General features: G+C 48.8%; 6 protein-coding genes and 1 pseudogene across 6 annotated transcripts; all 7 read left to right on the top strand.

Annotated features, from left to right (window-relative positions):
• The first annotated feature begins 12,081 nt into the window (after positions 1–12,081).
• Positions 12,082–29,800, top strand: LOC132574501 (zinc finger protein 420-like). The gene is made up of 8 exons (XM_060242859.1): positions 12,082–12,332; positions 13,128–13,244; positions 19,339–19,814; positions 20,087–20,201; positions 22,192–22,256; positions 22,477–22,603; positions 26,449–26,565; positions 27,119–29,800. The coding sequence occupies exons 3-8, from the start codon at positions 19,392–19,394 to the stop codon at positions 29,197–29,199; spliced, it is 2,928 nt and encodes a 975-aa protein (XP_060098842.1). The 5' UTR covers positions 12,082–12,332; positions 13,128–13,244; positions 19,339–19,391; the 3' UTR covers positions 29,200–29,800.
• Positions 29,801–72,848: 43,048 nt separating this feature from the next.
• Positions 72,849–163,141, top strand: LOC132574429 (zinc finger protein 208-like). Its single transcript, XM_060242784.1, has 8 exons — positions 72,849–72,994; positions 75,574–76,938; positions 79,889–80,375; positions 109,263–110,819; positions 144,724–146,884; positions 152,706–152,709; positions 157,376–157,514; positions 162,980–163,141. The coding sequence occupies exons 1-8, from the start codon at positions 72,849–72,851 to the stop codon at positions 163,139–163,141; spliced, it is 6,021 nt and encodes a 2,006-aa protein (XP_060098767.1).
• An 11,069-nt stretch (positions 163,142–174,210) lies between these two features.
• On the top strand, positions 174,211–194,882 carry LOC132574428 (oocyte zinc finger protein XlCOF6-like). The gene is made up of 4 exons (XM_060242783.1): positions 174,211–175,211; positions 188,551–188,656; positions 192,455–193,403; positions 193,485–194,882. The coding sequence occupies exons 1-4, from the start codon at positions 174,211–174,213 to the stop codon at positions 193,679–193,681; spliced, it is 2,253 nt and encodes a 750-aa protein (XP_060098766.1). The 3' UTR covers positions 193,682–194,882.
• Positions 194,883–199,933: 5,051 nt separating this feature from the next.
• LOC132574427 (neurotrophin receptor-interacting factor homolog) lies at positions 199,934–209,875 on the top strand. The gene is made up of 6 exons (XM_060242782.1): positions 199,934–199,963; positions 201,152–201,632; positions 201,909–202,023; positions 207,667–207,731; positions 207,832–207,958; positions 209,691–209,875. Exons 2-6 carry the CDS (start codon positions 201,210–201,212, stop codon positions 209,873–209,875), a joined length of 915 nt encoding a protein of 304 aa, XP_060098765.1. The 5' UTR covers positions 199,934–199,963; positions 201,152–201,209.
• A 1,245-nt stretch (positions 209,876–211,120) lies between these two features.
• On the top strand, positions 211,121–212,986 carry LOC132574504 (zinc finger protein 658B-like; the record flags this gene model as incomplete). Its single annotated transcript, XM_060242863.1, has 1 exon — positions 211,121–212,986. A coding segment is annotated over one exon (1,854 nt), but the record flags the coding sequence as incomplete, so codon positions are not given.
• A 7,636-nt stretch (positions 212,987–220,622) lies between these two features.
• LOC132574426 (zinc finger protein 883-like) lies at positions 220,623–231,783 on the top strand (the record flags this gene model as incomplete). The annotated part of the gene is given in 4 exon segments (XM_060242781.1): positions 220,623–220,829; positions 229,827–231,558; positions 231,561–231,724; positions 231,727–231,783. Coding segments are annotated over 4 exon segments (2,160 nt in total), but the record flags the coding sequence as incomplete, so codon positions are not given.
• An 18,493-nt stretch (positions 231,784–250,276) lies between these two features.
• Positions 250,277–275,838, top strand: LOC132574425 (zinc finger protein 709-like; annotated as a pseudogene).
• Positions 275,839–285,603: the final 9,765 nt, after the last annotated feature.

Genomic DNA, 285,603 nt, shown 5'->3' with positions numbered 1-285,603 from the left:
GAAGCTTCTTCCCCCTCCTTTCCAAATCACAAGACGCACTTTAGTTCTGATCTACCAGGGCAATTCTTCCCTGCTGTATTTTGATTTATTTCCGGAAAGGAGAAGGAAGAAACTTCCTCCAGAGGTATCTTCAAAACATGCACAGACCTTGAAGCTGGTATGACTGGGCGTCCTTGTGGAGAGCGGGGCCGGGGGGGGGGGGAAGGGGCAAGCGGAGCACAGCGGGGGCAGCACCATCCGCCTTTGGGCCAGCGCTGTGCAAGCCTATACATTTGTGATCTCACTGGGGCAATTGACTCACGGGAATTGCTGAATGTAACCATCTGTTGCATTTCCACAACTTCTCCAAACTAACAGGAAAACAGCAGCCTAGGAAGAGGGTGGAGTTTTACTCCAAAAAAAATTCTTTTCTTCCTTTCTCACACATGCTTCACAGAGCCACGTTACTCTGCCTCTCACCCGGCCCACACAGCTCTAGTCAGTGAGATCTGAATGCAAACACGCGCCTTCCCGAAATGATCTCCACATTTCTTTATTTCGCTTTGAGTGTGTGGACTAATATGCTAATATTAGGTGATGTGGTCTAATATGCCTGGGCCTAGGCATTTGCCTAGGGCGGTGGGCAGGGGTGTGTTTGTGTGTGTGTAGGCTAAAGTAGGCTCTCCCAATGTGACTTCAAACAGAAAAACAATTATTTGCATTGATTTTGCTGGCCTGAATCATTCTCCCTCGGCAGAGCACTGTTTTTAAATGGATAGTTTTGTATGCTCCGCGAATGATGTTATAAATATCCAAATGTCCCTTGGCAGAAAAAATGTTCCCCACCCCTGATGTATACCAGTGGTTCCCAACCTTTTTCTAGAAAACAATATTTCCAGGGACGGGGGGGGGGGGGGCAGTGTTGGAGTTTTTGCCACCATCCCCCACCCATACCCCTGTCCCTGCCCCCCCGGAGGGTCTGTAAGTGGGGGGTGGGGAGACAGGGGCTGCTGCTTCTGCCTCCCCACTAGCTGGCAAGGTGCAGAAGGAGCCAATCTGCCTCCCCCTCCCATTTTAAGACCCCCACAGATCAGGTGGGGGGGGGGTTGTTCCCACGCTGCCCCTTCCGCTAGCCTTAGACTGGGCAGGTAAAAGAGGGCGTCTGGCTTCATTCCGAGGCTGGTTCTGCAAGGGGAGGCAGCTTTGGAGCAAGGCCGTGCTGCCTCTTTCATCCACCCAGGTCCCAGGCGGGCAAAAGGGGTGGTACAGCCTGGATGCTATCAGACCGTGGACCGGTACTGGTCCCCGGCCCAGTGGTTGGGGACTTCTGATGTATAGGATTCCCATTCTACAGCCTCTCCACTGGCTGCCCATCAGTTACTGGGCTCAATATAAAGTGTTCCTGGCCTTGCCAGACCGCCCTCTGTGACACCACAAGGTCTCTGCTCCTCTGGGTGAGGTCTTCCGCAGGGGCCAGCCTGCAAAGGGGCAAAATCAGCAACTGCACATACACCTGTTGGGGAGCGGCCTGCCTGAGGAGGTCAAGAAATTACTGAAAACTGAATTTATCAAGAGAGCTTTTCTATGCAGGCAGGAGACGCCCAGGTGTCCAAAATGACTCACAAAGTTAAATTGGAGAAATCTTTAGAGACTGTGGTCTGTGGTTTAGCTTATCTAGGATCCTGCAAAATAAATTTTGTATCATTTAATATGTCACGTTAACATCAACGCTTTGCTTCAGCTGTGATTTGAGAGCCACTTTGGTGTAGTGGTTAAGTGTGTGGACTCTTATCTGGGAGAACCAGGTTTGATTCCCCACTCCTCCACTTGCACCAGCTGGAATGGCCTTGGGTCAGCCATAGCTCTGGCAGAGGTTGTCCTTGAAAGGGCACCTGCTGTAAGAGCCCCCTCAGCCCCACCCACCTCACAGGGTGTCTGTTGTGGGGGAGAAGATGTAGGAGACTGTAAGCCACTCTGAGTTTCTGATTCAGAGAGAAGGGCAGGGCATAAATCTGCAGTCTTCTTCTTCTTTAGATTTCTGATTTGTTCTACAACCCTAATCCTTTTGTCTTGTTTACTGAATGCCTCTTCTTATTGATTCTATGGACTCCCATCTCTGACTCCTTTCAAAGAGGCCTGCCATTCAAAAACCCTGAGAGACAAGAAGGACTCCTGAAGCATTCCTCAATAATGATACTGACTTGGCTAAAGATCAGGGGTGGCCAAACTGCGGCTCTTTCACACATATCGTGTGGCTCTTGAAGGCCCACCGCCCCATCAGCCAGCTTTGAGAAGGCATTTGTCTCTTTAAATCACTTCTCTAAGCCAAGCCAGCTTGGAGAATGCATTTACAGGTAAAGTTGCTTTCTTTCCACCTTTCCCTCCTTCTATTCTTCCTCCTTCCCTCCAACATCTGGTGTTCATGTTTTGTGGCTCCCAAAGACCTGACTTGTATTCTATGCAGCTCTTACGTTAAACAAGTTTGGCCACCTCTGCTATAGATTAGGATTTAGTTTAGGCCCCAGATTTGAAATTTTTTGGGGAAAAAATCTTTTTTGTAATGTAATGTAATGTAAAATTTTATTTATATCCCGCCCTCCCCCACCGAAGCAGGCTCAGGGCGGCTAACAGCATTTCAAGTAAACAATACAGTAATAAAAACATTAAATTCCCATTAAAATTCACATTAAAATCAGTCAATAATCAATAATTAATTAAAACATTCCTAAATCAGCACTGGCGGTAAATGTTATTAATCTGGCGGTAAACATTAATTCAGTTATTGGTGAATGCCTGTTTGAAGAGGGCGGTCTTGCAGGCCCTGCGGAACTGGTCTAAGTTCCGCAGGGCCCGCACCTCCTCTGGGAGTTGGTTCCAGAGTTGTGGGGCCGCAACGGAAAAGGCCCGAGTGCGGGTGCTTTGAAGTTTAACTTCTTTTGGCCCAGGGATGTTCAGTCTGCTTTTCCCCACTGACCTCAGTGCTCTCTGGGGCTCATATGGGGAGAGACGGTCCCTCAGGTAGGTCGGTCCTTGGCCATATAGGGCTTTAAAGGTTATGACCAGCACTTTGTACTGGATCCGGTATACGATTGGCAGCCAGTGCAGTCCGCGCAGCCCCGGCCGTATATGCTCCCATCTTGGGAGACCAAGTAACAGCCTGGCCGCCGCGTTCTGCACTAGCTGCAGCTCCCGGGTCCGGTACAGAGGCAGCCCCATGTAGAGAGCGTTACAGTAGTCCAGTCTTGAGGTGACCGTCGCGTGGATCACCATTGCTAGGTCCTGACGCTCTAGGAAAGGGGCCAGCTGCCTCGCCCGCCTCAGGTGGAAGAAGGCTGATTTGGCAGTGGCTGTTATCTGGGCCTCCATTGATAAGAACATAAGAGAAGCCATGTTAGATCAGGCCAATGGCCCATCCAGTCCAACATTCTGTGTCACACAGCGGCCAAATAAATATATATATATATATATATATATACACACACACACACACACACTGTGGCTAATAGCCACTGATGGACCTCTGCTCCATATTTTTATCTAACCCCTTCTTGAAGGTGGCTATGCTTGTGGACGCCACCACCTCCTGTGGCAGTGAATTCCACATGTTAATCACCCTTTGGGTGAAGAAGTACTTCCTTTTATCCGTTTTAACCTGTCTGCTCAGCAATTTCATCGAATGCCCACGAGTTCTTGTATTGTGAGAAAGGGAGAAAAGTACTTCTTTCTCTACTTTCTCCATCCCATGCATTATCTTGTAAACTTCTATCATGTCACCCCTCAGTCGACGTTTCTCCAAGCTAAAGAGCCCTAGGCGTTTCAACCTTTCTTCATAGGGAAGGTGTTCCAGCCCTTTAATCATTTTAGTTGCCCTTTTCTGAACTTTCTCCAATGCTATAATATCCTTTTTGAGGTGCGGCGACCAGAACTGCACACAGTACTCCAAATGAGACCGCACCATCGATTTATACAGAGGCATTATGATACTGGCTGATTTGTTTCAATTCCCTTCCTAATAATTCCCAGCATGGCGTTGGCCTTTTTTATTGCAAACGCACACTGTCTTGACATTTTCAGTGAATTATCTACCATGACCCCAAGATCTCTCTCTTGGTCTGTCTCTGCCAGTTCACACCCCATCAACTTGTATTTGTAGCTGGGATTCTTGGCCCCAATGTGCATTACTTTGCACTTGGCCACATTGAACCGCATCTGCCACGTTGACGCCCACTCACCCAGCCTCAACAGATCCCTTTGGAGTTCCTCACAATCCTCTCTGGTTCTCACCACCCTGAACAATTTAGTGTCATCCGCAAATTTGGCCACTTCACTGCTCACTCCCAACTCTAAATCATTTATGAACAAGTTAAAGAGGATGGGACCCAGTACCGAGCCCTGCGGCACCCCACTGCTTACCGTCCTCCACTGCGAAGACTGCCCATTTATACTCACTCTCTGCTTCCTATTACTCAGCCAGTTTTTGATCCACAAGAGGACCTGTCCTTTTACTCCATGACTCTCAAGCTTTCTAAGGAGCCTTTGATGAGGAACTTTATCAAAAGCTTTCTGGAAGTCAAGGTAAACAACATCTATCGGGTCTCCTTTGTCCACATGTTTGTTCACCCCCTCAAAGAAATGTAACAGGTTAGTGAGGCAAGATCTTCCCTTGCAGAACCCATGCTGAGTCTTCCTCAATAACCCGTGTTCATCAATGTGCCTACTCATTCTGTCCTTGATAATGGTTTCTACCAACTTTCCCGGTATTGAAGTCAGACTGACTGGCCTGTAATTTCCCGGATCTCCTCTGGAACCCTTTTTAAAGATGGGGGTGACATTTGCTACCTTCCAGTCCTCAGGAACGGAGGCAGATTTCAATGAAAGATTACAGATTTTTGTTAGAAGATCCACAAGTTCAACTTTGAGTTCTTTCAGAACTCTCGGATGTATGCCATCCGGACCCGGTGACTTATTAGTTTTTAATTTGTCTATCAGTTGTAGGACCTCCTCTTTTGTCACCTTAATCTGACTCAGGTCTTTCAACACCCCTTCCAATATTAGTGGTTCTGGGGCGGGCAAACACTTCTCATCTTCCACGGTGAAGACGGAGGCAAAAAATGCGTTCAGCTTCTCAGCCATTTCCCCATCCTCCTTCAGTAATCCTTTTACCCCATGGTCATCCAAGGGCCCCACTGCTTCCCTGGCTGGTTTCCTACTTCTAATATATTTGAAGAAATTTTTATTGTTGGTCTTTATGTTTTTTGCAATATGCTCCTCATAGTCCCTTTTTGCCTGCCTGATCACAGTCTTGCATTTGATTTGCCACTGCCTGTGTTCCCTTTTATTAATCTCACTTGGACTGGTTTTCCACCGCTTAAAGGAGTCCTTCTTACCTTTTACAGCTTCCATTACTTTGTTTGTTAACCATGCTGGCCTCTTCTTATACCTGTTTGTGCCTTTCCTAACTTGTGGTATGTATTTTATCTGAGCTTCTAGGATTATAGTTTTAAATAGTCTCCAAGCTTCCCCAAGGGTTTTGACCGTATTTACCTTTCCTTTCAGTTTCCTCCTCACATGCCTCCTCATCTCAGAGAATTTACCCCTTTTAAAGTTAAATGTGGTTGTGGCGGTCTTTTTGGGCAACTCCCTATTTATACAAATGGTGAAATCAATAACATTATGGTCACTGTTCCCAAGCGGCGCAATCACTTTTACGTCTCTCACCAAGTCTTGGGCATTACTTAGGACCAGATCCAGGATCGCCCCACCCCTGGTAGGTTCTGAGACCATCTGCTCCATAGCATAGTCATTGAGAGCATCAAGAAACTCAATCTCTTTCTCTCGACCAGAACACATATTGACCCAATCAATCTGCGGGTAGTTAAAATCACCTATTACGACACAGTTTTTACGTTTAGCCGCTATCTTTAATCCCTCCATCATATTATAATCGTCCTCTCTCTTTTGATTTGGTGGGCGATAACAAACTCCCATAGTTAAATTTCCTTTTGGGCCCTCTATTTCAACCCAAAGCATTTCTAAAAGGGAATCTAATTCTCTGACCTCAGTCTTACTGGACCGTATATCCTCTCTGACATACAGAGCCACCCCACCTCCAACCCTTCCCTCCCTATCCTTCCGATATAACTTATATCCAGGAATCACCGTGTCCCACTGATTCTCCTCATTCCACCAAGTTTCTGAAATTCCCACAATGTCTATGTTTTCTCCCAACACTAAACATTCCAATTCACCAATTTTACTTCGGACACTTCTAGCATTTGCATACAAACATTTATAATTTCCCAAGCAAGCTAGGCCCGCCACCTCTCTCCTGCCGCCTCGAGACTCTAGCAGACAGTCCATACTGTTTGTCACCATCACAGTGGACAACTCTGATCCGTTACTCGGTAGAAAAATAGAAGCCAACCCTTCATCTCTTTGAGACGAGTCCTCCCGAACCAGAGACATTCCATCTCCTGTCGGCTTTCCCCCAAGATTTAGTTTAAAAACTGCTCTGCCACCTTTTTGATTTTAAGCGCCAGCAGCCTGGTTCCATCCGGAGACAAGTGGAGACCGTCTCTTTTGTACAGCTCCGGCTTGTTCCAGAAAGCATCCCAGTGCCTAACAAACTTAAACCCTTCCTCCTTACACCATCGTCTCATCCACACATTGAGACTTCTAATTTGCGCCTGTCTCTCCTGTCCTGCACGTGGAACAGGTAGCACTTCCGAGAAGGCCACCTTGGAGGTCCTGGCCTTAAGTCTCCCACCTAGCAGCCTAAATTTCTCCTCCAGGACCTCACGACTGCATTTCCCCACATCGTTGGTGCCAACATGCACCATGACCACAGGCTCCTCCCCAGCACTGTCTATCAGCCTATCTACTACACGCGTAATGTCCGCTACCTTCGCACCAGGCAGGCAAGTCACCATACGGTCAATACGCGGTTTCGCCACCCAGCTGTCTACTTGCCTAAGGATCGAATCACCAACTACCAAGACCCCCCCTCTCCCCCTGCCCAGGGATGGTTCCTTGGCGTGAAAGGATACCCGCTCACCAACCGAAGAAGAGGTCCCTTCTGAGGGCGCATTCCCCTTATCCTCAGCAAGGTGCCCTGTTCCCTCTAGACCCTCCCGCTCTCTGGCAGCAACGGGGCTGCCACATTCAGAGTGGGGCTCATCTAATACACCCCCAAGAGTCTTCCCCAATTGCCTAACTGACCGTCTCTGCTTCTCCAGGGCAGTCACCTCGGCCTCAAGGGTACGAACTCGTTCCCTGAGGACCAGGAGCTCCTTGCATCGAGCACACACCCAAGACTTCTGTCCTGTGGGCAGATAGTCATACATGTGACACTCAGTGCAAAACACTGGAAAGCCCCCACCCCCCTGCTGGCATTCTACCTTCATGATATATATATTAAATATACAGTCCTCTTTAAATGCTGTTGTTTACGTGGCTCCCCTTCTGGAAGGTCAACTTACCTTATTGGGAGAACAAGGAAATCAGGGATCTGGGTTCCTGGTCCTTAGGAAGCCCCCAGGCAAAGAGCCACAGGCCAAGAGCCCTTTAGCTCTCGCCCTTCGGCTCGCGCCTTTGGCAAGGCGCAGCTTAAAATGCAAAGAGGGTGGAGCAGACCACTCCTAAGCAATCATCAACAATTACTCTCAATCAATCAATCAATCACTTTCACCTTTAGCCCACTCACCCAAACGTACAGCAGTTCCCCAGCTATCACAACTCAGCCTTTTCAGCAGTCACCCAAGCCTCAGAATGAAGTCTTTCAAAATGCAGAAATTCTTAGCAACTTCTCCAGCTGTCTCAGCTTATCAGAGCTGCTCTGCTCTGTTCTGTTCCTCTCAGGCCTCTCTGAGATAATGAAGGCTCCAGTAAGACGCCCAGGCTTTTTACCCGCTGCGCCGTCTTCAGTGGCGCCTCGTCAAAGGCCGGGAGAGATATTTCCTTCCCCAGAGTGCCACGACCCACAGGGAGAACCTCTGTCTTCGCTGGGTTTAACTTCAGCCCACTCAGTCTAAGCCACGTTGCAACAGCCTGCAAAGCCCGGTCCAGGTTCCCCGGGGCGGAGGCGGGCCGGCCGTTCATTAGTAGATAGAGCTGGGTGTCATCTGCGTATTGATGGCAACCCAGCCCAAATCTCCGGGCAATCTGGGCGAGGGGGCACATATAGATGTTGAATAACATCGGGGAGAGAACTGCTCCCTGGGGCACCCCACAGTCTAGTGTGCGCCTCTGGGATCGCTCACCCCCAATCGCCACCCTCTGTCCCCGACCCATGAGGAAGGAGGAAAGCCATTGTAAGACTAGCCCCTCAACCCCTATGTCGGTGAGGCGGTGGATCAGCAACCGATGGTCGACTGTATCAAATGCAGCCGACAGGTCTAGTAACATCAGTATTGCCGCACCGCCTCGATCCAGTTGCCGCTGGAGGTCATCCACCAAGGCGACCAGGACCGTCTCCGTCCCGTGGCCTGGTCGGAAGCCAGACTGGCACGGGTCTAAAACAGAAGCGTCATCTAGAAATCTCTGTAGCTGTAACGCCACTGCCCTCTCGATAATTTTACCTAAAAATGGTAAATTGGACACCGGTCGGTAGTTTGCCAATTCGGCCGGGTCTGCTGTAGGTTTTTTCAAGAGGGGGCGGACCAAGGCCTCTTTTTGCTTAATAGAATGATTTGTAGGCCATTCCTCAGTTCTCAATACCCAGCATAGTATGTACTGTTTTTGTAAATTGTTTCCTGTATGCATCCAGTGGTATAAACTGGATCTTTGTATGTTAGATGTATAGTTTTATTTATTTCCCCTATGCTCCCTTTGTATTGGATTAGATTTTTAAAAAAGCAAACCACTGCTTGAACAGTCCCCGTTTCTTCTCTGGGCTAATCTTTCACTCCCTTTGGTTTGCTTCCTAGCTTTCTGTTGGCTGACCAGGTGTGAGAGCAACCCCAGCAAAGTTTTATACCCTGGAACCGGAGAGCAGATTTTCCTGGCGGGGTTGGCACTTAAAAGACACCTTGAATCTTTTCATTCATTTGCAAATAAATCGTCGTGGGAATAGTTCTTTCATTTGCTTCTGCGCCTGGCAGCTAGTAAAAGGTTAAAGCAGACAAGGCAGTGCTGCAGTTCCTAGAGTGGCTACAACAAGGAGGAGAGAAAGACTGAAGTCCTCCAACGTCCTCCTTGTGGGATCTGGCTTTGTTTGCAGGAGAGCTGGAGGAAGCCAGACTGGGGGGTGCCTGGATGGGGGAAGGGGTGGGGGTGGCTGGGAGGAAAAGCTGCCCCAGGTTGGGCAGCCCTGCAAGGGGAAACAGCTGTGGGGCTGCCTGCCTAGGATTCTGGAGGGGGCATCCCAGAGTGCTGCTGACTCCCCCCCCCCCCACACACACAGGTGGGTTTGAAGGATTAACCCTCCCCGCCTTCTTTGTAATAGGAAAAACCTCCCTTCCTTCTGATCCGGGTGCAAGGAGGCCCCTCCCAGTGGTCTGGGAAGAAAACAAAAGGTAAAGGTGGTCCCCCTGTGCAAACACCAGCCGTTGCTTTCATGACGTTTTCTGGAACAAACCTCCAAAGGCAGGAAGGTACATCCAGGCGGGCAGCCGCGTTGGTCTGAAGCAGTTGAACAAAGCAGGAGTCCAGTGCACCTTTAAGACCAACACAGTTTTATTCAGAACGTAAGCTTTCGTGTGCATGCACGCTTCTTCAGAGAGGAATGAGGTACAGGAAGCAGGACCACATATAAGAACATAAGAGAAGCCATGTTGGATCAGGCCTATGGCCCATCCAGTCCAACACTGTGTCACAGAAGAACAGAAGAGAAGCCCTGTTGGATCAGGCCAGTGGCCCCTCCAGTCCAACACTCTGAGTCACATAAGAACATAAGAGAAGCCATGTTGGATCAGGCCAGTGGCCCATCCAGTCCAACACTGTGTCACAGAAGAACAGAAGAGAAGCCCTGTTGAATCAGGCCAGTGGCCCCTCCAGTCCAACACTCTGAGTCACATAAGAACATAAGAGAAGCCATGTTGGATCAGGCCAGTGGCCCCTCCAGTCCAACACTCTGTGTCACATAAGAACAGAAGAGAAGCCCTGTTGGATCAGGCCAGTGGCCCCTCCAGTCCAACACTCTGAGTCACATAAGAACATAAGAGAAGCCATGTTGGATCAGGCCAATGGCCCATCCAGTCCAACACTCTGAGTCACATAAGAACATAAGAGAAGCCATGTTGGATCAGGCCAATGGCCCCTCCAGTCCAACACTCTGAGTAACATAAGAGAAGCCATGTTGGATCAGGCCAATGACCCCTCCAGTCCAACACTCTGAGTCACATAAGAACATAAGAGAAGCTATGTTGGATCAGGCCAATGACCCCTCCAGTCCAACACTCTGAGTCACATAAGAACATAAGAGAAGCCATGTTGGATCAGGCCAATGGCCCATCCAGTCCAACACTCTGAGTCACATAAGAACATAAGAGAAGCCATGTTGGATCAGGCCAATGGCCCATCCAGTCCAACACTCTGTATCACACAGTGGACAAAATTTTATACACACACACACACTGTGGCTAATAGCCACTGATGGACCTCTGCTCCATATTTTTATCCAATCCCCTCTTGAAGCTGGCTATGCTTGCAGCCGCCGCCACCTCCTGTGGCAGTGAATTCCACATGTTAATCACCCTTTGGGTGAAGAAGGACTTCCTTTTATCCGTTCTAACCCGACTGCTCAGCAATTTCATTGAATGCCCATGAGTTCTTGTATTGTGAGAAAGGAGAAAAGGACTTCTTTCTCTACTTTCTCCATCTCCTGCATAGTCTTGTAAACCTCTATCATGTCACCCCGCAGTCGACGTTTCTCCAAGCTAAAGAGCCCCAAGCGTTTAACCTTTCTTCATAGGGAAAGTGTTCCAAACCTTTAATCATTCTAGTTGCCCTTTTCTGCACTTTTTCCAATGCTACACCTTTTTGAGGTGCGGTGACCAGAACTGCACACAGTATTCCTGTGGTATATATAGCTGGTGGGGTTTGGAATGCCAAGTGGTACGAAGTTGAAAACCAATAGCAGCATAGTAAAATTAACAAGTTCAGAAAACCTTTGTTCTGGGTTGCCTGAGTGTGGGAAACCATCAAACAGTAACATGGCAGAAGGTGGGAAATGGCTGTTGATTATTCTATTGCACATAAACCTGGGTTAAAAAGAAGGCATTTCTTTCTAGGGTTGCCAAGTCCAATTTAAGAACTATCTGGGGACTTTGGGGGTGGAGTCAGACTTTGGGGGTGGAGCCAGGAGACATTAGGGGTGGGGCCAAGATCAAGGCTGTGAAGCATAATTGAACTCCAAAGGGAGTTCTGGCCATCACATTTAAAGGGACGGCACACCTTTTCAATGCCTTCCTTCCATAGGAAATAATGAAGGATAGGGGCACCTTCTTTGGGGTTCATAGAATTGGACCCCCCTGGTCCAATCTTTTTGAAACTTGGGGGGTATTTTGGGGAGAGGCACTAGATGCTATACTGAAAATTTGGTGCCTCTACCTTAAAAAACAGCCCCGCCCTGAGCCCCAGATATCCACGGATCAATCCTCCATTATTTTCTATGGGAATAAATCTCCCTAGGGAATAATAGAGTTCCCAGCAGACATTTCCCTCCCCCCACCCCCGCTTTCTGACGACCCTGAAGTGGGGGGAGGGCCTCCAAACCGGGGGATCCCCTGCCCCCACCTGGGGATTAGCAACCCTATTTCTTTTCCAGAGTTTGATTCAGAAGGTCGGAACGCTGAACTCACCCTACAAAAGGTGCATGAGGTGTGTATACATATTATATATATAATTTGTTCTGCAGCCGGAAGCGGTGCAGCCCCACCAGCGAGGGGTTTGGACGCGCTGCGGCCGCGGGAGAGCAGAGGAGGGGCGCCAGGGGGCGCTGGAGCCCCTTTCCCAGCGCTGCTCCCCGGAGAGGGAAGAGAAGGGGAGGGGGGCGTGCATGTCCGGGCCTGGCCTTTGCAACGGGACCCCGCCGGGAAGAGGTGTCCCCTCTGCCGTCCTGCAGCCCCGCAGTGTTGGGGCAGGAGGGGCCGAAGGAAAGAAGCAGCAGCCGCCTGCACGCCCCCCCCCCCCCCGCCGGTTGCAAAAGCAGCAGCCTCTCCCCGGGCGCCAGCAGGAGCCAGGCGGCCAGGGAAGGGGGGGGTCTTGCAGCACCCAAGGGAGAAGAGGGGAGGAGCCCGGCAGAGGCCCAGCAGCAGGCAGGACGCCCCCCCCCCCGCCTCCCCCAAGAGCTCCCGGCAGCAGCAGCAGGAGGCGGCGGGCGAGGCCCCGGGGCTTCTCCAACCTGCAGAGCCAGAGTGAGCCTCTCCTTCCAAGACTGGGAAGCAGCCCTCCCACCTCCCCGACGACGGCTTCTGGGGGGGGGGGACAATTGCTGTAGCCGCTAGGAATGGAGGCGCGGCTGGAGCACCCGGGGTGCTGCTGGCAAGGAGGGAGTACGGACACCCCCTTTCCCTGAGTCCTGCCCTCCAGAAGCCTTTAAGGGGACCCCGCCCCCTTTCAGGAGGGGTGAAGTTGCTCTGCAGGCCCTTTTCCGACTCCCTCTCCCCTCCCGCTTTGCTGCTTTGGGGCATCCCATTCCCAAGCTTTCCTGGGGCGATCTCTAAAGCTCCCCAGGCAGAAATGCAACTCCCCCCCCCAGGCTTGGATTGGAGTGTCCCCCCTGGAGAAACTGGCTTCCAAATCCGGCTTCCGGAGGGTTCCTGTTGGGTGTGTGAACTCAAGGAAGGACTGAAATGGGCGGTCCTCCTGCCAGGCTCATTGGGATCCGAATCCCTGCTGCCCTGCTCCCATCACGGGACCCTTGCTGGCTTGAATGACCCAATAGCGTGCTTGCCAGCGGGAACCCTGATCCTTGGCCCCCTTGGCCCAGTGCTCCAGCCTGCCTCATGCTGCTCCTAATAAAGAGCTGGGGTTTCACTGCCGCCTCGCCTCTTCCGTGCCTTGAACCCCCTGCATTGCAGCTCCCCTGGGTGCAGAGCAGGCCTGGGAGGTGGAGGGGTGGGGGTCCCCTGAGCTGGGTTTTGTTGTGCGTGGCTGGCTCCTGCTCAGTCTCTCCTGTTGTTCTTGTGTCTTTGATTTGGAACCTCCAGGTGGGGCCTGGAGTCTCCTGGGATACGTGATCTCCAGGCTACCTAGACCAGGTTGGAAGGCAGACTCCGCGGCATTCTACCCCCCTGAAGACCAGGCTCCACCCTCAAAATGTCCAGGTATTTCCCAGCCTGCAGCTGGAAACCCTCGAGAACGCATTTATCATAATCTTCATCCTTATCTAAAACAGCCCTCTGCTCACGATCTGAGTTCGATCCCGGTGGAAGCTGGTTCAGGTAGCCGGTACCAGGTTGACTCAGCCTTCCATCCTTCCAAGGTGGGTAAAATGTGTCCCCAGCTTGCTGGGGGGAGAGTGTAGATGGCTGGGGAAGGCAATGGCAAACCACCCCGTAAAAAAGTCTGCCATGAAAACGTTGTGAGAGCAATGTCACCCCAGAGTTGGAAACAACTGGTGCTTGCACAGGGGACCTTTCCTTTTCCTTTTTGAAAACAAAATAAAAATCTATTTATGAAAAGTTCAGCAGAAGGAAGGCTGAGGGAGAGACGATTAGAATCTGTCTATTTAAGAAGAAGATATAGGATTTATATCCCGCCCTGTCCTCTGAATCTCAGAGTCTCAGAACGGCTCACAATCTCCTTTCCCTTCCTCCCCCACAACAGACACCCGGTGAGGTGGGTGGGGCTGAGAGGGCTCTCACAGCAGCTGCCCTTTCAAGGACAGAGGCTCACAACGGCCTACAATCTGGATCGAGGCGGTGTGGCGGTATTGCTGTTGCTAGACCTATCGGCGGCGTTCGATGTGGTCGATCACCAGCTGCTGACCCGCTGCCTCGCCGACGCAGGGATTCAGGGGTTAGCCTTACAGTGGCTTTCCTCTTTCCTTGAAGATCAGGGAGAAAGGGTGGCGATTGGGGGAGAGCTGTCTCAGAGGCACCCACTTAATTGTGGAGTGCCTCGGGGCGGTTCTCTCTCCAATACTATTTAACATCTTTATGCCCCCCCTTGCCCAGATTGCCCGGGGACATGGGCTGGGTTGTCACCAGTATGCTGACGACACTCACCTCTATCTATTGATGGGAGGCCGAGCCCCCAATGCCCCTATAGATCTGGACCGGGCATTGCAAGCCGTTGCTGATTGGATCAAGCTGAGCGGGTTGAAATTGAATCCAGCGAAGACAGAGGTCCTTTGCCTAGGCCGCAGCGCCCCGGAAGGGGGGATTCCCCTCCCAGCTTTTGACAGGATGCCACTGGTACCAGTGCGGGAAGCCAGGAGCTTGGGAGTGCTACTGGAGTCCTCCTCGACAATGGAGGCCTAGATAGCGGCCACTGCCAAATCCGCCTTTTTTCATCTTAGACGGGCGAAGCAGTTGGCCCCCTTCTTGGAGCAAGGCGACCTGACAACAGTGATCCATGCGACGGTCACCTCGAGATTGGACTACTGTAATGCCCTCTACATGGGGCTGCCCTTGTACCGAACGCGGAAACTGCAGCTAGTGCAGAACGCAGCAGCCAGGCTGCTAGTGGGACTACCTTGGTGGGAACACGTGTGGCCTAGGCTGCCGGAACTGCACTGGCTGCCAATTGTATACCGGGTTCGTTACAAGGTGCTGGTTATCACCTATAAAGCCCTATATGGCCGAGGACCTGCCTACCTTAGGGACCGCCTCTCTCCATATGTTCCCCAGAGAGCACTGCGCTCCAGTTCACAAAATCTCTTGGAAATCCCTGGGCCTAAGGAGGCCAAACTTAAAACGACCAGGGAGCTGGCCTTCTCTATAAAAGCCCCCCAATGGTGGAATCAGCTGCCGGAGGAGGTGCGGGCCCTACGGGACCTCAACCAGTTCCACAAGGCCTGCAAAACTGCCCTCTTCCAAGAAGCCTTTAAGATGTAACCAGAATAAATATTACGCTGCCGGATAAATAGAGACTGTAGCACCACTGTACTGTTTTAACTTTTTAAAACTAATTTATATTTGTATTTATATTGTTATTGATTTTATCTGTTATTGTGATATCATGATTTCGTATCATGTTCTGTAAGCCGCCCTGAGCCTGCCTTGGCAGGGAGGGCGGGGTATAAATAAAAATTTACTTACTTACTTACTTACAATCTCCTTTCCCTTCCTTCCCACAACAGACACCGTGTGAGGTGGGTGGGGCTGAAAGAGCTCTTACAGCAGCTGACCTTTCAAAGACAACTCTGAGATAGCTATCACTGGCCCAAACAGGGGTGGCTCTAGGGTGAGTAGCGCCCTAGGCAGGCGCCCCCCCCCGGCGTAGCATTCCGCCCCCCCCCCACTGCAGCGCTCTGCTCGCCTGCCCCCGCCACGGCGACAGTACTCCGCTCGCTCCCTTCCCCCAGCTCACTGCAGCTAAAAGTAAACTCTGCCAGCTTCGCAGCCTGCGCGTTTTGTTAAGAGTTTTGTTAAGGGGGAAGGGAGTGAGGGGCGCACCACTGCCATAGTGGTGGCAGTGGGCAAACAGAGCACCAGGAGGGGTGGTGGTGGGCCGGAGGGGACTAGCAGCAGCAGTGGGGGGCGGGAGAGGCAAACTAAGCACTTGCCTGGGGCACTGGGGGGGAGGGGGGGAGCCCAATTTGCTGCCCCCTACCTCTCGGCGCCCTAGACAACAGCCTAGTTTGCTTATTGGGTGAGCCAGCCCTGGACTCAAGGCCATTCCAGCAGCTGTAAGTGGAGGAGTGGGCAATCAAACCCGGTTCTCCCAGATAAGAGTCCACGCAGTTCTCCCAGATAAGAGGCCAGTTTGGTGTAGTGGTTAAGTGCGCGGACTCTTATCTGGGAGAACGGGGTTTGATTCCCCACTCCTCCACTTGCACCTGCTAGTATGGCCTTGGGTCAGCCATAACTCTGGCAGAGGTTGTCCTTGAAAGGGCAGCTGCTGTGAGAGCCCTCTCCAGCCCCACCCACCTCACAGGGTGTCTGTTGTGGGGGAGGAAGGGAAAGGAGACTGTGAGCCGCTCTGAGACACTTTGGAGTGGAGGGCGGGATATAAATCCAATATCTTCTTCTGAACCACTACACCAAACTGGCTCTATTTATTCATTTGTTTGTTTCAAACCTTTCTAGGCCATCTTTCCAACCTGATAGTGTCTCCAAGGTGGCAAACGTCAAACTGTTAAAACATTTTAACATTAAAACTGCATTCAAAGCGATGTACGTATAGACACAAAATAATTCATTAAAATCCGGGGAAAGCGAATGAATGCACGTAACACCAGCACCAGGGAGAAGAGCCAGTAACAGGGGGATTGTGTCTGTGGGTGAGTTCTGGGAGAACGGGGTTTGATTCCCCACTCCTCCACTTGCAGCTGCTGGAATGGCCTTGGGTCAGCCAGAGCTCTCTTATCTGGGAGAACCGGGTTGGATTCCCCACTCCTCCACTTGCACCTGCTGGAATGCCCTTGGGTCAGCCAGAGCTCTGGCAGAGGTTGTCCTTGAAAGGGCAGCTGCTGTGAGAGCCCTCTCCAGCCCCACCCACCTCACAGGGTGTCTGTTGTGGGGGAGGAAGGGAAAAGAGATTGTGACCCGCTCTGAGACTCTTCGGAGTGGAGGGCGGGATATAAATCCAATATCTTCATCTACCTCACAGGGTGTCTGTTGTGGGGGAGGAAGGGGAAGGAGATTGTGAGCCGCTCTGAGACTCTTCGGAGTGGAGGGTGGAATATAAATCCAATATCTTCATCTACCTCAGAGGGTGTCTGTTGTGGGGGAGGAAGGGAAAGGAGATTGTGAGCCGCTCTGAGACTCTTCGGAGTGGAGGGCGGAATATAAATCCAAGGTGGCAAACATCAAACTGTTAAAACATTTTAACATTAAAACTACATTCAAAGCGATGTACGTATAGACACAAAATAATTCATTAAAATCCAGGGAAAGCGAATGAATGCATGTAACACCAACACCAGGGAGAAGAGCCAGTAACAGGGGGATTGTGTCTGTGGGTGAGCCTTCATCCATCCCAAAAATGCCTCCAGACACCTATTCACAGTTCCCGGGACCTCCTCGTCCCTCTGTTCGGGCTCTGAAAATCGTCTCCTCCCAAGCGGTGATTTTCCTCTCCTCTTTCTATTGTTTTATTCCAACCTTGTTTAACAGAAGCTTCAATCTGCCTTCGTCCTTCTGACACTTTAGGCTGGATGGGTCACCTGTCAATGCCCACCCTGCTGTGTGGACGGGGGGGAGGGGGCTTGGGAAGGTGAAGAGAGGGGCTGTTCTGGGCCCTGCCTGGTTTGAACCCCAAACCAGAGCCATGGCTTGCAGCTAGTTATACCCCTTTGCCACTGAGCAGCAAATCAGCATACAACGTAATACAGACGCTTAATAGATGCAAGGACTAAACAGGAAGAATTAACTTTGTTGACATGTTCAACATTTGTTTGATTTAATTCTGGGGGGGGAACATAGAGAAACAAATACATATATCAAAATTGGAGATTGATGTGCAAATGTAGCTTTCTTAATTGTGGAATGTTGAGAGTAATTCACTGAGCCCCTGTGGTTACATTTATCATGATATCTAGTCCTGCAACTGCACTGAGAGTTTCCTTCTAGTTGAGAGCCATGAGGAGCTGGTTTTCAGCCTTCCCAAAAATGTTTACTGCAGGTCTAACCAAGTGAAAAGGGGGAATCCCCGTGGCTTTTGAAACACGTGCTTTTGCCTAACCCTTCAGGTCTATTGCAGAGAAACAGACGATGGTTAAGGGGTCACCAGTCCCCCTGGTCCTTTTGGGGCCCCAGTTTAACTTAAGAATTAGCCCCTTGGACAGATTGAACCAATGTAATGAAGCTTGTTACATCCTTAAAGAGCCCAACAGAGACAGTTAACTTTTCAGAAGAACAAAGCAGGCATATCTAAAACAGCTTGGTATGTCATTTAACAATATTATATTAAACCTGGTCTCCAAATCACAGGGAGCACTTTAATTCTGATCTACCAGGGCAATTCTGGTGTTTTAATAGATTTATTAGATTTTCAGGTGAAAGGGAATGGGGAAGGGAAGGGGAAGGAAAGGGAAAAGGCTAGGGTACATTAATTAAAATTTTGTAGTGTTTCAACTTATACATTGTTCATTTCATATCATCATCAGTATCATTATAATATTCTCTGCAAATACATCTTATCATTCAGTAATACAATCATTAACATCTCTTAAACCTCCTACTGAGACAAGAATATAATTTTACACAGCAATAGTTATCATAAATTACCTTATTATCTTATTTTGGAAGTTTGTTTATTATAACGTAACCAGTTATATAGTGGTTTCCATATTTTCTTAGTTTCACAGAGATTGGCATCTCTCAGTCTGGCAGATAGTATGTCTATCTCTGCAAAGTCTAAAAGCTTAGATAATAACTCCTCTTTTCTTGGTATTTTGTGTAGTTTCCAGTATTTGGCATAGATTATTCTGGCTGCAGTCACTACGTATATTAAGAACACTTTAGTCTGTCTGGAATGATCTTCTGGTAGTTGTGGCGGAATTTATTTTGGGTTGGTCCTCTTTATGATCTTAAACATACTCTTAAATAAACAGTACTATATTTAATTAAAAAACTCTGGTTGAAATCTAATTTGTATTTTCAAGATCTTCTGTAGTAGATTGTGTACCATCTTCCAATAAGATTTGGTTCTGTCACATAACCACCATACATGGTAAAAAGTTCCAGTTGTATTCCTGCATTTCCAACACTTATTTGACATATTTTGGTACATTTTTGCTAATTTGTCTGGAGTTAAGTGCCATCTATAAATCATTTTACAGATATTTTAAGTTCATTGATCTGGTCATTTTTATATTACATTTCCACAGTTTCTCCCAGGCTTCTAAATCTATGTTATGTCCCAGGTTTTGGGCCCACATTCATGCAATCTTTGAATATCTCATCTTGCATCTTTAACTTTAAAAGAAAATTATAAAATTAGTTATTGGCTTAGTTTCTGATCCAAATACTATCTTATCGAAAGGCGATTGACCTTTGGCAAAGCCTATCATTTTAACTTTTGGAAATCTAGATTTGATTTGTAACTTCGTCCACCAGTCTAGTACAATCTCTTGTTGGCTTAATTCATCATCCATCTTTAATTCATCTATGTCAGAAAGAAAGGAGTCATATCGCCATATTTTTTGGAAGTCCAGCAGATTCCAGAAGTTGCGTAAATGCTTCTACCAGGGCAATTCTCATTCGCTTTCCTTGTGACATGTGACTGTCTCTGTATCTCTTTACACTCAAGTAACGAAAGGCATCTCTATCCAGTCGGAGGTGACCCAAGAGAAGGGGAGGGAGATGGAAGAGCAGGACCCAGAAGGAGCTGCAGCTGGCAAGACAGCAAGCAAAGGCCCCCCTCCCACCCAAGCTGGGGGTGGTGGTGAAGGCTGGGAAAGACCCATGCCAGAGACACCTTCTCAGGTCACGGAGATCTCAGAGGTGCATGGCCAACACTTCCGGCAGTTCCAGTACCGTGAGGCTGATGGGCCCCGAGAGGTTTGCAGCCGGCTCCATCGACTCTGCAGCCACTGGCTGAAGCCAGAGAGGAACTCCAAGAAGCAGATGGTGGACCTGGTGATCCTGGAGAGGTTCCTAGCCCTCCTGCCCCAGGAAATGCAGCGCTGGGTCAGGGAATGTGGGCCGGAGACCAGTTCCCAGGCGGTGGCCTTGGCCGAAGGCTTCCTCCTGAGTCAGGCCGAGGAGAAGAGGCAGGCAGAGCAGGTGAGGGGGTTTCCTCCAGCTGGGTCCAATTCAAGCAAGGATATTGGAGCTAATTCTAAAGTTTCCCTGAGAGATATTTGCCCAAGTGTTAATCATTCGAATGGGAGATTTAACTGCCTCCTTCAGCAGCCTCCTCTGCTAGAGAATTTCTTCTCCTTCCAGACATCTGGGTCTGCTGATGGAAGAGTGCAGAGTCTGGGAGTGGGGCAGGATCCCTTGCTTGGTCTCCTCTCCGTTCCATCTCTTCCCCTTCTCACTCGCTGCTCTTTCAGATGTGGGGACCATCTATGGAGAGAGAAGCTCCATTCCCTGAGGCAGAGCGAGGTTCCTTGGAGGAAGGGCAGAGGGCGCAGGCCCAGGAGGGTGCCCAAGATGCCCTCTCTTGTGGTAAGGACTCTTTTTGCCTGTTTACACTTGGGGGCCCCCCTGAATGTGATGGTTGGAGAGTGCAGGCCTGGAAAAGAATCCAATACTTCTTCACAGAACACACAGCAGTGAATGTCCACTGACTGTGATTCTTATTGAAGGGGATTAGACAAATTCATAGCAGGCAATTCCTCCCTTTAAGAACATAAGAGAAGCCATGTTGGATCAGGCCAACGGCCCATCAAGTCCAACACTCTGTGTCACACAGTGGCAAAAAAATTTATATACACACATACACTGTGGCTAATAGCCACTGATGGACCTGTGCTCCATATTTTTATCTAAACCCCTCTTGAAGGTGGCTATACTTGTGGCCGCCGCCACCTCCTGTGGCAGTGAATTCCACATGTTAATCACCCTTTGGGTGAAGAAGTACTTCCTTTTATCCATTTTAACCTTTCTGCTCAGCAATTTCATCGAATGTCCACAAGTTCTTGTATTCTGAGAAAGGGAGAAAAGTACTTCTTTCTCTACTTTCTCCATCCCATGCATTATCTTGTAAACCTCTATCATGTCACCCCGCAGTCGACGTTTCTCCAAGCTAAAGAGCCCCAAGCGTTTCAACCTTTCTTCATAGGGAAAGTGCTCCAGCCCTTTAATCATTCTAGTTGCCCTTCTCTGCACTTTCTCCAATGCTATAATATCCTTTTTGAGGTGCGGCGACCAGAACTGCACACAGTACTCCAAATGAGACCGCACCATCGATTTATACAGGGGCATTATGATACTGGCTGATTTGTTTTCAATTCCCTTCCTAATAATTCCCAGCATGGCGTTGGCCTTTTTTATTGCAGACGCACACTGTCTTGACATTTTCAGTGAGTTATGTTTAATGAACATAAGAACATGAGAAGCCCTGTTGCATCAGGCCAATGGCCCATCCAGTCCAACACTCTGTGTCTCATAAGAACATAAGAGAAGCCATGTTGGATCAGGCCAGTGGCCCATCCAGTCCAACACTCTGTCTTACAGTGGCCAAAAAAACTAAGATCCATTAGAACATTCATGTCTCACCTTCCTTCCATAAGAGGAACTCAGGGTGGCTCAAAAAAGAAAAGTAAAGTTAGACAAACCTGGGCAGAGCTATTCATCTGGGTGAATAAAGGGAGCCTCTGCCTTCTGGGGCAGCACTGAACACTGAAAACCAGTTCTTAAGGGCCCAATAGCCATGGGAAAATCTTGCTTGTGGGTCCTCTCTTATAGGGGAATCTGTAGGAAGTAGGGTGCTGCAGGAGCGATGACCGGCTGTGCCCTCAAACCCCAGGAGATTCGGGGAGGGTCTTGGAGTGAAGTTTGGCATGGATGTTACCCTAGATTCTCCAGGAGCTCTTAAGTGAAGTCTGTGTTTTGGGCTGAATGTAATGGAGACATGTCGTTTGATGTCATTTCCACCCCCAGTCCAGACTGAAGGGCCCACTGCCAGCTGGCAGGAGAAGGGGACTCCTGGGTGTTTGGTCTGATCCAGCAGGGATGCTGTGACCTTTGGAACTCCAGAGTTCACAGGGCACATTTCAGGTCTCACAGAAGCCTGGAATATGTTGGCAGCTTTTATCACCCCCTGAGGCTCATGGGTGCTTCTCTTCTGTCTCTCCCAGAATTTCGTAAAAAGGATGAAAGAATGTGTGGAGTGTGGGGCACAGTGAGAGGGCTTCTAATGTCCTGGCCCCACTGATTGGCCTCCTGATGGCACCTGGGGTTTTTTTGGCCCTTGTGTGACACAGAGAGTGTTGGACTGGATGGGCCGTTGGCGCGATCCAACATGGCTTCTCTTATGCTCTTATGAGTACTTCTGCCTTTCCCAGAATTTAGTAAAAAGGGTGAAAGGTTGTGTGGAGTGTACACAGGGCAAGGTTTCCAACTCCTCGGAAGGGAGTGTGTGAAGCGAGGAACAAACAAGTAAATGGGACAGGAAGTCACAGCAAACACCCTTCCTCCTTTCTCTTCCTAACAGGCACTGGAGAGATGCTGTTGAGTCATTCCAGCGGTGTGGAAACAGCTGCTTCACCTCCAGTCCAGGTAGGGGGGATGAGCAGGGGTCAGCCTGGGTTCCCCCCTCCTTTCTCAGGGGGGCTTTTGCTCCTGCAGTTTCTACAGTGGTCCAGGTAAGAGAGGCTCTGAATACCACTCCCTTGACCTGTGCCAAGACATACATCCCGTTCCATCCCAGACTACTCCCTTCCAGCTTACAGTCTCTGCTTGGCATGATCTCTGATGAGGAATCTGCTTTTTCTTCCAGTGCCCCTTTTCCTTTGAGGAGGTGTCTGTCTGTTTCACCGCAGCAGAATGGGAGCTGCTGGATCCAGACCAGAAGACTCTCTACAGGGAAGTCATGCGGGAGAACTATCTGAGCGTCATCTCTCTGGGTAAGGAGGATCTTCCACAAGTGCCAAAGGTGTGAATGGGATGATGCATGAAACAAACTGTTGAACAGCAATGAGGCCTCTCCAGATAGTTGCCAAGGGGCAGCTGAGACCAGTGTTGTGGCCATCACCCGAGCCAGAGAAGGTGTCCTGGCCAGAGGCAAAGGTGGGGATGAGCGACTGTTGTGTAGCAGGCACAAGCCAGCAAGCCAGATGCACTTAGGTGCTCACACAACGTCCAGAGTTCTATCCCAGAAGTCATTTCCAGAAGGGGAAAGCCAGAGAGTGTAGCCTGGAGGTCCAAGGGTCTTCCACAAGGTAGGCAGTCACAAAGTCAAAGTCCCAAGCCAATCCAAGGTCACACAGAGAATGCTCGATGAGGAGTTGTGATTGCAGAGTTTAGCAGGATGACTTGGTGCTTCCACAACATGCAGGCTCCAGCACTGGGTTTTATAGGCCCTTCCTGACAAGCCCTTGTCAGCAGCCAGCTGCTTGGGAGTCCTGCTGCAATGACTGCAGGTTGTACTCAGGAAGGAGCTGGCAGTGGGCCAGGAGACGTGCACTCTGCCTCCTTGCTTGCAGCTCCCATCTAAGCTTCTGTCTCAGATACTCAAAGGGTGCAGGTGAGCCTGGTGGACTGGTCTTAGAATCTGCATCCCAGGCAATCTAGGCCTGGCATTACAAGCCTTGGTATATTTTGGCTCAGGCTGAGTCAAATGAAGTCGCAGTGGCCCGGGAAGGGAGATCCCTTTGCCGGCTTTTGACGGGGTACCGTTGATACCGGCCCTGAAGGTCAAGAGCCCGGGAGTGCTGCTGGAGTCCTCTCTGACTATGGAGGCCCAGGTAGCAGCCACTATCAAATCCACCTTCTTCCATCTGCGGCTGGTACGGCAGTTGGCCCCTTTTCTGGAGCATAGCAACTTAGCAATGGTGATCCATGCCCACGGTCACTTCAAGAATAGACTACTGTAATGCCCTTGACATGGGGCTACCCTTGACTCTGATCCAGAAATTACAGCTAGTGCAGAACGCTGCAGCGTGGTTGTTAATGGGGCTCCCTCAACAGGAGCACATTAAATCACTGCTGAAAGAGCTGCACTGGCTGCCTATCGTGTTCTGAATCCCTTTCAAGGTGCTGGTATTGACCTTTTAAGCCCTATATGGTTGGGGGGCCTGTTTGTGTATGGGACCGCTTTTCCCTATATGTTCCCCAGGGAGCTTTGTGTTCGGGAGTTCAAAATCTCCTCTCCATCCCCAGACCAGACTGAACTCTACAAGGGCCGGGGCCTTCTCGGTGGTAGTGCCGGTGAGGTGGAACACCCGCCCAGAGGCCATAAGGGCCCTGCAGGATCTTTCCCATTTCCGCAGGGCCTGCAAAACAGAATTATTTCAGTTGGCCTATAATGTCTGGATGGGAGAGGGCTGCCACTTCAACAGAGGCTGAGGAACACCAGCTGTGAGGAATTGGAGACCACAACAAGTACCACTGTCAGATAAAAGTCACAATGAAAGAACTAGATTGCCTGCTGAAGAAAGTTCTGCTCCCGCCTATCTAATTTCTTCTGAGTAGCACCACAATGTTGTTTTAAATGATTTCAATATTGTCTAAGTTTAATGATTTTAGTATTAATTTCTAGTTGATTGTTAGCTGCCCTGAGTCTGCTTGCGGAGAGGGTGGGATATAAATCCAAAGTAAATTTTAAAAAATTAAAAAATAGAGTTGGAAGGAAGCTCCAGGGACATGTAGTCCAGCCTCCTGCACAATGCAGGAAATTCACATATACCTCTTCACCACCCCCACTGCCACCTGCCCCACCCCCGGAAGATGGGAGGGGGCCCTCCAGAATTGCTGGCAAAGTGGCCTGGTGAAAAAAATTCTGCCTGACCCCAGAGCGGCAAACATTTCCTGGACGGGCAAGAAAGCTATTGAGAACCAACCACTGATGCAACCCTTCCTGCCCTCCTCGTGATCTGCCCAAGTTCACAGAACCAGCATTGCTGTCAGATGGCTGTGTTACCTTCTGTTTAAAAACCTTCAAACAAGGAGAGCCCACCACTTCCCAAGGAAGCCTGTTCCACTGTAGAACTGCTCTTAACAGTCAGGAAGTTCTTCCTAATTTTGAGTGGAAACTCTTCTGATTTAATTTCAACCCACTGGTTTGGGTCCTACCTTCCGGGGCCGCAGAAAACAATTATTCACTATCCTCTATGACACCCCTTCACATACTTGACAATAGCTATTATATCACTTAGTCATCTCCTCTCTAGACTAAACATAGCCAGATCCTTCAGCCTTCCTCATAGGCCTTGGTCTCCAGACCCCTCACCATTGTAGAATTATGGAGCTGGAAGGGGCCAAACAGTCAACTGCCCTTGTTCAATGCAGGATCAGCCTAAAGCATCCCTGACGTTTTGTCCAGCCGCTGCTTAAAGACTGCCACTGAGGGGGCGTTCACCACCTCCCTAGGTAGCCAATTCTATTGTTGAACAACTCTTAGCATTAAAAAGTTTCCCCTAATATCCAGCAGGTACATTCCTACCCTTCATTTGAACCCATTATTACGAGTCCTCTCTTCTGCTGCAACAGGAACTGCTCCCCACCTTCCTCTATGTGACAGCCCTTGAAATACTTAAAGAGAGCAATCATGTCTCCCCTCAACCTCCTCCTCTTCAGACTGAAGATTCCCAAGTCCCTCAGCCTTTCTTAATCACTTGAGCCTCACCTGCTGCATCAGGGCTGGGTGGTGGCTCTGGATCAGCTGCTGGTGGTGAGTCTTGGTTAGCCTGCAGCTCATCAGCCTCTTTCCTGCTTCTGCTGACTCAGGCCAGCCATGCATGACTCCCCTTCTCCTGAGGAGTCCTCACCCCTGAGGACTTCATACTGAGCTCAGGCTGGCCCAGAACTGGGATGCTCAGAAAGACTCTGGAAGGGGCTAGTTCCTGATTTCGCTTTTCATAACATTTACAACACACGCGTTGCCTTCGATAGAATCACAAACATTCCCTTTAACTGTGATTTGGAAATTATCTTGTCAAGACCCCAAGCCTGGGTCCCCAGTCTTGGTACCTGAACATCACCCAGTTCAGTGGGTTCACACTGGTAAGGCAGACCCTTTTTAAAATATAGAAAGATTGATGAAGGATGTGAAAACAATACATTACTAAACAGTGCAATTTCTACAGTTCAGGAACAGAAAACCATGAAAAGCTCACTGTTCTGTCTTATACATGAAATACCTGGTATTAGATAGTACTTCTTCTTACAGCATAAGTATGCCATCTGTAGCCTAAGGTATTCTACAAAAAAAATTCATCACAGTGAAGCAAGAAAATATCAAAGCATACTAGAATAGCATGAGCATAAAGTTTGCATGACTTCCCTCTGGTCTCTACTAGTTTTATACTTTCTGCCCCTCCAGAGTCAGGTGGTCCAAATAACCCAATCAAGGGTCCTCCCTGATGGAATTATCAGGAGGCTGTCAGCACCATCCCAATCTCCCCTCCCTCCTAGTTACACAATGGGATACACAAAGGGTCTCACAATTACCAATTACCACAGTCTTGAGTCTGACCCTGAAAATAATAAGGATGTTAGCGACAGGGAGAGTCAAATCATGAGCACCTGCAGATCAGACCAGGCTACTTAAAAATCACGTTAACCCTTGAGGGGGACTTCGGTGCTTTGCCTCACAGTTCTGTCCCCCTTATACTAGTTGAGATTGTAGGCTATGATCTCGACTGTGCTTCCATCCTTCCAGTAGAATTTGTACTATTGAATTTCTTCCCATCCACATAAAAGAGAATGATCTCTCTCTCTCCCCCTCCCTTCACCCCCCCCCCCCAAGAAGAAAGGATAAGAGAGACTTTTGTGGAGAAAGACAGTGGTTTCACATCTGAAGAAATGCTGGAGAGTTTTTCAAGGGGATCCCAAAGACATATTTCCTTCCCAACTCAGCAGGCTGAGAGTGAGTATCCTTCACAGTTCTGTCAAGGGAACAGGCAAGGAGTAGCTATGGGGTTTTTTTTATTCACTTCTGAGCAACATCTGGTTTGGTACACTCATGCAGCCTGCTGGGTAAGGAGGCAGGAAGGGAGGCCTTCATGGAACTGGGATTTAGAAGGATATGGCCTGTCCGGAAGGGGTCGGTTTTAGCAAAACCAGTCATTGCTGTGAACCTGCTCATCATTTAAATAAACCTTATTTGAATAACATCACAGAGGTGGACTGAGGGACTGCTGCACAGAATCTGACAACAGAGTCCTCTGCTGAAAGGCTGGTGTTGGCTAACAGCCGAAATGAGTCTGGAGTTGGGGTGTTAATTGGCATTACAAGCTCAGCCATGGCTCTTGAGTGGATGAGGTATCCTTAAATACTACCGTAGACATTCTGGGGAAAGATGGGAGGATGTTAAGATCAGGGAAGCTGGAGGATACTGAAGAGCCATCAGTCACAAAGAAGTTTTTGGACATTACCTGCCCTCCCAGGTGTTAATGGGAGCTCTCTCTTTCTTCCTGCAGAGGATGATCAGAGAAACGAGGAGGGTGAGGAACTTCTCCAGCACTTGCCAGATCAAGATCAAGACTTGAAAGAAAACAAAAGATATCAAAGCAGACCTAAGAGAAAGGAAGGCAGCTGTAAGCTTGAGAAGAGGAAAGAAAAAAGGATTAATGTACATTTTTCAAAGCAGAGAATAATTAAGGCATGTACATCCAATCAGTATAGAAAGTACTTCAAAAATAGATCACAGCTCCTTGTGCACCAAAGAGTACACAAAGGCAAGAAACCTTCTGAATGCTTTGAGTGTGGAAAGAGATTCAGTGACAGTGGCACTCTTAAACGGCATCACAGGACCCACACAGGGGAGAAGCCCTTTGAATGCTCAGAGTGTGGGAAGAGATTCAGTGACAGTGGCAGTCTTAAACGGCATCACAGGACCCACACAGGGGAGAAACCCTTTGAATGCTCAGAGTGTGGGAAGAGATTCAGTGACAGTGGCACTCTTAAACGGCATCACAGGACCCACACGGGGGAGAAAGCCTTTGACTGTTCAGAGTGTGGAAAGAGATTCAGTCGGAGTGGCACTCTTCAACTACATCAAAGAACCCACATTGGGAAGAAACGTTTTGAATGCTCAGAGTGTGGGAAGAGATTCAGTGTTAGTGGCAATCTAAAACTGCATCAGAGAACACACACAGGGGAGAAACCTTTTGAATGCTCAGAGTGTGGAAAGAGATTCAGTCGGAGTGCCACTCTTCAACGGCATCAAAGAACCCACACAGGAGAGAAACCTTATGAATGTTTAGAGTGTGGGAAGAGATTCAGTCGGAGTGGCCATCTTCAACGACATCAAAGAATCCACACAGGAGAGAATAATTTTGAATGCTCAGAGTGTGGGAAGAGATTCAGTCGGAGTGGCACTCTTCAACGGCATCAAAGAACCCACACTGGAAAGAAACGTTTTGAATGCTCAGAGTGTGGGAAGAGATTCACTTGGAGTGGCTATCTTCAGCTGCATCAACGAACCCACACAGGAGAGAAACCTTTTGAATGTTCAGAGTGTGGAAAGAGATTCAGTTGGAGTGGCTATCTTCAGCTGCATCAAAGAACCCACACAGGAGAGAAACCTTTTGAATGTTCAGAATGTGCGAAGAGATTCAGTCGGAGTGGCCATCTTCAACGGCATCAAAGAACCCACACAGGGAAGAAACCTTTTGAATGCTCAGATTGTGGGAAGAGATTCAGTCAGAGTGGCACTCTTCAACTGCATCAGAGAATCCACACAGGGGAGAAACCTTTCAAATGTTTAGACCGTGGGAAGAGATTCAGTCACAGTGGCCATCTTCAACGGCATCATAGAACCCATACGGGAGAGAAACCTTTTGAATGTTCAAATTGTGGGAAGAGATTTAGTCACAGTGCAACTCTTCAACTGCATCAAAGAACACACACAGGGGAGAAACCTTTTGAATGTTCAGAGTGTGGAAAGAAATTCAGTGAATGTGGCAGTCTTCGCCACCATCTAAGAACTCACACAGGGGAGAAACCTTTTGAATGCTCCGAGTGTGGAAAGAGATTCAGTGAATGTGGCAGTCTTCGACACCATCTAAGAATCCACACAGGGGAGAAACCTTTTAAATGTTTGGAGTGTGGAAAGAGATTCAGTCGGAGTGGCCATCTTCAGCGGCATCAAAGAACTCACACAGGGGAGAAACCTTTTGAATGTTCAGAGTGTGGGAAGAAATTCAGTGTCAGTGACAGTCTAAAACTGCATCAGAGAACCCACACAGGGGAGAAACCTTTTGAATGTTCAGAGTGTAGGAAGAGATTCAGTCGGAGTGGCACTCTTCAACTGCATCAGAGAACCCATACAGGGGAGAAACCTTTTGAATGCTCAGAGTGTGGAAAGAGATTCAGTGAAGGTAGCAGTCTTCGACACCATCTAAGAATCCACACAGGGGAGAAACCTTTTGAATGTTTGGAGTGTGGAAAGAGATTCAGTCGGAGTGGCCATCTTCAGCGGCATCAAAGAACTCACACAGGGAGAAACCTTTTGAATGCTCAGAGTGTGGAAAGAGATTCAGCGTCAGTGGCAATCTAAAACTGCATCAGAGAACACACATGGGAGAAACCTTTTGAATGTTTGGAGTGTGGGAAGAGATTCAGTCAGAGTGGCCATCTTCAGCTGCATCATAGAACCCACACAGGAGAGAAACCTTTTGAATGTTCAGAGTATGGAAAGAGATTCAGTCGAAGTGGCACTCTAAAACTGCATCAGAGAACCCACAGAGGAGAGAAACTTTTTGAATGTTGAGAGTGTGGAAAAGTGATTAAGTCGGAGTGGCCATCTTGCATCAAAGAATCCACACGGGGAGAAATCTTTTACATGCTCAGATTGTGGAAAGAGGTTTAAGTCCTCAAATTCATACCACAATCCCACATGCTGTTAAAGGGATACCTCACTTTTCCCCTCCAGGATCTTGGCAACAGTAGATTAAGTGTTTCTTTACGAATCAGAAAACTCTGCTAACGAAAAGTCAGAGCTCATTAAAGAGATTATTATACGTTTCAGGTAAATTTGACTTTGTCCTTTTAGTGCTCTGTGGATTTTTTTTAATGTGTTGGGCTTCATTAAGTATGTCAGTTTGGTGTTGCATGTCTTTTTTCAATTGTGTATAAAGTTCTTTAAAAATTCTCCTTCAGGTGCTTGAGACTCACACCTTGGGCCATGACTGAACTTCATGAATTAATCCAACCCATTTTGCCCCTGTTCATTTATGATGTGGTCAGTTAATTTCAAGAGCCAGAATGTTGAGTTAAGACGACCGGGTAGATCTGGGTTCAAATCCACAGTAGCCCTGGAAACTCTTTGAATGACCTTTAAGCTTTTTGTACCCAGAATAAAACGTTGTTTCAGGGTGCCCCAGAACTCAGTGTTGCACTGTACATTGGTCTTCCCTCAAAATCAATTCAGTTGGGGAAAATATACGGCCCTCGAGACGGAAGTTCCCCACCCCTGGTCTAGATAGATCCAGGTGGGCCGCTGTGTTGGTCTGAAGCAGTAGAACAAAGTAGGCGTCCAGGAGCTCTTTTAACACCAATGAAGTTTTATTCAGAATGTAAGCTTTCGTACGCATGCAGACTTCATCAGACAATGGAACGGGGTACAGCGAGCAGAGCTGTTTATCTCATTGCATATACTAAACCCACCTTCCACTATATTTTAATGTATTCTTTTTTTTCTAATTGCAAATCAGAATGTTGTTTATATGTGTGCTACATGTTAACGATCTGCAGGCAACTCTGAAGCCAAGATGACGGATCACCCTCATTTTAACCCAGACTTATTAGCAATAAAATGATTAACAGACATTTGTTACCTCATTCTCCCATTCTGACATGTTACCATTTATTGGTTTCCCGTGCGGGGGGGGGGGCAGGGCTCCCTCTGGGTGTCCTGCCCCCCCAGGGAAAGTGCATGCGCAGTACATCGCCTCTCATTTCCTGGTGTAGTGAACGCTGCATGGTCACTGTCTGGCTATGCCTGGCAGATGGTCATTGCAATGGCCTCTCCTACATTACTGCATCCGTGGCAACACCTTCTCGCTGGTCCCCCCCATTTTCACAGAGTTTGCCACGTTATGGTGTGACCGAATGTCCGGCGGTGTAACCGGATCGGCAGGCTGGGCTCACCAACCTCGCCAGCCAAGAGAAGGAAAACTCTTAACATCAAGCCCGGGCAGACAGAGCTCGTTAATGTAACATCTACCACCTGGAGGACTCGCTGCTGGCGTCCCGGCTTACTGGGCCATGGCAGATGACCCCATGGTGAAAGGGTGGAGCCAGTACTGCGCACACTGCGCTTCACCTAAAAATTCCTCTGCGCAGGCCTGAAGGGTATACAGCACCAACCCCAAATCAGACTTTTCCCTGCAGCCACTGTGGCCGGACCTGCCTGTCCCGCATTGGTCTTGTCAGCCACCAGCGAGCCTGCAACAGACGTTGACTACTGCACCTTTCTTAAATCTTCGTTCGCGACGTCAAGCCGAGAGAGAGAGAGGTTTCCCGTGCAAATGCTATCCAGACCAAATGTTCTTTCAGTTTGTTAATTTCACTATACCACTTTGCATTCTCAGCCACTGCCTACCAGCTATAAGTAGCTCTGCTCACGTTACGCCATTCCATGAAGTCTGCGTGCACACGAAAGCTTACATTATGCATAAAACTTTGTTGGACTCCTACTTTATTCATCCGCCTATTTGTCTCAAACCTTTCTAGGCCATCTTTCCACCCCAGTAGTGTCTCTAAAGTGTCAAACATCAAACCATTAAAGCAGTTCAGCATTATGACTGCATCCAAGGTGATGTATATCTATGTAACGATTACATAAAAATTCCTTCCCAGGCCCACAGAAGAAAGTGCTTTTGACGTGGTAGAAATATGCCAGGAAGACCAGGGAAGGGACCGGAGGGCTCCATTGCCACAAGGTGCTTTAGCAACCGAGGTTGGTCCAGACTAGGAAGGGACCACAGCGGGAAGCGTTTGTGTGATGCAGCCTCGATGCTTTGTGATATTGTGAATAAAATAAAATGGCGATTTGGCTGCTATCCACCCAAAGCGCCCAACACTATTCAGGTGTAAGTAGGTTTTCTTCCTCTGTGTCAGACAGTGGCCAAAACACCGGGGGCGTCTGGGGGTCCATCTCAGTGGGGCCAGAACTCCAGAAGCCCCCCCCCCGCAGATCCCAAGAAGACAGAGCACCCCTGCCCCAGATGATCCTGTCACGATCCCAGGACTGAGGCGAAACCCCAGGAGGCCTCTGAGGCCTGCTGTAAAGTTGACAAGAGGCCTACATTTCCCAGGCCCCCTCTGAGCCCTGTGATTGGACTGTGGTGGAACCAGAGGGAAGGGAAGGCCAATCACCACCCAGGGGGAGGGCATAGGGAGAAAGCATATAAGGCCCTGCTGTCAAGGGAAGGCCTCTCTCCTCCTGGGAGCTGCGCGAGGAGCAAGAGGGGCTGCAGCAGCCAGCAGGAGAGGATCCCCCCCCCTCAATCCACTTCCATCCATCCAAGGAAGGCGGGCCAGATCCAGGGGGGGCCTGGGGCAGCGCACACCAGGTAGGCAGCTGCCTGTGGAAGTTTATTGTGGGCCCCTTTCTGGGCGAATTCTGCTCTCTTGGCTGGAAATAATATCTCTCTGTTCAGGCTCCTAGAAACCTCTCCTCCCAATTGGGCTTTTTTCTCCTCTCTGGGTTGGTTTCTGCACCAAAACCAGGGAGGAAAGCCAGTACCGGAGCAGAGGATTACGTTCCAGTGGGGGAGCCTTCCTCCACCCCAAAACTGTTGAGGTCCCCCCCTCCCCGAGCTCCACCCCTGAATTCTCCAGGAATCCCCTAACCCAGAGTTGGCAACCCTACCTGGGTGAGCAGGGGTTGGAGGTGACAGGAGGCAATGATCCTCCGTGCACGTACCTGGGAAGAGCCCAGGGGAAGGTATTTCCTGGTTGACTTGCATGCAGGCTGGTTCAAGGCATGTTGTCCCCCCAAGCCAGGGAAGCCCGTTGCCTCCTGGGAGCCTGGGCTGCAGGTAGCGAAGCAGTGCCCGGGGAGGAGGCCTGTCCAGGGTTGCCATGGAAATAATGTCTCCCTGCTCAGTCTGCTAAAAGGGCTCCTCCCGAGCGGTTGTTTTCCCTCCACTCTCTGTTGGTTTCTTCCCACCTTGTTTAAATAGAAGCTTTAATTTGCCTCAAAAGCTTGATGGGTCACCTGTCAGTGCCCTTCTGGGGTGTGGGGGGTGCTTGGGAAGGGGAGGAGGGGGCTATTTGGGGCTCTCCCTGGTTTGGGGGTTGCTTGCAGCTGCTTGTGGCCCTTTCCTGCTGCAGGGGGGAGGAGGGGTGTGTGGGAAGTTATGTGTAAGGTTTGGCAGTTGGTATAATTGGATACTACGTAACTAGAAGTACAGAATGCATGTGCTCCTTGTTGTTGAGCAGATTGTACTTCAATCAATCAATCAATCAATCAACCTTTAATGGCATATAAAAACAGGTTAAGGAGAACAATGGGTTGAGAAACAGAGAATAGGTTAAAATACTGAACCTCAGGATTAGAGCACAATTACATAAGATCACAGTTAAATGAAACAACACGCGCATATTCGGTCACATACTGGTTTTCCTGGCATACTGGCAGAAGGCAATGCTGCGTTACGGAACAATGTTGTTTTTTCCTTATTTGATGATCCTATTTCTTCCCATAATGTTTTTCACCAATCAGCAAAAGTTTTGCATAAGATGTTTTCTATTCCTATGTCACAAGCCAGAGATATTGTATCAGCAAGTCCTGCCTGTTGTAAGGCGCCTATTAATTTTCCATTTGATGCTGTGAATCCTCGGGGAACAAAAGCTAATCAAATATGGCAGATGGATGTGACCCATGTCCCCTTTTTGGCACCGTTTTCTAAGTTACATTTAACGGTAGATACATCATCTGGTTTTATATGGGCCACCCCTCTTAAAGGGGAAACGTCCCGACATGTTATCCAGCATTGTATTAGGACATTTGCCGTGATGGGGAGGCCTGAGACTCTGAAAACGGACAATGGCCCTGCCTATTGTTCTACTGCCTTTGCTGATTTTTGTCAACAATGGGGAGTTAAGCTGGTTCATGGTATTCCCTTCAATTCTACAGGACAGGCCATAGTTGAGCGTGCTCATCTGACATTTAAATCACTCCTACATAAACAAACTGGTGGTCGTGGAGTACCAACATCAGAAATTCTGACTGTGGTTGCTAAAGTTCTCTTTACCTTGAATTTTCTTTTTACTCCTCATAATAGGTCTTGTACTCCAGTGGAATTTCATTTTAGGTCAGAGGAACCATTGCCGCGCCCCCTTGTTACATACAGGAAACTGCCAGATCCAAATTGGCACGGCCCTGTGCCTTTAATTACTTGGGGAAGAGGATACGCAGCTGTCGCTGAAGAAAAAGGACCTTTGTGGGTCCCAGCTCGTTGTATTCGGCCATGGCGTGGACTTCCTACATCGTGAATCTTATTGAAGGATTTAGATTTGGATTTAGAGCAGACTTAGGTTACTGGGAAGGTAACAACAACCATCCATCATATGGAAGAATCTACTCATAATGCTCCTTTTGGTACAGGCTCCCTATCTGTTGACAGTTGGTGGTCTGTACTGTAGAAATGGCTTCCAGATGTGGGATGGTTGCAGTAATATTGTACAATTTTAATGTTAGGTTTGTTCATATTAATAGTATGATGTTGTTTTATTCAACATATTTTTTCATTGTTTTATGTTTTTTAGTCTTGTGGATTTAAACCTCCTTCCGTGGCCTTGGTGGCTCGTAAGCGAGCCTTTTAATTACAGTATCAGGCCTTTCCCACAGAAGAATACAGTAGATGGGTTGGCCATAGGCTGCCTTTCCAGAAGTCTTTATTTTTAAATATATATAATTGGCAAAGTTTGTCAACAAAAAATAAATATAAAGGGAGGAGATGTGGGAAGTTATGTGCAAGGTTTGGCAGTTGGTATAATTGGATACTGTGTAACTAGAAGTACAGTATGCATGTGCTCCTTGTTGAGCAGATTGTACTCGACGCCTTATTAGTTAAGGGGTATGACGTGTATGAGGAAATAAAAGGAGGTGCTGGAGAGGCTGAGGGATCATTCCCTGTGCAGCTGTACTCGAGCATGCTTTGCAATCTTTAAATCTGTCTCCTGTCCACCTTTCTCCTGTCTACCTGTCACACCATTATATTGTTGGGGCTGGACTCCGACAGAGGGGTGTGTGGGGCTGGGCTCAGGCTTCTGGAGGGAGGGTGCCCATCTGAGGGAAGCCCCTGCCGTTCCCCGCACACCTGTGCCCCACCCACTGAGGCCTCGTTGGCAGGGAAGGACCGTTTGCCAATTGGGTCTGTCTGGCATAACCTGCGTTTTGTATCAACTAAGGTGACCAGAAGAAGAGAGATTCTCTTGAAACATTCAAAAGTGTCAACCTCAGGTCCATGTTGTCACATTTTCAGTTTTGACAATGAGTACATCACATTGCTGAATTCCACTCTATGTGCGAACTGGCAGAAACACATAAGGATTACTCCAGTTGGATGTTGAGCATCATGGTAGAACTGTAAGAATTTCAGGTGAAAATTGGTATGGACTGGATTGTTGGTGCGTCCGTGCTTAGGAGAGTGGTCTTTAGTGACGCAAAGAATGAAGGCTTGCACACAGCAGTTGTTAAAAACACGATATACAATTTATTTACACCTCTCACTCCAATCCGACAAAGTGCTCCGCTGCTCTCCACCATACGTATCCCACACACAGTAAAGTGTCTTTGTACATTTATACATAAGGTCCAGCCAGGTAACCAATCAGCTTCCTGCTGAGTCATGCTGACATTGCTTAGGCTGATGCAATCTGGCAACCAGCCACCTCCTGTCACTTAAATGATCTACCTGGCAGATCAGTTTCACTTTCCCAGCATGTGCTAGAAACTGTCAAGGCTTTTGCATATAACTCTGACATGGATAGGGTGGCTGTGGCTAAAACCATCCCATTTATGTGTATTCAGCACATACTGATTCGATTTTGATTTGAAGTGAAATAATATATTCCAGCACTGAGGTGTTCAGCGCCATGTTGTGAATTTATAACACTGCACAGCGTTTTGTTTGTGCTTCTTCAGCCTTCATTCCTTTTTGTTCACAAAATTAGGACCAGGCAGCCCTCTTTTCCCAAACCCAAATTAGAAGAAAGCTGCCCCTGAGACATGGGCCTTCCTTGCTTCCATAAAGATTGGACCACACGTGAATTACCTGAGCCCTATTTCCTTACAACTCAAGTGACTGCCACTCCACTAAGGGTAAAGAGAGCCCCCCCCCCCCCCGCCTATGCAGCCTGTGCTTGTAAGTCTCAGCGCCACTGGGAGGCTTGGGGGGGAAAAAAACAGAACAACCCTGTGGGGTAGGCCGGTCTGCATGTTCCAACACCCACTTATGGAGAGGATTTTTTAAAATAAAAAATTCTACCCTTGCCAGTCCTGTTCTCCTCATCAGCTGAGACTTTCCCAGCCCACTTCCTGCCTTGGAGGAAAGGAGATGGGGCTCCAAACGACAGTGGGGAGACCAGGAAGCCCCAGACACAAAGACTTCCCTGCGAAGGACGCAGGAGGTCAGCTCCTGTTGCCCTCTGGCCCATCCGGTCAAGTAATGAGGCAGCCTTGTAAACAGGGATCACTTTGGGGGTGGGAGAGAAAACCCACGGGGGGGGGGGGGCTCAGCAACAGAGACTCTTATTTGCCTGCAGAAGAGCCCCAGTCCAGTCACCAGTTTAAAAGATCAGGTACGTGCAAGAGAGCGGCTGCCAGTCACAACAATGGGCACTCTTGAGAGATGAATGGTCCTTCAGCATGAGGCAGAGCGCCCCTTCCTCCTTCCACGGCCCAGAGGCTCATGGCTCAGTGGTAGCAGAGCTCCCTGGTTCAATCCCTGGGATCTTGTTAAACAGACCAGGCAATGGGTGATGCGAAAGACCTCAGCCTGAGACCCTGCAGAGCTGCTGCCATCTGAGCAGACAACACTGGCTGTGATGGGCCACCGGGCTGGGCGGCTGCCTGAGAGCAGTGAGGACTAGCACCGTGTGTAGGCTGAAAGGAAAGCTGGGATTAGGGGAGCAGGGACGGTGGCTGAGGGGCAGAGCATCCGCTGGGCGTGCAGAAGGTCCCCTGTCCAACCTCCAGTTCAAAGACCAGGGGAAGACGTGATGTGAAGGACTCCTGAGGTTCCGCAGAGGCCTGCCAGTCTGAGTGGACAATACTGGCCTGGATGGAGATGGCGGATGTGGGGGGGGGGGGGGGGGCTCTGATTTGGTGCAAGGCAGTTCCCAGAATGTGGAAGGCAGTTCCCAGAATGCAAGGGGAAAACAGCTGCCGGGCTGCCTGCCTAGGATTCTGGCCACAGAAGTGATGTTTGCGGGGGCATCCCAGAGGGCTCATGCCCCCCCCCCCCGCCCCTCCACCATTTCAAAGACTGATCCTCCCCCCTCGTTTGCAAGGGAAGAAACCTCCTTCCTTCTGCCACCGGGGCAAGAAGGACCCTCCCAGGCGTCTGCAACGAGGCAGGAAGGCTGCAACGCTGAGCTCTCCATGCAAGAGGGCAGGATTATTTTGTTGTTGTTCTGCAAGCCAAAGCGGTCCCGCCCCACGGAGAGGCGTCCGGGAGAGCTGCAGTCCCGGCAGAGCAGAGGCCGGACCCAGGGGGCGCTGGAGCCCCTTCCCTAGCCCGGAATCCAGGAAGGGAAGGGGAGGAAGGCGTGCATGCCCGGGCCCGGCCTTTGCAAAGGGAGCCCTGGAACGGAAGGCGTGCGAGCTCTGCTGCCGGGGGTGGGGCGCTGCGCCGGTGGGGCAGGAGGGGCCGAAGGAGAGAGCAGCAGCCGGAGGAGGGGAAGGCGAGGCGGCCAGGTAGGGAAGGGGCCTTGCAGCACCCAAGGGAGACGGGGGGGGGGGGGGAGGAGGCGCCTGGAGCTCCCTGGATGCTGCTGCGGCCAAGAGCATCGAGGGCCCCCCGGCCATTCCGCAGACTCCATCCCCTTCCTCCCGCACGTCTTCTGCTGCACCCCCCCCCCGCCCCCTTTCCCCGCACACCTGGACTGCCCGGGACCAGCTGAGAGCCAGTGGGGTGTCGTGCGGTGAATGCAGGGACTCTGATCTGGGAGAGCCGGGTTCGATCCCCCCCCCTCCTCCAGGGAAGCCTTTATGGGCCTGGGTCCTTCTGACACTTGAGGGGTCACCTGTCAGCTCCCCCCCTGGTGTGTGGGCGGGTGGGGGAGGGTTTGGAAGGTGAAGAGGGGGCTATTCTAGGCCCTGCCTGGGTTGAACCCCAAACCAGAGTGGTTGCTGGAAATGGCCCGTTCCCGCTGACCAGCAAACTGGCATACAACCTAATGAAGATGCTTAAGAGATGCAAGGACCAAACAGGGATAGCAAGCTCAGTTTACCTGGTCACCATTTGTTTGGATTTAATTCTGGGGAGAATCATACAGAAGCAAATATCAGAATTGCAGATGGATATGTAAATGTATCTTCTTAACTGTGGAATGTTGAGAGTAATTAACTGAGCCCCTGTGGTGACGTTATCATGATACCCAGTCCTGCAAACTGCCTTGAGAGTTTCCTTCTAGTTGTGAGGAGAGCCATGAGGAGCTGGTTTTCAGCCTCCCCAAAAGACATGTTTGCTGGAGATCTAACAGGTGAACCCCACAGTTCAAAGGGGGACCCCCTTAGCTTTTGAAAGAGGTGCTTTTGCCTAACCCTTCCGGTCTATTGAAGAGATGTAGACAACGATTAAGGGGGCTCACCAGTCCCTCTGGTGCTTATGGGGCCTCAGCTTAATTTAAGAATCAGCCCCTTGGACAGACTGAACTTATGGAATGAGAGGCTAAGCTTGAAAAATCCTTAAAGAGCCCAACAGACAGTTAAGATATGCAAAGAACCAAGGAAGCTTATCTAAAATAGCTTAGTATGGCATATAACAGAATTCTATTAAACTGGGTCTATAAACCACAAGAAGCACTTTAGTTCTGCTCCAACAGGGCAATTCTCATTCCCTTTACTTATGACATGTGACTGTCTCTGTATCTCTTTACAGTCAAGTGACTCAAGGCATCTCTATCTGGTCGGAGGTGACCCAAGAGAAGGGGAGGGAGATGGAAGAGCAGGACCCAGAAGGAGCTGCAGCTGGCAAGACAGCAAGCAAAGGCCCCCCTCCCACCCAAGCTGGGGGTGGTGGTGAAGGCTGGGAAAGCCCCGTGCCAGAGACACCTTCTCAGGTCACGGAGATCTCAGACGTGCATGCCCAACACTTCCGGCAGTTCCAGTACCGTGAGGCTGAAGGGCCCCGAGAGGTTTGCAGCCAACTCCATCGACTCTGCAGCCACTGGCTGAAGCCAGAGAGGAACTCCAAGAAGCAGATGGTGGACCTGGTGACCCTGGAGAGGTTCCTAGCCCTCCTGCCCCAGGAAATGCAGCGCTGGGTCAGGGAATGTGGGCCGGAGACCAGTTCCCAGGCGGTGGCCTTGGCCGAAGGCTTCCTCCTGAGTCAGGCCGAGGAGAAGAGGCAGGCAGAGCAGGTGAGGGGGTTTCCTCCAGCTGTGTCCAATTCAAGCAAGGATATTGGAGCTAATTCTAAAGTTTCCCTGAGAGATATTTGTCCAAGTGTTAATTATTCAAATAGGAGATTTAACAACCTCCTTCAGCAGCCTCCTCTGCTAGAAAATTTCTTCTCCTTCCAGACAACTGGGTCTGCTGATGGAAGAGTGCAGAGTCTGGGAGTGGGGCAGGATCCGTTGCTTGGTCTCTTCTCCGTTCCATCTCTTCCCCTTCTCACTCGCTGCTCTTTCAGATGTGGGGACCATCCTTGGAGAGAGAAGCTGCATTCCCTGAGGCAGAACGAGGTTCCTTGGAGGAAGGGCAGAGGGCGCAGGCCCAGGAGGGTGTCCAAGATGCCCTCTCTTGGGGTAAGGTCTCATTCTGCCTGTTTACACTTGGGGCACTCCGTGAATGTGGTGGGTGGAGAGTTCAGGTCAGGAAAAGAATTCAGTACTTCTTCACATAACACACAGCACTGAATCTCCACTCACTGTTATTCTTCTCAAAGAGGATTAGATAATTCATAGAGGACATTTCCTCCCATTAATTAGAATATTCATGCCTCACCTTCCTTCCATAAGAGGAACTCAGGGAGGTCAGAAAAGAAAACTAAAGTTAGACAAATGTGGGCAGAGCTATTCATCCGGGTGAATACAGGGAGCCTCTGTCTTCTGGGGCAGCACTGACCACTGAAAACCAGTCTGTAGGGGGCCAAGAATCATGGGAAAATTCAGCTTCTGTGCCTGTTCATATAGGGGCACCTGGGAGGCCACTGTGGGAAATCGGGTTCTGCAGGAGGGATGACCGGCTGTCGCCTCAAACCACAGGAGATTTGGAGGAGGGCCTTAGGGTGAAGTTTGGAACAGATATTACCCTAGATTCTTCAGAAGCGCTCAAGTGACTTCTGGGTTTTGGGCTGAATGTGATGGTGACACGTGATGTGAATGTGATCTCATATCCACTCCCCTCTTTTCCCACCTCCAGTCCAGACTGAAGGGCCCACTGCCAGCTGGCAGGAGAAGGGGATTCCTGGGTGTTTGGTCTGATCCAGCAGGGATGCTGTGACCTTTAGAACGTCAGAGTTCACAGGGAACATCTCAGGTCCCACAGAAGCCTGAAATATGTTGGCAGCTTTTATCACCCCCTGAGGCTCATGGGTACATCTGTTCTGCCTCTCCCACAATTTAGTAAAAGGTTGTGTGGAGTCTACACGGGGCAAGGTTTCCAGCTTCTGGGAAGGGAGTGTGTGAAGCGAGGAACAAACAAGCAAATGGAACAGGAAGACACAGCAAACACCCTTCCTCCTTTCTCTTCCTAACAGGCAATGGAGAGATGCCGTTGAGCCATCATCTTTTTGGAGGTGTGGAAACAGCTGCTTCACCTCCAGTGCAGGTAGGAGAAATGAGCAGGGGACAGCCTGAGTTCCCCCCTCCTTTCTCAGGGGGGCTTTTGCTCCTGCAGTTTCTACAGTGGTCCAGGTGAGAGAGGCTCTGAAAACCACTCCCTCGACCTCTGCCAAGACATACATCCTGTTCCATCCCAGACTGCTCCCTTCCGGAGTGCAGTCTCTGCCTGGCATCATCCCTGATGAGGGAATCTGCTTTTTCTTCCAGTGCCCCTTTTCCTTTGAGGAGGTGTCTGTCTGTTTCACCCCAGCAGAATGGGACCTGCTGGATCTGGACCAGAAAACTCTCTACAGGGAAGTCATGCGGGAGAACTATTGGAGCGTCATCTCTCTGGGTAAGGAGGATCTCCCACAAGTGCCGGAAGTGTGAATTGCTACCCCTGGAATGATGCATGATGCAAAGTATTGAAAAGCAACACATCGTTCTCAGGCCTCTCCAGGTACTTGCCGAGGGGCAACTGAGGCCAGTGTTGTGGCCATCACCCGAGCCAGAGAAGGTGTCCTGGCCAGAGGCAAAGGTGGGGATGAGCGACTGTCATGTAGCAGGCAGAAGTCAGCAAGCCAGAAGCACTTAGGTGCTCACACAAATTCCAGACTTCAGTTTCAGAAGTCCACAAACTGAAAGTGCACAACCCACGCGCTGTAAGGGCGGAGAGCCTATTTTGGCTCGCCCGCGGAGCCTGATGGACCCGGAACGGTTCCAAACAGCTCTTCGGGATCCTTGGCCCCCTTGCGATTCCCTTGATGCCCTGGTTGATGCCTGGCAAGACCGGCTATCTGGGGCAATCAACGAGATCGCACCCCGACGTCCTCTGCGCCCTCGTTCAAGGCTGGCTCCCTGGTATACCCTGGAGCTACGCCGGCTGAAACAAGGACTCCGACGACTAGAGAGGCAGTGGCGGCGCACTCGTGGCGAAGCGGCGAGAACATCCTACAGAACGTTTATGAGGTCGTATGAGATGGCAGTCAAGACCGCGAAGAAGAAGTACTTCGCGGCCAAGATTGCGTCTGCAAATTCGCGCCCGGCACAATTGTTTAAAATAATTGGACATTTAACTACACTGCCCCAGGGCAGACCAAACGTCAAAGAATTAGAAATAGGCTGTGAGGCTTTTGCGAAATTTTTTGCAGACAAAATCACGTCGCTCCGCCAGGACCTGCCCATCACCTTAGATACAGCACATGAGCCCGAGGCCCCTTGCCTGTCTTCTGATTTAATTCTGGATCATTTCGACCCGCTCAGCCTGGAGGAAGTTGACGGAATTCTCTCCTCTGCGCGCCCTACAACTTGTGATTTGGACCCATGCCCCTCCTGGCTAATTAAATCCTGCCTGAGGGAGCTTGAATGTCCTCTACGGGACATCATAAATAGATCCCTCTCGGAGGGGCGCTTCCCATCATCCCTGAAAGAGGCTTTGGTCCGACCCCTCTTGAAAAAAAGTACAGCAGACCCGGCCGAATTGGCAAACTACCGACCGGTCTCCAATTTACCGTTTTTAGGTAAAATGATAGAGAGGGCAGTGGCATCGCAGTTGCAGAGTTTTCTGGATGACGCTTCCATCCTAGACCCTTGCCAGTCCGGCTTTCGCCCGGGTCATGGGACGGAGACAGTACTGGTCGCCCTGGTAGATGATCTCCAACGGCATCTGGATCGGGGCGGTGCGGCGGTGCTGATGCTGTTAGATCTGTCGGCCGCGTTCGACACGGTCGACCATCGGCTACTGACCCACCGCCTCGCCGATATAGGGGTGAGGGGGTCTGCCCTACAATGGCTCTCCTCCTTCCTCGAGAATCGGGGACAAAGGGTGGCAATTGGTGGTGAGCGGTCCCGGAGGCGCACACTGGATTGTGGAGTGCCTCAAGGGGCAGTTCTCTCACCAATATTATTCAATATCTATATGCGCCCTCTTGCCCAGATTGCCAGGAGATATGGACTTGGGTGCCACCAATATGCAGATGACACCCAACTCTATCTGCTGATGGACGGCCGGCCTGGCTGCGTCCCTGAAAATTTAGACCGGGCCTTGCAGGACATGGCAATGTGGTTGAGGGGGAGCGGGCTGAAATTGAATCCAGCGAAGACAGAAGTCCTTTGTCTGGGTCGGGGCGCCCGGGAAGGGGAAATACCTCTCCCGGTCTTCGACGGGGCGCCGCTGAAAGCGGCGCACCGGGTCAGGAGTCTGGGAGTTCTACTGGAGCCTTCTTTATCAATGGAGGCCCAGATTGCAGCCACTTCCAAGTCAGCCTTTTTTCACCTGAGGCGGGCAAGGCAGTTGGCTCCCTTCCTAGAGCGCCAAGACCTGGCAACGGTACTTCACGCAACGGTCACCTCGAGACTGGATTACTGTAATGCCCTCTACATGGGGCTGCCTCTGTACCGAACCCGGAAGCTGCAGCTGGTGCAGAATGCAGCGGCCAGACTGTTGTTGGGGCTCCCTAAATGGGAGCACATACAGCCTGGGCTGCGCGAGCTGCACTGGCTGCCAGTTATATACCGGGTTCGTTACAAAGTGCTGGTCATTACCTTTAAAGCCCTATATGGTCGAGGACCTGTCTACCTTAGGGACCGTCTCTCCCCATACGAACCCCAGAGAGCACTGAGGTCAGCTGGAAAAAACTTGTTGACCACCCCCGGACCGAAAGAGGTGAAGCTGCAATGTACCCGTAACCGGGCCTTCTCCTCTGCAGCCCCGAACCTATGGAACCAACTTCCAGAGGAAATGCGGGCCCTGCGGGACCTTGAACAATTCCGCAGGGCCTGCAAGACCTTCCTCTTCCGACTGGCTTTCGCTGACGAAGAAAGAAATTGCTAATGACTACCGCCATTATAAAAGCACAACTAGCATTAGCACTTTTATTAACTTAATTAAGTGATTTTAAACCTATCAGAATTTTTAATGTTTAATGTTAATGTAACCTTGTCTTTTGTATAAGGGAAACTGAATGATGTTGTTAGCCGCCCTGAGCCTGCTCCGGCGGGGAGGGCGGGATATAAATAAAATTACCTACCTACCTACCAAAGGGTCATTTCCAGAAGGGGAAAGCCAGAGAGTGTAGCCTGGAGGTCCAAGGGTCATCCACAAGGTAGAGAGTCAAAAAGTCAAAGTCCAAAGCCAGTCCAAGGTCGCACAAAGAATTTAAAAAATAAAGTTGTAAGGAACCAACTCTACCCCCACTGATACCTGCTCCACACTCAGAACATGGGAGGGGGGGCCCTCCAGAATTGCTGGAAAACTGGCCTGGTAAAAAAATTTCCGCCTGACCCCAAAGTGGCAAACATTTCCTGGACAGGTAAGAAAGACTATGAGAACTAACCACTGTTGCAACCCTTCCTGCTCTCCTTCTCATGATCTGCCCAAGTTCACAGAATCAGCATTTCTGTCACATGTCTATGTTAGCCTCTGTTTAAAAACCTCCAAGGAAGGAGAGCCCACCACTTCCCAAGGAAGCCTGTTCCACTGAGGAACTGCTTTTAACTGTCAGGAAGTTCTTCCTAATGTTGAGCCGGAAGCTCTTCTGATTTAATTTCAACCTGTTGGTTCTGGTCCTGCCTTCTGGGGCCACAGAAAACAATTCTTCACTATCTTCTACATGACAGGCCTTCAAGTACTTGACAATGACTATCACACCACCTCTCAGTTATCTCCTCTCTAGACTAAACATAGCCAGATTCTTCAGCCTTCCTCATAGATCTTGGTCTCCAGACCCCTCACCATTGTGGAATCATGGAGCTGGAAGGGGCCAAACAGTCAAGGGCCCTTGCGCAATGCAGGATCAGCCTAAAGCATCCCTGACGAGTATTTGTCCAGCCACTGCTTAAAGACTGCCAGTGAGGGCGAGTTCACCACCTTCCTAGGTAGCCAGTTCTACTGTTGAACAACTCTTAGCATCAAAAAGTTTCCGCTAATATCCAGCAGGTACGTTCCCACCCTTAATTTAAACCCTTTATTACAAGTCCTCTCCTCTTCTGCCAACAGGATCTGCTCCCCACCTTCCTCTAAGTGACAGCCCTTGAAATGCTTTAAGAGAATCTCCAGACTGAAGATTCCCAAGTCCCTCAGCCTTTCTGAATCACTTGAGTCTCACCTGCTGTATCAGGGCTGGGTGGTGGCTCTGGATCAGCTGCTGGTGGTAAGTCTTGGTCAGCCTGCAGCTCATCAGCCTGTTTCCTGTTTCTGCTGACTCAAAGCCACCATGCATGGCTCCTCTTCTCCTGAGGAGTCCTCCTCCCCTGAGGACTTCATGCTGAGCTCAGACTGTCCCCCAACAGAGACGCTCAAAAAGACTCTGGAACAGGATTGTGACAGAACCGGCCCAATTTGGCCTTCAGACGCGGTTCTGTCAACTCTCTTTTGGGTTGCCAACTCCTGGAGGGAGCTAATCTTCTTCCTGCCACTTGGGCGTGCTGCCACCACCTGCTCGATTTAGGGGTTCCTGAGAGGAACAGGAGTCCCAATCTTCCTTGCCAGTTCTGAGGTCTGGCCCCAGGGTCCTCTGCCAACAAAGCACATGATTATCACAGAGACCACAGTCCTTCTTTGGGAGACCCCTGGAGGATTGGCACCCTTGCCAGCTGCATGCCTTCCCCCTTCCCTGGACTCCCCTCTTGCAGTAGCATGGTCTAAGGCGGCTGGGGAAACTATGTGGCAAAGAGGGACTGCACTTTAAACAAACATAACATTTATTTACCACATACAACTATTTACAGGCATTTTTAAAGAGTGAACAGAAGCAACAGATTACAGTAGGGGGGAAATGCTCCTTCTCTCCCTATTATATTACTTCCCCTCACTGGATGACCTGACTTGGACTGTTGCAAGCCTGACCAGACCTTTTCAACTAACCAGTCTCCAAGACTGAACTCAAACTGACTGACTGTCCACTTTAACTGTCCGTTTTCCCACCCAAAATAAATTGCAGTTCTCGCCCAGGAACTGGTTTACCTTCGTCCAGCCACCTGGGAGACCAGCCTGAAAGACTTCCCGTCTCTCGAGGAGGCCGCCTCAGAATCGCTGGTTCCAGACAGGAGGGGAGAGGAGGAAGAGACTAGGCCCCAAAGGCTGCCTCCAGTTAGATACAGGCCTAAAATGGCGTTTCTTCACAGGGAAAGTTCCTGATTTCTCTTTCCCTAACATATTCAACACACCCTTTCCCTTCGATAGAAATACAAACATCCCCTTTAACTGTGATTTGGAAATGATCCTGTCAAGACCCCAAGCCTGGGTCCCCAGTCTTGGCACCTGAACAGCACCCAGTTCAGTGGGTTCACACAAGTAAAGCAGACCCTTTTAAAAATATATAAGGACTGATGAAGGATGTGAAAACAAGACATTACTAAACAGCAACAGAAAACCACGAAAAGCTCACTGTTCTCTCTTATACATGAAATACCTGGGATTAGATAGTGCTTCGTATCACAGCATAAGTATTCCACCTGTAGCGTAAAGTATTCTACAAAAAAATCTCATCACAGTGAAGCAAGAAAATATCAAAGCATACTAGAATAGTATGTGCGTAGAGTTTGCCTGGCTTCTCTCTGGTCTCTACCAGTTTTATACTTTCTGCCCCTCTAGAGTCAAGTGGTCCAAATAACCCAATCAAGGGTCCTCCCTGATGGAATTATCTGGAGGCTGTCAGCACCATCCCAATCTCCCCTCCCTCCTAGTTACACAATGGGATACACAAAGGGTCTCACAGTTAACCAAGTACCACAGTCTTGAGTCTGGCCCTGAAAATGATAAATGATAATATATTCTTCAAATATATTAGAAGTAGGAAACCAGCCAGGGAGGCAGTGGGGCCCTTGGATGACCATGGAGTAAAAGGATTACTGAAGGAGGATAGGGAAATGGCTGAGAAGCTGAATGAATTTTTTGCCTCCATCTTCACTGTGGAAGACGAGAACTTTTTGCCCGCCCCAGAACCACTAATTTTGGAAGGGGTGTTGAAAGACCTGAGTCAGATTGAGGTGACAAAACAGGAGGTCCTACAATTGATAGACAAATTAAAAACTAATAAGTCACCGGGTCCGGATGGCATACATCCGAGAGTTCAGAAAGAACTCAAAATTGAACTTGTGGATCTTCTAAGAAAAATCTGTAATCTTTCATTGAAATCTGCCTCCGTTCCTGAGGACTGGAAGGTAGCAAATGTCACCCCCATCTTTAAACGGGGTTCCAGAGGAGATCCGGGAAATTACCAGCCTGTCAGTCTGACTTCAATACCGGGAAAGTTGGTAGAAACCATTATCAAGGACAGAATGAGTAGGCACATTGATGAACATGGGTTATTGAGGAAGACTCAGCATGGGTTCTGCAAGGGAAGATCTTGCCTCACTAACCTGTTACATTTCTTTGAGGGGGTGAACAAACATGTGGACAAAGGAGACCCAATAGATGTTGTTTACCTTGACTTCCAGAAAGCTTTTGATAAAGTTCCTCATCAAAGACTCCTTAGAAAGCTTGAGAGTCATGGAGTAAAAGGACAGGTCCTCTTGTGGATCAAAAACTGGCTGAGTAATAGGAAGCAGAGAGTGAGTATAAATGGGCAGCTTTCGCAGTGGAGGACGGTAAGCAGTGGGGTGCCACAGGGCTCGGTACTGGGTCCCATGCTCTTTAACTTGTTCATAAATGCTTTAGAGTTGGGAGTGAGCAGTAAAGTGGCCAAGTTTGCGGATGACACTAAATTGTTCAGGGTGGTGAGAACCAGAGAGGATTGTGAGGAACTCCAAAGGGATCTGTTGAGGCTGGGCGAGTGGGCGTCAACGTGGCAGATGTGGTTCAATGTGGCCAAGTGCAAAGTAATGCACATTGGGGCCAAGAATCCCAACTACAAATACAAGTTGATGGGGTGTGAACTGGCAGAGACTGACCAAGAGACAGATCTTGGGGTCGTGGTAGATAACTCACTGAAAATGTCAAGACAGTGTGCGTTTGCAATAAAAAAAGCCAACACCATGCTGGGTATTATTAGGAAGGGAATTGAAAACAAATCAGCCAGTATTATAATGCCCCTGTATAAATCGATGGTGCGGTCTCATTTGGAGTACTGTGTGCAGTTCTGGTCGCCGCACCTCAAAAAGGATATTATAGCATTGGAGAAAGTCCAGAAAAGGGCAACTAGAATGATTAAAGGGCTGGAACACTTTCCCCATAAAGAAAGGTTGAAACGCTTGGGACTCTTTAGCTTGGAGAAACGTCGACTGCGGGGTGACATGATAGAGGTTTACAAGATAATGCATGGGATGGAGAAAGTAGAGAAAGGAGTACTTTTTTCCCTTTCTCACAATACAAAAACTCGTGGGCATTCGATGAAATTGCTGAGCAGCCAGGTTAAAACGGATAAAACGAAATACTTCTTCACCCAAAGGGTGATTAACATGTGGAATTCACTGCCACAGGAGGTGGTGGCGGCCACGAGCATAGCCACCTTCAAGAGGGGTTTAGATAAAAATATGGAGCAGAAGACCATCAATGGCTATTAGCCACAGTGTGTGTGTATGTATAAAATTTTTTGCCACTGTGTGACACAGAGTGTTGGACTGGATGAGCCATTGGCCTGATCCAACATGGCTTCTCTTATGTTCTTAAAGGATGTTAGCCACAGGGAGAGTTAAATCACGAACACCTGCAGGTCAGACCAGGCCACAAAATTCACGTAGACCCTTGAGGGGAACTAGAGTGCTTGTCTTACAGATCTGTCCCCTTTATATTGGTTGAGATTTTAGGCTATAATCTTTATCATGGTTTCATCCTTCCAGAAGAATTTTTATTCTTGAATTTCTTTCATCCCTCATATAAGAATGATCTCTCTCTCTCTCCCCCTTCCTCTCCCCCCCCCCAAAAAAGAAGAAAGGATAAGAGAGACTTTTGTGGAGAAAGACAGTGCTATTACCTCTGAAGAAAAGCTGGAGAGTTTCTCAAGGGGATTCCAAAAACATATTTCCTTCCCAAATGAGTTGGCTGAGAGTGAGTATCCTTCACGGTTATGTCAAGGGAATAGGTAAGGAATAGCCGTGGGGTTTTTTAATTCACTTCTGAGCAACATTTGGCTTGGTACAATCATACAGCCTGCTGGATAAGGAGGAAGGGAGGCCTTCATGGAACTGAGATTTGGAAGGTTATGGCCTGTCTGGAAAAGGTCAGTTTTAGCAAAACCAGTAATTGCTGTGAACATGCTCATCATTTAAATAAACCTTATTTGAATTATATCAAAGAGGTGGACTGAGGGATTGCTGCACAGAATCTGACAAAAGAGCCCTCTGCTGACAGGCAGGTATTGCATGACACAGCTGAGATGAGTCTGGAGTGTGTTGGGGGGAAATTGGCATTGCAAGCTCTTGAGGGGATGAGGTATCCTTAAATACTAGACATTATGGAGAAAGGTGGGAGGAGATTAAGATCAGGGAAACTGGAGGAAGCTGAAGAGCCGTTAGTCCTTTCCGTCTGCAGTCACAGAGATGTTTTGGACCTTACCTCCCCTCCCAGGTGTTAAAGGGATCTCTCTCTTTATTCCAGCAGAGGATGACCAGGTAAATGAGGAGGGTGAAGAACTTCTTCAGCACTTGCCAGATCAAGTTCAAGAGTTGAAAGAAAATAAGAGAAATCGACACAGACCTAAGAGAAAGGAAGGCAGCTGTATGGTTGAGAAGAGAGAAGGAAAAAGGATTAATGTACATTTTCCAAAGCAGAGAATACTTAAGGCATGTACATCCATTCAGTATAGGAAGTACTTCAAAAATAGATTACAGCTCCTTGTGCACCAAAGCGTACACAGAGGCAAGAAACCTTCTGAATGTTCAGAGTGTGGGAAGAGATTCCGTGACAGTGGCACTCTTAAACGGCATATTAGGACCCACACGAGGGAGAAACCTTTTGAATGTTCAGAGTGTGGAAAGAGATTCAGTCGGAGTGGCCATCTTCAACTGCATCAAAGAACCCACACAGGGGAGAAACCTTTTGAATGCTCACAGTGTGGGAAGAGATTTAGTCAGAGTGGCCATCTTAAACAGCATCAAAGAACCCACACAGGGGAGAAACCTTTTGAATGCTCACAGTGTGGAAAGAGATTTAGTCAGAGTGTCAGTCTTCAACAGCATCAAAGAACCCACACAGGGGAGAAACCTTTTGAATGTTCACAGTGTGGAAAGAGATTTAGTCAGAGTGTCCATCTTCAACAGCATCAAAGAACCCACACATGGGAGAAATCTTTTGAATGCTCAGAGTGTGGAAGGAGATTCAGTCGGAGTGGCCATCTTGAACTGCATCAAAGAACCCACACAGGGGAGAAACCTTTTGAATGCTCACAGTGTGGAAAGAGATTCAGTCACAGTGGCACTCTAAAGCTGCATTCGAGAACCCACACAGGAGAAAAACCTTTTGAATGCTCACATTGTGGGAAGAGATTCAGTCGGAGTAGCCATCTTCAACAGCATCAAAGAACCCACACAGGGGAGAAACCTTTTAAATGCTCACAGTGTGGAAAGAGATTCAGTGAAGGTGGCACTCTAAAGAGGCATCAGAGAACCCACACAGGGGAGAAACCTTTTGAATGCTCACAGTGTGGAAAGAGTTTCAGTCACAGTAGCACTCTAAAACTGCATCAGAGAACCCACACAGGGGAAAAACCTTTTGAATGCTCACAGTGTGGACAGAGATTCAGTGAAGGTGGCACTCTAAAGCTGCATCAGAGAACCCACACAGGAGAAAAACCTTTTGAATGCTCACAGTGTGGAAAGAGATTCAGTCAGAGTGGCAAACTTCAGCAGCATCAAAGTACCCACACAGGGGAGAAACCTTTTGGATGCTCAGAGTGTGGAAAGAGATTCAGTGAAGGTGGCACTCTAAAGATGCATCAAAGGACCCACACAGGGGAGAAACCTTTTGAATGCTCACAGTGTGGGAAGAGATTCAGTCGCAGTGGCAATCTTCAACGGCATCAGAGAACTCACACAGGAGAGAAACCTTTTGAATGCTCACAGTGTGGAAAGAGATTCAGTCACAGTGGCACTCTAAAGCTGCATCAGAGAACCCACACAGGAGAAAAACCTTTTGAATGCTCACATTGTGGGAAGAGATTCAGTCGGAGTAGCCATCTTCAACAGCATCAAAGAACCCACACAGGGGAGAAACCTTTTGAATGCTCAGAGTGTGGAAAGAGATTCAGTGAAGGTGGCACTCTAAAGATGCATCAGAGGGGGGCGGAGCGTCGCGAGGCAATGGCGGACGCAAAATAAACGAGCTCCGTATACCTCCTTCCCCTCTCAATGATTAAAACGACTCTACAAACTCAAATGACAACTAAATCAAGAGGAAAACCGGTGCGACAAAGAAGGAAGCAGATCTTGACAAAAAAAGCTGCGGTTACTGACTACTTCTCGCCAGAAAATCCAAACAAGGTTAGTGGCCCAATCTCCTGCTCCCCGATCACGTGCGAAATGGCGCTCAGCCCTGCTTCCGCTCCCGCTCACCTCAGCCAACTAACTTCCCCAACAGCTCCCGCTTGTGAAGAAGATGGCCCAATCAGTCGTAGAGACCTTGATCTTCTAAGACTTGAGATCCATAAGTATTTTAAAGATACTATAGCTGAGCATGTCAGCCCTCTAAAAGCACAAGTGCAAGAATTAACTGAAGATCTGGCCACTACCGCCAAAATAGCAGAACAATCAGCGGAGCTGGGGCTGTCCATCAAAAAGGAGCTTGTCAATATCAAAAGTAATGAAAACAAGCTTCAGAACAGAATATTAATCTTGGAGGACAAATGGAGAGCTTTGAACCTGAAGCTACGCGGGATTTATGAAGGGGCTGAAGATAAAAGTGATTTGTTACTGTTTATAGCGGGCTGGCTGCAAGAGAAGTTTTCGTTCCAAGGCAACATGGCGGATAACATTGTAAGAGTACAGAGGCTGGGGTCTAGGAAATCGTTGCGGAGCAACTTTGCTAGGGACATTGTGGTGCAATTCTCAAATCCCAGAATCAAAGAAATGATCTTACAGAAGGCAAGACAGAGTGACGCCTTAATGCACAATGGGAAAAAGGTGCTATTTCTGCTGGACTTAGCTCCTGAAGCGCTAGAAAAAAGGTGCAATTTGAAAATTATCACAAATAAACTGCACACAAACAACTTGAGATTCCGATGGAGCCCAACGTCGGAGATTCTGCTCTACAAAGAAGGCGTCTTGCATCGAGCTCATGATGCGCAGTCAGGGATCGAATTACTAGCCACCCTATCGATCACGCTCACTCCGGAAGAGAAGGCCGACTTAAGAAAGCTGTTTCCGGCGCAGAGGGACCAAACGCCCGATGAAGACGAAGCTGCATAGCCACTACTCTTACTAACCTTTTTTTTTAGTGCTTTCACGCTTCTGTTTCTGGACCTTGGACCCTTCATTGAGCTCAACAGACGAGAGCTTCCTCACATACAAAACTAACCAGTTCACCCATGTGCCTGGGGGTCGGAAGAGGCTTTGACGGCAGAGTACTGTCTTCAGACTTGACATGGGCAAGGCTTCTACCCCCCCCCCCTCTTTTTCTTTCTCGGCTCGCAGTTTCTGCCTAGTCTATAATGGTACTGATAATAGATAGTGCATAGTATTCAAATAGTGCTTTCTAAAATATTGATCTGTTATGGGGGGTTTTTTACTGTGCTTTTTTTTTTCTCTCTCTAAGAGACTATTCTATTGGCTTAGAGGCTTAATTTTGGCATATTTAAAAAGAGGCTAGTGGTTACTGTATGAACTAAAAAAAAAAAATCTCTATTTAAGGCTGAGCTCTACTCCTTCTAAGGGGAAAAAATGAATCTTTCTTAGTAGGTCATTATGTACTCACCTAATCATTTTTCTGCTGTTAAAATACTTAAGCAACTGGCTACAAATCACACATATATATACTTCTAAAATACCTAAACATATATAAGTCCATACATACCCCTTTTTATTGTTGCAATACCCCACTTATAGTAAGAGGATAGATAATTACTACTTCTTGAGAATGACTCACAATTCTTTAAGTGTACAATCAATTGTTATTATTGTTAGAGGTTCATATTTTTGTAGTAGGACTTACATCCCAAGGCCTAGCTATGAGTGGATGGTAGGCTTCCTTTATTTATAAGCTAGTATTCATATAGGGTGAATTGTTAAGCCATTCTATTTTTTTGTGTGTGTATGTATGTATATATATATATATATATATATATATGTATGTGTGTGTATATATATATATATATATATATATATATATATATGTATATATATATATGTGTGTGTGTGTGTATGTATGTATATGTATATATATATGTATAAAAAGGGGGGGGAGGGGGACTTAAGTGCTTAAGAAAAACTTATCTAGTTTAACATGAGCTAGGGACTTGATTTACAATGCGATCTCAATCCTCAAGCCCATATAAATTTGCTTAAAGGCTCTATAGCTCTGAAGTAATCAACTACGGTCAAACACGAATTGGTTTAAAAATAAATAAATAAATAAATAATGAAGGAGAGAGAGAAAGGGTTAGGAAAGATAAGGGAACTGGAGACTTATAATAGTCTTTAAGATGGTGGAGGCGGCACAACACATGCAATTTGAGGCGAACAATGAATCTGTATTTGTTTATGTGATATATATTTATCTACCTCTGCCCTTAAAAGGCCTCTATGCTGCACAAGTGTGAGCACTGTCAGATCCTATTGTTGTAGCTAATGTTTGTTAGAGTTTGGTATTTGATATTTATAAAGGGGAAGGAGGGGGAGTTAGGTTCTTAATTATCTTTTGAAGGTTATTTGCGCCCTCCTGGAAGGAGTGCAGAAGTTTCAAGACAGGGAAACCTAAAAGTGTTTTCCCTGACCTCTTTGTCTAAAAGAGGTTTTGAAACGTTACCCGAACTAGGTTTTTTTGTTTTTTTGTTTTTTGTTTTTGTTTTTAAGCTAGCTTTACTACAGTTTACCTTCCTACAAGCTAATTAGGAAAGGTAAAGTTCGTTTTGGGGTTTGTTTTTGTTGTTGTTGTGGTTGTTGTTTTGTTTGTTTGTTTTTCTGTTTCGTGTTGTGTGGGTTCTATTTTTATTTTTTTCTATTTTATATTTTTTGTTGCAAGTCGCTCCGGGTCACCACAGCCAACTCTGAGGTAGTGAGTGCATCTTAAATATATATATATATATATATATATATATATATATATATATATATATATATATATATATATATATATATATATATATATATATATATATATATATATATATATATATATATATATTTTCCCTCCCTTTCTTCTTAGCCTAACCATGTCCAAGGATATTAAAGTTCTCACCTGGAACTGCAGAGGGTTTAAAAACCCCATCAAAAGGGCGCGCATTGCTAATTTTCTGGCCAAAGAGCGACTTCAAATAGTTTGCCTCCAAGAAACCCACGTAAAAAAGCAAACCTCCCCCTTATTACGGTCCAGATGGTTTAACCAGACTTTCCAAGCTGCAGGTACTTCAAAAGCGAGGGGAGTGGCAATTCTGATTTCTAAAACTGTGTCTTTCAGTGTGCAAGATACGAAAGCTGATCCCAAAGGAAGATATGTATTTGTCAAAGGTATTTTAAACGGCAATCCATTAACAATCGCATCTATTTATTCACCAAACAGTGGCCAACTGGAATTCCTGGGGGAGACCTTTTCTGACCTGATGGGTTTCAGACAGGGTGAGCTTATCATCGGAGGTGACCTCAACTACATTGTTGATTCAGTTCTGGACAAGTCGGGTCGTACAGGGTCTCAACGCACTTCTCCCAAGAAGTCAGGTTTACATGATCTTTTACTTTCTTATAATTTGGTAGACATCTGGAGGACACTAAACCAAGGAACTAGAGACTATACCTTTTTTTCTCATGTCCACAATTCCTATTCCAGAATTGATTATATTTTAATGTCCCCTAATCTCTTAAAATTTGTCGACAGGGCAAACATAGGCTCTAGAACAATTTCCGATCATTCTTGGGTGTCTGGGGTGTTGTCTTTTGTTGACTCTGACAACAAAGGCCCAACCTGGTCTTTAAACAAACTCCTTCTGTCTAAGGAAGACGTTTGTGAGAAAGTTAGAAAATCAATTCAGGACTATTTTTCACATAATGGTAACTGCGGAGTGTCCCAACATCTGGTATGGGATGCATTTAAAGCTGTGCTCAGAGGGAATCTAATTTCCATTGCAGCAGCATGCCATAAGAACAGATGTAAAGCTATTTCAGAGCAACAGCTTAAAATTGCCGAACTGGAAAAGAAACACATAAAATACGGGGGAAAGAAATATTTTAAAAAACTCTCACTTGAAAGAAACAAATTAGAATTGATTGAAACTTCAGACATACAAAAAAAATTGTTGTATTTGGAACAGAAATTTGTCACCAAAACTTCTAAATCCCTCAGATTCTTAAAGTTTAGGCTACATCAACAGAGGGAAACCACAATAATTCATTCTATACGTTCAACCAAAGGAGAGGTGTATGTCACTCCTAAGGAAATCACTGGGGTGTTTCCGGAATACTATTCTTCTCTTTACTCATCCTCTGTTGATAGTAACCTAGATTATAAAGCGTTTTTAAAAAATGCTAACTTTGACAGAAAACTAACCAAAGAGGATGCTGATTTTATGGACAGACCAATTTCAGAATCGGAAATTGTGGAGGCATTATCACTTATAAAAAATAACAAGGCAACGGGGAAAGACGGGTTCCCAGTGGAATTTTATAAAAAGTTCAGTTCTGATGTTTTACAGCCTCTCCTAAAAACTTGCAACCTTGCTATGAAAACTAGTATCCTTCCAGATTCATGGAAGGATTCCAAGATGATTGTGATACACAAAGAAGGCAAGGATAAACAAAACCCCAAATCCTATAGACCGATTTCAATTCTGAACCACGATTTCAAAAATTTTTCAACTATCTTGGCCCGCAGACTAAATAAAATTATTTGTTCTTATGTGCACACTGACCAGACAGGTTTCATTCCTGGACGCTCCATCTCGGACAATATTAGGAGAACCCTTAATTTAATACATTTTGGCAAGACGTCTAAAACACCTTCTTTAATTCTTTCTCTGGACGCAGAAAAAGCGTTTGATATGTTAGAAATTAATTATTTAAAAGCTGTCTTAAACTACATGGGATTTGGCCCAATTTTTTTAAATTCCATTTCGGCTATCTACAAGGACCCTAAAACTCAACCATTAACAATCATAGATCAGACGAAATTCACTTAGCAAGGGGTACACGACAAGGCTGTCCACTTTCTCCAATACTGTTTGCCATCTCGCTGGAGCCCCTGGCCCACTTAATACGGTCAGATCCTGATATTAAAGGTATTATGGTGAGAGGTATCTCCCACAAAATTAGCCTTTTCGCTGACGACACCGTTTTTTATTTGAGTAACCCTGTACACTCGTTAACTAAATTAATGCAGACTTTAACATCATTTAAGGAGTTCTCAGGCTTTACTATCAACATGTCTAAATCGGAGATCTATCCGATTCACCTTCCTCCAGATGTCTACCAACAATTAGAATCTTCTTTTCCCTTTAAATGGGTTACTAAATCATGGCGACATTTAGGCATCCACATACCTTTGGACCAATCTAAATTATTCGAAGCAAATTACAAACAACTTTTTACAACCACTAGAACTAATTTGACTAAATGGACTAAGCTTCAGCTTAGTCTGCTAGAAAAAATAGACTTGTTAAAAACTTTCGTTCTACCTAAATTTCTTTTTTTATTCCAAAATCTTCCTATTCCTATACCAAGTAACGATATGAAATCCTGGCAAAAATGCCTCTCCCTCTTCATATGGAACAATAAGAAAACAAGGATTTCATACCAGGTCCTGTCTAAACCCACGGCTAAGGGTGGTTTGGCTGCACCAATTTTGAATAGCTATTACGTAGCAGCCCAGCTTCGAAATGTTTTACTTTATGCCAGAAAAGAATGCCAGTTACCATGGATTCAAATCGAATCTGCAAGTATATACCCTGTACGTCTTAATGAATTCCTTTGGAATTCTAGAGCTGAACGAAGTAAAACTGTATTAAACAACCCCTTTTTGCGATGCACCTTGGAGATCTGGGATAAATATAGAAATCTTGCAGTCCAGCCCTCCACCCCAGTAATGGCCTTTTTGGGTCAGCCCTGGTTTCCTCCAGGAAACTCTAAGGGGAGCTTTGGAATTTGGCGACAACAAAGCATCCTTAGGATTTCAGATGTCAGTTCCAAGGGCCAACTGCTTACTCGTGATCAAATAGAATCCAAATATAGAATCAAAATCCCTTGGTATGAGTATCATCAACTCTATGACGTGTTAAATAAAGTTGTTCCTGTTATGATACCTGAAAGTCAATTAAATGCCTTTGAAAAACTAATCATTAAAGAAAATACAATAATGAGAGGTGTGATTTCAAAACTATACCATTTATTAAACCATAAAAGTTGGGCGTCAGCTTCAGCACAACCAAATGCTTGGAGCAAAGACTGCTCTATTAATCTATCAGAAGAGCAGTGGTCCACGATCTGGATGTCTCCAATCTGCAAATCCCGATGCACAAATTTCAAATTGCAACAATTTAAATTATCTTCAAGATGGTATTTGACTCCTCTTTCCCTCAGCCATGCAAGTAAAAGCTATAACCCCCTGTGTTGGAAAGGTTGCGGGGAAATTGGATCATTCCTCCATTGTTGGTGGTCTTGCCAGAAAATTCAAGCTTTTTGGAATACCTTGATAAGTAAAATTGAGATCATTGTTAATGAAACCATTCCTCGGACCCCAGAATCCATTCTGCTCAACTATTGGCCATCCAATAAGTACTCCAAACAAAAGAAGGAACTTATCTCCCTTCTGATTTTGGCAGGTAAATTCTTGCTGGCAAAGTCTTGGAAAGTGACAAGAGTCCCTTCAATTACTCAGTGGTTCCAAAAGGTATGGGAAATGATTATACAGGATAAAATAGCGTCCCAACTTATACTTAGTGATAATCCTAAGGCAGGAGTTTTTTTTGTCGAAAAGTGGTTTAACTTTTTTGACCACGTGAATGCTAATGTGTCTAAGCAGAACAAAATGCCAACGAAATATCTAAATTTTGTTTTGTACTGAGGTACACTTGCTCTCACTAATGACCAACCCTGGAAGCTTGGCTGTGGGACTTAGAGTAGCTGAAGACAATATAAATAACCTTCCTCCCCCCTTTTTTTTTTCCTTTCTTTTTTTTTTCCCTCCCCCCCCCCTCCTTCTTCTTCTTTTGTTGGTATTGTTATGGTTTGTGTGTGTGTATGTGTATGTGTGTTCTGGATTACTTCTTGATGTTTAAAATATTACAACATTGTATTTCTTATATGGAAGTTTTGTTTTTGTTAATAAAAAATAAAAAATTTTGAGTTCAAAAAAAAGATGCATCAGAGAACCCACACAGGGGAGAAACCTTTTGAATGCTCACAGTGTGGAAAGAGTTTCAGTCACAGTAGCACTCTAAAACTGCATCAGAGAACCCACACAGGGGAAAAACCTTTTGAATGCTCACAGTGTGGACAGAGATTCAGTGAAGGTGGAACTCTAAAGCTGCATCAGAGAACCCACACAGGGGAGAAACCTTTTGAATGCTCACAGTGTGAAAAGAGTTTCAGTCACAGTAGCACTCTAAAACTGCATCAGAGAACCCACACAGGGGAAAAACCTTTTGAATGCTCACAGTGTGGAAAGAGATTCAGTCAGAGTGGCAAACTTCAGCAGCATCAGAGAACCCACACAGGGGAGAAACCTTTTGGATGCTCACAGTGTGGGAAGAGATTCAGTCAGAGTGGCACTCTTCAGCAACATCAAAGGACCCACACAAAGGAGAAACCTTTTGAATGCTCACAGTGTGGAAAGAGATTTAGTCAGAGTGTCAGTCTTCATTTGCATCAGAGAACCCACACAGGGGAGAAACCTTTTGAATGCTCACATTGTGGGAAAAGATTCGGTCAAAGTGCATCTCTTCAACAGCATCAAAGAACCCACACAGGGGAGAAACCTTTTGAATGCTCAGAGTGTGGAAAGAGATTCAGTTGGAGTGGCACTCTTCAGCAACATCAAAGGACCCACACAGGGGAGAAACCTTTTGAATGCTCACAGTGTGGAAAGAGATTCAGTCACAGTGGCACTCTAAAGCTGCATCCGAGAACCACACAGGGAAAAAACCTTTTTGAATGCTCAGAGTGTGGGAAGAGATTCAGTCAGAGTCGCACTTTTCAACCACATCAAAGGACCCACACAGGGGAGAAACCTTTCGAATGCTCACAGTGTGGGAGGAGATTCAGTCGGAGCGGCACTCTTCAGCTGCACCATACAACCCACACAGGGAAAAAACCTTTGTGAATGCTCAGAGTGTGGAAAGTGATTCAGTTGACATGGCCGTCTTTGACAGCATGAAAGAATCACAAGGAGAAACCTTGTAACGCCTTAGCCCATTAAAAGGTCTTCTAAAGAATTATAGACCAATTTCATTATTAAACAATGACTATATCTTGGCAGAACGACTTAAGCAATATTTGATTAACTTTATAAAGGAAGATCAAGCGGGATTTCTCCCTAAAAGGCAAATATGAGACAATATAAGAATTGTTGTAAATATTGTGGAATATTATGAGAAACATCCAGAAAAAGAGGTGGCGTTATTTTTTGTAGATGCAGAGAAAGCCTTTAATAATCTGAACTGGGACTTTATGTTTGCAGTAATGGAAAAAAATCGATCTTGGAGAGCATTTTATAAGAATGACAAAAGCAATATATATGGATCAACACGCAAAATTGTGTATAAATGCAGACCTTACAAATGAAATGAAGGTGAGCAAAGGTACAAGACAAGGATGTCCGCTTTCACCATTGTTGTTTATAATGACTCTTGAAATTTGGCTAAGGCTAATACAAGATGATAAAGAAATAGAAGGACTGAAAATCAGAGGATTCTCTTATAAATATAGAGCATTTGCGGATGATATTGTGTTCATAACTGAAAATCCGATACAAGTGATACCTTTGTTGCTAGCTAAGATAAAAGAATATGGAGAAATGGCAGGACTTTATATAAATAAAGAAAAATCGAAATTTCTATGTAAAAACATGCAACTAAATAATCAGGAAGAATTGCAGAGTTTGACGGGATGTGAAGTTACCTCTAAAGTTAAATATTTAGGTTTAGAAATAATGAAGAATATTGATTTGTACAAACATAACTATGAAAAGTAATGGCGTAAAATGGATGAAGACATGGTGAAATGGAATAGACTTAATCTGACTTTGTGGGTAGGATTGCTGCAATTAAGATGAACATTTTGCCAAGAATAATGTACCGTATTTTTTGCACCATAAGACGCACCCCCCCCCCCAAAAAAGTGGGGTAAAAAGTGTGTGCGTCTTATGGAGCGAAGGTACCATACATACCTTCCTCCGGGGGCGGGGGCGATCCGCTGCCTCCATCCCGGCGCTTCCCGGCGCCTGCCTGCCTGGCTCCAGCTCTTACGCTTACAGCAATCGCCAGGATCGCTCCCTCCGCCCTCCGATCCCAGCGCTTGCTTTAAGCATCAGTGCTGAAGCCATGCAAACAGGCAGGGAGAAAGCACGCAACCCCCTCCACAGCCGGCGCTCGCGAAGCGCTAGGTTTGTGGAGGGGGCAGGTGTTTCCTCTGCCTGGCTTCAGCTGCTGCTTACAGCAAATGCTGGGATTGGAGGGTGGAGGGAGCGATCCTGGCGCTTGCTGTAAGCATCAGCTGAAGCCAGGCAGGCAGGCAGGGAGAAAGCACGCCGCCCCCTCCACAGCCCGGCGCTTTGCGAAGCACTGGGTTTGCGGAGGGGGCGGGTGCTTCCTCTGCCTGGCTTCAGCTGCTGCTTACAGCAAGTGCCGGGATCGGAGGAAAGAGGGAGCGATCCTGGTGCTTGCTGTAAGCATCAGGCAGGAAGGGAGAAAGCACGCCGCCCCCTCCACAGCCCAGCGCTTTGCGAAGCGCTGGGTTTACGGAGGGGGCGGGTGCTTCCTCTGCCTGGCTTCAGCTGCTGCTTATAGCAAGTGCTGGGATCAGAGGTTGGAGGGAGCGATCCTGGCGCTTGCTGTAAGCATCAGCTGAAGCCAGGCAGGCAGGGAGAAAGCACACCGCCCCCTCCACAGCCCAGCGCTTTGCAAAGCATCAGCTGAAGCCAAGTAGGCAGGCAAGGGAGAAGCACGCCGCCGCCTCCACAGCCCAGCGCTTTGCGAAGCGCTGGGTTTGCGGAGGGGGCGGGTACTTCCTCTGTGCCTGCGTGCCTGGCTGGGAGACAAGCAGCGAGATCGCTCCCTCCGCCCCCATCGCAAACCCAGCACTTCGCAGGGAGCGATCTCGCCGCTTGTCTCCCAGCCAGCCATGTAAGCGCGGGGGAAGCACGCCAGCACCTGCGTGCCTGGCTGGGAGATAAGCGGCGAGATCGCTCCATGCGAAGTGCTGGGTTTGCGATGGGGGCGGAGGGAGCGATCTCGCCGCTTGTCTCCCAGCCAGGCACGCAGGCACAGAGGAAGTACCCGCCCCCTCCGCAAACAGTGTGCAGTTCCTAGAAAGGATACAGGAAGGAGGGGAGAAACACTGAAGTCCTCCAACGTCGTCCTTGTGGGATCTGACTTTGCATCCAGGAGAGCTGGAGGACAGGGCCTTGAGAAGCCAGACTGAGGGGTGCCTGGATGGAGAAAGAGTGGAGGGGGGGGGGAGCTGGGAGGAAAAGCTGCCCCAGGCTGGTGCAGGAAAAAGGCAAATATACCTCTGCGAAAAACAAGCCTCAATAATAATACAAAAACTTATAAGTGCTTTATAAATATAGAACAAAATAAGGTGAAATCAATCACAAAAATAGAAATAGAACACTGAGCATGCCCTCCATATCCCAAAGTCTCACAACCGAGAAATTAATGCCAAATTTTCAAATGAAAAGTCCAGGCTATGGCAAAGGTTGGTTCTTAAACAGAGCCCCGAGCTCCAATTCTTCTCAGTAGATGCTGAAGTAGTTCAGTGCAGCACGGCATATATGGAACGTGACAGGGTTGCACTTGATGCCCTGTTTCACTTAAAGCTTCTACAAGCTTTACTGTGCCATTATGCAATTTGCAATGAGAGCAAGGCTTCAGAATTCTTAGCAATGGCAACCCTTCTTGGCCATCTTTCCACCCCAGCAGGATCTCCAAGGTGGCAAACATCAAACTGTTAAAGCAGTTCAGCATTAAACCTACTTTCAAGGTGATGTATACACATAAAATATTTATTTCCCACCCTCCCCACCGGGATATGTATACACACATAAAATATGTGTATACATATCCCGGCGGGGAGGGCGGGATATAAATAAAACTTACTATTATTACTATTAATTTTGTGATTATTAGTAAATTATCAGTAGTAAAAACATATAAACACACACAACACCAAAACCAGGGAGGAAAGCCAGTAACCGTGAGCGGGGGATGAAGTTTCAGCGGGTGAGCCTCCATCCATCCCAGAACTTCCGAGGTGGTCTTATGTCCTTGCCTGAAGCATTAGGGACTTGGTGAGCGTCTCCATCCGTGAGAACCAGGGTTGGCCAGGCTGCCTGGGGCCACCTAGAGGGGGCTTCCTGTGGGTGGGAGCAGGGTGGGGTCTCACTGTATGTAATCAGGCCACGGCCTGGGGCTTGCAAGCCAGTTTTACTTGGATATAGTTATGCTGAATGACTGAGTAAAAGCTGCTACTCTGGGAGGCCTCGTTCTTCCCCACTGAACCCAGTATTTAACACTTCCTCCCCCCAAAAAACCCCATCCTCCTCAAGCTCCACCCCTGAAATCTCCAGGATTTCCCTAACCCAGAGTTGGCAACCCTACCCGGTTGCCTTGCATGCAGGCTGGTTCAAGGCATGTTGTCCCCCAAAGCCAGGGAAGCCCGTTGCCTCCTGGGAACCTGGGCTGCAGGTAGTGAAGCAGTGCCCGGGGAGGAGGCGCTCTAGGGTTGCCATGGAAATAATGTCTCCCATCTGAGGGAAGCCCCTGCCGTTCCCCTCACAACTGTGCCCCACCCACTGAGGCCTCGTTGGCAGGGAAGGACCGTTTGCCAATCGGGTCTGTCTGGCATAACCTAAGTTTTACATCAACTAAGGTGACCAGAAGAAGAGAGATTCTCTTGAAACGTGCAAAAGTGTCAACCTCAGGTCCTGATGTCACATTTTCAGTTTTGACAATGGTCGTTTTCGCACTCACCTCCAGCCGGCGCGACCCCCCTCTTCACCGCGCAGGATATGCGCGGATTTCGCACTAAATGCTTTGTTTGTGCTTTTTCAGCCTTCATTCCTTTTTGTTCACAAAATTAGGACCAGGCAGCCCTCTTTTCTTTCCCCAAACCCGAATTAAGGCAAAAAGCTGCCCCTGAGACATGGGCCTTCCTAGTTTCCATAAAGATTGGACCACACGTGAATTACCTGAGCCCTATTTCCTTACGACTCAGGTGACTGCCACTCTACTGTAAGGGTAAAGAGAGCCCCCCCCCCCCTCCGCCCATGCAGCCTGTGCTTGTAAGTCTCAGTGCTCCACTGGGAGGCTTGGGGGAAAAAACCACCAGAACAACCCTGTGAGGTAGGCCAGTCTGCATGTTCCACCACCCACATACATAGAAGATTTTTTAAAATAAAAAATTCTACCCTTGCCAGTCCTGTTCACCTCATCAGCTGAGACTCCCCCGGTCCACTTGCTGCCTTGGAGGAAAGAAGACGGGGCTTCAAACTGCAGAGGGGAGACCAGGAAGCCCCAGACACAAAGACTTCCCTGCAAAGGACGCAGGAGGTCAGCTCCTGTTGCCCTCCGGCCCATTCGGTCACGTAATGAGGTGGCCTTGTAAATAGGGATCACTTTGGGGATGGCGGAGAAAACCCACGGGGGGGGGGGGTGACTCAGCAACAGAGACTCTGATTTGCCTGCAGAAGAGCCCCAGTCCAGTCGCCAGTTTAAAGGGTCAGGTACATGCAAGAGAGCGGCTGCCAGTCACAACAATGGGCACTCTTGAGAGATGAATGGTCCTTCAGCATAAGGCAGAGCGCCCCTTCCTCTTTCCACGGCCCAGAGGCTCATGGCTCAGTGGTAGCAGAGCATGCCTGGTCAATCCCTGGGATCTCCAGTTAAAAGGACCAGGCAGTGGGTGATGTGAAAGACCTCAGCCTGAGACCATGGAGAGCTGCTGCTGGTCTGAGCAGACAACACTGATTGTGATGGGCCTCCGGGCTGGGCGGCTGCATGAGACCACTGAGGACTAGCACCGTCTGTAGGCTGAAAGGAAAGCTGGGATTAGGGGAGCGGGGGCTGTTGCTCAGACAGGGGCAGAGCATCTGCTTGGCGTGCAGAAGGTCTCCTGTCCAACCTCCAGTTCAAAGACCCTCTTGGGGGTGAGTGATGTGAAGGACTCCTGAGGTCCTGCAGAGGCCCTGCCAGGTTGAGTGGGCAATACTGGCCTGGATGGGGGGGGGGGCGCTCTGACTTAGTGGAAGGCAGTTCCCAGAACGCAAGGGGGAAAACAGCTGCCGGGCTGCCTGCCTAGGATTCTGGGCAGGGATGTGATGCTTGCGGGGGCATCCCAGAGGGCTCATTCCCCCCCCCTCCACCATTTCAAAGACAGATCCTCCCCCCTCGTTTGCAAGGGAAGAAACCTCCTTCCTTCTGCCCCCGGTGCAAGGAGGCCCCTCCCAGGCGTCTGGGAAGAGGCAGGAAGGCTGCAAGGCTGAGCTCTCCCCACAAAAGGGGCAGGATTATTTTGTTGTTCTGCAACCCAAAGCGGTCCCGCCCCACGGAGAGGCGTGTGGAAGAGCTGCAGTCCCGGCAGAGCAGAGGCCGGGCCCAGGGGGCGCTGGAGCGCCTTCCAAAGCACTGCTGCTCCAGAAGGGAACGGAAGGCGTGCATGCCCGGGCCCAGCCTTTGCAAAGGGGCCCCCGGAACGGAAGATGCGCAAGCTCTGCTGCCGGGCGTGGGGTGCTGCGCCGGTGGGGCAGGAGGGGCCGAAGGAGAGAGCAGCAGCCGGGCCTCCTGCGACCCTCCCCCGGTTGCAAGAGAAGAACCCTCCTTCCTTCTGCCCCCGGAGCAAGGAGGCCCCTCCCAGGCGTCTGCAACGAGGCAGGAAGGCTGCAAGGCTGAGCTCTCCCTGCAAAAGGGGCAGGATATCTTTTTTCCTTCTGCAACCCAAAGCGGTCCCGCCCCACGGAGAGGCGTCTGGGAGAGCTGCAATCCCGGCAGAGCGGAGGCCGGACCCAGGGGGCGCTGGAGCCCCTTTCCTATCCAGGAAGGGAAGAGAACGGAAGGAAAGGAAACCTTGCATTCCCCGGGCCCGGCCTTTGCAAAGGGAGCCCCAGAACGGAAGACGTGCAAGCTCTGCTGCTGGGGTTGGGGTGCTTCGCCGGTGGGGCAAGAGGGGCCGAAGGGAAGAGCAGCAGCCGGGCCTCCTGCGACCCTCCCCCCCCCCCGTTGCAAAGGCTGCAGCAGCTCCGAGCGCCACGAGGGCCGGAGGAGGGGAAGGCGAGGCGGCCAGGTAGGGCAGGGGGCCTTGCAGCACCCAAGGGAGATGGGGGGGGGGAGGCGCGCCTGGAGCCCCCTGGATGCTGCTGCGGCCAAGAGCGCCGAGGGCCCCCCGGCCATTCCCCAGACTCCATCCCCTTCCTCCCGCACGTCTTCTGCTGCACCCCCCCCCGCCCTCTTTCCCCGCACACCTGAACTGCCCGGGACCAGCTGAGAGCCAGTGGGGTGTGGTGCGGTGAATGCAGGGACTCTGATCTGGGAGAGCCGGGTTCGATCCCCCCCTCCTCCACGGAAGCCTTTATGGGCCTGGGTCCTTCTGACACTTCAGGCTTGAGGGGTCACCTGTCAGGTCCCCGCCTGGTGTGTGGGCGGGTGGGGGGGGGGAAGGTGAAGAGGGGGGGGGCTATTCTGGGCCCTGCCTGGGTTGAACCCCAAACCAGAGTGGTCGCTGGCGGCTACTTATGGCCCTTTCCCTCCAACCAGCAAACAAGCAGACAACGTAATGAAGATGCTTAAGAGATGCAAGGACCAAACAGGGATAGCAAGCTCAGTTTACCTGGTCACCATGAGTTTGGATATAATTCTGGGGAGTATCATAGAGACGCAAATATCAGAATTCGAGATGGATATGTAAATGTATCTTCTTAACTGTGGAATGTTGAGAGTAATTAACTGAGCCCCTGCAGGGAGTAGCCCCTGCAACTGCCTTGAGAGTTTCCGTCAAGTTGTGACGAGAGCCATGAGGAGCTGGTTTTCAGCCTCCCCAAAAGACGTGTTTGCTGGAGATCTAACCAGGTGAACCCCACAGTTCAAAGGGGGACTCCTGTGCCTTTTGAAAGAGGTGCTTTTGCCTAACCCTTCAGGTCTAGTGAAGAAATACAGACAATGGTTAAGGGGGCTCACCAGTCCCTCTGGTGCTTTTGGGGCCTCAGTTTAACTTAAGAATCAGCCCCTTGGACAGACTGAACTTTTGGAATGAGAGGCTAACCTTGTAATATCCTTAAAGAAGCAAACAGAGACAGTTAACTTTTCCAAATAACGAAGCAGGCGTATCTAAAACAGCTTAGTATCTCATAAAACAAAATTATATTAAACCAGGTCTACAAACCACAAAAAGCACTTTAGTTCTGGTCCACCAGGGCAATTCTCATTCGCTTCCCTTGTGACATGTGACTGTCTCTGTATCTCTTTACAGTCAAGTGACTCAAGGCATCTCTATCCAGTCGAAAGTCACCCAAGAGAAGGGAAAGGAGATGGAAGAGCAGGACCCAGAAGGAGCTGCAGCTGGCAAGACAGCAAGCAAAGGCCCCCCTCCCACCCAAGCTGGGGGTGGTGGTGAAGGCTGGGAAAGCCCCGTGCCAGAGACACCTTCTCAGGTCACGGAGATCTCAGAGGTGCATGGCCAACACTTCCGGCAGTTCCAGTACCGTGAGGCTGATGGGCCCCGAGAGGTTTGCAGCCGGCTCCATCGACTCTGCAGCCACTGGCTGAAGCCAGAGAGGAACTCCAAGAAGCAGATGGTGGACCTGGTGATCCTGGAGAGGTTCCTAGCCCTCCTGCCCCAGGAAATGCAGCGCTGGGTCAGGGAATGTGGGCCGGAGACCAGTTCCCAAGTGGTGGCCTTGGCCGAAGGCTTCCTCCTGAGTCAGGCCGAGGAGAAGAGGCAGGCAGAGCAGGTGAGGGGGTTTCCTCCAGCTGTGTCCAATTCAAGCAAGGATATCAGACCTCATCCTAAAGTTTCCCTGAGAGATATTGGCCCATGTGTTAATCATCTGAATGGGAGCTTTAACAGCCTCCTTCAGCAGCCTCCTCTGCTAGAAAATTTCTTCTCCTTCCAGACATCTGGGTCTGCTGATGGAAGAGCGCAGAATCTGGGAGTGGGGCAGGATCCCTTGCTTGGTCTCTTCTCCGTTCCATCTCTTCCCCTTCTCACTTGCTGCTCTTTCAGATGTGGGGACCATCCTTGGAGAGAGAAGCTCCATTCCCTGAGGCAGAACGAGGTTCCTTGGAGGAAGGGCAGAGGGCGCAGGCCCAGGAGGGTGCCCAAGATGCCATCTCTTGTGGTAAGGTCTCATTCTGCCTTTTTACACTTGGGGCACTCCCTGAATGTGGTGGGTGGAGAGTTCAGGTCAGGAAAAGAATTCAGTACTTCTTCACATAACACACAGCACTGAATCTCCACTCACTGTTATTCTTCTCAAAGAGGATTAGATAATTCCTAGAGGACATTTCCTCCCATTAATTACCTTCCTTCCATAAGAGGAACTCAGGGAGGTCAGAAAAGAAAACTAAAGTTAGACAAATGTGGGCAGAGCTATTCATCCGGGTGAATACAGGGAGCCTCTGTCTTCTGGGGCAGCACTGAGCACTGAAAACTAGTCTGTAGGGGGCCAAGAATCATGGGAAAATTCAGCTTCTGTGCCTGTTCTTATAGGCGCACCTGGCAGGCCACTGTAGGAAATCGGGTTCTGCAGGAGGGATGACCGGCTGTCGCCTCAAACCACAGGAGATTTGGAGGGGGGCCTTAGGTGAGGTTTGGAAGAGGTATTACCCTAGATTCTTCAGAACCGCTCAAGTGACTTCTGGGTTTTGGGCTGAATGTGATGGTGACACGTGATGTGAATGTGATCTCATATCCACCCCCTCTTTTCCCACCCCCAGTCCAGACTGAAGGGCCCACTGCCAGCTGGCAGGAGAAGGGGATTCCTGGGCGTTTGGTCTAATCCAGCAGGGATTCTGTGACCTTTGGAACTTCAGAGTTCACAGGGAACATCTCAGGCCCCACAGAAGCCTGAAACATGTTGGCAGCTTTTATCACCCCCTGAGGCTCATGGGTACTTCTCTTCTGCCTCTCCCACAATTTAGTAAAAGGTTGTGTGGAGTGTACACGGGGCAAGGTTTCCAGCTTCTGGGAAGGGAGTGTGTGAAGCGAGGAACAAACAAGCAAATGGAACAGGAAGTCACAGCAAACACCCTTCCTCCTTTCTCTTCCTAACAGGCACTGGAGAGATGCTGTTGAGCCATCATCTTTTTGGAGGTGTGGAAACAGCTGCTTCACCTCCAGTGCAGGTAGGGGGAATGAGCAGGGGACAGCCTGAGTTCCCCCCTCCTTTCTCAGGGGGGCTTTTGCTCCTGCAGTTTCTACAGTGGTCCAGGTGAGAGAGGCTCTGAATACCACTCCCTTGACCTGTGCCAAGACATACATCCTGTTCCATCCCAGACTGCTCCCTTCCAGAGTGCAGTCTCCGCCTGGCATCATCTCTGATGAGGCATCTGCTTTTTCTTCCAGTGCCCCTTTTCCTTTGAGGACGTGTCTGTCTGTTTCACCCCAGCAGAATGGGACCTGCTGGATCCGGACCAGAAAACTCTCTACAGGGAAGTCATGCGGAAGAACTATCTGAGTGTCATCTCTCTGGGTAAGGAGGATCTCCCACAAGTGCCAGAGGTGTGAATTGCTACCCCTGGGATGATGCATGATGCAAAGTATTGAACAGCAACACATCGTTCTCAGGCCTCTCCAGGTACTTGCTGAGAGGCAGCTGAGACCAGTGTTGTGGCCATCACCCGAGCCAGAGAAGGTGACTTGGCCAGAGGCAAAGGTGGGGATGAGAGACTGTTATGTAGCAGGCACAAGCCAACAAGCCAAACATGTTCACACAACAAGCCAGACATGTTCAGGTGCTCACACAAATTCTAGAGTTCTGTTTCAGATGTCCACAAACTCAAAGTGCACAAACCAAAGGGTCATTTCCAGAAGGGGAGAGCCAGAGAGTGTAGCCTGGAGGCCAAGGGTCATCCACAAGGTAGAGAGTCACAAAGTCAAAGTCCAAAGCCAGTCCAAGGTCGCACAAAGAATGCTCGATGAGGAGTTGTGGTTGCAGAGTTTAGCAGGATGACTTGGTCCTTCCATAACATGCAGACTCCCAGCAGTAGGTTTTATAGGCCCTTCCTAACAAGCAGCTGCTTGGGAGTCCTGCTGCAGTGACTGCAAGCTTTCGTCAGGAAGGAGCTGGTAGTTGACCAGGAGACGTGCACTCTGCCTCCTTGCTTGCAACTCCCATCTAAGCTTCTGTCTCAGATACTCAAAAGGTGCAGGTGAGAGCGGTGAACTGGTCTTAGAATCTACATCCTGGACAATTGGGACCTGCCATTACAAACCATGGTATCTTGGCTCAGGCTTAGTCAACTGAAGCGGAATCTGACAAAGATGGAGGTTCTCTATCTTAAGTTGCAGTGGCCTGGGAAGGGAGATCCCTTTGCTGGCTTTTGACGGGGTGCCATTGATACCAGTCCTGAAGGTCAAGAGCTTGGGAGTGCTCCTGGAGTCCTCTCTGACCATGGAGGCTTAGGTAGCAGCCACTACCAAATCCGCCGCATTCTATCTGCAGCGGGTATGGCTGTTGGCCCCTTTTGTGGAGCATAGCAACTTAGCAATGGTGATCCGTGGCCACGGTCACCTCAAGAATAGACTACTGTAATGCCCTTGACATGGGGCTACCCTTGACTCTGATCCAGAAATTGCAGCTAGTGCAGAATGCTACAGCGTAGTTGTTAATGCAGCTCTCTCAACAGGAGCACATTCAACCACTGCTGAAAGACCTGTGCTGGCTGCCTATCATGTTCCGAATCCCTTTCAGGGTGCTGGTATTGACCTTTTAAGCCCTACATGGTCAGGGGCCTCGTTATCTATGGGACTGCCTTTCCCTATATGTTCCCCAGAGAGCGTTGCTTTTGGGAGTTCAAAATCTCTCCATCCCCGGACCAAGGGAGGCCAGACTGAACACTTCAAGGGCCAGGGCCTTCTCGGTGGTAGTGCCGGAGATGTGGAACACCCTGCCAGAGGCCATAAGGGCTCTGAGGGATATTTCCCAATTCCGCAGGGCCTGTAAAACAGAATTATTTCGATTGGCCTATAATATCTGGATGGGAGAGGGCTGCCACTTCAACAGAGCCTGAGCAACACCAGCTGTGAGGGATTGGAGACCACAACAAGTACCACTGTGAGATAAAATTCACGATGAAAGAACTAAATTGCCTGCTGAACAAAGTTTTGATCCCATCTAATTTCTTCTGAGTAGCACCATAATGTTGTTTTAAATGATTTCAATACTGTCTTAAGTTTAATTATTTTAGTATTATAATTTCTGGTTGGATGTTAGCTGCCCTGAGTCCGCTTGCAGAGAGGGTGGGATATAAATCCAAAGTAAATAAAAAATTTAAAAAATAGAGTTGGAAGGAACCTCTAGGGTCATCTAGTCAAGCCTCTGCACAATACAGGAAAGTCACAAATACCTCTTCACCACCCCCACTGATACATGCTCCACACGCAGAACATGGGGGGGGGGGGGCTCCAGAATTGCTGGAAAACTGGCCTGGTAAAAAAATTTCTGCCTGACCCCAAAGCGGCAAACATTTCTTGGACATGTAAGAAAGACTATGAGAACTAACCACTGTTGCAACCCTTCCTGCTCTCCTTCTCATGATCTGCCCAAGTTCACAGAATCAGCATTGCTGTCACATGTCTAGGTTAGCCTCTGTTTAAAAACCTCCAAGGAAGGAGAGCCCACCACTTCCCAAGGAAGCCTGTTCCACTGAGGAACTGCTCTTAACTGTCAGGAAGTTCTTCCTAATGTTGAGCTGGAAGCTCTTCTGATTTAATTTCAACCTGTTGGTTCTGGTCCTGCCTTCTGGGGCCACAGAAAACAATTCTTCACTATCTTTTACATGACAGGCCTTCAAGTACTTGACAATGACTATCACACCACCTCTCAGTTGTCTCCTCTCTAGACTAAACATAGCCAGATCCTTCAGCCTTCCTCATAGATCTTGCTCTCCAGACCCCTAACCATTGTAGAATCATGGAGCTGGAAGGGGCCAAACAGTCAAGGGCCCTTGCTCAATTTATTTATTTTTATTTATTTATTACTTCACATTTATATCCCGCCTTCTCCGCAAGCGGACTCAGGGCGGCTTACAACATCATAAAAACAATTCAATTAAGTAAAACATATAAAACCATAATTTACTTATCAATTTTAAAACTGTTAGCGCTGTTTCAGTCCAATATAGGCGGTATTGACTTCTGACTATGATCGCCAGCATTCTGTAGGATGTCCGGTGGCAGCCCCTTTCCAATCAAACCGCAAAAGCCTGTTAAAACAGTTCGGTCTTACAGGCCCTGCGGAACGCCGACAAGTCCCGCAGGGCCCTTATAGCTTCTGGGAGGGTGTTCCAAAGTTCTGGTGCTGCCACCAAAAAAGCCCTGGATCTTGTTATGCATAACCTGGCTTCTTTTGGGCCAGGGGCAGACAGCAGATTTTTTGTCCCTGATCGCAGTGCTCTCTGGGGGATATATGGGGAAAGGCGGTCCCGTAGATAGGCAGGTCCCTGACCATAGAGGGCTTTAAAGGTTAGTACCAACACCTTGAAGCGAACTCGGAACACAACAGGCAACCAGTGCAGCTCTCTCAGCACTGGCTGAATGTGCTCCCGTCGTGGCAGCCCCATTAACAGCCGTGCCGCAACGTTCTGCACCAGTTGCAGTCTCCGGGTTAGCGTCAGGGGTAGCCCCATGTAGAGAGCATTACAGTGATCTATTCTTGAGGTGACCGTAGCATGGATTACGGTTGCTAAGTCGTTGCGTTCCAGGTAAGGGGCCAGCTGCCGCGCTTGCCGAAGATGAAAGAAGGCAGATCTAGCGGTGGCTGCCACCTGAGCCTCCATTGTAAGGGAGGACTCAAGGAGCACGCCTAAACTCTTGACCTTAGGGACCGGTATCAGTGGTACCCCGTCAAGGGCCGGCAGCTGGATCTCTCTCCCCGGACCGCCCCGACCCAGGTAGAGAACCTCCGTCTTCGTCGGATTCAATTTCAGCCGACTCAGTCTGAGCCAAGAAGCCACGGCTTGTAACGCCAGGTCTAGATTTTCCAGGGTACAGTCAGACTGGCCACCCATCAATAAGTAGAGCTGGGTGTCATCCGCATATTGATGGCAACCCAGTCCGTACCTCCTGACAATCTGGGCAAGGGGGCGCATATAGATATTAAATAGCATCGGGGATAGGACCGCTCCCTGCGGTACCCCACAATTAAGAGAGTGCCTCTGGGATGCTTCCTCCCCTATCACCACCCTTTGTCCCCAATCTTGGAGAAAGGAGGTCAGCCACTGCAAGGCAGATCCCTGAATCCCCACAATGCAGGATAAGCCTAATGCATCCCTGACAAGTGTTTGTCAAGCCACTGCTTAAAGATTGCCAGCGAAGGAGAATTCACCACCTTCCTAGGTAGCCAATTCTATTGTTGTACAACTCTTAGCATTAAAATGTTTCCCCTAACATCCAGCAGGTACGTTCCCACCCTTAATTTAAATCCTTTATTACAAGTCCTGTCCTCTTCTGCCAATAGGATCTGCTCCCCACCTTCCTCTAAGTGACAGCCCTTGAAATACTTTAAGAGAGCAATCATGTCCCCCCTCAACCTCCTCTTCTCCAGACTGAAGATTCCCAAGTCCCTCAGCCTTTCTGAATCACTTGAGTCTCACCTGCTGTTTCAGGGCTGGGTAGTTGCTCTGGATCAGCTGGTGGTGGTGAGTCTTGGTTAGCCTGCAGCTCATCAGCCTCTTTCCTATTTCTGCTAACTCAGAGCCAGCCATGCGTGGCTCCCCTTCTCCTGAGGAGTCCTCCTCCCCTGAGGACTTCATGCTGAGCTCAGTTTGTCCCCCAACAGAGACGCTCAGAAAGACTCTGGAACAGGATTGCGACAGAACCCTCCCGATTTTGCCTTCAGACCCAGTTCCGTCAGCTCCCTTTTGGGTTGCCAACTCCTGGAGGGAGCTAATCTTCTTCGTGTCACTTGGGCACGCTCCCACCACCTGCTCAATTTAGGGGTTCCTGACTGAGAGGAGCAGAACTCCCAATCTTCCTTGCCAATTCTGAGGTCTGGCCTCAAGGTCCTCTGCCAACACAGCACATGGTCATCCCAAAGACCAAAGTCCCTCTTTGGGAGACCCCTGGAGGATTGGCACCCTTGCCAGCTGCATGCCTTCCCCCTTCTCTGGTCTAAGGCGGTTGGGGAAACTATGTGGTACGGAGGGACTGCACTTTAAACAAACATAACATTTATTTACAACATACAACTATTTACAGGTATGTTTAAAGAGTGAACAGAAGCAACAGATGACAGTAGGGGGGAAATGCTCCTCCTCTCCCTATTATACTGCTTCCCCTCACGGGATGACCTGCAGGGCAGGCGCCTCACTTGGACTGTTGCAAGCCTGACCAGACCTTTTCAACTAACCAATCTCCAAGACTGAACTCAAACTGACTGACTGTCCACTTTAACTGTCAGGTCTGAACAGCCCGTCTGCCAACTTTAACTGTCCGTTTTCCCACCCAAAATCTACAATATAAATTGCAGTTCTCGACCGGGAACTGGTTTACCCTCCTCCAGCCATCTGGGAGACCAGCCTGAAAGACTTCCCGTCTCTCTAGGAGGCCTCCTCAAAATCGCTGGTTCCAGACAGGAGGGCAGGGGAGAGGAGGAAGAGACTAGGCCCCAAAGCCTGCCTCCCGTTAGATGCAGGCCTAAAATGGCGTTTCTCCACAGGGATAGTTCCTGATTTCTCTTTCCCTAACATATTCAACACCCCCTTTCCCTTCGATAGAATTACAAACATCCCCTTTAACTGTGATTTGGAAATGATCCTGTCAAGACCCCAAGCCTGGGTCCCCAGTCTTGGCACCTGAACAGCACCCAGTTCAGTGGGTTCACACAAGTAAAGCAGACCCTTTTAAAAATATATAAAGACTGATGAAGGATGTAAAAACAAGACATTACTAAACAGCAACAGAAAACCACGAAAAGCTCACTGTTCTCTCTTACACATGAAATACCAGGTATTAGATAGTGCTTCGTATCACAGCATAAGTATTCCACCTGTAGCGTAAAGTATTCTACAAAAAAATCTCATCACAGTGAAGCAAGTACCACATTCTTGAGTCTGGCCCTGGAAATGATAAAGGATGTTAGCCACAGGGAGAGTTAAATCATGAACACCTGCAGGTCAGACCAGGCCACAAAATTCACGTAGACCCTTGAGGGGAACTAGAGTGCTTGTCTTACAGATCTGTCCCCTTTATATCGGTTGAGATTTTAGGCTATAATCTTGATCATGGTTTCATCCTTTCAGAAGAATTTTTGTTCTTGAATTTCTTTCGTGCCACATATAAGAATGATCTCTCTCTCTCTCTCTCTCCCCCCCCTTCCTCTCCCCCCAAAAAGAAGAAAGGATAAGAGAGACTTTTGTGGAGAAAGACAGTGGTATTACATCTGAAGAAAAACTGGAGAGTTTCTCAAGGGGATTCCAAAAACATATTTCCTTCCCAAATGAGTTAGCTGAGAGTGAGTATCCTTCACGATTATATCAAGGGAATAGGTAAGAAGTAGCCATGGGGGTTTTTAATTCACTTCTGAGCAACATTTGGCTTGGTACAATCATACAGCCTGCTGGCTAAGGAGGAAGGGATGCCTTCATGGAACTGAGATTTGGAAGGTTATGGCCTGTCTGGAAAAGGTCAGTTTTAGCAAAACCAGTAATTGTTGTGAACATGCTTATCATTTAAATAAACCTTATTTGAATTACATCAAAGAGGTGGACTGAGGGATTGCTGCACAGAATCTGACAAAAGAGCCCTCTGCTGACAGGCAGGTATTGCATGACACAGCTTAGATGAGTCTGGAGTGTGTTGGGCGGGGGGGTGGGAATTGGCATTGCAAGCTCTTGAGGGGATGAGGTATCCTTAAATACTAGACATTCTGGAGAAAGGTGGGAAAAGGTTAAGATCAGGGAAACTGGAGGAAGCTGAAGAGCCATCAGTCCTTTCCGTCTGCAGTCACAGAGATGTTTTGGACCTTACCTGCCCTCCCAGGTGCTAAAGGGATCTCTCTCTTTATTCCAGCAGAGGATGACCAGATAAATGAGGAGGGTAAAGAACTTCTCCAGCACTTGCCAGATCAGGTTCAAGAGTTGAAAGAAAACAAGAGAAATCGACGCAGACCTAAGAGAAAGGAAGGCAGCTGTATGGTTGAGAAGAGAGAAGGAAAAAGGATTAATATACATTTTCCAAAGCAGAGAATAATTAAGGCATGTGCATCCATTCAGTATAGGAAGTACTTCAAAAATAGATTACAGCTGCTTGTGCACCAAAGCGTACACAGAGGCAAGAAACCTTCTGAATGTTCAGAGTGTGGGAAGAGATTCAGTGACAGTGGCACTCTTAAATGGCATATCAGGACCCACGCGAGGGAGAAACCTTTTGAACGCTCAGAGTGTGGAAAGAGATTCAGTCGGAGTGGCACTCCTCAACGGCATCAAAGAACCCCTACTGTCGAAAAACCTTTTGAATGCTCACAGTGTGGGAAGAGATTCAGTCACAGTGGCACTCTTCAGCAACATCAAAGGACCCACACAGGGGAGAAACCTTTTGCATGCTCAGAGTGTGGAAAGAGATTCAGTCGGAGTGGCACTCTTCAACTGCATCAGAGAACTCACACAGGGGAGAAACCTTTTGAATGCTCAGAGTGTGGAAAGAGATTCAGTTGGAGTGGCACTCTTCAGCAACATCAAAGGACCCACACAGGGGAGAAAACTTTTGCATGCTCACAGTGTGGAAAGAGATTCAGTCGGACTGTCCAACTTCAGTTGCATCAGAGAACCCACACAGGGGAGAAACCTTTTGAATGCTCACAGTGTGGGAAGAGATTCAGACAGAGTAGCAATCTTCAGCAACATCAAAGGACCCACACAGGGGAGAAACCTTTTGAATGCTCAGAGTGTGGGAAGAGATTCAGTCATAGTGGCACTCTTCAGCAACATCAAAGGACCCACACAGGGGAGAAACCTTTTGCATGCTCAGAGTGTGGAAAGAGATTCAGTCATAGTGGCCATCTTCAACAGCATCAAAGAACCCACACAGGGGAGAAACCTTTTGAATGCTCACAGTGTGGGAAGAGATTCAGTCAGCATGGCACTCTTCAACAACATCAAAGGACCCACACAGGGGAGAAACCTTTTGAATGCTCACAGTGTGGAAAGAGATTCAGTCGGAGTGTCCAACTTCAGTTGCATCAGAGAACCCACACAGGGGAGAAACCTTTTGAATGTTCACAGTGTGGGAAGAGATTCAGACATAGTGGCAATCTTCAGCAACATCAAAGGACCCACACAGGGGAGAAACGTTTTGAATGCTCACAATGTGGGAAGAGATTCAGTCACAGTGGCACTCTTAAACAACATCAAAGGACCCACACAGGGGAGAAACCTTTTGAATGCTCACAGTGTGGAAAGAGATTCAGTCGGAGTGTCCAACTTGAGTTGCATCAGAGAACCCACACAGGGGAGAAACCTTTTGAATGCTCACAGTGTGGGAAGAGATTCAGACAGAATGGCAATCTTCAGCAACATCAAAGGACCCACACAGGGGAGAAACCTTTTGAATGCTCACAATGTGGGAAGAGATTCAATCACAGTGGCACTCTTAAACAACATCAAAGCACCCACACAGGGGAGAAACCTTTTGAATGCTCACAGTGTGGGAAGAGATTCAGTCAGAGTGGCACTCTTCAACAACATCAAAGGACCCACACAGGGGAGAAACCTTTTGAATGCTCACAGTGTGGAAAGAGATTCAGTCGGAGTGGCCATCTTCAGCTGCACCATAGAACCCACAAAGGGAAAAAACCTTTTTGAATGCTTAGCGTGTGGAAAGTGATTCAGTTGACATGGCCATCTTTGACAGCATGAAAGAATCATAAGGAGAAACCTTGTGACGGCTTAGCCCATTAAAAGATGTCTTTTAGAAAGCATGAATATACACAGAAATTTTACCCTAAGCCAGGAAGAAATGTTATAAACGCTCCGACTATGGCAGGAGCTTTAGCCATGTTTTAAGCCCTCAGATTCATCCCACTGGTAAAAACCAGAGAGGATTGTGAGGACCTCCAAAGGTATCTGTTTAGGCTAGGTGAGTGGGCATCAACGTGGCAGATGAGGTTCAATGTGGCCAAGTGCAAAGTAATGCACATTGGGGCCAAGAATCCCAGCTGCAAATACAAGTTGATGGGATGTGAACTGGCAGAGACTGACCAAGAGAGAGATCTTGGGGTCGTGGTAGATAACTCACTGAAAATGTCAAGGCAGTGTGCGATTGCAATAAAAAAGGCCAACAACATGCTCGGTATTATTAGGAAGGGAATTGAAAACAAATCAGCCAGTATTATAATGCCCCTGTATAAATCGATGGTGCGGTCTCATTTGGAGTACTGTGTGCAGTTCTGGTCACCGCACCTCAAAAAGGATATTATAGCATTGGAGAAAGTGCAGAAAAGGGCAACTAGAATGATTACAGGTTTGGAACACTTTCCCTATGAAGAAAGTGTCAGAACTTGTAACTTTCCTGTATGCTGTTAGCTTGCGTGACCCCATATTGAAAGCTAATACTAACCCATGCAACTTTGCCCCAGTAACTAACCAGCATTTATTCTGTGTATTTCTGTGCATTTCAAACAAACTGTGATCACTGAAGGGTGACAGATAGCCCAGGGTCAACATCTGCAGATGGCCTTGGAAGCCAGGCCGGCCTGAGCTTTCTCAGCGGGATTCCATCCTCCCTACCTGATAACAATCCCTGAGAAACAGACTGTTGTCTCTAACCGTGTGAAAGATGGTTTTATTGTTGTCAACAGAACCACATAAAGTGTATCCAATGCTAGCTTTCGTTATCAGTGTTATCCTGTACCTTCAGCTCTGTAGTTCTCAATAAACGCCTATACTTTGCAACTAAGTCTTGGGCCTTATTTGAAGTTCTGCCAGTTCTGACAGAAAGGTTAAAACACTTGGGGCTCTTTAGGTTGGAGAAACGTCGACTGCGGGGTGACATGATAGAGGTTTACAAGATTACGCATGGGATGGAGAAGGTAGAGAAATAAGTACTTTTCTCCCTTTCTCACAATACAAGAACTCATGGGCTTTCAATGAAATTGCTGAGCAGTCGGGTTAGAATGGATAAAAGGAGGTACTTCTTCACCCAAAGAGTGATTAAGATGTGGAATTCACTGCCACAGGAGGTGGTGGCGGCTACAGGCATAGCCAGCTTCAAGAGGGGGTTAGATAAAAATATGGAGCAGAGGTCCATCAGTGGCTATTAGCCACAGTGTATGTGTGTGTGTATATATATTATTGGCCACTGTGTGATACAGAGTGTTGGACTGGATGGGCTGTTGGCCTGATCCAACATGGCTTCTCTTATGTTCACTATCCCACATGGTGTTAAAGGGACACCTCACTTTTTCCCTCCAGGTTCTTGGCAACCCTAGATTAAGTGTTTCTTTATGAATCAGAAAACTCTGCTAACAAAAAGTCAGAGCTCATTAAAGAGATTATTTTTTGTTTCAGGTGAATTTGACTTTGTCTTTTTAGTGCTCTGTAGATTTTTTTTAGAGAGCCAGTTTGATGCAGTGGTTAAGTGTGCAGACTCTTACCTGGGAGAACCAGGTTTGATTCCCCACTCCTCCACTTGCACCTGCTGGAATGGCCTTGGGTCAGCCATACCTCTGGCAGAAGTTGTCCTTGAAAGGGCAGCTGCTGTGAGAGCCCTCTCAGTCCCACTGACCTCACAGGGTGTCTGTTGTGGGGAGAGAAGATGTAGGAGATTGTAAGCCGCTCTGAGTCTTTCATTCAGAGAGAAGGGTGGGGTATAAATCTGCAGTTGTCTTCTTAATGAGTTGGGCTCATTAAATATGTCAAAGTTTGGTGTTTCATGCCTTTTCTCAATTGTGTATAAAGTTCTAAATAAATCCTCTTGCAGGTGCTTGAGATTCACATCTTGGGCCCTGTCTGAGCTTCAGGACTGAACCCAACCCACTTCGCCCCCGTTCAAGAATAGCCACCTTCAAGAGGGGTTTAGATAAAAATATGGAGCACAGGTCCATCAGTGGCTATTAGCCGATAAAACTTTGTTGTTTTTCAAGGTGCCCCTGGACTCCAACCCTGTCGCACTGCACTCTGATCTTCCCTCAAAATCAGTTCAGAAACCGCAGTTGGGACAAAATGTCACAGCTCAGCTATTATGGGAGCTGGATGGAGCATATATAGGATTCCCATTCTACAGCCTCTCCACTGGCTGCCCATTAGTTACTAGGTGTCAGACGTGTAACTTTGCTGAAGTATTATAATCTATAGAAGATAGTTACTTGACATGACTAACTCCATATTGTATCTCTGTATAACCTTTGCTTCTTACTAACCATGGGAACCCTAGCCTAAGGCAATTCCTAACCGCAAGGAGAAGAATCTCACACTCTGCCTAGAAAACATCTGGGGCCTTTGAAATTAAGATATTCAAGGGAACTAGTGGGCAGCTTCAGGTAAGCGGGCATGGGAAGCGCCGACTGTCTCTGAGGGTGTGAAAGTACTGTATTGTTACCTTTCTTTGAAATGTACAGAAGCCAGGCTCAGCCTTGAAAAAGGTATCAAACTCAACTTGTTCCTGTACCAGACTGATTGTTCTCAGAAATAAATGGTTTAATATTGCAACAATATGAACTGTTTCTGCCTGAAAGTTCCTCGTCTGATATTTTGAGTTTGATCACACCTGGAGCTTATCCAAACTGGGAACTTGGGCTGAATGGCCAGCAAGACGCCAGATAACGGAGAGCCCACCGAACCGATTGAAGAGCTGACAGTTCCGAAGGGAGTGACGGTGGTCCGGAGGAAAGCCAAATCTCCGACGCACTTCTCTACGTTACTGTATACCCCGACGCAGTGGAAGCCGCGAACCTCGACCGCGTTAATGGACGAGGCCGCGGGGCACTACACGGCACTGCTGACCGGGACCGGAGCCGAGGGGGAAGATGCCAGATCCGGCACGGGCTCGGAGGGGGAGAACGGGCAGCAGCCCCAGAGGGAGACGAAACTCCTACGGGACGAGATGTTCATCTGGGCCCAAGAGATCCACAACGAGGTCCAAGCGAGCCACTTCCAGATCACTCGGGAGCTGCAGAGGCAGATGGCCGAACTCTGGGAGCAGCTCGGGGTTGGACCCAGAGAGAACCCACAAGACCCCCCGGCGGATGTCCCGAGAGAGGAGCCAGCAGAACCACCGAGGGGGGAAGACAAGACAGTGTGCGGTTCCTGGAGATGATATAACAAGGAGAGAAACACTGAAGTCCTCCAGTGTCCTCCTTTGGGGATCTGGCTCTGCTTGCAGGAGAGCTGGCGGAAGGGGCCTTGAGAAGCCAGGCTGGGGGGTGCCTGGATGGGGAAAGAGTGGAGGGGGTGTGGGCTGGGAGGAAAAGCTGCCCCAGATGATCCTTTCACGATCCCAGGACTGAGGCGAAACCCCAGGAGGCCTCTGAGGCCTGCTGTAAAGTTGACAAGAGGCCTGCATTTCCCAGGCCCCCTCTGAGCCCTGTGATTGGACTGCAGTGGAACTGGAGGGAAGGGAAGGCCAATCACCACCCAGGGGGGGGGCCTAGGGAGAAAGCATATAAGGCCCTGCTGTCAAGGGAAGGCATCTCTCCTCCTGGGAGCTGAGCAAGGAGCAAGAGGGGCTGCAGCAGCTAGCAGGAGAGGACCCCCCCCCCTTTCTCAATCCACTTCCATCTATCCAGGGGGCTTTTTTCTCCTCTCTGAGTTGGTTTCTGCACCAAAACGGGGGAGAAAAGCCAGTGGCGGAGCAGGGGATTACGTTCCAGTGGGGGAGCCTTCCTCCACCCCAAAACTGTTGAGGTCCCCCCCTCCCCAAGCTCCACCCCTGAATTCTCCAGGAATCCCCTAACCCAGAGTTGGCAAGCCTACCTGGGTGAGTAGGGGTTGGAGGTGACAGGAGGCAATGATCCTCCGTGCACGTACCTGGGAAGAGCCCAGGGGAAGGCTCTTCCTGGTTGACTTGCATGCAGGCTGGTTCAAGGCATGTTGTCCCCCCAAGCCAGGGAAGCCCGTTGCCTCCTGGGAGCCTGGGCTGCAGGTAGCGAAGCAGTGCCCGGGGAGGAGGCCTGTCCAGGGTTGCCATGGAAATAATGTCTCCCTGCTCAGTCTGCTAAAAGGGCTCCTCTGAAGCAGTTATTTTTCCTCCTCTCTCTGTTGGTTTCTTCCCACCTTGTTTAAGAGAAGCTTGAATTTGCCTCAAAAGCTTGATGTGTCACCTGTCAGTGTCCTTCTGGGGTGTGGAGGGGTGCTTGGGAAGGGGAGGAGGGGGCTATTTGGGGCCTTTCCTGGTTTGGTGGTTGCTTGCAGCTGCTTATGGCCCTTTCCTGCTGAAGGGGGGAGGAGGGGTGTGTGGGGCTGGAAGGCTCCTGGAGGGGGGGTGCCCATCTGAGGGAAGCCCCTGCCGTTCCCCTTGCACCTTTGCCACACCCACTGAGGCCTCGTTGGCAGGGAAGGACCATTTGCCAATCTGGTCTCTGACAACCAAAGTTCCACGTCAATTAAGGTGACCAAAAGAAGGGATTCTCTTGAAACATGCAAAAGTATCATCCGAGGGTGTATGTCTGAATTATATCTGTGAAGTGGCAGAAACACTTCAGGATTGGATGTTGAGCATCGTGGTAGAACTGTGAGAATTTACAGGTCCAATTTTGTATGGGCTGGATAGGGTGGCAGAGACTCAAATCATCCCATTTATGTGTATAGTCTCCAGATCACGTGAAGTGATGGTATCGCTTTACTCTGCTCTGGTAAGACCTCACCTGGAGTCTTGTGTTCAGATTTGGGCACCACATTTTAAGAAGGACAAGATGGAACGGGTCCAGAGGAGGGTAATGAAGATGGTGAGGGGTCTGGAGACCAAGTGCTATGAGGAAAGGTAGCTGAGCAGACAGGTTAAAACGGATAAAAGGAAGTACTTCTTCACCCAAAAGGTGATTGGCATGTGGAATTCACTGCCACAGGAGGTGGTGGCAGCCACAAGCATGGCCACCTTCAAGAGGGGTTTAGATAGAAATATGGAGCAGAGGTCCATCAGTGGCTATTAGCCACAGTGTGTGTGTGTGTGTGTGTATATATATAAAAAAAATTCTGGCCACTGTGTGACACAGAGTGTTGGACTGGATGGGCCATTGGCCTGATCCAACATGGCTTCTCTTATGTTCTTATGTACTTAGAAAGAGCTGGGCATGTTTAGCCTGGAGAGGAGGCGGCTGAGAGGTGAGATGATCACCATCTTCAAGTCCTTGAAGGGCTGTCCTATAGAGGATGGCGTGGAATTGTTTTCTGTGGCCCCAGATGGTAGGACCAGAACCAATAAGTTGAAATTAAATCAAAAGAATTTCTCGCTCAATATCAGAAAGCACTTCAGACTGTTAGAATGATTCCTCAGCGGAACAGGCTTCCACTGAGGAATCGCTCTAACGGTCTGGAAGTTCTTCCTGATGTTGAGCCGGAAACTCTTCTGATTTAATTGGGAGGTGGTGGGCTCTCCTTCCTCGGAGGTTTTCAAACAGAGGTTGGTGGCCATCTGACAGCAATGAAGATCCTGTGAATTTAGGGGGAGGGGTTTGTGAGTTTCCTGCATTGTGCAGGGGGTTGGACTAGGTGACCCTAGAGGTCCCTTCCAATTCTATGACTCTACTCTGCACACACTGATTCAATTTTGGATGGAGTGGGCGGCAGGGGGAGGGGGGCTCTGATTTGGTGCAAGGCAGCTCCACAGGTTGGGATTCACGGGAAGTGAAGGGGGCTTCCCGAGTTCTTCCCAGAATGCCTGGGGAAACACTTTGCAGGCTTCCTGCCTACAGGCGCACCTGTGGTGCTCGAGGGGGCGTCCCGGAGTGCTGAACTGCGGATTCCGAGGGTTGATCCTCCCCCCTCATTTCTAATACAAAGACCCCCCCTTCCTCCTGCCCGCGGTGCCAGGCGGCCCCTCCCAGGCAGCCCTCTGCAGGAAGGCTCCGAGGACCGCGGGGCTGCAAGGCTGGCCTCGCCCCCCCCCACAAGGTACCACCCCGCCTTCAGGGCTTTGCAAACCCGACCTGCCCAAAGCCACGGAGCCCTGCCGGGAAGGAAGAACCGTAACCGGGGCCGAGGACTCTGCCGGACCCCCGGGGCGCCTCTGCGGGCCGTGCTGGAGCGGCGGGCCTCTCTTGCCACGCGTGGGCTCCCTGAGGGGGAGGACGCCCCTCTGACAGGCAAGCCCTGCTGCTGCCCCGGGCACGAGGGGGCGACCAGAAAGAGCTGCGGCGGGGAGAGCAGCAGGAGCGCCTGTAAGCTGAAATGCCCTCAAAACGAGGTTGGGGAATTAGTTAGGTGGGCACCTGGCTCACTCGGAATCTTTTTACCAATGTATACAAGATTAACCAACCAGAGAGTGCTGCTTAAATAATGGAACTCTAATTTAGTAAAATCAATTATAATTTATTATAATTTATTATAGTCTATATATTATAAAATATATAGACTTCCATACAAGATAAAAATACACATACAATCATACACACACACAGTCCTAAGAAATATAGATAGATCGATAGGGGAACATAAAGGGTAGACACACAGGGTAATATTACCTATCGTAGTCTTCGAGGAAGGCTCCAATGGCGACAAAAGAGGACGGGGGAAATGGACCCAAAACTGTGGCCAGAATTGGGGATGGATCTAGACAGCGGAATTGGGATACTGCTAGAAGCACCCATGAGTGGAGTTGGGTCAGAGGTTATAAGGACTCCCTTGAGCCCTCAAGGGATGGGAGGTCGGAGGGAGGAGAAAGGGGAGGCTCTGCAATGACCAGGAAGGCTGGACTATTGCAGAGCCAATAGCAAGTCCCTTAGTGGCACCCAATTGGGTACCTGTCTTGACCAATGAACTTGCCTGGATCCTGGCTACCTGAAAGAATTTCCAGATTGAAACAGGCCGTGGGGTAGGCTCCAAAGTGACAGAATAGAAGTGATTACTGGGTGGGGAACACTTAAGATTAGATGGACTTATCTGAAAAGGTGACAATAGAGAATCAAATATTGACCTAGGTATCACCCGGTTTAGACAAAAGACTTGGCTCATGCAGGAGATGGTCTTCCTCTTTTCCTATCTTCTCCTGGGCAGGGGTCTTTGTCCAGGGTTTCGTTAGACAAAGGCTTGAGTGGTCTGGCAGGATCCATGCCTGGATAAGCTTGATTGCCTTATGCAAAAGCTGAAGCAGCTGTTGGATATGGAGTCAGAAAAGCAAGATGGATTCTGGTGGTGTTAGCCTTTGGTTCATGGAAACAGGCTGGAAACTGTTTGCTTGTACAGTTCATGGTGGCATGGCTTCCTTTACTGCAGCGGCAAGACTGGGCACACAAGGAGTAGCTGGAGCACGTCTGTAGTTCTGGCTAACACCATCCAGAGGTGTAGAATGCTGCTGCAAAGCTGAGGCTTATAGTATCCACATAAGCCTTAGAAACTGTAAGCAAAGTCCACTTCTTAGAGCAGATGTGTGAGAGTCAAAACTCCAGGCACCCTGGCAACCATACTGGTGATCACGATGTCCATATGTATGAAAAGTAGGGGGCTTTCCTTACACGCCCGTCCCGTCGAAGGCAGCCCCGGCCCCGCTCCGCCTTCCCCAGCAGCGCCCCGAGGGGGAGAGCTGCGCTCCAGAGGCCGGCGGGGACGATGCAAAGGGAGGGCCTGGCTGTGGGGGCGGGGGGGGGGGCGGCTGCAGACACCCCCTCCCTCCTTCCTTCCCCAGGCAGAGGGAGAGAGAGAGGCGTCCCAGCCTGCTCCCACTGCGCCCTCCAGGAGGAAGCGGGCAGTGCCCTGGCCAGAGGGGGATGGGGCGTCTGGATCGGGTGGTCCCCTCCCGCCTGCAGACCCCCCTGCCTGAGCTGCCCCTGCCTGGAGGGAGAGGGGGGAGAATGAGGCTGCAGCAGCTCCATACAGTGGGGCGACTGGGGCCCTCTCCCCCACCCCCGCGTGGGTGCTGGTGGCCGCTGGAAAGTAGCCCTTAGGCCTCTCCGACCAAGGGTTGCCAATCCCCAGGTGGGGGTGGGGAACCTCCGGTTTGGAGTCTCCCCCCCCTTCAGGGTCATCAGAACGGGGGGGGGGGGATGTCTGCTGGACACTCCTTTATTCCCTGTGAACACCAATTCCCTTAGGGTGTAATGGAGAATTGCTCTGCTGAGGCGCTTTTTCAGGGTAAAGGCAGCAAATTTGCATCATAGCATCTGATGCCTCTCTTCAAAATATCCTCCAAGTTTGAAAAGGATTGGACTGCAGGGTCCAGTTCTATGAGCCCCGAAAGAAGGCGGCCCTTTCATGATTTCCTATGGAGGCAAGGCATTTATAAGGCGTGCTGTCCCTTTAAATGTTATGGACCCCCATAGCTTTTGAAAGAGGTACTTTTGCCTAATACGTCAGGGCTATTGAAGAGATATAGACAATGACTCAGGGGTCCTTTTGGGGCTCCCATTTAACTTAAGAATCAGCCCTTAGACAGACAGAAATTATGGAATGAGAGGCTAAGCTTGTAACATCCTTAAAGACCCAAACAGAGACAGTTAACTTTTCCAAAGACCCAGGCAGGCATATCTAAAATAGCTTGGTATGTCATATAACAAAATTATGTTAAACCAGGTCTACAGACCACAAGAAGCACTTTAGTTCAGATCCACCAGGGCAATTGTCATTCGCTTTCCTTGTGACATGTGACTGTCTCTGTATGTCTTTACAATCAAGTTGACTCAAGGCATCTCTATCTGGTAGAAGGGGAGGGAGATGGAAGAGCAGGACCCAGAAGGAGCTGCAGCTGGCAAGACAGCAAACAAAGGCTGTTGATGCTTGCGCTGCTTAGTGGGTGCAGTGACTGAAGACGATGAGATTAAATCTAGCACACAGTAGCTGTAAAATTAACTATGTACATTTATTTACAGAATATATCTCACACTGGGGGTGGGGGGTGGGCTCCCTCTTGGGTATCCTGCCCCCCCAGGGAAAGTGTATGCGCAGTACATAGCCTCTCCTTTCCCGGTGTAGTGAACGCCGCGTGGTCACTGTCCGGCTATGCCTGGCAGATGGTCACTGCAATGGCCTCTCCTGCATTACTGCATCTGTGGCAACACCTTCCCGCTGGTCCCCCCCGTTTCTCACAGAGTTTGCCACGTCATGGTGCGACCGAATGTCCGGCGGTATAACCGGATGGGCAGGCTGGGCTCACCAACCTCGCCAGCCAAGAGAAGGAAAACTCTAACATCAAACCCGGGCAGATAGAGCTCGTTAATGTAACACCTACCACCTGGAGGACTCGCTGCCGGCGTCCCGGCTTACTGGGCCATGGCAGATGACCCCAAGGTGAAAGGGTGGAGCCAGTACTGCGCACACTGTGCTTCACCTAAAAATTCCTCTGCGCAGGCCTGAAGGGCATATCCACATCCACAACCCACAACACACCAAGTCCTGCAGCGATGGGCAAAGGGCGAAACAGCAGGTGGAAGATGCCACTGGAAGCCACAGTCCCGATCCTGCATGTAGGCGGTTCAGGGTATTGATCGCTTGATGCTGACCCGGAGACGAAAGCATTTTTCGGCAGCACCCTGAATGACTAAGCAGCCTTATCTAGGGACAGCACTGCTTGCTCCACACGGAGAGGGGCCTAGAAAAGGTGGCTTAAACAAAGCTCGTCTCCTCCCCCCCAGTTGGCTAGCCGCGGTGAACGGACATCCTTACTTGCGGTCAAAAAATCTCTCGGCTTGGCTTCGCGAATGAATATTTAAGAAGGGTGCAATAGTCCACGTCTGCTGCAGGCTCGCTGGTGGCTGACAAGACCAATGCGGGAAAGGTTGCTTTTTTCCCAGGACAGGAGGGCTGAGCAAGATGTGCTTGGTAGGCAGATCTCTTTTTTGCCAGTAATTCTTGGATCTCTTGATTGTTCTCATCAAACCAGTCCTTGTTCTTCCTTGTGGAGAACCCGAGGACTTCTTCAGAGATCTGCAGAACGGTAGTTTTTAGGTGTTCCCAGAGTGCTTCTGGAGAAGCGTCTGTGGGGCTACTGGGGTCCTCAATTCTTGACTGGAGTTTTGCTTGGAAGGCAGCTTTAACTTCAGCTGACTGGAGGCTGCCAACCGGAAACTTCCTCCGAGGGATACCTCCTCTCCTGGGTGTGGGTTTAAAGTGAAGACGGAGATTGCAGCATACAAGACGATGATCCGTATGACATTCTGCACTGGGCATTACTCGGGTGTGTAAGACATCTTGAAGGTCTCTCTGGCGCACCAGAATGTAGTCGATAAGGTGCCAGTGCTTGGACCGTGGGTGCATCCAGGTTGTCTTCAGACTGTTCTTCTGCTGGAAGATAGTGTTGGTGATGGTGAGCTGGTGCTCCATGCAGAATTCTAGCAGGAGGCGCCCGTTGTCATTGCAGTTGCCAATGCCGTGTTTGCCAAGTACTCCTTTCCAGGCTTCCGAGTCTTTACCTACTCTGGCATTGAAGTCGCCAAGGATGATCACCTTGTCCACTGTAGGGGTCTTCCGTACGAGGTTGCATAGATCAGCATAGAACTTGTTCTTTTCTGCAGGATCTGCTTGAAGGGTTGGGGCATACACACTGAAGAGTGTTGCATGCTGCTTGTTTTGAAGTGGGAGACGCATGGACATGATGTGATCTGAGTGACCTGTTGGCAGGTTTTCGAGTTTGGAGGCAATGGAGTTCCTGACCATGAAGCCAACGCGAGAAAGGCGGCTCTCAGCCTTTGACTTACCCGACCAGTAGAGGGTATAGCCAGCACCGTGTTCTTGAAGACTACCTTCCTCAGGGAAACGGACCTCACTGAGAGCTGCTATGTCGATATTCAACCTGAGAAGTTCGTTGGCAACTAGAGCAGAGCGTCATTCAGGGAGACCACTGTCTACTGTGTCAAGCATGGTTCTGATGTTCCAACACGCAAGCTTTAGTCTTTGCACACTTTGTGAGGCAGGTGCATGCCTTTTCTTTGTTGTTATTTTTTTACCGCAAGTAAGGAAGCCCGTTGACCGCGGCTAGCCAACTGGGGGGGAGGAGACGAGCTTTGTTTAGGCCACCTTTTCTAGGCCCCTCTCCGTGTGGAGCAAGCAGTGCTGTCCCTAGATAAGGCTGCTTGGTCGTTCAGGGTGCTGCCGAAAAATGCTTTCGTCTCCAGGTTAGCATCAGGCGACCAATACCCTGAACCGCCTACATGCAGGATCGGGACTGCGGCTTCCAGTGGCACCTTCCACCTGCCGTTTCGCCCCTTGCCCATCGCTGCAATGGCCTCTCCTGCATTACTGCATCCGTAGCAACACCTTCTCGCTGGTCCCCCCCGTTTTTCACAGAGTTTGCTACGTCATGGTGCGACCGAATTGTCCGACGGTATAACCGGATGGGCAGGCTGGGCCCACCAACCTCGCCAGCCTAAGAGAAGGTCAAAAAATAACAACAAAGAAAAGGCATGCACCTGTCTCACAAAGTGTGCAAAGACTAAAGCTTGCGTGTTGGAACATCAGAACCATGCTTGACACCGTAGACAGTGGTCGACCTGAACGACGCTCAGCTCTAATTGCCAACGAACTTCTCAGGTTGAATATTGACATAGCAGCTCTCAGTGAGGTCCGTTTCCCTGAGGAAGGTAGTCTTCAAGAACATGGTGCTGGCTATACCCTCTACTGATCGGGTAAGTCAAAGGCTGAGAGCCGCCTTTCTGGCGTTTGCTTCATGGTCAGGAACTCCATTGCCTCCAAGCTCGAAAACCTGCCAACAGGTCACTCAGATCGCATCATGTCCATGCGCCTCCCACTTCAAAACAAGCAGCATGCAACACTCTTCAGTGTGTATGCCCCAACCCTTCAAGCAGATCCTGCAGAAAAGAACAAGTTCTATGCTGATCTACGCAACCTCGTACGGAAGACCCCTACAGAGGACAAGGTGATCATCCTTGGCGACTTCAATGCCAGAGTAGGTAAAGACTCAGAAGCCTGGAAAGGAGTACTTGGCAAACACGGCATTGGCAACTGCAATGATAACGGGTGCCTCCTGCTAGAATTCTGCACGGAGCACCAGCTCAACATCACCAACACTATCTTTCAGCAGAAGAACAGCCTGAAGAAAACCTGGATGCACCCACGGTCCAAGCACTGGCACCTCTTCGACTACATTCTGGTGCGCCAGAGAGACCTTCGAGATGTCTTACACACCCGAGTAATGCCCAGTGCGGAATGTCATACGGATCATCACCTTGTACGCTGCAATCTCCGTTTTCACTTTAAACCCACACCCAGGAGAGGAGGTATCCCTCGGAGGAAGTTTCAGGTTGGCAGCCTTCAGTCAGCCGAAGTTAAAGCTGCCTTCCAGGCAAAACTCCAGTCAAGAATTGAGGACCCCAGTTGCCCCACAGACCCTTCTCCAGAAGCACTCTGGGAACACCTAAAAACTACCATCCTGTTGATCTCTGAAGAAGTCCTCGGGTTCTCCACAAGGAAGAACAAGGACTGGTTTGACGAGAACAATCAAGAGATCCAAGAATTACTAGCGAAAAAGAGATCTGCCTACCAAGCACATCTTGCTCAGCCCTCCTGTCCCGGGAAAAAAGCAATCTTTCGCACTGCAAGTAGCAACCTCCAGTGCAAGCTTCGAGACATTCAGAATGAGTGGTGGACCAAGCTTGCAGAGAGAACCCAGCTGTGTGCAGACACTAGTGATTTAAGAGGGTTCTATGAAGCCCTGAAGGCAGTATATGGCCCATCATATCAGGCTCAGAGTCCCTTGCGTAGTGCAGACGGCCAAGTGCTCCTCACAGACAAGGCATCCATACTGAACCGGTGGTCGGAGTATTTTCAGGTTCTCTTCAGTGCCAACCGCGTAGTTCAAGATTCAGCAATCCACCTCACCCCACTTCAACCAGTGAAAACAGAGTTGGATGAGATCCCCACCCTAGAAGAGACTGTTAAAGCCATCAAGCAACTGAAAAGTGGCAAGGCAGTGGGAGTTGATGGAATCCCATCAGAGATCTGGAAGCATGGGGGCACTGTACTACATAGCACACTTCACAAAGTACTTGTCACCTGCTGGGAACAAGGCAAACTACCACAGGACTTTCGCGATGCAATCATCATCACTCTACACAAGAACAAAGGGTTAAAGTCAGACTGCTCCAACTACCGGGGGGATAACCCTGCTCTCCATCGCAGGCAAAATCCTTGCCAGAATACTCCTGAACAGACTGGTGCCCACCATTGCAGAAGAACTCCTCCCAGAGAGCCAGTGCGGCTTCAGAGCTAACAGGAGCACCACCGACATGGTATTTGTTCTCAGGCAGCTCCAAGAGAAATGCAGGGAACAGAACAAGGGTCTATATGTGTCTTTTGTCGACCTTACCAAAGCTTTCGATACCGTTAGCAGGAAAGGCCTGTGGCAAATCTTGGAACGTTTAGGATGTCCCCCAAGGTTCCTCAGCATGATCATCCAGCTACATGAAGACCAGCGAGGCCAAGTCAGACACTGCAACGACCTCTTGGAGCCCTTCCCAATAGGTACAGGTGTAAAGCAAGGCTGCGTTCTCGCGCCAACTCTCTTTACGATCTTCTTTAGCATGATGCTTCAAAGAGCCGCAGCAGATCTAGATGATGACGATGGTGTCTGCATCCGCTATCGCACTGATGGCAGCCTGTTCAACCTGAGGCGACTAAAGGCTCACTCCAAGACGATGGAAAAACTTATCTGAGAGCTACTGTTTGCTGATGATGCTGCACTCGTCTCCCACTCGGTATCAGCTCTGCAGCATATGACGTCCTGCTTTGCAGAGGCTGCCAAGCTATTCAGCCTAGAAGTTAGTCTGAAGAAGACAGAAGTTCTCCACCAGCCTGCACCCCAGGAAGATTATCACCCTCCCTGCATCACTGTGGGTGAATCAGTTCTGAAGACAGTCCAGCAATTCAGCTATCTGAGGTGCATCATCTCCTCAGATGCCAAGATTGACAAGGAGATTGACAACAGGCTGGCAAAGGCAAACCGTGCATTTGGCAGACTGCACAAAAGAGTGTGGAGCAACAAGTATCTGAAAAAAGGCACAAAGATCAATGTTTACAAAGCGGTTGTGATGACAACCCTCATCTACGGCTCCGAATCGTGGGTTTTATACCGTCATCACCTGCGACTCCTTGAGCGCTTTCATCAGCGCTGCCTTCGCACCATCCTCAACATCCACTGGAGTGACTTTGTGACCAACACTGAAGTCCTCAAGCGGGCGGAGGTTACCAGCATCGAGGCGCTGCTGTTGAAGACGCAGCTGTGCTGGGCAGGGCATATTTCTAGGATGGAAAACCACCGCCTTCCCAAGATTGCTCTGTATGGCGAACTTTCCACCGGCCATCGAAATAGAGGGGCACCAAAGAAGAGGTACAAGGACTCCTTGAAGAAATCCCTTGGCACCTGTCGCATCAACCATCACCAGTGGTCTGACCTAGCCTCAGATCGCAAAGCATGGAGGCACACCATCCACCAGGCTGTCTCTTCCTTTGAGAACGCACGCATAGCTGGTCTTGAGGACAAAAGGAGATTGAGGAAGAATCGCACTGCTACAGCACCAACCCCATATCAGACTTTTCCCTGCAGCCACTGTGGCCAGATCTGCCTGTCCCGCATTGGTCTTGTCAGCCGCCAGCGAGCCTGCAGCAGACATGGACTACTGCACCCTTCTTAAATCTTCGTTCGCGAAGTCAAGCCGAGAGAGAGAGAGAGAGAGAGATCTCACACTGACAAAACGCTCCACTCACCTCCACCATCCAAACTCTCCACACATATGAAGGTGGTGCTACACATTTATACACCATACCATACCAAACCTTTAATGGCATAATAGATTCAAATAAAAATACACAGAATATAAAAAGTTAAACATTGGAGATAAAATCAAAATGAAACCGAGCTTACAGATGCATTCAAACATGGTCAGAATTAAATTTAAGGATGTCAGCCAGAAATTTTACCACAGCCTCACTAACCACCCCCTCAGTATCACTCAATAAATAATAACAGGGTGGCAGAATAGACAAATCTGGGGGAAAAGAAAGCTTGCCAAATAAATCTTTATGGAGGTTGTGGTAAAAAGAACAATCAAGCAATATATGCTGGATTGAGTCAGGAGTATTCGCTCCACAGGAGCAAAGTCTGTCGGCTAAAGGGACTCGCTGATATCTCCCTTGTAAAACTTTGGAGGGAAACGCATTTAGTCTAGCCAACATAAATGCCCTGCGATGACTTGGAATGGTTAAGTCTGATAGATAATTGGGCATTTTGCCACAGAAAGCATAGAGACCTAAGGAAGCTGGAGAGCAAATATAAGGGTCAGTTGGCCGTAATTTTGTTTCCTCCGATTCCCACAGTCTCAATTTAATACATCTGAAGATATAGGACTCATCAGAGGTAGAAAAATCATCTACCTCTAACCCCAATTGATTGAGTTTGGACAGAAGCACTGCTGACCAGGATGAAAGATATGGGTCTCTTTTCATACAATCAAGAAGGCTGTTAGGATCTGCTCTAAAGTGAATTTTGAGCCAGAATTTAAACACTGCAATCCAGGCTTTTGTCTCCACCAAAGACTGACCCACTTCAGAGCAGAGAGCAAAGTAGGACACACATTTTGGCAAACCAAGAATTTGTCTAAAGAATGAGGCTTGAATGGGAGCTGGAGGGAGCATATATAGGATTCCCTTTCTACAGCCTCTCCACTGGCTGCCCATCAGTTACCAGGCTCAACTGAAAGTGTTGGCTATTACCCAGAAAGCCCTTCCTGGCCTCGGACACTTGTAATTGCCAGACTGCCTCTCCCCTTCTGTGCCCCCACAACAGCTCCGCTCCTCTGGGTGAGGTCTTCCGCAGGTGCCAGCCTGCAGATGGGCAAAATCAGCAACTGCCCATACACCTGTTGGGGAGCGGCCTGCCCGAGGAGGTCAAGAAACTATTCAAAACTGAGTGGATCAAGAGAGCTTTTCTACCCGGGCAGGAGACTCCCAAGTGTTTAAAATTACTCACAAAAGTTAACTTGGAGAAAACATTAGGGACTGTGGTCTATGCTACTGTGTTTAGGGCAGTGAACCTATGAAGCAAATCTTGTATGCTATATTATTTAATGTGTCATGTGAAGACCAAGCCTTTGCTTCAGCTGTCATTTTAGATTTCTGATTGGTTCTACATCCCTAATCCTTTTGTGTTGCTCACGGAATGCTCCTTCTTGTTGACTCACATCTGTTAGACCTTTCGAAGAGGCCTGCCATTCAAAAGCCCTGGCAGAGGAGCAGACCTCCTGAAGCATTCTTCAAAAATGATCCTGATTTGGCTGTAGATTAGGATTTACTTTGGGCCCCAGATTTGGAGTTCTTTGGGAAAATTTCTTTTTGCCGAATACAATGAATTATCGGCTATTTCTCAGTTCTTAATACCTAGCATATTATGTACTGTTTTGGTAAATTGTTTATGTATCGAATTGTATAAATTGGATCTTTGTATTTAGATTTGTATTTTTATTACTTATTTTCCCTTGTATTGGATTAGATTTAATTTTTTTTTAAAGCATTGCTTGAATGGTCCCTGTCTTCTCTGGGCTAATTTTTCACTTCCTTTTGATTTCCTGCCTGGCTTTCTTTTTGCTGACAAGGTGTCTGAGCAACCATAGCAAAGTTTTATACCTCTGGAACCGGAGAGCAGATTTTCTGGGCCAGGTTGGCGCTTAAAAGGCACCTTCAATCTCTTCCTTCATTTGAAAATAAATAGTCATGGAAATGGTTCTTTTATTTGCTTCTGTGCCCGGCAGCTAGTAAAAGCTTAAGAAGCAGATAAGACAGTGTGCAGTTCCTAGAGAGGATACAGGAAGGAGGGAAGAAACACTGAAGTCCTCCAACGTCGTCCTTGTGGGATCTGACTTTGCTTCCAGGAGAGCTGGAGGACAGGGCCTTGAGAAGCCAGACTGAGGGGTGCCTGGATGGAGAAAGAGTGGAAGGGCAGGGAGGAAAAGCTACCCCAGGCTGGGCAACGCTGCAATGGGGTCCCTCTTCATCCCACATGATGAACAAGAAGGGTGGGAAATGATCCAGATGTGCATAATTTGCAGAAAGCCAGGTGAGTGGGAGCCTTCCCGTCTTCCCCAGGCAGGCCATTGCAGAAGGCGGGGTCACAACAGAGAAGGCAGGGGTGTGGTGATTTTGTCCATTGGCAGCTGGCACCTAGCGGAGGCCCTACTCAGATGACCCTGGAGAGGTGAGAAAAGGGAGCAGACAATGAGGCACAGAAGGGACAGCTTACGCAAGACTCCCCTCCCATATAGTCAGTGTTGCCAAACTCCAGGTGGTGCAGGGAAAAGGCAAATATACCTCCTCGAAAAACCAGCCTTGATAATACAAAACTTATAAGTCCTTTATAAATATAGAACAAAATTTCAAAATAAGGTGAAATCAATCACAAAAAATGGAACACTGACCACACCCGTATCTCACATTCTCATAGCTGACAAATTAATGCCAAATTTTCAAATGAAAAGTCCAGGCTATGGCAAAGGTTGGTTCTTAAACAGAGCCCCGAGCTCCAGTTCTTCTTCTCAGTAGATGTTGAAGTAGTTCAGTGCAGCAAGGTATATATGGAACGTGAGAAGGTTGTACTTGATGCCCTGTTTCACTGTTCTACAAGCTTTACAATGCCATTGCACAATTTGCAATGAAAGCAAAGCTTCAGAATTCTTAGCAATGGCAACCCTTCTTGGCCATCTTTCCACCCCAGCAGTATCTCCAAGGTGGCAAACATCAAACCGTTAAAGCAGTTCAGCATTAAAACTACATTCGAGGTGTTGTATACCAGGGGTGGCCAACAGTAGCTCTCCAGATGTTTTTTGTCTACAACTCCCATCAGCTCCAGCCATTGGCCATACTGGCTAAGGCTGATGGGAGTTGTAGGCCAAAAAACATCTGGAGAGCTACCGTTGGCCACCCCTGATGTATACACATAAGATAATTTTGTAAAAATTTAATGGTAAAAACATAAGCACACATAGCACCAAAACCAGGGAGGAAAGCCAGTAACCGTGAGCGGGGGATGAAGTTTCAGGGGGGGAGCCTCCATCCATCCCAGAACTTTGAGGTGGTCTTATGTCCTTGCCTGAAGCATTAGGGACTTTGTGAGCTTCTCCATCCGTGAGAACCAGGGTTGGCCAGGCTGCCTGGGGACACCTAGAGGGGGCTTCCTGTGGGTGGGAGCAGGTGGTGTCAGGCTATGTTTAATTGAAGTTACATTTGCTTTCTGAATTTATTACTTACTGCTTACTAACCTGAATGCTTAATAAATCCTTATGCTACTAATCCAGGTACCTGCATAATAAAGAGGGGGGGGGGGGAGAATGGATGTTGCTAAAAGTTCTAAAGGCCAGCCTGGCCTTTGAAGTGCAGAATGCTCAGCTAACTTCCCAGGCGCCTCCTGAGCCGAGCAAGGACATCACCAGGAGGGGGATGTAACCATCTACTGTGAAAGGTAAGCGGGCATGTGAAAGTGTTACTTGCGGGGACAGACTGTAGTTTTATTATGGGAATTAGTTTAAAGCACAAATCCTTTGAAGTGTGTTCATAAATACCAATGGTTCAAACTATGTGTTATCAGTTCAAATGAATCCATGCTAAGAGTAATATTGTAGTTATCAATAAAGGCAACTTAGTTTTTCAACAAAGACGAGTCTGATCATTTTGAAACTTCAATGAACCCTTTGTTGACAGGTGGAGTCTCACTATGTAATCAGGCCACGGCCTGGGGCATGCATGCAAGTTTTACTTGGATATAGTTATGCTGAATGACTGAGTAAAAGCTGCTGGTCACTACTCTGGGAGCCTTCGTTCTTCCCCACTGCACCCAGCAATGAACACTTCCTCCCCCCCAAAAAACCCTAAAGCTCCACCCCTGAAATCTCCAGGAATCCCCTAACCCAGAGTTGGCAACCCTACCTGGTTGACTTGCATGCAGGCTGGTTCAAGGCATGTTGTCCCCACAAGCCAGGGAAGCCCGTTGCCTCCTGGGAGCCTGGGCTGCAGGAAGCGAAGCAGTGCCCGGGGAGGAGGCCTGTCCAGGGTTGCCATGGAAATAATGTCTCCCTGCTCAGTCTGCTAAAAGGGCTCCTCCTGAGCGGTTGTTTTCCCTCCTCTCTTGGTTTCTTCCCACCTTGTTTAAATAGAAGCTTTAATTTGCCTCAAAAGCTTGATGGGTCACCTGTCAGTGCCCTTCCTGGGGTGTGGGGAGTGCTTGGGAAGGTGAGGAAGGGGCTATCTGGGGCTCTCCCTCATTTGGTGGTTGCTTGCAGCTGCTTGTGGCCCTTTCCTGCTGAAGGGGGGAAGGAGGGGTGTGTGGGGCTGGAGGCTCCTGGAGGGGGGTGCCCATCTGAGGGTGAAAGGGGGAGCACTGTTGTTTAACTCTAGTTCTGTAAACAGGTGTGGTTGCTATGGAAACTAAGTAAGAAAATGTTAACTGTAACAATAGTTGGAAGGAGAAAAGGGGAGGGGGGAAGATTAGGAGTGTTATACTTTAGACTTGTGCGCTAGGCAAGATTGTGAGGGAACCCACCAATTGGTGGGCTCCACGAGGGCTTGGCTTGGGTGTATAAGATCTGTGCTGCAACACAGAGGGCGGAGTCGACGGGTGGAATTCTTCTTCTCCGTGCTTTGCAAACCACGTTCTTATTAAACAATCCTTGTTGGATCCTCCCGTGTATGAGTCATTGTTTGATATGTAACATCTGGATAGGCTCTACACGTGACAAGGGAAGCCCCTGCCGTTCCCCTCACACCTGTGCCCCACCCACTGAGGCCTCGTTGGCAGGGAAGGACCCTTTGCCAATCGGGTCTGTCTGGCATAACCTACGTTTTGCATCAACTAAGGTGACCAGAAGAAGAGAGATTCTCGTGAAACATGCAAAAATGTCAACCTCAGGTCCATGTTGTCACATTCTCAGTTTTGACAATGAGTACATCACATTGCTGAATTCCACTCTATGTGCGAACTGGCAGAAACACATAAGGATTACTCCAGATGGATGCTGAGCATCATGGTAGAACTGTAAGAATTCCAGGTGAAAATTGGTATGGACTGGATAGGGTGGCCGTGGCTGAAACCATCCCATTTATGTGTATTCAGCACATACTGATTCAATTTTGATTTGAAGTGAAATAATATATTCCATCACTGAAGTATTCAGCGCCATGTTGTGAATTTGTAACACTGCACAGTGTTTTGTTTGTGCTTTTTCAGCCTTCATTCCTTTTTGTTTACAAAATTAGGACCAGGCAGCCCTCTTTTCTGCCCCCAAACCCGAATTAAGGTGGAAAGCTGCCCCTGAGACATGGGCCTTCCTAGCTTCTATAAAGATTGGACCACACGTGAATTACCTGAGCCCTATTTCCTTACGACTCAAGTGACTGCCACTCCATTGTAAGGGTAAAGAGAGCCCCCCCCCTCCGCCCATGCAGCCTGTGCTTGTAAGTCTCAGAGCTCCACTGGGAGGCTTGGGGGGGGGGGGGAAACAGAACAACCCTGTGAGGTAGGCCAGTCTGCATGCTCCAACACCCACATACATAGAAGATTTTTTAAAATAAAAAATTCCACCCTTGCAAGTCCTGTTCACCTCATCAGCTGTGACTTTCCCGGCCCACTTCCTGCCTTTGAGGAAAGGAGAAGGGGCTTCAAACTGCAGAGGGGAGACCAGGAAGCCCCAGACACAAAGACTTCCCTGCGAACGACACAGGAGGTCAGCTCCCGTTGCCCTCTGGCCCATTCGGTCAAGTAATGAGGCAGCCTTGTAAATAGGGATCACATTGGGGGTGGGGGAGAAAACCCACTGGGGGGGGCTCAGCAACAGAGACTCTGATTTGCCTGCAGAAGAGCCCCAGTCCAGTCGCCAGTTTAAAAGGTCAGGTACATACAGGAGAGCGGCTGCCAGTCACAACGATGGGCACTCCTGAGAGATGAATGGTCCTTCAGCATAAGTCAGAGTGCCCCTTCCTCTTTCCATGGCCCAGAGGTTCATGGCTCAGTGGTAGCAGAGCATGCCTGGTTCAATCCCTGGGATCTCCAGTTAAAAGGACCAGGCAGAGGGTGATGCGAAAGACCTCGGCCTGAGACCCTGCAGAGCCACTGCCGGTCTGAGCAGACAACACTGACTGTGATGGGCCCCAGGGCTGGGCGGCTGCCAGAGAGCAATGAGGACTAGCACCGTCTGTAGGCTGCGAGGAAAGGTGGGATTAGGGGAGGGGGGGCTGTGGCTCAGGTAAGAGCATCCCCTGGGTGTGCAGAAGGTCTCCTGTCCAACCTCCAGTTCAAAGACCCTCTTGGGGGTGATTGATGTGAAGGACTCCTGAGGTCCTGCAGAGGCCCTGCCAGTCTGAGTGGACAATACTGGAGTGGATGGACCGGGGGGGGGGGGCGCTCTGATGTAGTGGAATACAGTTCCCAGAACACAAGGGGAAAATAGCTGCCGGGCTGCCTGCCTAGGATTCTGGGCAGGGATGTGATGCTTGCGGGGGCATCCCAGAGGCCTCATCCCCCCCCCTCCACCATTTCAAAGACTGACACCCCCCCCCCCCCCCCCGTTTTGCAAGAGAAGAACCCTCCTTCCTTCTCTCCCTGGTGCAAGGAGGCCCCTCCCAGGCGTCTGCAACAAGGCAGGAAGGCTGCAAGGCTGAGCTCTCCCCGCAAAAGGGGCAGGATTATTTTGTTGTTGTTCTGCAACGCAAAGCGGTCCCGCCCCACGGAGAGGCGTCCGGGAGAGCTGCAGTCCCGGCAGAGCAGAGGCCGGACCCAGGGGGCGCTGGAGCCCCTTCCCTAGCCCGAAAACCAGGAAGGGAAGGGAAGGAAGGCTTGCATGCCGGGCCCGGCCTTTGCAAAGGGAGCGCCGGAACGGAAGACGTGCAAGCTCTGCTGCCGGGGGTGGGCTGCTGCGCCGGTGGGGCAGGAGGAGCCGAAGGGAAGAGCAGCAGCCGGGCCTCCTGCGACCCTCCCCCGGTTGCAAAGGCTGCAGCAGCTCCGAGCGCCACGAGGGCCGGAGGAGGGGAAGGCGAGGTGGCCAGGTAGGGAAGGGGCCTTGCAGCACCCAAGGGAGACGGGGGGGGGGGGAGGCGCGCCTGGAGCCCCCTGGATGCTGCTGCGGCCAAGAGCGTCGAGGGCCCCCCGGCCATTCCCCAGACTCCATCCCCTTCCTCCCGCACGTCTTCTGCTGCACCCCCCCCCGCCCCCTTTCCCCGCACACCTGAACTGCCCGGGACCAGCTGAGAGCCGGTGGGGTGTCGTGCGGTGAATGCAGGGGCTCTTATCTGGGAGAGCCGGGTTAGATCCCCCCCTCCTCCACGGAAGCCTTTATGGGCCTGGGTCCTTCTGACACTTGAGGGGTCACCTGTCAGGTCCCCCCCTGGTGTGTGGGCGGGGGGGGGGAGGTGAAGAGGGGGGTGTATTCTGGGCCGTACTTGGATTGAACCCCAAACCAGAGTGGCCGGCGGCTAGTTATGGCCCTTTCTCACCGACTAGCAAACTAGTATACAATATAATGAAGATGCTTAAGAGATGCAAGGGCCAAACAGGGATAGCAAGCTCAGTTTACCTGGTCACCATTTGTTTAGATTTAATTCTGAGGAGAATCACAGAGAAGTAAATATCAGAATTCGAGATGGATATGTAAATGTATCTTCTTAACTGTGGAATGTAGAGAGTAATTAACTGAGCCCCTGTGGTTATGTGAGTAGCCCCTGCAACTGCCTTCAGAGTCTCCTTCTAGTTGTGATAAGGGCCATGAGGAGCTGGTTTTCAACCTCCCCAAAAGACATGTTTGCTGGAGATCTAACAGGTGAACCCCGCAGTTCAAAGGGGGACCCCCATGGCTTTTGAAAGAGGTGCTCTCGCCTAGGACCTCAGGTCTATTGAAGAGATGCAGACAACGATTTGGGGGCTCACCAGTCCCTCTGGTGCTTTTGGAGCCTCAGCTTAACTTAAGAATCAGCCCCTTGGACAGACTGAACTTATGGAATGAGAGGCTAAGCTTGTAACATCCTTAAAGAGCCCAACAGAGACAGTTAAGATTTCCAAAGAACCAAGGAAGCTTATCTAAAACAGCTTAGTATGGCATATAACAATATTCTATTAAACCAGGTCTATAAACCACAAGAAACACTTTAGTTTTGATCCACCAGGGCAATTCTCATTCGCTTTCCTTGTGACATGTGACTGTCTCTGTATCTCCTTACAATCAAGTGACGAAAGGCATCTCTATCCAGTCGGAGGTGACCCAAGAGAAGGGGAGGGAGATGGAAGAGCAGGACCCAGAAGGAGCTGCAGCTGGCAAGACAGCAAGCAAAGGCCCCCCTCCCACCCAAGCTGGGGGTGCTGGTGAAGGCTGGGAAAGCCCCGTGCCAGAGACACCTTCTCAGGTCACGGAGATCTCAGAGGTGCATGGCCAACACTTCCGGCAGTTCCAATACCGTGAGGCTGATTGGCCCCGAGAGGTTTGCAGCCGGCTCCATCGACTCTGCAGCCACTGGCTGAAGCCAGAGAGGAACTCCAAGAAGCAGATGGTGGACCTGGTGATCCTGGAGAGGTTCCTAGCCCTCCTGCCCCAGGAAATGCAGCGCTGGGTCAGGGAATGTGGGCCGGAGACCAGTTCCCAGGCGGTGGCCTTGGCCGAAGGTTTCCTCCTAAGTCAGGCCGAGGAGAAGAGGCAGGCAGAGCAGGTGAGGGGTTTCCTCCAGCTGTGTCCAATTCAAGCAAGGATATTGGAGCTAATTCTAAAGTTTCCCTGAGAGATATTTGTCCAAGTGTTAATCATTCAAATGGGAGATTTAACAGCCTCCTTCAGCAGCCTCCTCTGCTAGAGAATTTCTTCTCCTTCCAGACATCTGGGTCTGCTGATGGAAGAGTGCAGAGTCTGGGAGTGGGGCAGAATCCCTTGCTTGGTCTCTTCTCCGTTCCATCTCTTCCCCTTCTCACTCGCTGCTCTTTCAGATGTGGGGACCATCCTTGGAGAGAGAAGCTCCATTCCCTGAGGCAGAACGAGGTTCCTTGGAGGAAGGGCAGAGGGCGCAGGCCCAGGAGGGTGCCCAAGATGCCCACTCTTGTGGTAAGGTCTCATTCTGCCTATTTACACTTGGGGCACTCCCTGAATGTGGTGGGTGGAGAGTTCAGGTCAGGAAAAGAATTCAGTACTTCTTCACATAACACACAGCACTGAATCTCCACTCACTGTTATTCTTCTCAAAGAGGATTAGATAATTCATAGAGGACTTTTCCTCCCATTAATTAGAATATTCATGTCTCACCTTCCTTCCATAAGAGGAACTCAGGGAGGTCAGAAAAGAAAACTAAAGTTAGACAAATGTGGGCAGAGCTATTCACCCGGAGGGAGCCTCTGTCTTCTGGGGCAGCACTGAGCACCGGAAACCAGTTTGTAGGGGGCCAAGAATCATGGGAAAATTCAGCTTCTGTGCCTGTTCTTATAGGCGCACCTGGCAGGCCACTGTAGGAAATCGGGTTCTGCAGGAGGGATGACCGGCTGTCGCCTCAAACCCCAGGAGATTTGGAGGAGGGCCTTAGGGTGAGGTTTGGAACAGATATTACCCTAGATTCTTCAGAAGCGCTCAAGTGACTTCTGGGTTTTGGGCTGAATGTGATGGTGACACGTGATGTGAATGTGATCTCATATCCACTCCCCTCTTTTCCCACCTCCAGTCCAGACTGAAGGGCCCACTGCCAGCTGGCAGGAGAAGGGGATTCCTGGGCGTTTGGTCTAATCCAGCAGGGATTCTGTGACCTTTGGAACTTCAGAGTTCACAGGGAACATCTCAGGCCCCACAGAAGCCTGAAATATGTTGGCAGCTTTTATCACCCTCTGAGGCTCATGGGTACATCTGTTCTGCCTCTCCCACAATTTAGTACAAGGTTGTGTGGAGTGTACACGGGGCAAGGTTTCCAGCTTCTGGGAAGGGAGTGTGTGAAGCGAGGAACAAACAAGCAAATGGAACAGGAAGTCACAGCAAACACCCTTCCTCCTTTCTCTTCCTAACAGGCACTGGAGAGATGCTGTTGAGCCATCATCGTTTTGGAGGTGTGGAAACAGCTGCTTCACCTCCAGTCCAGGTAGGGGAAATGAGCAGGGGTCAGCCTGGGTTCCCCCCTCCTTTCTCAGGGGGGCTTTTGCTCCTGCAGTTTCTACAGTGGTCCAGGTGAGAGAGGCTCTGGATACCACTCCCTTGACCTGTGCCAAGACATACATTCTGTTCCATCCCAGACTGCTCCCTTCCAATGAGCAGTCTTTGCCTGGCATGATCTCTGATGAGGGAATCTGCTTTTTCTTCCAGTGCCCCTTTTCCTTTGAGGACGTGTCTGTCTGTTTCACCCCAGCAGAATGGGACCTGCTGGATCCGGACCAGAAAACCCTCTACAGGGAAGTCATGCGGGAGAACTATTGGAGCGTCATCTCTCTGGGTAAGGAGGATCTCCCACAAGTGCCAAAGGTGTGAATTGCTACCCCTGGGATGATGCATGATGCAAAGTATTGAACAGCAACACATCGTTCTGAGGCCTCTCCAGGCACTTGCCGAGGGGCAGCTGAGACCAGTGTTGTGGCCATCACCCGAGCCAGAGATGGTGTCCTGGCCAGAGGCAGAGGTGAGGATGAGTGACTGTTGTGTAGCAGGCACAAGCCAGCTAGCCAGATGCACTTAGGTGCTCACACAAAGTCCAGAGTTCTATCCCAGAAGTCCACGAACTGAAAGTGCACACACCAAAGGGTCATTTCCAGAAGGCAAAAGCCAGAGAGTGTAGCCTGGAGGTCCAAGCCTCATCCGCAAGATAGAGAGTCACAAAGTCAAACTCCAAAGCCAGTCCAAGGTCGCACAAAGAATGCTCGATGAGGAGTTGTGGTTGCAGAGTTTAGCAGAATAACTTGTCACTTCCATAACATGCAGGCTGCCAGCAGTAGGTTTTATAGGCCCTTCCTAACAAGCCCTTGTCAGCAGCCAGCTGCCTGGGAGTCCTGCTGCTGTGCCTGCAAGTTTTGATCAGGAGGGAGCTGGCAGTGGGCAGGAGATGTGCACTCTGCCTCCTTGCTTGCAGCTCCCATCTAAGCTTCTGTCTCAGATACTCAAAGGGTGCAGGTGAGAGCGGTGAACTGGTCTTTGAATCTACATCCTGGACAATTGAGACCTGGCATTACAAACCATGGTATCTTGGCTCAGGCTGGGTCAACAGAAGCGGAATCTGACGAAGATGGAGGTTCTCTGTCTTAAGTTGCAGTGGCTTGGGAAGGGAGATCCCTTTGCTGGCCTTTGATGGCGTGCCATTGATACCAGCCCTGAAGGTCAGGAGCCCGGGAGTGCTCCTGGAGTCCTCTCTGACCATGGAGGCTTAGGTAGCAGCCACTACCAAATTCGCCGCCTTCTATCTGCAGCAGGTATGGCTGTTGGCCCCTTTTCTGGAGCATGGCAACTTAGCCGCGGTCACCTCAAGAATAGACTACTGTAATGCCCTTGACATGAGGCTGCCCTTGACTCTGATCCAGAAATTGTAGCTAGTGCAGAATGCTGCAGTACAGTTGTTAATGGGGCTCCCTCAACGGAAGCACATTCAGCTGCTGTTGAAAGAGCTGCACTGGCTGCCTATCGTGTTCTGAATCCCTTTCAGGGTGCTGGTATTGACCTATTAAGCCCTACATGGACAGGGGCCTCTTTATCTATGGGACTGCCTTTCCCTATATGTTTCCCAGAGAGCGTTGCTTTCGGAAGTTCAAAATCTCTCCATCCCCGGACCAAGGGAGGCCAGACGGAACACTTCAAGGGCCAGAGCTTTCTCGGTGGTACTGCCGGGGAGATGTGGAACACCCTGCCAGAGGCCATAAGGGCTCTGAGGGATATTTACCAATTCCACAGGGCCTGTAAAACAGAATTATTTCGATTGGCCTATATTATCTGGATGGGAGAGGGCTGCCACTTTAACAGAGCCTGAGCAACACCGGCTGTGAGGAATTGGAGACCACAACAAGCACCACTGTCAGATAAAATTCACGATGAAAGAGCTAAATTGCCTGCTGAACAAAGTTCTGATCCCGTCTAATTTCTTCTGAGTAGCACCATAATGTTGTTTTAAATGATTTCAATATTGTCTAAGTTTAATGATTTTAGTATTGTAATTTCTGGTTGCTTGTTAGCTGCCCTGAGTCCGCTTGTGGAGAGGGTGGGATATAAATCCAAAGTAAATAAAAAATTAAAAAAATAGAGTTGGAAGGAACCTCTAGGGTCATCTAGTCCAGCCTCTGCACAATACAGGAAATTCACAAATACCTCTTCACCACCCCCACTGATACCTGCTCCACACGCAGAACATGGGGGGGGGGGGCCTCCAGAATTGCTGGAAAACTGGCCTGGTAAAAAAATTTCTGCCTGACCCCAAAGTGGCAAACATTTCCTGGACATGTAAGAAAGACTATGAGAACTAACCACTGTTGCAACCCTTCCTGCTCTCCTTCTCATGATCTGCCCAAGTTCACAGAATCAGCATTTCTGTCACATGTCTATGTTAGCCTCTGTTTAAAAGCCTCCAAGGAAGGAGAGCCCACCACTTCCCAAGGAAGCCTGTTCCACTGAGGAACTGCTCTTAACTGTCAGGAAGTTCTTCCTAATGTTGAGCTGGAAGCTCTTCTGATTTAATTTCAACCTGTTGGTTCTGGTCCTGCCTTCTGGGGCCACAGAAAACAATTCTTCACTATCTTCTACATGACAGGCCTTCAAGAACTTGACAATGACTATCACACCACCTCTCAGTTATCTCCTCTCTAGACTAAACATAGCCAGATCCTTCAGCCTTCCTCATAGATCTTGGTCTCCAGACCCCTCACCATTGTGGAATCATGGAGCTGGAAGGGGCCAAACAGTCAAGGGCCCTTGCGCAATGCAGAATCAGCCTAAAGCATCCCTGACAAGTGTTTGTCGAGCCACTGCTTAAAGACTGCCAGCGAGGGAGAATTCACCACCTTCCTAGGTAGCCAATTCTATTGTTGAACAACTCTTAGCATTAAAACGTTTCCCCTAACATCCAGCAGGTACGTTCCCACCCTTAATTTAAACCCTTTATTACAAGTCCTCTCCTCTTTTGCCAACAGGATCTGCTCCCCACCCTCCTCTAAGTGACAGCCCTTGAAATACTTTTAAGATAGCAATCATGTCCCCCCTCAACCTCCTCTTCTCCAGACTGAAGATTCCCAAGTCCTTCAGCCTTTCTGACTCACTTGAGTCTCACCTGCTGTATCAGGGCTGGGTAGTGGCTCTGGATCAGCTGCTGGTGATGAGTCATGGTCAGCCTGCAGCTCATCAGCCTCTTTCCTGTTTCTGCTGACTCAGAGCCAGCCATGCGTGGCTCCCCTTCTCCTGAGGAGTCCTCCTCCCCTGAAGACTTCATGCTGAGCTCAGGCTGTCCCCCAACAGAGACGCTCGAAAAGACTCTGGAACAGGATTGCGACAGAACCAGCCCGATTTTGCCTTCAGACCCAGTTCCGTCAACTCCCTTTTGGGTTCCGAACTCCTGGAGGGAGCTAATCTTCTTCCTGTTACTTGGGCACGCTCCCACCACCTGCTCAATTTAGGGGTTCCTGAATGAGAGGAGCAGGACTCCCAATCTTCCTTGCCAGTTCTGAGGTCTGGCCTCAAGGTCCTCTGCCAACACAGCACATGGTTATCACAGAGACCACAGTCCTTCTTTGGGAGACCCCTGGAGGATTGGCACCCTTGCCAGCTGCATGCCTTCCCCATTCCCTGGACTCCCCTCTTGTAGTAGCGTGGTTTAAGGCGGTTGGGGAAACTATGTGGTACAGAGGGACTGCACTCTAAACAAACATAACATTTATTTACAACATACAACTATTTACAGGCATTTTAAAAGAGTGAACAGAAGCAGCAGATTACAGTAGGGGGGAAATGCTCCTTCTCTCCCTATTATACTACTTCCCCTCACGGGAAGACCTGCAGGGCAGGCGCCTCACTTAAGAACATAAGAGAAGCCATGTTAGATCAGGCCAATGGCCTGTGTCACACAGCGGCCAAATATATATATATATATATATATATATATACACACACACACACACACACACACACACACAATGTGGCTAATAGCCACTGATGGACCTCTGCTCCATATTTTTATCTAACCCCCTCTTGAAGGTGGCCATGCTTGTGGACGCCACCACCTCCTGTGGCAGTGAATTCCACATGTTAATCACCCTTTGGGTGAAGAAGTACTTCCTTTTATCCGTTTTAACCTGTCTGCTCAGCAATTTCATCGAATGCCCACGAGTTCTTGTATTGTGAGAAAGGGAGAAAAGTACTTCTTTCTCTACTTTCTCCATCCCATGCATTATCTTGTAAACCTCTATCATGTCACCCCTCAGTCGACGTTTCTCCAAGCTAAAGAGCCCTAAGCGTTTCAACCTTTCTTCATAGGGAAGGTGTTCCAGCCCTTTAATCATTCTAGTTGCCCTTTTCTGAACTTTCTCCAATGCTATAATATCCTTTTTGAGGTGCGGCGACCAGAACTGCACACAGTACTCCAAATGAGACCGCACCATCGATTTATACAGGGGCATTATGATACTGGCTGATTTGTTTTCAATTCCCTTCCTAATAATTCCCAGCATGGCGTTGGCCTTTTTTATTGCAAACGCACACTGTCTTGACATTTTCAGTGAATTATCTACCATGACCCCAAGATCTCTCTCTTGGTCAGTCTCTGCCAGTTCACACCCCATCAACTTGTATTTGTAGCTGGGATTCTTGGCCCCAATGTGCATTACTTTGCACTTGGCCACATTGAACCGCATCTGCCACGTTGACGCCCACTCACCCAGCCTCAAGAGATCCCTTTGGAGTTCCTCACAATCCTCTCTGGTTCTCACCACCCTGAACAATTTAGTGTCATCCGCAAATTTGGCCACTTCACTGCTCACTCCCAACTCTAAATCATTTATGAACAAGTTAAAGAGCATGGGACCCAGTACCGAGCCCTGCGGCACCCCACTGCTTACCGTCCTCCACTGCGAAGACTGCCCATTTATACTCACTCTCTGCTTCCTATTACTCAGCCAGTTTTTGATCCACAAGAGGACCTGTCCTTTTACTCCATGACTCTCAAGCTTTCTAAGGAGCCTTTGATGAGGAACTTTATCAAAAGCTTTCTGGAAGTCACTGTTGCAAGCCTGACCAGACCTTTTCAACTAACCAATCTCCAAGACTGAACTCAAACTGACTGACTGTCCACTTTAACTATCCATTTTCCCACCCAAAATCTCCAAAATAAATTGCAGTTCTCGCCCGGGAACTGGTTTACACTCCTCCAGCCATCTGGGAGACCAGCCTGAAAGACTTCCCGTCTCTCTAGGAGGCCTCCTCAGAATCGCTGGTTCCAGACAGGAGGGGAGGGGAGAGGAGGAAGAGACTAGGCCCCAAAGCCTGCCTCCAGTTAGATACAGGCCTAAAATGGCGTTTCTTCACAGGGATAGTTCCTGATTTCTCTTTTCCTAACGTATTCAACACACCCTTTCCCTTCGATAGAATTACAAACATCCCCTTTAACTGTGATTTGGAAATGATCCTGTCAAGACCCCAAGCCTGGGTCCCCAGTCTTGGCACCTGAACAGCACCCAGTTCAGTGGGTTCACACAAGTAAAGCAGACCCTTTTGAAAATATATAAAGACTGATGAAGGATGTGAAAACAAGACATTACTAAACAGCAAAAGAAAACCACGAAAAATTCACTGTTCTCTCTTATACATGAAATACCTGGTATTAGATAGTGCTTCGTATTACAGCATAAGTATTCCACCTGTAGCGTAAGGTATTCTTCATCACAGTGAAGAAAGTACCACAGTCTTGAGTCTGGCCCTGAAAATGATAAAGGATGATAGCCACAGGGAGAGTTAAATCACGAACACCTGCAGGTCAGACCAGGCCACAAAATTCACGTAGACCCTTGAGGGGAACTAGAGTGCTTGTCTTACAGATCTGTCCCCTTTATATCGGTTGAGATTTTAGGCTATAATCTTGATCATGGTTTCATCCTTCCAGAAGAATTTTTATTCTTGAATTTCTTTCGTGCTTCATATAAGAATGATCTCTCTCTCTCTCTCTCTCTCTCTCCCCCTTCCTCTCCCCCCAAAAAGAAGAAAGGATAAGAGAGACTTTTGTGGAGAAAGACTGTGGTATTACACCTGAAAAAAAGCTGGAGAGTTTCTCAAGGGGATTCCAAAAACATATTTCCTTCCCAAATGAGTTGGCTGAGAGTGAGTATCCTTCACGGTTATGTCAAGGGAGTAGGTAAGGAATAGTCATGGGGTTTTTTAATTCACTTCTGAGCAACCTTTGGCTTGGTACAATCATACAGCCTGCTGGCTAAGGAGGAAGGGAGGCCTTCATGGAACTGAGATTTGGAAGGTTATGGCCTGTCTGGAAAAGGTCAGTTTTATCAAAACCAGTAATTGCTGTGAACATGCTCATCATTTAAATAAACCTTATTTGAATTACATCAAAGAGGTGGACTGAGGGATTGCTGCACAGAATCTGACAAAAGAGCCCTCTGCTGACAGGCAGGTATTGCATGACACAGCTGAGATGAGTCTGGAGTGTGTTGGGGGGGGGGGGGATTGGCATTGCAAGCTCTTGAGGGGATGAGGTATCCTTAAATACTAGACATTCAGGAGAAAGGTGGGAAAAGGTTAAGATCAGGGAAACTGGAGGAAGCTGAAGAGCCATCAGTCCTTTTCGTCTGCAGTCACAGAGATGTTTTGGACCTTACCTGCCCTCCCAGGTGCTAAAGGGATTTCTCTCTTTATTCCAGCAGAGGATGACCAGAGAAATGAGGAGGGTGAAGAACTTCTCCAGCACTTGCCAGATCAGGGTCAAGAGTTGAAAGAAAACAAGAGAAATCGACGCAGACCTAAGAGAAAGGAAGGCAGCTGTATGGTTGAGAAGAGAGAAGGAAAAAGGATTAATGTACATTTTCCAAAGCAGAGAATAATTAAGGCATGTGCATCCATTCAGTATAGGAAGTACTTCAAAAATAGATTACAGCTACTTGTGCACCAAAGCGTACACAGAGGCAAGAAACCTTCTGAATGTTCAAAGTGTGGGAAGAGATTAGGTGACAGTGGCCCTCTTCAACGGCATCAAAGAACACACAAAGGGGAGAAACCTTTTGAATGCTCACAGTGTGGAAAGAGATTCAGTCGGAGTTGCCATCTTCAGCAACATCAGAGAACCCACACAGGGGAGAAACCTTTTGAATGCTCACAGTGTGGGAAGAGATTCAGACAGAGTAGCAGTCTTCAGCAACATCAAAGGACCCACACAGGGGAGAAACCTTTTGAATGCTCAGAGTGTGGAAAGAGATTCAGTCACAGTGGCAATCTTCAGCAACATCAGAGGACCCACACAGGGGAGAAACCTTTTGAGTGCTCAGAGTGTGGAAAGAGATTCAGTCACAGTGGCACTCTTCAGCAACATCAGAGGACCCACACAGGGGAGAAACCTTTTGAATGCTCAGAGTGTGGAAAGAGATTCAGTCACAGAGGCACTCTTCAGCAACATCAGAGGGCCCACACAGGGGAGAAACCTTTGGAATGCTCACAGTGTGGGAAGAGATTCAGTCATAGTGGCACTCTTCAGAAACATCAAATGACCCACACAGGGGAGAAACCTTTTGAATGCTCAGAGTGTGGAAAGAGATTCAGTCACAGTGGCACTCTTCAGCAACATCAGAGGACCCACACAGGGGAGAAACCTTTGGAATGCTCACAGTGTGGGAAGAGATTCAGTCAGAGTGGCACTCTTCAGCAACATCAAAGGACTCACACAGGGGAGAAACCTTTTGAATGCTCACAGTGTGGGAAGAGATTCAGTCAGCGTGGCACTCTTCAGCAACATCAAAGGACCCACACAGGGGAGAAACCTTTTGAATGCTCACAGTGTGGAAAGAGATTCAGTCGGAGTGTCCAACTTCAGTTGCATCAGAGAACCCACACAGGGGAGAAACCTTTTGAATGCTCACAGTGTGGGAAGAGATTCAGACACCGTGGCACTCTTCAGCAACATCAGAGGACCCACACAGGGAAGAAACCTTTCGAATGCTCAGAGTGTGGAAAGAGATTCAGTCACAGTGGCACTCTTCAACAACATCAAAGGACCCACACAGGGGAGAAACCTTTTGAATGCTCACAGTGTGGAAAGAGATTCAGTCGGAGTGTCCAACTTGAGTTGCATCAGAGAACCCACACAGGGGAGAAACCTTTTGAATGCTCACAGTGTGGGAAGAGATTCAGACACAGTGGCAATCTTCAGCGACATCAAAGGACCCACACAGGGGAGAAACCTTTTGAATGCTCACAGTGTGGGAAGAGATTTAGTCGGAGTGGCACTCTTCAGCAACATCAGAGGACCCACACAGGGAAGAAACCTTTCGAATGCTCAGAGTGTGGAAAGAGATTCAGTCAGAGTGGCAATCTTCAGCAACATCAAAGGACCCACACAGGGGAGAAACCTCTTGAATGCTCAGAGTGTGGAAAGAGATTCAGTCGGAGTGGCCATCTTCAGCTGCACCATAGAACCCACTCAGGGAAAAAAACATTTTGAATGCTCAGAGTGTGGAAAGTGATTCAGTTGACATGGCCATCTTTGACAGCATGAAAGAATCATAAGGAGAAACCTTGTGACGGCTTAGCCCATTAAAAGATGTCTTCTAGAAAGCGTGAATATACACAGAAATTTTACTCTAAGCCAGGAAGAAATGTTAGAAATGCTCTGACTATGGTAGGAGCTTTAGCCATGTTTTAAGCCCTCAAATACATCCCACTGGTAAAAACCAGAGAGGATTGTGAGGACCTCCAAAGGGATCTGTTTAGGCTAGGTGAGTGGGCATCAACGTGGCAGATGCGGTTCAATGTGGCCAAGTGCAAAGTAATGCACATTGGGACCAAGAATCCCAGCTGCAAATACAAGTTGATGGGGTGTGAACTGGCAGAGACTGACCAAGAGAGAGATCTTGGGGTCGTGGTAGATAACTCACTGAAAATGTCAAGACAGTGTGCGATTGCAATAAAAAAGGCCAACAACATGCTCGGTATTATTAGGAAGGGAACTGAAAACTAATCAGCCAGTATCATAATGCCCCTGTATAAATCGATGGTGCGGTCTCATTTGGAGTACTGTGTGCAGTTCTGGTCGCCGCACCTCAAAAAGGATATTATAGCATTGGAAAAAGTGCAGAAAAGGGCAACTAGAATGATTACAGGTTTGGAACACTTTCCCTATGAAGAAATGTTAAAACACTTGGGGCTCTTTAGCTTGGAGAAACGTCGACTGCGGGGTGACATGATAGAGGTTTACAAGATTACGCATGGGATGGAGAAGGTAGAGAAATAAGTACTTTTCTTCCTTTCTCACAATACAAGAACTCATGGGCTTCCAATGAAATTGCTGAGCAGTCGGGTTAGAACGGATAAAAGGAGGTACTTCTTCACCCAAAGGGTGATTAACATGTGGAATTCACTGCCACAGGAGGTGGTGGCGGCTACAGGCATAGCCAGCTTCAAGAGGGGGTTAGATAAAAATATGGAGCAGAGGTCCATCAGTGGCTATTAGCCACAGTGTATGTGTGTGTGTATATATATATATTATTGGCCACTGTGTGATACAGAGTGTTGGACTGGATGGGCCGTTGGCCTGATCCAACATGGCTTCTCTTATGTTCTTATGTTCACTATCCCACATGGTGTTAAAGGGACACCTCACTTTTTCCCTCCAGGTTCTTGGCAACCCTAGATTAAGTGTTTCTTTATGAATCAGAAAACTCTGCTAACGAAAAGTCAGAGCTCATTAAAGAGATTATTTTTTGTTTCAGGTGAATTTGACTTTGTCTTTTTAGTGCTCTGTAGATTTTTTTTAGAGAGCCAGTTTGATGCAGTGGTTAAGTGTGCAGACTCTTATCTGGGAGAACCAGGTTGGATTCTCCACTCCTCCACTTGCACCTGCTGGAATGGCCTTGGGTCAGCCATAGCTCTGGCAGAGGTTGTCCTTGAAAGGGCAGCTGCTGTGAGAGCCCTCTCAGCCCCACCGCCCTCACAGGGTGTCTGTTGTGGGGGGAGAAGATAGAGGAGATTGTAAGCCGCTCTGAGTCTTTCATTCAGAGAGAAGGGTGGGGTATAAATCTGCAGTCGTCGTCTTCTTCTTAATGAGTTGGGCTTCAGTAAATATGTCAAAGTTTGGTGTTGCATGCCTTTTTTCAATTGTGTATAAAGTTCTAAATAAATCCTCTTGCAGGTGCTTGAGACTCATATATTGGGCCATGTCTGAGCTTCAGGAATGAACCCAACCCACTTTGCCCCCGTTCATTCATGATGTGGGTCAGTTAAGTTCAAGAGCCAGAGTGTTGGGTTAAGAAAACTCAGGGATCAGGGTTCAAATCCACAGTAGGCCCGGAAGGTCTTTGAACGCCCTTTAAGCTTTTTGTACCCAGGATAAAACTTTGTTGTTTTTCAAGGTGCCCCTGGACTCCACCCCTGTCGCACTGCACTTTGATCTTCCCTCAAAATCAGTTCAGAAACCGCAGTTGGGACAAAATGTCACAGCTCAGCTATTATGGGAGCTGGATGGAGTATATATAGGATTCCCATTCTACAGCCTCTCCACTGGCTGCCCATCAGTTACTAGGTGTCAGACGTGTAACTTTGCTGAAGTACTATAATCTATAGAAGATAGTTACTTGACATGACTAACTCCATATTGTATCTCTGTATAACCTTTGCTTCTTACTAACCATGGGTACCCTAGCCTAAGGCAATTCCTAACCGCAAGGAGAAGAATCTCACACTCTGCCTAGAAAACATCTGGGGCCTTTGAAGTTAAGATATTCAAGGGAACTAGTGGGCAGCTTCCTGGGAGTCAGATAAGCGGGCATGGGAAGCGCCGACTGTCTCTGAGGGTGTGAAAGTACTGTATTGTTACCTTTCTTTGAAATGTACAAAAGCCAGGCTCAGCCTTGAAAAAGTTATCAAACTCAACTTGTTCCTGTACCAGACTGATTGTTCTCAGAAATAAATGGTTTAATATTGCAACAATATGAACTGTTTCTCCCTGAAAGTTCCTCGTCTGACATTTTGAGTTTGATCACACCTGGAGCTTATCCGAACTGGGAACTTGGGCTGAATGGCCAGCAAGACGCCAGATAACGGAGAGCCCACCGAACCGATTGAAGAGCTGACAGTTCCGAAGGGAGTGACGGTGGTCCGGAGGAAAGCCAAATCTCCGACGCACTTCTCTACGTTACTGTACACCCCGACGCAGTGGAAGCCGCAAACCTCGACCGCGTTAATGGACGAGGCCACGGGGCACTACACGGCACTGCTGACCGGGACCGGAGCCGAGGGGGAAGATGCCAGATCCGGCACGGGCTCGGAGGGGGAGAACGGGCAGCAGCCCCAGAGGGAGACGAAACTCCTACGGGACGAGATGTTCATCTGGGCCCGAGAGATCCACAACGAGGTCCAAGCGAGCCACTTCCAGATCACTCGGGAGCTGCAGAGGCAGATGGCCGAACTCTGGGAGCAGCTCGGGGTTGGACCCAGAGAGAACCCACAAGACCCCCCGGCGGATGTCCCGAGAGAGGAGCCAGCAGAACCACCGAGGGGGGAAGACAAGACAGTGTGCGGTTCCTGGAGATGATATAACAAGGAGAGAAACACTGAAGTCCTCCAGTGTCCTCCTTTGGGGATCTGGCTCTGCTTGCAGGAGAGCTGGAGGATGGGGCCTTGAGAAGCCAGGCTGGGGGGTGCCTGGATGGGGAAAGAGTGGAGGGGGGGCTGGGAGGAAAAGCTGCCCCAGATGATCCTTTCACAATCCCCGGACTGAGGCGAAACCCCAGGGGGCCTCTGAGGCCTGCTGTAAAGTTGACAAGGGTCCTGCATTTCCCAGGCCCCCTCTGAGCCCTGTGATTGGACTGCAGTGGAACTGGAGGGAAGGGAAGGCCAATCACCACCCAGGGGGAGGGCCTAGGGAGAAAGCATATAAGGCCCTGCTGTCAAGGGAAGGCCTCTCTCCTGGGAGCTGAGCGAGGAGCAAGAGGGGCTGCAGCAGCTAGCAGGAGAGGACCCCCCCCTCCTTTTTCAATCCACTTCCATCCATCCAGGGGGCTTTTTTCTCCTCTCTGAATTGGTTTCTGCACCAAAACGGGGGGGAAAAGCCAGTGGCGGAGCAGGGGATTACGTTCCAGTGGGGGAGCCTTCCTCCACCCCAAAACTGTTGAGGTCCCCCCCTCCCCAAGCTCCACCCCTGAATTCTCCAGGAATCCCCTAACCCAGAGTTGGCAACCCTGCCTGGGTGAGCAGGGGTTGGAGGTGACAGGAGGCAATGATCCTCCGTGCACGTACCTGGGAAGAGCCCAGGGGAAGGTACTTCCTGGTTGACTTGCATGCAGGCTGGTTCAAGGCATGTTGTCCCCCCAAGCCAGGGAAGCCCATTGCATCCTGGGAGCCTGGGCTGCAGGTAGCGAAGCAGTGCCCGGGGAGGCCTGTCCAGGGTTGCCATGGAAATAATGTCTCCCTCCTCAGTCTGCTAAAAGGGCTCCTCCCGAGCGGTTGTTTTCCTTCCTCTCTCTGTTGGTTTTTTTCCCACCTTGTTTAAATAGAAGCTTTAATTTGCCTCAAAAGCTTGATCAGTCACCTGTCAGTGTCCTTCTGGGGTGTGGAGGGGTGCTTGGGAAGGGGAGGAGGGGGCTATTTGGGGCCTTTCCTGGTTTGGTGGTTGCTTGCAGCTGCTTGTGGCCCTTTCCTGCTGAAGGGGGGAGGAGGGGTGTGTGGGGCTGGAAGGCTCCAGGGGGGTGCCCATCTGAGGGAAGCCCCTGCCGTTCCCCTTGCACCTTTGCCACACCCACTGAGGCCTCGTTGGCAGGGAAGGACCATTTGCCAATCTGGTCTCTGACAACCAAAGTTCCACGTCAATTAAGGTGACCAAAAGAAGAGATTCTCTTGAAACATGCAAAAGTATCATCCGAGGGTGTATGTCTGAATTATATCTGTGAAGTGGCAGAAACACTTCAGGATTGGATGTTGAGCATCGTGGTAGAACTGTGAGAATTTACAGGTCCAATTTTGTATGGGCTGGATAGGGTGGCAGAGACTCAAATCATCCCATTTATGTGTATAGTCTCTAGATCATGTAATGTGATGGTATCACTTTGCTCTGGTAAGACCTCACCTGGAGTCTTATGTTCAGTTTTGGGCACCACATTTTAAGAAGGATCTAGACAAGATGGAAAGGGTCCAGAGGAGGGTAATGAAGATGGTGAGGGGTCTGGAGACCAAGTCCTATGAGGAAAGGTAGAAGGAGCTGGGCATGTTTAGCCTGGAAGGAGGCGGCTGAGAGGTGAGATGATCACCATCTTCAAGTCCTTGAAGGGCTGTCCTATAGAGGATGGCGTGGAATTGTTTTCTGTGGCCCCGGAAGGTAGGACCAGAACCAATAAGTTGAAATTAAATCAGAAGAGTTTCCGGCTCAACTTCAGAAAGCCCTTCAGACTGTTAGAATGATTCCTCAGTGGAACAGGCTTCCACTGAGGAATCGCTCCAACGGTCTGGAAGTTCTTCCTGATGTTGAGCCGGAAACTCTTCTGATTTAATTGGGATGTGGTGGGCTCTCCTTCCTTGGAGGTTTTTCAACAGAGGCTAGATGGCCATCTGACAGCAATGAAGATCCTGTGAATTTAGGGGGAGGGGTTTGTGAGTTTCCTGCATTGTGCAGGGGGTTGGACTAGATGATCCTGGAGGTCCCTTCCAACTCTAGGATTCTATTCAGCACACACTGATTCAATTTTGGATGGAGTGGGCGGCGGGGGGGGCTCTGATTTGGTGCAAGGCAGCTCCACAGGTTGGATCCACGCGAAGTGCCGGGGGCTTCCCGAGTTCTTCCCAGAATGCCCGGGAAACACTTTGCAGGCTTCCTGCCTACAGGCGCACCTGTGGTGCTCGAGGGGGCGTCCCGGAGTGCTGAACTGCGGATTCCCAGGATCGATCCTCCCCCCTCATTTCTAATAGAAAAGACCCCCCCTTCCTCCCCGCGGTGCCAGGCGGCCCCTCCCAGGCGGCCCTCTGCAGGAAGGCTCCGAGGACCGCGGGGCTGCAAGGCTGGCCTCGCCCCCCCCCCCCGGTACCACCCCGCCTTCTGGGCTTTGCAACCCCGACCCGCCCAAAGCCGCGGAGCCCCGCCGGGAAGGAGTCGCGAAGAGCCGCAACCGGGGCCGAGGCCTCTGCCGGACCCCGGGGCGCCTCTGCAGGCCTTGCTGGAGCCGCGGACCTCCCTTGCAACACGCGGGCTCCCCGAGGGGAAGGACGCCCCTCCGACGGGCAAGCCCAGCTGCTACTGCTGCCCCGGGCACGAGGGGGCGGCCAGAAAGAGCCGCCGCGGCGGGGAGAGCAGCAGGAGCGCCCGTCCCATCAAAGGCAGCCCCGGCCCCGCTCCGCCTGCCCCAGCAGCGCCCCGACGGGGAGAGCTCGCCCCAGAGGCCGGAGGGGACGGGGCACACGGAGGACCTGGCTGTGGGGGGGGCGGCTGCAGAGACCCCCTCCCTCCCTCTTTCCTTCCCCGGGCAGAGGAGAGAGAGAGCGCGAGCCCCCCCCCCCAGCCTGCTCCCGCTGCGCCCTCCAGGAGGAAGCAGGCAGTGCCCTGGCCAGGGGGGGAGGGGGCGTCTGGACCGGGGTCCCCTCCTGCCTGAAGACCCACCTGCCTGGAGGGAATGGGGAGGGGGAATGGGGCTGCAGCAGCTCCTTCCAGGGGGGCAACTGGGGCCCTCTCCCCCACCCCCGCGTGGGTGCTGGTGGCCGCTGGAAAGTATTCCTTAGGCCTCTCCGACCAAGGGTTGCCAATCCCCAGATGGGGGTGGGGATTCTCTGGTTTGGAGTCTTCCACCCCCCCCCCTCCTTTTAGGGTCATCATAGCATCTGATGCCTCTCTTCAAAATATCCTCCAAGTTTGAAAAGGATTGGGCTGCAGGGTCCAATTCTATGAGCCTCAAAGGAAAGTACCCCTTTCATGATTTCCTGTGAAAGGAAGGCATTTATAAGATGTGCTGTCCCTTTAAATGTTATGGACCCCCATAGCTTTTGAAAGAGGTACTTTTGCCTAATACATCAGGTCTATTGAAGAGATATAGACAATGACTCAGGGGTCCTTTTGGGGCTCCAATTTAACTTAAGAATCAGCCCTTAGACAGACTGAACTTATGGAATGATAGGCTAAGCTTGTAACATCCTTAAAGACCCAAACAGAGACAGTTAACTTTTCCAAAGACCCAGGCAGGCATATCTAAAATAGCTTGGTATGTCATATAACAAAATTATGTTAAACCAGGTCTACAGACCACAAGAAGCACTTTAGTTCAGATCCACCAGGGCAATAGGGTGGTGAGAACCAGAGAGGATTGTGAGGAACTCCAAAGGGATCTGTTGAGGCTGGGTGAGTGGGCGTCAACGTGGCAGATGCGGTTCAATGTGGCCAAGTGCAAAGTAATGCACATTGGGGCCAAGAATCCCAGCTACAAATACAAGTTGATGGGGTGTGAACTGGCAGAGACTGACCAAGAGAGAGATCTTGGGGTCGTGCGAGATAACTCACTGAAAATGTCAAGACTGTGATTGCAATAAAAAAGGCCAACGCCATGCTGGGAATTATTAGGAAGGGAATTGAGAACAAATCAGCCAGTATCATAATGCCCCTGTATAAATCGATGGTGTGGTCTCATTTGGAGTACTGTGTGTGTGGCATCAGGCCAAAATCGATACAAATATTTATCGATATATATATGGCTTAGCAATGCTAGAGATGTATGAAAGTGCTTTTAGAAAATAATCTTTTGGAGCAGTTTAAGCAAAGGAGTGTTAGCTTGCAGAGAGAAAAGGGAACTGTGAAGGGTCATTGACCTTTCTAAACCACAGGGTGAAAGCGGTGGAAAGAAGCCTAAAAGGAACCGTGACAGGTGCTGGAAATGGAGCAAGAAGATGTGTGTGTGTGGGTGAAATGTTTCTAGAAAAAGGGAACAAGGGATAAACAGAAGCCCTAACAGGGGCCCAGAAAGCTGAAAAACAACCCGGAGTGTGGCGAAAGTATGACGTGGGCACCTTCCCACAATAAGGAGAACATGAGTGTTTTGAGTTGGCAGTTGGGGTGAAGAAACCCAATAAAAGGCGGCAGGCAACTGTAATTTGCTGCTCAGAGTTTAGAGTCCAGACTCTCTCTCTGATGCCCGTGTATAGAGCACTTATGCACGTTAAATAAAGAAGCTGTTTTCCTGATTCCTCGTTTCCGCGGCCTCCGTTATTGATCCGGCAGAAATTGGTAATGTATGAATAGGGTTTCCCCGTAACATGTGCAGTTCTGGTCGCCGCACCTCAAAAAGGATATTATAGCATTGGAGAAAGTCCAGAGAAGGGCCACTAGAATGATTAAAGGGCTGGAGCACTTTCCCTGTGAAGAAAGGTTGAAACGCTTGGGACTCTTTAGCTTGGAGAAACATCGACTGCGGGGTGACATGATAGAGGTTTACAAGATAATGCAAGGGATGGAGAAAGTAGAGAAAGAAGTCTTTTTCTCCCTTTCTCACAATACAAGAACTCATGGGCATTCGATGAAATTGCTGAGCAGACAGGTTAAAACGGATAAAAGGAAGTACTTCTTCACCCAAAGGGTGATTAACATGTGGAATTCACTGCCACAGGAGGTGATGGCGGCCACAAGTATAGCCACCTTCAAGAGGGGTTTAGATAAAAATATGGAGCACATGTCCATCAGTGGCTATTAGCCACAGTGTGTGTATATATATAATTTTTTTTGCCACTGTGTGACACAGAGTGTTGGACTGGATGGGCCGTTGGCCTGATCCAACATGGCTTCTCTTATGTTCTTATTATGTTCAATTGTCATTCGCTTTCCTTGTGACATGTGACTGTCTCTGTATGTCTTTACAATCAAGTTGACTCAAGGCATCTCTATCTGGTAGAAGGGGAGGGAGATGGAAGAGCAGGACCCAGAAGGAGCTGCAGCTGGCAAGACATCAAACAAAGGCTGTTGATGCTTGCGCTGCTTAGTGGGTGCAGTGACTGAAGACGATGAGATTAAGTCTAGCACACAGTAGCTGTAAAACTAACTATGTACATTTATTTACAGAATATATCTCACACTGACAAAACGCTCCGCTCACCTCCACCATCCACACATATGAAGGTGGTGCTACACATTTATACACCATACCATACCAAACCTTTAATGGCATAATAGATTCAAATAAAAATACACAGAATATAAAAATTTAAACATTGGAGATAAAATCAAAATGAAACCGAGCTTACAGATGCATTCAAACATGGTCAGAATTAAATTTAAGGATGTCAGCCAGAAATTTTACCACAGCCTCACTAACCACCCCCTCAGTATCACTCAATAAATAATAACAGGGTGGCAGAATAGACAAATCTGGGGGAAAAGAAAGCTTGCCAAATAAATCTTTACGGAGGTTGTGGTAAAAAGAACAATCAAGCAATATATGCTGGATTGAGTCAGGAGTATTCGCTCCACAGGAGCAAAGTCTGTCGGCTAAAGGGACTCGCTGATATCTCCCTTGTAAAACTTTGCAGGGAAACGCATTTGGTCTAGCCAACATAAATGCCCTGCGATGACTTGGAATGGTTAAGTCTGATAGATAATTGGGCGTTTTGCCACAGAAAGCATAGAGACCTAAGGAAGCTGGAGAGCAAATATAAGGGTCAGTTGGCCGTAATTTCGTTTCCTCCGATTCCCACAGTCTCAATTTAATACATCTGAAGATATAGGACTCATCAGAGGTAGAAAAATCATCTACCTCTAACCCCAATTGATTGAGATTGGACAGAAGCACTGCTGACCAGGATGAAACATATGGGTCTCTTTTCATACAATCAAGAAGGCTGTTAGGATCTGCTCTAAAGTGAATTTTGAGCCAGAATTTAAACACTGCAATCCAGGCTTTTGTCTCCACCAAAGACTGACCCACTTCAGAGCAGAGAGCAAAGTAGGACACACATTTTGGCAAACCAAGAATTTGTCTAAAGAATGAGGCTTGAATGGGAGCTGGAGGGAGCATATATAGGATTCCCTTTCTACAGCCTCTCCACTGGCTGCCCATCAGTTACTGGGCTTAACTGAAAGTGTTGGCTATTACCCAGAAAGCCCTTCCTGGCCTCGGACACTTGTAATTGCCAGACTGCCTCTCCCCCTCTGTGCCCCCACAACAGCTCCGCTCCTCTAGGTGAGGTCTTCCGCAGGTGCCAGCCTGCAGATGGGCAAAATGAGCAACTGTCCATACACCTGTTGGGGAGCGGCCTGCCTGAGGAGGTCAAGAAATTACTGAAAACTGAATTTATCAAGAGAGCTTTTCTACGCAGTCAGGAGACTCCCAAGTGTCCAAAATGACTCACAAAAGTTAACTTGGAGAAAACATTAGGGACTGTGGTCTATGCTACTGTGTTTAGGGCAGTGAACCTATGAAGCAAATCTTGTATGCTATATTATTTAATGTGTCATGTTAAGACCAAGCCTTTGCTTCAGCTGTCATTTTAGATTTCTGATTGGTTCTACATCCCTAATCCTTTTGTGTTGCTCACGGAATGCTCCTTCTTGTTGATTGTTTGGACTCACATCTGTTAGACCTTTCAAAGAGGCCTGCCATTCAGAAGCCCTGGCAGAGGAGCAGACCTCCTGAAGCATTCTTCAATAATGATCCTGATTTGGCTATAGATTAGGATTTACTTTGGCCCCGGATTTGGAGTTCTTTGGGAAAATTCTCTCTCTCTCTCTCTCTCTCTCGGCTTGGCTTCGCGAACGAAGATCCAAGAAGGGTGCAATAGTCCACGTTTGCTGCAGGCTCGCTGGTGGCTGACAAGACCAACGCGGGACAGGCAGGTCCGGCCAATGGTTTGGGAAAATTACTTTTTGCCGAATAGAATGAATTATAGGCTATTTCTCAGTTCTTAATACCTAGCATATTATGTACTGTTTTGGTAAATTTTTTATGCAACGAATTGTATAAACTGGATCTTTGTATGTTAGATTTATATTTTTAGTACTTATTTTCCCTATGCTACCTTTGTATTGGATTAGATTTAATTAAAAAAAAAACATTGCTTGAATGGTCCCTGTCTTCTCTGGGCTAATTTTTTACTCCCTTTGATTTCCTGCTTGGCTTTCTTTTGTCTGACAAGGTGTCTGAACAACCACAGCAAAGTTTTATACCTCTGGAACCGGAGAGCAGATTGTCTGGGCCAGGTTGGCGCTTAAAAGGCACCTTGAATCTCTTCCTTCATTTAAAAACAAATAGTCATGCAAATGGTTCTTTTATTTGCTTCTGTGCCCAGCAGCTAGGAAAAGGTTAAGAAGCAGACAAGACAGTGTGCAGTTCCTAGAGAGGATACAGGAAGGAGGGGAGAAACACTGAAGTCCTCCAACGTCGTCCTTGTGGGATCTGACTTTGCTTCCAGGAGAGCTGGAGGACGGGGCCTTGAGAAGCCAGACTGAGGGGTGCCTGGATGGAGAAAGAGTGGAAGGGCAGGGAGGAAAAGCTGCCCCAGGCTGGGCAACGCTGCAAGAGGGTCCCTCTTCATCCCACATGATGAACAAGGAGGGTGGGAAATGATCCAGATGTGTATAATTTGCAGAGAGCCAGGTGAGTGGGAGCCTTCCTGTCGTCCCCAGGCAGGCCATTGCAGAAGGCGGGGCCACAACAGAGAAGGCACGGGTGTGGTGAGTTGTTGATTATGCCCATTGGCAGGGACTTCCTGTTTGAGCTGAAGACAGAGCTGCAGCCCTCTAAATAAGGGGGATTTCCCCCCCTTTGTTCAGGGTAGAAAAGACCCCTTCGGGGATCTCTGCCTATTAATCTCAGTCAGAGATTAAAATGATCCTGATTTGGCTATAGATTAGGATTTACTTTGGGCCCCAGATTTGCAGCTTTTGGGAAAATTTCTTTTTGCCGAATAGAATGAATAATAGGCTATTTCTCAGTTCTTAATACCTAGCATATTATGTACTCTCAGTCAGAGATTAAACCAAGATGACGTCAGAATACCTTTAGTCGTAGATCTCGGCTAAAATTAGACAGCTGAAGCTGCCTTCTGGAAGCCTTGAGATCCGGCGCTTGAGAGGGAACGTCTTCTATTATCTACAAAGGATTAAAAGCCATTAAATTGGCTTAAGCCTGTCAGAACTCAGGCACTTTAAGGACTGATTTACAACTGCAAAAAAACAGAAAGGCCGGAGTGCAAGAGCGTAACTGATAAGGTACTTTGATTTATATTTCTACTCTGGGACTCTTTTAAGCTAATCTAAATAACACTGGGAATTGAAAATAGACTGAACTGAAGCGGAATAGAAGGAAGATAAGAGCCTGCCAAATTTGAACTTTGGTAAACTAAAAGCTTTAATAGAATTTGGAAAAGAAGGAAGTTGTTTTGAATACCTGTGGCTGATTACACAGGCTCCTTTGTTTTTTCATCCTACGCTTCAACATAACAAGCATCAAAGGCTGCGATACTTGATGGACGAGAACTGAGCAATTTAAACCAGGAAGTAAAAGCTACTGGCCAATGAAATAAAGTCTATAAAGATTACAAAGGCTGTGACATTTGAACCAGGAAGGAATTAAGACCAAGACCAAGAAGGACCTCTCTAGGAACTCTGTTTAACCATAGAGAAACGATTGCCATTTTAAAAGAAGGGAAAACTGCCAAATTTGTTAAAAATCAATATCTCAGCCCAGGAAGGTAGGAGAAGAATGAAATTAGTCTTGTCTTAAGCAGCATTTTCTAAGCTATTGGACTTGGTGCTGAATTTTGATTTGGAGACCTTTTAAGTTTTGGTGAGTTTTTATGTCAGAAGGAAGAGTAGCCCGTGCAAGGGCTCATTTTTTTTTGACAAAATGCAAAACCAATTTGATGCCTTGGAAGCCAGGATTATGAAAGGGGTGGACAAGATGTTAATAGCCCTTTAAAAAGAACTTTAAAAGATATTGGAGATCTTAGAAAGGATGTTGAGGATTTTAAAGTTGAACTGGGAATGATCAAAGACAGAGTTAAAGGAATTGAAGAGAAAGTGGATACACATGCTTCTACTCTGCTAAAACTTCAAGAGGTCACAATACATGATTGCAGATTAATGGAAACACAAGTGCGTTTGAGAGGACTACTTGAAAGAGAGGAAACGGATCTAATGGATTACATGGTGAGAATCATCGCTGAATACCTAGAAGAAGATCCTGAAAAATTCAGAAGTATGTTGGATAGTGTCTACAGAGTTAATTCAGCATATGCAAAAGACAAAGGCCTACTAAGAGACATTGTTATAAAACTAAGGTCTAAGGACATAGCAGGAAAAATTTTAAACAAAGGCTTCCAAAAAGCTTGGATAATAGAAGGGAGTAAAGTCAAAATAATGAAAGAGTTACCAAGACAAGTGATCAATGACAGGAAGAAATATAAGAGGCTAACAGAGAAGTTGCATGCAGAGGGCACAAGATACAGATGGATACTACCTGAAGGTCTTGGCTTTGAACAACATGGAAGAAGGATTACAATAAAGAATGAACAAGAGATGTATAGCTTTTTTGAGGAGAATAAAGACTCTGCATCATAATGGAGTACAAGCTATTATCTTGGAATATAAATGGACTAAATTCACCACAAAAAAAGAAAAGCAACATTTCATTGGATTAAAAAACTAAAATGTAATATAATTTGTTTAAAGGAAGTTCATATACAACAAAAAGATTGTAAATTTTTGTGGAACATAAATTTGGGACTGGAATTTTTTTCATTGGCAGAACAAAAGAAAAGAGGGGTCTTTTATATTAAAGAACAATTAGAACCAAAATTGATATTCAAGGATAAAGAAGGAAGATATATTGCAGTGGAAGTGATGATGGAAGCAAAAAAAATGTTATTAGGATTATATGCGCCCAATGGAGCAAAAGACAAGTTTTTTAAAGACATTAATCGGCAGTTAGACAAAATGTCATAAGACCAGATCTTGATGATGGGTAATTTCAATGGGACGATACAAAACAATATTGATAGATCAAGCCAAAAGAAGAAAGATAAAGAAGGAAAACTACCAAATTCTTTTTTTGAGCTGGTCAAACAAGAAAATTTGGAAGATATTTGGAGAAAATTTAATCCTGAAGTAAGAGACTACACCTTCTTCTCAGCAAGACACAATTCTTTTTCCAGAATAGATATGAGGCTCCAAAAGCTTGGGCCTCATAACTAAAAAAGTGGAGATTCTACCAAAGGTTTGTGCAGATCATAATCCAATATGTTGGACTACAAAATTGCAAAAGAAAATAAGAAGATGGAGAATTAATGAGGACCTGCTACAAGATAAAGACATTGTGGCATTTTTAGAAAAGGAAACTGCAGTGTTCTTCCAAATAAATGAAACTGAAGATGTGGCATTTCAGACAGTTTGGGACACTTACAAAGCAGTAATGAGAGGATTATTAATCACATTGGATAATAAAGATAAGAGGGCCAAAGAAGAGCGGTTGCTATTTTTACAAAATGAAATAAATAAAAAAGAAGGAGAATTGAAAAAAAGGCCAGGAAAGAAGAAGTTAATAAAAGAAATTACAATATTACAATCCCAAGTAAGACATTTGCTGAATAAAGAACTAGAATGGAATTTAAAAAGTTTACAACAGAAATCGTTTGAAGGCGCGAACAAACTTGGGAAGTATTTAGCCTGGCAATTGAAGAAAAAGAAAGAAAATAAAACAACAATAAAATTGTGGCAAATGGAAAAGAGATAGTAGATCAAGATGGAATCAAAAGAGAATGTTTTAAATATTATGCACATTTATTCAAAGGTGTGAAAATTAGAAATGGGGGATTTTTTCCCCTTTGTTCAGGGTAGAAAAGACCAGCCAGGTGGCAGTAGACAGTGTTACCCCAAGAATTTGCGGAGAGCCCATCAATTTTCTCCGAAACCTTACGGTAGGTTCTAAAGGAGTTTCCGGTCCCAAGAAATGGCCCTACGTTGTCCACTTATGTGGACGATGTCCTGATTGCGGGGGAAGTAAAAGAGGAGGTCAAAGAATTAAGTGTGGCCCTTTTGAATTTCTTTGGAGACCATGGGTTGAGAGTGTCAAAAAGCACACTGCAGTTCGTGGAACCTATGGTGAAATATTTGGGAATAGTTCTTGCAGAAGGAACCCGGTGTGTCCCTAAGGAAAGGATTCAGGGGCTGCTGGGATTGAACCCCCCAAAAACAAAGAAAGACCTCCGACGGTTGTTGGGAGGTTTTAATTACTGTCGTTTGTGGATAAATGGATTTTCTCAGCTGCACCACTATATGCCAAGTTAAAAGATGCAGAACCAGATAGAGTACAATGGGGAAAGGAAGAGGAAGGGGCTTTGGCACAATTAAAGCAAGGGATCATGCAGGCACCGGCTCTACATCTCTCACGGTTCACTGAACCAATTCATCTAGCTGTGGATGTAGAAAAAGGGGTGGGAAGAGCGGTAGCCTTCCAAGAGAGAGATGGGAGGCATTGCCCCCTTGGGTATTTTTCTAATACACTAGACCCAGTGGAGCGAGGATGGCCGACTTGTTTTCAATCTTGTGCAGCAGCAGTAAAAGCTCTAATGGCGGCAAAACAACTATTTTGGATGGGACACTGGATAGTGCACACAGTGCACAATATTAGGGGCTTGCTGACACAAGCAGCAAACCAGCACCTCTCAGATGCCAGATTATCAAAAATGGAAGTTTTACTCGTGTCCCCTGGAGACCTGACCCTGGTAACAGACTCCTACCCTAATCCACTTCTAGCCTTGGTGGGCTGGGAGAGCTGTAAGGGAACACATGATTGCATTCAATTGGTTTCGCTTCAGACTAAGGTACGGGAGGATTTAGAGGAGATGCCCATACTGGGGAGCGAGATGTTTTATATTGATGGAAGCAGCCGGGTAATAGAGGGGAGGAGAGGGACTGGGTATGCGGTGGTGGAAGGTCAGGGATTTACAGTGGTTGAAAGGAACCCCCTTCCCCAGCATTGGTCTGCTCAAACAGCAGAATTATATGCATTGAACCAAGCCTTGAAAAGAAGCCGAGAAAAGTCTGTTACCATATACACAGATTCCAAATATGCTTGGGGAGTAGTTCACACTTTTGGTAAATTGTGGAGAGAGAGAAGGTTGATATCAACCAGGGGAAAGCAACTGGTACATGAAAAATTAATAAAGGAGGTATTGGAAAATCTACTTCTCCGAGCTTAAATAGCGGTGGTGCACATATCAGCCCACCAGAAGGGAAATTCAGATAACTTAAAAGGGAACAATAAAGCAGACATAAAAGCTAAAAGGGCCACAGAGGAGTTAATAGTGGGAGCCTTAGTCCCTGTCTTACCTTCAATTCAGCCTGAAACATCTTTGTCTTACACAGAGGAGGAAGCCCAGATAGCCAAAGATGAAGGGGGAGTAGAAAAGGGTGGGAAAATATTTATTCAAGATAGGTTGTGGTTACCAGAGGCCATGGCTCGATGGGTGTTCAGAAAACTACATGAAGGAGGACATTGGGGGGTAAAAGCACGGATAACTGTCTTTCAAGAGAAGTACCTCACCAAAAGCCCATGGACGATTGCACAACAAGTGTTGAAAGGATGTGAGGAGTGTATGAAGGTGAACAAGAGTAATTTTATTTATTTATTTATTTATTACTTTGCATTTATATCCCGCCCTCTCCGCAAGCGGACTCAGGGCGACTTACAGTATCATAAAAACAATCAATTCCATAAAACATATAAAACCATAATACATTTATCAGTTTAAAACTATTACGCTATCTCAATCCAGTCTGGCGGTATTGGGTTCTGACTATGACCACCAGCTTCTGTAGGATGTCCGGTGGCAGCCCATTTTCAGTCAACCAGAAAAGCCTGTCTAAACAGTTCGGTCTTACAGGCCCTGCGGAACGCCGACAAATCCCGCAGGGCCCTTATAGCTTCTGGGAGGGTGTTCCAGAGTTCTGGTGCTGCCACCGAGAAGGCCCTAGATCTTGTTGCGCATAGCCTGGCTTCTTTTGGGCCAGGGGCAGACAGCAGATTTTTTGTCCCTGATCGCAGTGCTCTCTGGGGGATATATGGGGAAAGGCGGTCCCGTAGATAGGCAGGTCCCTGACCATAAAGGGCTTTAAAGGTTAATACCAACACCTTGAAGCGAACTCGGAACACAACAGGCAACCAGTGCAGCTCTCTCAGCACTGGCCGAATGTGCTCCCGTCGTGGTAGCCCCATTAACAGCCGTGCCGCAGCGTTCTGCACTAGTTGTAGTTTCCGGGTTAGCGTCAGGGGTAGCCCCATGTAGAGAGCATTACAGTGATCTATTCTTGAGGTGACCATAGCATGGATTACCGTCGCTAGGTCGCTGCGGTCCAGGTAAGGGGCCAGCTGCCGTGCTTGCCGAAGATGGAAAAAGGCAGATCTAACAGTGGCTGCCACCTGAGCCTCCATTGTAAGGGAGGACTCAAGGAGCACGCCTAAGCTCTTGACCTTGGGGACCGGTATCAGTGGCACCCCGTCAAGGGCCGGCAGCTGGATCTCTCTCCCCGGACCGCCCCGACCCAGGTAGAGAACCTCCGTCTTCGTCGGATTCAATTTCAGCCGACTCAGTCTGAGCCAGGAGGCCACGGCTTGTAATGCCAGGTCTAGATTTTCCAGGGTACAGTCAGACTGGCCACCCATCATTACGTAGAGCTGGGTGTCATCCGCATATTGATGGCAACCCAGTCCATACCTCCTGACAATCTGGGCAAGGGGGCGCATATAGATATTAAATAACATCGGGGATAGGACCGCTCCCTGCGGCACCCCGCAACTAAGGGAGTGCCTCTGGGATGCTTCCTCCCCTATCACCACCCTTTGTCCCCGATCTTGGAGAAAGGAAGTCAGCCACTGCAAGGCAGATCCCTGTATCCCCACATCGGTGAGGCGGTCAGTCAGTAGCTGGTGGTCAACCGTGTCAAAAGCGGCTGACAGATCTAATAACAGCAGCACTGCAGAGCCGCCCTGATCCAGTTTTCGCATAAGATCATCCATGAGGGCGACCAGAACTGTCTCCGTCCCGTGACCTGGCCGAAAGCCGGACTGGAATGGATCCAGTGCGGAAGTGTCCTCCAGGAATCCCTGCAGCTGAGTCGCCACCGCCCGCTCTATGACCTTACCCAGGAAGGGAAGGTTTGACACCGGCCGATAGTTCGCCAATGTGGCCGGGTCTGCTGATGGTTTTTTTAAGAGGGGACGGACCACTGCCTCTTTAAGAGGTGTGGGAAAGATCCCTTCAATCAGGGACCTATTGATGATGTCCTGTAGTGGTTCACGTAGCCACGTTTGGCTAGCCTTTATAAGCCAAGACGGGCACGGATCTAACCTACAGGTCGTAGGGCATACAGCTGCAAGGTAATAGACCAAAGGGAGAGAGAGGGGAGAGGCCTTTACCAGTACGGCCATTCCAGCATGTACAAATGGACTACATCGAAATGCCTAGGGTGGGAAGGTTGAAATATGTCCTAGTCCTAACTGATCAGCTCACAGGGTGGGTTATGGCTTTCCCTACAACATCAACTTCTGCCACTGTAACAGCAAAAGTAATATTAGAAAAGGTGATTCCAGAAATGGGCATAATAGAGACGATGGACGCTGACAGGGGTCCTTCGTTTGTTGGGAAAGTATTGTCAATTACCCTCAAAGCTCTAGGGATTGAGCTAAAGCATCATACCCCATGGCACCCCCAATCTAGTGGGCAAACTGAGAGAATGAACCAGACCTTGAAAAAGGCAATAAAGAAACTGGTTTTGGAAACCCATTTGCCTTGGACAAAAGTGTTGCCCCTAGCATTGTTTGGAATTAGGACAAGGCCACGACAAGGAATACAACTGTCTCCTTTTGAAATGTTATATGGGTTCCCACTATGGAGGGTGATGCCCGATACAGCTTCAGACAATTTTATTTGTTTTTATTTATCTGGGATTTATATCCCGCCCTTCCCACCAAGTGGCTCAGGGCGGCTTACAACACATATAAAACTAACATAAAATAAGTTACACTTTAAAATTAACATTTCATTAAATAATTAAAATCCAACATTTGTTATAAATATATATATCGTTAAAAATCAGACAGCGGTCGTGAAGCTACACTCTATTCAAATTCAAATACTGATTCGGTATACCGTCTTCAGCATTCCGATGTTCCATATTCAATATTCAGTAGTCAGTATACAGGTATACAAGGATACAGGGCCGGTTAGTTGTGGGCCAGCCGGAAGAGGGTTGTCTTACAGGCCCTGCGGAATTGGGTAAGATCCCGCAGGGCCCTTACCTCCTCCGGCAGCTGGTTCCACCAAAATGGAGCCATTACAGAGAAGGCCCGGTCCCTTGTGGTCTTCAAGCGGGCTTCCTTTGGCCCGGGGACAACCAAAAGATTTTGAGATCCCGATCGCAGTGCTCTCTGGGGAACATGCGGGGAGAGACGGTCCCTCAGGTAGGCAGGTCCTAGACCATATAGGGCTTTAAAGGTAATAACCAGCACCTTGTACCGAACTCGGTAGGATATTGGCAGCCAGTGCAGAGCCCGAAGTCCCGGCTGAATGTGCTCCCATCTTGGGAGCCCCAATAACAGCCGGGCGGCGGCGTTCTGCACCAGCTGCAATCTCCGGGTTCGACACAGGGGCAGCCCCATGTAGAGGGCATTGCAGTAGTCCAATCTCGAGGTGACCGTAGCATGGATCACCGTTGCTAGATCGTCGCGTTCCAGGAAGGGAGCCAGCTGTCTTGCCCGCCTAAGGTGGAAAAATGCGGACTTGGCAGTGGCTGTTATCTGGGCCTCCATAGTTAAGGAAGGCTCCAGAAGTATCCCCAGGCTCCTGACCCTGTGCGCCGCCGTCAACGGCGCACCGTCAAAAACCGGAAGGGGTATTTCCCCTCCTGGGCCGCGACGGCCCAAGCAAAGGACCTCTGTCTTCGCTGGGTTTAGCCTCAGCCTGCTTGTTTACACTTGTTAAAAGAGATGTACGTACGTGAATATGTGCTGGCTTTGTCCTCTCTCCTTAAGTCCCATAGGGAGCAGGGACTCATACATCTTACTCCACCACTGGAGGCTCCTGTGCACAGATATCAACCTGGGGACTGGGTGTACATCAAGAGGTGCAAAGAAGAGACCCTCCAACCAAGTTGGGAAGGTCCTTTCCAGATTCTGCTAACCACTGAGACCGCAGTAAGAACTGCAGAGAGAGGTTGGACACATCATACTCGCACCAAGAAAGGGGCAGAACTGGAAAACTGGACCAGCCAGCCGGTAGAAGGAGAACCCCTGAAGCTGCGGTTGACGAATGTGGGAGCTCACCGACCCAGACAACCCGGAGTGGACCTCAGTGCAACGTTTCTTGGCAGTATCTTCAGCGTGGCCTGATGAGTGGATTACAGAAGAGCTGACTCTCTGGAAAGGACCCCTGTGCTGTCATTTGAATTTCTGGCTTGTGGGACAAGCCTCAACTGCACCCTTATTCCCTACTTTGTTTGATTTTATAGCAGGCAGACTCTTGGTAAAAGACCCAAGTTCGAATCTTTATAAGGAAAAATATCGATTTGCAAAAACAGGGAGCACTCCTAAAAATTGGAAGGTTTGGGTGGTGAGTGACTGGGAGGACGGTGAGGCTAGGGGGTTGCACCCACCTGAGGATTGGAGTACCGGGTGGAACACCCTGAGCTCTTTCCAACCAGACAACTTGGGAGAGAAGTTGTGTAACACTTGTGCACCCGAAGGGGAGGTTACGGTATGGCAGGGAGGGGGAAATTGGGAAGACTGCTGGGACCCCTATAGGCAATTGTTTTATTCTCGATTGTTTTAGGAGGATGGGAGCAGAATATTTGGCACAAAACTATGAATGCCATAATTAAAGAGGCCAGCCTCACAACTTGTTGGGCCTGTGTGCACCCTCCCTCTTCAGGAGGAAAGGGATGGCCCATGATGGTTACTGCAGTACTTTCTCTTTATGGATGGAATATGACATGGTTACATACTGCAACTAACGGTTCCAGAATTCCGAATAATCAAGGAACCATCCCTAAGGATAAAGACCAGATCTTATTAACTAAACAGCACTTACGGCCAGAGGCGCAAGTGTGTTTCCAATGGCATAATCAATCAGAATATCATGCTATTAGTGATGGCTCTCCCTTTGGGCTTAGAGTGAGAAGGGCTTTAGTAGGTGACTATCCGAAGTGTAACTTAACAATTAAAGTGGGACCCGGGATAGAAGAAGGAGCCAATGGAAATAACTGGAGCACCCCTTTTTCCATTTATACAGATGGGTCGAACCAAACCCCAGTTATACAATTATACTCACAGAAGGGGTCTCAGTTGTTCTTTGGGATAAAAGAACGAATTTATATGAATCACGGGGATTACTTAAATGGATTGCCATCAGGAGTTTTGTGGATTTGTGGAACATGGGCAGGAAAAATACTACCCAGAGTATGGAATGGAACGTGTACTGTGGGAACAGTTGCCCCAGGGGATATTGCCTTTCATATTAAGCAGCAAAGCCTAGAAACATGGGATTCACACATGAAGTGGCAGAGGGTGAGAAGAGAGTATGATGAAAGCAAGGGGTATGATCTAGACAATACGTATCTGTCCGAAGGGGAGAGATATGTCGCCATCACGTTTTGGGGTGTAGGGATAGCATGGAATGTGAATGCAATAAGGAGGTTAAGCTATACAGTAGAAAGGCTGGTAAACACAACTGCAAAAACGGTACAAACCTTGCAAACAGAAATTGAATCCTTGGGGCAGAATTGTATCAGCACCGCTTGGCCTTGGACTATTTGCTTAGTGCTCAAGGAGGCTTATGCCTTTGGCTAAATGTAACCTGCTGCCATTGGATAAATGAATCAGGTAAGATAGAAACAGATGTGAAAGTCTTACAAGGTATAGGGATACAGGTACGACAAATGTATTCAAAAAGTACATGGAATCTTTGGGATTGGCTTACAAGCTGGTTACTTAACTTCAGTTGGTTAAAGGGTTTGTTTACTGTTGTTTTAATCATTTTATGTATGGGGATTTTGGTATGCTGTGGTATGCAATGCTTACCAATATATATCAGCAGACACCACAAGTAGAATATGAAAGCATTATTATAAGTTCGAAATAGAGAAACAAGGCTAGAAATAAAAAGAGGAGGGACTGAAAGGGGGAGCACTGTTGTTTAACTCTAGTTCTATAAACAGGTGTGGTTGCTATGGAAACTAAGTAAGAAAATGTTAACTGTAACAATAGTTGGAAGGAGAAAAGAGGAGGGGGGAAGATTAGGAGTGTTATACTTTAGACTTGCGCGAGTTGGTGCTAGGCAAGATTGTGAGGGAACCCACCAATTGGAGGGCTCCACGAGGGCTTGGCTTGGGTGTATAAGATCTGTGCTGCGACACAGAGGGCGGAGTCGACGGGTGGAATTCTTCTATCCGGGCTCCCCGTGCTTTGCAAACCACGTTCTTATTAAACAATCCTTGTTGTACCCTCCCATGTATGAGTCATTGTTTGATATGTAACATCTGGATAGGCTCTACACATGACAAGGGAAGCCCCTGCCGTTCCCCTCACACCTGTGCCCCACCCACTGAGGCCTCGTTGGCAGGGAAGGACCCTTTGCCAATCGGGTCTGTCTGGCATAACCTAAGTTTTGCATCAACTAAGGTGACCAAGAAGAAGAGAGATTCTCTTGAAACATGCAAAAGTGTCAACCTCAGGTCCATGTTGTCACATGTTCAGTTTTGACAATGAGTACATCACGTTGCTGAATTCCACTCTATGTGCGAACTGGCAGAAACACATAAGGATTACTCCAGTTGGATGTTGAGCATCATGGTAGAACTGTAAGAATTTCAGGTGAAAATTGGTATGGACTGGATAGGGTGGCCGTGGCTAAAACCATCCCATTTATGTGTATTCAGCACATACTGATTTGATTTTGATTTGAAGTGAAATAATATATTCCAGCACTGAAGTGTTCAGCACCATGTTGTGAATTTATAACACTGCACAGTGTTTTGTTTGTGCTTTTTCAGCCTTCATTCCTTTTTGTTTACAAAATTAGGACCAGGCAGCCCTCTTTTCTGCCCCCAAACCCAAATTAAGGCGGAAAGCTGCCCCTGAGACATGGGTCTTCCTAGCTTCCATAAAGATTGGACCACACGTGAATTACCTGAGCCCTATTTCCTTACAACTCAGGTGACTGCCACTCCACTGCAAGGGTAAAGAGAGCCCACCCCTGCCCATGCAGCCTGTGCTTGTAAGTCTCAGAGCTCCACTGGGAGGCTTGGGGAAAAAACAACCAGAACAACCCTGTGGGGTAGGCCAGTCTGCCTGTTCCAACACCCACATACATAGAAGATTTTTTAAAATTAAAAATTCCACCCTTGCAAGTCCTGTTCACCTCATCAGCTGAGACTTTCCCAGCCCACTTTCTGCCTTGGAAGAAAGAAGATGGGGCTTCAAACTGCAGTGGGGAGACCAGGAAGCCCCAGACACAAAGGTTTCCCTGCGAAGGATGCAGGAGGTCAGCTCCTGTTGCCCTCTGGCCCATTCGGTCAAGTAATGAGGCAGCCTTGTAAACAGGGATCACTTTGGATGTGGGGGAGAAAATCCACTTGTGGGGGGGGGGGCTCAGCAACAGAGACTCTGATTCGCCTGCAGAAGACCCCCAGTCAAGTCGCCAGTGTAAAAGGTCAGGTACATGCAGCAGAGCGGCTGCCACTCAGAACGATGGGCACTCTTGAGAGATGAATGGTCCTTCAGCATAAGGCAGAGGCCCCCTTCCACGGCCCAGAGGTTCATGGCTCAGTGGTAGCACAGCATGCCTGGTTCAATCCCTGGGATCTCCAGTTAAAAGGACCAGGCAGAGGGTGATGTGAAAGACCTCGGCCTGAGACCCTGCAGAGCCGCTGCCAGTCTGAGTGGACAATACTGGCCTGGATGGACGGGAGGGGGGGGCGCTCTGATGTAGTGGAAGGCAGCTCCCAGAATGTGGAATGCAGTTCCCAGAACGCAAGGGGGAAAACAGCTGTCGGGCTGCCTGCCAAGGATTCTGGGCAGGGATGTGATGCTTGCGGGGGCATCCCAGAGGGCCTCCCCCTCCACCATTTCAAAGACTGATCCCCCCACACACACACGTTTTGCAAGAGAAGAACCCTCCTTCCTTCTGCCCCCGGTGCAAGGAGGCCCCTCCCAGGCGTCTGCAACGAGGCAGGAAGGCTGCAAGGCTGAGCTCTCCCTGCAAAAGGGGCAGGATTATTTTATTGTTGTTCTTCAGCCCTAAGCGGTCCCGCCCCACGGAGAGGCGTCTGGGAGAGCTGCAGTCCCAGCAGAGCAGAGGCCGGGCCCAGGGGGCGCTGGAGCCCCTTTCCTAGCCCGGAAACCAGGAAGGGAAGAGAAGGGAAGGAATGCTTGCATGCCCGGGAACGGAAGACGTGCAAGCTCTGCGGCCGGGGGTGGGGTGCTGCGCCGGTGGGGCAGGAGGGGCCGAAGGAGAGAGCAGCAGCCGGGCCTCCTGCGACCCTCCCCCCGGTTGCAAAAGCAGCAGCAGCAGCTCCGAGCGCCACGAGGGCCGGAGGAGGGGAAGGCGAGGCGGCCAGGTGGGGAAGGGGCCTTGCAGCACCCAAGGGAGACGGGGGGGGGGAGGAGGCGCGCCTGGAGCCCCCTGGATGCTGCTGCGGCCAAGAGCGCCGAGGGCCCCCCGGCCATTCCCCAGACTCCATCCCCTTCCTCCCGCCCGTCTTCTGCTGCACCCCCCCCGCCCCCTTTCCCCGCACACCTGAACTGCCCGGGACCAGCTGAGAGCCAGTGGGGTGTCGTGCGGTGAATGCAGGGGCTCTGATCTGGGAGAGCCGGGTTAGATCCCCCCCCCCTCCTCCAGGGAAGCCTTTATGGGCCTGGGTCCTTCTGACACTTGAGGAGTCACCTGTCAGGTCTCCCCCTGGTGTGTGGGTGGGGGGGGTTGGGAAGGTGAAGAGGGGGATATTCTGGGCCCTGCCTGGGTTGAACCCCAAACCAGAGTGGTCGCTGGCGGCTACTTATGCCCCTTTCCCACTGACCAGCAAACTAGCATACGACATAATGAAGATGCTTAAGAGATGCAAGGACCAAACAGGGATAGCAAGTTCAGTTTACCTGGTCACCATTTGTTTGGATTTAATTCTGGGGAGATTTATAAGACGCAAATATCAGAATTGGAGATGGATATGTAAACGTATCTTCTTAACTGTGGAATGTTGAGAGTAATTAACTGAGCCCCTGTGGTTACGTGAGTAGCCCCTGCAGCTGCCTTGAGAGTCTCCTTCTAGTTGTGACAAGAGCCATGAGGAGCTGGTTTTCAGCCTCCCCAAAAGACATGTTTGCTGGAGATCTAACAGGTGAACCCCACAGTTCAAAGGGGACCCCCATGGCTTTTGAAAGAGGTGCTCTCGCCTAGGACCTCAGGTCTATTGCAGAGATACAGACAACAGTTAAGGGGTCACCAGTCCCTCTGGTGCTTTTGGGGCCTCAGCTTAACTTAAGAATCAGCCCCTTGGACAGACTGAAGTTATGGAATGAGAGGCTAAGCTTGTAACATCCTTAAAGAGCCCAACAGAGACAGTTAAGATTTGCAAGGAAGCTTATCTAAAATAGCTTAGTATGGCATAAAACAAAATTCTATTAAACCAGGTCTATAAACCACAAGGAGCACTTTAGTTCTGCTCCACCAGGGCAATTCTCATTCACTTTCCTTGTGACATGTGACTGTCTCTTTATCTCGTTACAGTCAAGTGACTCAAGGCATCTCTATCCAGTTGGAGGTGACCCAAGAGAAGGGGAGGGAGATGGAAGAGCAGGACCCAGAAGGAGCTGCAGCTGGCAAGACAGCAAGCAAAGGCCCCCCTCCCACCCAAGCTGGGGGTGGTGGTGAAGCCTGGGAAAGCCTCGTGCCAGAGACACCTTCTCAGGTCACGGAGATCTCAGAGGTGCATGGCCAACACTTCCGGCAGTTCCAGCACCGTGAGGCTGATGGGCCCCGAGAGGTTTGCAGCCGGCTCCATCGACTCTGCAGCCACTGGCTGAAGCCAGAGAGGAACTCCAAGAAGCAGATGGTGGACCTGGTGATCCTGGAGAGGTTCCTAGCCCTCCTGCCCCAGGAAATGCAGCGCTGGGTCAGGGAATGTGGGCCGGAGACCAGTTCCCAGGCGGTGGCCTTGGCCGAAGGCTTCCTCCTGAGTCAGGCTGAGGAGAAGAGGCAGGCAGAGCAGGTGAGGGGGTTTCCTCCAGCTGTGTCCAAGTCAAGCAGTGATATCAGACCTCATCCTAAAGTTTCCCTGAGAGATACTTGCCCAGGTGTTAATCATTCGAATGTGAGATTTAACCGCCTACTTTAGCAGCCTCTTCTGCAGGGGTGGCCAACAGTAGCTCTCCAGATGTTTTTTGCCTGCAATTCCCATCAGCCCCAGCCAGCATGGCTGATGGCTGGGGCTGATGGGAGTTGTAGGCAAAAAACATCTGTAGAGCTACCGTTGGCCACCCCTGTACTAGGGAATCTCTTCTCTCTCTTCAGATAACTCACTGGGTCTGCTGACGGAAGAGTACAGAGTCTGGGAGTGGGGTAGGATCTGTTGCTTGGTCTCTTCTCCGTTCCATCTCTTCCCCTTCTCACTTGCTGCTCTTTCAGATGTGGGGACCATCCTTGGAGAGAGAAGCTCCATTCCCTGAGGCAGAACGAGGTTCCTTGGAGGAAGGGCAGAGGGCGCAGGCCCAGGAGGGTGCCCAAGATGCCCTCTCTTGTGGTAAGGTCTCATTCTGCCTATTTACACTTGGGGCACTCCCTGAATGTGGTGGGTGGAGAGTTCAGGTCAGGAAAAGAATTCAGTACTTCTTCACATAACACACAGCACTGAATCTCCACTCACTGTTATTCTTCTCAAAGAGGATTAGATAATTCATAGAGGACATTTCCTCCCATTAATTAGAATATTCATGTCTCACCTTCCTTCCATAAGAGGAACTCAGGGAGGTCGGAAAAGAAAACTAAAGTTAGACAAATGTGGGCAGAGCTATTCATCTGGGTGAATACAGGGAGCCTCTGTCTTCTGGGGCAGCACTGAGCACTGAAAACCAGTTTATAGGGGGCCAAGAATCATGGGAAAATTCAGTTTCTGTGCCTGTTCTTATAAGGGCACCTGGCAGGCCACTGTAGGAAATCGGGTTCTGAAGGAGGGATGATCGGCTGTCGCCTCAAACCCCAGGAGATTTGGAGGGGGGCCTTAGGGTGACGTTTGGAACAGATATTACCCTAGATTCTTCAGAAGCGCTCAAGTGGCTTCTGGGTTTTTGGCTTAATGTGGTGGTGACACGTGATGTGAATGTGATCTCATATCCACTCCCTTCTTTCAAACAAGCAAATGGAACAGGAAGTCACAGCAAACACCCTTCCTCCTTTCTCTTCCTAACAGGCACTGGAGAGATGCTGTTGAGCCATCATCTTTTTGGAGGTGGGGAAACAGCTGCTTCACCTCCCATCCAGGTAGGGGAAATGAGCAGGGGTCAGCCTGGGTTCCCCCCTCCTTTCTCAGGGGGGCTTTTGCTCCTGCAGTTTCTGCAGTGGTCCAGGTGAGAGAGCTCTGAATACCACTCCCTCGACCTCTGCCAAGACATACATCCCATTCCACCCCAGACTGCTCCCTTCCAGTGTGCAGTCTCTGCCTGGCATCATCTCTGATGAGGGAATCTGCTTTTTCTTCCAGTGCCCCTTTTCCTTTGAGGAGGTGTCTGTCCGTTTCACCCCAGCAGAATGGGACCTGCTGGATGCGGACCAGAAAACTCTCTACAGGGAAGTCATGCGGGAGAACTATTGGAGCATCATCTCTCTGGGTAAGGAGGATCTCCCACAAGTGCCAGAGGTGTGAATTGCTACCTCTGGGATGATGCATGATGCAAAGTATTGAAAAGCAACACATCGTTCTCAGGCCTCTCCAGGTACTTGCCGAGGAGCAGCTGAGACCAGTGTTGTGGCCATCACCCGAGCCAGAGGAGGTGTCCTGGCCAGAAGCAAAGGTGGGGAAGAGAGACTGTCATATAGCGGGCACAAGCCAGCAAGCCAGACATGTTCAGGGGCTCACACAAATTCCAGAGTTCAGTTTCAGAAGTCCACAAACTGAAAGTGCACAAACCAAAGGGTCATTTCCAGAAGGGGAAAGCCAGAGAGTGTAGCCTGGAGGTCCAAGGGTCATCCACAAGGTAGAGAGTCACAAAGTCAAACTCCAAAGCCAATCCAAGGTCGCACAAAGAATGCTCGATGAGGAGTTGTGGTTGCAGAGTTTAGCAGAATAACTTGTCGCTTCCATAACATGCAGGCTCCCAGCAGTAGGTTTTATAGGCCCTTCCTAACAAGCCCTTGTCAGCAGCCAGCTGCTTGGGAGCCCTGCTGTAGTGACTGCAGGTTGTAATCAGGAAGGAGATGGCAGTGGGCCAGGAGACGTGCACTCTGCCTCCTTGCTTGCAGCTCCCATCTAAGCTTCTGTCTCAGATACTCAAAGGGTGCAGGTGAGAGCAGTGAACTGCTCTTAGAATCTACATCCTGGACAATTGGGACCTGGCATTACAAACCGTGGTATCTTGGCTCAGGCTGAGTCAACTGAAGCGGAATCTGACGAAGATGGAGGTTCTCTGTCTTAAGTTGCAGTGGCCTGGGAAGGGAGATCCCTTTGCTGGCTTTTGACGGGGTGCCATTGATACCGGCCCTGAAGGTCAAGAGCTTGGGAGTGCTCCTGGAGTCCTCTCTGACCATGGAGGCTTAGGTAGCAGCCACTACCAAATCCGCCGCCTTCTATCTGCAGCGGGTATGGCTGTTGGCCCCTTTTCTGGAGCATGGCGACTTAGCAATGGTGATCCATGGCCACGGTCACCTCAAGAATAGACTACATGGTCAGGGGCCTCTTTTTCTATGGGACTGCCTTTCCCTATATGTTCCCCAGAGAGCGTTGCTTTTGGGAGTTCAAAATCTCTCCATCCCTGGTCCAAGGGAGGCCAGACTGAACACTTCAAGGGCCAGAGCCTTCTCGGTGGTAGTGCCGGAGATGTGGAACACCCTGCCAGAGGCCATAAGGGCTCTGAGGGATATTTACCAATTCCGCAGGGCCTGTAAAACAGAATTATTTTGATTGGCCTATAATATCTGGATGGGAGAGGGTTGCCACTTTAACAGAGCCTGAGCAACACCAGCTGTGAGCAATTGGAGACCACAACAAGCACCACTGTCAGATAAAATTCATGGTGAAAGAACAAAATTGCCTGCTGAACAAACTTCTGATCCCGTCTAATTTCTTCTGAGTAGCACCATAGTGTTGTTTTAAATGATTTCAATACTGTCTAAGTTTAATGATTTTAGTATTGTAATTTCTGGTTGGTTGTTAGCTGCCCTCAGTCCGCTTGTGGAGAGGGTGGGATATAAATCCAAAGGAAATAAAAAATTTTTAAAAATAGAGTTTGAAGGAACCTCTAGGGTCATCTAGTCCAGCCCCTGCACAATATAGGAAATTCACAAATACCTATTCACCACCCCCACTGATACCTACTCCACACGCAGAAATGGGAGGGAGGGTCCTACCGAATTGCTAGAAAACTGGCCTGGTGAAAAAACTTCTGCCTGACCCCAAAGAGAGCCGGGTTTGGTGTAGTGGTTAAGTGTGCAGACTCTTATCTGGGAGAACCGGGTTTGATTCCCCACTCCTCCACTTGCACCTGCTAGCATGGCCTTGGGTCAGCCATAGCTCTGGCAGAGGTTGTCCTAGAAAGGCCAGTTGCTGTGAGAGCCCTCTCCAGCCCCACCCACCTCACAGGGTGACTGTTGTGGGGGAGGAAGGGAAAGGAGATTGTGAGCCGCTCTGAGACTCTTCGGAGTGGAGGGCAGGATATAAATCCAATATCTTCTTATCTTCTTCAAAGTGGCAAAGATTTCCTGGACATGTAAGAAAGACTATGAGAACTAACCACTGTTGCAGCCCTTCCTGCTCTCCTCCTCATGATCTGCCCAAGTTCACAGAATCAGCATTTCTGTCACATGTCTATGTTAGCCTCTGTTTAAAAGCCTCCAAGGAAGGAGAGCCCACCACTTCCCAAGGAAGCCTGTTCCACTTAGGAACTGCTCTTAACTGTCAGGAAATTCTTCCTGATGTTGAGCTGGAAGCTCTTCTGATTTAATTTCAACCTGTTGGTTCTGGTCCTGCCTTCTGGGGCCACAGAAAACAATTCTTCACTATTTTCTACATGACAGGCCTTCAAGTACTTGACAATGACTATCACACCACCTCTCAGTTATCTCCTATCTAGACTAAACATAGCCAGATCCTTCAGCCTTCCTCATAGATCTTGGTCTCCAGACCCCTCACCATTGTAGAATCATGGAGCTGGAAGGGGCCAAACAGTCAAGGGCCCTTGCTCAATGCAGGATCAGCCTAAAGCATCCCTGACAAGTGTTTGTCTAGCCACTGCTTAAAGACTGCCAGCGAGGGAGAATTCACCACCTTCCTAGGTAGCCAATTCTATTGTTGAACAACTCTTAGCATTAAAACGTTTCCCCTAATATCCAGCAGGTACGTTCCCACCCTTAATTAAAACCCTTTATTACAAGTCCTCTCCTCTTTTGCCAACAGGATCTGCTCCCCACCTTCCTCTAAGTGACAGCCCTTGAAATACTTTAAGATAGCAATCATACCCCCCCTCAACCTCCTCTTCTCAAGACTGAAGATTCCCAAGTCCTTCAGCCTTTCTGAATCACTTGAGTCTCACCTGCTGTATCAAGCTGGGTAGTGGCTCTGGATCAGCTGCTGGTGATGAGTCATGGTCAGCCTGCAGCTCATCAGCCTCTTTCCTGGCTTCTGCTGACTCAGAGCCAGCCATGCTCCGGCATCAGGGCTGGGTGGTGGCTCTGGATCAGCTGGTGGTGGTGAGTCTTGGTTAGCTTGTAGCTCATCAGCCTCTTTCCTGTTTCTGCTGACAGAGCCAGCCATGCGTGGCTCCCCTTCTCCTGAAGAGTCCTCCTCCCCTGAAGACTTCATGCTGAGCTCAGGCTGTCCCCCAACAGAGACGCTCAGAAAGACTCTGGAACAGGATTGCGACAGAACCAGCCCGATTTTGCCTTCAGACCCAGTTCCGTCAACTCCCTTTTGGGTTGCCAACTCCTGGAGGGAGCTAATCTTCTTCCTGTCACTTGGGCACGCTCCCACCACCTGCTCAATTTAGGGGTTCCTGACTGAGAGGAACAGGACTCCCAATCTTCCTTGCCAGTTCTGAGGTCTGGCCTCAGGGTCCTCTGCCAACAAAGCACATGGTTATCACAGAGACCACAGTCCTTCTTTGGGAGACCCCTGGAGGATTGGCACCCTTGCCAGCTGCATGCCTTCCCCCTTCTCTGGACTCCCCTCTTGCAGTAGCGTGGTCTTAGGCGGTTGGGGAAACTATGTGGTACGGAGGGACTGCACTTTAAACAAACATAACATATATTTACCACATACAACTATTTACAGGCATTTTTAAAGAGTGAACAGAAGCAACAGATGACAGTAGGGGGGAAATGCTCCTCCTCTCCCTATTATACTGCTTCCCCTCACGGGATGACCTGCAGGGCAGGCGCCTCACTTGGACTGTTGCAAGCCTGACCAGACCTTTTCAACTAACCAATCTCCAAGACTGAACTCAAACTGACTGACTGTCCACTTTAACTGTCAGGTCTGAGCAGCCCGATTGCCAACTTTAACTGTCCGTTTTCCCACCCAAAATCTACAATATAAATTGCAGTTCTCGCCCGGGAACTGGTTTACCCTCCTCCCGCCATCTGGGAGACCAGCCTGAAAGACTTCCCATCTCTCTAGGAGGCCTCCTCAGAATCGCTGGTTCCAGACAGGAGGGAAGGGGAGAGGAGGAAGAGACTAGGCCCCAAAGCCTGCCTCCCGTTAGATGCAGGCCTAAAATGGCGTTTCTTCACAGGGATAGTTCCTGATTTCTCTTTCCCTAACATATTCAACACCCCCTTTCCCTTTGATGGAATTACAAACATCCCCTTTAACTGTGATTTGGAAATGATCCTGTCAAGTCCCCAAGCCTGGGTCCCCAGTCTTGGCACCTGAACAGCACCCAGTTCAGTGGGTTCACACAAGTAAAGCAGACCCTTTTGAAAATATATAAAGACTGATGAAGGATGTGAAAACAAGACATTAAGAAACAGCAACAGAAAACCATGAAAAGCTCACTGTTCTCTCTTATACATGAAATAACTGGTATTGGATAGTGCTTCGTATTACAGCATAAGTATTCCACCTGTAGCGTAAAGTATTCTACAAAAAAATCTCATCACAGTGAAGCAAGAAAATATCAAAGCATACTAGAGTTTGCATGGCTTCTCTCTGGTCTCTACCAGTTTTATACTTTCTGCCCCTCTAGAGTCAGGTGGTCCAAATAACCCAATCAAGGGTCCTCCCTGATGGAATTATCCAGAGGCTGTCAGCACCATCCCAATCTCCCCTCCCTCCTAATTAAACAATGGGATACAGGGTCTCACAGTTAACCAAGTACCACAGTCTTGAGTCTGGCCCTGAAAATGATAAAGGATGTTAGCCACAGGGAGGGTTACCATATTTTTCGCACCATAAGGCGCTCCGGAGGATAGGACACACTTTCTTCCTGGGGGGCGATCTGCTGCCTCTGCCTCCGATCCAGCGCTTTCCCTGCGCCTGCCTGCCTGGCTCCATCTTCTTCAGGCAAGCGCTGGGATTGCTCCACGTGGCCCCACCGCAAACCCAGCGCTTCACAAGCGCCGGCTGCGGAGGGGGCGTTGTGCTTCCTCCTTGTCTTTCTGCCTGGCTCCACCTCTGATGCTTAAAGCAAGTGCTGGGATCGCTCCCTCCGCCTTCTGATCACAGCGCTTGCTTTAAACATCACGGCTGAAGCCAGGCACACAGGCAAGGAGGAAGCACGCTGCCCTCTCCACAGCCGGCGCTCGTGAAGTGCTGGGTTTGCGGAGGGGGTGGGTGCTTCTTCCTCCCCTTTATATCGGTTGAGATTTTAGGCTATAATCTTTATCATGGTTTCATCCTTCCAGAAGAATTTTTATTCTTTAATTTCTTTCATTCCTCATATAAGAATGATCTCTTCTCTCTCTCTCTCTCTCCCCCTTCCTCACCCCCCAAAAAGAAGAAAGGATAAGAGAGACTTTTGTGGAGAAAGACAGTGGTATTACATCTGGAGAAAAGCTGGAGAGTTTCTCAAGGGGATTCCAAAGACATATTTCCTTCCCAAATGAGTTAGCTGAGAGTGAGTATCCTTCACTGTTATTTAAAGGGAATAGGTAAGCAATAGCCGGGGGGGGGGGGGGGGTTAATTAACTTCTGAACAACATTTGGCTTGGTACAATCATACAGCCTGCTGGCTAAGGAGGAAGGGAGGCCTTCATGGAACTGAGATTTGGAAGGTTATGGCCTGTCTGAAACAGGTCAGTTTTAGCAAAACCAGTAATAACTGTGAACATGCTTATCATTTAAATAAACCTTATTTGAATTACATCAAAGAGGTGGACTGAGGGATTGCTGCACAGAATCTGACAAAATAGCCCTCTGTTGACAGGCAGGTATTGCATGACACAGCTGAGATAAGTCTGGAGTGTGTTTGGGGGGGGGGGGAATTGGCATTGCAAGCTCTTGAGGGGATGAGGTATCCTTAAATACTAGACATTCTGGAGAAAGGTGGGAAAAGGTTAAGATCAGGGAAACTGGAGGAAGCTGAAGAGCCATCAGTCCTTTCCGTCTGCAGTCACAGAGATGTTTTTGGACCTTACCAGCCCTCCCAGGTGTTAAAGGGATCTCTCTCTTTATTCCAGCAGAGGATGACCAGATAAATGAGGAGGGTGAAGAACTTCTCCAGCACTTGCCATATCAGGTTCAAGAATTGAAAGAAAACAAGAGAAATGGACACAGACCTAAGAGAAAGGAAGGCAGCTGTATGGTTGAGAAGAGAGAAGGAAAAAGGATTAATGTACATTTTCCAAAGCAGAGAATAATTAAGGCATGTGCATCCATTCAGTATAGGAAGTACTTCAAAAATAGATTACAGCTGCTTGTGCACCAAAGCGTACACAGAGGCAAGAAACCTTCTGAATGTTCAGAGTGTGGGAAGAGATTCAGTGACAGTGGCCCTCTTCAACGGCATCAAAGAACACACAAAGGGGAGAAACCTTTTGAATGCTCACAGTGTGGAAAGAGATTTAGTCACAGTGGCCATCTTCAACAGCATCAAAGAACCCACACAGGGGAGAAACCTTTTGCATGCTCACAGCGTGGAAAGAGATTCAGTCACAGTGGCATTCTAAAGCTGCATCAGAGAACCCACACAGGGGAAAAACCTTTTGAATGTTCAGAGTGTGGAAGGAGATTCAGTCGGAGTGGCCATCTTCAGCTGCATCAGAGAACCCACACAGGGGAGAAACCTTTTGAATGCTCAGAGTGTGGAAAGAGATTCAGTGAAGGTGGCACTCTAAAGGTGCATCAAAGGACCCACACAGGGGAGAAACCTTTTGAATGCTCAGAGTGTGGAAAGAGATTCAGTCACAGTGGCACTCTAAAGCTGCATCAAAGGACCCACACAGGGGAGAAACCTTTTGCATGCTCACAGTGTGGAAAGAGATTCAGTCGGAGTGCCCAACTTCAGGTGCATCAGAGAACCCACACAGGGGAGAAACCTTTTGAATGCTCACAGTGTGGGAAGAGATTCAGTCAGAGTGGCAATCTTCAGCAACATCAAAGGACCCACACAGGGGAGAAACCTTTTGAATGCTCACAGGGTGGAAAGAGATTCAGTCACAGTGACCATCTTCAACAGCATCAAAGAACCCACACAGGGGAGAAACCTTTTGCATGCTCACAGTGTGGAAAGAGATTCAGTCACAGTGGCACTCTAAAGCTGCATCAGAGAACCCACACAGGGGAGAAACCTTTTGAATGCTCAGAGTGTGGAAAGAGATTCAGTGAAGGTGGCACTCTAAAGCTGCATCAGAGAACCCACACAGGGGAGAAGCCTTTTGAATGCTCACAGTGTGGAAGGAGATTCAGTCGGAGTGCCCATCTTCAGTTGCATCAGAGAATCCACACAGGGGAGAAACCTTTTGAATGCTCACAGTGTGGGAAGAGATTCAGACAGAGTGGCAATCTTCAGCAACATCAAAGGACCCACACAGGGGAGAAACCTTTTGCATGCTCACAGTGTGGAAAGAGATTCAGTCACAGTGGCACTCTAAAGCTGCATCAGAGAACCCACACAGGGGAAAAACCTTTTGAATGCTCAGAGTGTGGAAAGAGGTTCAGTGAAGGTGGCACTCTAAAGCTGCATCAGAGAACCCACACAGGGGAAAAACCTTTTGAATGCTCAGAGTGTGGAAGGAGATTCAGTCGGAGTGGCCATCTTGAACTGCATCAAAGAACCCACACAGGAGAGAAACCTTTTGAATGCTCACAGTGTGGGAAGAGATTCAGTCAGAGTGGCAGTCTTCAGCAACATCGAAGGACCCACACAGGGGAGAAACCTTTTGCATGCTCACAGTGTAGAAAGAGATTCAGTCGGAGTGCCCAACTTCAGTTGCATCAGAGAACCCACACAGGGGAGAAACCTTTTGAATGCTCACAGTGTGGGAAGAGATTCAGACAGAGTGGCAATCTTCAGCAACATCAAAGGACCCATACAGGGGAGAAACCTTTTGAATGCTCACAGTGTGGGAAGAGATTCAGTCAGAGTGGCACTCTTCAGCAACATCAAAGGACCCACACAGGGGAGAAACCTGTTGAATGCTCACAGGGTGGAAAGAGATTCAGTCACAGTGGCCATCTTCAACAGCATCAAGGAACCCACACAGGGGAAAAACCTTTTGAATGCTCAGAGTGTGGAAAGAGATTCAGTGAAGGTGGCACTCTAAAGCTGCATCAGAGAAACCACACAGGGGAAAAACATTTTGAATGCTCAGAGTGTGGAAGGAGATTCAGTCGGAGTGGCCATCTTGAACTGCATCAAAGAACCCACACAGGAGAGAAACCTTTTGAATGCTCACAGTGTGGGAAGAGATTCAGTCAGAGTAGCAGTCTTCAGCAACATCAAAGGACCCACACAGGGGAGAAACCTTTTGCATGCTCACAGTGTGGAAAGAGATTCAGTCGGAGTGCCCAACTTCAGTTGCATCAGAGAACCCATACAGGGGAGAAACCTTTTGAATGCTCACAGTGTGGGAAGAGATTCAGACAGAGTGGCAATCTTCAGCAACATCAAAGGACCCATACAGGGGAAAAACCTTTTGAATGCTCAGAGTGTGGAAAGAGATTCAGTCAGAGTGGCACTCTTCAGCAACATCAAAGGACCCACACAGGGGAGAAACCTTTTGAATGCTCACAGTGTGGGAAGAGATTCAGTCAGAGTGGCACTCTTCAACAACATCAAAGGACCCACACAGGGGAGAAACCTTTTGAATGCTCACAGTGTGGAAAGAGATTCAGTCGGAGTGGCCATCTTCAGCTGCACCATAGAACCCACAAAGGGAAAAAAACTTTTTGAATGCTTAGAGTGGGGAAAGTGATTCAGTTGACATGGCCATCTTTGACAGCATGAAAGAATCACAAGGAGAAACCTTGTGACGGCGTAGCCCATTAAAAGATTTCTTCTAGAAAGTGTGAATATACACAGATATTTTACCCTAAGCCAGGAAGATATGTTAGAAATGCTCCGACTATGGCAGCAGCTTTAGCCATGTTTTAAGCCCTCAAATACATCCCACTGGTAAAAACCAGAGAAGATTGTTAGGACCTCCAAAGGGATCTGTTGAGTCTGGGTGAGTGGGTGTCAGCGTGGCAGATGCGGTTCAATGTGGCCAAGTGCAAAGTAATGCACATTGGGGCCAAGAATCCCAGCTGCAAATACAAGTTGATGGGGTGTGAACTGGCAGAGACTGACCATGAGAGAGATCTTGTGGTCGTGGTAGATAACTCACTGAAAATGTCAAGACAGTGTGCGATTGCAATAAAAAGCCAACGCTATGCTGGGTATTATTAGGCAGGGAATTGAAAACAAATCAGCCAGTATCATAATGCCCCTGTATAAATCGATGGTGCGGTCTCATTTGGAATACTGTGTGCAATTCTGGCCACCACACCTCAAAAAGGATATTATAGCATTGGAAAAAGTGCAGAAAAGGGTAATGAGAATGATTACAGGTTTGGAACACTTTCCCTATGAAGAAAGGTTAAAATGCTTGGGGCTCTTTAGCTTGGAGAAACGTCGACTGCGGGGTTACATGATAGAGGTTTACAAGATTATGCATGGGATGGAGAAGGTAGAGAAATAAGTACTTTTCTCCCTTTCTCACAATGCAAGAACTCATGGGCTTTCAATGAAATTGCTGAGCAGTCGGGTTAGAACGGATAAAAGGAGGTACTTTTTCACCCAAAGGGTGATTAACATGTGGAATTCACTGCCACAGGAGGTGGTGGCGACTACAGGCATAGCCAGCTTCAAGAGGGGGTTAGATAAAAATATGGAGCAGAGGTCCATCAGTGGCTATTAGCCACAGTGTATATGTGTGTGTGTATATATATATATATTATTCGCCACTGTGTGATACAGAGTGTTGGACTGGATGGGCCGTTGGCCTGATCCAACATGGCTTCTCTTATGTTCACTATCCCACATGGTGTTAAAGGGACACCTCACTTTTCCTCTCCAGGTTCTTGGCAACCCTAGATTAAGTGTTTCTTTATGAATCAGAAAACTCTGCTAACAAAAAGTCAGAGCTCATTAAAGAGATTATTTTTTGTTTCAGGTAAATTTGACTTTGTCTTTTTAGTGCTCTGTAGATTTTTTTTAGAGAGCCAGTTTGATGCAGTGGTTAAGTGTGCAGACTCTTATCTGGGAGAACCAGGTTGGATTTGCCACTCCTCCACTTGCACCTGCTGGAATGGCCTTGGGTCAGCCATAGCTCTGGCAGAGGTTGTCCTTGAAAGGGCAGCTGCTGTGAGAGCCCTCTCAGCCCCACTGACCTCACAGGGTGTCTGTTGTGGGGGGAGAAGATAGAGGAGATTGTAAGCCGCTCTGAGTCTTTCATTCAGAGAGAAGGGTGGGGTATAAATCTGCAGTTGTTGTCTTCTTAATGAGTTGGGCTTCAGTAAATATGTCAAAGTTTGGTGCTGCATGCCTTTTTTCAATTGTGTATAAAGTTCTAAATAAATCCTCTTGCAGGTGCTTGAGACTCACACCTTGGGCCATGTCTGAGCTTCAGGAATGAACCCAACCCACTTTGCCCCCGTTCATTCATGATGTGGGTCAGTTGAGTTCAAGAGCCAGAGTGTTGGGTTAAGAAGACTCGGCGGATCAGGGTTCAAATCCACAGTAGGCCCGGAAGCTCTTTGAACGCCCTTTAAGCTTTTTGTACCCAGGATAAAACTTTGTGGTTTTTCAAGGTGCCCCTGGACTCCACCCCTGTCGCACTGCACTCTGGTCTTCCCTCAAAATCAGTTCAGAAACCGCAGTTGGGACAAAATGTCACAGCTCAGCTAATGGGAGCTGGATGGAGCATATCTAGGATTCCCATTCTACAGCCTCTCCACTGGCTGCCCATCAGTTACCAGGCTCCATTTAAAGTGTTGGCTGTTACCCAGAAAGCCCTTCCTGGCCTTGCCAGACGGCCCTCTGTGACACCACAAGGTCTCTGCTCCTCTGGGTGAGGTCTTCCACAGGGGCCAGCCTGCAAAGGGGCAAACTCAGCAACTGCCCATACACCTGTGAGGGAGCGGCCTGCCCAAAGAGGTCAAGAAACTACGCAAAGCTGAGTAGATCAAGAGAGCTTTTCTACCCAGGCAGGAGACTCACACTTCCTGAAATAATTCACAAAGAAGATGATATTGGATTTATAGCCCGCCCTCCACTCCGAAGAGTCTCAGAGCGGCTCACAATCTCCTTTACCTTCCTCTCCCACAACAGACACCCTGTGAGGTGGGTGGGGCTGGAGAGGGCTCTCACAGCAGCTGCCCTTTCAAGGACAACCTCTGCCAGAGCTATGACTGACCCAAGGCCATGCTAGCAGGTGCAAGTGGAGGCGTGGGGAATCAAACCCGGTCCTCCCAGATAAGAGTCCACACACTTAACCACTACACCAAACTGGCTCTCCAAAGTTACTTGGAGAAATTATTAGGGTCTGTGGTCTATGCTACTGTGTTTAAGATCCTACAAAATAAATTTTGTATCATTTGTCGTTTAATGTGTCACGTTAAGACCAGCGCCTTGCTTCAGTTCTGATTATAGATTTCTGATTGGTTCTACAACCGCAGTCCTATTGTGTTGTTTACTGAATGGCCCTTCTTGTTGATTCTATGGACTCCCATCTCTGGCTTCTTTAAAAGAGGCCTGCCATTCAGAAGCCCTGGCAGACAAGCAGGCCTCCTGAAGCATTGCTCAAATGGTCCCTGTCTTCTCTGGGGTACTCTTTCACTCCCGTTGATTTCCTGCCTAGCTTTCTGTTGGCTGACCAGGTGTCTGAGCAACCATAGCAAAGTACTTTTTTACCTTTGGGACTTTTAAGTGCCAAGTTGGCACTTAAAAAGACACCTTTGAATCTTTTCCTTAATTTGAAAATAAAAAGTCATGGAAATAGTTTATTTGTTTCTGTGCACTGCAGCTAGAAAAAGGTTAAGCAGCAGACAAGACAGTGTGCAGTTCCTGGAGATGATATAACAAAGAGAGAAACACTGAAGTCCTCCAGTATCCTCCTTTGGGTATCTGGCTTTGCTTGCAGGAGAGTTGGAGGACGGGGCCTTGAGAAGCCAGGCTGGGGGGTGCCTGGATGGGGAAAGAGTGGAGGGGGGGGGCTGGGAGGAAAAGCTGCCCCAGATGATCCTTTCACGATCCCCGGACTGAGGCGAAACCCCAGGGGGCCTCTGAGGCCTGCTGTAAAGTTGACAAGAGGCCTACATTTCCCAGGCCCCCTCTGAGCCCTGTGATTGGACTGCGGTGGAACTGGAGGGAAGGGAAGGCCAATCACCCCCCAGGGGAGGGCCTAGGGAGAAAGCATATAAGGCCCTGCTGTCAAGGGAAGGCCTCTCCTGGGAGCTGAGCAAGGAGCAAGAGGGGCTGCAGCAGCCAGCAGGAGAGGACCCCTTCCCCTATCTCAATCCACTCCCATCCATCCAGGGGGGTGGGGCTGGACCCAGGGGGGTCCTGGGGCAGTGCAGACTAGGGAGGCAGCTGCCTGTGGAAGTTTATTGTGGGCCCCCTTTTGTGCTAATATTGCTCTTTTGGCTGGAAATAATCTCTCTCTTCAGGCTCCTAAAAACCTGTCCTCCCAATTGGTCTTTTTTCTCCTCTCTGAGTTGGTTTCTGCACAAAAACCAGGAATTCCCGAACCCAGAGTTGGCAACCCTACCTGGTTGATTTGCATGCAGGCTGGTTCAGCTGCCACCGGGTGGAGCCAGGCAGAACTAGGCGTCAAGCAGAGCGACCGGTGAGTAAGACCGCGAGTGCTGAATTGGGATGGCTGAGGCACCCTAGGCTACATTGCAGCTTGTGCGGAGCCGAGCAGCGAGTGGAGGGGCCGGTGAGCAGAACACAAACATAAGCGGCGACTGAGGAGCAGAGTGGCCGAAGACCTTGAGGTGCCTGGTGGTACCATAAGCCGGCAGAGGGGAGCTGGTGGGAACTACCTGGGGCCACTGAATATCGAACACCGAACATCCAGGCAGAATAGGGGTCTCGGACTGACCAACCCGTGTGACTGGGAGTCACGAGAGGGTTCACCCCCCCCTCGGGACTGCCAGGTTGCACTGGAAGTATTGTTAGAGATCCCTGGACCCTGAAATGGATCATCCTATACTCGGATGCGGGACCGCTGCGCCACATATCATAACTGCCGTGTTTTTGAAGCAACCGGGCTCTGCACTGTACGCACTTTATATCTTTCACCCAACCAGCACTTTATTTGTCCGTATTATGCTCAAACTAGAAACCTTACACGGACTAGCACATTAGCACTTTCCTTGTAACCTCCTATATCGATTCTTTAGGCTCTGCTAAATTCAGTTTAAATTTTAGTCAATTAACTCGCTGGATCATTTGTTTTGTATTAATGGGATTTGATTTGTTTTGTGGTAAATTAATTGAGGGTGTTTATCGGGGGGGGGATTATATCCAATTTTTACCATTAGATTAAATTATATATATTTTACCAATTGATATAATGTTAAGATTTTAAGGTTTTTAAATGTTTTGACTTTTTAACTGTAACAATTTTGCACTTTGTGTATTGTTTTATCGTTTGTTGTGAGCCGCCCTGAGCCATTTTATGGGAAGGGCGGGATATAAGTCATAGAATAAATAAATAAATAAATAAATAAATAAATAAATATAAGGGAATTATGGGGTGGGCTTAATTGGGTTGATTGAAAACGGGGACTGATGGGGCAGAGTGAATTGGGGGGCTAATTAAGGACAGTGTTTTAGATACTAGTGGTGGCAGCTACGTTAACACCTACCACCACCAGCGGGAGATGACTGGTCTAGGGATTCCAGTGCTCCTGGGGAGGGGGAGGTATGGCGGTGGGAACAGACAGCAATATACGGGAAGGGGGCGGAGACCTGTTAGTACTCGGCCTCCTTCCAGTCTGTGTCCCATCCCGAGGGTGACAGGTAGCAGGGTCAGGTTAGACCCGCCTCTGTCATTGGTGTTATGCAACACCAGGTCCATTAATAACAAGACCTCTGTCCTTCGAGAGTTTTTACTCGAACAGGACATGGACCTGGCTTGCGTGACCGAAACCTGGGTACGAGAGGGTAATACTGTAGCCCTCTCACAAACAGCTCCCCCGGGCTATTCAGTCTTCCACCAATCGCGGACCAGCGGGCGGGGGGGAGGAGTGGCGCTGTTCATACGAGAGGCTTACTCCTTTAGGGCGCTCCCGGCTCCAAGGATCGAGGGTATTGAATGTGCTGGTCTGACGTGGGAGGCTGGAGGGGGGTTGGCGATTTGGCTGGTGTACCGTTCCCCTAGCCCACCGGCCAACGCCTTACTGTCCCTGCTCGAGGCGGTGGCAGGCTGGGCGTTGGAGCACCCAAGGCTGGTGATCCTGGGTGACTTCAACGTCCATGCGGATGACCCGGCCTCTAGTCAGGCGATGGACCTAGTGTTATCCATGGCGACACTAGGACTCTCTCAATTTGTGACATCCCCCACGCACCAGGCCGGGCACATGTTAGACTTGATCTTTGCGGCCGGGGTTGTGGTGGACGATATAACTATAGAAGCTGTGCCATGGTCAGACCACCGCGCTCTTAAGGCTCGTATGAATGCTCCACTCCAAACCTGCTTAGGTGGCGAGCCTATTATGGCTCGCCCGCGGAGCCAAACAGACCCGGAACAGTTCCAAATGGTTCTTCGGGATCCCTGGCCCCCTGACGTTTCCTTGGAGGCCCTGGTCGAGGTCTGGCATAGCCAACTCTCCAGGGCTGTCGAAGAGATCGCACCTCAACGCCCTCTGCGACCCCGGACTAGCCTGGCGCCGTGGTATACCCTGGAACTATGCCAGCTGAAACAAGACCTCAGAAGGCTAGAGAGGCAATGGTGGCGCACTCGAGATGAAGCAATTAGAGCATCTTATAGGGAATTTATGAGATCCTATGAGATGGCAGTCAAGGCCACAAAGAAAATGTACTTTGCGGCTAAGATTGTCAGCTTATGTTCACTGAAGTAATCCATGCTGTTAGAAATGTTTATTTACTGCTAACTAACCCTGCAAATCTTTACCTTACTAACACCCATGCCAGTATAGAATGTAGGGGGGGGGGGAGGAAAGGGTGATTTAGGCGCCAGGGGCCAGCAAGGTCTTTGAAGTGCAAAACATCTAGCCGCTTCCCAGGCGCCTGTGGAAGCCGCGCAAGGACACAGCAGGGAGGAAGACACCGTTTGTATGTGTGGGAGATAAGAGTGTGTGAAATGGTTATTTTCAATAGTCAAGCTGTACCTTTATTATGAGAAGTGATTTAAACCCCCAATGCTTTGATGTATGTCCATAAATGCCAATGATTTTGCCTCAATCGCTATCACTTTCAAAGACCATGTGTAGAGAGTAACATTGTTGTATCAATAAATGAAACTTAGTTTTAGACAAAGACAAGTCTGATCATTTTTGAACTTCAATGAACCCTTCGCTGACATTGATTGCGTCTGCAAATTCGCACCCGGCACAATTATTTAGGATAATTTGAACACTCACTACATTGCCACAGGGCAAACCAAATGTTAAGGAATTAGAGATAGGCTGTGAGGCTTTTGCTAAATATTTTGCAGGAAAAGTCCAATCGCTTCGCCGTGACTGCCCTGCCATATTGGATTCAGTATGTAACCTCGAGGCTCCGTGCCTGCCTTCCAGTTCGATCCTGGATCATTTCGACCCGCTCAGCTTGGAGGAAGTTGACAGAGTCCTCTCTGCTGCACGTTCAACAACTTGTGATCTTGACCCATGCCCCTCCTGGCTAATTAAAGCCTGCCTGGAGGAGCTAAGATGCCCTATACGGGACATCATAAATAGATCTCTTTCAGAGGGCCGTTTTCCATCGCCTCTGAAGGAGGCAGTGGTCCGCCCTTCCTGACAAGCCCTTGTTAGCAGCCAGCTGCTTGGGAGTCCAGCTGCAACTATTCCAGGTTGTAATCAGGAAGGAGCTGGCAATGGGCCAGGAGACGTGCACTTTGCCTCCTCGCTTGCGGCTCTCTTTTAAGCTTCTGTCTCTGATGCTCAAAGGGGGCAGGTGAGCCTGGGGGAGTCCTAGAGTTGGAAGGAACCTCCAGGGTCCTCTAGTCCAACCCCCTGCACAATGCAGGAAATTCACAAATACCTCTTCGCCTCCTTTACTAACACCCAGAGAGTGGGCTGGGGGGACCCTCCAATATCGTTGGCAAACTGGCCTGATGAAAAAATTGCTACCTGTTCCCAAAGTGGCAATCAGCATTTCCCTGGGTGTGTAAGAACAGGCGTGAGAACTAAGCACTGATGCAGCCTTTCCTGCCCTGCTCCCTCTCATGATTTGCCCAAGTTCACAGAATCAGCATTGATGGCAGAGGGCCACGTAGCCTCTGTTTAAAAACACCTTTTTGGTCCCGGCCCCTACCTGGTGGAATGAGCTCCCACTGGAGATCCAGGCCCTGTGGGACTTATCGAGGTGCCGCGGGGCCTGCAAGATGGAGCTGTTCCGCCAGGCTTTTAATTAATCCAGCGGGCGACCTTTGAAAATCATCACTTCCCCCAACATTTCAGCATTATGGTGTTTACGTTATACTGTTAGCCCTCAGTGACATAGTGTTGGGTAGTTTTGCCGCCTATGTCTGTAAGATTGTTTATTACACTGTTCCTGATTTTGTAATGCTTGTTTTTATGATATTATTCTAACTCTGATTTTACTGTTTTAAGCCACCCTGAGCCCATTTGCGGTATAGAGCGGGATATAAATCCAAAAATTAAATAAAATTAAACCTTCAAACAAGGAGAGCCCACCACCTCCTGAGGAAGCCTGTTCTGATGTAAAACTGCTCTGTCAGGAAGTTCTTCCTAATGTTTAGTCAAAATCTCTTCTGATTTAATTTAAACCCGTTGGTTCTGGTCTGACCTAGGGCCATAAAAAATAGCTCCACATCATCCACTATATGACAGCCCTGCAAGTACTTGAGAATGACTATCATATCACCTCTCAGTTGTCTCCTCTCTAGACTAAATACGACCAGATCTCTCAGCCTTTCCTCATAGGTTTTGGTCTCCAGACCCCTCACCATCGTAGAATCACAGTTGGAAAGGGCCATGCGGTCCACCCCCCTCCTCGATACAGGACCAGCTTAGAGCATCCCTGAGAAGTGTTTGTCCAGCCGCTGCTTAAAGATGGCTAGTGAGGGGGAGTTCACCACTTCCCTAAGTTGCCAATTCCTTTGTTGAACAACTCTCACCCTTAAAACTTTTCTCCTAATAGCCAGGAGGGAGGTTCCCACGCATAATTTAAACCCTTTATTATGAGTCCTCTCTTCTGCTGCCAACAGGAACAACCCCCAGCCCTGACAGCCCTTGAAATACTTCAAGAGAGCAATCATGTCCCCCCTCAATTTCCAATTCCCTGACTGAAGATTCCCAAGTCCCTCAGCCTCTCTTCATGACTTGAGTCTCACCTGCTGCATCAGGGCTCGGTGGTGGCTCTGGATCAGCTGGTGGTGGCGAGTCTTGGTCAGCCTGCAGCTCATCAGCCTGTTTCCTGCTTCTACTGACTCACAGCCAGCCAAGCATGACTCCCCTTCTCATGAGGAGTCCTCCTCCCCAGAGGATTTAATGCTGAGCTCAGGCTGGCCCAGAACAGAGATGCTCAGAAAGGCCCTGGAAGGGGCTAGATCTTAATTTCTCTTTCACTAACATTTACAACACCCCCCCTTACCCCCTGTATGGGATTACAAACATCCCCTTTAAACATGGCTTCCTTCTGGTCTCTACCAGTTTTATACTTTGCCCCTCTTGAATCAGGTGGTCCAAATAACCCAATCAAGGGTCCTTCCTGATGGAATTATCCGGAGGCTGTCAGAACCCTTCTAATCCCCCCTCCCTCCTGGTTACACAATGGGATACACAAAGGGTCTCACAATTAACCAATTACCACAGTCTTAAGTCTGACCCTGAAAAAGATAAGGATGTGAGCTACAGGGAGAGTCAAATCATGAACACCTGCAGGTCAGACAAGGCCATATAAAAACCAGGTTAACTCCTGAGGGGAAGTACGGTGCTTTGCCTCGCAGATCTCTCCCCTTTATACTAGTTGAGATTGTAGGCTATGATCTTGACTATGGTTCCATCCTTCCAGAAGAATTTTTACTCTTGAATTTCTTTCCTTCCTCATATAAGAATGATCTCCCTCTCTCTCCCTCCCCCTCCCCCCCAAAAAATGAAGAAAGGATAAGAGAGACTTTTGTGGAGAAAGAAAATGGTCTCATATCTGAAGTAAGGCTGGAGAGTTTCTCAAGGGGAATATTTCCTTCCCAAATGAGCTGGCTGAGAGTGAGTATCCTGCACGGTTATGTCAAGCGAACAAGCAAGGAGCAGCCATGGGGGTTTTTGATTCACTTCTGAACAACATTTGGTTTGGTACAGTCGTGCAGCCTGCTGGGTAAGGAGGGAGTGAGGCCTTCTGGGAACTGAGATTTGGAGGGCTATGGCCTGTCTGGAATATGTCAGTTTTAGCAAAAACAGTCCTTGCTGTAAACATGCTCATCATTTAAATAAACCTTATTTGAATTCCATCAAAGAGCTGAACTGAGGGACTGCTGCACAGAATCCGACAACAGAGCTCTCTGCTGAAAGGCTGGTGTTGGCTGGCAGCTGAGATGAGCCTGGAGCTGGGGTGTGAATTGGCATTACCAGCTCAGCCATGGCTCTTGAGAGGATGAAATCCCCTTAAATACTGGGGAAAGGCGGGAGGTGGTTAAGATCAGGGAAGCTGAAGAGCCATCAGTTCTTTCTGTCTGCAGTTAGATACATCCTTTGGACCTCACCTGCCCTCCCAGGTGTTAAAGGGATCTCTCTCTTTATTCCAGCAGAGGATGATCAGAGAAACGAGGAGGGTGAGGAACTTATCCAGCAGCTGCCAGATCAAGTTCAAGACTTGAAAGAAAACAGTAGAAATCGAGGCAGACCTAAGAGAAAGGAAGGCAGCCGTATGGTTCAGAAGAGAGAAGGAAACAGGTTTAATGTACATCTTCCAAAGCAGAGAATAATTAAGGCATGTACATCCACTCAGTGTGGCAAGTACTTAAAAAACATATCACAGCTCCTTCTGCACCAAAAAGTAACAGAGGCAAGAAAACTTTTGAATGCTCAGAGTGTGGGAAGAGATTCAGTCACAGTGGCACTCTAAAACGCCATGAAAGAACCCACACAGGGAAGAAACCATTTGAATGTTCAGAATGTGGGAAGAGATTCAGAAGGGCTGGCACTCTTCAACGGCATCAGAGAACCCACACCGGGGAGAAACCTTTTGAATGTTTAAAATGTGGAAAGAGATTCAGTCAGAGTGGCACTCTAAAATGCCATGAAAGAACCCACACAGGGGAGAAAGGTTTTGAATGTTCAGAATGTGGTAAGAGATTCAGTCGGAGTGGCCATCAACCTCAGGTCCATGTTGTCACATCACATTGCTGAATTCCACTCTATGGGTGAACTGGCAGAAACACATAAGGATTACTCCAGTTGGATGTTGAGCATCATGGTAGAACTGTAAGAATTTCAGGTGAAAATTGGTATGGACTGGATAGGATGGCCATGGCTGAAACGATCCCATTTATGTGTATTCAGCACATACTGATTTGATTTTGATTTGAAGTGAAATAATATATTTCAGCACTGAGGTGTTCAGCACCATGTTGTGAATTTATAACACTGCACAGTGTTTTGTTTGTGCTTTTTCAGCCTTCATTCCTTTTTGTTCACAAAATTAGGACCAGGCAGCCCTCTTTTCTTTCCCCAAACCCGAATTAAGGCAAAAAGCTGCCCCTGAGACATGGGCCTTCCTAGTTTCCATAAAGATTGGACCACACGTGAATTACCTGAGCCCTATTTCCTTACGACTCAAGTGACTGCCACTCCACTGTAAGGGTAAAGAGAGCCCCCCCCCTCCGCCCATGCAGCCTGTGCTTGTAAGTCTCAGTGCTCCACTGGGAGGCTTGGGGAAAAAAACAACCAGAACAACCCTGTGAGGTAGGCCAGTCTGCATGTTCCACCACCCACATACATAGAAGATTTTTTTAAAATAAAAAATTCTACCCTTGCCAGTCCTGTTCACCTCATCAGCTGAGACTTCCCCGGCCCACTTGCTGCCTTGGAGGAAAGAAGACGGGGCTTCAAACTGCAGAGGGGAGACCAGGAAGCCCCAGACACAAAGACTTCCCTGCAAAGGACGCAGGAGGTCAGCTCCTGTTGCCCTCCGGCCCATTTGGTCACGTAATGAGGTGGCCTTGTAAATAGAGATCACTTTGGGGATGGTGGAGAAAACCCACTTGGGGGGGGGGGCTCAGCAACAGAGAATCTGATTGGCCTGCAGAAGAGCCCCAGTCAAGTCGCTAGTTTAAAAGGTCAGGTACATGCAAGATAGCGGCTGCCAGTCAGAAAGATGGGCACTCTTGAGAGATGAATGGTCCTTCAGCATAAGGCAGAGCGCCCCTTCCTCTTTCCACGGCCCAGAGGTTCATGGCTCAGTGGTAGCAGAGCATGCCTGGTTCAATCCCTGGGATCTCCAGTTAAAAGGACCAGGCAGTGGGTGATGTGAAAGACCTCAGCCTGAGACCATGGAGAGCTGCTGCTGGTCTGAGCAGACAGCACTGATTGTGATGGGCCTCCGGGCTGGGCGGCTGCCTGAGAGCACTGAGGACTAGCACCGTCTGTAGACTGAAAGGAAAGCTGGGATTAGGGGAGCGGGGGCTGTTGCTCAGACAGGGGCAGAGCATCTGCATGGCGTGCAGAAGGTCTCCTGTCCAACCTCCAGTTCAAAGACCCTCTTGGGGGTGAGTGATGTGAAGGACTCCTGAGGTCCTGCAGAGGCCCTGCCAGGTTGAGTGGGCAATACTGGCCTGGATGGCGAGGGGGGGGCGCTCTGATTTAGTGGAAGGCAGCTCCCAGAATGTGGAATACAGTTTCCAGAACGCAAGGGGGAAAACAGCTGCCGGGTTGCCTGCCTAGGATTCTGGCCACAGAAGTGATGCTTGCGGGGGCATCCCAGAGGGCTCATTCCCCCCCACCCCTCCACCATTTCAAAGACTGATCCTCCCCCCTCGTTTGCAAGAGAAGAAACCTCCTTCCTTCTGCCCCCCCCCCCCCCTGGTGCAAGGAGGCCCCTCCCAGGCGTCTGCAACAAGGCAGGAAGGCTGCAAGGCTGAGCTCTCCCTGCAAAAGGGCAGGATTATTTTGTTGTTCTGCAACCCAAAGCGGTCCCGCCCCACGGAGAGGCGTCCGGGAGAGCTGCAGTCCCGGCAGAGCAGAGGCTGGACCCAGAGGGCGCTGGAGCCCCTTCCCTAGCCCGGAATCCGGGAAGGGGAGGAAGGCTTGCATGCCGGGCCCGGCCTTTGCAAAGGGGCCCCCGGAACGGAAGACGTGCAAGCTCTGCTGCCGGGGGGGGGGGGGGGGTGCTGCGCCGGTGGGGCAGGAGGGGCCGAAGGGAAGAGCAGCAGCCGGGCCTCCTGCGACCCTCCCCCGGTTGCAAAAGCAGCAGCAGCTCCGAGCGCCACGAGGGCCGGAGAGGGGAAGGCGAGGCGGCCAGGTGGGGAAGGGGGCCTTGCAGCACCCCAGGGAGACGGGGGGGGGGGGGAGGAGGCGCGCCTGGAGCCCCCTGGATGCTGCTGCGGCCAAGAGCGTGGAGGGCCCCCCGGCCATTCCCCAGACTCCATCCCCTTCCTCCCGCACGTCTTCTGCTGCACCCCCCCGCCCCCTTTCCCCGCACACCTGAACTGCCCGGGACCAGCTGAGAGCCAGTGGGGTGTCGTGCGGTTAATGCAGGGACTCTGATCTGGGAGAACCGGGTTCGATCCCACGGAAGCCTTTATGGGCCTTGATCCTTCTGACACTTCAGGCTTGAGGGGTCTCCTGTCAGGTCCCCGCCTGGTGTGTGGGCGGGTGGGGGGGGGGAAGGTGAAGAGCGGGGGGGGGGGGGGGCTATTCTGGGCCCTGCCTGGGTTGAACCCCAAACCAGAGTGGTCGCTGGCGGCTACTTATGGCCCTTTCCCACTGACCAGCAAACTAGCAGACAACGTAATGAAGATGCTTAAGAGATGCAAGGACCAAACTGGGATAGCAAGTTGAGTTTACCTGGTCACCATTAGTTTGGATATAATGCTGGGGAGAATCATAGAGACACAAATATCAGAATTCGAGATGGATATGTAAATGTATCTTCTTAACTGTGGAATGTTGAGAGTAATTAACTGAGCCCCTGTGGTTACCGGAGTAGCCCCTGCAACTGCCTTGAGAGTTTCCGTCAAGTTGTGATGAGAGCCATGAGGAGCTGGTTTTCATCCTCCCCAAAAGACGTGTTTGCTGGAGATCTAACCAGGTGAACCCCACAGTTCAAAGGGGGACTCCTGTGCCTTTTGAAAGAGGTGCTTTTGCCTAACCCTTCAGGTCTAGTGAAGAAATACAGACAATGGTTAAGGGGGCTCACCAGTCCCTCTGGTGCTTTTGGGGCCTCAGTTTAACTTAAGAATCAGCCCCTTGGACAGACTGAACTTATGGAATGAGAGGCTAACCTTGTAATATCCTTAAAGAAGCAAACAGAGACAGTTAACTTTTCCAAATAATGAAGCAGGCGTATCTAAAACAGCTTAGTATCTCATATAACAAAATTCTATTAAACCAGGTCTACAAACCGCAAGAAGCACTTTAGTTCTGGTCCACCAGGGCAATTCTCATTCGCTTTCCTTGTGACATGTGACTGTCTCTGTATCTCTTTACAGTCAAGTGACTCAAGGCATCTCTATCCAGTCGAAAGTCACCCAAGAGAAGGGAAAGGAGATGGAAGAGCAGGACCCAGAAGGAGCTGCAGCTGGCAAGACAGCAAGCAAAGGCCCCCCTCCCACCCAACGTGGGAGTGGTGGTGAAGGCTGGGAAAGCCCCGTGCCAGAGACACCTTCTCAGGTCACGGAGATCTCAGAGGTGCATGGCCAACACTTCCGGCAGTTCCAGTACCGTGAGGCTGATGGGCCCCGAGAGGTTTGCAGTCGGCTCCATCGATTCTGCAGTCACTGGCTGAAGCCAGAGAGGAACTCCAAGAAGCAGATGGTGGACCTGGTGATCCTGGAGAGGTTCCTAGCCCTCCTGCCCCAGGAAATGCAGCGCTGGGTCAGGGAATGTGGGCCGGAGACCAGTTCCCAGGCGGTGGCCTTGGCCGAAGGCTTCCTCCTGAGTCAGGCTGAGAAGAGGCAGGCAGAGCAGGTGAGGGGATTTCCTCCAGCTCTGCTCAATTCAAGCAAGGATATTGGAGCTAATTCTAAAGTTTCCCTGACAGATATTTGTCCAAGTGTTAATCATTCAAATGGGAGCTTTAACAGCCTCCTTCAGCAGCCTCCTCTGCTAGAAAATTTCTTCTCCTTCCAGACATCTGGGTCTGCTGATGGAAGAGTGCAGAGTCTGGGAGTGGGCAGGATCCCTTGCTTGGTCTCTTTTCCATTCCATCTCTTCCCCTTCTCACTCGCTGCTCTTTCAGATGTGGGGACCATCCTTGGAGAGAGAAGCTCCATTCCCTGAGGCAGAACGAGGTTCCTTGGAGGAAGGGCAGAGGGCGCAGGCCCAGGAGGGTGCCCAAGATGCCATCTCTTGTGGTAAGGTCTCATTCTGCCTTTTTACACTTGGGGCACTCCCTGAATGTGGTGGGTGGAGAGTTCAGGTCAGGAAAAGAATTCAGTACTTCTTCACATAACACACAGCACTGAATCTCCACTCACTGTAATTCTTCTCAAAGAGGATTAGATAATTCCTAGAGGACATTTCCTCCCATTAATTACCTTCCTTCCATAAGAGGAACTCAGGGAGGTCGGAAAAGAAAACTAAAGTTAGACAGATGTGGGCAGAGCTATTCATCCGGGTGAATACAGGGAGCCTCTGTCTTCTGGGCAGCACTGAGCACTGAAAACTAGTCTGTAGGGGGCCAAGAATCATGGGAAAATTCAGCTTCTGTGCCTGTTCATATAGGGGCACCTGGGAGGCCACTGTGGGAAATCGGGTTCTGCAGGAGGGATGACCGGCTGTCGCCTCAAACCCCAGGAGATTTGGAGGAGGGCCTTAGGGTGAGGTTTGGAACAGATATTACCCTAGATTCTTCAGAAGCGCTCAAGTGACTTCTGGGTTTTGGGCTGAATGTGATGGTGACACGTGATGTGAATGTGATCTCATATCCACTCCCCTCTTTTCCCACCCACAGTCCAGACTGAAGGGCCCACTGCCAGCTGGCAGGAGAAGGGGATTCCTGGGCGTTTGGTCTGATCCAGCAGGGATTCTGTGACCTTTGGAACTTCAGAGTTCACAGGGAACATCTCAGGCCCCACAGAAGCCTGAAATATGTTGGCAGCTTTTATCACCCCCTGAGGCTCATGGGTACTTCTCTTCTGCCTCTCCCACAATTTAGTAAAAGGTTGTGTGGAGTGTACATGGGGCAAGGTTTCCAGCTTCTGGGAAGGGAGTGTGTGAAGCGAGGAACAAACAAGCAAATGGAACAGGAAGTCACAGCAAACACCCTTCCTCCTTTCTCTTCCTAACAGGCACTGGAGAGATGCTGTTGAGCCATCATCTTTTTGGAGGTGTGGAAACAGCTGCTTCACCTCCAGTGCAGGTAGGGGGAATGAGCAGGGGACAGCCTGGGTTCCCCCCTCCTTTCTCAGGGGTGTTTTTGCTCCTGCAGTTTCTACAGTGGTCCAGGTGAGAGAGGCTCTGAATACCACTCCCTCGACCTGTGCCAAGACATACATCCTGTTCCATCCCAGACTGCTCCCTTCCAGAGTGCAGTCTCTGCCTTGCATCATCTCTGATGAGGCATCTGCTTTTTCTTCCAGTTCCCCTTTTCCTTTGAGGAGGTGTCTGTCTGTTTCACCGTAGCAGAATGGGACCTGCTGGATCCGGACCAGAAAACTCTCTACAGGGAAGTCATGCGGGAGAACTATCTGAGCGTCATCTCTCTGGGTAAGGAGGATCTCCCACAAGTGCCAGAGGTGTGAATTGCTCCCCCTGGGATGATGCATAGTATTGAACAGCAACACATCGTTCTCAGGCCTCTCCAGGTACTTGCCGAGGGGCAGCTGAGACCAGTGTTGTGGCCATCACCCGAGCCAGAGACGGTGTCCTGGCCAGAGGCAAAGGTGGGGATGAGAGACTGTTATGTAGCAGGCACAAGCCAACAAGCCAAACATGTTCACACAACAAGCCAGACATGTTCAGGTGCTCACACAAATTCCAGAGTTCAGTTTCAGAAGTCCACAAACTGAAAGTGCACAAACCAAAGGGTCATTTCCAGAAGGGGAAAGCCAGAGAGTGTAGCCTGGAGGTCCAAGGGTCATCCACAAGGTAGAGAGTCTCAAAGTCAAAGTCCAAAGCCAGTCCAAGGACGCACAAAGAATGCTCGATGAGGAGTTGTGGTTGCAGAGTTTAGCAGGATGACTTGGTGCTTCCATAACATGCAGGCTCCCAGCAGTAGGTTTTATAGGCCCTTCCTAACAAGCAGCTGCTTGGGAGTCCTGCTGCAGTGACTGCAAGCTTTCGTCAGGAAGGAGCTGGTAGTTGACCAGGAGACGTGCACTCTGCCTCCTTGCTTGCAACTCCCATCTAAGCTTCTGTCTCAGATACTCAAAAGGTGCAGGTGAGAGCGGTGAACTGGTCTTAGAATCTACATCCTGGACAATTGGGACCTGCCATTACAAACCATGGTATCTTGGCTCAGGCTTAGTCAACTGAAGCGGAATCTGACAAAGATGGAGGTTCTCTATCTTAAGTTGCAGTGGCCTGGGAAGGGAGATCCCTTTGCTGGCTTTTGACGGTGTGCCATTGATACCAGTCCTGAAGGTCAAGAGCTTGGGAGTGCTCCTGGAGTCCTCTCTGACCATGGAGGCTTAGGTAGCAGCCACTACCAAATCTGCCGCCTTCTATCTGCAGCGGGTATGGCTGTTGGCCCCTTTTGTGGAGCATAGCGACTTAGCAATGGTGATCCGTGGCCACGGTCACCTCAAGAATAGACTACTGTAATGCCCTTGACATGGGGCTACCCTTGACTCTGATCCAGAAATTGCAGCTAGTGCAGAATGCTACAGCGTAGTTGTTAATGCAGCTCTCTCAACAGGAGCACATTCAACCACTGCTGAAATACCTGCGCTGGCTGCCTATCATGTTCCGAATCCCTTTCAAGGTGCTGGTATTGACCTTTTAAGCCCTACATGGTCAAGGGCCTCTTTATCTATGGGACTGCCTTTCCCCATATGTTCCCCAGAGAGCGTTGCTTTCGGGAGTTCAAAATCTCTCCATCCCCGGACCAAGGGAGGCCAGACCGAACACTTCAAGGGCCAGAGCTTTCTTGGTGGTAGTGCCAGAGATGTGGAACACCCTGCCAGAGGCCATGGCTCTTTGAGGGATATTTCCCAATTCCGCAGGGCCTGTAAAACAGAATTATTTCGATTGGCCTATTATATTTGAATGGGAGAGGGCTGCCACTTTAACAGAGCCTGAGCAACACCAGCTGTGAGGAATTGGAGACCACAACAAGTACCACTGTGAGATAAAATTCACGATGAAAGAACTAAATTGCCTGCTGAACAAAGTTCTGATCCCGTCTTATTTCTTCTGAGTAGCACCATATGTTGTTTTAAATGATTTCAATACCGTCTTAAGTTTAATTATTTTAGTATTATAATTTCTGGTTGGATGTTAGCAGCCCTGAGTCCGCTTGCGGAGAGGGTGGGATATAAATCCAAAGTAAATAAAAAATTTAAAAAATAGAGTTGGAAGGAACCTCTAGGGTCATCTAGTCCAGCCCCTGCACAATACAGGAAATTCACAAATACCTCTTCACCACCCCCACTGATACATGCTCCATACGCAGAACATGGGGGGGGGGGGGCTCCGGAATTGCTGGAAAACTAGCCTGGTAAAAAGATTTCTGCCTGACCCCAAAGTGGCAAAGATTTCCTGGACATGTAAGAAAGACTATGAGAACTAACCACTGTTGCAACCCTTCCTGCTCTCCTTCTCGTGATCTGCCCAAGTTCACAGAATCAGCATTGCTGTCACATGTCTATGTTAGCCTCTGTTTAAAGACCTCCAAGGAAGGAGAGCCCACCACTTCCCAAGGAAGCCTGTTCCACTGAGGAACTGCTCTTAACTGTCAGGAAGTTCTTCCTAATGTTGAGCTGGAAAGTCTTCTGATTTAATTTCAACCTGTTGGTTTTGTTCCTGCCTTCTGGGGCCACAGAAAACAATTCTTCACTATCTTCTATACGACAGCCCTTCAAGTACTTGACAATGACTATCATACCACCTCTCAGTTGTCTCCTCTCTAGACTAAACATAGCCAGATCCTTCAGCCTTCCTCATAGATCTTGCTCTCCAGACCCCTAACCATTGTAGAATCATGGAGCTGGAAGGGGCCAAACAGTCAAGGGCCCTTGCTCAATTTATTTATTTTTATTTATTTATTACTTCACATTTATATCCCGCCTTCTCCGCAAGCGGACTCAGGGCGGCTTACAACATCATAAAAACAATTCAATTAAGTAAAACATATAAAACCATAATTTACTTATCAATTTTAAAACTGTTAGCGCTGTTTCAGTCCAATATAGGCGGTATTGACTTCTGACTATGATCGCCAGCATTCTGTAGGATGTCCGGTGGCAGCCCCTTTCCAATCAAACCGCAAAAGCCTGTTTAAACAGTTCGGTCTTACAGGCCCTGTGGAATGCAGACAAATCCCGCAGGGCCCTTATAGCTTCTGGGAGGGTGTTCCAAAGTTCTGGTGCTGCCACCGAAAAAGCCCTGGATCTTGTTATGCATAACCTGGCTTCTTTTGGGCCAGGGGCAGACAATAGATTTTTTGTCCCTGATCGCAGTGCTCTCTGGGGGATATATGGGGAAAGGCGGTCCCATAGATAGGCAGGTCCCTGACCATAGAGGGCTTTAAAGGTTAGTACCAACACCTTGAAGCGAACTCGGAACACAACAGGCAACCAGTGCAGCTCTCTCAGCACTGGCTGAATGTGCTCCCGTCGTGGCAGCCCCATTAACAGCCGTGCCGCAGCGTTCTGCACCAGTTGCAGTCTCCGGGTTAGCATCAGGGGTAGCCCCATGTAGAGAGCATTGCAGTGATCTATTCTTGAGGTGACCGTAGCATGGATTACCGTCGCTAAGTCGTTGCGTTCCAGGTAAGGGGCTAGCTGCCGCGCTTGCCGAAGATGAAAGAAGGCAGATCTAACGGTGGCTGCCACGTGAGCCTCCATTATAAGGGAGGACTCAAGGAGCACGCCTAAACTCTTGACCTTAGGGAGCGGTATCAGTGGTACCCCGTCAAGGGCCGGCAGCTGGATCTCTCTCCCCGGACCGCCCCGACCCAGGTAGAGAACCTCCGTCTTCGTCGGATTCAGTTTCAGCCGACTCAGTCTGAGCCAAGAAGCCACGGCTTGTAACGCCAGGTCTAGATTTTCCAGGGTACAGTCAGACTGGCCACCCATCAATAGGTAGAGCTGGGTGTCATCCGCATATTGATGGCAACCCAGTCCGTACCTCCTGACAATCTGGGCAAGGGGGCGCATATAGATACTAAATAGCATCGGGGATAGGATCGCTCCCTGCGGCACCCCACAATTAAGAGAGTGCCTCTGGGATGCTTCCTCCCCTATCACCACCCTTTGTCCCCGATCTTGGAGAAAGGAGGACAGCCACTGCAAGGCAGATTCCTGAATCCCCACAATGCAGGATCAGCCTAATGCATCCCTGACAAGTGTTTGTCGAGCCACTGCTTAAAGATTGCCAGCGAGGGAGAATTCACCACCTTCCTAGGTAGCCAATTCTATTGTTGTACAACTCTTAGCATTAAAACGTTTACCCTAACATCCAGCAGGTACGTTCCCACCCTTAATTTAAATCCTTTATTAACAGTCCTGTCCTCTTCTGCCAATAGGATCTGCTCCCCACCTTCCTCTAAGTGACAGCCCTTGAAATACTTTAAGAGAGCAATCATGTCCCCCCTCAACCTCCTCTTCTCCAGACTGAAGATTCCCAAGTCCCTCAGCCTTTCTGAATCACTTGAGTCTCACCTGCTGTATCAGGGCTGGGTAGTTGCTCTGGATCAGCTACTGGTGATGAGTCTTGGTCAGCCTGCAGCTCATCAGCCTTTTTTCTGGCTTCTGCTGACTCAGAGCCAGCCATGCTCCTGCATCAGGGCTGGGTGGTGGCTCTGGATCAGCTGGTGGTGGTGAGTGTTGGTTAGCCTGCAGCTCATCAGCCTCTTTCCTATTTCTGCTGACTCAGAGCCAGCCATGCATGGCTCCCCTTCTCCTGAGGAGTCCTCCTCCCCTGAGGACTTCATGCTGAGCTCAGGTTGTCCCCCAACAGAGACGCTCAGAAAAACTCTGGAACAGGATTGCGACAGAACCGGCCCGATTTTGCCTTCAGACCCAGTTCCGTCAGCTCCCTTTTGGGTTGCCAACTCCTGGAGGGAGCTAATCTTCTTCGTGTCACTTGGGCACGCTCCCACCACCTGCTCAATTTAGGGGTTCCTGACTGAGAGGAGCAGAACTCCCAATCTTCCTTGCCAATTCTGAGGTCTGGCCTCTGTGTCCTCTGCCAACACAGCACATGGTCATCACAAAGACCAAAGTCCCTCTTTGGGAGACCCCTGCAGGATTGGCACCCTTGCCAGCTGCATGCCTTCTCCCTTCCTGGACTCCCCCCTTGCAGTAGCATGGTTTAAGGCAGTTGTGGATTTCACCACCTTCCTAGGTAGCCAATTCTATTGTTGAACAACTCTTAGCATTAAAACGTTTCCCCTAACATCCAGCAGGTACGTTCCCACCCTTAATTTAAACCCTTTATTACAAGTCCTCTCCTCTTCTGCCAACAGGATCTGCTCCCCACTTTCCTCTAAGTGACAGCCCTTGAAATACTTTAAGAGAGCAATTATGTCCCCCCTCAACCTCCTCTTCTCCAGACTGAAGATTCCCAAGTCCCTCAGCCTTTCTGAATCACTTGAGTCTGACCTGCTGTATCAGGGCTGGGTAGTGGCTCTGGATCAGCTGCTGGTGATGAGTCTTGGTCAGCCTTCAGCTCATCAGCCTCTTTTCTGGCTTCTGCTGACTCAGAGCCAGCCATGCTCCTGCATCAGGGCTGGGTGGTGGCTCTGGATCAGCTGGTGGTGGTGAGTCTTGGTTAGCCTGCAGCTCATCAGCCTCTTTCCTGTTTCTGCTGACTCAGAGCCAGCCATGCGTGGCTCCCCTTCTCCTGAGGAGTCCTCCAGCCCTGAGGGCTTCATGCTGAGCTCAGGTTGTCCCCCAACAGAGACGCTCAGAAAGACTCTGGAACAGGATTGCGACAGAACCGGCCCGATTTTGCCTTCAGACCCAGTTCCGTCAGCTCTCTTTTGGGTTGCCAACTCCTGGAGGGAGCTAATCTTCTTCCTGTCACTTGGGCACGCTCCCACCACCTGTTCAATTTAGGGGTTCCTGACTGAGAGGAGCAGGACTCCCAATGTTCCTTTCCAGTTCTGAGGTCTGGCCTCAAGGTCCTCTGCCAACACAGCACATGGTTATCACAGAGACCACAGTCCTTCTTTGGGAGACCCCTGGAGGATTGGCATCCTTGCCAGCTGCATGCCTTCCCCCTTCTCTGGACTCCCCTCTTGCAGTAGCGTGGTCTAAGGCGGCTGGGGAAACTATGTGGTACGGAGGGACTGCACTTTAAACAAACATAACATTTATTTACAACATACAACTATTTACAGGCATGTTTAAAGAGTGAACAGAAGCAACAAATTACAGTAGGGGAAAATACTCCTTCTCTCCCTGTTATACTACTTCCCCTCACGGGATGACCTGCAGGGCAGGCGCCTCACTTGGACTGTTGCAAGCCTGACCAGACCTTTTCAACTAACCAATCTCCAAGACTGAACTCAAACTGACTGACTGTCCACTTTAACTGTCAAGTCTGAACAGCCCGACTGCCAACTTTAACTGTCCGTTTTCCCACCCCAAATCTACAATATAAATTGCAGTTCTCGCCCGGGAACTGGTTTACCCTCCTCTCGCCATCTGGGAGACCAGCCTGAAAGACTTCCCGTCTCTCTAGGAGGCCTCCTCAGAATCGCTGGTTCCAGACAGGAGGGGAGGGGAGAGAAGGAAGAGACTAGGCCCCGAAGGCTGCCTCCCATTAGATACAGGCCTAAAATGGCGTTTCTCCAAAGGGATAGTTCCTGATTTCTCTTTCCCTAACATATTCAACACACCCTTTCCCTTCGATAGAATTACAAACATCCCCTTTAACTGTGATTTGGAAATGATCCTGTCAAGTCCCCAAGCCTGGGTCCCCAGTCTTGGCACCTGAACAGCACCCAGTTCAGTGGGTTCACACAAGTAAAGCAGACCCTTTTAAAATATATAAAGACTGATGAAGGATGTGAAAACAAGACATTACTAAACAGCAACAGAAAACCATGAAAAGCTCACTGTTCTCTCTTATACATGAAATAGCTGGGATTAGTGCTTCGTATTACAGCATAAGTATTCCACCTGTAGCGAAAGGTATTCTACAAAAAAATCTCATCACAGTGAAGCAAGAAAATATCAAAGCATACTAGAGTTTGCATGGCTTCTCTCTGGTCTCTACCAGTTTTATACTTTCTGCCCCTCTAGAGTCAGGTGGTCCAAATAACCCAATCAAGAGTCCTCCCTGATGGAATTATCCGGAGGCTGTCAGCACCATCCCAATCTCCCCTCCCTCCTAGTTACACAATGGGATACAGGGTCTCACAGTTAACCAAGTACCACAGTCTTGAGTCTGGCCCTGAAAATGATAAAGGATGTTAGCCACAGGGAGAGTTAAATCACGAACACCTGCAGGTCAGACCAGGCCACAAAATTCACGTAGACCCTTGAGGGGAACTAGAGTGCTTGTCTTACAGATCTGTCCCCTTTATAGCTATCAAGTTCAAAAGATCTAAATTTACTCTTTATAATAAACTTTATTCCATCTTTATAATAAACTTTATTCCATCTTTCATCTTCCTCTGAGCTTCCTAGGCCAAGATATGAATTTTAAAAAAATTTTTAAACCTTCAAAAAATGACGAAATTTTTGACCTCACCAATTTTCAATCTGACAGTCAGATTCAAAAGCTTAGGACTTGCCCTTTCTATCAAGCCCAATTTCGCTCAGAAGAATTTTTATTCTTGAATTTCTTTCATCCCTCACATAAGAATGATCTCTCTCTCTCTCTCTCTCTCCCCCTTCCTCTCCCTCCCAAAAGAAGAAAGGATAAGAGAGACTTTTGTGGAGAAAGACAGTGGTATTACATCTGAAGAAAAGCTGGAGAGTTTCTCAAGGGGATTCCAAAAACATATTTCCTTCCCAAATGAGTTGGCTGAGAGTGAGTATCCTTCACGGTTATGTCAAGGGAATAGGTAAGCAATAGCCATGGGGTTTTTTAATTCACTTCTGAGCAACATTTGGCTTGGTACAATCATACAGCCTGCTGGATAAGGAGGAAGGGAGGCCTTCATGGAACTGAGATTTGGAAGGTTATGGCCTGTCTGGAAAAGGTCAGTTTTAGCAAAACCAGTAATTGCTGTGAACATGCTCATCATTTAAATAAACCTTATTTGAATTACATCAAAGAGGTGGACTGAGGGATTGCTGCACAGAATCTGACAAAAGAGCCCTCTGCTGACAGGCAGGTATTGTATCACACAGCTGAGATGAGTCTGGAGTGTGTTGGGGGGGGGGGGAATTGGCATTGCAAGCTCTTGAGGGGATGAGGTATCCTTTTTTTATGTATATTTTATTATTATTATTCATTATCCATTTCTCTACATTGTTTCTGGTATCCATTTTACATTTTCCCCCCCAACCCACCCCCCTTAGTCTATACATCCTCTTCTTCTTCCAGCCAGGGACAAAGGACTTGAAGCTTCCACTGAATGTCCACTCTCCTTTCTTCCTTCGCCCATTTCAGATAGGTCTGCCACTTTTCTTTGATTCTTGATCTTCTTTCCTCCCATGATTCTTCTTGCGACATTATAGCAGCTATATCTGACTGGACAAAATCAAAGAGATAGTTATGCCAAGTTCTTTCCTTCCATTTACTTTTATCCTTCCATCCTGCCGCTATTACCGCTTTACCCGCTGATATCATTGCTTTTAGTAAATCTTGATTATAGTTCTTTATTTTTTCATTCCCTAATATACTCATCTGCATTAATTCAAAGTTAATTCTCGGCTCTACCTGAAAGAATTTCTTTATCATTCCCACTACCATTTCCCATAGTTTCTTGGCCTCAGGGCACTCCCACCACATGTGGGAATACCATCCCTTCTCTTTCTTACAGTGCCAACACTTAGGGCTCAACCCAGGAAACATATTGGCTAAAGTAGCCGGAGTTCTATACCATTTGGTGAAAAATTTCAATTCCATTTCTCTAACCTTATGTACCTTAACTTTTTTTAAACCTTCCATTATCTTCTCCCCTGTTCGTTTCAATATTTGGCCTTCTGAACTCCATGTCCGTTGAAGGTAGCTTATTGCTCCTTCGTTGCCTGAATTCACACTCCTGTATAAGATGCTTACTAATCCTTTTTTTGTTTTTCCCATTAATTTGTAAAACTTTTCCATAGGTTCTTCTTCATTTAAATTACTCTTCTCCACTTCCTTCTTAACTTTAGTATACAATCCTGTAGCCTTAAGCCAATATTGTATTCCTACGGCTTCTTGTAACTCTTGTAATGATTTTAACTTATCTAATATTAACAAATCTTCTACCCTTCTAAATCCTTTAGCCTTAAGTAGTTCGCTCCACCTATGTTCCTTATCTCCTTCCATCAACATTTCTAATGGCATCCATCTAGATACCCGATTCAGCCATTTCGGCTGCCATTTCTTCCAAACATATAACCCATTTTTCCTTGGTCCCACGTTTAAATTAAGTTCCTTCGCCCCCATGTTCGTAAAGATGCCATGTTTTCCTACCCCATTATTAGCTTCATTCTCAAACCTTATCCATTTCTGATCCCCTTCCTTCTCTATCTCTAATAATGCCTTAAGCTGAAATGCTTCATAATAATTGACTGTATCTGGAACTCCCCATCCAAGTTCCGATTTATGGTTGTATGCTAATTTTTTGGGGATTCTAAGTTTCCTACTACCAAATATCCATTCCCTTATTTTAGTGTTCCAGTTAATCATTTTTTGCTTATCTAACTCCAATGGTATCGTTTGAAAAAGGTACAATAACCTTGGCGTCCAAAACATCGATACACTCTTTATTCTAGTGGTCAGGCTCATCGTCCTTTCCCCCCACTGCTGCATATCCCTCTCTATCTTCTCCTAGATTTTATTATAATTTCCCTCCACTATCCTGTTAATATTTTTATAAATTTCTATCCCTAGATATTTAAATTTCTTAACTCCCATCCCCATATTAGTTATCCTATTAATCTCTTTCCTTTCTTCCAAACCAAGATTAAAGTACATTATTTCAGACTTTCCCATATTTATTCTTAAACCTGACATGGCTTCAAAATCCTCTAATATAATTTTCGTTTCCCTAATGGCTTCTTTCGGGTTAGATATTGTCATGATTATATCATCTGCAAACAAGTTGATTTTTATTTCCTCCTTTCCCATTCTACAGCCTTCTATTCTCCCTGAATTCCTGATTCTTTCTGCTAATTGCTCTATCGCCATTATAAACAGGGATGGGGAAAGTGGACACCCCTGCCTCACACCTCTCTCAATTGAGAACTGATCCGTATGTTCGTTATTTACTCTTACCGCTGCTGACCCCTCCCTGTAGACCTCTTGAATGGTTTTTAAGAATAGTGGCCCAATCCCACACTTCTTCATTATGGACCATAAGAATTCATGGGACAGCGTATCAAATGCCTTGTATACATCTAATTTAAGCAAAGCAAGTTGCCCAGAATGTTATTGGTACAATACATTTAATATATTCTTTATAGGATGTGCAATATTCCTATTCTTCACAAAACCATATTGATCCTCTTTTATTATATAAGGTAATATGTTCCTTAGCCTATTTGCTAAAACTTTAGCAAATATTTTGTAGTCCTGGTTAAGTAGACTTATTGGTCTATATGAACCCACTTCCCGAGGATCTTTCTGGGGTTTTAATATTACGGTTATTTCAGCCATTCTCCAAGAGTCGGGGGCTTTCTCTCCCCTCAATATAGCATTAAACACTTGTTGTAATTCGGGGATCAGTAACTCCTTCATCTCCCTATAAAAATCCGCAGTAAAGCCGTCTGGCCAAGGGATTTACCCACGTTTAAATTGTTCACAACTTCCTCTATTTCTTGAACTGTTATGTTGGGTGGGGGGGGAATTGGCATTGCAAGCTCAGATTGCAAGCTCATGAGGGGATGAGGTATCCTTAAATACTAGACATTCTGGAGAAAGGTGGGAAAAGGTTAAGATCAGGGAAACTGGAGGAAGCTGAAGAGCCATCAGTCCTTTCCTTCTGCAGTCATAGAGATGTTTTTGGACCTTACCTGCCCTCCCAGGTGTTAAAGGGATCTCTCTCTTTATTCCAGCAGAGGATGACCAGATAAATGAGGAGGGTGAAGAACTTCTCCAGCACTTGCCATATCAGGTTCAAGAGTTGAAAGAAAACAAGAGAAATCGACGCAGACCTAAGAGAAAGGAAGGAAGCTGTATGGTTGAGAAGAGAGAAGGAAAAAGGATTAATGTACATTTTCCAAAGCAGAGAATAATTAAGGCATGTGCATCCACTCAGTATAGGAAGTACTTCAAAAATAAATCACAGCTCCTTGTGCACCAAAGCGTACACAGAGGCAAGAAACATCAACAAATGCACACAGGGGAAAAAGCTTTTGAATTCACAGAGTGTGGAAAGAGATTCAGTCACAGTCGCAATCTTCGATGGCATCAGAGAACCCATACAGGAGAGAAACCTTTTGAATGCTCACAGTGTGGAAAGAGATTCAGTCAGAGTGGCACTCTTCAACAACATCATAGGACGCACACAGGAGAGAAACCTTTTGAATGCTCACAGTGTGGAATGAGATTCAGTCGGAGTAGTACGCTTCAATGGCATCAGAGAACCCACACAGGGGAGAAACCTTTTGAATGCTCACACTGTGGAAAGAGATTCCGTCAGAGTGGCACTCTTCAACAACATCATAGGACGCACACAGGAGAGAAACCTTTTGAATGCTCACAGTGTGGAATGAGATTCAGTCGGAGTAGTACTCTTCAATGGCATCAGAGAACCCACACAGGGGAGAAACCTTTTGAATGCTCACACTGTGGAAAGAGATTCCGTCAGAGTGGCACTCTTCAACAACATCATAGGATGCACACAGGAGAGAAACCTTTTGAATGCTCACAGTGTGGAATGAGATTCAGTCGGAGTAGCACTCTTCAATGGCATCAGAGAACCCACACAGGGGAGAAACCTTTTGAATGCTCAGAGTGTGGGAAGAGATTCAGTCGGAGTGGCCATCTTCAACTGCATCAGAAAACCCACACAGGGGAGAAACCTTTTGAATGTTCAGAGTGTGGAAGGAGATTCAGTCGGAGTGGCACTCTTCAACAACATCAAAGGACCCACACAGGGGAGAAACCTTTTGAATGCTCACAGTGTGGAAAGAAATTCAGTCAGAGTGGCACTCTAAAGCTGCATCAGAGAACCCACACAGGGGAGAAACCTTTTGAATGCTCACAGTGTGGAAAGAGATTCAGTCACAGTGGCACTCTAAAGCTGCATCAGAGAATCCACACAGGGGAGAAACATTTTGAATGCTCACAGTGTGGAAAGAGATTCACTCACAGTGGTGCTCTTCAAAAGCATCAAAGAACCCACACGGGGGAGAAACCTTTTGCATGCTCAGAGTGTGGAAAGAGATTCAGTCAGAGTGGCCATCTTCAACAGCATCAGAGAACCCACACAGGGGAGAAACCTTTTGAATGCTCACAGTGTGGGAAGAGATTCAGTCAGAGTGGCCATCTTCAACAGCATCAATGGACCCACCCAGGGGAGCAACCTTTTGAATGCTCACAGCATTGAAAGAGATTCAGTCAGAGTGGCACTCTTCAACAACACCAAAGGGCCCACACAGGGGAGAAACCTTTTGAATGCTCAGAGTGTGGGAAGAGATTCAGTCAGAGTCGCACTTTTCAACCACATCAAAGGACCCACACAGGGGAGAAACCTTTCGAATGCTCACAGTGTGGGAAGAGATTCAGTCGGAGTGGCACTCTTCAGCTGCACCATACAACCCACACAGGGAAACCTTTGTGAATGCTCAGAGTGTGGAAAGTGATTCAGTTGACATGGCCATCTTTGACAGCATGAAATAATCACAAGGGGAAACCATGTAACGGCTTAGCCCAGTAAAAGAGCTCTTCTAGAAAGCGTGAATATACACAGAAATTTTACCCTAAGCCAGGAAGAAATGTTAGAAATGCTCCGACTATGACAGGAGCTTTAGACATGTTTTAAGCCCTCAAATACATCCCACTATCCCACATGGTGTTAAAGGGACACCTCATGGTCCAACTTCAATAATGATCCTGATTTGGCTATAGATTAGGATTTACTTTGGGCCCCAGATTTGGAGTTCTTTGGGAAAATTTCTTTTTGCCAAATAGAATGAATTATAGGCTTTTTCTCAGTTCTTAATACCTAGCATATTATGTACTGGTTTTGTAATAGCATATTATGTACTGGAATTGTAAATTGTTTATGCATCAAATTGTATAAACTGGATCTTTGTATTTAGATTTATATTTTTATGTCCTTTCTTCCCTATGCTCCCTTTGTATTGGATTAGATTTAATTTTTTTAAAAAAACATTGCTTGAATGGTCCCTGTCTTCTCTGGGCTAATTTTTTACTCCCTTTGATTTCCTGCCTGGCTTTCTGTTGGCTGACAAGGTGTCTGAACAACCACAGCAAAATTGTATACCTCTGGAAGCGGAGAGCAGATTGCCTGGGCCAGGTTGGCGCTTAAAAGGCACCTTGAATCTCTTCCTTCATTTGAAAACAAATAGTCATGGAAATGGTTCTTTTATTTGCTTCTGTGCCCGGCAGCTAGTAAAAGGTTAAGAAGCAGATAAGACACTCGGGAATATCTGTGGAAGAATTCTATGAAACTCGCAACATGTCATAGTATTAAAGAAAACTGTTTTAAGATGATGTATAGATGGTATATGACTCGAAAAAAATTAGCAAAGATGAACAACAAGATGCCAGATAGGTGTTGGAGATGTAAAAAGCACGAAGGTTCTTTCTACCATATGTGGTGGACTTGTGAAAGGGCTAAAATGTTTTGGCAAATGATTCAGCAAGAGATTTCTACGATCTTGGGATATGAATTCAATAAAGTGGCAGAGACTTTTCTGCTGGGATTACAAATGGAAAAATTTCCAAAAGAAGACAGAACTTTAATATGGTACAGCAAGGAGGGGAGAAACATTGAAGTCCTCCAACATCCTCCTTGTAGGATCTGAGTTTGCTTCCAGGAGGGCTGGAGGACAGGTGTTTGAGAAGCCAGATTGGGGGTGGGGGTGCCTGGATGAGGAAAGAATAGGGGAGGGGGGGCTGGGAGGAAAAGCTGCCCCAGGCTGGGCAACCCTCTTCATCCCACATGAGGAACAAGAAGGGTGGGAAATGATCCAGATGTGCATAATTTGCAGAAAGCCAGGTGAGTGGGAGCCTTCCCGTCTTCCCCAGGCAGGCCATTGCAGAAGGCGGGGCCACAACAGAGAAGGCACGTGTGTGGTGAGTTGCTGATTTTACTCATTGGCATGTGGCACCTAGTGGAGGCCCTACTCAGATGACCCTGGAGAGGTGAGAAAAGGGAGCAGACAATGAGGCACAGAAGGGACAGCTTACACAAGACTCCCCTCCCATGTAGTCAGCGTTGCCAACCTCCAGGTGGTGCAGGAAAAAGGTAAATATACCTCCTCGAAAAACCAGCTTCGATAATAATACAAAACTTACGCGCTTTACAAAAATATAGAACAAAATTTCAAAATAAGGTGAAATCAATTACAAAAATAGAACACTGACCACGCCCGTATCTCAAATTCTCATAGCTGACAAATTAATGCCAAATTTTCAAATGAAAAGTCCAGGCTATGGCAAAGGTTGGTTCTTAAACAGAGCCCCAAGCTCCAATTCTTTTCAGTAGATGTTGCAGTAGCTCAGTGCAGCAAGGCATATATGGAACGTGACAGGGTTGCACTTGATGCCCTGTTTCACTTAAAGCTTCTACAAGCTTTTCTGTGCCATTATACAATTGGCAATGAGAGCAAGGCTTCAGAATTCTTAGCAATGGCAACCCTTCTTGGCCATCTTTCCACCCCAGCAGTATCTCCAACGTGGCAAACATCAAACCGTTAAAGCAGTTCAGCATTAAAACTACATTCAAGGTGATGTATACACATAAAATAATTTTGTAAAAATTTAGTAAAAATGTATGAATACACACAACACCAAAACCAGGAAGGAAAGCCAGTAACCGTGAGCGGGGGATGAAGTTTCAACGGGTGAGCCTCCATCCATCCCAGAACTTCTGAGGTGGTCTTATGTCCTTGCCTGAAGCATTAGGGACTTTGTGAGCTTCTCCATCCGTGAGAACCAGGGTTGGCCAGGCTGCCTGGGGCCACCTAGAGGGGGCTTCCTGTGGGTGGGAGCAGGGTGGGGTCTCACTGTATGTAATCAGGCCACGGCCTGGGGCTTGCAAGCCAGTTTTACTTGGATATAGTTATGCTGAATGACTGAGTAAAAGCTGCTGGTCACTACTCTGGGAGCCCTCGTTCTTCCCCACGGAACCCAGTATTGAACACTTCCTCCCCTCAAAAAACCCTGTCCTCAAACTCCACCCCTGAAATCTCCAGCAATCCCCTAACCCAGAGTTGGCAACCCTACCTGGTTGACTTGCATGCAGGCTGGTTCAAGGCATGTTGTCCCCCAAGCCAGGGAAGCCCGTTGCATCCTGGGAGCCTGGGCTGCAGGTAGCGAAGCAGTGCCCGGGGAGGAGGCCTGTCCAGGGTTGCCATGGAGATAATGTCTCCCTGCTCAGTCTGCTAAAATGGCTCTTCTGAAGCAGTTATTTTCCCTCCTCTCTCTGTTGGTTTCTTCCCACCTTGTTTAAATAGAAGCTTTAATTTGCCTCAAAAGCTTGATGGGTCACCTGTCAGTGCCCTTCCTGGGGTGTGGGGGGTGCTTGGGAAGGGGAGGAGGGGGCTATTTGGGGCTCTCCCTGGTTTGGTGGTTGCTTGCAGCTGCTTGTGGCCCTTTCCTGCTGAAGGGGGGAGGAGGGGTGTGTGGGGCTGAAAGGCTCCTGGAGGGGGGGTGCCCATCTGAGGGAAGCCGCTGCCGTTCCCCGCTAGGGTTGCCAAGTCCAATTCAAGAAATATCTGGGGACTTTGGGGGTGGAGCCAGGAGAGTTTGGGGGTGGAGCCAGGAGACATTGGGGTGGAGCCAGGAGCAAGGTTGTGACAAGCATAATTGAACTCCAAAGGAAGTTCTGTCCATCACATTGAAAAGGACCACACACCTTTTCAATGCCTTCCCTCCTTGGAATTAATAAAAGATAGGGGCACCTTATTTGGGGGCTCATAGCATTGGACTCCGCGGTCAGATCTTTTTGAATCTTGGACGGTCTTTTGAGGAGAGGCATCGGATGCTATGCTGAAAATCTGGTGCCTCTACCTCAAAAAACAGCCCCCCCCCCCAGAGTACCAGATACCCGCTGATCAATTCTCCATTATTCCCTTTGGGAATCGGTTTCCATAGGGAATAATGAATGCCCAGCAGTCAGTTTCCTCCCCAGTCTGGTAAGTCACATGCTCTCTCTCGCTAGGGAGGCAGTCTTGCCTGGCTGGTTGCGATGCCTTGCTGGCCTTTTTTTCCACCGCATAATGTGCTTTTAAAATTATTTACCCAGACCTTGCGTATTTGAGGTGTGCGTGCCGTGCACACGAAAGCTCATACCTTGAATAGCACTTTGCTGGTCTTAAAGGAGCCGCTGGACTCTCTAACTTTACCCGGACCTTGCAAGCGTTAAGAAAGTGGACGGCTTCCTTCTCACTCAGGAAGAAAGCAAAGAGTGCAGGCAGGCGCGGGCTTCCTCATGCCGGTTTTAGCTTTTCTTCGGGGTCGAGTTGGAAAACGGCCTGTAATTGGCAGCCTCAGACGGGGGGGGGGGGGGGGCTTGCATGGGGTTGTTGTTTTTCTGTTTTACCTTTCCTCCCTTTGACTTTCCTGATCGCTCCTTCCCAGCTACAGCCGCTCCTCGGAAGGAAGGGCAATTGGTATTTATTGTAAAAAAAAATCTCGCAAGTCCCTCCCAGAAGGCAGGATCAAAGGGGGGGGAGAGGAGACCCTCTGCCGCTCTCCTCAGGCACTGGCAGCCTGTAGCTCGGGCCGCAGCCGCGGTGATGGGCCTGGGCCAGCAGCGCTTGTGGTGGCGGTGCTGCGCTGTTGTTGCTGCGGCGGCGGCGGCCCGGTGCTGTGAGGGGGAAGCATCGTCCCCCCTCCCGCTTCCGAATATTTGCAGACCGGGGGAGGAGGCTCAAAATCCAGTGTTCTCCCGCCAGGGCGGGAGATTTGGGACGCCTATTCCCCGCACACCTGTGCCCCACCCACTGAGGCCTCGCTGCCAGGGAAGGACCGTTTGCCAATCGGGTCTGTCTGGCATAACCTAAGTTTTGCATCAACTAAGGTGACCAGAAGAAGAGAGATTATCTTGAAACGTGCAAAAGTGTCAACCTCAGGTCCATGTTGTCACATTTTCAGTTGTGACAATGAGTACATCACATTGCTGAATTCCACTCTGTGTGCAAACTGGCAGAAACACATAAGGATTACTCCAGTTGGATGTTGAGCTTCATGGTAGAACTGTAGGAATTTCAGGTGAAAATTGGTATAAACTGAACAGGGTGGCCGTGGCTAAAACCATCCCATTTATGTGTATTCAGCACATACTGATTCAATTTTAATTTGAAGTGAAATAATATATTCCAGCAGTGAAGTGTTCAGCGCCATGTTGTGAATTTATAACACTGCACAGTGTTTTGTTTGTGCTTTTTCAGCTTTCATTCCTTTTTGTTTACAAAATTAGGACCAGGCAGCCCTCTTTTCTGCCCCCAAACCCGAATTAAGGCGGATAGCTGCCCCTGAGACCTGGGCCTTCCCAGCTTCCATAAAGATTGGACCACACATGAATTACCTGAGCCCTATTTCCCTACGACTCAAGTGACTGCCACTCCACTGTAAGGGTAAAGAGAGCCCACCCCCCTCCAATGCAGCCTGTGCTTGTAAGCATCAGTGCCCCACTGGGAGGCTTGGGGAACAAAACAACCAGAACACCCCTGTGAGGTAGGCCAGTCTGCATGTTGCAACACTCACATACATAGAAGACACAAAGACTTCCCTGCAAAGGACGCAGGAGGTCAGCTCCTGTTGCCCTCTGGCCCATTCGGTCACGTAATGAGGCAGCCTTGTAAATAGGAATCACTTTGGGGGTGGGGGAGAAAACCCAACTTCGGGTGGGGGGGGGCTCAGCAACATAGACTGATTCGCCTGCAGAAGAGCCCCAGTCCAGTCGCCAGTTTAAAAGGTCAGGTACATGCAAGAGAGCGGCTGCCAATCAGAATGATGGGCACTCCTGAGAGATGAATGGTCCTTCAGCATAAGGCAGTGCGCTCCTTCTTGTTTCCGTGACCAGAAGAAGAGAGATTCTCTTGAAACATGCAAAAGTATCAACCATGTTGTCACATCTTCAGTTTTGGCAATGGGTGCATCACATCGTTGAATTCAACTATATCTGTGAACTGGCAGAAACACTTAAGGATCATCCAGTTTCTGCATATTTTACGCCCATTGATTCAATTTTGATTTGAAGCGAAATAATATATTTTAGCTGTGAAGTGTTTAGCACCGTGTTGTGACTTTATAACATCACAAAGTGTTTTATTTGTGATTGTACAGCCTTATTTTCTGTTTGTTTGCAAAATTAGGACCAGGCAGCCCTCTTTGCGGCCCCCAAACCAGAATTAAGGAGGAAAGCTGCCACTGAACGTGAGCCTTCCTAGCTTCCTTAAAGATTTGACCATGCGTGAATTGCTGAGGCCAATTACCTGATGATGGAAGGGACTGTCGCTCCACTGTAAGGGTAAAGAGAGCCCCCCCCCTGCCATGCAGCCTGTGCTTGTTATAGGGTTGCCAATCCCCAGGTGGGGGCAGGGGATCCCCGGTTTGGAGACCCTCCCCCAGCTTCAGGGTCGTCAGAAAGCGGGGGGAGTGGAGGGAAATGTCTGCTGGGAACTCTATTATTCCCTATCAAGATTTATTCCCATAGAAAATCATGGAGAATTGATCCATGGGTATCTGGGGCCCTGGTAGGGCTGTTTTGGGGGGTAGAGGCACCAAATTTTCAGTATAGCATCTAGTGCCTCTCCCCAAAATACCCCCCAAGTTTCAAAAAGATTGGAACAGGGGGTCCAATTCTATGAGCCCCAAAAGAAGGTGCCCCTATCCATTATTTCTGAGCGGCTGCCAGTCACAATGATGGGCACTCTTGAGAGACGAAGGGTCCTTCAGCATGAGGCAGAGCGCACCTTCCTCCTTCCACGGCCCAGAGGTTCATGGCTCAGTGGTAGCAGAGCATGCCTGGTTCAATCCCTGGGATCTCCAGTTAAACAGACCAGGCAGTGGGTGATGCGAAAGACCTCGGCCTGAGACCCTGCAGAGCCGCTGCCGGTCTGAGCAGACAACACTGGCTGTGATGGGCCCCCGGGCTGGGTGGCTGCCTGAGAGCACTGAGGACTAGCACCATCTGCAGGCTGAAAGGAAAAGTGGGATTAGGGGAGTGGGGACTGTGGTTCAGGGGCAGAGCATCCCCTTGGCGGGCAGAAGGTCTCCTGTCCAACCTCCAGTTCAAAGACTCGGGGAAGAAGTGATGTGAAGGACTCCTGAGGACACACAGAGGCCTGCCAGTCTGAGTGGACAATACTGACCTGGATGGAGATGGGGGGGGGGGGGGGGCTCTGATTTGGTGCAAGGCAGTTCCCAGAATGCAAGGGGAAAACAGCTGCCGGGCTGCCTGCCTAGGATTCTGGCCACAGAAGTGATGCTTGCGGAGGCATCCCAGAGGGCTCATGTCCCCCGCCCCTCCACCATTTCAAAGACTGACCCTCCCCCCTCATCTGCAAGAGAAGAAGCCTCCTTCCTTCTGCCCCCGGTGCAAGGAGGCCCCTCCCAGGCGTCTGCAACGAGGCAGGAAGGCTGCAAGGCTGAGCTCTCCCTGCAAAAGGGGTAGGATATTTTTTTTCCTTCTGCAACCCAAAGCGGTCCCGCCCCACGGAGAGGCGTCCGGGAGAGCTGCAATCCCGGCAGAGCAGAGGCCGGAGCCAGGGGGTGCTGGAGCCCCTTCCAAAGCACTGCTGCTCCGGAAGGGAAGGAAGGCTTGCATGCCCGGGCCGGCCTTTGCAAAGGGAGCCCCGGAACGGAAGACGCGCAAGCTCTGCTGCTGGGGTTGGGGTGCTGCGCCGGTGGGGCAGGAGGGGCCGAAGGGAAGAGCAGCAGCCGGGCCTCCTGCGACCCTCCCCCCGGTTGCAAAAGCAGCAGCAGCTCCGAGCGCCACGAGGGCCGGAGAGGGGAAGGCGAGGCGGCCAGGTAGGGAAGGGGCCTTGCAGCACCCAAGGGAGACCGGGGGGGGGGGGGGAGGCGCGCCTGGAGCCCCCTGGATGCTGCTGCGGCCAAGAGCGCCGAGGGCCCCCCGGCCATTCCCCAGACTCCATCCCCTTCCTCCCGCCCGTCTTCTGCTGCACCCCCCCCCCGCCCCCTTTCCCCGCACACCTGAACTGCCCGGGACCAGCTGAGAGCCAGTAGGGTGTGGTGCGGTGAATGCAGGGACTCTGATCTGGGAGAGCCGGGTTCGGCCCCCCCCCCCTCCAGGGAAGCCTTTATGGGCCTGGGTCCTTCTGACACTTCAGGCTTGAGGGGTCACCGGTCAGGTCCCCCCTGGTGTGTGGGCGGGTGGGTGGGAGGGCTTGGGAAGGTGAAGAGGGGGGCTATTCTGGGCCGTGCCTGGGTTGAACCCCAAACCAGAGTGGTCGCTGGCAGCTACTTATGGCCTTTCCTACTGACCAGCAAACTAACTTACAACCTAATGAAGATGCTTAAGAGATGCAAGGACCAAACAGGGATAGCAAGCTCAGTTTACCTGGTCACCATATGTTTGGATTTAATTCTGAGGAGAATCATAGAGACGCAAATATCAGAATTGGAGATGGATATGTAAATGTATCTTCTTAACTGTGGAATGTAGCGAGTAATTAACTGAGCCCCTGTGGTTACGTGAGTAGCCCCTGCAGCTGCCTTGAGAGTCTCCTTCTAGTTGTGACGAGAGCCATGAGGAGCTGGTTTTCAGCCTCCCCAAAAGACGTGTTTGCTGGAGATCTAACAGGTGAACCCCGCAGTTCAGACCCCCATGGCTTTTGAAAGAGATGCTCTCGCCTAGGACCTCAGGTCTGTTGCAGAGATACAGACAACAGTTAAGGGGTCACCAGTCCCCCTGGTCCTTTGGGGGCCCCACTTTAACTTAAGAATTAGCCCCTTGGACAGACTGAACCCATGTACTGAGAGGCTAAGCTTGTAACGCCCTTTAGGAGCCAAACAGAGACCATTAACTTTCCCAGAGAACTCAGGAAGCATCTCTAAAATAGCTTGCTATGTCATACAACAAAATTATTTTAAACCATGTTTATAAACCACAAGAAGCACTTTAGTTCTCATCCACCAGGGCAATTCTCATTTGCTTTTTTGTGACATGTGACTGTCTCTGTATCTCTTTACAGTCAGGTGACTAAAGGCATCTCTATCCAGTAGACTGGGTAGACTGAACCCATGGAATGAGAGTCTAGGCTTGTAACATCCTTAAAGAGCCCAACTGAGACATTTAACTATTCTAAAGAACAAAGCAGGCAGATCTAAAACAGCTTAGTATGTCATATAACAAAATTATATTAAAGCAGGTCTACAAACCGCAAGAAGCACTTTAGTTCTGCTCCACCAGGGCAATTCTCATTCGCTTTCCTTGAGACATGTGACTGTCTCTGTATCTCTTTACAGTCAAGTGACTCAAGGCATCTCTACCCAGTCTGAGGTGACCCAAGAGAAGCGGAGGGAGATGGAAGAGCAGGACCCAGAAGGAGCTGCAGCTGGCAAGACAGCAAGCAAAGGCCCCCCTCCCACCCAAGCTGGGGGTGGTGGTGAAGGCTGGGAAAGCCCCGTGCCAGAGACACCTTCTCAGGTCACGGAGATCTCAGAGGTGCATGGCCAACACTTCCGGCAGTTCCAGTACCGTGAGGCTGATGGGCCCCGAGAGGTTTGCAGCCGGCTCCACCGACTCTGCAGCCACTGGCTGAAGCCAGAGAGGAACTCCAAGAAGCAGATGGTGGACCTGGTGATCCTGGAGAGGTTCCTAGCCCTCCTGCCCCAGGAAATGCAGCGCTGGGTGAGGGAATGTGGGCCGGAGACCAGTTCCCAGGCGGTGGCCTTGGCCGAAGGCTTCCTCCTGAGTCAGGCCAAGGAGAAGAGGCAGGCAGAGCAGGTGAGGGGGTTTCCTCCAGCTGTGTCCAATTCAAGCAAGGATATTGGAGCTAATTCTAAAGTTTCCCTGAGAGATATTTGCCCATGTGTTAATCATCTGAATGGGAGCTTTAACAGCCTCCTTCAGCAGCCTCTTCTACTAGAGAATTTCTTCTCTCTTTCCAGACAACTCACTGGGTCTGCTGATGGAAGAGCGCAGAGTCTGGGAGTGGGGCAGGATCTGTTGCTTGGTCTCTTCTCCGTTCCATCTCTTCCCCTTCTCAATCGCTGCTCTTTCAGATGTGGGGACCATCCTTGGAGAGAGAAGCTCCATTCCCTGAGGCAGAACGAGGTTCCTTGGAGGAAGGGCAGAGGGCGCAGGCCCAGGAAGGTGCCCAAGATGCCCTCTCTTGTGGTAAGGTCTCATTCTGCCTTTTTACAATTGGGGCAGTCCCTGAATGTGGTGGGTGGAGAGTTCAGGTCAGGAAAAGAATTCAGTACTTCTTCACATATCACTGAATGTCCACTGACTGTGATTCTTCTGAAAGGGGATTAGAAAGAATTATAGAGGGCAGTTCCTCCCATGAATTAGAACATTCATGTCTCACCTTCCTTCCATAGGAGGAACTCAGGGTGCCTCAAAAAAGAAAAGTAAAGTTAGACAAACCTGGGCAGAGCTATTCATCCCGGAGAATACGGGGAGTCTATGCCTTCTGAGGCAGTGCTGAACAATGAAAACCAGTTCATAAGAGCCAAATAGGAAATCGGGTGCTGCAGGAGGGGTGACCAGATGTGGCCTGGCATCCCAGGGGATTCGGGGAGGGCCTTGGGATGAAGCTTTGCACGGATGCTACCCTGGGTTCTCCAGAAGCGCTCAAGTAAAGCCATGTCATTTCCACTCCCCACTTTTTCCACCCCCAGTCCAGACTGAAGGGCCCACTGCCAGCTGGCAGGAGAAGGGGATTCCTGGGCGTTTGGTGTGATCCAGCAGGGATGCTGCAACCTTTGGAACTCCAGAGTTCACAGGGCACATTTCAGGTCTCACAGAAGCCTGGAATATGTTGGCAGCATTTATCACCCCCTGAGGCTCATGGGTACTTCTCTTCTGCCTCTCCCAGAATTTAGTAAAAGGATGTTTTTACTAAAAAGAATTTAGTAAAAGTGATTGCGCCGCTTGGGAGCAGTGACCATAATGTTATTGATTTCACCATTTGTATAAATAGGGAGTTGCCCCAAAAGACCGCCACAACCACATTTAACTTTAAAAGGGGTAAATTCACTGAGATGAGGAGGCATGTGAGGAGGAAACTGAAAGGAAAGGTAAATACGGTCAGAACCCTTGGGGAAGCTTGGAGACTATTTAAAACTATAATCCTAGAAGCTCAGATAAAATACATACCACAAGTTAGGAAAGGCACAAACAGGCATAAGAAAAGGCCTGCATGGTTAACAAACAAAGTAACGGAAGCTGTAAAAGGTAAGAAGGACTCCTTTAAGCGGTGGAAAACCAGTCCAAGTGAGATTAGTAAAAGGGAACACAGGCTGAGGCAAATCAAATATAAGACTGTGATCAGGCAGGCAAAAAGGGACTATGAGGAGCATATTGCAAAAAACATAAAGACCAACAATAAAAATTTCTTCAAATATATTAGAAAGAAACCAGCCAGGGAGGCAGTGGGGTCCTTGGATGGCCATGGGGTAAAAGGATTACAGAAGGAGGATAGGGAAATGGCTGAGAAGCTGAATGAATTTTTTGCCTCCGTCTTCACTGTGGAAGATGAGAACTTTTTGCCCACCCCAGAACCACTAATTTTGGAAGGGGTGTTGAAAGACCTGAGTCAGATTGAGGTGACAAAAGAGGAGGTCCTACAACTGATAGACAAATTAAAAACTAATAAGTCACCGGGTCCGGATGGCATACATCCGAGAGTTCTGAAAGAACTCAAAGTTGAACTTGTGGATCTTCTAACAAAAATCTGTAATCTTTCATTGAAATCTGCCTCCGTTCCTGAGGACTGGAAGGTAGCAAATGTCACCCCCATCTTTAAAAAGGGTTCCAGAGGAGATCCGGGAAATTACAGGCCAGTCAGTCTGACTTCAATACCGGGAAAGTTGGTAGAAACCATTATCAAGGACAGAATGAGTAGGCACATTGATGGACATGGGTTATTGAGGAAGACTCAGCATGGGTTCTGTAAGGGAAGATCTTGCCTCACTAACCTGTTACATTTCTTTGAGGGGGTGAACAAACATGTGGACAAAGGAGACCCGATAGATGTTGTTTACCTTGACTTCCAGAAAGCTTTTGATAAAGTTCCTCATCAAAGGCTCCTTAGAAAGCTTGAGAGTCATGGTGTAAAAGGACAGGTCCTCTTGTGGATCAAAAACTGGCTGAGTAATAGGAAGCAGAGAGTGAGTATAAATGGGCAGTCTTCGCAGTGGAGGACGGTAAGCAGTGGGGTGCCGCACGGCTCGGTACTGGGTCCCATGCTCTTTAACTTGTTCATAAATGATTTAGAGTTGGGAGTGAGCAGTGAAGTGGCCAAGTTTGCGAATGACATTAAATTGTTCAGGGTGGTGAGAAACAGAGAGGATTGTGGGGAACTCCAAAGGGATCTGTTGAGGCTGGGTGAGCAGGCGTCAATGTGGCAGATGCGGTTCACTGTGGCGAAGTGCAAAGTAATGCACATTGGGGCCAAGAATCCCGGCTACAAATACAAGTTGATGGGGTGTGAACTGGCAGAGACTGACCAAGAGAGAGATCTTGGGGTCATGGTAGATAACTCACTGAAAATGTCAAGACAGTGTGCGTTTGCAATAAAAAAGGCCAACGCCATGCTGGGAATTATTAGGAAGGGAATTGAAAACAAATCAGCCAGTATCATAATGCCCCTGTATAAATCGATGGTGCGGTCTCATTTGGAGTTCTGTGTGCAGTTCTGTTCGCCGCACCTCAAAAAAGATATTATAGCATTGGAGAAAGTCCAGAAAAGGGCAACTAGAATGATTAAAGGGCTGGAACACTTTCCCTATGAAGAAAGGTTGAAACGCTTGGGGCTCTTTAGCTTGGAGAAACGTAAACTGTGGGGTGACATGATAGAGGTTTACAAGATAATGCATGGGATGGAGAAAGTAGAGAAAGAAGTACTTTTCTCCCTTTCTCACAATACAAGAACTCGTGGGCATTCGATGAAATTACTGAGCAGACAGGTTAAAACGGATAAAAGGAAGTACTTCTTCACCCAAAGGGTGATTAACATGTGGAATTCACTGCCACAAGAGGTGGTGGCACCCACAAGCATAGCCACCTTCAAGAGGGGTTTAGATAAAAATATGGAGCAGAGGTCCATTAGTGGCTATTAGCCACATTGTGTGTGTGTGTGTGTGTGTGTGTATATATATATATATAAAATTTTGCCACTGTGTGACACAGAGTGTTGGACTGGATGGGCCATTGGCCTGATCCAACATGGCTTCTCTTATGTTCTTCTGATGTATTGAGTGTACACAGGGCAAGGTTTCCAGCTCCTGGGAAGGGAGTGTGTGAACAAACAAGCAAATGGAACAGGAAGTCACAACAAACACCCTTCGTCCTTTCTCTTCCTAACAGGCACTGGAGAGATGCTGTTGAGTCATTCCAGAGGTGTGGAAACATCTGCTTTACCTTCAGTCCAGGTAGGGGAAATGAGCAGGGGACAGCCTGGGTTCCCTCCTACTTTCTCAAGGGTCTCTGCCTGGTATCATCTTTGATGATGGAATCTGCTTTTTCTTCCAGTGCCCCTTTTCCTTTGAGGAGGTGTCTGTCTGTTTCACCCCAGCAGAATGGGTCCTGCTGGATCCGGGCCAGAAAACTCTCTACAGGGAAGTCATGCGGGAAAACTATTGGAGCGTCATCTCTCTGGGTAAGGAGGATCTCCCACAAGTGCAAAAAGTGTGAATTGCTCCACATGGGATGATGCATGAATCAAACTATTGCACAGCAATGCATCATTTTGAGGCCTCTTCAAATACTTGCCCGGGGGCATCTGAGGCCAGTGTTGTCGCCACCACCCCTAACCAGAGATGGTGTCGTGGCCAGAGGCAAGGATGGGGATGAGAGCCAGCAAGCCAGACATGTTCAGGTGCTCACACAGATTCCAGAACTTAGTCTCAGAAGTCAACAGACTAAAAGTGCACAAGCCAAAGGGTCGTTACCAGAAGGGGTAAACCAGAGAGTGTAGCCCGGAAGTCCAAGAGTCCTGCACAAGCTTGAGAGTCACAAAGCTGAAGTCAAGTCTAATATCAAACATAGAAAAGGTCAGGTGTTGTGGTAACAAAATCTAAGAGGATGACTTGTTGCTTCCACAACATGGAGACTCCCACCAATTCCGCCATTGAACAACTCTTGCTGTTAAAAAGTTTCCCTTAATATCCAGCATGTACGTTCCCTCTCTTAATTTAAACCTGTTATTACAAGTCCTTTCCTCTGCTGCGAACAGAGACAGCTCCCCACCTTGCTCTAAGTGACAGCCCTTGAAATACTTCAAGAAAGCAATCATGTCGCCCCTCAGCCTCCTCTTCTCCAGACTGAAGATTCCCAAGTTTCTCAGCCTCTCTTAATTACTTTAGCCTCAGCTGCTGCATCAGGACTGGGTGGTGGCTCTGGATCAGCTGCTGGTGGTGAGTCTTCATCAGCCTGCAGCTCATCAGCCTGTTTCCTGCTTCTGCTGACTCAGAGCCAGCCATGCGTGACTCCCCTTCTCCTGAGGAGTCCTCCTCCCCTGAAGATTTCATGCTGAGCTCAGGCTGGCCCAGAACAGAGATGCTGAGAAAGACGCTGGAAGGGGCTAGATTCTGATTTCTCTTTTCCTAATCCTGGCCCTTCTAGAACATAGAAAGATTTATGAAGGATGTAAAACCGAGACACTACTAAATAGTGCGGTTTATAAAGCTCAGCAACAGAAAATCATGAAAAGCTCACTGTTCTATCTTACACATGAAATACCTGGTATTGGATAGTAGATCTAGTTGTGAAAGCAACGTCACCCCAGAGTCGGAAACAACTGGCGCTTCCACAGGGGACCTTTCCTTTCCTTGTTACTACATAAGTATTCAAACTGTAGCCTAAATCAGGGGTGCGAAACATGCGGTCTGGGGGCTGATTCAGGCCCTCAGAGGGCTCCTATAAGGCCCCCGAGCAACTGGCTGTCAACTGCTTCCTTCTCCCTCTCTCTTGCTTCCTTCTGCATCACAGCTTGCCAGGCTTGCTCAATCGCACAGGAGCTACAGATCAAACTCTCTTTTTTCTCCACTGGCTGAGGCTCGTCCCTTGGGGAGAAAGGGGGGTGGGGAGCTTGCAGGCTCTCTCAACTGCACAATTGGCAAGACCTTGGAGTTTGTAGCTTAATGGTGTGCAAAAATATCGGAATCTTGCCATGCTCTGTATGAAAGCTGGTCAACGCTTCTAGTGAAACGGGGGGATATAAAGCACTACCTCATCACTGTGTTCAAGACTGCTGTGTGCAAGATTTATCTGCTGTTCTAGACTACTTGGGATTTGGAACACTACGTGGTTTCCTCCGGAGGTGCTGGACCGTGGATTCCTGTAAAGTTGAAGGACTCTTGGTTGGAATTGAAGCTGCCGATGTCAAAGGGCTTGCCATGTACTTGCGGGCGCCTAGGGCCTCTCTCTTTTCTGAAAATGCAATGGGAATGTTGGGGGAGGATGCACAGGGCTGCTTTTGCTGGCTAGCTTTCTCTTTTCAGTTTTGGGCACCACATTTTAAGAAGGATATAGAAGGATATTCCCCGCCACCACTACTGCTGCTCTACTGGAGTTTGGTGCCCTATTCCACTCTACTTTAGTTTCAATACATCCGTTTACCCCCCAAGGCAATGGGGGCAGCAGCACAGCCCGTTCCTTAGGTGAAGGGTAATAACTCTGCTGCACTGACAGGTTAAGTAGTCCCTCAGGAGAAGCCTTGAGAGGTCCCCTCCTTCCTCATTCACAGGGAGTGTGGGTGGGGAGTCAGGCTCCCTTTTAGCTTTTCTCTGTGCTCGCCCTTTATTTTCTTCCCCTGGCAAACTCTGCCCTTCTCTGTGTTCCACCAGTAAAGTCGGAAGAGGCAACTTCACTCCTTTCCCCCTTGCCCGTGTGTCCACTTGAAATTCTGATCTGATCTCCTTCTCAAAGTAATCGTGAAAAAAAAGTATTCTGTTTTTAAAACCATATTTTTGTGCTCAAAAATATGTAGATCCGGCTCTGATAAGAATAATTTTTCTCTCCCCCCCGTATTCCCCCCCCCCCCCCCAAAGAAGGCAGAAGTATAAGAGAGACTTTGGTGGAGAATGACAACATCCTCACATCCGAAGGAAGGCTGGAGAGTTTCTCAAGGGGATCCCAAGAACAGATTTCCTTCCGAAATGAGCTGGCTGAGAGTGAGTATCCTGCACGGATATGTCCAGGGGACAGGCAAGGAGTAGCCATGGGGGTTTTTTGATTCACTTCTTTTTGATCAAGATTTAGTTTGGTACAATCATGCAGCCCGCTGAGTAAGGAGGGAGTGAGGCCGCCAGGGGACTGGAATTTGGAGGGTTAGGAACTTCTTCTGAGCAAGAGCTGTATAATAAACTTTTCGTCCTTCAGCATGCTATTTCAGGCTGTGCAAATAGGTTTCTCTGTCTCACTCAGCATTACAGCACCGCTGGCTGGGGGAGAATCCAGTGCTGTGTTCACAGGGCCCCTCCCTTCTAGCTACAGGAGTTTGATCTCAAAGCTTTCTTTCCCGTGCTGTCGTGCAAAACAGCAGCGTGTTCATTGTTGCAGTGAGTCATCTGGGAAAAGCCCTTTGATCGGCTCTGGGGGTTCCTGGTCCTTCCTGATAAAATCCTACACTTTTGCCTCGTTCCCTGGGGGGGTTTCCTGGATTGCAGCAAGAGGCACTGCTGGATGAGTCTCCACTTCCCCTGGGATTCCCCGCCAGCCAGCCAAGGCTCGGATCTGAATTAACCTGGAAGTCTGCCTCAGAGCAATAGAAGTAAGAGTGCTGGCTTATACTTTCTCCTTTGATATTTTTTAATCACTTCTTATTCTTTTCAGTTGCCAAGCACCATCTTCAAAAAATCTTTCTGTGTTGTTGGAAATTCATGGCATTCAGGAACCCTGCGTGGCTTCTGGCTAGATGAGGCTGGAGTGTGTGTGTGGGAGGGAATTGGCATTGCAAGCTCAGCCGTGGTTCTTGAGGGGATGAGGCAACCTTAAATGCTAGACATTCTGGGGAGAGGGGAGAAGTGGTTAAGATCAGGGAAGCTGGAGGAGGCTGCAGTCACAGAGATGTTTTTGGACATTACCTGCCCTCCCATTTGTTAAAGGGATCTCTCTCTTTATTCCAGCAGGGGATGATCAGAGAAACGAGGAGGGCGAGGAATTTGAGCAGCAGCTGCCAGATCGAGTTCAAGACTTGAAAGAAAACAGTAGAAATCGAGGCAGACCTAAGAGAAAGAAAGGCAGCAGTATGGATGAAAAGAGAGAAGGAAAAAGGTTTAATGTACATTTTCCAAAGAAGAGAATAATTAAGACATGTACATCCACTCAGTGTAGCAAGTACTTCAGAAATAGATCACAGCTCCTTGTGCACCAAAGAGTACACAGAGGCAAGAAGCATTTTGAATGTTCAAACCATGGAAAAAGATTCAGTCACAGTAGCACTCTAAAACTGCATCAGAGAACCCAAACAAGGGAGAAACCTTTTGAATGCTCAGAGTGTGGAAAGAGATTCAGTCGGAGTGACCATCTTCAACAGCATCAGAGAACTCACACAGGGGAGAAACCTTTTGAATGCTCAGAGTGTGGGAAGAGATTCATTTTCAGTGGCAGTCTTCAACGCCATCAGAGAACCCACACAGGGGAGAAACCTTTTGAATGCTCAGAGTGTGGAAAGAGGTTCAGTCAGAGTGGCCATCTTCAACAGCATCAGAGAACTCACACAGGGGAGAAACCTTTTGAATGCTCAGAGTGTGGAAAGAGATTCGTTCACAGTAGTACTCTAAAACAGCATCAGAGAACCCACACAGGGGAGAAACCTTTCAAATGCTCAGAGTGTGGGAAGAGATTCATTTTCAGTGGCAGACTTCAACGGCATCAGAGAACCCACACAGGGGAGAAACCTTTTGAATGCTCAGAGTGTGGAAAGAGATTCGGTTGCAGTAATACTCTAAAACTGCATCAGAGAACCCACACGGGGGAGAAACCTTTTGAATGTTCAGAGTGTGGGAAAAGATTCATTTTCAGTGGCAATCTTCAAGAGCATCAGAGAACCCACACAGGGGAGAAACCTTTTGAATGCTCAGAGTGTGGAAAGAGATTCAGTCGCAGTAGTACTCTAAATCGGCATCAGAGAACCCACACAGGGGAGAAACCTTTTGAATGCTCAGAGTGTGGAAAGAGATTCGGTCGCAGTAGTACTCTAAATCGGCATCAGAGAACGCACACAGGGGAGAAACCTTTTGAATGCTCAGAGTGTGGAAAGAGATTCCGTTGGAGTGGCTATCTTCAACAGCATCAGAGAACTCACACAGGGGAGAAATGTTTTGAATGCTCAGAGTGTGGAAAGAGATTCAGTCAAAGTGGCAGTCTTCAACGGCATCAAAGGATCCACACGGGAGAAACCCTTTGAATGCTGAGATTGTGGAAAGTGAATAAGTTGGAGTGGCCATCTTGAACTGCATCAAAGAATCCACACAGGGAAAAATCTTTTTCATGCTCAGATTGTGGAAAGATATTCAGTTGCAGTGGCTCTCTTCAGCTGCACCAGAGAACCCACATGGGGAAAACTTCTTTGAATGCAAAGAGATTCACTTGGCATGGATATCGTCAACAGCATCTTAAGAATCCACACAAGGAGAAACTGTATAACGGCTTAGCCTATCAAAAGAGCTTTTCTAGATAGCTTGAATGTACACAGAAATTTTACGCTAAACAGGACGAAATGTTAAAAACGGTCAGACTATGGCAGGAGATTTAGCCATGTTTGGAGACCTCAAACACATCCCACTGTCCCACATGCTGTTAAAGGGACACCACTTTTTACCTCCAGGCAGTTGGCAACCCTAGATTAAGCGTTTCTTTATGAATCAGAGTACTGCTAAGGAGAAGTCAGAGCTCATTAAAGAGATTATTATTTGTTGCTAGTAAATCAGACTTTGTGAATTCAGAAACTGCAGCTGGGGTAAAATCTCACAGCTCAGCTATAATGGGAGCTTATATGGAGCATATATAGGATTCCCATTCTACAACCTCTCCACTGTTATTGGGCTCAATATAAAGTGTTGGCTATTACCCGAAAAGCCCTTCATGACCCTGGACACTTATAATTGCCAGACTGCCTCTCCTCCTCTGTGCCCCCACAACAGCTCCGCTCCTCTGGGTGAGGTCTTCCGCAGGTGCCAACCTACAAATGGGCGAAATCAGCAACTGCACATACACCTGTTGGGGAGCTACCTGCCCGAGGAGGTCAAGAAACTATTGAAAACTGAGTGGATCAAGAGAGCTTTTCTACTCGGGCAGGAGACTCCAACTGTCTAAAATGACTCACAAAGTTAACTTGGAGAAAACATTAGGGACTGTGGTCTGTGCTACTGTGTTTAGGGCAGTGAACCTAGGATCCTACGAAGCAAATCTTGTATCATATATTATTTAATGTGTCATTTTAAGACCAAGCCTATGCTTCAGCTGTGATTATAGATTTCTGATTGGTTCTACAACCCTAATCCTTTTGTGTTGTTCATGGAATGCTGCTTCTTGTTGATTATTTGGACTCACTTCTGTTAGTCCTTTCCCAGAGGCCTGTCATTCAAAAGCCCTGGCAGAGGAGCAGACCTTCTGAAGCATTCTTCAATAATTATCCTGATTTGGCTATAGATTAGGATTTACTTTGAGCCCCAGATTTGGAATTCTTTGGGAAAATTTCTTTTTGCCGAATAGAATTAATTATAGGCTATTTCTCAGTTCTTAATATCTAGTATATTGTGTACTGTTTTGGTAAATTGTTTATGCATCAAATTGTTTAAATTGGATCTTTGTATTTAGATTTATGTTTTTATTACTTATTTTCCCTTGCATTGGATTAGATTTAATTTTTTTTAAAAGCATTGCTTGAATGGTCCCTGTCTTCTTTGGGCTGATGGTGATGGTGATGATGATGATGATGATGATGATGATGATATTGGATTTATATCCCGCCCTCCACTCCGAAGAGTCTCAGAGCGGCTCACAATCTCCTTTACCTTCCTCCCCCACAACAGACACCCTGTGAGGTGGGTGGGGCTGGAGAGGGCTCTCACAGCAGCTGCCCTTTCAGGGACAACCTCTGCCAGAGCTATGGCTGACCCAAGGCCATGCTAGCAGGTGCAAGTGGAGGAGTGGGGAATCAAACCCGGTTCTCCCAGATAAGAGTCCGCACACTTAACCACTACACCAAACTGGCTCTCCAGTTAATTTTTCACTCCTTTTGATTTCCTGCCTGGCTTTCTTTTGGCTGACAAGGTGTCTGAACAACCACAGCAAAGTTTTATACCTCTGGAACCGGAGAGCAGATTGTTTGGGCCAGGTTGGTGCTTAAAAGGCACCTTGAATCTCTTCCTTCATTTGAAAACAAATAGTCATGGAAATAATTCTTTTTTTTGCTTCTGTGCCCAGCAGCTAGTAAAAGCTTAAGAAGCAGACAAGCCGGTGTGCATTTTCTAGGGAGAATACAGGAAGGAGAGGAGAAACACTGAAGTCCTCCAATGTCCTCCTTGTGGGATCTGGCTTTGCTTGCAGGAGAGCTGGAGGACGAAGCCTTGAGAAGCCAGAGTGGGGGGCGGGGCTGTGAGGAAAAGCTGCCTCAGACTGGGCAGCTCTGCAAGGGAGTTCCACATGATGAACAAGGAAGGTGGGAAATGATCCAGATGTGCATAATTTGCAGAGAGCCAGGTGAGTGGGAGCCTTCTTCAGGCAGGCCATTGCAGAAGGCGGGGCCACAACAGAGAAGCCACGTGTGTGGTGAGTTGTTGATTTTGCCCATTGGCAGGTGGCACCTAGCGGAGGTCCTACTCAGGTGAACCTGGAGAGGTGAGAACAGGGAGCAGACAATGAGGTACAGAAGGGACAGCTTACACAAGACTCCCCTCCCATATAGTCAGTGTTGCCGAACTCCAGGTGGTGCAGGAAAAGCGAAAAACAAGCCTCAATAATAATACAAAAACTTATAAGTGCTTTATAAATATAGAACAAAATAAGGTGAAATGAATCACAAAAATAGAACACTGACCACGCCTGCATCTCAAATTCTCATAGCTGACAAATTTATGCCAAATTTTCAGATGAAAAGTCCAGGCTATGGCAAAGGCTGGTTCTTAAACAGAGCCCCGAGCTCCAATTCTTCTCAGTAGATGCTGAAGTAGTTCAGTGCAGCAAGACATATATGGAACATGACAGGGTTGCACTTGATGCCCTGTTTCACTGTTCTACAAGCTTTACAATGCCATTATACAATTTGCAACGAGAGCAAGGCTTCAGAACTCTTAGCAATGGCAACCCTTCTTGGCCATCTTTCCACCCCAGTAATATCTCCAAGGTGGCAAACATCAAACCGTTAAAGCAGTTCAGCATTAAAACTACATTTGAGATGAATTATACCAGGGATGGCCAACGGTAGCTCTCCAGATGTTTTTTGCCTACAACTCCCATCAACTCCAGCCATTGGCCATGCTGCCTTGGGCTGATAGGAGTTGTAGGCAAAAAACATCTGGAGAGCTACCGTTGGCCAACCCTGATGTATACACATAAGACAATTTTGTAAAAATTCAGTAGTAAAAACATATGCACAGCACCAAAACCAGGGAGGAAAGCCGGTAACCGTGAGCGGGGGATGAAGTTTCAGCGGGTGAGGCTCCATCCATCCCAGAACTTTGAGGTGGTCTTATGTCCTTGCCTGAAGCATTAGGGACTTCGTGAGCTTCTCCATCCGTGAGAACCAGGGTTGGTCAGGCTGCCTGGGGCCACCTAGAGGGGGCTTCCTGTGGGTGGGAGCAGGGTGGGGTCTCACTGTATGTAATCAGGCCACGGCCTGGGGCTTGCATGCCAGATTTACTTGGATATAGTTATGCTGAATGACTGAGTAAAAGCTGCTGGTTGCTGCTCTGGGAGCCCTCGTTCTTCCCCACTGAACCCAGTATTGAACACTTCCTCCCCCCAAAAAAACCCTACAGCTCCACCCCTGAAATCTCCAGGAATCCCCTAACCCAGAGTTGGCAACCCTACCCGGTTGGCTTGCATGCAGCCTGGTTCAAGGCATGTTGTCCCCCCAAGCCAGGGAAGCCCGTTGCATCCTGGGAGCCTGGGCTGCAGGTAGCGAAGCAGTGCCCGGGGAGGAGGCCTGTCTAGGGTTGCCATGGAGATAATGTCTCCCTGCTCAGTCTGCTAAAACTGCTCCTCCCGAGCGGTTGTTTTCCCTCCTCTCTCTCTTGGTTTCTTCCCTCCTTGTTTAATTAGAAGCTTGAATTTGCCTCAAGAGTTGATTGGTCACCTTCCTGGGGTGTGGGGAGTGCTTGGGAAGGGGAGAAGGAGGCTATTTGGGGCTCTCCCTGGTTTAGTGGTTGCTTGCAGCTGCTTGTGGCCCTTTCCTGCTGAAGGGGGGAGGAGGGGTGTGTGGGGCTGAAAGGCTCCTGGAGGGGGGTGCCCATCTGGGGGAAGTCTCTGCTGTTCCCCTCATACCTGTGCCCCACCCAAAGAGGCCTCGCTGCCAGGGAAGGACCGTTTGCCAATGGGGTCTGTCTGGCATAACCTAAGTGTAGAACTATCTAGCTGAAATGGGGTCTTGCTGCTGTGAGCCCGAGAGGCGTGGGAGTATCATGAGCTCACTTACTCAAGACCCTGAAATGTCTGGAAAACACAGACGCTCTCACATCCATCACGTTGAGACAAGATATTTTGGGAACCTGCTAAGCTATGGTAGATTTCTGTAAACTAAGCAGAATATTTTGCCTGCTTCCTGTGAGAATCTTTTTGTTGCTATGACTTAAGCTGAGACCTGGACCCTACAAAATAAAGACCGCTTGCTTTGCAAGCTAAGCATTTCCTCCTGAGCACGCGTGTTGTGGGGTTCATTCCGACATCTAAGTTTTGCATCAACTAAGGTGACCAGAAGAAGAGAGATTCTCATGAAACGTGCAAAAGTGTCAACCTCAGGTCCATGTTGTCACATTTTCAGTTTTGACAATGAGTACATCACATTGCTGAATTCCACTCTATGTGCGAACTGGCAGAAACACATAAGGATTACTCCAGTTGGATGTTGAGCATCATGGTAGAACTGTAAGAATTTCAGGTGAAAATTGGTATGGACTGGATAGGGTGGCCGTGGCTAAAACCATCCCATTTATGTGTATTCAGCACATACTGATTTGATTTTGATTTGAAGTGAAATAATATATTCCAGCACTGAAGTGTTCAGCACCATGTTGTGAATTTATAACACTGCACAGTGTTTTGTTTGTGCTTTTTCAGCCTTCATTCCTTTTTGTTCACAAAATTAGGACCAGGCAGCCCTCTTTTCTGCCCCCAAACCCGAATTAAGGCGGAAAGCTGCCCCTGAGACATGGGCCTTCCCAGCTTCCATAAAGATTGGACCACACGTAAATTACCTGAGCCCTATTTCCTTACGACTCAAGTGACTGCCACTCCACTGTAAGGGTACAGAGAGCCCACTTCCCCAATGCAGCCTGTGCTTGTAAACATCAGTGCCCCACTGGGAGACTTGTAAAAAACCCCCAAAACTAAAACACCCCTGTGAAGTAGGCCAGTCTGCATGTTCCAGCACCCACATACATAGATTTTTTTTAAATAAAAATTCCACCCTTGCCATTCCTATTCACCTCATCAGCTGAGACTTTCCCAGCCCACTTCCTGCCATGGAGGAAAGGAGATGCTGCTTCGAACTGCAGTGGGGAGACCAGGAAGCCCCAGACACAAAGGTTTCCCTGCGAAGGATGCAGGAGGTCAGCTCCTGTTGCCCTCTGGCCCTTTTGGTCCAGTAACAAGGCGGCCTGGTAAATCTCTTGAGAGATGAATGGTCCTTCAGCATAAGGCAGAGCGCCCCTTCCTGTTTCCGTGCCCCAGAGGGTCATGGCTCAGTGGTGGTAGAGCATTTACTGGTTCAGTCTCTAGTTCAATCTCTGGCACCTCCAGTTAAACGGACCAGGCAGAGGATGATGCGAAAGACCTCGGCCTGAGACCCTGCAGAGCCGCTGCCGGTCTGAGCAGACAACACAGGCTGTGATGGGCCCCCGGGCTGGACGGCTGCCTGAGAGCACTGAGGACTAGCACCGTCTGTAGGCTGAAAGGAAAGCTGGGATTAGGGGAGGGGGGGCTGTGGCTCAGGGGCAGAGCATCTGCTTGGCGGGCAGAAGGTCTCCTGTCCAACCTCCAGTTAAAAGACGAGGGGAAGAAGTGATGTGAAGGACTCCTGAGGACACACAGAGGCCTGCCAGTCTGAGTGGACAAATCTGACCTGGGTGGAGATGGGGGGGGGGGGGGGGGCTCTGATTTGGTGCAAGGCAGTTCCCAGAATGTGGAATGCAGTTCCCAGACTGCAAGGGGAAAACAGCTACCGGGCTGCCTGCCTAGGATTCTGGCCACAGAAGTGATGCTTGCGGGGGCATCCCAAAGGGCTCATTCCCCCCCCCTCCACCGTTTCAAAGACTGACCTCCCCCCTCGTTTGCAAGAGAAGAACCCTCCTTCCTTCTGCCCCCGGTGCAAGGAGGCCCCTCCCAGGCGTCTGCAACGAGGCAGGAAGGCTGCAAGGCTGAGCTCTCCCTGCAAAAGGGGCAGGATATTTTTTTTCCTTCTGCAGCCCTAAGCGGACCCGCCCCACAGAGAGGCGTCCGGGAGAGCTGCAATCCCGGCAGAGGAGAGGCCGGAGCCAGGGGGCGCTGGAGCCCCTTCCAAAGCACTGCTGCTCCGGAAGGGAAGAGAAGGAAGGCGTGCATGCCTGGGCCGGCCTTTGCAAAGGGGCCCCCGGAACGGAGGACGTGCAAGCTCTGCTGCCGGGCGCGGGGTGCTGCGCCGGTGGGGCAGGAGGGGCCGAAGGAGAGAGCTGCAGCCGGGCCTCCTGCGACCCTCCCCCGGTTGCAAAGGCTGCAGCAGCTCCGAGCGCCACGAGGGCCGGAGAGGGGAAGGCGAGGCGGCCAGGTAGGGAAGGGGCCTTGCAGCACCCAAGGGAGACGGGGGGGGGGGGGGGGAGGCGCGCCTGGAGCCCCCTGGATGCTGCTGCGGCCAAGAGCGCCGAGGGCCCCCCGGCCATTCCCCAGACTCCATCCCCTTCCTCCCGCACGTCTTCTGCTGCACCCCCCCCCGCCCCCTTTCCCCGCACACCTGAACTGCCCGGGACCAGCTGAGAGCCAGTGGGGTGTCGTGCGGTTAATGCAGGGACTCTGATCTGGGAGAGCCGGGTTCGATCCCCCCCTCCTCCACGGAAGCCTTTATGGGCCTGGGTCCTTCTGACACTTCAGGCTTGAGGGGTCACCCGTCAGTGCCCCCCGTGGTGTGTGGGCGGGTGAGGGGGGGCAGGGAAGGTGAAGAGGGGGGCTATTCTGGGCCCTCCCTGGGTTGAACCCCAAACCAGAGTGGTCGCTGGCAGCTAGTTATGGCCTTTCCTACTGACCAGGAAACTAGCATACAACGTAATGAAGATTCTTAAGAGATGCAAGGACCAAACAGGGATAGCAAGCTCAATTTACCTGGTCACCGTTTGTTTGGATTTAATTCTGGGGAGAATCATAGAGAAGTAAATATCAGAATTGGAGATGGATATGTAAATGTATCTTCGTAACTGTGGAATGTTGAGAGTAATTAACTGAGCCCCTGTGGTTATGGGAGTAGCCCCTGCAACTGTCTTGAGAGTCTCCTTCTAGTTGTGACAAGAGCCATGAGGAGCTGGTTTTCAGCCTCCCCAAAAGACGTGTTTGCTGGAGATCTAACAGGTGAACCCCGCAGTTCAAAGGGGACCCCCATGGCTTTTGAAAGAGGTGCTCTCGCCTAGGACCTCAGGTCTATTGCAGAGATACAGACAACAGTTAAGGGGTCACCAGTCCCCCTGGTCCTTTTGGGGCCCCAGTTTAACTTAAGAATTAGCCCCTTGGACAGACTGAACCCATGTACTGAGAGGCTAAGCTTGTAACGCCCTTTAGGAGCCAAACAGAGACCATTAACTTTCCCAGAGAACTCAGGAAGCATCTCTAAAATAGCTTGCTATGTCATACAACAAAATTATTTTAAACCATGTTTATAAACCACAAGAAGCACTTTACTTCTGATCCACCAGGGCAATTCTCATTCGCTTTCCTTGTGACCTGTGACTGTCTCTGTATCTCTTTACAGTCAAGTGACTCAAGGCATCTCTATCCAGTCGGAGGTGACCCAATAGAAGGGGAGGGGAATGGAAGAGCAGGACCCAGAAGGAGCTGCAGCTGGCAAGACAGCAAGCAAAGGCCCCCCTCCCACCCAAGCTGCGGGTGCTGGTGAAGGCTGGGAAAGCCCCGTGCCAGAGACACCTTCTCAGGTCACAGAGATCTCAGAGGTGCATGGCCAACACTTCCGGCAGTTCCAGTACCGTGAGGCTGATGGGCCCCGAGAGGTTTGCAGCCGGCTCCATCGACTCTGCAGCCACTGGCTGAAGCCAGAGAGGAACTCCAAGAAGCAGATGGTGGACCTGGTGATCCTGGAGAGGTTCCTAGCCCTCCTGCCCCAGGAAATGCAGCGCTGGGTCAGGGAATGTGGGCCGGAGACCAGTTCCCAGGCGGTGGCCTTGGCCGAAGGCTTCCTCCTGAGTCAGGCCGAGGAGAAGAGGCAGGCAGAGCAGGTGAGGGGGTTTCCTCCAGCTGTGTCCAATTCAAGCAAGGATATCAGACCTCATCCTAAAGTTTCCCTGAGAGATATTGGCTCATGTGTTAATCATCTGAATGGGAGCTTTAACAGCCTCCTTCAGCAGCCTCCTCTGCTAGAGAATTTCTTCTCTCTCCAGACAACTCACTGGGTCTGCTTATAGAAGAGCGCAGAGTCTGGGAGTGGGGCAGGATCTGTTGCTTGGTCTCTTCTCCATTCCATCTCTTCCCCTTCTCACTCGCTGCTCTTTCAGATGTGGGGACCATCCTTGGAGAGAGAAGCTCCATTCCCTGAGGCAGAACGAGGTTCCTTGGAGGAAGGGCAGAGAGTGCAGGCTCAGGAGGGTGCCCAAGATGCCCTCTCTTGTGGTAAGGTCTCATTCTTCCCGTTTACACTTGGGGCAGTCCCTGAATGTGATGGGTGGAGAGTTCAGGTCTGGAAAATAATTTAATACTTCTGCACATATCACTGAATGTCCACTGACTGTGATTCTTCTGAAAGGGGATTAGACAGAATTATAGAGGGCAGTTCCTCCCATTAATTAGAACATTCATGTCTCACCTTCCTTCCATAGGAGGAACTCAGGGTGCCTCAAAAAAGAGAAGTAAAGTTAGACAAACCTGGGCAGAGCTATTCATCCGGGAGAATATGGGGAGCCTCTGCCTTCTGGGGCATCACTGAAAACCATTTAATAAGCGCCAAATAACCATGCAGAAATTTAGCTTGTGGGCCCTCTCTTATAGGGGCGCCTGGCAGGCTACTGTAGGAAATCGGGTGCTGCAGGAGGGGTGACCAGATGTGGCTTGGCATCCCAGGAGATTCGGGGAGGGCTTCGGGATGAAGCTTTGCATGGATGCTACCCTGGATTCTCCAGAAGCGCTCAAGTAAAGTCGTGTAATTCAATGTCATTTCCACCCCCCACTTTTTCTACCCCCAGTCCAGACTGAAGGGCCCACTGCCAGCTGGCAGGAGAAGGGGATTCCTGGCCGTTTGGTGTGATCCAGCAGGGATGCTGCGACCTTTGGAACTCCAGAGTTCACAGGGCACATTTCAGGTCTCACAGAAGCCTGGAATATGTTGGCAGCATTTATCACCCCCTGAGGCTCATGGGTACTTCTCTTCTGCCTCTCCCAGAATTTAGTAAAAGGATGTTTTTTACTAAAAAGAATTTAGTAAAAGTGATTGCGCGGCTTGGGAGCAGTGACCATAATGTTATTGATTTCACCGTTTGTATAAATAGGGAGCTGCCCAAAAAGACCGCCACAACCACGTTTAACTTTAAAAGGGGTAAATTCACTGAGATGAGGAGGCATGTGAGGAGGAAACTGAAAGGAAAGGTAAATACGGTCAAAACCCTTGGGGAAGCTTGGAGACTATTTAAAACTATAATCCTAGAAGCTCTGATAAAATACATACCACAAGTTAGGAAAGGCACAAACAGGCATAAGAAAAGGCCTGCATGGTTAACAAACAAAGTAATGGAAGCTGTAAAAGGTAAGAAGGACTCCTTTAAGCGGTGGAAAACCAGTCCAAGTGAGATTAGTAAAAGGGAACACAGGCTGAGGCAAATCAAATATAAGACTGTGATCAGGCAGGCAAAAAGGGACTATGAGGAGCATATTGCAAAAAACATAAAGACCAACAATAAAAATTTCTTCAAATATATTAGAAAGAAACCAGCCAGGGAGGCAGTGGGGGTCCTTGGATGACCATGGGGTAAAAGGATTACAGAAGGAGGATGGGGAAATGGCTGAGAAGCTGAATGCATTTTTTGCCTCCGTCTTCACTGTGGAAGATGAGAACTTTTTGCCCACTCCAGAACCACTAATTTTGAAAGGGGTGTTGAAAGACCTGAGACAGATTGAGGTGACAAAAGAGGAGGTCCTACAACTGATAGACAAATTAAAAACTAATAAGTCACCGGGTCCGGATGGCATACATCCGAGAGTTCTGAAAGAACTCAAAGTTGAACTTGTGGATCTTCTAACAAATATCTGTAATCTTTCATTGAAATCTGCCTCCGTTCCTGAGGACTGGAAGGTAGCAAATGTCACCCCCATCTTTAAAAAGGGTTCCAGAGGAGATCCGGGAAATTACAGGCCAGTCAGTCTGACTTCAATACCAGGAAAGTTGGTAGAAAGCATTATCAAGGACAGAATGAGTAGGCACATTGATGGACACGGGTTATTGAGGAAGACTCAGCATGGGTTCTGTAAGGGAAGATCTTGCCTCACTAACCTGTTACATTTGTTTGAGGGGGTGAACCAACATGTGGACAAAGGAGACCCGATGTTGTTTACCTTGACTTTCAGAAAGCTTTTGATAAAGTTCCTCATCAAAGGCTCCTTAGAAAGCTTGAGAGTCATGGAGTAAAAGGACAGGTCCTCTTGTGGATCAAAAACTGGCTGAGTAATAGGAAGCAGAGAGTGAGTATAAATGGGCAGTCTTCGCAGTGGAGGACGGTAAGCAGTGGGGTGCCGCACGGCTCGGTACTGGGTCCCATGCTCTTTAACTTGTTCATAAATGATTTAGAGTTGGGAGTGAGCAGTGAAGTGGCCAAGTTTGCACATGACACTAAATTGTTCAGGGTGGTGAGAACCAGAGAGGATTGTGAGGAACTCCAAAGGGATCTGCTGAGGCTGGGTGAGTGGGCGTCAACGTGGCAGATGCGGTTCAATGTGGCCAAGTGCAAAGTAATGCACATTGGGGCCAAGAATCCCAGCTACAAATACAAGTTGATAGGGTATGAACTGGCAGAGACTGACCAAGAGAGAGATCTTGGGGTCGTGGTAGATAACTCACTGAAAATGTCAAGACAGTGTGCGTTTGCAATAAAAAAGGCCAACGCCATGCTGGGAATTATTAGGAAGGGAATTGAAAACAAATCAGCCAGTATCATAATGCCCCTGTATAAATCGATGGTGCGGTCTCATTTGGAGTACTGTGTGCAGTTCTGGTCGCCGCACCTCTAAAAGGATATTATAGCATTGGAGAAAGTCCAGAAAAGGGCAACTAGAATGATTAAAGGGCTGGAACACTTTCCCTATGAAGAAAGGTTGAAACGCTTGGGGCTCTTTAGCTTGGAGAAACGTAAACTGTGGGGTGACATGATAGAGGTTTACAAGATAATGCATGGGATGGAGAAAGTAGAGAAAGAAGTACTTTTCTCCCCTTCTCACAATACAAGAACTCGTGGGCATTCGATGAAATTACTGAGCAGACAGGTTAAAACGGATAAAAGGAAGTACTTCTTCACCCAAAGGGTGATTAACATGTGGAATTCACTGCCACAAGAGGAGGTGGCAGCCACAAGCATAGCAACCTTCAAGAGGGGTTTAGATAAAAATATGGAGCAAAGGTCCATTAGTGGCTATTAGCCACATTGTGTGTGTGTGTGTGTGTGTATATATATATATATATAAAATTTTGCCACTGTGTGACACAGAGTGTTGGAGATTGAGTTTCTCGATGCTCTCAATGACTGTGCTATGGAGCAGATGGTCTCAGAACCTACCAGAGGTGGGGCGATCCTGGATCTGGTCCTAAGTAATGCCCAAGACTTAGTGAGAGACGTAAAAGTGATTGTGCCGCTTGGGAACAGTGACCATAATGTTATTGATTTCACCGTTTGTATAAATAGGGAGCTGCCCAAAAAGACCGCCACAACCACATTTAACTTTAAAAGGGGTAAATTCACTGAGATGAGGAGGCATGTGAGGAGGAAACTGAAAGGAAAGGTAAATACGGTCAGAACCCTTGGGGAAGCTTGGAGACTATTTAAAACTATAATCCTAGAAGCTCAGATAAAATACATACCACAAGTTAGGAAAGGCACAAACAGGTATAAGAAGAGGCCAGCATGGTTAACAAACAAAGTAATGGAAGCTGTAAAAGGTAAGAAGGACTCCTTTAAGCGGTGGAAAACCAGTCCAAGTGAGATTAATAAAAGGGAACACAGGCAGTGGCAAATCAAATGCAAGACTGTGATCAGGCAGGCAAAAAGGGACTATGAGGAGCATATTGCAAAAAACATAAAGACCAACAATAAAAATTTCTTCAAATATATTAGAAGTAGGAAACCAGCCAGGGAAGCAGTGGGGCCCTTTACCATGGGGTAAAAGGATTACTGAAGGAGGATGGGGAAATGGCTGAGAAGCTGAATGCATTTTTTGCCTCCGTCTTCACCGTGGAAGATGAGAAGTGTTTGCCCGCCCCAGAACCACTAATATTGGAAGGGGTGTTGAAAGACCTGAGTCAGATTGAGGTGACAAAAGAGGAGGTCCTACAACTGATAGACAAATTAAAAACTAATAAGTCACCGGGTCCGGATGGCATACATCCGAGAGTTCTGAAAGAACTCAAAGTTGAACTTGTGGATCTTCTAACAAAAATCTGTAATCTTTCATTGAAATCTGCCTCTGTTCCTGAGGACTGGAAGGTAGCAAATGTCACCCCCATCTTTAAAAAGGGTTCCAGAGGAGATCCGGGAAATTACAGGCCAGTCAGTCTGACTTCAATACCAGGAAAGTTGGTAGAAAGCATTATCAAGGACAGAATGAGTAGGCACATTGATGAACACAGGTTATTGAGGAAGACTCAGCATGGGTTCTGTAAGGGAAGATCTTGCCTCACTAACCTGTTACATTTCTTTGAGGGGGTAAACAAACTTGTGGACAAAGGAGACCCGATAGATGTTGTTTACCTTGACTTTCAGAAAGCTTTTGATAAAGTTCCTCATCAAAGGCTCCTTAGAAAGCTTGAGAGTCATGGAGTAAAAGGACAGGTCCTCTTGTGGATCAAAAACTGGCTGAGTAATAGGAAGCAGAGAGTGAGTATAAATGGGCAGTCTTCGCAGTGGAGGACGGTAAGCAGTGGGGTGCCGCAGGGCTCGGTACTGGGTCCCATGCTCTTTAACTTGTTCATAAATGATTTAGAGTTGGGAGTGAGCAGTGAAGTGGCCAAATTTGCGCATGACACTAAATTGTTCAGGGTGGTGAGAACCAGAGAGGATTGTGAGGAACTCCAAAGGTATCTGTTGAGGCTGGGTGAGTGGGCATCAACGTGGCAGATGCGGTTCAATGTGGCCAAGTGCAAAGTAATGCACATTGGGGCCAAGAATCCCAGCTACAAATACAAGTTGATGGGGTGTGAACTGGCAGAGACTGACCAAGAGAGAGATCTTGGGGTCGTGGTAGATAATTCACTGAAAATGTCAAGGCAGTGTGCGTTTGCAATAAAAAAGGCCAACGCCATGCTGGGAATTATTAGGAAGGGAATTGAAAACAAATCAGCCAGTATCATAATGCCCCTGTATAAATCGATGGTGCGGTCTCATTTGGAGTACTGTGTGCAGTTCTGGTCGCCGCACCTCAAAAAGGATATTATAGCATTGGAGAAAGTTCAGAAAAGGGCAACTAGAATGATTAAAGGGCTGGAACACCTTCCCTATGAAGAAAGGTTGAAACGCTTAGGGCTCTTTAGCTTGGAGAAACGTCAACTGAGGGGTGACATGATAGAGGTTTACAAGATAATGCATGGGATGGAGAAAGTAGAGAAAGAAGTACTTTTCTCCCTTTCTCACAATACGAGAACTCGTGGGCATTCGATGAAATTGCTGAGCAGACAGGTTAAAACGGATAAAAGGAAGTACTTCTTCACCCAAAGGGTGATTAACATGTGGAATTCACTGCCACAGGAGGTGGTGGCGGCCACAAGCATGGCCATCTTCAAGAGGGGGTTAGATAAAAATATGGAGCAGAGGTCCATCAGTGGCTATTAGCCACAGTGTGTATGTGTGTGTATATATATATATATTTGGCCGCTGTGTGACACAGAGTGTTGGACTGGATGGGCCATTGGCCTGATCCAACATGGCTTCTCTTATGTTCTTATGATGTATTGAGTGTACACAGGGCAAGGTTTCCAGCTCCTGGGAAGGGAGTGTGTGAACAAACAAGCAAATGGAACAGGAAGTCACAACAAACACCCTTCGTCCTTTCTCTTACTAACAGGCACTGGAGAGATGCTGTTGAATCATTCCAGAGGTGTGGAAACATCTGCTTTACCTTCAGTCCAGGTAGGGGAAATGAGCAGGGGACAGCCTGGGTTCCCTCCTACTTTCTCAAGGGTCTCTGCCTGGTATCATCTTTGATGATGGAATCTGCTTTTTCTTCCAGTGCCCCTTTTCCTTTGAGGACGTGTCTGTCTGTTTCACCCCAGCAGAATGGGACCTGCTGGATCCGGGCCAGAAAACTCTCTACAGGGAAGTCATGCGGGAAAACTATCTGAGCGTCATCTCTCTGGGTAAGGATCTCCCACAAGTGCCAGAAGTGTGAATTGCTACCCCTGGGATGATGCATGATGCAAAGTATTGAACAGCAACACATTGTTCTCAGGCCTCTCCAGGTACTTGCCGAGGGGCAACTGAGACCAGTGTTGTGGCCATCACCCGAGCCAGAGAAGGTGTCCTGGCCAGAGGCAAAGGTGAGGATGAAAGCCAGCAAGCCAGACATGTTCAGGTGCTCACACAGATTCCAGAACTTAGTCTCAGAAGTCAACAGACTAAAAGTGCACAAGCCAAAGGGTCGTTACCAGAAGGGGTAAACCAGAGAGTGTAGCCCGGAAGTCCAAGAGTCCTGCACAAGCTTGAGAGTCACAAAGCTGAAGTCGTCTAATATCAAACATAGAAAAGGTCAGGTGTTGTGGTAACAATATCTAAGAGGATGACTTGTTGCTTCCACAACATGCAGACTCCCACCAATTCCGCCATTGAACAACTCTTGCTGTTAAAAAGTTTCCCCTAATATCCAGCATGTACATTCCCTCTCTTAATTTAAACCTGTTATTACAAGTCCTTTCCTCTGCTGCGAACAGAGACAGCTCCCCACCTTGCTCCTATAAGGCCCCCGAGCAACTGGCTGTCAACTGCTTCCCTCTCCCTCTCTCTTGCTTCCTTCTGCATCACAGCTTGCCTTGCCAGGCTTACTCAGTTGCACAGGAACTACAGATCAAAGTCTCTGTTTTCTCCACTGGCTGAGGCTCCTCCCTTGGGGAGGAACTGGGAGGGAGAGCTTAATTTGCCAGCCTCTCTCAACTGCACAGTTGGCAAGACCTTGGAGATTGTAGTTTAATTGTGTGCAAAAATATCGGAATCTTGCCATGCTTTGTATGAAAGCTGGTCAAAGCTTCTAGTGAAATGGGGGGATATAAACACTACCTCATCGCTATGTTCAAGATTGCTGTGTGCAGGATTTATCTGCTGTACTAGACTACTTGGGATTTGGAACACTGCGTGTTTTCCTCAGGAGCTGCTGGACCGTGGATTCCTGTAAAGTTGAAGGACTATTGGTTGGAATTGAAGCTGCCGATGTCAAAGGGCTTGCCATGTACTTGCGGGCGCCTAGGGCCTCTCTGTTTTCTGCAATTGCGATGGGAATGTTGGGGGAGGATGCACAGGGCTGCTTTTGCTGGCTAGCTTTCTCTTTTCAGTTTTGGGCACCACATTTTAAGAAGGATATAGAAGGATATTCCCTGCCACCACTACTGCTGCTCTACTGGAGTTTGGTGCCCTACTCCACTCTACTTTAGTTTCAATACATCCGTTTACCCCCCAAGGCAATGGAGGCAGCAGCACAGCCCGTTCCTTAGGCAAAGGGAAATAAATTTGCTGCACTGACAGGTCATGTAGTCCCTCAGAAGAAGCCTTGAGATGTCTCTTACTTCCTCATTCACAGGGAGTGTGGGTGCTGAGTCAGGCTCCCTTTTAGCTTTTCTCTGTGCTCGCCCTTTATTTTCTTCCCCTGGCAAACTCTGCCCTTCTCTGTGTTCCACCAGTAGAGTCGGAAGAGGCAACTTCACTCATTTCCCCCTTGCCAGTGTGTCCGCTTGAAACTCTGATCTGATCTCCTTCTCAAAGTAATGCCGATAGAAAAAAGTATTCCGTTTTTAAAACCATATTTTTGTGCTCAAAAATATGTAGATCCGGCTCTGATAAGAATGATTTTTCTCTCCCCCCCCCATACTCCCCTCCCCCAAGAAGACAGAAGTATAAGAGAGACTTTGGTGGAGAAAGACAACATCCTCACATCCGAAGGAAGGCTGGAGAGTTTCTCAAGGGGATCCCAAGAACAGATTTCCTTCCCAAATGAGCTGGCTGAGAGTGAGTATCCTGCACAGTTATGTCCAGGGAACAGGCAAGGAGTAGCCATGGGGGTTTTTTGATTCACTTCTTTCTGATCAAGATTTAGTTTGGTACAATCATGCAGCCCGCTGAGTAAGGAGGGAGTGAGGCCGCCAGGGGACTGGAATTTGGAGGGTTAGGAACTCCTTCTGAGCAAGAGCTCTATAATAAGCTTTTAGTCCTCCGGTGTGCTATTTCAGGCTGTGCAAATAGGTTTCTCTGTTTCACTCATCATTACAGCACCGCTGGCTGGGGGAGAATCCAGTGCTGTGTTCACAGGGCCCCTCCCTTCTAGCTACAGGAGTTTGATCTCAAAGCTTTCTTTCCCGTGCTGCCGTGCGAAACAGCAGCGTGTTCATTGTTGCAGTGAGTCATCTGGGAAAAGCCCTTTGATCGGCTCTGGGGGTTCCTGGTCCTTCCTGATAAAATCCTACACTTTTGCCTTGTTCCCTGGGGGCGTTCCTGGATTTCAGGAAGAGGTACCGCTGGATGAGTCTCCACTTCCCCTGGGATTGCCCGCCAGCCAGCCAAGGCTCGGATCTGAATTAACCTGGAAGTCTGCCTGAGAGCAATAGAAGCAAGAGTGCTGGCTTATACTGTCTGCTTTGATATTTTTAAATCACTTGTTATTCTTTTCAGTTGCCAAGCACCATCTTCAATAAATCTTTCTGTGTTGTTGGAAATTCATGGCATTCAGGAACCCTGCGTGGATTCTGGCTAGATGAGGCTGGAGTGTGTGTGTGCGGGAGGGAATTGGCATTGCAAGCTCAGTCGGGCTCTTGGGGGGATGAGGTATCCTTAAATGCTAGACATTCTGGGGAAAGGGAGGAGGTGGTTAAGATCAGGGAAGCTGGAGGAGGCTGCAGTTACAGAGATGTTTTTGGACATTACCTTCCCTCCCATTTGTTAAAGGGATCTCTCTCTTTATTCCAGCAGGGGATGATCAGAGTAACGAGGAGGGTGAGGAATTTGAGCAGCAGCTGCCAGATCGAGTTCAAGACTTGAAAGAAAACAGTAGAAATCGAGGCAGACCTAAGAGAAAAGAAGGCAGCAGCATGGATGAGAAGAGAGAAGGAAAAAGGTTTAATGTACATTTTCCAAAGAAGAGAATAATTAAGACATGTACATCCACTCAGTGTAGCAAGTACTTCAGAAATAGATCACAGCTCCTAGTGCACCAAAGAGTACACAGAGGCAAGAAACATTTTGAATGTTCAAACCATGGAAAAAGATTCAATCACAGTAGCACTCTAAAACTGCATCAGAGAACCCAAACAAGAGAGAAACCTTTTGAATGTTTGGACTGTGGGAAGAGATTCAGTCACAGTGGCCATCTTCAACGGCATCAGAGAACTCACACATGCGAGAAGCCTTTTGAATGCTCAGAGTGTGGAAAGAGATTCAGTCAGAGTGGCAATCTTCAACGGCATCAGAGAACTCACACAGGGGAGAAACCTTTTGAATGTTCAGAGTGTGGGAAGAGATTCGGTCACAGTAATACTCTAAAACTGCATCAGAGAACCCACACAGGAGAGAAACCTTTCAAATGCTCAGAGTGTGGAAAGAGATTTAGTAATAGTAGCCATCTTCAACTGCATCGGAGAACCCACACAGGGGAGAAACCTTTTGAATGCTCAGAGTGTGGAAAGAGATTCAGTCGGAGTGGCCATCTTCAACGGCATCAGAGAACTCACACAGGGGAAAAACCTTTTGAATGCTCAGAGTGTGGGAAGAGATTCAGTCAGAGTAGCAATCTTCAACTGCATCAGAGAACCCACACAAGGGAGAAACCTTTTGAATGTTCAGAATGTGGAAAAAAATTTAGTGAGAGAGGCACTCTAAAACAACATCAGAGAACGCACACAGGGGAGAAACCTTTTGAATGCTCAGAGTGTGGAAAGAGATTCAGTTGGAGTGGCCACCTTCAGCAGCATCAGAGAACTCACACAGGGGAGAAACCTTTTGAATGCTCAGAGTGTGGAAAGAGATTCAGTCGGAGTGGCATTCTTCAACAGCATCAGAGAGCTCACACAGGGGAGAAACCTTTTGAATGCTCAGAATGTGGAAAGAGATTCAGTCAGAGTAGCCGTCTTCAACTGCATCAGAGAACCCACACACGGGAGAAACCTTTTGAATGCTCAGAGTGTGGAAAGAGATTCAGTCAGAGTGGAACTCTAAAACTGCATCAGAGAACCCACACAGGGGAGAAACCTTTTGAATGTTCAGAGTGTGGGAAGAGATTCGGTCACAGTAATACTCTAAAACTGCATCAGAGAACCCACACAGGAGAGAAACCTTTCAAATGCTCAGAGTGTGGAAAGAGATTTAGTAATAGTAGCCATCTTCAACTGCATCGGAGAACCCACACAGGGGAGAAACCTTTTGAATGTTCAGAATGTGGGAAAAAAATTAGTGACAGAGGCACTCTAAAACAGCATCAGAGAACGCACACAGGGGAGAAACCTTTTGAATGCTCAGAGTGTGGAAAGAGATTCAGTCGGAGTGACCATCTTCAACGGCATCAGAGAACTCACACAGGAGAGAAACCTTTTGAATGCTCAGAGTGTGGAAAGAGATTCAGTCAGAGTAGCCATCTTCAACTGCACCAGAGAACCCACACAGGGAAGAAACCTTTTGAATGTTCAGAGTGTGGAAAGAGATTCAGTCACAGTGGTGATCTTCAAAAGCATCAGAGAACCCACACAGGGGAGAAACCTTTTGAATGCTCCGAGTGTAGGAAGAGATTCAGTCACAGTGGCAGTCTTCAACGGCATCAGAAAACCCACACAGGGGAGAAATCTTTTAAATGTTCAGAGTGTGGAAAGAGATTCAGTTTCAGTGGCACTCTAAAACTACATCAGAGAACCCACACAGGGGAGAAACCTTTTGAATGCTCAGAGTGTGGGAAGGGATTCAGTTTCAGTGGTAGTCTTCAACGGCATCAGAGAACCCACACAGGGGAAAAATCTTTTAAATGCTCAGAGTGTGGAAAGAGATTCAGTTTCAGTGGTAGTCTTCAACGGCATCAGAGAACCCACACAGGGGAAAAATCTTTTAAATGCTCAGAGTGTGGAAAGAGATTCAGTCGGAATGGCCATTTTCAACGGCATCAGAGGACCCACACGGGAGAAACCTTTTGAATGCTGAGAGTGTGGAAAGTCATTAAGTTGGATTGGCCATCTTGAACTGCATTAAAGAATCCACACTGGGGAAATCTTTTACATGCTCAGATTGTGGAAAGAGATTCAGTTGGAGTGGCTCTCTTCAGCTGCACCAGAGAACCCACATGGGGAAAACTTCTTTGAATGCAAAGATATTCACTTGGCATGGATATCTTCAACAGCATCTTAAGAATCCACACAAGGAGAAACTGTGTAACGGCTTAGCCTATCAAAAGAGCTTTTCTAGAAAGCTTGAATGTACACAGAAATTTTACGCTAAACAGGACGAAATGTTAAAAATGGTCAAACTATGGCAGGAGATTTAGCCATGTTTGGAGACCTCAAACACATCCCACTCTCCCACATGCTGGTAAAGGGACACCAGTTTTTAGCTCCAGGCAGTTGGCAACCCTAGATTAAGCGTTTCTTTATGAATCAGAGGACTGCTAAGGAAAAGTCAGAGCTCATTAAAGAGATTATTATTTCTTGCTAGTAAATCAGACTTTGTGAATTCAGAAACTCCAGCTGGGGTAAAATCTCAAAGCTCAGCTATTATGGGAGCTTATATGGGGCATATCTAGGATTCCCTATCTACAGCCTCTCCACTGTTATTGGGCTCAGTATAAAGTATTGGCTATTACCCAGAAAGCCCTTCCTGGCCTTGGACACTTATAATTGCCAGACTGCCTCTACCTCTCTGTGCCCCCACAACAGCTCCGCTCCTCTGGGTGAGGTCTTCCGCAGGTGCCAGTCTGCAAATGGGCAAAATCAGCAACTGCACATATACCTGTTGCGGAATGGCCTGCCGGAGGAGGTCAAGAAACTATTGAAAACTGAGTGGATCAAGAGAGCTTTTCTACTCGGGCAGGAGACTCCAACTGTCTAAAATGACTCACAAAGTTAACTTGGAAAAAACATTAGGGACTGTGGTCTGTGCTACTGTGTTTAGGGTAGTGAGCCTAGGATCCTACGAAGCAACTCTTGTATCATATATTATTTAATGCAGGGGTCCTCAAACTTTTTAAATAGGGGGCCAGTTCACTGTCCCTCAGACTGTTGGAGGGCCAGACTGCCATTACTGTACAAGGCCACGGGCCGTCAGTTCTCCGTCTTCTACATCTCTCTCCCTTCCCCACACCACACACCCCGGCCTGGGAACTCACCTCACCTCGGTATCACCTCACACTCTGTCTCCGCCGTCTCAGCCCAGTGCCAGAAGTGTGTGTTGCTAACGCGAGTTTAGGTCGAACGTCACTTCTGGTCTGATTTTGCCATAACCCGGTGGGCCGCATAAACGTCCTCAGCGGGCCGCATCTGGCCCGCGGGCCGTAGTTTGAGGACCCCTGATTTAATGTGTCATCTTAAGACCAAGCCTTTGCTTCAGCTGTGATTTTAGATTTCTGATTGGTTCTTCCACCCGAATCCCTTTGTGTTGTTCATGGAATGCTCCTTCTTGTTGATTATTTGGACTCACATGTGTTAGACCTTTCCAAGAGGCCTGTCATTCAAAAGCCCTGGCAGAGAAGCAGACCTCCTGAAGCATTCTTCAATAATGATCCTGATTTGGCTACAGATTAGAATTTACTTTGGGTTCCGGATTTGGAGTTCTTTGGGAAAATTTCTTTTTGCCGAATAGAATGAATTATAGGCTCTTTCTCAGTTCTTAATACCTAGCATATTATGTACTGTTTTGATAAATTGTTTATGCATCGAATTGTATAAATTGGATCTTTGTATTTAGATTTGTATTTTTATTACTTATTTTCCCTATGCTCCCTTTGTATTGGATTAGATTTAATTTTTTTTTTTTAAGCATTGCTTGAATGGTCCCTGTCTTCTCTGGGCTAATTTTTCACTCCCTTTAATTTCCTGCCTGGCTTTCTTTTTGCTGACAAGGTGTCTAAACAACCACAGCAAAGTTTTATACCTCTGGAACCGGAGAGCAGATTGTCTGGGCCAGGTTGGCGCTTAAAAAGCACCTTGAATCTCTTCCTTCATTTGAAAACAAATAGTCATGGAAATAGTTCTTTTATTTGCTTCTGTGCCCAGTAGCTGGTAAAAGGTTAAGAAGCAGACAAAACAGTGTGCATTTTCTAGGGAGAATACAGGAAGTCCTCCAATGTCCTCCTTGTGGGATCTGGCTTTGCTTGCAGGAGAGCTGGAGGATGGGGCCTTCAGAAGCCAGATTGGGGGGGGGGGGTGCCTAGATGGGAAAGATTGGGGGGGGACCTATGAGGAAAAGCTGCCTCAGGCTGGGCAACCCTCTTCATCCCACATGATGAACAAGGAAGGTGGGAAATGATCCAGATGTGCATAATTTGCAGAGAGCCAGGTGAGTGGAGCCTTCCCCAGGCAGGCCATTGCAGAAGGCGGGGCCACAACAGAGAGGGCACGTGTGTGGTGAGTTGTTGATTTTGCCCATTGGCAGGTGGCACCTATCTGCCCTACTCAGGTGAACCTGGAGAGGTGAGAAAAGGGAGCAGACAATGAGGTACAGAAGGGACAGCTTACACAAGACTCCCCTCCCATATAGTCAGTGTTGCCAACCTCCAGGTGGTGCAGGAAAAGGGCATATATACCTCTGTGAAAAACCAGCCTCAATAATGATACAAAAACTTATAAGTGCTTTATAAATATTGAACAAGATAAGGTGAAATGAATCACAAAAATAGAAATAGAACACTGAGCATGCCCCCCGTATCTCAAAGTCTCAAAACCAAGAAATTAATGCCAAATTTTTAAATGAAAAGTCCGGGCTATGGCAAAGGTTGGTTGTTAAACAGAGCCCTGAGCTCCAATTCTTCTTCTCAGTAGATGTCAAAGTAGTTCAGTGCAGCAAGGCATATATGGAACGTGAGAAGGTTGTACTTGATGCCCTGTTTCACTTAAAGCTTCTACAAGCTTTACAGTACCATTATACAATTTGCAACAAGAGCAAGGCTTCAGAATTCTTAGCAGTGGCAACCCTTCTTGGCCATCTTTCCACCCCAGTAATATCTCCAAGGTGGCAAACATCAAACCGCTAAAGCAGTTCAGCATTAAAACTACATTCGAGGTGATGTATACCAGGGATGGCCAACGGTAGCTCTCCAGATGTTTTTTTGTCTACAACTCCCATCAGCTCCATCCATTGACCATACTGGCTGGGACTGATGGGAGTTGTAGGCAAAAAAACAGCTGGAGAGAGACCATTGGCCACCCCTGATGTAAACACATAAGATAATTTTGTAAAAATTCACTAGTAAAAACATAAACACACATAACACCAAAACCAGGGAGGAAAGCCAGTAACCGTGAGCGGGGGATGAAGTTTCAGGGGGGGAGCCTCCATCCATCCCAGAACTTCTGAGGTGGTCTTCTGTCCTTGCCTGAAGCATTAGGGACTTCGTGAGCTTCTCCATCTGTGAGAACCAGGGTTGGCCAGGCTGCCTGGGGCCACCTAGAGGGGGCTTCCTGTGGGTGGGGAGCAGGGTGGGGTCTCACTGTATGTAATCAGGCCACGGCCTGGGGCTTCCATGCCAGTTTTACTAGGATATAGTTATGCTGAATGACTGAGTAAAAGCTGCTGGTCACTGCTCTGGGAGCCCTCGTTCTTCCCCACTGAACCCAGTATTGAACACTTCCTCCCCGCAAAAACCCTAAAGGTTCATTCCAGAAATCCCCTAACCCAGAGTTGGCAACCCTACCTGTTTGGCTTGCATGCAGGCTGGTTCAAGGCATGTTGTCCCCCAAGCCAGGGAAGCCCGTTGCATCCTGGGAGCCTGGGCTGCAGGTAGCGAAGCAGTGCCCGGGGAGGAGGCCTGTCCAGGGTTGCCATGGAAATAATGTCTCCCTGCTCAGTCTGCTAAAAATGCTCCTCTGAAGCAGTTATTTTTCCTCCTCTCTCTGTTGGTTTCTTCCCTCCTTGTTTAAAGAGAAGCTTGAATTTGCCTCAAGAGTTTGATCGGTCACCTGTCAGTGCCCTTCCTGGGGTGTGGGGGGTGCTTGGGAAGGGGAGGAGGGGGCTATTTGGGGCTCTCCCTGGTTTGGTGGTTGCTTGCAGCTGCTTGTGGTCCTTTCCTGCTGAAGGGGGGAGGAGGGGTGTGTGGGGCTGGAAGGCTCCTGGAGGGGGGGTGCCCATCTGAGGGAAGCCCCTGCCGTTCCCCTCACACCTGTGCCCCACCCACTGAGGCCTCGCTGCCAGGGAAGGACCGTTTGCCAATCGGGTCTGTCTGGCATAACCTAAGTTTTGCATCAACTAAGGTGACCAGAAGAAGAGAGATTCTCTTGAAACATGCAAAAGTGTCAACCTCAGGTCCATGTTGTCACATTTTCAGTTTTGACAATGATGATGATATTGGATTGTTGAATTCCACTCTATGTGCGAACTGGCAGAAACACACAAGGATTACTCCAGTTGGATGTTGAGCATCATGGTAGAACTGTAAGAATTTCAGGTGAAAATTGGTATGCACTGGATAGGGTGGCCGTGGCTGAAACCATCCCATTTATGTGTATTCAGCACATACTGATTTGATTTTGATTTGAAGTGAAATAATATATTCCAGCACTGAAGTGTTCAGCGCCGTGTTGTGAATTTATAACACTGCACAGTGTTTTGTTTGTGCTTTTTCAGCCTTCATTCATTCTTGTTTACAAAATTAGGACCAGGCAGCCCTCTTTTCTGCCCCCAAACCCAAATTAAGGCGGAAAGCTGCCCCTGAGACTAAGTATATCTGTGAACTGGTAGAAACACTTAAGGATCATCCCATTTCTGCATATTTTACGCACACTGATTCAATTTTGATTTGAAGTGAAATAATATATTATAGCTCTGAAGTGTTTGGCACAGTGTTGTGACTTTATAACATCACAAAGTGTTTTATTTGTGATTGTACAGCCTTATTTTCTGTTTGTTTGCAAAATTAGGACCAGGCAGCCCTCTTTGCGGCCCCCAAACCAGAATTAAGAAGGAAAGCTGCCACTGAACGTGGGCCTTCCTAGCTTTCTTAAAGATTTGACCGTGCGTGAATTACTGAGGCCAATTACCTGCTTATGGAAGGGACTGTTGCTCCACTGTAAGGGTAAAGAGAGCCCCCCCCTCCAGTGCAGCCTGTGCTTGTAAGCATCAGTGCCCTACTGGGAGGCTTGGGGGGAAAAACAACCAGAACAACCCTGTGAAGTAGGCCGGTCTGCATGTTCAACACCCACTTATGGAGAGGATGTTTTAAAATAAAAATCTGCCCTTGCCAATCTAGTTCACTACATCAGCTGTGATTTTTCCAGTCCACTTCCGGTGCTCCTAAGGGCGATGGGGAGACCAGGAAGCCCCAGACACAAAGACTTCCCTGCGAAGGAAGTCCTGCTGCCCTCTGGCCCATTCGGTCAAGTAATGAGGTGGCCTTGTCAATCTTATACACAGGAATCACTTTGGGGGTGGGGAGAAAATCCCAACCGGGAGGAGGGGCTCAGCAACAGAGAATCTGATTTGCCTGCAGAAGAGCCCCAGTCCAGTCGCCAGTTTAAAAGGTCAGGTACATGCAAGAGAGCAGCTGCCAGTCAGAACTGGCAGTGGCTTTCCTCTTTCCTTGAAGGTCGGGGACAAAGGGTCGCGATTGGGGGGGAGCTATCCCAGAGGCGCTCACTTAACTGTGGGGTGCCCCAGGGAGCGGTTCTCTCCCCGATGTTATTTAACATCTATATGCGACCTCTTGCCCAGATTGCCCGGAGGTATGGGCTGGGGTGCCACCAGTATGCTGATGACACCCAGCTCTATCTACTTATGGACGGCCGACCGGTCTGCGTCCCAGAGAACCTAGATCAGGCATTACAGGCCGTGGCTGAGTGGCTCAGGCTGAGTGGACTGAGACTGAATCCTGCGAAGACAGAGGTCCTTTGTTTGGGCCGTCGGGGGCCGGAGGGGGAAATCCCCCTGCCAACTTTTGGCGGTGTACCGCTGAAGCCGGCGGACAGGGTCAGAAGCCTGGGGGTGCTATTGGAGCCGTCCCTAAAGATGGAGGCTCAGATAGCGGCCACTGCCAAGTCCGCGTTTTTTCATCTTAGGCGGGCAAGGCAGTTGGCTCCCTTCCTGGACCCCGACGACCTAGCAACAGTGATCCATGCTACGGTCACCTCGAGGTTGGATTACTGCAATGCCCTCTACATGGGGCTGCCCCTGTGCCGGACCCGGAAGTTGCAGCTGGTGCAGAATGCCGCGGCCCGGCTGTTATTGGGCCTCCCAAGATGGGGGCACATCGGCCGGGTCTTCGGGCTCTGCACTGGCTTCCAATAACATACCAGGTCCGGTACAAGGTGCTGGTCATTACCTTTAAAGCCCTATATGGCCTGGGACCTGCCTACCTAAGGGACCGTCTCTCCCCACACGTTCCCCAGAGAGTACTGAGGTCTGGGACCCAAAATCTCCTTAATATCCCTGGGCCCAAGGAAGTGCGTCTCCAGACAACTCGAGACAGGGCCTTTTCTACAATGGCCCCTGTGTGGTGGAACCAGCTACCGGAAGAGGTGAGGGCCCTGCGGGATCTTGCTCAGTTCCGCAGGGCCTGTAAGACGACCCTCTTCCGGCTAGCCTATCCCTGACTGGACAAGTGTAGCTCTCTAGATATCTGTGATTGCTGTATAGCTAATATTAATTTTAAGGTTTTTAGGTTTTAAAATGTTTGATTTAAATGTAACTAATTTATTCCGATTTTACTGTTTTATTGTTTTTACTGTTGTCAGCCGCCCTGAGCCATTCGTGGGAAGGGCGGGATATAAATCCCGGAATAAATAAATAAATAAATAAATAAATAAACGATGGGCACTTGAGAGATGAATGGTCCTTCAGCATGAGGCAGAGCACTCCTTCCACGGCCCAGAGGCTCATGCCTCAGTGGTAGCAGAGCATGCCTGGTTCAATCCCTGGGATCTCCAGTTAAACAGACGACGCAGTGGGTGATGCGAAAGACCTCAGCCTGAGACCCTGGAGAGCTGCTGCCAGTCTGAGCAGACAACACTGGCTGTGATGGGCCTCCGGGCTGGGCAGCTGCCTGAGACCACTGAGGACTAGCACCGTCTGTAGGCTGTAAGGAAAGCTGGGATTCAGGGAGCGGGGGCTGTGGTTCAAGGGAAGAGCATCCACTAGGCGTGCAGAAGGTCTCCTGTCCAACCTCCTGTTCAAAGACCAGGGGAAGAAGTGATGTGAAGGATTCCTGAGGTCCCGCAAAGGCCTGCCAGTCTGAGTGGACAAGGAAGTTCCCAGGATGTGGAAGGCAGTTCCCAGAATGCAAAGGAAAAACAGCTGCCGGGGTGCCTGCCTAGGATTCTTCTGGGCAGGGATGTGATGCTTGCATGGGCATCCCAGAGGGCTCATTCCCCCCCTCCACAATTTCAAAGACTGATCCTCCCCCCTCGTTTGCAAGAGAAGAAACCTCCTTCCTTCTGCCCCCGGTGCAAGGAGGCCCCTCCCAGGCGTCTGCAACAAGCAGGAAGGCTGCAAGGCTGAGCTCTCCCCGCAAAAGGGGCAGGATATGTTTTTTCGTTCTGCGTCCGGGAGCGCTGCAATCCCGGCAGAGCAGAGGCCGGAGCCAGGGGGCGCTGGAGCCCCTTCCAAAGCACTTCTGCTCCGGAACTGAAGGGGAGGAAGGCGTGCATGCCCGGGCCCGGCTTTTGCAAAGGGAGCGCCGGAACGGAAGACGTGCAAGCTCTGCTGCCGGGGGTGGGGGGCTGCGCCGGTGGGGCAGGAGGGGCCGAAGGAGAGAGCAGCAGCCGGGCCTCCTGCGACCCTCCCCCCGGTTGCAAAAGCAGCAGCAGCTCCGAGCGCCACGAGGGCCGGAGGAGGGGAAGGCGAGGCGGCCAGGTAGGGAAGGGGCCTTGCAGCACCCAAGGGAGACGGGGGGGGGGGGGAGGCGCGCCTGGAGCCCCCTGGATGCTGCTGCGGCCAAGAGCGTCGAGGGCCCCCCGGCCATTCCGCAGACTCCATCCCCTTCCTCCCGCACGTCTTCTGCTGCACCCCCCCCTGCCCCCTTTCCCCGCACACCTGAACTGCCCGGGACCAGCTGAGAGCCAGTGGGGTGTCGTGCGGTGAATGCAGGGACTCTGATCTGGGAGAGCCGGGTTCGATCCCCACCTCCCCCACGGAAACGTTTACGGGCCTGGGTCCTTCTGACACTTCAGGCTTGAGGGGTCACTTGTCAGGTCCCCCCCCCCTGGTGTGTGGGCGGGGGGGGGGCTGGGAAGGTGAAGAGGGGGCTATTCTGGGCCCTGCCTGGGTTGACCCCAAACCAGAGTGGTCGCTGGAAGCTAGTTACTGCCCTTTCCCACTGACCAGCAAACTAGCATACAACCTAACGAAGATGCTTAAGAGATGCAAGGACCAAACAGGGATAGCAAGCTCAGTTTACCTGGTCAGAATTGGAGATGGATATGTAAATGTGTCTTCTTAACTGTGGAATGTTGAGAGTAATTAACTGAGCCCTTGTGGTTACGTTATCATGATACCCAGTCCTGCAAACTGCCTTGAGAGTTTCCGTCTAGTTGTGATGAGAGCCATGAGGAGCTGGTTTTCAGCCTCCCCAAAAGGCATGTTTGCTGGAGATCTAACCAGGTGAACCCCACAGTTCAAAGGGGGACCCCCTTAGCTTTTGAAAGAGGTGCTTCTGCCTAACCCTTCAGATCTATTGAAGAGATGTAGACAACGATTAGGAGGCTCACCAGTCCCTCTGGTGCTTTTGGGGCCTCAGCTTAACTTAAGAATCAGCCCCCTGGACAGACTGAACTTATGGAACGAGAGGCTAAGCTTGAAACATCCTTAAAGAGCCCAACAGAGACAGTTAAGATTTCCAAAGAACTAAGGAAGCTTATCTAAAATAGCTTAGTATGGCATATAACAAAATTCTATTAAACCGGGTCTATAAACCACAAGAAGCACTTTAGTTCTGATCCACCAGGGCAATTCTTATTCGCTTTCCTTGTGACATGTGACTGTCTCTTTATCTCTTTACAGTCAAGTGACTCAAGGCATCTCTATTTAGTGGGGGTGACCCAAGAGAAGGGGAGGGAGATGGAAGAGCAGGACCCAGAAGGAGCTGCAGCTGGCAAGACAGCAAGCAAAGCCCCCCCTCCCACCCAAGCTGGGAGTGGTGGTGAAGCCTGGGAAAGCCCCATGCCAGAGACACCTTCTCAGGTCACGGAGATCTCAGAGGTGCATGGCCAACACTTCTGGCAGTTCCAGTACCGTGCGGCTGATGGGCCCCGAGAGGTTTGCAGCCGGCTCCATCGACTCTGCAGCCATTGGCTGAAGCCAGAGAGGAACTCCAAGAAGCAGATGGTGGACCTGGTGATCCTGGAGAGGTTCCTAGCCCTCCTGCCCCAGGAAATGCAGCACTGGGTCAGGGAATGTGGGCCGGAGACCAGTTCCCAGGCGGTGGCCTTGGCCGAAGGCTTCCTCCTGAGTCACGCCGAGGAGAAGAGGAAGGCAGAGCAGGTGAGGGGGTTTCCTCTAGCTGTGTCCAATTCAAGCAGTGATATTCTAAAGTTTCCCTGAGAGATATTTGCCCAAGTATTAATCATTCAAATCGGAGATTTAACAGCCTCCTTCAGCAGCCTCCTCTGCTAGAAAATTTGTTTTCCTTCCAGACAACTGAGTCTGCTGATGGAAGAGTGCAGAGTCTGGGAGTGGGGCAGGATCTCTTGCTTGGTCTCTTCTCCGTTCCATCTCTTCCCCTTCTCACTCGCTGCTCTTTCAGATGTGCGGACCATCCTTGGAGAGAGAAGCTCCATTCCCTGAGGCAGAACAAGGTTCTTTGGAGGAAGGGCAGAGGGCGCAGTCCCAGGAGGGTGCCCAAGATGCCCTCTCTTGTGGTAAGGTCTCATTCTGCCTGTTTACACTTGGGGCATTCCCTGAATGTGGTGGGTGGAGAGTTCAGGTCAGGAAAAGAATTCAGTACTTCTTCACATAACACACAGCACTGAATCTCCACTCACTGTTACTCTTCTCAAAGAGGATTAGATAATTCATAGAGGGCAGTTCCTCCCATTAATTAGAATATTCATGTCTCACCTTCCTTCCATAAGAGGAACTCGGGGAGGTCAGAAAAGAAAACTAAAGTTAGACAAATGTGGGCAGAGCTATTCACCCGGATGAATACAGGGAGCCTCTGTCTTCTGGGCAGCACTGAACACTGAAAACCAGTTTGTGGGGGGCCAAGAATCATGGGAAAATTGAGCTTCTGTGCCTGTTCTTATACGGGCATGTGGGAGGCCACTGTAGGAAATCGGGTTCTGCAGGAGGGATGACCGGCTGTCGCCTCAAACCCCAGGAAATTTGGAGGAGGGCCTTAGGGTGAAGTTTGGAACAGATATTACCCTAGATTCTTCAGAAGCGCTCAAGTGACTTCTGGGTTTTGGGCTGAATGTGATGGTGACACGTGATGTGAATGTGATCTCATATCCACTCCCCTCCTTTCCCACCCCCAGTCCAGACTGAAGGGCCCACTGCCAGCTGGCAGGAGAAGGGGATTCCTGGGCATTTGGTCTGATCCAGGAGGGATGATGTGACCTTTGGAACTTCAGAGTTCACAGGGAACAGCTCAGGTCCCACAGAAGCCTGAAATATGTTGGCAGCTTTTATCACCCCCTGAGGCTCATGGGTACATCTGTTCTGCCTCTCCCATAATTTAGTAAAAGGTTGTGTGGAGTGTACACGGGGCAAGGTTTCCAGCTTCTGGGAAGGGAGTGTGTGAAGCGAGGAACAAACAAGTAAATGGAACAGGAAGTCACAGCAAACACCCTTCCTCCTTTTTCTTCCTAACAGGCACTGGAGAGATGCTGTTGAGCCATCATCTTTTTGGAGGTGTAGAAACAGCTGCTTCACCTCCAGTGCAGGTAGGGGGAATGAGCAGGGGACAGCCTGGGTTCCCCCCTCCTTTCTCAGGGGTGTTTTTGCTCCTGCAGTTTCTACAGTGGTCCAGGTGAGAGAGGCTCTGAATACCACTCCCTCGACCTCTGCCAAGACATACATCCTGTTCCATCCCAGATTGCTCCCTTCCAGAGGGCAGTCTCTGCCTGGCATCATCTCTGATGAGGGAATCTGCTTTTTCTTCCAGTGCCCCTTTTCCTTTGAGGAGGTGTCTGTCTGTTTCACCCCAGCAGAATGGGACCTGCTGGATCCGGGCCAGAAGACTCTCTACAGGGAAGTCATGCGGGAGAACTATCGGAGCGTCATCTCTCTGGGTAAGGAGGATCTTCCACAAGTGCAGAGGTGTGAATTGCTACCCCTGGGATGATGCATGATGCAAAGTATTGAACAGTAACACATTGTTCTCAGGCCTCTCCAGACAGTTGCCGAGGGGCAGCTGAGACCAGTGTTGTGGCCATCACCTGAGCCAGAGAAGGTGTCCTGGCCAGAGGCAAAGGTGGGGATGAGAGACTGTCATGTAGCAGGCAAAAGCCAACAATCCAAACATGTTCACACAACAAGCCAGACATGTTCAGGGGCTCACGCAAATTCCAGAGTTCAGTTTCAGAAGTCCACAAACTGAAAGTGCACACACCAAAGGGTCATTTCCAGAAGGGGAAAGCCAGAGAGTGTAGCCTGGAGGTCCAAGAGTCATGCACAAGATAGAGAGTCACAAAGTCAAAGTCCAAAGCCAGTCCAAGGTCGCACAAAGAATGCTCGATGAGGAGTTGTGGTTGCAGAGTTTAGCAGAATAACTTGTCGCTTCCATAACATGCAAGTTGCCAGCAGTAGGTTTTGTAAGTCCTTCCTAACAAGCCCTTGTCAGCAGCCAGCTGCTTGGGAGTCCTGCTGCAACGCCTGCAGGTTGTAATCAGGAAGGAGCTGGCAGTGAGCCAGGAGACGTGCACTCTGCCTCCTTGCTTGCAGCTCCCATCTTAGCTTCTGTCTCGGATACTCAAAGGGTGCAGGTGAGAGCGGTGAACTGGTCTTAGAATCTACATCCTGGACAATTGGGACCTGGCATTATAAACCATGGTATCATGGCTCAGGCTGACTCAACTGAAGCAGAATCTGACGAAGATGGAGGTTTTCTGTCTTAAGTTGCAGTGGCTTGGGAAGGGAGATCCCTTTGCTGGCCTTTGATGGGGTGCCATTGATACCTTGAAGGTCAAGAGCTTGGGAGTGCTCCTGGAATCCTCTCTGACCATGGAGGCTTAGGTAGCAGCCACTACCAAATCCGCCGCCTTCTATCTGCAGCGGGTATAGCTATTGGCCCCTTTTCTAGAGCATAGCGACTTATCCGCGGTCATCTCAAGAATAGACTACTGTAATGCCCTTGACATGGGGCTACCCTTGACTCTGATCCAGAAATTGCAGCTAGTGCAGAATGCTGCAGCGCGGTTGTTAATGGGGCTCCCTCGACAGGAGCACATTCAACCACTGCTGAAAGAGCTGCACTGGCTGCCTATCGTGTTCCGATTCTCTTTCAAGGTGCTGGTATGGACCTTTTAAGCCCTACGTGGTCAGTGGCCTCTTTATCTATGGGACTGCCTTTCCCTATATGTTCCCCAGAGAGCGTTGCTTTCGGGAGTTCAAAATCTCTCCATCCTCGGACCAAGGGAGGCCAGACTGAACACTTCAAGGGCCAGGGCCTTCTCGGTGGTAGTGCCGGAGATGTGGAACACCCTGCCAGAGGCCATAAGGGCTCTGAGGGATATTTCCCAATTCTGCAGGGCCTGTAAAACAGAATTATTTTGATTGGCCTATAATATCTGGATGGGAGAGGGCTGCCACTTTAACAGAGCCTGAGCAACACCGGCTGTGAGGGATTGGAGACCACAACAAGTACCACTGTGAGATAAAATTCACAATGAAAGAATTAAATTGTCTGCTGAACAAAGTTCTGATCCCGTCTTATTTCTTCTGAGTAGCACCATAATCTTGTTTTAAATTATTTCAATACTGTCTAAGTTTAATGATTTTAGTATTGTAATTTCTGGTTGGTTGTTAGCTGCCCTGAGTTCACTTGTAGAGAGGGTGGGATATAAATCCAACGTAAATAAAAAATTTAAAAAATAGAGTTGGAAGGAACCTCGAGCCAGATCCTTCAGCCTTCCTCATAGATCTTGGTCTCCAGACCCCTCACTATTGTAGAATCATGGAGCTGGAAGGGGCCAAACAGTCAAGGGCCCTTGCTCAATGCAGGATCAGCCTAAAGCATCCCTGACAAGTGTTTGTCTAGCCACTGCTTAAAGACTGCCAGCAAGGGAGAATTCACCATCTTCCTAGGTAGCCAATTCTATTGTTGAACAACTCTTAGCATTAAAACGTTTCCCCTAACATCCAGCAGGTACGTTCCCACCCTTAATTTAAACCCTTTATTACAAGTCCTCTCCTCTCCTGCCAACAGGATCTGCTCCCCGCCTTCCTCTAAATGACAGCCCTTGAAATACTTTAAGATAGCAATCATACCCCCCCTCAACCTCCTCTTCTCAAGACTGAAGATTCCCAAGTCCTTCAGCCTTTCTGAATCACTTGAGTCTCACCTGCTGTATCAGGGCTGGGTAGTGGCTCTGGATCAGCTGCTGGTGATGAGTCTTGGTCACCCTGCAGCTGATCAGCCTCTTTCCTGGCTTCTGCTGACTCAGAGCCAGCCATGCTCCTGCATCAGCGCTGGGTGGTGGCTCTGGATCAGCTGGTGGTGGTGAGTCTTGGTTAGCCTGTAGCTCATCAGCCTCTTTCCTGTTTCTACGGACTCAGAGCCAGCCATGCGTGGCTCCCCTTCTCCAGAGGAGTCCTCCTTCCTTGAGGACTTCATGCTGAGCTCACGCTGTCCCCCAACAGAGACGCTCAGAAAAACTCTGGAACGGGATTGCGACAGAACCGACCCGATTTTGCCTTCAGACCCTGTTCCGTCAACTCCCTTTTGGGTTGCCAACTCCTGGAGGGAGCTAATCTTCTTTCTGTCACTTGGGTGCGCTCCCACCACCTGCTCAATTTAGGGGTTCCTGACTGAGAGGAGCAGGACTCCCAATCTTCCTTGCCAGTTCTGAGGTCTGGCCTCAAGGTCCTCTGCCAACACAGCACATGGTTATCACAGAGACCACAGTCCTTCTTTGGGAGACCCCTGGAGGATTGGCACCCTTGCCAGCTGCATGCCTTCCCCCTTCCCTGGACTCCCCTCTTGCAGTAGCGTGGTCTAAGGCGTTTGGGGAAACTATGTGGTAAAGAGGGACTGCACTTTAAACAAACATAAAATTTATTTACAACATACAACTATTTACAGGCACTTTTAAAGAGTGAACAGAAGCAACAGATTACAGTAGGGGGGAAATGCTCCTTCTCTCCCTATTATACTACTTCCCCTCACTGGATGACCTGTAGGGCAGGCGCCTCACTTGGACTGTTGCAAGCCTGACCAGACCTTTTTAACTAACCAATCTCCAAGATTGAACTGAAACTGACTGTCCACTTTAATTGTTTGTCTTCCCACCCAAAATCTCCAATATAAATTGCAGTTCTCGCCGGGGAACTGGTTTACCCTCCTCCAGCCATCTGGGAGACCAGCCTGAAAGACTTCCCGTCTCTCTAGGAGGCCTCCTCAGTGTCAAGCATTTGATTCCAAATAACCAGTCCTTGGTTTTGAAATAAAGTTTGGTTTATTGATAATCTATGTGTCTCATACGAACAGATGATTGCAACTGATACTTTGCGATACAGGAATACTGGCTTTGTTCTATAAACAATTCTACATTTACATGTGAAATTCACACGCTCAGTCTATTATCTATCTTGCGGCTAGCACATCCTGGGTTTCAGGCCTCGCTGAGCCTGAGAAACATTCCCTAGGAGTTCTTATCTTCAAAGAGGACATCCCTGCATTTGCTGTTAGTGAGCGCTAAGGGGAAGTGGGGGTTACTGCTTTGATGCGCACTAAACTAGTTTGGAGTTAGTAGCAGTAATATACCATGAATAACATAAAAGAAAGATGGATGCACAATGCTTGACACTCAGAATCGCTGGTTCAACACAGGAGGGGAGGGGAGAAGAGGAAGAGACTAGGCCCCAAAGCCTGCCTCCAGTTAGATACAGGCCTAAAATGGCGTTTCTCTACAGGGATAGTTCCTGATTTCTCTTTCCCTAACGTATTCAACACACCCTTTCCCTTTGATGGAATTACAAACATCCCCTTTAACTGTGATTTGGAAATGATCCTGTCAAGACCCCAAGCCTGGGTCCCCAGTCTTGGCACCTGAACAGCACCCAGTTCAGTGGGTTCACACAAGTAAAGCAGACCCTTTTGAAATATATATAAGGACTGATGAAGTATGTGAAAACAAGACCTTACTAAACAGCAACAGAAAACCATGAAAAGCTCACTGTTCTCTCTTATACATGAAATACCTGGTATTAGATAGTGCTTCCTATTACAGCGTAAGTATTCCACCTGTAGCGTAAGGTATTCTACAAAAAAATCTCATCACAGTGAAGCAAGAAAATATCAAAGCATACTAGAATAGCATGTGCATAGAGTTTGCCTGGCTTCTCTCTGGTCTCTACCAGTTTTATACTTTCTGCCCCTTTGCAGTCATGTGGTCCAAATAACCCAATCAAGGGTCCTCCCTGATGGAATTATCCGGAGGCTGTCAGCACCATCCCAATCTCCCCTCCCTCCTAGTTACACAATGGGATACACAAAGGGTCTCACAGTTAACCAAGTACCACAGTCTTGAGTCTGGCCCTGAAAATGATAAAGGATGTTAGCTGCAGGAAGAGCTAAATCACGAACACCTGCAAGTCAGACCAGGCCACAAAATTCACGTAGACCCTTGAGAGGAACTAGAGTGCTTGTCTTACAGATCTGTCCTCTTTATATCGGTTGAGATTTTAGGCTATAATCTTGATCATGGTTTCATCCTTCCAGAAGAATTTTTATTCTTGAATTTCTTTCATCCCTCATATAAGAATGATCTCTCTCTCTCCCTTCCTCTCCCCTCTCCCCGCAAAAAGAAGAAAGGATAAGAGAGACTTTTGTGGAGAAAGACAGTGGTATTACATCTGAAGAAAAGCTGGAGAGTTTCTCAAGGGGATTCCAAAAACATATTTCCTTCCCAAATGAGTTGGCTGAGAGTGAGTATCCTTCACGGTTATGTCAAGGGAATAGGTAAGCAATAGCCGTGGGGGTTTTTAATTCACTTCTGAGCAACATTTGGCTTGGTACAATCATACGACCTGCTAGCTAAGGAGGAAGGGAGGCCTTCATGGAACTGAGATTTGGAAGGTTATGGCCTGTCTGGAAAAGGTCAGTTTTATCAAAACCAGTAATTGCTGTGAACATGCTCATCATTTAAATAAACCTTATTTGAATTATAACAAAGAGGTGGACTGAGGGATTGCTGCACAGAATCTGACAAAAGAGCCCTCTGCTGACAGGCAGGTATTGCATGACACAGCTGAGATGAGTCTGGAGTGTGTTGGGGGGCGGAATTGGCATTGCAAGCTCAGATTGCAAGCTCTTGAGGGGATGAGATATCCTTAAATACTAGACATTCTGGAGAAAGGTGGGAGGAGGTTACGATCAGGGAAACTGGAGGAAGCTGAAGAGCCATCAGTCCTTTCCGTCTGCAGTCACAGAGATGTCTTTGGACCTTACCTGCCCTCCCAGGTGTTAAAGGGATCTCTCTCTTTATTCCAGCAGAGGATGACCAGATAAATGAGGAGGGTGAAGAACTTCTCCAGCACTTGCCAGATCAAGTTCAAGAGTTGAAAGAAAACAAGAGAAATCGACGCAGACCTAAGAGAAAGGAAGGCAGCTGTATGGTTGAGAAGAGAGAAGGAAAAAGGATTCATGTACATTTTCCAAAGCAGAGAATAATTAAGGCATGTGCATCCATTCAGTATAGGAAGTACTTCAAAAATAGATTACAGCTTCTTATTCACCAAAGCATACACAGAGGCAAGAAACCTTCTGAATGTTCAGAGTGTGAGAAGAGATTCAGTGACAGTGGCACTCTTAAATGGCATATCAGGACCCACACGAGGGAGAAACCTTTTGAATGTTTGGAGTGCGGAAAGATATTTAGTAGGAGTGGCACTCTTCAACGGCATCAAAAAATGCACACAGGCAAAAAACTTTTTGAATGCTCAGAGTGTGGAAAGAGATTCAGTCACAGTGGAACTCTTCAGTTGCATCAGAGAAGTCACGCAGGAGAGAAACCTTTTGAATGCTCAGAGTGTGGAAAGAGATTCAGTCACAGTGGCCATCTTCAAGAGCATCAAAAAACCCACACAGGAGAAAAAGTGTGTGAATGTTCAGAGTGTGGAAGGAAATTCAGTCAGAGTAGCAATCTTCAACTGCATCAAAGTACCCACACAGGGGAGAAACCTTTTGAATGCTCAGAGTGTGGAAAGAGTTTCAGTCACAGTGGCACTCTAAAGCTGCATCAGAGAACCCACACAGGAGAGAAACCTTTTGAATGCTCAGAGTGTGGAAAGAGATTCATTCGGAGTGGCTATCTTCAAGAGCATCAAAGAACCCACACAGGGGAGAAACCTTTTGAATGTTCAGAGTGTGGAAGGAGATTCAGTCAGAGTGGCAATCTTCAACAGCATCAAAGAACTCACACAGGAGAGAAACCTTTTAAATGCTCAGAGTGTGGAAAGAGATTCAGTCACAGTGGCCATCTTCAAGAGCATCAAAGAACCCACACAGGGGAGAAACCTTTTGAATGTTCAGAGTGTGGAAGAAGATTCAGTCAGATTGGCAATCTTCAACAGCATCAAAGAACTCACACAGGGGAGAAACCTTTTGAATGCTCACAGTGTGGGAAGAGATTCAGTCACAGTGGCCATCTTCAACAGCATCAAAGAACCCACACAGGGGAAAAACCTTTTGAATGCTCAGAGTGTGGAAAGAGATTCAGTCACAGAGGCCATCTTCAAGAGCATCAAAGAACCCACACAGGGGAGAAACCTTTTGAATGCTCACAGTGTGGAAAGAGATTTAGTCGGAGTGGCACTCTTCACCAGCACTGGAGAACCCACGCAGGGGAGAAACCTTTTGCATGCTCAGACTGTGGAAAGAGATTCAGTGAAGGTGGCACTTTTCGATGGCATCAGAGAACCCACACAGGGGAGAAACCTTTTGAATGCTCAGAATGTGGAAAGAGTTTCAGTCACAGTGGCACTCTTCGATGGCATCAGAGAACCCACACAGGAGAGAAACCTTTTGAATGCTCAGAGTGTGGAAAGAGATTCAGTCGGAGTGGCCATCTTCAAGAGCATCAGAGAACCCACACAGGAGAGAAACCTTTTGAATGCTCACAGTGTGGAAAGAGATTCAGTCACAGTAGCCATCTTCAGTTGCATCAGAGAACCCATACAGGAGAGAAACCTTTTGAATGCTCACAGTGTGGGAAGAGATTCAGTCGGAGTGGCACTCTTCAACAACATGAAAGGACCCACACAGGGGAGAAACCTTTTGAATGCTCACTGTGTGGAAAGAGATTCAGTCGGAGTGGCCATCTTCAATTGCATCAGAGAACCCACACAGGAGAGAAACCTTTTGAATGCTCAGAGTGTGGAAAGAGTTTCAGTCACAGTGGCACTCTTCAACAACATCAAAGGACCCACACGGGGAGAAACCTTTTGAATGCTCACAGTGTGGAAAGAGATTCAGTCAGAGAGGCCATCTTCAATTGCATCAGAGAACCCACACATGGGAGAAACCTTTTGAATGCTCACAGTGTGGAAAGAGATTCAGTCAGAGAGGCCATCTTCAATTGCATCAGAGAACCCACAGAGAACCCACACAGGGGAGAAACCTTTTGAATGCTCACAGTGTGGAAAGAGATTCAGTCGGAGTGGCACTCTTCAGCTGCACCATAGAACCCACACAGGGAAAAAACCTTTTTGAATGCTAATAGTGTGGAAAGTGATTCAGTTGACATGGCGATCTTTGACAGCATGTAAGAATCACAAGGAGAAACCATGTAACGGCTTACCTCATTAAAAGAGCTCTTCTAGAAAGGGTGAATATACACAGAAATTTTACCCTAAGCCAGGAAGAAATGTTAGAAATGCTCCGGCTATGGCAGGAGCTTTAGCCATGTTTGAAGCCCTCAAATACATCCCGTTATCCCACATGGTGTTAAAGGGACACCTCACTTTTTCCCTCCAGGTTCTTGGCAACCCTAGATTAAGTGTTTCTTTATGAATCAGAAAACTCTGCTAACGAAAAGTCAGAGCTCATTAAAGAGATTATTTTTTGTTTCAGGTAAATGTGACTTTGTCTTTTTAGTGCTCTGTAGAGTTTTTTTAGAGAGCCAGTTTGGTGCGGTGGTTAAGTGTGCAGACTCTTATCTGGGAGAACCAGGTTTGATTCTCCACTCCTCCACTTGCACCTGCTGGAATAGCCTTGGGTCAGCCATACCTCTGGCAGAGGTTGTTCTTGAAAGGCCAGCTGCTGTGAGAGCCCTCTCAGTCCCACCCACCTCACAGGGTGTCTGTTGTGGGGGGAGAAGATGTAGGAGATTGTAAGCCGCTCTGAGTCTTTCATTCAGAGAGAAGGGTGGGGTATAAATCTGCAGTCGTCGTCTTCTTAATGAGTTGGGCTTCATTAAATATGTCAAAGTTTGTTGTTGCATGCTTTTTTTCAATTGTGTATGTATCGCACTGATGGCAGCCTGTTCAACCTGAGGCGACTAAAGGCCCACTCCAAGACAATGGAAAAACTCATCCGAGAGCTACTGTTTGCTGATGATGCTGCACTCGTCTCCCACTCGGTATCAGCTCTGCAGCATATGACGTCCTGCTTTGCAGAGGCTGCCAAGCTATTCGGCCTAGAAGTTAGTCTGAAGAAGACAGAAGTTCTCCACCAGCCTGCACCCCAGGAAGATTATCACCCTCCCTGCATCACTGTGGGTGAATCAGTTCTGAAGACAGTCCAGCAGTTCAGCTACCTGGGGTGCATCATCTCCTCAGATGCTAAGATCGACAAGGAGATTGACAACAGGCTGGCAAAGGCAAACCGTGCCTTTGGCCGACTGCACAAAAGAGTGTGGAGCAACAAGCATCTGAAAAAAGGCACAAAGATCAATGTTTACAAAGCGGTTGTGATGACAACCTTCATCTACGGCTCCGAATCGTGGGTTTTATACCGTCATCACCTGCGACTCCTTGAGCGCTTTCATCAGCGCTGCCTTCGCACCATCCTCAACATCCACTGGAGTGACTTTGTGACCAACACTGAAGTTCTCAAGCGGGCGGAGGTTACCAGCATCGAGGCACTGCTGTTGAAGACGCAGCTGCGCTGGGCAGGGCATATTTCTAGGATGGAAAACCATCGCCTTCCCAAGATTGCTCTGTATGGCGAACTCTCCACCGGCCATCGAAATAGAGGGGCACCAAAGAAGAGGTACAAGGACTCCTTGAAGAAATCCCTTGGCACCTGTCGCATCAACCATCACCAGTGGTCTGACCTAGCCTCAGATCGCAAAGCATGGAGGCACACCGTCCACCAGGCTGTCTCTTCTTTTGAGAACGCACGCATAGCTGGTCTTGAGGACAAAAGGAGATTGAGGAAGAATCGCACTGCTACAGCACCAACCCTAAATCAGACTTTTCCCTGCAGCCACTGTGGCCGGACCTGCCTGTCCCGCATTGGTCTTGTCAGCCACCAGCGAGCCTGCAGCAGACGTGGACTATTGCACCCTTCTTAAATCTTCGTTCGCGAAGCCAAGCCGAGAGATAAAGTTCTAAATAAATCCTCTTGTAGGTGCTTGAGACTCACACCTTGTGCCATGTCTGAGCTTCAGGAATGAACCCAACCCACTTTGCGCCCGTTCATTCATGATGTGTGTCAGTTAAGTTCAAGAGTGTTGGGTTAAGAAGACTTGGCGGATCAGGGTTCAAATCCACACTAGGCCCGGAAGCTCTTTGAATGCCCTTTAAGCTTTTTGTACCCAGGATAAAACTTTGTTGTTTTTCAAGGTGCCCCTGGACTCCAACCCTGTTGCACTGTACTTTGATCTTCCCTCAAAATCAGTTCAGAAACTGCAGTTGGGACAAAATGTCACAGCTCAGCTATTATGGGAGCTGGATGGAGCATATAAGAACATAAGAACATAAGAGAAGCCATGTTAGATCAGGCCAATGGCCCATCCAGTCCAACATTCTGTGTCACACAGCGGCCAAATATGTTGCAACCTCTGGTCCCAATCGTTGGGATGCTTGTATGCATAAGTCTTCAGCATATGGTTCAGGGTGCCATTAAACCTTTCATTGAGTCCATTTGCTTGTGGGTGGTATGCCGTTGTGGTCACATGCCGGATTCCACAAGCTCTTAACAATTCTTGCATCACATTTGACATAAATGTGGTGCCTAAATCAGTCACCATCTCTTTTGGAAAACCCAATCTTGCAAACACATTTAATAGGGCTTCCGCCACTGTCTTTGCTTCAATGTCCTTAAGTGGAACCGCTTCTAGAAACTTGGTGGCATAATCTACGATGGTAAGGATGTACTTGTTTCCCCTTCTGGTCACTCTGGAGATAGGACCAACAATATCTACTCCTATCTTCCCAAAGGCTTCTGTGACTATAGGGACTGGTTGTAATAGACCCTTTGTTTTGTCTAGAGCTTTCCCCACCATTTGGCAGGCAGGCCTGACACGATTTACAGAAAGCCCTTATGTCCTTGCCCATATTTGGCCAAAAGAACAGTTCTTGCACTCGGTCCCTTGTCTTATTGATGCCAAGGTGAGAGGCCATGGGTGATGCATGAGCCAAATCCAACACTTGCATCCTATACTTTCTTGGCAGGACTAATTGCTTCTTTCTTTCCCATACTACGTTATGTTTTCTTTTTAAGGCCACCCGGTATAGTTTCTGGTCTATCACTTTAAATTGGCATGGGTGTTCAATTGTGATCTCAGTATCACTCACCCCAGTTCTCTGCCATAGTTCCTTCAGGCTGTCATCCTGTTGCTGTTCTCTGAGGAATTCTGCAGCAGGGATGGTCTGCAACATTGCTTGCTCTTCTTCTGCTGGTTGCTGTACCAACACCTCAGGCACCGGCTGGGGTCTGCTTCTTGTAACAATATTTACAGGATTAGCTTGCTGTCTCTTTAATTCAGAAGCTAAATCATTGCCCAATAAAAGCGATGTTCCTATGTCACTCAGGACTCCCACAATCCAATCACCTTGGAACTCTCTATACTTGATAGGAACTTTTGCTAGGGCCACTTCAAATGTAGGTCCTTTAATGCCTTTTATGGTGTAAGATTTCCCAGGCAAATACTGATGACTTTTTACTAATTCTGGCTGTATTAGGGTAACATGCGCCCCTGTGTCCCTATAAGCCTTGACTTCCTTGTCATTTACTGTCACAGTCTCAGTATACTCCTCATCCAAGCTTTCCTGTACCTTCCACACTTTCAGAACACTAGTGGGTCTTTCTGGTGGTGTGTTCTCTGGAAGTGAGGGGTTTCTTTCTACTTCTTGCTGTTGACCCTGCACCATTTTAACTGCCTTAGCTGGTGGGGTCTTTTTTCCTTTTTCTGGGCAAGTTCTGGCATAGTGCCCTATTCCCCCACATTGGAAACAAGCAGCCTGAGTCTTTCTGTATGGAGGTGGACTGTACCGCTTTGCAGGGTTGTTGTTACCCGCCCCAGACTTCTCTGGAGAGTTCCAGACTCGGGGTTTTTTAGTTGGAGCAGTCCACATTGATCTCCCTAGATCTGATTCAATCTCATCTAGAATCACAGCTGCTTCTTCTACTGTTTTCAATTTCTTGTCTCTCAGAACCCACCTATACTGAGAGGGGACTTGGTTATAAAACTGTTCCAAGCCCACTAAGTTTTTCAGGTCTTCTAAAGTGGAAACTTTACTCCCTTCAACCCATCTGTTAAGGGCTCTGTCTAACCGACAACCTAGTTGAGAGTATGTTTCTCCAGGCTTTCTTCTGATTTCTCTAAATTTTTTCCTGCTTTGCTCTGCTGTTAAACCAAAACGGACTCTGACCCTGTGATCAGGCACGCAAAAAGGGACTATTAGGAGCATATTGCAAAAAACATAAAGACCAACAATAAAACTTTCTTCAAATATATTAGAAGTAGGAAACCAGCCAGGGAGGCAGTGGGGCCCTTGGATGACCATGGGGTAAAAGGATTACTGAAGGAGGATAGGGAAATGGATGAGAAGCTGAATGCATTTTTTGCCTCCGTCTTCACTGTGGAAGATGAGAACTTTTTGCCCGCTCCAGAACCACTAATTTTGGAAGGGGTGCTGAAAGACCTGAGTCAGATTGAGGTGACAAAAGAGGAGGTCCTACAACTGATAGACAAATTAAAAACTAATAAGTCACCGGGTCCGGATGGCATACATCCGAGAGTTCTGAAAGAACTCAAAGTTGAACTTGTGGATCTTCTAACAAAAATCTGTAATCTTTCATTGAAATCTGCCTCCGTTCCTGAGGACTGGAAGGTAGCAAATGTCACCCCCATCTTTAAAAAGGGTTCCAGAGGAGATCCGGGAAATTACAGGCCAGTCAGTCTGACTTCAATACCGGGAAAGTTGGTAGAAACCATTATCGAGGACAGAATGAGTAGGCACATTGATGAACACGGGTTATTGAGGAAGACTCAGCATGGGTTCTGTAGGGGAAGATCTTGCCTCACTAACCTGTTACGTTTCTTTGAGAAGGTGAACAAACGTGGATAAAGGAGACCCGATAGATGTTGTTTACCTTGACTTCCAAAAAGCTTTTGATAAAGTTCCTCATCAAAGGCTCCTTAGTAAGCTCGAGAGTCATGGAGTAAAAGGACAGGTCCTCTTGTGGATAAAAAAGTGGCTAATTAATAGGAAGCAGAGAGTGAGTATAAATGAGCAGTCTTCGCAGTGGAGGACAGTAAGCAGTGGAGTGCCGCAGGGCTCAGTACTGGGTCCCATGCTCTTTAACTTGTTCATAAATGATTTGGAGTTGAGAGTAAGCGGTGAAGTGGCTAAGTTTGCGGATGACACTAAATTGTTCAGGGTGGTGAGAACCAGAGAGGATTGTGAGGAACTCCAAAGGGATCTGTTGAGGCTGGGTGAGTGGGCGTCAACGTAGCAGATGCAATTCAGTGTGGCCAAGTGCAAAGTAATGCACATTGGGGCCAAGAATTCCAGCTGCAAATACAAGTTGATGGGGTGTGAACTGGCAGAGACTGACCAAGAGAGAGATCTTGGGGTCATGGTATATAACTCACTGAAAATGTCAAGACATTGTGCGATTGCAATAAAAAGGCCAACACCATGCTGGGAATTATTAGGAAGGGAATTGAAAACAAATCAGCCAGTATCATAATGCCCCTGTATAAATCGATGTTGCGGTCTCATTTGGAATACTGTGTGCAATTCTGGTCACTGCACCTCATAAAGGATATTATAGCACTGAAAAAAGTGCAGAAAAGGGCAACTAGAATGATTACAAGTTTGGAACATTTTCCCTATGAAGAAAGGTTAAAACGCTTGGGGCTCTTTAGCTTGGAGAAACGTCGACTGCGGGGTGACATGATAGAGGCTTACAAGATAATGCATGGGATGGAGAAAGTAGAAAAAGAAGTACTTTTCTCCCTTTCTCACAATACAAGAACCCGTGGGCATTCAATGAAATTGCTGAGCAGTCGGGTTAGAACGGAGAAAAGGAGGTACTTCTTCACCCAAAGGGTGATTAACATGTGGAATTCACTGCCACAGGAGGTGGTGGCGGCTACTATCATAGCCAGCTTCAAGAGGGGGTTAGATAAAAATATGGAGCAGAGGTCTATCAGTGGCTATTAGCCACAGTGTGTGTGTATATATTTTTGGTCACTGTGTGACACAGAGCGTTGGACTGGATGGGCCATTGGCCTGATCCAACATGGCTAGGGTTGCCAAATCCAATTCAAGAAATATCTGGGGACTTTGGGGGTGGAGCCAGGAGACATTGGGGGCGGAGCCAGGAACAAGGTTGTGACAAGCATAATTGAACTCCAAGGGAGTTCTGGCCATCACATTTAAAGGGACAGCATACCTTTTAAGATGTCATTTCCAAGCTCCGGGGTGGTGCACAGCCCCTTGCTCCGCGGGCGGCAGCACCGCTTTTTCTCCTTGGCACAGCTGCTCTGACTGCAAGGGATGGAGCCGGTGACGTTAGAAGGATCATGCAGCCTGCCCAGGGCCACTGCTCTTCACCTGCCACCCCAGCCTGGCCGGGGAACTTTAGGGGTTTGGGCAGCAGCCGCAGGCAGGGAAGGCAGCGGCGGCTGGCCTCTCTCCCCCCACCCCCGCAGACCGCAGACCGACTGCGCGCCCAGAAGGGCCAGGGGGGTGCCAGGTAGGCACCCAGCTGCAGGGGCTGGTGAGGCCCAGGCGGCTTCCAAGCGAGGGGGCATGCTGAGACAGAGGGAAAAGATCTTGGGGTTGTAGTGGATGGTTCAATGAAAATGTCAATACGCTGTGCTGCAGCAGTGAAAAAGGCAAACTCTGTTAGGGATTATTAGAGAATAAAACGGCCAATATTGTAATGCCCCTGTACACATTTATGGTGCAGCCTCACTTGGAAAACTGTGTATAGTTCTTGTCAGTATATTTCAAAAAGGAGATTACAGAGCTGGAAAAAATACACAGGAGGGCAACTAAGATGGTTACAGGATTAGAGCTTTTTCCCTATGAGGGAAGGCTGAATAGTCTGAAAAGACATGACTGGGGGGGGGGGCATGGAGGAGGTTTATGAAATTTTGCATGGGATGGAGAGGGCTGACAAAGAGAACTTTTTCTCCCTCTCCCAAAATGATAGAACTCAAGGGCATTCAATGAGACTGATGGACAGTAGGTTCAGGGCAGACAAAAAGAAATACTACTTTGCACAAAGAGTGATTAAAATGTGGCATTCTGTACCAGATGGTCACAGGAATAAACAGCTTTAAAAGAGGATCAGATAGATTCATGGAGGATAAGTCTATCAATGGCTACTAGCCATGGTGACTGAGGGGAAGCTCCACCTTCAGAGGCACAAAGCCTCAGAATCCCAGAGCCAGGAGGCAATTTCAGGGGAAGGCCTAAGCCTCTATGCCCTGTTGTTGGCCCTCCAGAAAAACTGGGCTGCCACTCCTTTGAGACAGGATGCTGGACTAAATGGCCCATTGATCTGATCCAGCAGGGTTATTCTTATGTTCTTGTGCATTAACAGGATTAATCTGACATGTTCATAAAGGAGTGAAGATGTATTTATTAAAATCTTTACTGTTATATTACACTATGATCTTTCTGATCTGTCCAAAGACACATTCAAACTCTGTCTTCTCCTACACCCATAACACCACAGGACTGCACTGGTAGCCCAGCTTGTTGATTTAGATGCCACCTCTCCCTTCCATCTCCCCCTGAACACAGGTTAGCTTACCGACCAGAAACTGCCCAGACCCAAGCGTCAAGAAGTCTGTCATATTTTTTGTTTTTGTTGACTAATTAGGGATACATGAGATGAAAATAATCAAGAACATCAGCCCTCCCCCTGCAATGTCAGCATCTTTGCTGAAAACGCACAATGAGCCCTCACATAACATGTCCTGCACTCTTATAAAGAGGAAGGGGAGGAGGAAGAGGAAACTCTCCCGGGACCGTTCAGTCTGAAAGACACCGGTCTCTTGCAGCAACCCAGAGGAATGAGCGGGGAGAAAGAGGCCCTTCTATGTCTGGAGGCTCCAGCGACAAGACCTGACCCGTAATGGAGAACTGAGCCGGGCTAATCCAGCACCCTCAGTAGCTCCCCCTCCTCGGTCCCGAAGTCTCTCGCCTTGACTCTGACTTCATAGGTGGTGAAGCAGCCCCTGTCCACACGCGATGGTCTGACATCGATCTCGAGGAAGTTGCTAGGCGGCCCGTAGGCATCGTTCAGGTTCTGCGGCTTGGTTATAACGCGGCTGGTGTCCACCACAGTCTCAGCCGATGCCCGCCCGCCCCTGCCTCATCACCTTCGGCCGGAGAAGAGGCACCTGAGGGGTGCACGAAGGGGAAGAGGCGAAGACGGGGGGGGGGCGCTCGGGTGCCACAGCGACCCAACGCTCGCCACCTCTTGCGCTCTTATTCAAAAAGCCAACACGATGCCCCCAAGACTCGCTGCGACCCGGCCACCGCCGGCCGCAGAGAGAGAGCGCGACCTTTCATTAGCACGCAAAGCAGCATGGGACTTGTAGTCTTCTGCGACATCCAGCAGACGAAGAACACTTTTAGTGAACTACAAGTCCCATAAACTGCAGAGAGAGCAGTCAAACGGGAGTCTGAAGAATACTCTTTAAGGGCCCGCCGGGAGTGAAAGGGGGAAGGGGCTGGACACGCGCGCTTCCCTCCCTCCGGGGACAGCCGGCGCTCCACCACCAGGGCACAGAAGAGCCCCCAGCCAGCTGGGCTGAGGCGGGAAGGGAAGCTGCGTGGCCACCACCAAGGGCTCCGAGAAGGAGCGCCCAGCTCCAGCCCACCCCACCAGCGCAGCGCAAGACCTCGGTCAGCAGAAAACGCAGCCAGAGGCCCACTCGCACTCGGATCGGCTCGTCTTGTGGGAAGGGCCGCCATTCCCCCCCCGCTTTCCAGATTTTTGGGGAGCGGGGGGAGGAGCCTCCAAACCGGGAGTCCCCCGCCCAGGCGGGGGATTTGGGAAGCCTAAACATGGCTTCTCTTATGTTCTTATTTTCTAAAGTTACTTGGAGTAATTATTAGGGTCTGTGGTCTATGCTACTCTGTTTAAGTGCCTTCAAAATAAATTTTGTATCATTTTAATGTGTCATGTTAAGACCAGCGCCTTGCTTCAGTTCTGATTATAGATTTCTGATTGGTTCTACAACCCTAGTCCTATTGTGTTGTTTACTGAATGGCCCTTCTTGTTGAGTCTATGGACTCCCATCTCTGGCTTCTTTAAAATCGGCCTGCCATTCAGAAGCCCTGGCAGACAAGCAGGCCTCCTGAAGCATTGCTCAAACGGTCCCTGTCTTCTCTGGGCTACTCTTTCACTCCCGTTGATTTCCTGCCCAGCTTTCTGTTGGCTGACCAGGTGTCTGAGCAACCACAGCAAAGTATTTTTTTTACCTTTGGGACTTTTAAGTGCCAAGTTGGCACTTAAAAAGACACCTTTGAATCTCTTCCTTAATTTGAAAATACAAAGTCATGGAAATAGTTTATTTCTTTCTGTGCACTGCAGCTAGAAAAATGTTAAGCAGCAGACAAAACAGTGTGCAGTTCCTGGAGATGATATAACAAGGAGAGAAACACTGAAGTCCTCCAGTGTCTTCCTTTGGGGATCTGGCTCTGCTTGCAGGAGAGCTGGCGGAAGGGGCCTTGAGAAGCCAGGCTGGGGGGTGCCTGGATGGGGAAAGAGTGGAGGGGGTGTGGGCTGGGAGGAAAAGCTGCCCCAGATGATCATTTCACGATCCCCGGACTGAGGCGAAACCTAGGGTGGCCATAATGTCTGAAGGCCAGCCAGGGACACCTTGGGGGGGGAAGGCAGGAGTGCGCGCGCGCGAAGCGCGCGCGCCTCCGGAAACAGGAAGTGACGTCACTTCCGGCGACGTCACTTCCGGCGACGTCATACCACCGCCGGAAACAGGAAGTGACATCACTTTCTGTGACATCATTTCCCCCGCGCCACCTGCCGGAAACGGGAAGTGACATCACTTCCTGTGACATCATTTCCCCCGCGCCACCTGCCGGAAGCAGGAAGTGACATCACTTCCTGTGACATCATTTCCCCCAAATGGCATCATTTCCCCCAAATGCCACTGCCGGAAACAGGAAGTGACTTCACAGCACTTCCTGTGACGTCCCCAAAAATCCCCCAAATATCACCGCCGGAAACAATTTTGTTCTCAAATCCTGTATATACTTCATCAGTATATGGGATAAGGCACTTTCTCAACTGTGCTGCATAATGCAGCCTATTTATTTTGTCCTGTTGGCTCTGTTGGCTCTATCTGCGCCACCTTCATCACTTTCGGGGTGTGGATCCCCCAGTGGGGTGGGCTCCCGACTCCCTCCGCCGGCTGTTTCTGATAGCCCTGCGCCCCCTCTTTCATTTGATATGTGTCCCGTGCGGGTGCCACCCTCCTGCCGGGAGATGCCGCAAAATGAGCCCCCTTGAGGCTTATGGCGGCAGGGCTCGGGGGAAGCAAGCTAGACTGCTGTTCTTTTGAGGGGTTATAGAGTGTTTCGAGCCCCTCCCTGTGGCATTGGTCCCATCGTCGTGGGACCCAGGGGGCCGGCGCAGCAGCCTGCCGAAGCAGCCTGTCACTAATAACACAGGTCGAGATGCGGAAGTGACTGACAGGCTGCTTCAGCGGGCCGCTGCGCCGGCCCCCTGGGTCCCACAACGATGGGACCGATGCCACAGGGAGGGGCTCGAAACACTCTATAACCCCTCAAAAGAACAGCAGTCTAGCTTGCTTCCCCCGAGCCCTGCCGCCATAAGCCTCAAGGGGGCTCATTTTGCGGCATCTCCCGGCAGGAGGGTGGCACCCGCACGGGACACATATCAAATGAAAGAGGGGGCGCAGGGCTATCAGAAACAGCCGGCGGAGGGAGTCGGGAGCCCACCCCACTGGGGGATCCACACCCCGAAAGTGATGAAGGTGGCGCAGATAGAGCCAACAGAGCCAACAGGACAAAATAAATAGGCTGCATTATGCAGCACAGTTGAGAAAGTGCCTTATCCCATATACTGATGAAGTAAATACAGGATCTGAGAACAAAATTGCACCAGAAGACACAAACACAAAGCTCCCTTACACTGAATCAGTGCTTGGGTCCACCAAAGTCAGTATTGTCCACTCCAGTCACAAACACAAAGCTCCCTTACACTGAATCAGTGCTTGGGTCCACCAAAGTCAGTATTGTCACATAAGAACATAACAGAAGCCCTGTTGGATCAGGCCAGTGGCCCATCCAGTCCAACACTCTGCGTCACATAAGAACATAAGAGAAGCCCTGTTGGATCAGGCCAGTGGCCCATCCAGTCCAACACTCTGCGTCACATAAGAACATAACAGAAGCCCTGTTGGATCAGGCCAGTGGCCCATCCAGTCCAACACTCTGCGTCACATAAGAACATAACAGAAGCCCTGTTGGATCAGGCCAGTGGCCCATCCAGTCCAACACTCTGCGTCACATAAGAACATAACAGAAGCCCTGTTGGATCAGGCCAGTGGCCCATCCAGTCCAACACTCTGTGTCACATAAGAGAAGCCCTGTTGCATCAGGCCAGTGGCCCCTCCAGTCCAACACTCTGCGCCACATAAGAACATAAGGAGGGAAGGAAGGGAGGAGGGAAGGGAGGAGGGAATGGAAGGGAAGGGAAGGGAAGGGAAGGGAGGAAGGAAGGAAGGGAGGAAGGAAGGGAGGAAGGAAGGAAGGAAGGGAAGGGAGGGAAGGAAGAAAGAAAGGGAGGGAGGAGGGAGGGGAGGAGGGAGGGAAGGAAGGGAGGAGGGAAGGGAGGAGGGAAGGGAAGGGAGGAGGGAAGGGAGGAGGGAAGGGAGGAAGGAAGGAAGGAAGGGAGGGAAGGAAGAAAGAAAGGAAGGAAGGGAGGAGGGAGGGAAGGAAGGAAGGGAAGGGAGGGAGGGAAGGAAGGGAGGGAAGGAAGGGAGGAAGAAAGGAAAGAAGGGAAGAGGGAGGGAAGAAAGGAAGGCCGCCCCCCCCCCCGCTTTCGGCCCCCTTACCTGCGGTGGCGGTCGGCGGCGAGTCGGGCGGCGGCGGCGGGTCGGGCGGCGGCGGCGAGTCCAGCGGCGGCGGCGAGTCCAGCGGCGGGGGCGGCGGCGAGGCCAGGGAGGCGTCGGAGAGGCCTTCCTTGGCCGGCGCTGGCCCGGGAAGGCCTTCCAGAGGCTCTGGAAGGCCTTCCCGGACCAGCGCCGGGTGCTCCGCGGCCTCCCCGCGGCCTCCGCTGGTCGCTGGGGGCCTTCCAGACACTCTGGAAGGCCCCCAGCGACCAGCGGAGGCCGCGGGGAGGCCTTCGCTGGCCGGCGCTGGTCCGGGAAGGCCTTCCAGAGGCTCTGGAAGGCCTTCCCGGACCAGCGCCGGGTGCTCCGCGGCCTCCCCGCGGCCTCCGCTGGTCGCTGGGGGCCTTCCAGACACTCTGGAAGGCCCCCAGCGACCAGCGGAGGCCGCGGGGAGGCCTTCGCTGGCCGGCGCTGGCCCGGGAAGGCCTTCCAGAGGCTCTGGAAGGCCTTCCCGGACCAGCGCCGGGTGCTCCGCGGCCTCCCCGCGGCCTCCGCTGGTCGCTGGGGGCCTTCCAGACACTCTGGAAGGCCCCCAGCGACCAGCGGAGGCCGCGGGGAGGCCTTCGCTGGCCGGCGCTGGTCCGGGAAGGCCTTCCAGAGGCTCTGGAAGGCCTTCCCGGACCAGCGCCGGGTGCTCCGCGGCCTCCCCGCGGCCTCCGCTGGTCGCTGGGGGCCTTCCAGACACTCTGGAAGGCCCCCAGCGACCAGCGGAGGCCGCGGGGAGGCCTTCGCTGGCCGGCGCTGGCCCGGGAAGGCCTTCCAGAGGCTCTGGAAGGCCTTCCCGGACCAGCGCCGGGTGCTCCGCGGCCTCCCCGCGGCCTCCGCTGGTCGCTGGGGGCCTTCCAGACACTCTGGAAGGCCCCCAGCGACCAGCGGAGGCCGCGGGGAGGCCTTCGCTGGCCGGCGCTGGCCCGGGAAGGCCTTCCAGAGGCTCTGGAAGGCCTTCCCGGACCAGCGCCGGGTGCTCCGCGGCCTCCCCGCGGCCTCCGCTGGTCGCTGGGGGCCTTCCAGACACTCTGGAAGGCCCCCAGCGACCAGCGGAGGCCGCGGGGAGGCCTTCGCTGGCCGGCGCTGGTCCGGGAAGGCCTTCCAGAGGCTCTGGAAGGCCTTCCCGGACCAGCGCCGGGTGCTCCGCGGCCTCCCCGCGGCCTCCGCTGGTCGCTGGGGGCCTTCCAGACACTCTGGAAGGCCCCCAGCGACCAGCGGAGGCCGCGGGGAGGCCTTCGCTGGCCGGCGCTGGTCCGGGAAGGCCTTCCAGAGGCTCTGGAAGGCCTTCCCGGACCAGCGCCGGGTGCTCCGCGGCCTCCCCGCGGCCTCCGCTGGTCGCTGGGGGCCTTCCAGACACTCTGGAAGGCCCCCGGCGACCAGCGGAGGCCGCGGGGAGGCCTTCGCTGGCCGGCGCTGGCCCGGGAAGGCCTTCCAGAGGCTCTGGAAGGCCTTCCCGGACCAGCGCCGGGTGCTCCGCGGCCTCCCCGCGGCCTCCGCTGGTCGCTGGGGGCCTTCCAGACACTCTGGAAGGCCCCCAGCGACCAGCGGAGGCCGCGGGGAGGCCTTCGCTGGCCGGCGCTGGTCCGGGAAGGCCTTCCAGAGGCTCTGGAAGGCCTTCCCGGACCAGCGCCGGGTGCTCCGCGGCCTCCCCGCGGCCTCCGCTGGTCGCTGGGGGCCTTCCAGACACTCTGGAAGGCCCCCAGCGACCAGCGGAGGCCGCGGGGAGGCCTTCGCTGGCCGGCGCTGGCCCAGGAAGGCCTTCCAGAGGCTCTGGAAGGCCTTCCCGGACCAGCGCCGGGTGCTCCGCGGCCTCCCCGCGGCCTCCGCTGGTCGCTGGGGGCCTTCCAGACACTCTGGAAGGCCCCCAGCGACCAGCGGAGGCCGCGGGGAGGCCTTCGCTGGCCGGCGCTGGTCCGGGAAGGCCTTCCAGAGGCTCTGGAAGGCCTTCCCGGACCAGCGCCGGGTGCTCCGCGGCCTCCCCGCGGCCTCCGCTGGTCGCTGGGGGCCTTCCAGACACTCTGGAAGGCCCCCAGCGACCAGCGGAGGCCGCGGGGAGGCCTTCGCTGGCCGGCGCTGGCCCGGGAAGGCCTTCCAGAGCCTCTGGAAGGCCTTCCCGGACCAGCGCCGGGTGCTCCGCGGCCTCCCCGCGGCCTCCGCTGGTCGCTGGGGGCCTTCCAGACACTCTGGAAGGCCCCCAGCGACCAGCGGAGGCCGCGGAGAGGCCTCCCCCACCGCTGCCGGCCCCGCGCGCGGGCGGGGAAGGCGGGGAGTGAGGGAGGGAGCGTCCCTGCGCGTGCGCAGGGGCCCTGCGCAGGCGCAGGGACGCTCCCTCCCTCACTCCCCGCCTTCCCCGCCCGCGCCCGCGGCCCACCGGCTCCTGGGCTGCCTAAACCGGGACCTTTAATGGTCCCGGTATAGGGAGCCCGGGATCCGGGATTGGGTGGCCAGATCCGGGAATGTCCCGGGAGACCGGGACGGTCTGGCCACCCTAGCGAAACCCCAGGGGGCCTCTGAGGCCTGCTGTAAAGTTGACAAGAGGCCTACATTTCCCAGGCCGCCTCTGAGCCCTGTGATTGGACTGCGGTGGAACTGGAGGGAAGGGAAGGCCAATCACCACCCGGGGGGGGGGCCTAGGGAGAAAGCATATAAGGCCGTGCTGTCAAGGGAAGGCCTCTCTCCTCCTGGGAGCTGAGCGAGGAGCAAGAGGGGCTGCAGCAGCCAGCAGAAGAGGAACCCCCCCCCCTTTCTCAATCCACTTCCATCCATCCAGGGGGCTTTTTTCTCCTCTCTGAGTTGGTTTCTGCACCAAAACCGGGGAGAAAAGCCAGTGGCGGAGCAGGGGATTACGTTCCAGTGGGGGAGCCTTCCTCCACCCCAAAACTGCTGAGGTCCCCCCCCTCCCCAAGCTCCACCCCTGAATTCTCCAGGAATCCCCTAACCCAGAGTTGGCAACCCTGCCTGGGTGAGCAGGGGTTGGAGGTGAGAGGAGGCAATGATCCTCCGTGCACGTACCTGGCAAGAGCCCAGGGGAAGGTACTTCCTGGTTGACTTGCATGCAGGCTGGTTCAAGGCATGTTGTCCCCCCAAGCCAGGGAAGCCCGTTGCCTCCTGGGAGCCTGGGCTGCAGGTAGCGAAGCAGTGCCCGGGGAGGAGGCCTAAGTTTTGCATCAACTAAGGTGACCAGAAGAAGAGAGATTCTCTTGAAACGTGCAAAAGTGTCAACCTCAGGTCCATGTTGTCACATTTTCAGTTTTGACAATGAGTACATCACATTGCTGAATTCCACTCTATGTGCGAACTGGCAGAAACACATAAGGATTACTCCAGTTGGATGTTGAGCATCATGGTAGAACTGTAAGAATTTCAGGTGAAAATTGGTATGGACTGGATAGGGTGGCCGTGGCTAAAACCATCCCATTAATGTGTATTCAGCACATACTGATTCCATTTGGATTTGAAGTGAAATAATACATTCCAGCACTGAAGTATTCAGCGCCATGTTGTGAATTTATAAGACTGCACAGTGTTTTGTTTGTGCTTTTTCAGCCTTCATTCCTTTTTGTTTACAAGATTAGGACCAGGCAGCCCTCTTTTCTGCCCCCAAACCCGAATTAAGGTGGAAAGCTGCCCCTGAGGCATGGGCCTTCCCAGCTTCCATAAAACTGGACCACCCATGAATTACCTCAGCCTTATTTCCTTACGACTCAAGTGACTGCCACTCCACTGTAAGGGTAAAGAGAGCCCCCCCCCCCCCCGTGAGGTAGACCAGTCTGCATGTTCCAACACTCACATACATAGAAGACACAAAGACTTCCCTGCGAAGGATGCAGGAGGTCAGCTCCTGTTGCCCTCTGGCCCATTCGGTCACGTAATGAGGCAGCCTTGTAAATAGGGATCACTGGGGGTGGGGGAGAAAACCCAACTTCGGGGGGGGGGTCAGCAACAGAGACTCTGATTTGCCTGCAGAAGAGCCCCAGTCCAGTCGCCTGTTTAAAAGGTCAGGTACGTGCAAGAGAGCGGCTGCCAATCAGAATGACGGGCACTTTTGAGATGAATGGTCCTTCAGCATAAGGCAGAGCGCCCCTTCCTGTTTCCGTGACCAGGAGAGATTCTCTTGAAACATGCAGAAGTATCATCCAAGGGTGCGTGTCGTCACATCTTCAGTTTTGGCAATGGGTGCATCGTTGAATTCAACTATATCTGCGAACTGGTAGAAACACTTAAGGATCATCCCGTTTCTGCATATTTTACGCACATTGATTCAATTTTGATTTGAAGTGAAATAATGTATTTCAGCACTGAAGTGTTTGGCACAGTGTTGTGAATTTATAACATCACGAAGTGTTTTATTCAGTTCAGTTCAGGTTGCTTTATTACGGTCCATGACCAAATATACAGCGCAATGCAGGCCAAAGACAACCACATAAAAATTGTAAAAATCAAGATGGACCTAAATAGGTAAAACGTAAGATATTTAAAAAATAAATGTGAAAATAAAATATAGGACATTAGTATGAATAATGAGATATGACAATTAAGACAGTAGTGGTCAAACATCTTCTAGCTTAATAAATATAGTACATATAATAAAAGGTTTTAAAATTATACAGCTCCAGAAAAAATATTAGCTAGAATACACTGGTTAAAATTACAATCTGTTACCTCGACATTAACTTGTAAGAACCATAAAATGCAATTTGATTGCATGGGAACAAAATTTGGCAACTTTATGCATGTTCTCTATTTATATCAGTTTCAGTAGCATTTGTGATGGTATAGAGTACTCAGGCATTTAAGAAAAGATAAAATACAAGTGTGGAAATATTTTAAAAAAAAGTCAGTTCAGGACCCCTTCTTTACATAATCCTCACGAATTCTACTAGCTGCCGCCATAAATTTAGCACAATTAATTGTGAATTGGGGGATAAAATCTGATAACAGTGTGTTGTGAATTTATAACATCACAAAGTGTTTTATTTGTGATTGTACAGCCTTATTTTCTGTTTCTTTGCAAAATTAGGACCAGGCAGCCCTCTTTGCGGCCCCCAAACCAGAATTAAGAAGGAAGGCTGCCACTGGACATGGGCCTTCCCAGCTTTCTTAAAGATTTGACCCTGCATGAATTAGTGAGGCCAATTACCTGCTTATGGAAGGGACTGTGGCTCCACTGTAAGGGTAAAGAGAGCCCCCCCCCCTCCAATGCAGCCTGTGCTTGTAAGCATCAGTGCCCCACTGGGAGGCTTGGTGAAAAAAACAACCAGAACAACCCTGTAAAGTAGGCCAGTCTGCATGTTCCAAAACCCACTCATGGAGAGGAATTCTTAAAATAAAAATCCCTTGCCAATCCTGTTCACCACATCACCTGTGACTTCCCCGGCCCACGTCCTGCCTTCGAGGAAAGGAGACGGTGCTCCAAACAGCAGTGGGGAGACCAGGAAGCCCCAGACACAAAGACTTCCCTGCGAAGGACGCAGGAGATCAGCTCCTGTTGCCCTCTGGCCCCTTCGGTCAGGTAATGAGGTGGCCTTGTCAATCTTATAGACAGGAATCACTTCGGGGGAGGGGGGGCTCAGCAACAGGGACTCTGATTCGCCTGCAGAAGAGCCCCAGTCCAGTCGCCAGTTTAAAGGCCAGGTGCATGTAAGACAGCGGCTGCTGGTTAGAATGATGGACACTCTTGAGAGATGAATGGTCCTTCAGCATAAGGCAGAGCCCTCCTTCCTCGTTCCACGGCCCAGAGGTTCATGGCTCAGTGGTAGCAGAGCATGCCTGCTTCAATCCTGCCTCCAGTTAAACAGACCAGGCAGTGGGTGATGCGAAAGACCTCGGCCTGAGACCCTGCAGAGCTGCTGCTGGTCTGAGCAGACAACACTGGCTGTGATGGGCCCCAGGGCTGGGCAGCTGCCTGAGAGCACTGAGGACTAGCACCATCTCTAGGCTGAAAGGAAAGCTGGGATTCAGGGCGGGGGCTGTGGCTCAGGGGCAGAGCATCTGCTTGGCGTGTAGAAGGTCTCCTGTCCAACCTCCAGTTCAAAGACCAGGGGAGGGAGTGATGTGAAGGACTCCTGAGGTCCCACAGAGGCCTGCCAGTCTGAGTGGACAATACTGCCCTGGATGGAGATTGGGGGGGGGGGGGGCTCTGATTTCGTGCAAGGCAGTTCCCAGAATGTGCAAGGCAGCTCCCAGAATGCAAGGGGAAAACAGCTGCTGGGCTGCCTGCCTAGGATTCTGGCCACAGAAGTGATGCTTGCGGGGGCATCCCAGAGGGCTCATGTCCCCCCCCCCCTCCACCATTTCAAAGACTGACCTCCCCCCTCGTTTGCAAGAGAAGAACCCTCCTTCCTTCTGCCCCCGGTGCAAGGAGGCCCCTCCCAGGCGTCTGCAACGAGGCAGGAAGGCTGCAAGGCTGAGCTCTCCCTGCAAATGGGGCAGGATATTTTTTTTCGTTCTGCAACCCAAAGCAGTCTCGCCCCACGGAGAGGCGTCCGTGAGAGCTGCAATCCCGGCAGAGCAGAGGCCGGACCCAGGGGGCGCTGGAGCCCCTTTCCTAGCCCGGAATCCAGGAAGGGAAGGAAGGCGTGCATGCCCGGGCCCGGCCTTTGCAAAGGCGCCCCCGAAACGGAAGACGTGCAAGCTCTGCTGCCGGGGGTGGGGGGCTGCGCCGGTGGGGCAGGAGGGGCCGAAGGGAAGAGCAGCAGCCGGGCCTCCTGCGACCCTCCCCCCGGTTGCAAAAGCAGCAGCAGCTCCGAGCTCCACGAGGGCCGGAGGAGGGGAAGGCGAGGCGGCCAGGTAGGGCAGGGGGCCTTGCAGCACCCAAGGGAGACGGGGGGGGGAGGCGCGCCTGGAGCCCCCTGGATGCTGCTGCCGCCGCCAAGAGGATCAAGAAGGGCCCTTTGCCATTCCCCAGACTCCATCCCCTTCCTCCCGCACGTCTTCTGCTGCACCCCCCCCCCGCCCCCTTTCCGCGCACACCTGAACTGCCCGGGACCAGCTGAGAGCCAGTAGGGTGTTGTGTGGTTCAGTGCAGGGACTCTTATCTGGGAGTGCCGGGTTCGATCCCCCCCTCCTCCAGGGAAGCCTTTATGGGCCTGGGTCCTTCTGACACTTGAGGAGTCACCTGTCAGGTCTCCCCCTGGTGTGTGGGCGGGGGGGGGGGTTGGGAAGGTGAAGAGGGGGGTATTCTGGGCCCTGCCTGGGTTGAACCCCAAACCAGAGTGGTCGCTGGCAGCTACTTATGGCCCTTTCCCACCGACCAGCAAACTAGAATACAACCTAATGAAGATGCTTAAGAGATGCAAGGACTGAACAGGGAAAGCAAGCTCAGTTTACCGGCTCACCATTTGTTTGGATTTAATTCTGAGGAGAATCATAGAGACGCAAATATCAGAATTGGAGATGGATCTGTAAATGTGTCTTCTTAACTGTGGAATGTTGAGAGTAATTAACTGAGCCCCTGTGGTTACGTTATCATGATACCCAGTCCTGCAAACTGCCTTGAGAGTTTCCGTCTAGTTATGACGAGAGGCATGAGGAGCTGGTTTTCAGCCTCCCCGAAAGACGTGTTTTCTGGAGATCTAACCAGGTGAACCCCACAGTTCAAAGGGGGACCCCCATGGCTTTTGAAAGAGGTGCTTTTGCCTAACCCTTCAGGTCTATTGAAGAGATGCAGACAATGATCTGGGGGCTCACCAGTCCCTCTGGTGCTTTTGGGGCCTCAGCTTAACTTAAGAATCAGCCCCTTGGACAGACTGAACTTATGGAATGAGAGGCTAAGCTTGTAACATCCTTAAAGAGCCCAACAGAGACAGTTAAGATTTGCAAAGAACCAAGGAAGCTTATCTAAAATAGCTTAGTATGTCATGTAATAAAATTATATTAAACTGGGTCTACAAAGCACAAGAAGCACTTTAGTTCTGATCCACCAGGGCAATTCTCATTCGCTTCCCTTGTGACATGTGACTGTCTCTGTATCTCTTTACAGTTAGGTGACTAAAGGCATCTCTATCCAGTCGGAGGTGACCCAGGGGAAGGGGAGGGAGATGGAAGAGCAGGACCCAGAAGGAGCTGCAGCTGGCAAGACAGCAAGCAAAGGCCCCCCTCCCACCCAAGCTGGTGGTTGTGCTGAAGGCTGGGAAAGCCCCGTGCCAGAGACACCTTCTCAGGTCACGGAGATCTCAGAGGTGCATGGCCAACACTTCCGGCAGTTCCAGTACCGTGAGGCTGATGGGCCCAGAGAGGTTTGCAGCCGGCTCCATCGACTCTGCAGCCACTGGCTGAAGCCAGAGAGGAACTCCAAGAAGCAGATGGTGGACCTGGTGATCCTGGAGAGGTTCCTAGCCCTCCTGCCCCAGGAAATGCAGCGCTGGGTCAGGGAATGTGGGCCGGAGACCAGTTCCCAGGCGGTGGCCTTGGCCGAAGGCTTCCTCCTGAGTCAGGCTGAGGAGAAGAGGCAGGCAGAGCAGGTGAGGGGTTTCCTCCAGCTGGGTCCAATTCAAGCAAGGATATTCTAAAGTTTCCCTGAGAGATATTTGCCCAGGTGTTAATCATTCAAATGGGAGCTATAACAGCCTCCTTCAGCAGCCTCCTCTGCTAGAAAATTTCTTCTCCTTCCAGACAACTGGGTCTGCTGATGGAAGAGTGCAGAGTCTGGGAGTGGGGCAGGATCCCTTGCTTGGTCTCTTCTCCGTTCCATCTCTTCCCCTTCTCACTCGCTGCTCTTTCAGATGTGGGGACCATCCTTGGAGAGGGAAGCTCCATTCCCTGAGGCAGAACGAGGTTCCTTGGAGGAAGGGCAGAGGGCGCAGGCCCAGGAGGGTGCCCAAGATGCCCTCTCTTGTGGTAAGGTCTCATTCTGCCTGTTTACACTTGGGGCACTCCCTGAATGTGGTGGGTGGAGAGTTCAGGTCAGGAAAAGAATTCAGTACTTCTTCACATAACACACAGCACTGAATCTCCACTCACTGTAATTCTTCTCAAAGAGGATTAGATCATTCCTAGAGGACATTTCCTCCCATTAATTACCTTCCTTCCATAAGAGGAACTCAGGGAGGTCAGAAAAGAAAACTAAAGTTAGACAAATGTGGGCAGAGCTATTCACCCGGATGAATACAGGGAGCCTCTGCCTTCTGGGGCAGCACTGAGCACTGAAAACTAGTTTGTAGGGGGCCAAGAATCATGGGAAAATTCAGCTTCTGTGCCTGTTCTTATAGGGGCACCTGGGAGGCCACTGTAGGAAATCGGGTTCTGCAGGAGGGATGACCGGCTGTCGCCTCAAACCCTAGGAGATTTGGAGGAGGGCCTTAGGGTGAAGTTTGGAACAGATATTACCCTAGATTCTTCAGAAGCGCTCAAGTAACTTCTGGGTTTTGGGCTGAATGTGATGGTGACATGTGATGTGAATGTGATCTCATATCCACCCCCTCTTTTCCCACCTCCAGTCCAGACTGAAGGGCCCACTGCCAGCTGGCAGGAGAAGGGGATTCCTGGGCGTTTGGTCTGATCCAGCAGGGATGCTATGATTTTTGGAACTTCAGAGTTCACAGGGAACATCTCAGGTCCCACAGAAGCCTGAAATATGTTGGCAGCTTTTATCACCCCCTGAGGCTCATGGGTACATCTGTTCTGCCTCTCCCAAAATTTAGTAAAAGGTTGTATGGAGTGTACACGGGGCAAGGTTTTTAGCTTCTGGGAAGGGAGTGTGTGAAGCGAGGAACAAACAAGCAAATGGAACAGGAAGTCACAGCAAACACCCTTCCTCCTTTCTCTTCCTAACAGGCACTGGAGAGATGCTGTTGAGCCATCATCTTTTTGGAGGTGTGGAAACAGCTGCTTCACCTCCAGTCCAGGTAGGGGAAATGAGCAGGGGTCAGCCTGGGTTCCCCCCTCCTTTCTCAGGGGTGTTTTTGCTCTTGCAGTTTCTACAGTGGTCCAGGTGAGAGAGGCTCTGAATACCACTCCCTCGACCTCTGCCAAGACCTACATCCTGTTCCATCCCAGACTTCTCCCTTCCAGAGTGCAGTCTCTGCCTGGCATCATCTCTGATGAGGCATCTGCTTTTTCTTCCAGTGCCCCTTTTCCTTTGAGGAGGTGTCTGTCTGTTTCACCCCAGCAGAATGGAACCTGCTGGATCCAGACCAGAAAACTCTCTACAGGGAAGTCATGCGGGAGAACTATCTGAGCGTCATCTCTCTGGGTAAGGAGAATCTCCCACAAGTGCAAGAGGTGTGAATTGCTCCCCCTGGGATGATGCATGATGCAAAGTATTGAACAGCAACACATCGTTCTCAGGCCTCTCCAGGTACTTGCTGAGGGGCAGCTGAGACCAGTGTTGTGGCCATCACCCAAGCCAGAGAAGGTGACTTGGCCAGAGGCAAAGGTGGGGATGAGAGACTGTTATGTAGCAGGCACAAGCCAACAAGCCAAACATGTTCACACAAGCCAGACATGTTCAGGTGCTCACACAAATTCCAGAGTTCAGTTTCAGAAGTCCACAAACTGAAAGTGCACAAACCAAAGGGTCATTTCCAGAAGGGGAAAGCCAGAGAGTGTAGCCTGGAGGTCCAAGGGTCATCCACAAGGTAGAGAGTCACAAAGTCAAAGTCCAAAGCCAGTCCAAGGTCGCACAAAGAATGCTCGATGAGGAGTTGTGGTTGCAGAGTTTAGCAGGATGACTTGGTCCTTCCATAACATGCAGGCTCCCAGCAGTAGGTTTTATAGGCCCTTCCTAACAAGCAGCTGCGTGGGAGTCCTGCTGCAGTGACTGCAAGCTTTCGTCAGGAAGAAGCTGGCAGTTGACCAGGAGACGTGCACTCTGCCTCCTTGCTTGCAACTCCCATCTAAGCTTCTGTCTCAGATACTCAAAAGGTGCAGGTGAGAGTGGTGAACTGGTCTTAGAATCTACATCCTGGACAATTGGGACCTGCCATTACAAACCATGGTATCTTGGCTCAGGCTTAGTCAACTGAAGCGGAATCTGACAAAGATGGAGGTTCTCTATCTTAAGTTGCAGTGGCCTGGGAAGGGAGATCCCTTTGCTGGCTTTTGACGGGGTGCCATTGATACCATTCCTGAAGGTCAAGAGCTTGGGAGTGCTCCTGGAGTCCTCTCTGACCATGGAGGCTTAGGTAGCAGCCACTACCAAATCTGCCGCCTTATATCTGCAGCGGGTATGGCTGTTGGCCCCTTTTGTGGAGCATAGCGACTTAGCAATGGTGATCCATGGCCATGGTCACCTCAAGAATAGACTACTGTAATGCTCTTGACATGGGGCTGCCCTTGACTCTGATCCAGAAATTGCAGCTAGTGCAGAATGCTACAGCGTAGTTGTTAATGCAGCTCTCTCAACAGGAGCACATTCAACCACTGCTGAAAGACCTGTGCTGGCTGCCTATCATGTTCCGAATCCCTTTCAAGGTGCTGGTATTGACCTTTTAAGCCCTACATGGTCAGGGGCCTCTTTATCTATGGGACTGCCTTTCCCTATATGTTCCGCAGAGAGCGTTGCTTTCGGGAGTTCAAAATCTCTCCATCCCCGGACCAAGGGAGGCCAGACCGAACAAGGGCCAGAGCCTTCTCGGTGGTAGTGCCGGAGATGTAGAACACCCTGCCAGAGGCCATAAGGGCTCTGAGGGATATTTCCCAATTCCGCAGGGCCTGTAAAACAGAATTATTTCGATTGGCCTATAATATTTGAATGGGAGAGGGCTGCCACTTTAACAGAGCCTGAGCAACACCGGCTGTGAGGGATTGGAGACCACAACAAGCACCACTGTCAGATAAAAGTCACGATGAAAGAACTAAACTGCCTGCTGAACAAAGTTCTGATCCCGTCTTATTTCTTCTGAGTAGCACCATAATGTTGTTTTAAATGATTTCAATACTGTCTTAAGTTTAATTATTTTAGTATTATAATTTCTGGTTGGTTGTTAGCTTGCGGAGAGGGTGGGATATAAATCCAAAGTAAATAAAAAATTTAAAAAATAGAGTTGGAAGGAACCTCTAGGGTCATCTAGTCCAGCCCCTGCACAATACAGGAAATTCACAAATACCTCTTCACCACCCCCACTGATACATGCTCCATACGCAGAACATGGAAGGGGTGGCCCTCCAGAATTGCCGGAAAACTGGCCTGGTAAAAAAATTTCTGCCTGACCCCAAAGTGGCAAACATTTCCTGGACATGTAAGAAAGACTATGAGAACTAACCACTGTTGCAACCCTTCCTGCTCTCCTTCTCATGGTCTGCCCAAGTTCACAGAATCAGCATTGCTGTCACATATCTACGTTAGCCTCTGTTTAAAAGCCTCCAAGGAAGGAGAGCCCACCACTTCCCAAGGAAGCCTGTTCCTCTGAGGAACTGCTCTTAACTTTCAGGAGGTTCTTCCTAATGTTGAGCTGGAAGCTCTTCTGATTTAATTTCAACCTGTTGGTTTTGTTCCTGCCTTCTGGAGCCACAGAAAACAATTCTTCACTATCTTCTATACGACAGCCCTTCAAGTACTTGACAATGACTATCATACCACCTCTCAGTTGTCTCCTCTCTAGACTAAACATAGCCAGATCCTTCAGCCTTCCTCATAGATCTTGCTCTCCAGACCCCTAACCATTGTAGAATCATGGAGCTGGAAGGGGCCAAACAGTCAAGGGCCCTTGCTCAATTTATTTATTTTTATTTATTTATTACTTCACATTTATATCCCGCCCTCTCCGCAAGCGGACTCAGGGCGGCTTACAACATCATAAAAACAATTCAATTCAGTAAAACATATAAAACCATAATTTACTTATCAATTTTAAAAACATTCTAGCGCTTTTTCAATCCAATATAGGCGGTATTGACTTCTGACTATGATCGCCAGCATTCTGTAGGATGTCCGGTGGCAGCCCCTTTCCAATCAAACCGCAAAAGCCTGTTTAAACAGTTCGGTCTTACAGGCCCTGCGGAACGCTGACAAATCCCGCAGGGCCCTTATAGCTTCTGGGAGGGTGTTCCAAAGTTCTGGTGCTGCCACCAAAAAAGCCCTGGATCTTGTTATGCATAACCTGGCTTCTTTTGGGCCAGGGGCAGACAACAGATTTTTTGTCCCTGATCGCAGTGCTCTCTGGGGGATATATGGGGAAAGGCAGTCCCGTAGATAGGCAGGTCCCTGACCATAGAGGGCTTTAAAGGTTAGTACCAACACCTTGAAGCGAACTCGGAACACAACAGGCAACCAGTGCAGCTCTCTCAGCACTGGCTGAATGTGCTCCCGTCGTGGCAGCCCCATTAACAGCCGTGCCGCAGCGTTCTGCACCAGTTGCAGTCTCCGGGTTAGCGTCAGGGGTAGCCCCATGTAGAGAGCATTACAGTGATCTATTCTTGAGGTGACTGTAGCATGGATTACCGTCGCTAAGTTGTTGCATTCCAGGTAAGGGGCCAGCTGCCGCGCTTGCCAAAGATGAAAGAAGGCAGATCTAACGGTGGCTGCCACCTGAGCCTCCATTGTAAGGGAGGACTCAAGGAGCACGCCTAAACTCTTGACCTTAGGGACCGGTATCAGTGGTACCCCGTCAAGGGCCGGCAGCTGGATCTCTCTCCCCGGACCGCCCCGACCCAGGTAGAGAACCTCCGTCTTCGTCGGATTCACTTTCAGCCGACTCAGTCTGAGCCAAGAAGCCACGGCTTGTAACGCCAGGTCTAGATTTTCCAGGGTACAGTCAGACTGGCCACCCATCAATAGGTAGAGCTGGGTGTCATCCGCATATTGATGGCAACCCAGTCCGTACCTCCTGACAATCTGGGCAAGGGGGCGCATATAGATATTAAATAGCATCGGGGATAGGATCGCTCCCTGCAGCACCCCACAATTAAGAGAGTGCCTCTGGGATGCTTCCTCCCCTATCACCACCCTTTGTCCCCGATCTTGGAGAAAGGAGGTCAGCCACTGCAAGGCAGATCCCTGAATCCCCACAATGCAGGATCAGCCTAATGCATCCCTGACAAGTGTTTGTCGAGCCACTGATTAAAGATTGCCAGCGAGGGAGAATTCACCACCTTCCTAGGTAGCCAATTCTATTGTACAACTCTTAGCATTAAAACGTTTCCCCTAACATCCAGCAGGTACGTTCCCACCCTTAATTTAAATCCTTTATTACAAGTCCTGTCCTCTTCTGCCAATAGGATCTGCTCCCCACCTTCCTCTAAGTGACAGCCCTTGAAATACTTTAAGAGAGCAATCATGCCCCCCCTCAACCTCCTCTTCTCCAGACTGAAGATTCCCAAGTCCCTCAGCCTTTCTGAATCACTTGAGTCTCACCTGCTGTATCAGGGCTTGGTAGTTGCTCTGGATCAGCTACTGGTGATGAGTCTTGGTCAGCCTGCAGCTCATCAGCCTTTTTTCTGGCTTCTGCTGACTCAGAGCCAGCCATGCTCCTGCATCAGGGCTGGGTGGTGGCTCTGGATCAGCTGCTGGTGGTGAGTGTTGGTTAGCCTGCAGCTCATCAGCCTCTTTCCTATTTCTGCTGACTCAGAGCCAGCCATGCGTGGCTCCCCTTCTCCTGAGGAGTCCTCCTCCCCTGAGGACTTCATGCTGAGCTCAGGTTGTCCCCCAACAGAGACGCTCAGAAAAACTCTGGAACAGGATTGCGACAGAACCGGCCCGATTTTGCCTTCAGACCCAGTTCCGTCAGCTCCCTTTTGGGTTGCCAACTCCTGGAGGGAGCTAATCTTCTTCGTGTCACTTGGGCACGCTCCCACCACCTGCTCAATTTAGGGGTTCCTGACTGAGAGGAGCAGAACTCCCAATCTTCCTTGCCAATTCTGAGGTCTGGCCTCAAGGTCCTCTGCCAACACAGCACATGGTCATCACAAAGACCAAAGTCCCTCTTTGGGAGACCCCTGGAGGATTGGCACCCTTGCCAGCTGCATGCCTTCTCCCTTCCTGGACTCTCCTCTTGCAGTACCATGGTCTAAGGCAGTTGTGGATTTCACCACCTTCCTAGGTAGCCAATTCTATTGTTGAACAACTCTTAGCATTAAAACGTTTCCCCCAACATCCAGCAGGTACGTTCCCACCCTTAATTTAAACCCTTTATTACAAGTCCTCTCCTCTTCTGCCAACAGGATCTGCTCCCCACTTTCCTCTAAGTGACAGCCCTTGAAATACTTTAAGAGAGCAATCATGCCCCCCCTCAACCTCCTCTTCTCCAGACTGAAGATTCCCAAGTCCCTCAGCCTTTCTGAATCACTTGAGTCTCACCTGCTGTATCAGGGCTTGGTAGTGGCTCTGGATCAGCTACTGGTGATGAGTCTTGGTCAGCCTGCAGCTCATCAGCCTTTTTTCTGGCTTCTGCTGACTCAGAGCCAGCCATGCTCCTGCATCAGGGCTGGGTGGTGGCTCTGGATCAGCTGCTGGTGGTGAGTGTTGGTCAGCCTGCAGCTCATCAGCCTCTTTCCTGTTTCTGCTGACTCAGAGCCAGCCATGCGTGGCTCCCCTTCTCCTGAGGAGTCCTCCAGCCCTGAGGGCTTCATGCTGAGCTCAGGTTGTCCCCCAACAGAGACGCTCAGAAAGACTCTGGAACAGGATTGCGACAGAACCGGCCCGATTTTGCCTTCAGACCCAGTTCCGTCAGCTCTCTTTTGGGTTGCCAACTCCTGGAGGGAGCTAATCTTCTTCCTGTCACTTGGGCATGCTCCCACCACCTGTTCAATTTAGGGGTTCCTGACTGAGAGGAGCAGGACCCCCAATCTTCCTTTCCAGTTCAGAGGTCTGGCCTCAGGGTCCTCTGCCAACACAGAACACGGTTATCACAGAGACCACAGTCCTTCTTTGGGAGACCCCTGGAGGATTGGCACCCTTGCCAGCTGCATGCCTTCCCCCTTCGCTGGACTCCCCTCTTGCAGTAGCGTGGTCTAAGGCGGTTGGGGAAACTATGTGGTACGGAGGGACTGCACTTTAAACAAACATAACATTTATTTACAACATACAACTATTTACAGGCATGTTTAAAGAGTGAACAGAAGCAACAAATTACAGTAGGGGAAAATGCTCCTTCTCTCCCTATTATACTACTTCCCCTCACGGGATGACCTCACTTGGACTGTTGCAAGCCTGACCAGACCTTTCCAACTAACCCATCTCCAAGACTGAACTCAAACTGACTGACTGTGCACTTTAACTCGTGGGCATTCGATGAAATTGCTGAGCAGAAAGGTTAAAACGGATAAAAGGAAGTACTTCTTCACCCAAAGGGTGATTAACATGTGGAATTCACTGCCACAGGAGGTGGTGGCGGCCACAAGTATAGCCACCTTCAAGAGGGGTTTAGATAAAAATATGGAGCACAGGTCCATCAGTGGCTATTAGCCACAGTGTATGTGTGTATATAAACTTTTTTGCCACTGTGTGACACAGAGTGTTGGACTTGATGGGCCGTTGGCCTGATCCAACATGGCTTCTCTTATGTTCTTATGTTCTTAACTGTCAGGTCTGAACAGCCCGACTGCCAACTTTAACTGTCCGTTTTCCCACCCAAAATCTACAATATAAATTGCAGTTCTCGCCCAGGAACTGGTTTACCCTCCTCCCGCCATCTGGGAGACCAGCCTGAAAGACTTCCCGTCTCTCTAGGAGGCCTCCTCAGAATCGCTGTTTCCAGACAGGAGGGGAGGGGAGAGGAGGAAGAGACTAGGCCCCAAAGCCTGCCTCCCGTTAGATACAGGCCTAAAATGGCGTTTCTCCAAAGGGATAGTTCCTGATTTCTCTTTCCCTAACATATTCAACACCCCCTTTCCCTTCGATAGAATTACAAACATCCCCTTTAACTGTGATCTGGAAATGATCCTGTCAAGACCCCAAGCCTGGGTCCCCTAGGGTGGCCAGATCGTCCCGGTCAGCCGGGAATGTCCCTCTTTTGGGTCCCAATTCCCGGCTCCCGGACTGGCTATACCGGGACCATTATAAGTCCCGGTTTAGCCAGCCAGCGAGAGGAGCCGGCGGAAGTGGGCGGAGGCTGCGCTGCTGCTGCTGCCTCTTCTCCGTAGCTGCTCCTCCTGAGCCCATCTCGGAGGAGCAGCTGCGGAGAAGCGTGGAAAGTCCCGAATCTGGGTCCTTCTAGGACCCTGAGCAGCAACGCTGGAGGAGCAGGAGCAGGCCGGACTTGCGCCCCGCCCCTCCACTCTCTGCAGGGGCAAAGGCGGCATGCGTGGGCCTGCTTCGCTTCTCCGCCCAGCGCCCGGCCCCTCTGCTGCGTGGGCGGCAAGGGGCATGCTGGGGCGGCCTCGGAGGAGAAGGAGGCGGCGGCGCTGAGCCGTGGCTTCCTGTTGGGGCTTCCGGGCGGGCAGGGGGTCTCTCCACGGGGAAGGAGACCCCGGCCCGCCTGCTGGATGGCTGCCTGGGCCGCACGGCGGCCCAGCGGTCTCGGGCCTGCCTTTCCCTTCCCTTCCCTTCCCTCCCGCCTGCTGGGTGGCTGCCTGGGCCGGGCGGCAGCCCAGCAGTCTCCGGCCTGCCTTTCCTTTCCCTTCCCTTCCCTTCCCGCTTCGCCCGCCTGCTGGCTATATCTATAGCCCTGCCTGCAAGAAGGTAAGCTTTTTGTTTTCTGGGGAGTTCTGTTTGTTTTTGTTTTCTTCCCCCCCCCCCCCCCGGCAGGCAGGGAGGGGGCTGAAAGCGGTGTGGCCTAGGCTTCCCAACCCCCTCTGCTCTGGCAGGGGACTTCTGGGTTCGCAGCCTAATCTCCCGCCCCCCAGAAATCGGGAAGGGGGGGTGGGGGGGGAGAACATACCTGCAGGCTTCATATTGTTGAGATCCTGAGCCGTTTGTAAAATGTGTGGCTCCTTTAAGGCTGGGCAGGAAGAGCTTCGGAGAACAGCCCCTCCCTTTTTTTTCCCTTTCGTTTTCACAGCAAGTAGAGTTCCCCAATCTTGTAAGTATTTGTGTGTGTGAGAGGGAGGGGGGAGGGGATTCCCTGCTTTAGAAAGCGTGGGGGGGGGAGGGAAATGTCTACTGGGCACTCTATTATTCCCTATGGAGAACGATTCCCATAGGGAATAATAGGGAATTGATCCGTGGGTTTTGGGGGCTCTGGGGGGGCTATTTTTTGAGGTAGAGGCACCAAATTTTTAGTATAATATCTAGTGCCTCTCCCCAAAATACCCCCCAAGTTTCAAGAAGATTGGACCAGGGGGTCCAATTCTATGAGCCCCAAAAGATGGTGCCCCTATCCTTCATTATTTCCTATGGAAGGAAAGCATTGAAAAGGTGTGCCGTCCCTTTAAATGTGATGGCCAGAACTCCTTTGGAGTTCAATTATGCTTGTCACATCCTTGTTCCTGGCTCCACCCCCAAAGTCTCCTGGCTCCGCCCCCAAAGTACCCAGATTTTTCTTTAATTGGACTTGGCAACCCTAGTGTGGCCTAATGTGCAAATGAGTTCCTGCTGGGCTTTCTCTAAAAAAAAAAAAAAAAGCCCTGAACGAAACAATGGTGTTGTCAGGGTGTGTGGCATAATATGCAAATGAGTTCCTGCTTCCCCCCCTACAAAAAAGCCCTGTTGAAGGCAACAGCTTTCCTCCACTGTATCTGCTTTCATTTATCTGTTCTGAACTGAGTGCAAATAGACTTCATTTGTCCCATTAGTTGTCTCCTCATGAGCTTGGATGTAGATGAAACAAGTTATTTCCATTAAGCCAGGCTCAGATGTGATAGTAGGCTGAAAACAGCAAATAAATAGTGTGTTGGGACTGGTAATTCTCAATGTGCATGCACTGTGGGGGCTTGAAGCTTGCATTTTGATCATGCATCTCCTGGAATTGAAATAAATGCTGCTTATCAAATGCATTGTGGTATTTTAAGCAGAACAGACAGCATGCAGCTTGTCTGTTTTGAGTTCTGCTAGATACGGAATGTTTTGATATTTATAACTTTGCCATCTGATGTAAGGTAGATTCTGGAGACTGGGAGGCTTCTTGGGTTTCCCAGATGGACATTCCTTTTAAATTTTAGCAAGTGAGGGAAACTGCAAATGGATGGACTTTGAAGAGGAGAGGAAGACAGACAAATGACCTGTGCTTTATGTCATGCAGCACTCTCCAAAAAATGGAGCAGGTCCTTAGAGAGGTCAGATGCCCTATAATGGAACTGACCCCAGTGTGTGTATTTTGCATTTTGTAGAGCTAGCTCATATTTTTGCCACACAATCCTCAACTGAATCAATACTTGCATGGTAAAATATCTTAACTTGTCGCAAAAAAGTGCCTTTTAATGAAATCTTATATTCCCAGGTCTCTCTTTTGTATAAAAGGGTTGAGATTTCATTTATAAGCAGTCGTTTTGAGTGAATGTGACTGTTAGAATGTTGTCATTTGTGCAGTACCAGTCTTAACAGCTTTTGGGCTGATGTTGACCAGTTTCTTAAAGTCCTCATATTTCTGACCTGTGTAGATAGGCTAGCCTGGTCTTATTAGATTTCATGAAGCTAAGCAGGGTTATCCCAGTTTTTACTTGGATGGGGATCAGGAGACTATTTAGAAAGGGTTGCTATGCAGAGGCAAGCAATGGTGTTTGTGTTTTGAAATTAAAATTTCCATAATTCTTTAATGGCTGGAGGGGATGATGGTCGACTGAAGTGGCTTCTTTTATTTACTGTCATCAGTTCTGATATTCTTACAATTTGTACAGTTTTTTTTGTACAAGTACAATTTTTAATATACTCAAATTAATTGAATTTGGAAAGAGGCCATAGCCCAGTGGTCCATCTAGTCCAGCATCCTGCCTCACACAGTGGCCCACCAGTTCCTCTGGAGGTCCAATGACAGAGCACAGAGGCTGAGGCCTTCCCCTGATAGTTGCCTCCTGGCTCTGGGATGCAGAGGTTTACTGCCTCTGAACATGGAGGTGCTCTTCAGCCATGATGGCTAGTAGCCACTGATAGACCTAGCCTTTATAATTTAACTGCTCCCCTTTTAAAGCTATCTATGCTTGTGGGCATTGCTACATCCTCTGGTCATGAATTCTACATTTAAATCACCTGTTGAGTTAAAAAAAACTGCTTCCTTTGTCTGTCTTGAATCTACTGCCCATCAGCCTCATTGGGTGTTATTATTGTGATATTTGGTTAATACAGCAGAGTTCGTCCAGTCACAGAAGTGTGATATTGAGTGAAGAAAATAAATCTCCCAAGAAGAATATTACAAAATAAAGATTACATTTATTAAAGTAGATTCAGTTCACATTCAGGTTGCAGTTGAAAGGAAAGAAAGAAGCCTAAACTAAAGAGCATTTCTAAAACAATCTAAAGGGCACTAATCTCAAGAGCACCTATCACAAGCTAAATGTGGCACTATGTGCTTGGAAGCATGACGGAATTATTTTTACATGAGAGACCTGTAAAGACATGTGACTCTAGGCAGAACCATGCAGAGAATGGAGAGTGTGGTAGAACGTGCCTGCTCTGGTTTGCAGGCCCCATTTCCAGCCTACCTTCTTGATTTTTTCTCCCACTTGGAGGGAGCTCCCTCCCTCCACTGGCCTGATCCAACATGGCTTCTCTTATGTTCTTATGTGACACAGAGTGTTGGACTGGAGGGGCCACTGGCCTGATCCAACGTGGCTTCTCTTATGTTCTTATGCAGGGAACCTGACCCTAGTGTCTTAGCATACTGTTTTTCCTACAGATCTGTGATAGAGAGTTGTATGTAAGTAGTGTGGACCCAGAGAGAGGTTCATACCAGTTTTGCATGTAAAAATGCAGTAGTGATACATCAAAGGAGCTCCTTTTTACATTTGCACCACCATCCCGTTCTAAGAGATGGCTCTCTTTTTATTCCAAATGACAGTCAGGATTTCTGTAATTCTGCTTCATTACACTGTACTAATAGTGTAGGCATAACTCTCTTGGAGAACTTCCCCTGGAATCTCACTGGAATCTGTCTGGCTTCTCAGCGCGGAACCCGTTCTCTCTAGTCTTCTCACGTTGAAAAAAGTAAAAAAAGAGTTTTATTTAACTTTATTTCCCCCTTTCCCTCTCTATAAATAATCTTGGTGTTTCCGGCAGTGATATTTGGGGGATTTTTGGGGACGTCACAGGAAGTGCTGTGAAGTCACTTCCTGTTTCTGGCAGTGGCATTTGGGGGAAATGATGTCACAGGAAGTGATGTCACTTCCTGTTTCCGGCGGTGGCATGACATCACCGGAAGTGACGTCACTTCCTGTTTCTGGCAGGTGGCGCGGGGGAAATGATGTCACAGGAAGTGACGTCACTTCCTGTTCCCGGCGGTGGCATGACATCACCGGAAGTGACGTCACTTCCTGTTTCCGGCGGCACGCGCGCTTCGCGCGCGCACACCCCTACCTTCCTCCCCCCAAAGGTGTCCCTGGCTGGCCTTCAGACATTATGGTCACCCTAGGGTCCCCAGTCTTGGCACCTGAACAGCACCCAGTTCAGTGGGTTCACACAAGTAAAGCAGACCCTTTTAAAAATAGATAAAGACTGATGAAGGATGTGAAAACAAGACATTACTAAACAGCAACAGAAAACCATGAAAAGCTCACTGTTCTCTCTTATACATGAAATACCTGGGATTAGTGCTTCGTATTACAGCATAAGTATTCCACCTGTAGCGAAAGGTATTCTACAAAAAAATCTCATCACAGTGAAGCAAGAAAATATCAAAGCATACTAGAGTTTGCCTGGCTTCTCTCTGGTCTCTACCAGTTTTATACTTTCTGCCCCTCTAGAGTCAGGTGGTCCAAATAACCCAATCAAGAGTCCTCCCTGATGGAATTATCCGGAGGCTGTCAGCACCATCCCAATCTCCCATCCCTCCTAGTTACACAATGGGATACAGGGTCTCACAGTTAACCAAGTACCACAGTCTTGAGTCTGGCCCTGAAAATGATAAAGGATGTTAGCCACAGGGAGAGTTAAATCACGAACACCTGCAGGTCAGACCAGGCCACAAAATTCACGTAGACCCTTGAGGGGAACTAGAGTGCTTGTCTTACAGATCTGTCCCCTTTATAGCTATCAAGTTCAAAAGATCTAAATTTACTCTTTATAATAAACTTTATTCCATCTTTATAATAAACTTTATTCCATCTTCCATCTTCCTCTGAGCTTCCTAGGCCAAGATATGAATTTTTTTAAAAAATTTAAACCTTCAAAAAATGACGAAATTTTTGACCTCACCAATTTTCAATCTGACAGTCAGATTCAAAAGCTTAGGACTTGCCCTTTCTAGCAAGCCCAATTTCGCTCAGAAGAATTTTTATTCTTGAATTTCTTTCATCCCTCACATAAGAATGATCTCTCTCTCTCTCTCCCCCTTCCTCTCCCCCCCAAAAGAAGAAAGGATAAGAGAGACTTTTGTGGAGAAAGATAGTGGTATTACATCTGAAGAAAAGCTGGAGAGTTTCTCAAGGGGATTCCAAAAACATATTTCCTTCCCAAATGAGTTGGCTGAGAGTGAGTATCCTTCACGGTTATGTCAAGGGAATAGGTAAGCAATAGCCATGGGGTTTTTTAATTCACTTCTGAGCAACATTTGGCTTGGTACAATCATACAGCCTGCTGGATAAGGAGGAAGGGAGGCCTTCATGGAACTGAGATTTGGAAGGTTATGGCCTGTCTGGAAAAGGTCAGTTTTGGCAAAACCAGTAATTGCTGTGAACATGCTCATCATTTAAATAAACCTTATTTGAAATACATCAAAGAGGTGGACTGAGGGATTGCTGCACAGAATCTGACAAAAGAGCCCTCTGCTGACAGGCAGGTATTGCATGACACAGCTGAGATGAGTCTGGAGTGTGTTGGGCGGGGGGGGGAATTGGCATTGCAAGCTCAGATTGCAAGCTCTTGAGGGGATGAGGTATCCTTTTTTAATGTATATTTTATTATTATTATTCATTATCCATTTCTCTACATTGTTTCTGGTATCCATTTTACATTTTTCCCCCCAACCCACCCCCCTTAGTCTATACATCCTCTTCTTCTTCCAGCCAGGGACAAAGGACTTGAAGCTTCCACTGAATGTCCACTCTCCTTTCTTCCTTCGCCCATTTCAGATAGGTCTGCCACTTTTCTTTGATTCTTGATCTTCTTTCCTCCCATGATTCTTCTTGCGACATTATAGCAGCTATATCTGACTGGACAAAATCAAAGAGATAGTTATGCCAAGTTCTTTCCTTCCATTTACTTTTATCCTTCCATCCTGCCGCTATTACCGCTTTACCCGCTGATATCATTGCTTTTAGTAAATCTTGATTATTCTTCCCTATTTTTTCATTCCCTAATATACTCATCTGCATTAATTCAAAGTTAATTCTCGGCTCTACCTGAAAGAATTTCTTTATCATTCCCACTACCATTTCCCATAGTTTCTTGGCCTCAGGGCACTCCCACCACATGTGGGAATACCATCCCTTCTCTTTCTTACAGTGCCAACACTTAGGGCTCAACCCAGGAAACATATTGGCTAAAGTAGCCGGAGTTCTATACCATTTGGTGAAAAATTTCAATTCCATTTCTCTAACCTTATGTACCTTAACTTTTTTTAAACCTTCCATTATCTTCTCCCCTGTTCGTTTCGTTATTTGGCCTTCTGAACTCCATGTCCGTTGAAGGTAGCTTATTGCTCCTTCGTTGCCTGAATTCACACTCCTATATAAGATGCTTACTAATCCTTTTTTTGTTTTTCCCATTAATTTGTAAAACTTTTCCATAGGTTCTTCTTCATTTAAATTACTCTTCTCCACTTCCTTCTTAACTTTAGTATACAATCCTGTAGCCTTAAGCCAGTATTGTATTCCTACGGCTTCTTGTAACTCTTGTAATGATTTTAACTTATCTAATATTAACAAATCTTCTACCCTTCTAAATCCTTTAGCCTTAAGTAGTTTGCTCCACCTATGTTCCTTATCTCCTTCCATCAACATTTCTAATGGCATCCATCTAGATACCCGATTCAGCCATTTCGGCTGCCATTTCTTCCAAACATATAACCCATTTTTCCTTGGTCCCACGTTTAAATTAAGTTCCTTCGCCCCCATGTTCGTAAAGATGCCATGTTTTCCTACCCCATTATTAGCTTCATTCTCAAACCTTATCCATTTCTGATCCCCTTCCTTCTCTATCTCTAATAATGCCTTAAGCTGAAATGCTTCATAATAATTGACTATATCTGGGACTCCCCATCCAAGTTCCGATTTATGGTTGTATGCTAATTTTTTTTGGATTCTAAGTTTCCTACTACCAAATATCCATTCCCTTATTTTAGTGTTCCAGTTAATCATTTTTTGCTTATCTAACTCCAATGGTATCGTTTGAAAAAGGTACAATAACCTTGGCGTCCAAAACATTGACACACTCTTTATTCAAGTGGTCAGGCTCATCGTCCTTTTCCCCCACTGCTAGATTTTATTATAATTTCCCTCCACTATCCTGTTAATATTTTTATAAATTTCTATCCCTAGATATTTAAATTTCTTAACTCCCATCCCCATATTAGTTATCCTATTAATCTCTTTCCTTTCTTCCAAACCAAGATTAAAGTACATTATTTCAGACTTTCCCATATTTATTCTTAAACCTGACATGGCTTCAAAATCCTCTAATATAATTTTCGTTTCCCTAATGGCTTCTTTCGGGTTAGATATTGTCATGATTATATCATCTGCAAACAAGTTGATTTTTATTTCCTCCTTTCCCATTCTACAGCCTTCTATTCTCCCTGAATTCCTGATTCTTTCTGCTAATTGCTCTATCGCCATTATAAACAGGGATGGGGAAAGTGGACACCCCTGCCTCACACCTCTCTCAATTGAGAACTGATCCATATGTTCGTTATTTACTCTTACCGCTGCTGACCCCTCCCCGTAGACCTCTTGAATGGCTTTTAAGAATAGTGGCCCAATCCCACACTTCTTCATTATGGACCATAAGAATTCATGGGACAGCGTATCAAATGCCTTGTATACATCTAATTTAAGCAAAGCAAGTTGCCCAGAATGTTTATGGTACAATACATTTAATATATTCTTTATAGGATGTGCAGTACTCCTATTCTTCACAAAACCATATTGATCCTCTTTTATTATATAAGGTAATATGTTCCTTAGCCTATTTGCTAAAACTTTAGCAAATATTTTGTAGTCCTGGTTAAGTAGACTTATTGGTCTATATGAACCCACTTCCCGAGGATCTTTCTGGGGTTTTAATATTACAGTTATTTCAGCCATTCTCCAAGAGTCGGGGGCTTTCCCTCCCCTCAATACAGCATTAAACACTTGTTGTAATTCAGGGATCAGTAACTCCTTCATCTCCCTATAAAAATCCGCAGTAGAGCCGTGTGGCCCAGGGGATTTACCCACTTTTAAATTGTTCACAACTTTCTCTATTTCTTGAACTGTTATGTTGGGGGGGGGGAATTGGCATTGCAAGCTCAGATTGCAAGCTCTTGAGGGGATGAGGTATCCTTAAATACTAGACATTCTGGAGAAAGGTGGGAGGGGTTAAGATCAGGGAAACTGGAGGAAGCTGAAGAGCCATCAGTCCTCTCTGTCTGCAGTTAGATACGTACTTTGGACCTTACCTGCCCTCCCAGGTGTTAAAGGGATCTCTCTCTTTATTCCAGCAGAGGATGACCAGATAAATGAGGAGGGTAAAGAACTTCTCCAGCACTTGCCAGATCAGGTTCAAGAGTTGAAAGAAAACAAGAGAAATCGACGCAGACCTAAGAGAAAGGAAGGCAGCTGTATGGTTGAGAAGATAGAAGGAAAAAGGATTAATGTACATTTTCCAAAGCAGAGAATAATTAAGGCATGTGCATTCACTCAGTATAGGAAGTACTTCAAAAATAAATCACAGCTCCTTGTGCACCAAAGCGTACACAGAGGCAAGAAACATCAACAAATGCACACAGGGGAAAAAGCTTTTGAATGCTCAGAGTGTGGAAAGAGATTCAGTCGGAGTGGCACTCTTAAACAGCATCAAAGAACCCACACAGGAGAGAAACCTTTTGAATGCTCACAGTGTGGGAAGAGATTCAGTCACAGTAGCACTCTTCAACTGCATCAGAGAACCCACACAGGGGAAAAACCTTTTGAATGTTCAGAGTGTGGGAAGAGATTTAATCACAGTAGCAACCTTCGATGGCATCAGAGAACCCACACAGGGGAGAAACCTTTTGAATGCTCACAGTGTGGAAAGAGATTCAGTCACAGTCGCAATCTTCGATGGCATCAGAGAACCCACACAGGAGAGAAACCTTTTGAATGCTCACAGTGTGGGAAGAGATTCCGTCAGAGTGGCACTCTTCGATGGCATCAAAGAACCCACACAGGGGAGAAACGTTTTGAATGCTCACAATGTGGAAAGAGATTCCGTCAGAGTGGCCATCTTCAGTTGCATCAGAGAACCCACACAGGAGAGAAACCTTTTGAATGCTCACAGTGTGGAAAGAGATTCAGTCGGAGTAGCACTCTTCAACGGCATCAGAGAACCCACACAGGGGAGAAACCTTTTGCATGCTCAGAGTGTGGGAAGAGATTCAGTCGGAGTGGCAATCTTCAACTGCATCAGAGAACCCACACAGGGGAAAAACCTTTTGAATGTCCAGAGTGTGGAAGGAGATTCAGTCGGAGTGGCACTCTTCAACAACATCAAAGGACCCACACAGGGGAGAAAGCTTTTGAATGCTCAGAGTGTGGAAAGAAATTCAGTCAGAGTGGCTATCTTAAACTGCATCAGAGAACCCACACAGGGGAGAAACCTTTTGAATGCTCACAGTGTGGAAACAGATTCAGTCACAGTGGCACTCTAAAGCTGCATCAGAGAACCCACACAGGGGAGAAACCTTTTGAATGCTTAGAGTGTGGAAGAGATTCAGTCACAGTCGCAATCTTCGATGGCATCAGAGAACCCACACAGGGGAGAAACCTTTTGAATGCTTACAATGTGGAAAGAGATTCAGTCACAGTGGTGCTCTTCGAAACCATCAAAGAACCCACACAGGGGAGAAACCTTTCGAATGCTCACAGTGTGGAAAGAGATTCAGTCGGAGTGGCACTCTTCAACAACATCAAAGGACCCACACAGGGGAGAAACCTTTTGAATGCTCAGAGTGTGGAAAGAGATTCAGTCAGAGTGGCACTCTAAAGCTGCATCAGAGAACCCACACAGGGCAGAAACCTTTTGAATGCTCACAATGTGGGAAGAGATTCAGTCACAGTGGCAATCTTCGATGGCATCAGAGAACCCACACAGGAGAGAAACCTTTTGAATGCTCAGAGTGTGGAAAGGGATTCAGTCAGAGTGGCACTCTTCAACAACATCAAAGGACCCACACAGGGGAGAAACCTTTCGAATGCTCACAGTGTGGGAAGAGATTCAGTCGAAGTGGCACTCTTCAGCTGCACCATAGAACCCACACAGGGAAAAAACCTTTTTGAATGCTCACATTGTGGAAAGTGATTCAGTTGACATGGCCATCTTTGACAGCATGAAAGAATCACAAGGAGAAACCATGTAATGGCTTAGCCCATTAAAAGAGCTCTTCTCTCTCTCTCTCGGCTTGGCTTCGCGAACGAAGATTTAAGAAGGGTGCAATAGTCCACATCTGCTGCAGGCTCGCTGGTGGCTGACAAGACCAATGTGGGACAGGCAGGTCCGGCCACAGTGGCTGCAGGGAAAAGTCTGATTTAGGGTTGGTGCTGTAGCAGTGCGATTCTTCCTCAATCTCCTTTTGTCGACCGCAAGTAAGGATGCCCGTTGACCGCGGCTAGCCAACTGGGGTGGGGGAGACGAGCTTTGTTTAGGCCACCTTTTCTAGGCCCCTCTCCGTGCGGAGCAAGCAGTGCTGTCCCTAGATAAGGCTGCTTGGTCGTTCAGGGTGCTGCCGAAAAATGCTTTCGTCTCCGGGTTAGCATCAGGCGACCAATACCCTGAACCGCCTACATGCAGGATCGGGACTGCGGCTTCCAGTGGCACCTTCCACCTGCCGTTTCGCCCCTTGCCCATCGCTGCAGGACTTGATGCGTTGTGGGTTGTGTATGTGGATATGCCCTTCAGGCCTGCGCAGAGGAATTTTTTAGATGAAGCGCAGTGTGCGCGGTACTGGCTCCACCCTTTCACCTGGGGGTCATCTACCGGAGAGCAGATTTTCTGGGCCAGGTTGGTGCTTAAAAGGCACCTTGAATCTCTTCCTTCATTTGAAAACAAATAGTCATGGAAATGGTTCTTTTATTTGCTTCTGTGCCCGGCAGCTAGTAAAAGGTTAAGATGCAGACAAGACAGTGTGCAGTTCCTAGAGAGGATACAACAAGGAGGAGAGAAACATTCCAAAAGTCCTCCAACGTCCTCCTTGGCAGGTGGCACCTAGTGGAGGCCCTACTCAGATGACCCTGGAGAGGTGAGAAAAGGGAGCAGACAATGAGGCACAGAAGGGACAGCTTGCGCAAGACTCCCCTCCCATGTAGTCAGGGTTGCCAACCTCCAGCTGGTGCAGGAAAAAGGCAAATATACCTCCTCAAAAAACCAGCCTTGATAATAATACAAAACTTATAAGTCCTTTATAAATATAGAACAAAATTTCAAAATAAGGTGAAATCAATCACAAAAATAGAACATTGACCACGCCCGTATCTCACATTCTCATAGCTGACAAATTAATGCCAAATTTTCAAAAAAAAAGTCCAGGCTATGGCAAAGGTTGGTTCTTAAACAGAGCCCCAAGCTCCAGTTCTTCTTCTCAGTAGATGTTGAAGGAGTTCAGTGCAGCAAGGCATATATGGAACGTGACAGGGTTGCACTTGATGCCCTGTTTCCCTGTTCTACAAGCTTTACTGTGCCATTATACAATTTGCAAAGCTTCAGAATTCTTAGCAGTGGCAACCCTTCTTGGCCATCTTTCCACCCCAGCAATATCTCCAAGGTGGCAAACATCAAACTGTTAAAGCAGTTCAGCATTAAAACTACATTCAAGGTGATGTATACCAGGGGTGGCCAATGGTTGCTCTCCAGATGTTTTTTGCCTACAGCTCCCATCAGCTCCACCCGTTGGCCATGCTGGCTGGGGCTGATGGGAGTTGTAGGCAAAAAACATCTGGAGAGCTACCGTTGGCCACCCCTGATGTATACACATAAAATAATTTTGTAAAAATTCAGTAAAAAGTATGAATACACAAAACACAAAAAGCAGGGAGGAAAGCCAGTAACTGAGCGGGGGATGAAGTTTCAGCGTGTGAGCCTCCATCCAATCCCAGAACTTCTGAGGTGGTCTTATGTCCTTGCCTGAAGCATTAGGGACTTTGTGAGCATCTCCATCTGTGAGAACCAGGGTTGGCCAGGCTGCCTGGGGCCACCTAGAGGGGGCTTCCTGTGGGTGGAGGCAGGGTGGGGTCTCACTGTTTGTAATCAGGCCACGGCCTGGGGCTTGCAAGCCAGTCTTACTTGGATATAGTTATGCTGAATGACTGAGTAAAAGCTGCTGGTCACTACTCTGGGAGCCCTCGTTCTTCCCCACTGCACCCAGCATTGAACACTTCCTCCCCCAAAAAACCCTAAAGCTCCACCCTAAAATCTCCAGGAATCCCCTAACCCAGAGTTGGCAACCCTACCTGGTTGGCTTGCATGCAGGCTGGTTCAAGGCATGTTGTCCCCCCAAGCCAGGGAAGCCCGTTGCATCCTGGGAGCCTGGGCTGCAGGTAGCGAAGCAGTGCCCGGGGAGGAGGCCTGTCCAGGGTTGCCATGGAAATAATGTCTCCCTGCTCAGTCTGCTAAAAGGGCTCCTCCCAAGCGGTTGTTTTCCCTCCTCTCTTTCTTGCTTTCTTCCCTCCTTGTTTAAGAGAAGCTTGAATTTGCCTCAAGAGTTTGATGGGTCACCTGTCAGTGCCCTTCCTGGGGTGTGTGTGGGTGCTTGGGAAGGGGAGGAGGGGGCTATTTGGGGCTCTCCCTGGTTTGGGGGTTGCTTGCAGCTGCTTGTGGCCCTTTCCTGCTGAAGGGGGGAGGAGGGGTGTGTGGGGCTGGAAGGCTCCTGGAGGGGGGGTGCCCATCTGAGGGAAGCCCCTGCCGTTCCCCTCACACCTGTGCCCCACCCACTGAGGCCTCATTGGCAGAGAAGGACCGTTTGCCAATTGGGTCTGTCTGGCATAACCTAAGTTTTGCATCAACTAAGGTGACCAGAAGAAGAGAGATTCTCTTGAAACATGCAAAAGTGTCAACCTCAGGTCCATGTTGTCACATTTTCAGTTTTGACAATGAGTACATCACATTGTTGAATTCCACTCTGTGCAAACTGGCAGAAACACATAAGGATTACTCCAGTTGGATGTTGAGCATCATGGTAGCACTAAGAATTTCAGGGGAAAATTGGTATGGACTGGATAGGGTGGCCGTGGCTAAAACCATCCCATTTATGTGTATTCACACATACTGATTCGATTTTGATTTGAAGTGAAATAATATATTCCAGCACTGAGGTGTTCAGCGCTATGTTGTGAATTTATAACACCGCACAGTGTTTTGTTTGTGCTTTTTCAGCCTTCATTCCTTTTTGTTTACAAAATTAGGACCAGGCAGCCCTCTTTTCTGCCCCCAAACCTGAATTAAGGCGGAAAGCTGCCCCTGAGACATGGGCCTTCCCAGCTTCCATAAATATTGGACCACACGTGAATTACCTGAGCCCTATTTCCTTATGACTCAGGTGACTGCCACTCCACTGCAAGCGTAAAGAGAGCCCCCCCCCCCCCGCTATGCAGCCTGTGCTTGTAAGTCTCAGAGCTCCACTGGGAGGCTTGGGGGGAAAAACAACCAGAACAACCCTGTGAGGTAGGCCAGTCTGCATGTTCCAACACTCACATACATAGAAGATTTTTTAAAATAAAAAATTCCACCCTTGCCAGTCCTGTTCACCTCATCAGTTGAGACTTTCCCAGCCGACTTCCTGCCTTGGAGGAAAGGAGACGGGGCTTCAAACTGCAGAGGGGAGACCAGGAAGCCCCAGACACAAAGACTTCCCTGCGAAGGATGCAGGAGGTCAGCTGTTGCCCTCTGGCCCATTCGGTCAAGTAATGAGGCAGCCTTGTAAATAGGGATCACTTTGGGGGTGGGGGAGAAAACCCACTGGGGGGGGGGGGGGGGCTCAGCAACAGAGACTCTGATTTGCCTGCAGAAGAGCCCCAGTCCAGTGGCCAGTTTAAAAGGTCAGGTATATGCAAGAGAGCAGCTGCCAGTCAGAAAGATGGGCAAGAAGAAGAAGAAGATATTGGATTTATATCCCACCCTCCACTCCGAAGAGTCTCAGAGCGGCTCACAATCTCCTTTACCTTCCTCCCCCACAACAGACACCCTGTGAGGTGGGTGAGGCTGGAGAGGGCTCTCACAGCAGCTGCATCAGAGAACCCACACAGGGGAAAAACCTTTTGAATGCTCAGAGTGTGGAAAGAGATTCAGTGTAGGTGGCACTCTAAAGCTGCATCAGAGAACCCACACAGGGGAAAAACCTTTTGAATGCTCAGAGTGTGGAAAGAGATTCAGTGAAGGTGGCACTCTAAAGCTGCTTCAGAGAACCCACACAGGGGAGAAACCTTTTGAATGCTCACAGTGTGGAAAGAGATTCAGTCAAAGTGGCCATCTTCAGTTGCATCAGAGAACCCACACAGGAGAGAAACCTTTTGAATGCTCACAGTGTGGGAAGACATTCACTCAGAGTGGCAATCTTCAGCAACATCAAAGGACCCACACAGGGGAGAAACCTTTTGCATGCTCAGAGTGTGGAAAGAGATTCAGTCAAAGTGCATCTCTTCAACTGCATCAGAGAACCCACACAGGGGAGAAACCTTTTGAATGCTCACAGTGTGGGAAGAGATTCAGTTACAGTGGCCATTTTCGAAAGCATCAGAGAACCCACACAGCGGAGAAACCTTTTGAATGCTCACAGTATGGGAAGAGATTCAGTCAGAGTGGCACTCTTCAGCAACATCAAAGGACCCACACAGAGAAACCTTTTGAATGCTCACAGTGTGGAAAGAAATTCAGTCACAGTGGCCATCTTCAGTTGCATCAGAGAACTCACACAGGGAAGAAACCTTTTGAATGCTCACAGTGTGGGAAGAGATTCAGTCGGAGTGGCAATCTTCAGCTGCACTATAGAACCCACTCAGGGAAAAAAACTTTTTGAATGCTCAGTGTGGAAAGTGATTCAGTTGACATGGCCATCTTTGACAGCATGAAAGAATCACAAGGAGAAACCTTGTGATGGCGTAGCCCATTAAAAGATGTCTTCTAGAAAGTGTGAATATACACAGAAACGCCATGCTTTGTATTATTAGGAAGGGAATTGAAAACATATCAGCCAGTATCATAATGCCCCTGTGTAAATCGATGGCGCGGTCTCATTTGGAATACTGTGCGCAATTCTGGTCACCGCATGTAGGGACCAGCCTTAACACCTTGAAGTGCTGAAGAAAGATTTGTGAGGCAATAAATACTCGGGAGACGTCTGAGAGGATCCTAGTGCACTGGAGATTTGCGTGGAAAGAGTCACTCCCTCGCACCTCAGCAGCGCTTTTATTAGTTCTATTACATCACAACATTCCAGAACGTTAGCCTATAAATCATCGTGTCTATTCTGCCCAGTGACAGCAGACGCATGCGTACATGGCACAAACATAGCAGGTTGCTTTGAGACTAAAAATCAAACTAGGCTGCAAAACATTCTTATCTCTGTGTTCTCAAGCTGCATTCCAGCACATCTCTTCTCTGTACTTAAACTGAATGAATCCCCACATCTCCTCTCTTTTTATTTATTTTCTTCAGTGGAAAGTGCTTGATATTTTTGTTGAAACAATTGTCGCCTTGCAACCATCAGGGCTGAAGGAGAATGTTGACCACATGATCTAAATACATTGATTAATGAAGGAATACATTGTATAAAACAACAACAAATTATTAGTAATATAAGTATCATAATCACTGCCATTACAAAATCTCTCAACCATCCCCAGTTTGGAAGCCAGGACCATAACCAACTCCACCCCTCTATAATAGCATCTTCATTTTTCCGTAGAGAAGTCACAGCGTCTTGCATTTTATCCAAGGCTTCCTCTATAACCCCTGATTCATTTATATAAAAACAACAGGATTAATTTAAAAAAGCACATAAACCTCCATTCTTTAAAAATACAAAATCTAAACCAAGACGATTCTGAAAAACAGTATTTGCTAAAGAGTTCATTTCAATTTGCAAAGCAGTAATGGCTATTTTTGAAGCATTAGCAAGTAATTCTATGTCTTTAGAAATGGCTAACAATTTCAAATCATCACTAGCAGAAGTTACAGTAGGAATAAAAAAACTTGCCAGATCCAATAACACTGTCTGTACCTTACTTAATGTTCGCTTATATATGTGAGGATTATATGATACCATAACATCAAAATGCTTAGCAATATACATGTTATAAGGACCAAGAGTGGTTAGGGTACATCTGCCCTTCCAATAAGAAGGCAAGACCTTATAGGCATTAGATCCACAAACAAAAAACACACCATCATCCAGACCATAACTATAATTTTCTGGGGCATGCCCTCTTTGAATATCTGTTCGTTGCCAGCTCATAGATTTAAAAACAAGATAATCATTATTTATGCCTAACTCTAAACCTGTAGCAGAATATCTAATAACATCATCAGGCCATCCAGTAATATTTTTTGATCCAGATATATACGTTTTGGACCATAATTGACAACTGAACACACATTCATTATAATTACATGGACATTTGGGCAGATAAACATAAGATCCATAATCTTTTAAGGAACTGTTCCAATCAACCAAACCATCTGGCAATGTTAAGGTCACTACACACCGAGGGTACAATCCCAAATCATAAGTCCCATTCAAAGACTCTATGCAAATGGGAGCTTCTGGCCATCGGGATGATTCTGCAAGCATCAATGGACGAGGAGTCTGTCGTGTAGAATCAGCTATTTTCTCTGTATGCAATGAGACATTGGCCCAGTGGGTAGCATTCAAGAATTTAAATGGGCCCACAGGCCATATTTTCTCATGACTAGAATGTACACACAACCAACAATCAGCCTTTTGAGTAACATTAAGCAATGCATTGGTAAGCTTCAAAAATTCATTTTCGTTAGCATCTACTTTCTTCTTTTGTTTCTGAATTACATCTCCCACCCCAACTGTCACTTCCAGCACAACAATTATGAAGATAATCCAGGTTCTCCACGCCATGGCCTGACACATCGAGCAGGGATCCACAGAGGTCCTTTCTCTAATGCTACTGCGGCGTATCCTCTTCCCCAGGTGATCAGGGGGACAGGTCCCTTCCAATCAGGGTCAGGAAGCTGGCGATAGGTGACAAGCGGACGAGGCAGTTGTTCCTCCGACCTAAAATGGAGCTCAACAGGAGTATGAGACCTGTTATGGGGAGTAAACAAGAAATTTAAGGTATAAAGCACTTTAGCCACGACTGTGGGGATATCAGCTGTGGGAATCCCTTTCCCCTCTGTCTGGCGATGCAATAGCGATTTGAAAGTCAAATGAGCTCTTTCCACAATGGCTTGACCTGTTGAATTAAAAGGAATACCATGAGTTAGTTTTATGCCCCACAATTGGCAAAAATCTGCAAATGCTACAGAAACATAGGCTGGCCCATTATCCGTTTTTAAGCATTCTGGCCTTCCCATAACTGCAAAGGCTCGAATGCAATGTTGAATGACATGACGTGACGTTTCTCCTCTCATGGGCGTAGCCCAGATAAAACCTGAAGATGTGTCTATTGTAAGATGTAGCTTGCTGAGAGGAGCCAATGCTGGGACAAAGGTCACATCCATCTGCCAAACCTGGTTGGCCTGAGTTCCTCGAGGATTCACGGCATCATAAGGAAAGTTAATGGAAGTCTTACAACAAGATGAGCACGCAGATACAATGTCCCTTGCTTGTGACATCGGTATGGAAAACATTCTGTGCAAGGTCTTTGCAGACTGATGGAATGCAGCATGTGACTGAATGGGATCATCAAACAAGGAAAAAACATTATTCCGAAGAGCTGCATCTGCACGTGCATTTCCTTCCGCCAACATCCCTGGTAAGCCAGAGTGGGAACGAATATGCGTGACAAAACAGAAAGCTCTTCTTTCCTGCAATAAAAACTGCAACTGACAAAACATTTCATACAACTCTTTGTCAATAGATGGAGACAGATAGGACAAAGGCAAATGCATCATCAGTTTGAACACATATTGAGTGTCTACCACAAGATTGAAAGCATCATTTTCAAACAACTGAAATGCTAAAATCACAGCAGCTAACTCTGCTCGCTGAGCTGATGACTGTGAGTTGGTAAATCTCACTTCCCATACTCCATTTTGCTTCTGCCAGGTAACCACCCCCCTGGTTGGAGATCCATCTGTAAAAATAGTTAACACATCTTGTAAAGGGTGTGGAGAAAAACAGGTTGTTAATTTGTAAGGCACCTGTGAAAGCAATAACAAGCGTTTATCTTTGGGAGGGTTACAAAGAATTGTTCCCAAAAACCCAGCAAAAGCTATTTGGAACTCTGGAGTAGTCTGCAACAGACGGTATGTTTCATCCTGTGAAAAGGGAAAATAAACAGAGTTAATATCTTTTCCTGTTAGCTGTATGGTACGACTTCTGGCTTTAGAAAACAGATCAGAGACTGCTGTAACCCATGGATATAAATTCTTTGAAGGAGTGTGTGGCAGGTGAATCCATTCCACAATAGCAATTTTTTCTTTTGATTCAGGAGCATATAATACTGCTGTAGGTAGTTGAAAAGTAGACAAAATAACACATGATAATTGTAAATCCACGCCTGGCAGTCGATCTACTGCCCGCAAACGAAATCTTTGTGAGACCAACTCAAAGGTAGCCCTCATCTCTTGAGTCACCTCAATCTTTTCTGCTGGAGATGAATGTCCAGCAAGTGCTGAAAATAAAGGTGACAATTCTATGGTTGTCAGAGCCAGGAATGGCCTAGCCCAATTAATGTTTCCCAATATACTTTGTAATTGAACAACTGTCAAAGTCTTTGGGAGCTGCAATTGTGGAAGTTCTGGGATTGATGAAGTTGTGGAAAGCTTGTGCCCTAAATACACATAAGGACTTTGACGTTGAATTTTTTCTGGTGCAATCATAAGACCATATTCCTGTAACAATTTTACTAAAAAATCCACATGGTGACTTGCAATACCACTTCCAGCCAGTAGAATATCATCCATGTAATGATAAATAATCAGATCTGGGAATGCGTTTCTAAATGGTTGCAGAGCTGATGCTACAAAAATCTGACACAGTGTTGGTGAGTTAGCCATGCCTTGAGGCAGTACACTCCACTCATATCGCTGAGTGGGCCGATCATTATTTAAGACTGGTACAGTAAAAGCAAATTTTTCACCATCAGAGGGCGCCAGAGGAATGTTAAAGAAGCAGTCCTTCAAATCAATGACCATAATGTCATGATCCTTAGGAATCATGTTTGGGTTTGGCATCCCACACTGTAATGGTCCCATAATTTGCATACACTCATTGATTTTTCTTAAGTCCTGTAACAATCTCCATTTTCCTGATTTCTTTTTGACAACAAATATAGGGGTGTTCCAAGGGCTGGTACTAGGGCGAATGTGCCCAAGTTGAATCTGCTCCTGGATAAGGGCCTCCGCCGCACGGAGCTTTTCTAATGGAAGTGGCCACTGATCTACCCATACTGGGACTTCTGACTTCCACTGTATAGGCAGGGCGTGTAATGGCGCTGCTGGGGAGGCCCTTAGGATAAATTTGTCGTGATTTTTGCTCCTAGTTCTGCCATTAAGTCCCTTCCCCACAGTGTCACTGGTGTTTTCATGATTAGTGGTCGAAGAACAACAGTCTTTCCTTCAGATTGAAATACTATGGGGTGGATACTCCTTTCAGCAGCTGTGAAGCCACCTACTCCATACACACTTGCAGTAGGGCCCTTAGGCATGTTCTTAGGCCAATCCTTTTCTGCTATAACAGTAACATCTGCCCCAGAATCCAACATACCTTTTATAGTTCTCCCTGCCATGTTGACTGAGAGGTAGGGGCGGTCAGCAGACATCTGAATTGTTGCCATGGCTGAAGTAAATGGCAGTGCTGCTAACTCAGTCACATCTAAGGTTGGCATTAATAGGACAGACGCCACCCTCAGGCCTTCTGGTATTACTGCATCTGCAGAAGCCCATACATGCAAGGTAACATATGGTGAAAATGAAGAAGCAAACACTCCTGGGATCACTCTCCAATTAGGAGAAAGCAAGATTGGCAAGACAAGCCCCAAATATCCTGATGGAATGGCAGTCGGTAGAACTGCTTGGACCGGGATGGTAGCTCCAGCTTGCAGAGTAACTGCTTCAGTAAGAACAACAGGTATGGCAGAGACCTCCCCTGATATTGGTGGGGAGGGGTCATTGTCCCGAGGGATGACACCCTTTTGGCCATTCCCATAGTTCTCATCCCCATTTATTTGCCCCGGGCCTGGGGATGGCCCGTCATCTCGTTTCCCTGCTGCTGTTCCATAGCAGGGCTACCCTGAACAGGGCGGGATCTGCATTGGTTGGCCCAATGAAAACCTTTGTGGCAGATGGGACACTTTTTTGAGGGCCTATTCTGCCCCTTAGGGGTGGATCGACACTGAGCTCGATAATGGCCTTCCTTTCCACACGCATAACAGAGCTTTCCACTTGCTGGATTGGATGAGCCTTGGGCAGTCTGAACTGCAGCCGCGAGGAGGCGGGCAGCATGAGATTGAGACCCCACATTTTGGCACACTTTGAGCATAGATTGAATATCAGTGGTGGGATTGTTGTAGATAGGTGTCAAAGCTGCCTTGCAATCCTCATTAGCATTTTCAAAAGCCAGTTGCTTAAGCAAGAGTTTTCTAGCCCTTGTACTGTCAATTTGACGCTCAACTGCCCTCATTAGTCTATTAACAAATTCTGTATATTGTTCTGTGGCCCCCTGGCGAATATTGGCAAAACTGGACAAGGTATTGTCTCCAGCTTCTGGAATTTTCTTCCATGCCTTGATAACCAGGGCAGCTATCTGAGAGAGTGCTCTGTCCGTTAGCGCCACCTGCTGTACAGCTGTGGTAAAATTTCCTTCTCCAATTAGCATGTCTTGGGTAATATTAATCACAGGATTTGCTGCTGCATTTTGCGCTGCCTGTTCATTAGCAGCTTGCCTCCACTCCTCCAGGCAGAGTAGGCCTTGGGCCGGGGGCAACAAGGAACGCAAAAGCATTTTCCAATCAGCTGGAGGGAGACGTTGGAGTGACAGGCTTTCCAGTATAGCTCTAGTATAAGGTGCCTGAATCCCATTGTCCCGGACTGACCTCTGTAACTCTTTCAGGGTCTGGAGTGGTAATGGATCATATCTGTCAGGGACAGCTGGACCCCCTCCTGCACCTGGAGCTCCTCTTATAACTGGAAAAACAGCTTGCGTTTGGCCCACATCCCCATTCTCTAGCACTGCAGTTTGGAGTGCTGCTGCCAGCTGTGCAGATCTTTGCATCATTGGAGCAAGCACAATGGCATTAGATTGTTCATCATTTATCTCTGGGCCATCTGGTGGCTTGGGAGGTGGTGCAAGTCTCCCTAGTGGGGCTGGAGGTAAGATCTGAGGTAGGGGAGCTGAAGGAATGAGTCCAACCTCCATCTGCTGATTGAATAGGATGTTGGTGGGTGTAAGCCCCTTTAAACAAGCCCTCACTTTACACCAGGTGAACAGAACTTTGGCAGTGACCCTGGGATGCTCCTGGAAGGCAGTCCCAATTTTACACCAGTCTTCTAATTTAAACGTCCCAGATTCAGGGACCCAAGGACAAATGTCGTCAATGGCACGGACAAGATCAAAAACCTCTGTCTTAGTTACAGAATGTCCTTCTTTGGATAGTAAATAATGTATATCTTGACAAAAATCGGCTTGAGCAGCACTTAACGTAGACCCCATCTTCACTACAGTGTGTGTGTGGTCTAACTTGACAATTCAACTCACCAGGGATCTTGTCCAGATGAATGTAGATAGGCGCCTTAGCCCTCGCCGGGCGGGGTGGTTGAAGACCAAGCTGTAAATCAAGTTATCTTGACTTTTTATCTCTTCGCCTCGCGCGGAGCACCAAGTGTAGGGACCAGCCTTAACACCTTGAAGTGCTGAAGAAAGATTTGTGAGGCAATAAATACTCGGGAGACGTCTGAGAGGATCCTAGTGCACTGGAGATTTGCGTGGAAAGAGTCACTCCCTCGCACCTCAGCAGCGCTTTTATTAGTTCTATTACATCACAACATTCCAGAACGTTAGCCTATAAATCATCGTGTCTATTCTGCCCAGTGACAGCAGACGCATGCGTACATGGCACAAACATAGCAGGTTGCTTTGAGACTAAAAATCAAACTAGGCTGCAAAACATTCTTATCTCTGTGTTCTCAAGCTGCATTCCAGCACATCTCTTCTCTGTACTTAAACTGAATGAATCCCCACAACTGCACCTCAAGAAAGGATATTATAGCAATGGAAAAAGTGCAGAAAAGGGCAACTAGAATGATTACAAGTTTGGAACATTTTGGTTAAATGGTTAAAACACTTGGGGCTCTTTAGCTTGGAGAAACGTCGACTGCGGGGTGACATGATAGAGGTTTACAAGGTAATGCATGGGATGGAGAAAGTAGAGAAAGAGGTACTTTTCTCCCTTTCTCACAATACAAGAACTCGTGGGCATTCAATGAAATTGCTGAGCAGTCGGGTTAGAACGAATAAAAAGAGGTACTTCTTCACCCAGTTGATTAAGATGTGGAATTCACTGCCACAGGAGGTGGCGGCGGCTGCAGGCATAGCCAGATTCAAGAGGGGGTTAGATAAAAATATGGAGCAGAGGTCCATCAGTGGCTATTAGCCACAGTTTGTGTGTGTGTGTGTGTGTGTGTGTGTGTGTGTATATATATGAACATAAGAGAAGTCATGTTAGATCAGGCCAATGGCCCATCCATCCCAACACTTTGTGTCACACAGTGGCAAAAATTTTTATAGATAGATAGATGATAGATAGATAGATAGATAGATAGATAGATAGATAGATAGATAGATAGATAGATAGATAGATGATAGATAGATAGATAGATAGATAGATACACACACACACACATATACAGGGCGGGATATAGATTGAAATAAACTTGAAACATGTGGGTCAGGTAAGTTCAAGAGCCAGAGTGTTGGGTTAAGAAGACTCGGCGGATCAGGGTTCAAATCCACAGTAGGCCCGGAAGCTCTTTGAACGCCCTTTAAGCTTTTTGTACCCAGGATAAAACTTTGTGGTTTTTCAAGGTGCCCCTGGACTCCACCCCTGTCGCACTGCACTCTGGTCTTCCCTCAAAATCAGTTCAGAAACCGCAGTTGGGACAAAATGTCACAGCTCAGCTAATGGGAGCTGGATGGAGCATATCTAGGATTCCCATTCTACAGCCTCTCCACTGGCTGCCCATCAGTTACCAGGCTCCATTTAAAGTGTTGGCTGTTACCCAGAAAGCCCTTCCTGGCCTTGCCAGACGGCCCTCTGTGACACCACAAGGTCTCTGCTCCTCTGGGTGAGGTCTTCCACAGGGGCCAGCCTGCAAAGGGGCAAACTCAGCAACTGCCCATACACCTGTGAGGGAGCGGCCTGCCCAAAGAGGTCAAGAAACTACGCAAAGCTGAGTAGATCAAGAGAGCTTTTCTACCCAGGCAGGAGACTCACACTTCCTGAAATAATTCACAAAGAAGAAGATGATGATATTGGATTTATATCCCGCCCTCCACTCCAAAGAGTCTCAGAGCGGCTCACAATCTCCTTTCCCTTCCTCCCCCACGACAGACACCCTGTGAGGAGGGTGGGGCTGAGAGAGCTCTCCAATAAGCTGCCCTTTCAAGGACAGAGGCTCAGAGCGGCCTACAATCTCCCTTCCTCCCCCACAACAGACACCCTGTGAGGTGGGTGGGGCTGGAGAGGGCTTTCACAGCAGCTGCCCTTTCAAGGACAACCTCTGCCAGAGCTATGGCTGACCCAAGGCCATTCCAGCAGGTGTAAGTGGAGGAGTGGGGAATCAAACCCGGTTCTCCCAGATAAGAGTCCGCACACTTAACCACTACACCAAACTTATTTAGAGAAATTATTAGGGTCTGTGGTCTATGCTACTGTGTTTAAGATCCTACAAAATAAATTTTGTATCATTTGTCGTTTAATGTGTCACGTTAAGACCAGCGCCTTGCTTCAGTTCTGATTATAGATTTCTGATTGGTTCTACAACCCTAGTCCTATTGTGTTGTTTACTGAATGGCCCTTCTTGTTGAGTCTATGGACTCCCATCTCTGGCTTCTTTAAAAGAGGCCTGCCATTCAGAAGCCCTGGCAGACAAGCAGACCTCCTGAAGCATTGCTCAAATGGCCCCTGTCTTCTCTGGGCTACTCTTTCACTCCCGTTGATTTCCTGCCTAGCTTTCTGTTGGCTGACCGGGTGTCTGAGCAACCACAGCAAAGTATTTTTTTTACCTTTGGGACTTCTAAGTGCCAAGTTGGCACTTAAAATGACACCTTTGAATCTCTTCCTTAATTTGAAAATACAAAGTCATGGAAATAGTTTATTTCTTTCTGTGCACTGCAGCTAGAAAAAGGTTAAGCAGCAGACAAGACAGTGTGCAGTTCCTGGAGATGATATAACAAGGAGAGAAACACTGAAGTCCTCCAGTGTCCTCCTTTGGGGATCTGGCTCTGCTTGCAGGAGAGCTGGAGGACGGGGCCTTGAGAAGCCAGGCTGGGGGGTGCCTGGATGGGGAAAGAGTGGAGGGGGTGTGGGCTGGGAGGAAAAGCTGCCCCAGATGATCCTTTCACGATCCCCGGACTGAGGCGAAACCCCAG

This window comes from Heteronotia binoei, chromosome 6, assembly GCF_032191835.1.
Source record: "Heteronotia binoei isolate CCM8104 ecotype False Entrance Well chromosome 6, APGP_CSIRO_Hbin_v1, whole genome shotgun sequence".
Taxonomy (NCBI): Eukaryota; Metazoa; Chordata; class Lepidosauria; order Squamata; family Gekkonidae; genus Heteronotia; species Heteronotia binoei.
This window is presented reverse-complemented; position numbering and strand designations above follow the sequence as displayed.

Coding starts and splice junctions, on each gene's coding strand:
- LOC132574429 (XM_060242784.1), top strand. CDS start 72,849: ATGCGTGGCTCCCCTTCTCCTGAGGAGTCCTCCTCCCCTGAGGACTTC. Junction 76,939..79,888: donor ACCCACAAAGGGAAAAAACC/TTTTTGAATGCT, acceptor CTGAATGGCCAG/CAAGACGCCAGATAACGGAG. Junction 157,515..162,979: donor CAGGGGAGAAAGGTTTTGAA/TGTTCAGAATGT, acceptor TTTTTCTTCCAG/TTCCCCTTTTCCTTTGAGGA.
- LOC132574427 (XM_060242782.1), top strand. CDS start 201,210: ATGGAAGAGCAGGACCCAGAAGGAGCTGCAGCTGGCAAGACAGCAAGC. Junction 201,633..201,908: donor AGAAGAGGCAGGCAGAGCAG/GTGAGGGGGTTT, acceptor CTGCTCTTTCAG/ATGTGGGGACCATCCTTGGA. Junction 202,024..207,666: donor CCAAGATGCCCTCTCTTGTG/GTAAGGTCTCAT, acceptor TCTTACTAACAG/GCACTGGAGAGATGCTGTTG.
- LOC132574501 (XM_060242859.1), top strand. CDS start 19,392: ATGGAAGAGCAGGACCCAGAAGGAGCTGCAGCTGGCAAGACAGCAAGC. Junction 19,815..20,086: donor AGAAGAGGCAGGCAGAGCAG/GTGAGGGGGTTT, acceptor CTGCTCTTTCAG/ATGTGGGGACCATCTATGGA. Junction 22,604..26,448: donor TCTGAGCGTCATCTCTCTGG/GTAAGGAGGATC, acceptor CCCCCCAAGAAG/AAAGGATAAGAGAGACTTTT.
- LOC132574428 (XM_060242783.1), top strand. CDS start 174,211: ATGAGATTCAGTCGGAGTAGTACGCTTCAATGGCATCAGAGAACCCAC. Junction 175,212..188,550: donor CAACCTTTTGAATGCTCACA/GCATTGAAAGAG, acceptor TCCTTTGAGGAG/GTGTCTGTCTGTTTCACCCC. Junction 188,657..192,454: donor TTGGAGCGTCATCTCTCTGG/GTAAGGAGGATC, acceptor CTAAAACTGCAT/CAGAGAACCCAAACAAGGGA.